We start from the raw sequence: 234284 nt of genomic DNA on the forward strand, positions 1-234284 counted from the left end.
GCCCAGAAGCTGAGGATCCGGCAGCCCATTTGGTGGTTGCTCTAACCAGTGCACTGCAGATGTGATTCTTATTCATATCAATGTTGAATTTGTGTGTGAAACTTACTGGCCCTGCTTCTTGCAGCTTTGCCTTTGAATGGAGTCAGGCTGTGTGGGTGAAAGGAAGATGCATTTTTTCATACATATATATATACACACATTTGTGTATTTGCTTTTCAAGATTCATGTTTGGCAGAAGCTCTGCAGGAAAGGACGCTCTGATCTTTACTGCCCACCTCCCTGGCTGGCTGATACATTAGCAGGTGGATAAAAGCTCTCAGGGTGAAGGACTCTGGGCTCAGGAGGCATGAATTCGGGTCCTGAGTTAGCTCTTGGGCTTAGACCTGCCTCTCATGCTGCACTGCATAATGTACGTGGAACAGTAGCCTGAAAAACAAAATTTTAAAGCAACGTTTCTTCAACTGTTAGTTCCCAATTGCTGTTCAGGTAGCTCTATGAAGATTTTACCAGGAAAAAAGGCTGACTGAGCCTACTGGCTACAGAAAAGAACTGCAAGTCAACATTTCTAGGATTTATTCCTGGCTTTTTCATGGAGACGGTCCCTCCCAGCATTTTAACTGCCAGTGACTCAGTTCCTGCTCTGTAATGTTCATCATTGTAACGTTTCATTCTTGCCTCTTAGAGACTTGTGGGACGTTCAATTCAGTAAAAACATGTGAAATGTGAGGAGACTTGATAAAGGATGTAACAAATGTGCTAAATGTTACAAAACCCAAGTTGTAATGTCCCAAACTGTGCTGAAGTTAACAGTCGGTCCTTTGTGCTGGTATAGTTTGCCTACAAAGTCAGATCAGAAGTGAAGGTAATTCATTGTTCTGTACAACCCTTTGATGCACTTCAGCGTGAGGACTGCAGTGTAAAACCATATCCTTCTACAAGAGAAACTGAAACAGATTTGATTGAGAAAAATGTACATCTGGTGTAGTCATGCCTTTTGCAAAGAGCTCAGGCTTCTGTATCCCAGAGCCGGAGAAAAACCTTACTGCGAGATAGGAAATGCTTAAAGAACTGCAATTTTCTTTTTCTTTAGGTTTTCAAATGCTTTAGCAGGGCTGTCTGGATTTCTCATCAGATCTTAAGAATACCTTGGGTAGTTCTCAATAGCACTTGCAAAGACAATGCAGAATGGCTTGTATGTGTTTGGTGGGTGTTGGTGCTTTGATCCTCGATTTTTATATGGTTTTATGTGTGTTTTTATATGAATAGGTTAAGGGTTAAAGTTTGGCAGCTGTGGCTGCTACCTGATTGACCTTTTCTATCTGTATTTTATGTATAAGTGCTTGATAACTGAATTTATAAAATGGCATGTCTCCGTTTTGATAACAGTCTGGAATGCAACAGATGAAATATTTTGCTGCCTCTAAGTTTCTCAGCTTGCGGGGTGTGTTGTATCGCTTCCCTCTGTAACGCTGTAACCCATTGTTTCACTTTCCAGGATCACAGTTTCTATTATTGCCCTGAATACAGGTTAGATGCACTTTAAAAAAAAAAAAAAAAAAAAAAAAAAAAGACGACGAAAGAAAGAAAAGAAAAGAAAAACTTGTGTTTACCTCTTGTATTCTCCAATCCAAGTTTTTTGAGAACGGCATTTTTTTTACCCATACTCTGTGTAACACGCCTGTACGGGTGATAATTTTCTTTTCTCCTTTGTACTCTTCTAGGGTGATTTTTTTCCCCCTTCTCCCTCTAAATTTAGTAGGAGAAGGGGCACTTGAAATACCTGTATTTTTTGCCACTAAGAGATAATACAATTTAAATGATCTTGTTAAACAATGAAAGTTAAGTAAAAATACAGGACAATAAAACTTGTTTTCAAAACATGAACAGAAAACAAACAGAACTTTACACAGCAAGAATGTAGCTGTTGTCTGGTTTGGGCCAGGTGTCATACTGAGTTATGGAAAACCTGGATTTCCACCCAACATATGGCTTGTGTTGTTATATCAAAGCATAGTTCCTTTACATGGAAGAAAACCTGCTGGTTTAGTTGTTTTTAATATTTTTAAAATAATTTAATATCTCTGTCGTACCTTCAGTCTGATGGCTTCAAAGTGCTCTACAGATATGGACCTAAACTCCTTGGGGCAGGAAGAGTCCTGATATATTTATTTATAAAGTGTCTGATGCAGGATTAGATCTTGGGTTTGCTGTATGGATTCCGTCATAATACATGTAAGAAGCCAGTATATTTTCTTGGTGAGCATGAAAGGGAAGCCCTTGAAGAGATTTCTTCCTTTGCGAAGGGTCTCTGGGGTGACGTGCTTATTTTGTCTGGTTCGGAAAAGGGAAGGGATGATGGAAGAAGGAGCGTAACCTGCTGTGAAGTAACTGAAGTTTCATACCATCCTGCATGAGGGAAGAAAGAGGTGTCTAAAAAATCAGAGAGTCTTAGTTTTATTTCCAAATTTAATTTTGGTTCACACAAACTAATTCTCACCTTTCACATATATAAGAAGTCCCCTGGATCCTGCAGGGTTTTGTTTATTTATTTATTTATTTAAAATGCCATTCACATTTATATTAATTATAATTAATTATAAAATATTTATATATTTAAATTTACTTCAGCAATTTGCAGTTTCTGGAGTCGTGAGCACTAGCGAGCCTCTGGCTGGGGACAAAGATGGTAGGAGTCTAGGGAGAATTCTGCTGGAATGTTTGGGGGAAAGGTGTTTCAAACCCAAGTTATTTCTAATGAACCACATTGACTCAATAAATGAGCCATTTTCTGATTAAAAAACCTGAAACATTTTGGACCAGTTCTATGTATTATCCACGTCTTAAACATAGGTAAATACAGGAAACTCTTCCTAAAATCAGTTTCTGAAAAGTTTCTGAAAATTATGCGAGGCACTGCCAAATTCCTGATTCACAATCCTCAGTAATCGATTCTATTACCTTCCTGTTGGGTCCCCTATTGACCCAAGCAGCTTGCCAGTAGTTTGGGTTCTTACAGACTTTTCTCATTAGGAAGAAAATATCATTAGAGTCAGATGTTTTTTTTAAACTCAGTTCACTTGTTTATAAAAAATGTATTCAAAGCAACAACTTTGTGTAGAAGATTCAAACTGGCAGGAGGTTTTTCCCTTCAGTTTCCGACTCTAGCAGGCCAGTTGGTATGGACGTGCTGCCGGGGCAGTCAGTGGCGGTGGGGACCAGCTATGGCATAAGTTGTTTTTCACCTGGGCTACGTGGGAAGGAGGGGAGGATTAAAGGGCCTTTCCTCCTTTCCAGCTGTAGAAGATTTCCATCAACTGTACAGCGGTTTAGATTTCTGTTCAACCTGGCTTGAATCCACTGGTTTAAGGGGCAGAGTGGCAGGCCATGCCATTGCAGGAATGCAAGGGAAATCAAGCTGAAAAAGAAAGAGCATGCGGATCTAATCCTTGGCTGAGCCCTCAAAGTAAGGTTGGTTCTTCCCAACATCTCATCAGGTTCTGGCTTCTGTGGTTAGGAGTTTTATGACTTGCTACTAATTTATAAACCTCTGGACTTAGAGTTTCTTCTTCAGCACGTACATAATGCCTTTCTAGCTTCAGGTCTAATGATGAAGAGTTGTCATGTACTCTCAATTCCTTGTTCAATAAATTTCAGGTATTTAGGTAGATTATGTGTGGCGAACACACTGGTTGCTGCAGCTCAGCAAAGGCCCAGACAGGTCAGTAATTGCTTATCTTGGGGGCCTTCTTGAGCCACTGTTGTGTAGGTGCTCTCTTGGTTTTCATGGCATCGTTCTTTGCAGTGAAAACACGATGAACTGGAAAAATTCCTCTATGGTCTTCGCCAAATATTGTTTAAGATACCACTCTGCGCTGTATTGTTGCTGGCCTGAATACCTAGATCAAAGGAGGCTGTAAAACAATTCCTCAAATAATTGAGCGGGATAAGGTAAAACAGTGACCTAGATAAGATGCATTTTGACAAGCACAATAAGCATAACAAAGTCCCGAAGAGGGAATCCATAGTCCCCCTGGTGTCTGTCTCCCACAGAGACTCATTAAGTTTTGCTGTGGATTCTCTTTTTTAGAATACCTGTTTAATATTTGCATTTGATCTGGGTGTTGTACTCTATTCTTGTATAAGCATAGGAGATCAACACAGATTATGGAGGACAGGTTAGTACAGGTGAAAGATTTATTGCCATACGACTGTTACAGAAGATGACTAGCGCTGTATTCTGATCTTGAAACTAGTCATAACTTGAACGTGATACATGTCGTGACTTTTTTTTTGAGTCTTTTGATTAAACATGTAGGAACAAGCAAGTTGTACGCCCCGTGTATTACACGCAGGGCACTTTGTTTTAATGTATTATTATGTCAATCAACATTTGTATAATCAGTTGGAATATTTGTTTCCATGCTCCTGGTAGAGGAACTGCTTTCCTTGTCCCTCAACTGCAGACTGAACCAGAGGAATCTGTTGTTTGTCCACTGAGTAGGCTGAGAGCTGCCAACAAGGTTACAGTGAAGGAAATCCATGGTAATTTAAAAAAAGGAGGTGGGGAGAGAAGGAAGTGGAGCCATCCTGTCATTCAGATGTGAGTGGTGTGAGTGTTGTGATGACACAGCCTCAGGAAAAGGACAGGCCTTCACACTGTAAAGGCTGTCACATTGGAGGTGTAACACTGCTCTCTCCCCTCTTCCTTCTCCCCTCACTAAACCATTAGTAGCCAGACTGTTGTAAAGGGTTAGTTAGTTAGTATTATCTAGATGTGATTAGTGATGAGAGGCGATTTAAAAGGTCATCTTTCCTTAAAAGGAAGAATGGAGCAAAGCTGAAAAAAAGGGAAAATGCAAGGCTGGAGTGTTATCCAGTATCAGTGTAGTAAAAAACAAACATATATCCTTGCCTGAACCCAATTATCGGCCTTGCCTGACTTCCCTGGAGATTTAACTGTTGGATATCTTCCAGAACTCAGCTGTGATCTCAGATGCTTTGCATTTTGAGATTTAAATGTAAGAAAGTTAGCAAGTAATATATGGATTTTGAAATTAAAGCCCAAGGAGCAGTCTGATTTAGAATAGCAGGACTTCACGGCTATAATCCTTGGATTAAATGTTGGCTTTCTCTATACTTGTAACCAGGCATTGTGTTTCTCAGGAACAAAATAATGTCCATCAAAATAAGTTTGAAGCCTGGGGAGATGTGGTGATAGCTGCAGAGTCAGTATTGCTTTTCTACAGAGTGGAAAGGGATTTAAAGTAAATCACTTGGTGTTCGGATTAAACTGGGCAATATCCTTATGTGTCTGAATGACAGCTGTTAGGATTACAGGCACGAAATTATCAATCCCATCTGGCAAGCTCCTCCCTCCCCAATATGAGGGTGACATAACCACAAGTCTTAGAAAGTAATAATGTTTCCTTTATCTTCATTTCTTAGATGTTAAAGGTGTTATTGGGGGAGCCATACTGAGGTGCTGGAACATAAAAAATTATTTGTACGTAAATGAAAGGCAAGGCTTTTCAGGGAGTAAACAGGAGGGAGGTTTTTCAAGAAAAATGAGATAAAATCATGATGTATGGCAAGATTGCTGCCCGGATCACTTGTTTTAGGGCACGTCTGACCAAGGCAATGCATACTTGAGCCTCAGCATATTCACTGGGTGATGACATAGAAGGTGTACCTGTGGCTTTGCATTGCATTTGCTGTTTGTTAGTGTTGGAGGTGGTGCCCAGGTTCAGGCTTGTAGCAAGTGCTGCGGAAGCCCATAGCCTGGGTCAGTGCTGCACAGCCTTTGCAACAGATCCGCCGCCTTTGTTAAACTTGTTGTTCTGATGGCCACTCGATAGGAAGCTTTTCCACAGCTTCGGTGGTAGTTGGATCAGATTGTTAATGAACTCTGTGCTGTTGTGAGAGACTGAATGTATTCGTTTTAAAAAATGAGCTGAAAATAACATCTTACAAGTCATCCTGCATTTCTTTGTCAATGATTCTTTGTTGGTTTCAGCCTCTGTTTCTTTTTGTAAGGATTTGTTCCTAGGCCGCCAGGCCTGAATGGAGAATAGGAAGTCACTCCAGCTGTTTTCCTCGTGTTGGCACTCTGTGCTGAACAGGAATTGCTGAGCAAAGAACATCATTTCCCCAGAGAGGTTTGCTGGGGTAGCACAAAGGCAGTCTGGACTTCTTTTTAATTAAAAGTTCCTGCCAAATACTATCATGAAGGGCTGGGGGAGGAAGGGAGGGAGGGAGAGAAATACATGGAGTCTGGAGTCCACTTGGAAGAGCAAGAAACCTGCCTGGGAAAGCAAAAGAGCACAGTTTTTCTCTGCCGAACTCCTGTTTTTTAGCATATAACCACTTATCCAGAAAATAGGACTGGATTTTTTTTTTCCTTCCCTCTTCTGTGAATCTTAGTTCTGATTCTTACTTCTCCAACAAAGTTGGAGGGATTGTGCAACTTTGCACTTGGTTTTGGACTAGCTAGCGGAACAAAAAATAAGCAGAATTCCTTCTCTTAAGTGGGCGCCAAATTATCAACTGACACATCACACCATGTTATGGTGATAAATGCACGTCTGGTAGTGGTTTGCAGTAAGCCTAAATTCCTTTTTTTTTTTTTAAGATAATAAGGCTATGGCTTCTTTGCCTTTTTTTTTTTTTTTTTTTTTTTTTTTTTGCTTTGCAAAAGAAATGTTGAGAAAACAAGCTCTAAAGAATAATTGACACGTATCTGGGGGAAGAGGCAGATAGAGATTCATTTAACTTTTTGGTGCAGGTTTAATCCAGGATAAATCCATAATGTCTGAAACATACTGCCACCCGATGCTGCCTGGTGCTGGCGGGGAAACACATCAGGTGGTTTATTCCAGTCCTCAGTGCGCTGGTGACCACTTTATAAACTCCTTTATTGCATTTGACACTTTCTGGTATTCTTGCTGGCAGGATGACTAAATAATTGCCTTGCAGCTTGAATAATCCTCTCTAGCAAGGCAATGTCAGGTAAGAAATTATTTGTGGATGAAAGACTGTATGTTTTAGCTCATTCTTTGAGGATGCTGCAAAATCCCTGTAATGTGAAAGGCAGCTGTGGCTATACCCAGATTGACGAATTGCCTATGTAGTGCATATTTAGTTCCGTTGTGGACAACTATGGAGTAACTTCTAGGAGAAGTTCCTCCATGGATCCTATCAGTGTTCAGCTTATAACCCAAAGTGAAAGAATTTAATAACTGCAGAATTATTAATTATCTGCTCTAGGTTTTGATTTCCAATCCGGTTCATCTCCCTGAGCACAGTAACATATTGCACAATTAATTTTCTGTTTATGATATTCCCTTGAAAAGAGTATCTTCCATCCTGTTTATTGGTGTGTTTCCAACTGATCTCTGGAGAACAAAACAGTTGGCTTCTGCGTGAACTTTTGTATTACAGTGTTCAACCTTGGCCAAGTTTGAAGTTCTTACTTAGTTTTTACTGAGGAGAAAGTATGTTTGACTTCAGCTAGATCTTTGCCTATGTAAAAACTTCAAAATACCTCTTTAGTAATGTCACCCTGATACGATGGATAGGGTTTGAGTTTGCTAAGTAATGCTCCATTGCCAGTAAGCTGGATGCTTGTTCAGAACAGCACAAAACTGGTCTACAGCCTGGCTTGCTCCTTGGTAGGTTTTCTTAACTTTTCTCTAATGCAGCTGAGGTTTTATGTTCATCTATCAATTATGAAGAAGGCATATATAAGCTAAAGGACATTTCTTCTCGGAGCTTGTGGAGACCTCAGAAGTGGATTAGATGTGAGGCTTCATATACCTAAAACATTCATGTACTATGTTCAACTGTCACTCTGCCGGGTACTTTGAAAATAACTAAGCCAAGTATTTTGTTAATATACCCATCACAAAAGACATTAAATGATTTGTTTGTTTGTTTGTTTGTTTGTTATTGTGCTTGGAGGCAAACAACAGGATTTCTTCAAGTGGAACATGGACTCATTTGTTCTTGTTACATCTTGCTAGTGTCATGTCACTGTTCCATTCCTCCTTTTATATAGACAAATTTTTTCGACCATGATATTCTAGACCTGGATTCTCTCTAAAATTTTCCACTCTGCTGGTATCTGAATACAAGAGGATTTCCCCTTCGCAGAGTTGTGTTTATGTTTTTATTTTGCTTTTTGGACTTTGTCTAATTCTTCGGTAAAAATCATCTGGAAGAGAACTGGGGGAACTGTCAAAACACGGGCCGTTTCCTGTCATTGTCTACAGTCTCAAGCATTGTGGACTTCCATCTCCTTCCTGTCCTTTGTTTCTGGGTTGATAATGTTGTCTTTAAATAAGTTCAAATAAAAATAGATGTCTTAGACCTGGAAATAGAAACTAGTATCCTTAAATGAATGTCTTTGCTGTCCGAGCACAATGCGCCAATAATAATAAAACGACGTAATCCCAGAGGGCAGTGAAGAGTTTACAGCATGTGGTTCTAATCCTGTCACCTTTCCCTTGCAAGTTAATCCACTGAAGTCGCTAGCAGCACTTCTTCAAGGAAGTGAGATATGGACTACAGCAGCAGCCAAGCAGCAAGAGGGATTTAGATTAGCTGAGGATGCTGGGGCATACAGCTCCCTGAAGTTCACAGAATTTTTTAAAAGGAATCGATGTAAATTTGTTCAAGTGGGTTGTACTCTATTAACCTACATCAGAGTGGCATCAGTTGGCATGACTGTTGGATAGTGGGCTCTATGGATCCGTTGTATAATCTGTTTATTGCATTGTAACCGTGCCTAAAGGTCACAGCTAGGGTTTATATCCTTTTGTCCTGGAACTTTTGCAAGTGGGTAGAAGTCTGTCTCAAAGAATGTTATGAAAATGAAAAGGCAGAACATGGGTAGAGCAAACAATGGGAAGGTTGTAAGGGAAAGTACGAAGGTAAATACCAGCGAGAGCAAGTATTTATAGATCACTATAAATTTGTACACATCAATTGAAGGCTGCAAATCGTTTAAACTTTTGTTAATGAAGGAAATATTGCTTGTGTCCCAAGGATCTTTATGTCACTGTTGTGAACTGCAGATGCATTTTTGGCATCTCAAAGCTGGGTTTGTCAGTATAAAGTGTATATAAAAAAGAAAGCCTAACAGTGAACTTTGCCATTGGGAACTTCTGGCAGGCATTGGTCTGTGAGAAGATGCATCAGCAGAGGTGAGAAACTTCTAAGAGATGAAATTAAGGAGAGTCAGAAGAGAGATCAAGTTCCAAGGGATCTTAAAAGTGAATATTAAATACCTGAGTGAGAAAGAAAATCTTAATGCTGCATTTTGACTGATCTGGAGGGTAAGAATACAGGCTTTGGAAAGCTCAGTTTGCAATAGGTGCAAGACAAGAGTCATAATAGCATAGATGGAAAAGGTTGGACATGACTTATGGTGGTAAAATCATTTTTTGCCTCCCCTAGCAAAATAGGTCACTTCCAGAAACATGTTTAGTACCCATTTTCTTAATCTAGAGGTGTCCTGTTTGAGGGAGCCTTAGCCCTGCACTTACATATGCAGTGTACTCAAGAGGGAGAAGCAGAGTGCTCTCTAGGTTACTGGTTTAGGCCACTGTGATAGCGGTGCTTACTCTAGTGTCAGAAAAAACAGAAATTTCAGTGAGCTAGGAAGGGGGCTTGGGTGTATGTAACCATGCCACTGATGGTGAGTGGCTGGCACCACATTTAACGAACCTTACCGAGCATCTTCTTTATCTGTGTAATGATCTAATTAAATTGTTGTGTTTCACAAGAGAGAGAGAAACTTAATGGACTTTAAAAGTAAAAGTATTACTACCTGCATTTCAAAACGACCTTTCTGTTGTTTTCAAACAGGCACTGAATTTGTCCTTCAGAAAGGTATTTCATTGGAAATTTAGTAGAAGACGAAAGAACAAAGAACCTGAAGAGGACGTGGAAAGTCCAGACAGCCTGCAGGAGGCAAGTCACTGGTGTACAGACTGTTGTATCTGACTATGCGGTATTTTAGGTATGGAGGAAGTAAAACCAAACAAACAGAAAAACAACTCAAAAAAGCCAAACCCCAGCCTCCCCAAACCTGGATTTTATTGCACTCTGCTGGAAAGATATCCTTTGCAATTTAGAGATTTCTATATTCAAGGCTGTGGTAGTTAGTAAAGCCCTGAAATTTTGATTGTTCCAGTTTTATGTATGATGGAAAAACATTATGTGGTTGCAAAGGAACTCGTATATATTTCTAAAGTTAATTGTTACATATTTGTTTACAATTCTCTTGTTCTTTGCTCCTCCCTGCAAATCTAAACAGTGCTCAAAAGAAAGCTGTGGAGTAGGAGTCTGATTTAATGGTGTCATCTTGGCTCTGTAGCAGGGCTATAAGAGGGTAATAAAATCCTTGTAGGATTTGGTAACATCAGATAGAATGAATGTAGCATTTAAGAAAACAAGAGACCCATAGATACGCTGAATTCCTCCTTCACTTCAATTATTTCCCTTTTAACCCAATGAAGAGAAGAAAAAAAGACAACTCTGGCTTACTGGGAAAAAGGTAGGGTCAGTAGCCCAAGCCAACTGGAAAATGAGATTCTTTCTCATGTCTTTGCTCTGAGCTGAATTGAAGCCGATGTTCTGGTTTCTGTTATGCTAGTGGGAATCCTTTGTTGGCTTGGATTAATAGTATTGTGATTTGAGCCCAGAGTGCCCGTCTTACAGGAAAGCTTGTAAGAATCTGTTTTAGATCTGGCTGAGAAATCTGTCCACAGTGTTCAACAATCTGCAGTATCCAGAAGAGCTCACTTATATGAGAGGCATTCAGCAGGCTTCTTAAAATGGGAATTTCTGAGTATTTTTAAATATGTCCCACAATAAAGGCAGACATAGTGTTTAGGTTTAATATGGGTCATTTAGAACAAAAAAGCAAGATAAACTATGGTAGTAATATAAGGATTTATAATTAATTTACCACTGTTATTTTAATGGCCTCTTAGAGGTTAAGAGTGTTGTGTTTGTGCACAACATTCAGAAATGCCAAACTTTGTCTGGGGTTCACGACTCGCAAGGTTGCTTTTATGCAGATTTTCCTCATGTTTTAAGCTTAAGCTATGGAGTTACTTTCAGACATTTTAGTTGTGATCTCTAATGTATATAATGCCATTGAAAACATGTGATTACTAGGATTTGTTGTAGGAACAGCATTCAAATTGAAACTTTTCATTTACTCTTTCTGGAAACTAAGTATGCATGAAGTGAATGAGTCAAACTTAAGACATGCCATCTGATTATAACTCAATGGGTGGGAGGGACAAAGTCCTTGGGCTTTGAACTAGTTAGATATAAATACAGAGCTAGCTGGCAAAGGTCTGGTCAGAGGAACAGGAGGCCCCAGATAGGGTGGGAAGTACTCGCAGTATCCTAAATAATGACACTCCAATATAATTATTAAGCCCAGAGTCCTCTGGGGAGTGCTTGGATTAAAGGATAGCAGAGTGATACAGACTTCTAGGGGAGGAAATATTTCTGTTTTAAGAGGAAAAATGAAAAAGACTCTAGAGTGAAAATTAAGGAGATGAAAATCCTCATAGTCAACAGAGTTTTATACTGTTTAGGCATACTGTAACCGGGCCATAAAAGGCATATGTGCAATATGTCTATAACCAAAGCAAAACGAGACAGAACAGGAGGGAAAAAGAAAATTGTGTTTGTAAATGGGAAGTCTTGAGAGGTCATTTTTATCAAATAGTTAAATTTCTTGTTCTGGAAACTGAAGCTTGCAAGAAAAGAACATGGCTCTGGCAAGTAATTTGGGAGTGAGGGGGAGGATTGAGAACCAACTAACCAATAATATAAATCCCAAATTTGTAAATGTATTCAAAGTAAGAAGCTTCTTACGGAGAGTCAGCCTGTTTATGGAGAAGAGAGAGCAATTAGGGAAAATTAGAATTTTACTAAATCAACCCAATACATGTTTGTGCCATGACCAATGTAATTATTAAACCTTAGTTAGTGCAAAGGAAAAGATCTGAAACACGGAGGAGTCAACTTTTGAATGACACTTGTATATGAGAACCATTTGATTCACAAATCAAGAAAGGGGTTTTCTTTTCCTTAATTCAACTGGTACAAACAAAATGACCCATTTATATCAAAGTGTCTGCAAGCTCTTTTTTCTCATGTTTATTGGACTTATTTTTTGATGCTGCCTAAGAGGTGTGGCAGAAAACTTGGTGGTTACAATACTGAGGATACTAAATAGAAGTGTGTGTGTATGTGTGCGTAAAAGATGGGAAAATCAGTCCTTTCCTTGAAAAAGGAAGAAATCAGTGAGCTCCATCTCCCTGTCTTCTCCGTTATATGCCCGCCTGCCTATTCCTCTATGAAGCAATAGTAATATAAAGGAATATGGTCCCGTTGCTTACAAACGGAGAGATCACAACAGCATAAGCAACTTTCACTTCATTAACACCCCGCTATCCCCCAGGATAACCTTGTTTCAAACACTGTGCAGTGTCTGAATGCTTCAGCCACTGCCTCTTCAGGCCTAAACCCTTGACCTGTTATAGCTGTTTTGTACCATATTCTTTACAAAGAAATCACTGAGTGACGTTACCATGTGACATGGTATTTACCTTTTTTTTTTTTTTGAGATAGGATTGAATTATCATGGAAGGGCAGTAAACTCATGCAACTCATAGGCAGTTCAGGTGTAATTCCAAGCCTAGACTACCAGCTGAGCAAGACATGGGCTGTGCTGGTGCGAGGGCCGCCACAGGATCCAAAGCTCCCTCTGGCTGAAGTCACCAGCTCGTCCTGGACCCCTGGTGTATGGCAAGGCCAGCTCTGTTTGACCGTGGCCGGAGAGGATTGATGGAGAGCCTTTGTCCTCTTCCACCTCAAATGCTTCCGAAGCTCTCCCTTTCACCGTATTTCATGTATCTTGTCACACAAAGATTTTGGTATGAAGCTTACAGGGCTAGGCATTTTGCTCTGCTCTTCTATGGCACTGTTATTTTTGTCACTGTTCTAATAGGTGTATAATGCTTGCTGGATATATTAGCCTTCTCTCTTCAGTCCTCCATAACTTTTTGCTGGAGAAGGGAGTAAGAATTTTTGTTGGTTCTGTGTAAGCAGTGGGGTTGATTCTGGTCTCATGACAATGTAAATTGGGAGAAATGGAATTGACGTCAGGAGAATTACCCACAGTCAAATTTGTAGTTGAGCAATGCCTTTTTATATGATTAAAGTATTTATTCTTTGCAGAAAGTTTTAAAATTGTTCAAATGAGGCCCTTGGACTCTGCTCAAAGGTGAATTTTTTGGAAAGTTTGAGCAAAAACATTTCATCCATGTGTGAGTATGAGGAGAGCGGAAAACTATTTTTCCCTTCCACAAAGACTTTTTTGCTGCCTTCTTTTGAAGAGCTCTACAGCGTGAGTGGCTGAGGCCTGTGTGCTAAAATTTGGCATTGAAATAGCCATAACTGTGAAGTATCTTAGTTTTGGCTTTGATTTGACTGAGTTATGAGCCTTAGAAACCCATGTACTCAGCATGCACGTCAGGGTTTTGTCTCTTCCTTCAGAGCTTGTGAAGGGTGCAGTCAAGAGGATTTGCTGTGAACACCTGAGTAGCTACTTCCACAGCACGAAACTACAGAAAGATACTGCTTTGAAGCAGCAGGGACATGTGGGGCTGGAAAAGGAACGGAAGGCCTCGCAAAGTGCCTATGGCCTAAGAAAAGTTTCTGTGTGTTTTGCGATATGTGCAAGGGACACTCAAGTTCCTAGGACCTGCTGCCCTTGCTCCTGCAGGTTGATTCCAAGGAATCAAGAGAGGTTTCTGCAGACTGAGTCAGGGGCAGGTATGAGACCAGACTCTGAGGCACACTGGCACTGCACACTCTTGAATCAAAAGGCTCAGGGGACAGGGAGTAAAATTCGCTGTTGTTTCTCTATATGACGTTGCAGGTGGTGCTCTTTACCAGTGATGTGACTGTGGTTTTGCAAGCAGCATTGCTTTGAAGTCTTAACAAATGGAAGTCTCAGGACTTGCTGTTCCTAAAGGGGATATGCCACCTCGACCTGAGATTATACAAAAGCATGCCATAGCCTATTGGAGAGCATAGTTTGTGAAACAGTGCATGCCTATCTAATTGCAATCACATGCGGAATGAGAGGTCAAGGAAAGGCTGGATGTGCTTCCTTAACTACATAAATTTTTGACTTAGCATTGTTAATTATGCAGCCTTATGAATCATTAATTTAGTTTTATGTACGGGAGCTCTGCTGCGTTTCCTCTGGCATTTTGCAATGAAGCTGTTTAATATTTCCAATTACTTGAAGGCTTCTACTTAGTTCTAGTGTCAAGGAGGACAGATTATGACGCACTTGTGTATCTGGTTCTTTACTGAGCTGCTACGGCATTGGCACATCTTTCAGCGCCATTCAGAGTGAGTGGGGAACACTGTTTTTCCCTTTTTGCATAGGAGTAAGGATTGCAAAGGTTGCAAACAGTGGAAGAACAGGTGTAGAGTGTGTAGCGTAACGTTTCTTTTGCTTTGATTAGGTAGTGGTTTGAAATTAAGATTTAATTTTGGCCCCAACAATTTTTCTTACTGGCTGACATGTAGTGACAGTGCATCTCATGCATTTAAAGAACATAAATGCCTAAGTTAATTTATTTTCAAATGAGGAGGAGGGAGGACCTGACTCAGCTCTGTTCCCCTCTACATCAGCACGCAGCATGTGCAAAATATTACCCCTGTGCTGATGGAAACGAGTGCATGAGGTGAGTGCCTGGGAGGTGCTTTGTGCTGGAAAGGTTCTTCAGTGCAGGGGAGATTGTAGCACGCTGACTGTTAAGCAGATCTAAAGCACTCCCTGACAAACTAACTGCATCATCGAGTGGAAAGCAGGACCTCGGGTGTGCACAATGTAAGGGAATACTACCAGGTGGTTTTCCTATGGTAACTGTGGTAAAGAACTCTCTGTAGCCAAGCTACAGGTCAGAGTCCACAGTCACTAAAACACAATATAAAACTGATTTGTGTTTGCATTCCTATAGTCTCTGTATTCTGTAGCTTTTGTGTGTGATTTTTATTTTTTGTAAATAGTTTCAACCTCAAGACCTGTAGTCTGCAACAGCTGTTAGTTATCAAATTGAGGCATGTGCCATAAACAGAAAGCAAGAACTAAATGTGGTTATAAAGAAACCAGACAAATAATAATTAATGAGATAGTCTTAATAGAAACAGTATTTGTTTCCTTTTGTAGGCATGCACTTCTAATGCATCATCCATTGCAGAGGTGTCTCTCTGGACAGGCTTTATTCTACATGATAGATTCTTGTATTTTCTACAGGATGAACAGACAGTCTTGCAGAATCCTCTCTTACAATTAACAGTTGCATACGTATAGAATCATAGAACTGCCCAGGTTGGAAGGGACCTTTCAGATCATGCAGTCCAACCATCAAACCAACACTGACAAAAACTATCACTAAAACATGTCTCTAAGCACTATGTCTGCCCGTCTTTTAAATACCTCCAGGGATGGCGATTTCACCACTTCCCTGGGCAGCCTGTTCCAATGTTTGATAACCCTTTTGGTGAAGTAATTTTTCCTAATATCCATTCTAAACCTCCCCCATCGCAACTTGAGGCCGTTTCCTCTTATCACTGGTTACTTGGGAGAAGAGACCGACCCCCACCTCCCTAGAACCTCCTTTCAGGGAGTTATAGAGAGTGATAAGGTTTCTCCACAGCCTTCTTTTCTCCAGTCTGTCCAGCCCATCGATCTAGCCTGTCCAGACCCCTCTGTAGACCCTTTCCACCCTCCAGCAGATCAACGTTCCCACCCAACTTGGTGCTGTCTGCAAACTGATTGAGGGTGCACTCAGTCCCCTCATCCAGGTTGTTGATAAAGATATTAAACAGAACAAGCCACAACATTGAGCCCTGGGGAATACCACTTGTGACCGGCCGCCAACTGGATTTAACTTTGGGTCTGGCCATCCAGACAATTTTTTACCCAGCGAAGTGTACGCCCATCCAAGCCATGAACAGCTAGATTCTCCAGGAGAACACTGTGCTGTAGTGCCCTTGAGGTGATAGCCATTGGTCCTTGGAAAAAAAGAAAAGAGAAGGAAAAAAATGTAATATTGGAAAAATATTTAATGCAAAGGCATGGTTACTAGGAAATGTCTAGCACATCCAATGTGCAAACAATTCTGGGCTCTGGCACAATCAAGCACCAGGGAGTGGAATCAGCTTGAGCTGGCACTGCCATTAAAGGAACATCTTGAAACCATGGCCTAACTTACTTTTTCTTGTAAAGCAAGGGGTGTTTTCCCTTTTTTGGAAAAAAAATAAGGAGGCAGTTGTGTGTTTTTCTTTCCCATCTCCCACTGAGCATCCTTTCCCAGGAAAGCTAATTTGCATGGAGATCCCTGATACCTGGCTTCTTTCCTTTTAGGCTGCATGGTGCCTTTCTCTCATGGAGAAGCTGTCTGGGGACGACTCTTACATCACCTGGTTACTTTATCCTTTTCCCTTGCTCTCCCAAATATTTTCCTTATTTGGGTATCATCTCTGACTTCTGTTTCCTCTTCTCCTTCTGTTAGGCCCCTAGAAGAGGCAGTAAGACTAGCTGTTCTTTATTTCCAGCTGGTTTATAGGTTTTTTGCTTTGTCTCCTCATGAAAGTGTCTGTATGCCAGCTGTAGCAACAGCTGAAAACAAGGAAAAATCATCACTCTCTGACTAACTTATTTCTCTGCGGATAGTCGTCAAGTTCTTGTTGGGCTGTAAGTGGTCAATGATCTGCCGTTTGAGAACTTTCCAGACCCCAAAGTATTTTCTTATATAACATTTCACTGTGAAAAGTGTAAGGTTGCATTCGCAAGTGGATTTGTATTTCTTTCTTGTTGCGAGGGGGAGGGAATACATGCTCAGATGTATTAGAGGAGCAATTCTGAATCAGTAGAAAGGGCAGACGCAGGGCTTGATTATGGCAGGAATGTAGTTATTGCGTGTGAACATGATTTGGAAAGAACCAAATATTTAACACAAAGTTGACCATGAGTGTGGTCATCAGTATAGATTGGTTTCATGATTAAAGTCTGGTGAAAGAGCAAAACAACAGTTCTACTAAACTGAGTTGCAGGCTGTTTTTGTTCTTTTTCATGCTTCCTTCGCTCCTTGAAATCTCTACAGAACATCTTTTAGATTAATCAGAGCTTGCTTTGTCTTCATGCTTTCCTGTGCATTCTGATCCCGTCTCTTGGTCTCAAATAGGCAGCTGAACACTACATAATAGTCTTAGAATGCAACTAAGTGGAAGTTAAGTGTAACATATGCTTTTCTGCCTTTCAAGTATTAAATAATCAGTGTTGGATATAAGGCAGATTTTTAGAAGCGTAGACTGAGCATAATCCTTTCTCTCTAAAAGATCAAATAAATACATATATGACAGACGTGTATGTTTTGGTAAAAGGTAATGACAGGAGTTGGAGTTAAAATGGGTCCTTCTGTTAAACTTGTAGTCACTACGGTCTGTTTCATTTGCTTTGAAATATTCTGCCAACCCAAGAGAAATTTCTTGTATTCCATGTAACAACATTGGTGTAGCTATGAGATCTGATGAGATAAATATGGACAAGGTCTGTCGAAAGAGGGTGTATATTTAAATTGACCTCTTTGTTTAGCTGGAAAACAAGCAAATACCGTGGCATAAGCAAGGCACGCTATGTTGGAAAACACTATCCCATTCCCTGTCAGCTGCTTTAATGAAGATACCACCCCAACCTACAAATATGCTTTTCCCAAGTAGGACAGTTATTAATACAACCCAGACTTCCAAGGAACCAGATAACTGCAAATATTAGAATTGGCAGAGGATCTGGATAAACAGCTTTCCACTGAAAATCTGTTGCAAATGTGACTGCTGGGCTCTTGCAATGCAACGTTTGATGTAATTCTTGTGGGGATAAGACTCAGCCCCACAGAGGTTTGAACCTGAGATTCACTTTGATTTCAGGGTCTAGGATCTAGTTCATCAAAGAATCTTAAGAATTTAGTTCCTTTGATATGAATGTTTTAAGCTCAGGCTAAAGTAAAGCTACTGCTTACGTGCTTTTCTGAACTGGCCTACTAGGTAGGGGCTAAAGAAAGATTAAATTAATTTGTGTGTCGTTCTGGCCGTCTTGCAGTTTTCCCCTTGCAGCTAAACTAGTTAATGGAAACAATTTCTAGAAGCTTAATCATGTAAACTAATTTAAGGGATAGGTAACTGAAATAACTAGATTAAGATTCAGTCAAATAAATACTGAAGGTTTCTACAAAAGACAGACTATTTTGATATTGGGATGGGGTTTTTTTTGCCTCATCCTTAAAGAGCAATAACTCTTAGCATAGACAACGAATTTTTCCTTCAGGCTAATTCTGAAACTTCCCTCCTGTCTGAGGACACGATATATCATCCAAATATCCCATTGTAAATGTATCATCTTCAAAACTCACTCAGAAATCTGTTGAGCTTGGAAATAGCTGCCTGTTAAATATATCTACCTTCACAAGTGCGTTTAGCACCTGTGACAGCAGAGGGTGGATGACGCTGGAAAAACCCAGATAACAACAATTTGCCATCTCAGGTGCATGTTGGCGGAGCTGAGATCTAGGGGTAAAGATTAGCATTTGTATGTGATTTAGACTGTATGAAACTTCAGCTTCTAATCTGGAAGAGTGTAGGTAGCACTTTGTTCTTGTACAAGACGTGTCTGTTGCCATATGGAACTCATCACCCTGGCCAAAATTTGTGTCTCCCCTTGTTGCCCTGCATGCCATTGTGCGTGTCGCAGGTTCTCGTTCAGGAGCCCAGGGGGGACCCCACGCCAGTGGTGCTTTATACGCTGTCTTGTTTGTGCAGTCCTTGCAGTCGGTTAGGACGAAAGGCAACGTGTAAATTGAAAATACTGTTACAAAAGGAGGATGCAGTTTGATGTAATTACAGAATTATATGCCTGATTACTGTCCCTCCTGTAACTTTTCATTGTGATTTTGATTTTTTTATATATATATATATATATGTTTTTTAAAGGAAGGTGTGTCTGTGTTTGATGTTACAAAGTCTGGGCACTGTATCTAACTAAAAATAATCTGGAAAACAGTCTGACCCTAAGCAGGACTAATGGCAAACCTAATCAATAAAAAGGGTAGCTTTTTGCTACTTGCTAGCTGGATGCGTTCATCTGGCACTGCTTCCTGAGGGAGCTTCTCTCTGCCGCTTGTCAGTGACCAAGAGGATTCAGAAACATCACCCATGAGAGGGCTTGTGCCCTACCTTAAAGAAAAAGTACTGCATTTGTCTCTCCATAAGAAGGTGTTTCCTAAGGACCCAGTCTGAAAAGCGTGATTCCACAGAAGCTCAATTGAGTCAAACGTGTGTGCTCCTCCCACTGTATTAACTCACTGCCATTTTCTTACTGTTAAAGAAATAGCTAGAAATAACTGCTGGGTGTTGGTGACTGCCATCCAAAGTAATGGTAGTACCTCTTATTGTAGCATCGTACCACGGTAAAGCTTTTCTTTCAATGCAGAATAATTATTTGGCTTTGGTGTTATGTTCCTTGTAGCTGGATATCCATTTTCATGTGCTAACATATGTTTGTCCTGCTCAATAGCAATTTGTTCTGAAATGGCTTGCACGCCTGCTGGGCTAGCTGCATGAATTCAATGCAGACTCCGTTTTTTGCACCTAAAAATTATGATGTGGAAAACTGGCTTGCAAAATCTAAAGCATTCAAAATGCTCTGTGCACTTTTACAGGAGAAGCCAGGGGACTTTGGAAAAGCTAGACTTTGATTTGTATACTACAATACGTTTTAGTCAGATTATTAACGTCTGTGTCTGCCTCAGCATATTCTGGATCATTTAAATGTTACACAAATAAACTAAATGCACAGCCTGGCAAATAATCATATCAGTTCACCCGTGACGCCACAGCTCAATCTTGGTTTCATAGCTTAAAATAATGTTCCTTGCTTTCATATGCTTCCTCATGCTAACAGCTGCAAGTGATAATAGTCCCTCCGAACCAGCACTGCTCCTCAGCTAATTGGTAGTAACACTTGTGTATAAATATGTTAATAGACTACTGTTAGTGCTGAGGTTCAGGAGATCTGAACTCTCTGGTTCAATTTTTACTTCTTTTTGTTGACTTGTACAGTAGTTTGTGCACTCAACTCCTCTCTGCTTTCATTTATAAGTCCAAAAAAAAAAACCCCGGGTAACTAAAGGCAGCTCCAGAGGCAAATTAAATTAGTGTTTTTAAGGTGGTTTGAGATTCTTGCGTTAGCATGCTGTTGTCTGCAGCTCGTGCAGTGAAGATGGCCATGGTTCATACAGGCTCGTCTGTGAGCAAGGGACTCCCAGAGAAGAAAAGTAAGGATGTCGTGCGTTCAGTCTGTATTAAGAGGTAGGTGGGCAGTATGACTGTGGGGGCCTGCGGCTGCCCCCAGCCAGCACGGGATGGTCCCCCTGCCTGGCTGCCGCGGGCAGGAGGAGGAAGGGCCTCTCTCAGCTCCTGTCCGGGCCACCGGAATCGCCCGGTGGGCGAGTGCTGGGCGGCTCCTCACGCCTCCGCAGAGCGGGATTGCCGCGACCTGCGGTACCGCCCTAGCAGCGGCGTTGGGCTTTACGATAACGTTTAAACTTGTAGAAATAAGGTTGTTGAGTTTTTTTTTTAATTAAGCCTGGCTTAAAATTCCTGCCTTGCGTGTATTTGGTTTTTTTTTTTTTCACTGCCGAGGAGTTCAAAACCCACCAGGAGCGGGCAGGGCCCGCCGCCCCGTCCCGCCGCACCTGCCCGGGGGCACGGCCGCCCCCTGCCCTGCCCTGCCCGGCCGCGCCGGGGCCATGGCTGCCGGGGGCCAGGAGGCGTTTCCTTCGTGCCCCGGCCCCCTGGCAGCCGAGCGGGACGCTCCGTACTCCGTCCCTCTCCTCTTAGAGGGACGTCGGGGCGGTGGTGGGCGAACGCCCCGCTTCGGGCGGGTCCCCCGGGGAGCTGCAGCCCCGCTGCCCGTCCCGGCGCGGCTGCGGGCAGGGGCGACAGAATCCGCCGCAACTTCTGGGCTGGGGCTGCCCAGGGTAAACAGGAAGCCCTTCGGCGGGGCTGGGGCCGGGCCGAGGCGGGGCCTGTGGCGGCCGCCCGCCCTCCCGCCTCCCGCGCCGCGGAGCCGAGGGGCCGCACGGCTCGGCCCGGCCCGGCCCGCGGCGGCGGCGGCGTGCCCCGTCGAGGCGCCCGGGAAGGCATCGAGAATGAAATTGCTGTGGAAAGCTAAAATGGTAACCGGGTGTCCCGTCCCCCCCTTCCCCTGCCCGCGGGGTGCCGGAGCCGCGGGGCGGCCGGGCGCCGCTTCCCGGAGCCTCCCGGCTCCTCCGAGGGATGCTCGTCTCCACCAGTAACCGTGGGTGTGAGTGAGTGAGTGAATGTGTCTGACACCGGGAGAAGGGAGGGAGCGCTCCGGAGAGGGAAGTTAGACGAGTCCCTTTGGAGAAATTCAGATGCATGTTTTCTGTCCGTGTTGCAGCGGCTTGCGCTCTTTTGTACTGTTAATAATCTAGGAAATGAGGAGTCATTGCAGCACATGTTCGGTTAAACTTTGGAAGACGTTCCACTCTTTTTTTTTTTTTCTTTTTTTTTACCTGCTTTCTGTCATTTGTGAGTTTTAAAGCCTCGACTCTGTAAAGTTTTTTGTAGCTTGAAATAATAGGTTTTGGAAAGGCAAACCACAAGTGCTTTAGATCCCTCCTGTCAAAAGAAATAAAAGGTTGCTGTATTTTAAGTGCTTGTTAGCTCCAAAGTTTAAAGGCTGTCTGCCTAAGCAATTCAACAGTTTTTAAAAGTGCAATTCCTTCCATAAATGAAAGGCCAAAGAGATTAATTGCTTTAGAAAAGGGGGGAGGGAGAAGGAAGAGAAGACTGCTAATCAAAACCAAACTATTTCCTTAGAAAAGACTTTATACAACTATTTAAAATATGTGCTAGTCTAGGAAAAATAGTTAAATGGAAAGTCAGGGTATCTTGATACCACAGGAAAGGACAACTTGCCAAGAATATCTCCAGTGTTCCCTAAATCTGAAAGTATCCTGTATTGCTTCGATTGTTGTATTTACTTTGCGTAGCCCATCTTCTGCCCTCGGCTCTGCATGAAGCAGTAGAGCACCTGGTATAGATTGTGGTTACCAGAAGAGGGAAAACGTTCCTCTATCTCTTACTCTTTTTTTGTTGTTGTTTTTTTTGTTTCCCCTTTTCCTGGCAGAGCACAATTCAGGACGGGGGTGAAGAGGTAGAAGAGGGAGCTGTTTACCATGTCACCCTGAAAAGAGTGCAGATTCAGCAGGCTGCCAACAAAGGAGCAAGATGGCTAGGGGTAAGTAAAGCTGACGCGGGGGCATTTTGGAAGGCTGCTTATGGACTTTGGAGCCTGCTCCAGGGAGCTGAATTCCACACCAATTGTTATGATATTAACTTTTAGCACTGACTGCTCTCACTATTTAAAAAAAAAAAACAAACAACAAAACAAAACACTGAAGTTATCTGTGGGTCATCTGAAATAACTCCTTGTGTTGACTCTTCCTCTTTTCTTGACATGTAGAAAAGATTTGACCAGTTGTGGCCATGGATCAGATGATACTTAGTGCATAAATAAGGATCTTATCTTATGGCTTGAGAAGTTGAACGTTTAGCAGTTATTTCAGACTGGGCTATAGCTCATTTCTGCTGTTAGAAACCTATCTCAGGTCTCCCAAACAAATAGTCATGGTGTTTTGACTAATGAAGGTCTCTCAAAAGTTAGCAGAAACTTCCTTAAAACTTCAGTGAATGTAGGTTTGGGTCTCATTTTTGTATTGCTTTCTCAGCCAGATGAGAAATTAATTGTCTGCATTTCTGCAAGAATTACAGCTCTGCGCTATTTTTCAAAGGTCTATTTCAAAGCATGAGGGCTTCAGTGGTAAGTAAAATGAGCTTAAATGCACACACACTCAATTTGGCATGCTGCTGAGTGCCTTCACCTTTGTCAGGCCAAGTCCCCAGCTGATATTAAATGTCCTCACTTCACTGGAATCAGTGCAGCTGTGTCAGTTTGAGCCAGATCTTCAGGAGGTGGCTATAACTTTCGTATTATTTTGTTATGTTTATATATTTTCTTTGGGATCAAAGGCAATAATATAGGAACTTGGTTTGATGTAGTATCCAGGTTGGTATTTTAAAGGCTTTTACAACTGCACTGAGATTTATATCAAATAATTTTCTTGTTAAGTTCCATGACATAAAGCAATACAGCAGTGCTGAAACCACAGTCAAGAAAGATAAGCAAATTCTGTCCTGCACACAGATAATGCTTAGAATCTCCCTTCCCGTGTTTCCAAGAAGTACACAGAGTTCTAATCAGAACAGATAATTTAAAATCTGCTTCCTTTGAGTGGCAGATTTCCCATCTCTGCCTCCTGTTTTTACCACGAAAAATAGTAGAAAGTACTCTTGAGCTCCTTTAAATTTCCCAGCTGGTGGTTTTGTGTAAGAGGCGGAGATCACTTTGAACACGTCTGTGTCCCATAAATGTACTTTAGAAAGGTAGGGTGTTATCCTGTTTCTGCTAAGTTGTTCCTTGTATGTAGAAAGAGTTTGCCAGGTGTTGGTCATATTCTCAAAGGAAGACCCCAAATGTGTTCCTGAGGTCATCACCACAGCTGATGGTGCTGAGCTTAATAGGAGAACAAGGGACTTCAAGGTCACGGAAGTGACTTCTGGCTTTCTGTGGCTAGTGTTAGTGTTTTTCAGGTCAGAATCGAGCCCTGTTTGTGGGGAAGAAGGCAATGTGTCAGAAGTCTGCACCTGTTCTGGGTATAAATTGGTGACTTCAGCTTCCAGGCTGGCATCTTTCATGAGTAAAAAATCTTATGTGTATTATTTAAAAATATTTTTGAACATATGAGCTGTTTGTTTCCCCTAAACTCTTCAGAACATAAAGTATTTTAAGCTCTTTTTGTGGTCTTGTTTTATTAATGGCTTTACTGTGGTCCTAAAGTCAATAAACAGCCTCTAACCCAGAACATTATTTATGAGTAGCTATTCCTGCTGCCAGCAGTTTTGTCTTGAAAAGCATAATTGTCTCTCTTATAATTGTCATCAGGTGACTTATTTTTGGTTTTTAATCTGCAGTTTGTAGGGGTTTATGATTTTTTTTCTATGCTTTGAAATTCATAGCACTAAATTAATAAGCTGTTGGATTTATCAGTGTTAGTCTTAATTTTTTTGGTGGTGGTCTAAGTCCTGCTTAGGTTGAAGACTCAAGGTCAACTCAAGAGCCTGGGAGTAACCTATTTGTACATCAGCAAGCATTGAGCCTTCCTTGTAACAAATGTAGTAACGCTGTTACTGATTATATGCCTGCCTGGCTTTGCTTTTTAAAAAGTTACTTTTTCAGTGTCAGTTTGTGTCCTGTAAAGGTCTTAGCAGTTTGTCCTTCTCTGAGGCACTGAGCTTGGCGGGGTTTATCCATCCAGGGCAGGTTCCGTGTAACTTAAAAAGCCCAAGTCTTTCAAACCCTTGACGTTGCATGTGGCTATTAAATATTGTGTGGTGTCAGAGCAGGGGTTTGATCCAGCAGCGAGTTCTTAGTGATGCTGCATTTGTAAAGTCATTTGGAGGCTTTTCAGCTAAGAAATATTAGACGGTAAATTATTTGATGTGATGCAGATCTAACTGAAAATTTCATAGAACCTGTGTGGAAAGGAATATAAAAGGTCTTATTTATTCTAAGTGTGTTGGGTTTTATTACCAATTCCTTTAATTACTCAGAAGCTTGAAATTTTGCTTAAATGCGTTCTTGTACAGGTGCCGGTAAGTGAATGTATCTAGATCTTTTATGTTTTGAGAAGTCTAATAAACCTTTCTTAAAACTCTATCCGAAGAACCCATACAGGGTTCTTGAATGGTCGGCTCTGTTATGAGAGAATGGTCTGTTTAAAAGCTAATCATAAGATTACAGCTTAAGCACTATAAACACTTGCCTATTTGAATACAGAAATGTCTGTCTTGTGTTTCAAAATTCTACAATTAATAACAGAAAAAGACAAACAGGCTGTGACTTATGCAGTCATCTGCAGTTCCATAACTTTCAAAAGTGTGAAGCTTTTGTATAAACACCAAATTTCTTGGCTTTAAATTTAATTAGACATCAAAGGATGACAATAATAGTTACTGGTTTTGTCACTAAATACTTACTCACTAAATGTTTAGTGAGGCTTAAGACTTTTGGCACTACAGTATTACGAAATATCAAAAGCCCTAGTAGCAGCCCTGTGTCGTGATGGGTGCTGTGCTGAAGCACTATCCTGACTAAAAAGAACTTACAGACTAAATATCAAATGAGGCTTGTCTGTACACATGTGTTGTCTCAGCTGATGATTGGAATCCAAGGCAGTGGTATCAATTTGCAACAGTCTGTTTTTTCTCAAGTTATTTGTAGACATCAGGGTAATGGGGAGTCTTAACAAAACTTCACAACTCAAACGTAAGTTACGGAGATGTTGAGAGAGAATACCTCCCAAACACGACAGGCTTAACAAGAGAAAGCATGAAGGCATTTTTTTTTGAAAATGAGCCGGGTTTTGGTGTCTCCAGGATAGACCCTGAGAGGTCTCCAGAATCTTGAGAGAGATGATGTGGAGAATGGGAACAAGCCATGAAGGCCATGGAAACTGAGGTACATGGCCTAACTTCTTTGTGAGAGAGAAGGATGTAGAAGGTAGGGGTTTGTATAGATGGATGGCATGCTCAAAATAAGGAATGAGGAGAATGCTTTCTGCAGCAGGCTTTTGAGTGGACATTCAGCATCACTTTGTATTGCATTACGTCAGGCTAGAGAGAAAGGCATATTGGTAACTGGAATAGAAAGTTTGAGAGTGCAGCAAGGAATTTTAATGATGTGGCTAGAAGGAGAAGGTTGTATTTTAAAGTTGTGACACAGAAAGAACCTGAAAAATGAGATTTAGCTTACCTCTGAGGATGTAAAGGTAGCCTGTAGGGAGGCTGGCACCCTGTGTGTCAAACAGGATGGTGCTATTGTCCATAAAGAAAAGGCAACAAAGCAGAAAAGACAGGTGAAAAGTTTAGAGCTCTGTAGGGTTTTTTTTGATCTTGAACTGACAGCCAGGTACCCGTGAAATGAAACAGAGACAAGCTGACTCTTACTGTAGCCAGAAGCAGATAAGAACAGTAAAGGAGTGGCTGTAAAAGTAGATCAGCTACTAAGCACATGAATTTCTGTTACTAGGAGCACTATGCTGATGGAGTATAAGTGGCATTGGAAAAGGTGAACTCTAGACAGTGATTTATTGTAAATGGTAAAGTGAAAAGTAAACAGTTAGTTGAAAAAGAAAGGAAAGAGTTGAAAGAGACTGAGAGATTTTGACTAGGAGGGTGATGGGCCTATGGAAGGCAAAAGGTACAAGAGAAAGTGCTACGAGGTTGGACTGGATGCACTGGACAAGTGAAAGGATCAGAGGAGGACCACAGGGAAGAAACTTCTGTGCTTGTCAAATGGTAGAAATGAGAATTGTTCAAGGGGTTGCTTGCAAAGAGGAACAAGGGCTGGAGAATTTGAGGAGCTGGGACTGCAGATGTGGAATGAGATTAAATTGACATACTGAAATTGCTTGACTATGGAGTGGGCAAAATTGAAGGAAGAGGGTAAGGAAAAAAGGCTCTAGGATGATATATTTGTCTTCATCCCTTCCAATTTTGTGTGTATTAGTTAACCACAGGATACGTGAGCCACCAGCATGATGCAAAACAGAAAAGGCAAATGTGATACTTGGTTGTTTTAGATTATTGCCAGCAGAGATGGGAAGCGTGATCCTTGTAGAGTGTCCTGGCTCACAGTCTACAGTTCTGGCCATTTTTGAGAAAGTTGATTTAAACTGGAAGGGAGACAGGAGAGGACTTTTTGGATCATCAAGAAAATGAAGACTATAGCTTAGTTAGGTTAACAAAATGAAGATTTAGGGTGTATATGATTAATACCTATAAAAAAAAAAAGGGGGAGCAAGCACAAGGGAGGAAAAAGAACCATTCACACTAGCTATAGACTTGTGTTTAAATTGTTAGAAATTAGAAGAAAGTTTCAAATCATCAGAGCAATGAGACAGTGGAGTAGTACTCCAGCAAGCGTGAAGGAAGCAAAGAATCCAACAGCACCAACGCTGGAGCTGGATCAGCTAGTGAAGAGGATTATAAGGCAAATTGAATGCAGGCAGTGGTGCTGGTCTCTCCCGCTGCTGGAGACACCAGTATGCAAAGAGGCGGTAGCTGTCGAATTTTAGATCTGAAGCTGTTGTTCTAGAGGCAGAGAGAGAAAGCCGGGTGGGAGTGAGGAGAGCAGCGGGGAGGGTGGGAGAGGGATGAAGAGAGTGCCTTGTTTGTGCAGATGTCTGAATACGCACTGGCAAGCGGAATATGGAGAAGTGAATGCAGAAAAGTGGCAGAGAGGTGTTAGAAAATGTTAGTGTAGAATTGGAGGAAGGGGAACAGGTGTATAAGAAGAATAGTGCAGATGCAGTGCCACAGAAAACGAGCAGTGAAAGGTAGGGGTGTGGCATGGGCAGATGGACAAGAGGATTACAGAAATGAAAAGCAAACAAGAGGTTTTAAAATGCTATGAAGTGACTTTTGTAGACCTCCATGTTAACCAGTTAGAGTGCTTTATCACCTTTCCAAGGGTTAGGGGAGGGTGGCCAGCCCTGGAGGAATCTGAGGGAAGCAGTGAGGAATGAATCTTTGAGAGAGGAGGGGCTCCCTAACGCTTGCAAGTGTCTTTCCTATCAGAGCCCTTTATCCATGAAGGAGCGAGGAAGAGACCTGCACTCTGCCTCTGGAGTTTTTATTGGGGCAGGTCACAGGAAATGCAGCCAGGAACGGAGTTCCCCTGAGCCTCTGTGCACCAGAGGGGGCCTTTAGAGATTATATCTCCACATTTTAAGTGACTGCTAAGCTTTCAGAGCCAGTCCTCAAGCATCAAGTTTCTTGCTCTACTGATGGGTGACACAAGACTGCTCTTCCTTTGAGTCTTAAATATCCAGATAACAGAAAAATATGATGCTCCCTCATGGCCAGTGCTGCCTGGTTTAGTTAGCCATTAGTTATGTGTCTAGAGCAGATTTTAGATTCATGTTTCTGCTGTCTTTTTTTTTTTTTTTTTGGCCACAGCTGAGCTTCAGGCAGAGATTGATGCAAAACCTTACTTGTCTTAAGAGGTCTTTAATGCGCTAATATTTTGTGTATAGCAGAACATGTTCTTCCAAAACTATAAACGAACGGCTGTAGAAGGGTGCTTTAAATACCTTCAAAATTCTGAAAGGGGGAAAGCCAAAAAGTACCAAATCTGTCATTAGATACTTCTGTCTTTTCTTAATGCTGATGCTATTTGATAACTACCTCTTCTGAGAGTTTTGTGGTGTTTTAGAAATGAATTTTGAATGATTGTCTCGCACTGCATACGACCACCAGTCTGGATTCTAAACGCCACTACAGTCACATACATTGGAAGGAAGCTTGTGTTGGAGAGTTCAGTCAGAAAAACATCATAAAAATGTCCAACTAATCTGTATCCTGGTTAAGACCAAGGACATAACTTTCTGTTTGACTTGAATAATATGTCAGAAAAGAAGTTTTACTTTGGATTTTTTTCTTTCCAACACTGACCTCATAAATATGGGTTGAGATTTAAGTGGTGCCTGGTACCATCAACATTTTTGGAACATGAAAAACCTCAAATTTTCTCTGAGCCTGCTCCTTCCCTCCCATATGTCCTTCTAAGCCAGCTCTGTGATTTCTTTTTCATTTTACTCTTAGGTCCCAGATGTTCTGGTCAAGTGTAGTTTCCTGTGCAACCGTCAGGAAAGGACTTGGCTGATCTTTGTCCTCACTGCAGCTTGCTGTTTTGTCTCTTGATTTATAGCATATGTAGGTCCCTTTTGGCTAAATCAGAGCCTTTGGAGTCAGGTTCCTGCAGCCTGTCCCGACCACCCAGACCAAGGCCAGGGTGTTGTTTTGACTGCATGTTTGGCAGAAGCAGAAAAGCAGTTCCCAAGGAGCTGACAGGCTCCCTATGTAACTGGGTTGCTCTATTGTCTACTCTGAATGCTGTCTCCTCTGAGGAACTGTCTTGGAGATGGAGAAGGAAGAAAGATGGGCTGTGCTCACATTGATTTTGCATGGTGGAAGATGCCTACCAATGCTGGAGACCCACAAAGAAGATATATAGAAGATTTCAGAGGGAACCAAATGATTTTACCTGTAGACAGGCGCATAATTATCACAAAGAAAGCCGTGGCATCTCATTCAGCTTGCCTTTTCGTTTTGAGTAGGCCCTTTCCTCCTGTCCTTTCCTTCAGTTGTGGGCATAATAGTACCACAGCATCATAGCCCTTATTAATGACTTCTTATGGAATATTTTTCTCCTTGCTTCCTGGTTCAGGCACAGATCTCTGCTCCAGGGATATCCCAAGTTGCACTCTTCGATGCAGTCATCAGCTGGGTAATAGAGGCTGTGTGTGGAACAGACACTCAAAACTGAAACCTGAGCTTATTATGAGTTTTAAAATGGAAGCCTGAAAGGTTACAGTCTTTTACTTTCCCAGTTCCAAATACAAAATGCATAATTAGAGGGGTATCTGGCTTTGTAATGCAGTATCATGCTCTCAGTTGAGTTTAAAACCTCCCATTCCAAGCTGTCCAAGTGTGTCAGGGTGGCAGTGCTTTAATCTTGAGGTGTTATTAACACTAAATTAAGGCTGTAGGATACTCCTGCAAGGTCACATGGAACTAGGGAGAGAGACAGGCAGCCTCCCTTCCTACAGGGCAGTGCAGAGGCATCTCTTGCTAATGATCATTCCATTAAGTGGAACAGCAAGAGGTAGGGGAGGCCTCCTGAGCAGAGGTTGCTGGTGACTGACCTGTTCTGCTTTTGCACTGTCTGTGTGTGCCTGCGTTTTGCATCCTACAGCCAGCCTGACTTTGTGCGAAAGCTTGTGTTTGGCATACTTTCAGTTTACCTGTGACATGTAGGAACATAACAACATTCTGTATCACAATTGATCTCCACTGGGAATTCCTCCGATAGCCAGGGTGCCTGTCTTTTTAAACTATCCTTCTGGGATGGCAGAAGTTCTCCCTGAGTTGTAGCATCTTAACATTCAGTGATGTTGGCAGCAAGACTGTTATCTTGCTTGCTTTCTCAAGAAAAAATAAGTGAAAGGAATAACAAAAAGAAAATCAGCTTGCTCTGCAAAGAAACTGGCATTTTCTTTCTGACTGCTAGAAGATGTAGGTCACTTGTTGGGTTAAAGAAGTGTTGGCAAGGAATGTGGCTATGTGTCATCGGAAAGCCTGGGAGAAGCAGCATACGAATTGGACTGAGATGCTGTAAAGAGAATAGCCCTGGAGAAACCATTAGTTTTACAGTTTTGGTTTTGATGTTTTCATTTTAGAAACAGGCTGAAGCATTGCGAGCATGTTAGTCACACTTGGATTTAAATTTAGCCTTGGTAAAGCTAATTAAAAATATGTTTAGTGACAGTGTGTAAATGCATGCTTTGAACTTGCATCTTTTACTAGTGCTGTAGGAATCTGTTTTCTAAATATATAGCTTCCTATAGCCAGGACTGTAAGGGGGTACAGCTGTGTGAAGAAAGGAGCACAAAGTGATCGGATCATGGCCTGGCCCTTCAAAGAAAATGGGGTTTCCTTGTGTGAAAGGGGTAAATGAATGGTAACTCAGTGTGAATCCTCCTCTTCCTTGTCTTTTGTAGCCAGTGTGTAGTATCATGTAAACCAGAGGCAAAATGTGTGTGATGTCTTAGCATTGTTTATTACACCAAGATTATATCAGAGATTGTAAAACATTATTGTTATGCATAAGATCTTTCTTTTTTTTTTTTAGATACCAGAAAAATTGAGTGTCCCTCTTGCATTTGGAATTTTATATTCATAACAGATTGCTCAGACAGCAGCAAAGCTGCCTTTATCCACTGGATGTGGACCGGGCTGATAGACCATTCTTTTGAACACTGGGATGATACTCTGGTATATTTTATTTGCATCCTTTTCTCTGTCTCATCATAGTACACACAGGTACATCTAGACCTCCTTCCGAAGGGGCTGAGCAGCTGGCCAGTCGTCATCTCCAGGGAGCTGTCATGGTTTGCCCCCACACTCTCCCAGAACTTTTTTTGCCCTTGATTCACCCCAAAAATGTCCTCTTTCCGTGTTCTCACTTTGTGAGAAGTGACTTGTAGTTCTGCATGGGTGGTACACCAGCATGTAGGTTTACATTTAGGGCCTCACTGTTAAGTCTGTGTTATGTTTTTACACCTTCTGGAATAAAAATTTTATTGAGATGTGTGAGAATGTGGGATTTTTTGTTTGGTTGGGTTTTTTTTTGTTTTGGGGTTTGGTGTTTTTTGTTGTGGGGTTTTTTTGTTTAATAAAGTTCTAAAGCTATAGTGAGGAATTCTGTGTTTTGGACATAGAAATCCTTTTACTGTTAATGGAAATCACTCTACCTTGGACCAAAACCAACTCATGCTAGTGCCTGAACACAGCTGCACTGTAGTTCAGTTCAGCACCATGCCACCGATAATTTAGGGACCAGAAGGAAAGTAAAAACATACCCAAGTGAAATGATAATGATCTTGCATTCTTATGGCATCTTTCATCCAAATAAATTTCAAAGCATGGCCACGAATTTTCACCAGACAGACTATGTGAAATATGTTGTAATGTGACATAGTACAGAAGTATGATTCGGGTGGGGCTTAAAACTCGGCAGCAGCAGTGCTGTTGCCTGGGAGCTCGTAGAGCTCCCCTTTATTTGGGGAGAAAAAAGTGTTTCTGGGACAATATGATTTTAAAATGCTATTTTTTTGAGGTTGCCAAAGAAGTTGAAGCATTAAAAAAAGTTATTGGGAAGACGGATTAGCTGTCGAATTTGCATGGTAATATTTATTTAGCGGCTTCGTAGTGTTATCCCATGGATATCTTCTCTCCATGTGGCATATATGCCGCAAGGAGCAGCTGCGTAACAATGCATAGCTGCACATTGAAACAATTTAGGACCAGAAGTGAGTTAATTAAAACCACTTGGAGAGAAGACCTGTACTTCTGAGAGTCCAGAGATCTGTAGAAACATTTGCCCACTGTGCAACAGCAGTTGCGAAAGCAGGCTCAAATATTAAGATGGAGCAGGGAATGAAGAGAATGAAGTGAAGCTTAGAAAATACTGCTAAGGAGATTAGAGTAGCACCTCACTCATTCCTGATGCTCCTTCCCTCATCTCAAAGATAAGGAGACTAGAAAAGGGATCTATAGATGGGAAAGGATTGTCGGCATTTGGAGACACTGAATATGTGAGGACTGTTAAAAGTGCGTCTTGGTGCAACTAGGGTTGATGAGCAGGTTTAACAATAAGCATGTTTGTTAAATCTTCACAGGATTGAAGCTCCATGATGGCGATGAATAGGAGGATATAGCGAAGGCATTTAAAACAGTGAGAGGAGAAGGGACACTCCAGGGAGTGTTTGGCGGTTTTGAAAGCAAGGGGGGGTGAAAAGAAATGTGTAATTTTACATTGCATGTAATTAACCTGAAAGGCTTGCTGCTGAAGCAATTACTACTGGAAGAAGTAATTGAGTCCAACTGAGTCTAGAAGGATTCAGAATGGATTAAACATTTATATAAATAAATAGTAACAAATACAAGAATACTATATGGGATTTAGAACACAAGACATAATGTTTTGTGATTTAGGTATAGAACAAACACCTCTTGCAGCTGAGAAGAGTATCTCCCTTTAGACTAGATATTCTGTATGTTATGGGTGTTATTTCTTCACCTTCCTCTATAGCATCTGGGCATTGTCAGAGGGAAAAACCTCTAGTTTAGTTTAAAATGACAATTATTATGTGTTGCTGTTTATAAAGTTCTGGTTTCAATTTGTTTGCAGCAAATATTTAACGAGGCAGAATAAAATTGAACACAGGCACTCGCAGAAAGAACCATGAGCACTTTAATGTCCAGGAGATGTCAGGGCCATATTGCAACATAGGACGGGAGTCTGTTGTGGGCCTGTTTTCCAGCACTCCTGCATCCTCCTCCTGGTCAGTGAGAGCTCTGGGTGCTCAGATCCTGCTTTTTCGTGTGGGTAAAACAAAAGTTTGTGTCCTTGCTGTTTTAGACTCTGCAAGTGTAGGAATTGTGTGGGCTGCCCTTTGCTTCACCCCATTCAACTGCATAATAACTGCTTTAAAAATAAGGCAGCTAGAACAGAGTACGGTACTCTACATGTGGTCTCATCAGACCTTTTATGCGGTGGAAGAATAATGTCCTTTGACTTGCTTCGGTACCCTTTATTTATACTTTGCAGAATTGTTTGCTTTTTGTTGCTGCTTCCAAACGTTGTGCTGAAAGATTTAATGTTCTGCCTACTCTAACCCTTCAGATCTTTTCTCTGATCTGTGTGCCACACTGTGACCTTTGAGGGTAGGACTTTCAACAGACTTTTTTGCTGGCCGCTTACATTTCTCTACATTTAGTTGCATAAGCCATCTGTTGCCCATCAGAGTGTAGCTACCCTTTAACAGCTTTGGCAAGCAAAATGAAATTTTGGCAGCCTCTACCTTGGGTGTGAAGCTTTCTGCTATTTTGCATGGTAGCAGTCATCAACCTTTTGCTCTGGCAGGTTACTGGGTTGCAGTCTGATGGAGTTTTTAATTGTTCCTCTTTGCCACCACTTTGTGTCCAAATACCAATTTATGTCCAAATTTTTGTAGTCATTCTGTGTAGCTCAGCCCTGCATCAGTGCAGAAGCTGTTGCATACTGCGAACACCGCTGAAATTTGTGGTGGGGGTCCCTTAGCTGCTGCTGCTCCACTTGTCTCCCATGGCTTAAAAATAACGTGAGGTCTTCACTGAGAACAAACCGTTTCCTGCCTGTAATATCAAGCACGTGAATTATTATGTATGTAAGCCCTGTTATACCAATTTGAGGACAATCGTGATACTGGATTTAGAAAGGTACTGCAAGTCAGGAGTCCTGTGCTCAGTATTCATTTGCCAGTGACTCACCCTGTAGCTTGAACTGACCAACTTATCTTCTCGGGGTTTAGTTTTCTCACCTGTAATAAACTCACTATTCATTTTGAGATTTAGTGCTCCGAGGAGTATAGAGGCAAACTCTTGTGCTTTAACGAGGCTGTACAGATTCAAACTTACGACAGAAAACTCTTCAGCTGTGCTGGACACACAAGAAAAGTTCCATAGCAGGGCAAGATCCTCCTGATATGCCTTGGGATTCTGTTGTACAATCTTTACTGTTGAAATGTTAGAGAGCAATGTATTCTGCTGCTTATAGATGCAGAGGCTTGGCTCTTCTCATTCCTTCTGTGAAGAGAAAGGGTGTTGGGTGAGACACCAGAGTTCACGTCCTTCCTAAAACCTTCCGGCAGGGCCCCAGGAGCGCACCCCGCAGCACGGGGAGTGAGTGGGGCAGCTGCAGGGGGAGTGGGTTGCAGAGGCTTCCAGCGCTATGTGGGTCTCCAGCTCACGGCCTGTGGGCTACAGCTGGCAATGCTGCCACTGGGCCACAATGGCACTAATAAGGTGTAAGCACTTAAAATGCTTTTGTGGAGTGATCCTGTTATTATATTCTATTCTTTCATCTATCTCCTTTTATGTTCTTCCCACCTTTTTGTTCTGAAAGCAGTTTAAAGGATTATTTTATTTCCCTGCCACCCCCTCAGCTGCTTTGTACAGTTGTCTTTCTCCTTATGAAGGCTCAACCTTTCTCCCGGTCAATAGCTGTTTCTTCCTTTCTAGGGAGTCCATGAGCTCTTTGTGCAAGTAAAACAACATGTTTTTATTATAAAGTGGCATTTTCTATTGAAAGATCTCTGAATGATTGAACCATGTGGAATGACTGAATGCTTTGAGATGTGTTCAAGTTATCGTAGCTATTTGGCTTCAAACTGGAGACGTATGATATAACTCATGTAGTAGCTTAGACTTCCTGATCTCAGCTGCTCCTTCTGACTCTTAAAAATCAATGATCTAAACTTCTGAGTATCTATATAACCTAAAGCAGAAATAGACCATCACATGTTAAAGAGCTATCTAGGGTTTTATTTCCTCCTATACATAGTTTGTGCCGCACATAAACTTGCATAAAAGCTTGCATGCATTGAATCATGTTGAGTTTCTGTTTTGACTCAAATCAAGTGCAGAATGTCCTTCAGTTGTTTACAGTGTTCACCTGGATAAAACTTAGTTGATGAGGTTGGTAGTGTTTCAAAACTTTGTCGGTGTTGGGATGCAAAAGACAAGTCCATACACCCTTCAGGATTAACTGTTGTTTTCAGTGCAAAAGGGATTAGTTAACTTAAGGCTCCTGAGGTGCATTTGGAAGCCAGTTTAAATATTACATGCAAATACAACAAGAAAATCATTATGAAGATATGCCTACGCATCCTTTTGTCTGTTTGCTTGGTTTGTAGTAATCTCTGGCTCTACCTGCGGTGTGTTTTGTATTTTTAGAGTAAAAACCCTTTAGGGCAGGGATGGTGTCTTACGTTTTGACATGGCAGCCATTGTGCTGCTGTTGGAAATGTTTCATAAGCAACAATAATGTATTTCCCTTGGAAGTCGGATCTTAGGCTTTTGCATTCCTCCTATTGAGTGCTTCAGATCGGGTCTGGCTGTGCTCTCGGCCCGCTGGCTCCCTGCAGCACGCAAAATGTGAATGAACTCTTGCACACTTACTTAAACCATGAGGCTCGCATTCTTCTTTGTGCAAAAACAGTCGTCTTGTTCGGAAAAACATCAGGTGGCCGTAGAGTTAGAACAGGACAGAGAAGAACAGAGGTATGCTATTAACTCCTGATGGGTAATAAAACAATAACCCTCCCCACTCAAAAAAATTTAAAAAAAAAAAAGCCAAAATCAAAAACTTACAGGCAGTAAACATGGATGATTTCTGTTTTATCTTGCAGACTGATATTTTTTTTGCTCCTCTTTTCCCCTTTACTTGCAAGCTATACTTATTTTTGCATTCTGACTCAATACTTCCACATAATTATGTGTGTGTTTTGATTTGTGTCCATTCCCTAAGGATTGAAGTCCAACTGCGCCATAGCATTCTTAAACTGAAATACAAATGTCTGCAGCGGGTCCAGCGCCAGCTCACGCAGCCCGTGCTGCTCTCTGCTGGGTCTGAAGAGATGGGCTAATGGCTGGGTGCTGCAGTTCCAAGAAGGCAGTAATTTGTGTAGGCATGCAATGTGTTTAGTTGCCATACGTTTGTGCAGTTTGTCATACAGCATGGAGAATTTGTCACAAAGGAGATAGCTATAGAACTGGCACCAGGATGTTGCCATCGCAGGTACGGTACATAGAGACACGCACGTATTCATCCATAGACACTGCCTTTCTCCGTATCTATGTGTGCAAGAGAAGAATCCCGGGAGATTCCATAATCTGATCCCCTGTCATGTCTAGATAACATAGTAAAAATGCAGTTTGGCCTGAACTAACGATTGAACTAATATTCTTGGACTCTTTCAGTGCATAAAGGTTGAAGCTGGTAACTCTCCGCGTTAGGAAACGTTAGCTTACCATCACTGCTTGTTCTGCTCAGGCCCCAGCCTGGAGAGGTCCCTTAGGTTCAAAACAAAGGGTAGTAAAAAGCACAGCCATTGAAATGAAGTTTATAATGCACTTTAGGTATGTATTCATGCTGTGGTCATAAAAATGGTTTACTTACAGCTAACCTATTCCTTTTATAAAAGATTAAAAGAGCTTGGCAATAGAGATTGCTCACAGTAATTATTATGAAACATGTAACAACATTTCCTTGATATTTTTTCTTCCACAAAAATACCTTATGTTTCAATTTCAGTTTATTTTAAAATCCAAATCAATCTTCTGCTAAATATTTTCTCCTCTGTCAGAATGCACTTAATTTCCCCACACCTACAGTTTTCTTTTCCAGCTGTTCATACTACTAAAATCTATCCCTCTTGCCTTGTTGTTTATTCTGAGTGGAGTAGCACTTTACACTGATTTCCTGAGTCAGTATAATTTTAATTTCTGTCTACTGTTTGAGCAGGCTTTACAGTGTGAAAGGAAAGCCAACAATACAGTCAGGATGAATAAAACCATTTTGGTTATGTAATATGCATTCATGCTACTATTATGCAACAGAATTATTACTTGTGGCATCCTTAAATCCGTTTTGAGTTCAGCAGTGTTGCCTGCTGTCTCATACAGGATGTTCTTTGTTTCTACTGAGTGAGCAGAAAGTGATGATGAGCTCCACTATTAAATTAAATTATGTTCCTGGAAGGGGAAAAAATAATGTGACTTTTCACAGGAGAAGTAGCAGAGCATTTGATTACCAACAACGTAGGTACTGGTGGAAAAAAATGCTCTGCATTTCTGAATGGTCAAAATATAATTTTTTCATGTTGACCTATAATTTTCATAGAATGGTGTGACTCTTGCGATATTAAATCTGTCTGACTGTGTCAATGGTGATATCAATCATCCCTTCTCTTTGCTATACTTGGCATTTAGTAAAAAAAGACAGCGTATTTTTTTTTTAGCATTTTTCATAAAAGAAGCATGGCAAATGGCTTTGTAACCATTCTCAAACAAAATTTGTATAATAGCTTTCCTCTAATATTTCTTAGGGTAAATGTAGACTTGTTGTCATCTTTAACATCCAGGCATCTCATAAATATGAGGATAATCGAGAATTTTAAACTTTTGTGCGGTGGCGATGTCATTGGGCTGATATCATGGCAGTATTAAGTGGCATCAAAAGTCAGTTGTACTGGCAATAACCCTGCAACGTCTAGCCTCGTGTCAAAATAATCAAGGGTCATATAACAATAAAATAGGGAATTAGGGAGGTGGGAGGGGACGCAATATTACAACTGCAGTTATGCCGTAACTGCAGCGTAAGCATTGGGGTGGAAAGAGCAGGAGAAGAGATGATTTATGGGCTTGGACAATGACTTTAGCAGGAAGGTGACTTTTTTGTATCTGGGAGGATATTGATATGGATGACATGAGGAGAAACGTCCAATGTTGTAGGCCTTTGAAATATAGATTAGTTTAAAATCGGAGAAAGTACTCTGTGTAGAGGCCACAGTGCTGTCCCACATTGTTGAATCAGGTTACTTGACTTCTACTGGTTATACAGCCTGCCTTGTATAAAGATCTTTAACTGGGAAGTTGACATGGTCTTAGCCATTTGTGCCACCTTTTCAGGGTTTAGTTAACTCTTTTGTAGGAGATTTACACACTAATAAGTGGACTCCATTATGTGTATTCAACCTGGCTGCTTACAATGTGTATCGGCGTGTCGTGTTGTTTAACAAAAAAATATCACAATGATTTTTGACAGTATCTTTTTTCAAAGTATTTGTTCATACCTGGGTTTGCACTACTCCTTGCTTGCTGTGCCCTTAGTCTCTGGCTCGTGACAGTATTCTGCAATCGCTTGGTAACAGTGCAAAAGCTAAAGCCATGGGGAGGTCTCTTCTGTTGAACGCTCTGGTGTCTCAACCCTCTATTAAGATCTAGACTGACTGGTATTGCATGGCGCTGGCAGGTGACTCCTCCAAAGACAGTAAAACGGGTGAGGAGGAACTGGGGAAAAGTTTTAATTGTTAAAAAAAGACAGTTTCTTTTCAAGTTACCAGTAGATCTTACAAAGAACTGAGCTGGGATCTGGTCTTTTGAGCTGAATGCGTGGATTTGTCATGTTTTCGGTTGCTATTTTTAGCTTATGCTGTCTACTTGTGGCAACAAAACTGGGCTGGTTTGGTGGTCTGCTATATGGACTCAGTGTAGAAATGATACTGCTTAGTTTTATAGAGTACTTGTCATCTATGGACTCAGAAGTACTTTATAGAGGAGGTCAGTGTTAATCTGCCCTTCCATAGCTGGAAGAACTGTGGCACACAGAGGTCTTCCATATGGCTCTGCCCAGGGCTAAGAGCACCATGGCTTGAATTTCCAGAGTGCTAAGATCCTCTTGAGCCACCTTTGAAGACCTCCCAGGAGGGACTTTTCTTCTTGCAAGGCTGTCACCTGAAGAGCCAAGCTCCCTACCATCTGCAGTTAAGAGGCATTTTGCTTTGTGCAGCTAAAATTTTTGAAATTAGTTAAAATCTGTGAGCAGAGAAAATAGTCGCACCCCTTGCAAAGGGCGGCCAGTAGTTTTAGCTAAATTAGTAGTGGCCAAATGACTATTTGGCTGTGTAAGCTGATCTATCTAATGTTTTATAGATATGGTTGATATTAACTGCTGGGGTGGTGAATAGTAGAAATGTCCTGCTTGATTGTGCTGCGTATTCGGATAACCACAATTGAGGCTTGCGTTCTGTATGGAAATACAAGATTTCTGTGCTATGGGCTTGAACTGCGACGTACTCTTCAGGCGGAAGGCACGGTACACCTGTCATTGTAATCTGTAGTCAGGATTACTGGAAGCTGTTTCAAAGTCAAAATATTTGAGCTGTCTGCCACCTTTTGTGCTGGTTTTCCCCACTCAATACCCATGCTTTTCTACTTTACGGCTCCTAGTAAGTAATCGGCCTGGGAGGCTTTGGCATCAATGCATTTCCAGGACAGACTGGAAGCAGTGAGCGTGTGGGGAGGGAGGAAGAGAAGTTAAGGCAAGGGTTGTTAGCAGAAACAGTAATTACTATTTACTGTTTGTGGGGTGCAGGGGAACTGCCCCAGCTGCCTTTTTCGCTCTCTTAGGGACCCCCTATAATCCATTCCTGTAAAAGCTTTTGTTAGTTTTGACGGTTAATCACTGCCTGTTTTATGCAAGTCCAAAGACTCTATGTAGAGCTCTTCCCTCATGGAGACACTATGTGACACTTCCTTCATCTGTACAAGTCGAAATATTTTACAAAATGGGCTGATTTTTACTGCCAAAATGGGCAATAAAACCTATTTCCTTGCCTTCCTTCTGGTGCTTTACTCACTTAGCTGTCTATTAATTTGAGTATTTACTGCTCAGTTTGGTGATTGAGCATTTTAGTGTTCCTAAGCACCAAAGAGAGGAGGATGCTCAGTATTACAGAAGAAATTCTCCTCTAATATAGGAGAGCTTTGGAAATATATTTAATATGGGACACATTCGTTTGCTGGGTCAGAATAGTATTTCCAGTAAGTGTAATTTGATGACAGCTATTCCTCAAACAATGTAAGATGCACATGACTGAGAGTCTTACCTGACTTACTGGTTTCTTTTTCTTGCTTTTCTATTTTAAATTAGGAACTTGCTAAGCTTCAATGTCCAATCAAAACCACCACAAAGAATGTTTATACACAATGATGTATTATGAAAATAGTATGTCCCTGGCATGCTTAGGAGAGAACAAGATTGTGGTGAACTGCAGAACTGTGAAACGCATCAAACAAAAATGAAAATGGTTTAAGTAATATGATGTTTCGGGTTCAGTTAACTCAATGAAGACTGTACGGCAGATAAAAGAAGAAAGTAGGATTTGTCTTGCTTTTGTTAAAAGTCCTTCTAGCAAGAGAGATGAGAGTCAGGGTGAGAAGGAAATATTTGTAGGTAGGAAGCAATGAGAAGGTAAGTGCATAGATCGTACTAGAATGGAGAGAGATGAAGGTTTGGGGCTAAGCCGTTAGGGCAATTTTTGCTCCCTAAAAAGCTTGTATGCTGCACAGTGAACCTCTCAGAGGACTTGACTCTCACTGAATAATATGGTCCATTCCTTTGCTGCACAGATGCTTTTAAGAAGTGGGCCAAATTCAGAGGAGGAATTTATATGTTCCCATGGCTGAGTAACTTCCACCATTTCTACGAGTTGGACAATGCTATTTTAATGTAGACTTCTTTGAAGATTCAATTTCTTAATGCACTTGCTTAAACTCCTTTAGATGCATGCAGTGAGAGGTGATGTGTAAATTAGGCTGCTTTGTTTTTGCTTTGATTCATTTAGAGCTAGTCCCTCATAGTTCACTGATACCCAAATGAGCCTAAATCAGCATAACTTCAGAAGGTGTGAGAAGCACAGCTCAGCACCTTGCTATGCATGATGTTTCTTATTTTCCCCAGAGTGGTTTTAAGTAGCTGCAAGGTGCCTGAGTGAAAGGGTTCTAACTGAGCAACAGCATTCGTGTAAGAGGATTTTGTTTCTTCTTCTTCTTCTTTTTTTGCCTCTTAATCCGAACCACAGCTTTTGTTCCTGTTTGCCAGCTCTTCAGCCAGATACCAGCCGGGCTGTGAGCTCTAAGGATACGAGCAAATGAGAATGCCTTTTGTATAGTGATCATGGAATTAACTGGTCCTGGAAACTCTGGGTTGCTGCCAAGAAAGTTTGTTTATGTGGTAAGAAAGGAAAGGAAAAGGGTGGAGCTTTGGAAATCCAGGAATACCCCTAGCTGTCGGATCATAGGAAAGAGCTAGTAAAGTTATTTTGGCCTCTGAGTTTGGTACCGTCAACACCTGATTTTCAGCAGCATCCAAAATGAGGAAACAGGAGTTAGCGAAGTGGAGGGAGCTCTGCGGAGAGATCCATATTGATTTTATTTCCACGTGCACTGTACGATGAAAGCAGCCGCTCTCGCAAAGGCAGGCATCTGCGCTGTCTGCAGAAGATCTGCCCACCCAAATCCTGCATTTCAGGCCATGCTTTCCTAGAGTGGAAATTCCGCTTCGAATTCAGAGTCTTATCTCATGCAAGCTGTTTTCCAGACTGACAGTTGTGCGGGGTGGAGGGCAAGGACAGAGAGGAGAGTGGGATGGAAGGCTCTTAAATGCTGCCGGCATGGCAGAACTGAGGGCACAGCCCTAATGAGACTCAAAATACTTGTGACTTTGATAAGCTTAGTCCGGTCACTGCTCTGTCTGATGCACTGTTAGGTGGTATTGTTAGTGCAAAAGTACCACTTTTCACAGGGTTTGGTGGTGTGGTTTGGTTTTGGTTTTTTTGTTTGTTTTTTTTTTTTTCAATGGTCATGCGGTACGGACAGGGGGAGTCAGCACAATGCCTGCGAGTTTGAGTCAGTTCAGCATGATTGTCAGCTGCTGTGCATTTTATCTCCCAATATACCTACAGGACAATCTTGTTTTCTCCCTTTTAAAGGGAGCAGGCTCAAGTAGAAAGTTCATTAAGATCTTTGTTGGAAGGAAACACTGTGTCAAATAAGTTGTTAATATTTTTGCAGTTCTTTACAAAAATACTTGACTAAAGTGAGTAGAGGCTTACATAGCATCTTGAGGACACGTTGTTAAGTTCTGTGTGGTTTTTGCCATGGAATCCGGTTGTTCTTCAAACAACTTTTGTTTCATCTGTCTTGCTGCTTGCCTTAAGTGATGTGTGATTGCATGTTAAACGAAGGACACCTTCGACTTTTCTCCTCTCAGTCTGCTGTTATGGATGCTTGTATTTTTGGGGCCTTTGAATCTTAATCATTCCACGATTTATTATTTTTTTTTTTCCCCTTCCCTTATCCATCTCTGCCAAGGATGAGTGTAGATACTAAAGGCTTATGCTGGAGAGCCTATGTGTAAGGAAGGAGTATCAAAAAAAAAAAAGGGGCAAACAGCACCATATTCCTACTTTCAGAAGATTAAAGCTGATTCACATTTATACAAACAGTGAAATGAAACAGTCATTCTTGATTAGAGTACCTTATTTTTAGTGAACTTAAAAGCTACTGCACTTCAGGCAGTTTTATTCCAGCATAGGGTGTCTGTCCAGTAAGTGAATAAAAATAGCTAGAGTGGAAAACTCCCCATCTGGAAAAGCGGTAAGTTTCAAGGAAAGTCAAAAGCATTTAAAAATATGTCAAAATTAGTAAAAATGGAGTTTAAGAGACACTAGTTAGTTAGGTGCTCTTGAAAATAATTTTGGAGAATTTCTGAATAAAAGAAGTCTTTAGTAAAGTGATAACGTTTTAACGACTAAGCCCAAAGAATATTCGATATCTCATTTACTCACAGTTCATCCCAGTTGTTTTCTTTCGGTATTTTTTTTTCCAGTCTGCCTAGTGAAAAACAGCTACAGTGATTTCATTCCACGATTCTCACTTTCAGAATCTCAACAGATTATATTCGCATTGGGAAAAAAAAAGTGCAGACCAGTGGGTTTTTTTGGGTAAAAGTGATTGTTTCCAGTGATGTTTCTGAAATAATGACTACACTTCAGAATTTGAACTATTTTTTTACCTTGAGCCTCTATTCCCTCTTGCTAAGATGTATCATTAATTTAGGAGAAGGTGGATTTTATAACTGTAATCCCATTGAAGGTTAACAGGTAGCATTTGTACCTCTGGCCCATGAGGCTGTGGGATCCACATCTGTATTTTGGCGGTCAAACTTTGGGGCATATGCAGCTTTTACTTTATTTTCCTGTCATCGGTAGACAAAATAGCAAGAGATCAGCGTATCCTGGCCAGTTCTTGCAGAGAAGGACCAAGGGGAAGTGGGGATTGAGGTATCGAAGGTTGCATGTGATGTCTTCGCCAGATTGATACAGGAGTCTTGGCTCTCACACACCTGGTAAGCAGCTGTGCTGGTCACAAGCTGCTTGTAACTTAGGACCTCTTTCTCGAGCCCTGTGTTGGTGGCTGTTGCAGAGAGAAGACGTCTGTGGGATATTATGCTGATACTCATATCTTTTCCTCATCCTGCAATTGTGTGTGTGGCTATCTTGCACTTTCACAACGCCTGGGTGAGTCAGTGAGATTGTGTGTGGATTCGGGAGCCAGCTGGTATGGGGCAAGGTCAGGACCTCCATTGTAACCAGCTTGGAATCGAATTATAGCTCCTTCAGTCTGGGGCATCTGCAGCTGGTTTTGGAGTCGGTTTGTGTTTGAAGGAACGTTTTGGCTCGAATGTGTGTTAGCGTGCATGGAGCTCTCCTGTTTCAGCAGGAACTGCATACGTGGGTACTGTTTTGGGCTGTATAGCTGTAAGATGATCGCCTTAAAAGAGAGTGGGCCCCTCTGAAGGTACAGCATTGCAGAGGATTAGTAAAGATGTTAGAATTAAAGCAGATGAGTACCCACACAACCTCACAAAATAAGGACTTGAATAGAGCTCAGTTCAGTCGTTCTACATTTGCTGTCTGTCTTTTAGGAAGCTATATGCTCATCAGTTACACTTGAAGATTATCAAGGCTATAATCTGTTGCCTGAAAAAATCAAAGTGAGACTGTTTAAAAAACATTAAAAAAAAGTTAGACTATAAAATGGCATGTCTGTCTGTTTACTTTTAGTCTTGTAGAGGACCTCATTGAAGCCGTGAGCGTCTAACATTTTGTTCGACATGTTGTTGAAGGAGAAAAGCTGGAGAGCCTTTTCTATTGTTTTGATGCAGCGCAGAAGTTCTGCTGGCTTTAACTGGTACCACATAAGAGTCATCACCGTGTGCCACTGTCAAAACTTGCAAGGAGCTTTAGGAACATCTTTTAATAGTGGTAGATAGAGTATTCCTCTGAGCAGACAGCACAAAAGCAAACACGAAAACTCTCTTGCCTTTGGGTAGCCTGCTTGTGTCGGTGAAGAGCCGGGCTCTCACTTGCCTGCAGAGCCAGGCGCTCCCGTCAGTGTGCTTGCCCAGCCCGCAGTGCCGCTGCCTGAACCTCCGCTCTTCAGCTCCTCTGCCAGCTCCTTTTCCTTTTCAACTTACAGGCAGAATTGCTAGAATAATACAAATACAAACAAGCCCTAAAAGTCTCTTAAAATGATTTCCAGCAGTTTAATGTTTTGCTGACAAACTCCATTTTACATCTTCAGAATTTGGGGTTGTTTTTTGTTTTGCTCTTTTTTTGTGTTTGTTTGGGTTGGGTTTTTTTTAACATTCTCCCAACATGATGTCCTGGGGAAGTTGCAGTGTTGCAATTAATGGAAAATTTTGTGCATGTATCAATCTTGGAAGCAGATTCTGTCCTTGTTTGGTCCACAGTCACGTCAGTGAATGAGAGGTTTTTACACACATGGAGTAGAATTTGGCTGTAAATCAACACATCGTGAGTGCAACAATCTGCTGGATAGAAAGTTAATAAATACACTAGTGCAGAATTTCTTCCCTGTTTGAAAGCAGTTGTATTGCGTAACTAGTTATTTTCAAAGTATGTTTTAATTGTAAGATGAATAGTCATCAAGAAAATTTAATATTTCTTTTTTCCAAGCAAGTTTTGTGTAGGGAAAATTTGAATGGAGGAGATATATGCTGTTGCCATCGCTACGCCCTTTCAGTGTTTCTGTAAAGGTGGTGTCATATATAATTCTATATATACTCTGTCTATACCTTTAAGTCAGGTATATGGCAGATTATACACCCTTAAAACAGCCATAAGATCCATGGAACAAAATTTTGCAAGTTACTCAGGAGTAGTTTCCTTCATTGCCTGTGGGGTTGCATTGGGATAACAGTGGGGTTTGTACTGTCCATCACACATATTTAACAAATAAGTATTTAAACTGGTCACAAAAATAATTTTCTGAACTGTCCTCTAAATAGTGGCAGAATTTAAGGGAATGTTTCTGTTATTACAGACTTAAAGCAGGCTGTAAGCATTAAAACCAAATGCTGCTTAAAAACACGCACAACCCCAACACCAAACCCTACTTTTGTTCACAAATATCGTGCCAAATGGAAACTGTAAGAGAAAATGACACTGGCATGTTTGCACGATGACTTTGATGCCCTCCTTGCAAAAGTATCACGAAATGTTTTGCGTTCAAATGTGTTGGTGACCTTAGGTTCTGTGTGACGACTCCAAGTCGGTATTTTCATCAAGGGAGTTGTAAGTGCTGATGCTAAAGTTGTGGTCAGTTTTCATGTTTATTCAGAAGTTAAGTGGGACACTGAATTACCACTCTTGTTCCCTCTGGTAATATGCTTTGTGGGATAATGGATTTTCTTTCAGATAATAATATACGATGGGATTGTAAGATAACTTGATAGCAGTCAGTTTATAAAATATTTTGTGGAGCATGTCGGAGAAATATCTTCAAGTTAAACTTACTAAAAACCTCTGTTATTTGATACAGCGTTTGGTGTTTGGAGAGCCAAAATTGACAACACCATTTGGTAAATTAAGGTGGACTATTCCTGTGAAAAGGTGGAATTTAATCTGTGTGTCAGTGTGAAAGCTGTGTCAGGGATCTGGCTTCTGTCTGATTTTTGTGCTTTGGTTTTGTTTCAACTTTGTAGGCTGAGGGGGACCAGTTACCTCCAGAACATACAGTCAGCCAGTATGAAACATGCAAGATCAGGACTATTAAAGCTGGAACTTTGGAGAAACTTGTGGAGAACCTTCTGACAGCTTTTGGGGATAACGATTTTACCTACATCAGTATCTTCCTCTCAACATACAGGGCCTTTTCTTCTACTAAGGAAGTACTGGAACTTCTCCTTGACAGGTAAGAACCAGTATATAATGGAAAATGAGCCAACGTTTACATGGTAGGGAGATGTTGTCAGGAATTTCTTCCATTACTTTTAGCGTACATGGACTTAATAACCTGATAGGCAGATGTCAAGAATACTGCAAAATTCAGAATCTCAGCATAAACATAAAACGTGTAAATGTATGCTGCCCACATCCCAACTCTCACTAATATAAACTCTCAATAATATGAATTTAATATAGCTTTTCCCCCCAAAAAAACCCAGAATGCATGGGCTGCAAAGTCATGACTAGAATACTAGTATATATTTTACTGGATACTGGTATTTTCAGACCTAACTCTCCTCCTTGGGGCTGCTGATTTGAAACAGGGATTGTACAAACGTGAGAAAGAATTCACTATCCCCTTCTAGTACTTCACATGAACATGCAGCTGTACGTCTTTGCAGACAGCAGAAGAACCCCTAAATGTTATGAATAGCTTTTATGGTAAGACTGTAAAACCACATCTGCTATATCTTTATAAATGCTTAGAACATGCAACATTAGTTTTCTCACCCTAAATTCTGAGACATGACTGGGTCAGAGGTGATCTTATTTTGGGAGTATCGTATTTATTGCATTTTTCAAAATCAAGTGATAGAATCATAGAACGGTTAGAGTTGGAAGGGACCGTTAAAGCCCATCCAGTGCCACCCCCTGCCCTGGGCAGGGACACCTCCCACCAGCCCAGGTTGCTCAAAGCCTCATCCAGCCTGGCCTTGGACACCTCTGGGGATGTACAGAGTTGTTCTGGCATATAGAAATTAGAACAGAGGAGCAGCATAAGAACTCTTAGGTTTTAATTTTGGTTCTCCCACTAAGTAGATATGGAACAAGGTGTGATGCATTACCTGTGCTTCTCTTTTGTATCTGAAAAGGAGTATAATACCGCTTGCTTTGTCAGAATGTTTTGTGGCTCAGTGACTAGTGATGTTGAAATGCCTGGCTGCCAGGCCTGCCGGCGTTGTAATAGCTGTGGTTGCTCAAGTGCAGCAACTTCACAGCCGGGTAAGAAGTCAGACGAGGGAAGGGCAGCCATCCTGGGGCGCAGACTGTGCAGTTAGATTTACTGCTGTGAGCTTTGCGTCTCAGTCCATGCCAATTCTGACGTGGAATGTGAGGAGCAATAAAAACTGACAGTGCATATATACAAGAATATAAAAATGTTGAGGAATTCCTTCTTTTGAACGGGTAATTATATACCCTCAGTTTTCTAGTCTATGTTTTGGACATACGTGTCTTTGAAGAATAAAATATGAAAGGACAGCAAGTTTGTGTGAATTCTAGTAACTTTAAAGAGGAGCTGGCTTGACAAGTAACAGTGTGTGATGAGAATCTCTTCCTTCCTAAGCATGTGAATTGCCAGAGCGCCACAAACGTATAGGAGAAAGCAATAGTTGTAGGCATATACGTTGTCACTTTCAGCCAATAATGCTTCATGTAAGATTTATTTTACTTACTTTTTATAAAGATACATTTTTAACAGAAAAAATTGGGATACATAAAATAGCCTTTGCAAGGATGCTTTGCCCAAAGTAGTTATTTCAAATATCATTGCGCTAACGGTGCAAGTTTTGTTGCTCTGTGTTAGTGGGTTGCCAGACTGCTCTTTTGGGGTTCTTATGTATTAATTGATTTGTATCTGGGGAAATTTTCTTTCTGTAATTAATGAGAACTTGTGAGTAGCTCAAATAATGTGAATGAGTCAAAGGTGGCTGTATGCCTGATGATACACAGCTCCCTTTTTGACTAAAGGCTCTTAAGACAACTTATTTTGTTGTAAATTACATACATATACATCTGTTAAGATGCCCAGAAAGCATCTTTATGTGTGTTCCCCACCCAGTTCAACACAGTTTTGATTTTTAGCTGTTTCCATTCTTATTTCTCTGTTACCGAGGTACTTTGGTAATGCAAATAAATGTCCCACCTGAGACTGTGACCTCATTTTACAAATCACTGTACAAACATGCCTAGAATTGTTTGCAACAGTCTCCACCCTGAAGACCCTCTACTGTCAAGAGAGGTAACAAAGGAAAACAGTGAGAGGAACAGACTGTGGTGCAGACAGTTAGGAGGAGTATACAGAGGCAAAGAGACAGTGAGGGTTTAACTTAGGGTGATGGTTTGGGACTTCAACCTGGATTTTCATGCAGCAAAATTTTTACGTGTCCATATCTAATTGGTTTTTGCTGTCCTCAGGAGGCAGAAGACTTATGCAAAGAGCAATTTGTATATTGTACTTATTTACTTTATATATTTATAAAAGATCCCGTGTATCTGACAAGCAAGTTTAAAACCTACTGTGAAATCTGATAAGATGGGTGATCACCAAAGCGATGTTTTTGAAGAAAAGCGCTTGGCACTGGGAGGCTGCCTTGTGTCCTGGGTGGTGGGCTGGCTTTGGGTGGTGCAAAGCCCCTGGGCAGGACTAGGAAAGGGGATTGTAGCTGTTGGGCTGTTTTGTCCTCCCGCGTGCTTCTGCACAGAGGACTTTGTATAAACTTTGTGTGGGTGATTATTTCACGTGCAAGTGTCTGGATCTTTTCCTCTCGGTCACCTTACCAAGCTGGATTCAATGGGTGCTGCAGTGGGCCCTGCCCGAGAAGCCGAAGCCGAGCTGTGGGTGCTGCTGGAGGTCTAGATGAGCTGAGGCATGGAAAGGCATGTCCAGCTGCGGGGTCCCTGCTCATGGTTCTCCCCCTTTGCCACTTCATAGGGGACATAGCTCTCCAGAATTGCAAATTCACCCCTTCAGTGACTAGGGAAATAATTAAATCTCTCTGCAACTGAGGATTGAAGCATTTTAAACTTGGGGCTGGAGCCAAAGGGGTAATCAATTGAAACAGCAGTCTGCCTTACAGCCAGTCATCCTTGGTCTGGTTTTGATTGTTTTGTGGTGTTTCATCACTAGCCATTAAAATGTTCAAACTCCGTTAGGCTGCACTCTTACAAGGATGATGAAAAAGTCTTTTGGGAATCTTCCTTTTGCACTGGAGTTTGTAGAGTCCTCTAGATAAAGGGTTCTGATTTCTTCCTATATTTTCCCCTAGTGAAAAGAATCATAGCAACCTAGAAATAGAAACGTACAAAACTAGTGAAACATAGAAGTTATAAAATCAGATACTCGAGGATAGGGAATTTGAGAGGGGGAAGAACTCAATATCTTTATGAAGATCATCATCGTGGGCTTTAGTTTCTACTTCTATATTGTTTTCTTTAATGTAGGTGTTAATGATAAGATTTTTAAAAGCAGCCTGAAAGAAGTAATTACTCTTTTTCTGAGAATCATTGGTCAGGAGACACCTAAACTCTTTGGCTCCTGTGGAAATGCCAGCTCCATGCAGTAAGGTTTCTATCAATTGTATAGCTGGTGCCACTTAGCTCAGTTAACTCTGCAATTAAGTTCTAAATATTTTCATATCTGGGAATTACAGTTGTAATATTACAATTGGATTGCAACACAAAAGAAGTGGCAAGTCTGACTTAGGAGTCTTTCTTACATTTTCTCAGGAGCGTATCAGAGGAGAGAAAACCAGCCTTGACTGGAAAAGGAATTGAGCTTGAAATGTGTGCACAGCCAGTTTGTAATGGGTTTCATTTGAGCATTCAAGCAGGAATGAAGAGGAAAATAGGTGTCCTCTTCTAAAGACGATGTGCTTCTTGTTCACTGCGTCGTTGGATGCTGATTGAGGGGAAGGATCCTGGGCCAGATTTGTGCACTGCTGTGGCCCTGTGGTCTCGAAGAGAATGAATTCCTGTCTTGTTGGTTTTCGGTACTGTGCTGGCTTGGTAGAAGCTCTGCTTTAAGGAGGGGCATCCTCTTGTGGTTGGCTTTGAAGGTAGGAAAGGGGAATAAAGGAAGTTCAGATATTGCAGTTTTGCTTCAAACAAATAGCCTAAATTATATTTATAGCAAGCGCTCAGGTAAGTTTGGGTCAGGTTGTTGAGAGCAGTAGCAAGTCAGGAGCATGCATGACACTGAGAAAGTTGGCCGTGCCCTCCTCCCACACCGCTTTATAAGGTGAGCATGTCAGAAGAGGGCAAGAACGCACAGGGAAAACTCTCCATAGAACAGAACTTGCTTTTGTGAGCCTAGTTCTGATCTCACTGACTTGTGTACCTCTCAGAGCAAGTTATAACATCTCCTTCAGAGGAAGGGCACGTAGGCTGCCTGACCTTGTTAACATTATCCCCAGCCTTTATAATAAATGATAGAACCCACAGGAAATCCTAGGAGGTCACCGCTTCCTTCCCCTCTCACAAATCTGAGGAGTGTAGTGTTCAAGAATCCATGGATGTTTCTCTTGGCTTTTCGAGTATCACGGATAATCTAGAATTTTATGGCTTGGGACAAAATATAGATGAAATTTAAGCTATAAAAGTTAGAATGATTTACATGCAGCTGTGGCATATGGACTTGTGAAGAAAAGCAGATGTTATAAGGAAAAATAAAAGAGAAATGGATAGTAATTGAATTTAACCAGCTTAGTTTTCATCTCTACATTGGTGTAGAATAAGTAGCAAAGCGTCTGCATTTTTGCACCTTTCTTGTTAGTGATACTTGTTCATAACAGTACTGAGACTAAAGTGGGTGTCAGTGCATAATCTGGGTTTTATAAGTACTTGTGTTGTTTTCCAGTGAAGTAAAGAAGTAATGAAAAGGGCACTCTCTTAAAAAAGCAAGTAAGATTTTGGCGTCAGTTGTGAATATTATTTTCACATGAAGAGCTTGAGCCCCGTTCCTTATTCTTGGTGATAAAGCAGGATTGTGGAGTAAGGGAACAATCGTGAATGGTGATGCTGAGCTCTTCTTCTTTGGTCCAAAGGAGAACAGTGATGCGGCCAAATAAAAAAAAAAGTCCCTTCCATCTTTTGACAGGTGAGCAGCTCCTTGACACAGAGTAGGAGGGAACAGCATCTGCATCTCCCCGTTATAGGACACGTTTTGTGTAGGAAAGCACATATTGACAAGCTTCCTCCAAAATTTATGTCTATGGAAGCCAGGTTGCCCTCAAGTCTAGTGCATTCATTTTGTGTTGGAGTTGCTGTGGGTACACCGTCGCTGAGAGTGCTGCAGAGTTATCTGGCGTATGCGTTCGAAACGCACACATTCAGATTAGACGAAGAGAGTGCTGGGAGTACTGGAAAAGTGTCCCTGGAAATCTGGATGTATCATACCCTAAGTGTGTGAGATATCTTTTGGTCATTTGATGAGGTCTGCAGAATATCCTATCCAAGCAGTGCAAGCATTAACTGGATTTGATTTGGGACATGAAACATTTATTCTGTTCAAAAAAGGTGAGATGCTCCTCCCTGAGTGACAGAGGCAAGTAAAAAAGCAGATGCCGTACTTAAGAGAAGCGGAAGTGTTAGGGCAGAAAAAAATGAACTTTTAAAAGGTTTGAATAATTTGTGCTTTTGTTAAATCAGTTTGTGTTGGGTGAGGTTTTATGAAGTCTTCGGGGTGAAGCTTTTTCCTCTGGCTTGGGCCTTTCTTTATTAAAATCAGCTGTGATCTGCCCCGTGAGTGTGTGAGGTTCTGCAGCCACCAGTAGCTGCTGGGCGGCCTCTCCGGGCTGCACACTCTAATCTTCATTTCCCGCAAGGCTGTGGGGGAGTTGGTAGCTTTCTCTCTGCTGGTGCAGTAGGATGGACTAGAGGGACAGGCGCGTTGCTTACGCTGCCTTCACTCCTTTCCATGTGAGTCGGGAGAGTGGGAGGGAAGCCCTCCCAAAGCCAAGCACATGTGGCCTGGGTTCTGGCACAGCAGGAACTGCCCAGTTGCTCGCTGCTAGTCCTTGCGGGATTTTTGCCTCCCACAGCCCGCGCTGGTATTGTCATTGCAGGAAGGCACAAACCAACAGGGCCAGGAGGAACACTTCTAAAGGCAGTTTCTGCCCTACGATAGGGAGAAGTCACACTAAGTATCGAACAAGGCATATGGAATAGTATAAATTGTTAATGTGCAATTCAGAACATTCTAAGACCGATGTGGTTCCCTGTGTTTCAGTCAGAAGACACTTATTGGACTTTTAGTGCAATGCTACTTACTGTAATGGACTTTAAATCGGGCCCTTTGATAACTTCTGTCTTAAGTAAAAAATCAGAGATGTGCTATTTGATCTCTAACTCTTAACACTGAGATCCTGAATAATTATTCCTTTTTATTATTATTTTTTTTTTTCCTCCAGGACTTCAAATTAAGCTTTTGCTTTTTATTAAATTTGAGATTGGATCCCTATTCATTCTTTTGGCTGGATTCAGCCTATAAAGGTTTTCTTTCACATAGAGTAGAAGTCAAACTAAACAAAATCTTGGGCATAAACTTGTATGTTGAAAAGTGAGGGGGATGACTTGTATTTCCAAAGCTATTTAAGAGTAATTGGACATCCGCATCCCTTTAGTATTCATGGAAGTTTGGCATCTAAATGCAGCAGACAGCTTTGAAAACCTGCCAAGGCTTTAACACTATACATTCTGATATTTTCTCTTTGTTTGGTAGAAGTGGGTAGGGAGAATTAAAAGAAAAAAATCTTGTTGGCATTTTGATGTGAAAACCCTCGATGGAAGTTCTTGGGGAGAGGAAAAGGAAACCATCTCCTCCTGCCCCTGGATGTGGGGATACAGCATGATCCTTCAGTGTCCCCGCTGCCGCTGGGTGTGCTGTGGAATTAAACGCTCACAAGAGTGGTGGAAGCCAAAGATGTTCATCTGTCCAGATGAGAGCAGAACCAAGTTCCTCTCTTACGTATTTTATTTTGTCCTGGTGATCGTGTTCCTTGCAACAGCGCTTAAAAGCGGGGCCACGCTGTGCTTGGCACAGTCGCGTAAGAAGTGGCAGCCGGACCCTGTCTCAGGGGGTTTGCAGAGGAGGGAACGGATGCTTTTTGATGGGAGAGCCAGCGCTGGATAATGACAGCAAATAGCAAGCTAGTTTTACATTTTCAGTTCATTTCTTCTGCTGGAGGATCAATAGAGGGTAAATGAAGAGGGAAATAAAGGCAGAGAGGGGATATTGAGAGAACGAGTACTTTGTAGCAGACCACACTTTTAGGACAGTAGCTTTATATAGCGTTTGGCTCGCTGTTGTTACTGTAGCATCTATTCTTTCCTCTGTGGTTTTCCTGTATACCAGATGTTTTGTCTGCTCAACTGAAGAAGCATCTTCATGGCTGTGATTCTATGGGTGTATAGTTCAAAACACCTTGCAATTCTTACTGAGTATCTGTGCTTTCAGTCACTTGTTTTGATGCTTATAAGCCTTATTTAGGGCTTTGCTTGGGGCTTTTGCAGAGAACTACCTTTCCTTATTATTTCCAAATCATTCAAAGAGTATTTTTCTCCCTCCTCTTCCCTTTCCTTCTTAACAGAGATGCAGGAGTGCATTTTCTACTCTATTTTTCAGTGTTTAAATATTCAGTATTTAAATATTCAGTACTACCCATTACATTCTGGTCTCATTTGCTTAGTCAGTCCCTTTGAGGGGAGTCTATAACTTTCCAAACGCCAAGCAAGGCTGAAAAGTTCTGTGGGCTACAGGATCCTTTTGTTTCTCCTGTCTCTTTTTGTATGCAAAGCATTCATACAAGGCTGGGGAGTGAATGGCTCTTTGTCCAGGAGCTGGTGAGAACAGAGCAGTGCAAGTCTGCAGAAAGGCTGTTCTTTACATCAGATGTATCATTAACTCCTCCTAACCCATATTTAATGACCTGTTGTTCATGCAGAGCCCTTGCATTGAGAGACAGACAGAGGTTTACATCTGGCAATATAACGAAGCATTACGTACTTCCCCAGTTTTGTGCTCTTTATTACTGTGTTATGGATTTATATTATAAAAATAATTACTTTTATAATATAAAAATTATAAAAAATATTATAAAAATAATCTCTCTAGTGGGATTTAAATGCCTAATGCTCTGCAAATACATATTTTATATTTCATACAATACTAGGACAATGACACTGTGAGTCTTCTCAATAAATTTTGCTTTAAGAATTAATAGAAACTTAATTGTTATTCAAAAACTGAAGCTTTCTCTGCGTATTTCTCCCAGCAGGGGGAAAATGTCTTTTGTCTATTGGCTGAGATAAATTTTAGTCATCTTGCCTAGCAGATGGCAGTGGAGAGCGAAATTCTCTCCCTTTAGCAACAGGACAGGAGCAGCCATCATAGCATGTGATGAACGTTTTATCAGCAGCATGTCTTGATTCCGTCCTGGGTAATCTCCGCCAAGAAGGCGTCAGCATAGCTCTCTAAATAGCCCCCCTTGTGCTCTTTTTGTATCTTCTTGGTAAGATGTTACCCAGCGTTCTAATATTTGTAAATGCAGGACAATCTACGGGTCTGCAAGAGCAAATGTTGAAACCAATGGAGTTAAATCTAATAGAAAGAGGTTAAACTTTACACTTCAGCCTAGCAAAGTGTTGGAAGTATTGTTCTTAAGGCTCCTCTGATGTATTCCATCCTTGCAGTAAAGCAATTGGAAGTATCTCAAATAGTTAATTGCATTCACTTCGAATTGCAAACACTAGTAATGAGCATTTAGGGTATGACTGAGAGCCGAAAGAGGCCAGGTAGGATTAAGTGGTGAATTTTGGGTATAGCCAAGAGTCCGGAAGAAAATATCAATTCAATTTTACAGCTTCAGTAGTACTGATCCCAATTTAAAAAAACAAAACAAAAACAAAACCAAAAAAACCCCAACAAACCAGGCAGGGTGTGAAATTGCCTGGAGAATATAGGAGAAAGCACAGAGGCTGTCGATGCACCAAGAAATTTCAGAACAAGATTGACAGCCATTCTTTTACGGAGCAGTGGTTCATTTGTGAATGCTCCTGCTGTGATTCACTGTGACCACCGAGGGACTGAGGTGTTATTCAGCATGTTTAGAAGTGGATTCTTATCCCATTGTCAGTTTAGCAAAGCGTATTTCCTTAGATGTGTGGACTAGCTCTGTGAAATTTCAATGGCAAAATGAGTTATCCTGTATGTACATCTTAAGGACCCTTTCTGTTTTAAGAAGTCCTTATAACTTCCTATCATACTTCTGCTGTGTTATAGGACCAGCAGGGCTGTTTCAGGATAACCGAGAAGAGCTTGGGCCCTTTAAAACATAAGCTTGCAAGTTTTTACCAATGTGTTATGCCTTTTTTTTCTGAACAGATAAATCGCTGAGATTTCTGAAGTCTTCACTGCTGATGTGGGAACTTGGGCTGAATGAGAGTCAGTGTGTTGGTCAGACTAAGCTACTGGGGTCAAGCAGCCGTGATTTTGTTCCCAGCTTTGTCACGGATATGCGCTAACAACTGGAGCAAACCATTCTTTGTTATGTCTACCTGCGATGTAGTCAGAGGTGCAAGATCTGGTTTTAAATGAGCTGTTTCAGATAAGGCAAGTGGTCTTAGGGCAGCAGTCTCAAGGCTGAGTAAGCCCAAGCTGACCTCCTTACGACTGGGACTACACTGCTGCTATCAGAGGGATTGCTTTTCTCCTCTGCTAGTTTGGGTTTCCTTTGCAGTGCACTGAAATGTATGCAAAGCCTTGCTCCCTGCCTCAATTTCCCCATCCACAGTGGAATTGTCCAATGTCATGTCCTTGTCATAAGATTGTTGAAACTTACATTCTTTTTTTAAAGTGGTGTGGAATTCTGAGATTGTGAGCCATGGTAGGGCAGAATATATTGATATTCTGATACGAGGGTGGTGGATCATGGTGCTAAAACATATTATTTACAATCTAGCAGATCTGCTGGTGAGGGTGAGGTGAGCTTGAATTCAGTTACACTACGTGACTTTCTATATGGATTTGGGATTCTTGCATAGGCAGCCTTAGACTGATGCTTTAGAGGAGCATAAAACTACCACCTCTTTTTTTTTATCCTTTGAAATCTTTTGGATGAATTTGCTTCTGTTCTGACATGAACCTTCTAGACACAAACCGACAGCCCACTATATATTCTCTCTATATGATGTTAGTAGGATGTTGTAGCACAAACACTTAAAGATGCACTTGTTCTCCTCACTATTCAGATTAATTGCAGGTGCCTGACACAATTAGAACAGAATGTGTAATGTGCCTTATTCTGGACTGTGAGTAATTGTCCGCCTTTATTAAAGCTGCCCGTAAGGAACCAGGACATTCTTTATGGAGCTGTGTATCTGAAACAATAGGCACCCATTGAAAATGAAGGCCGTAATCCTGCCTTCAAGGCACATGTGCTGCCTGTGTAGGTAAGGGATTTCGCTCTGCGCTCTTGGAGTTGTGCCCATGGTTTCCTTTTTCCCAGTGGCATTTTCACAGCGCCATGGGCCCTTCCCACTCGTGACAACTGTGTGAGGAGTTTTGGCACAAGTGGGCACTTGCACCTAGAAAACCTTTGTGTGAAATCACCTTTGGGGTTAGAAGGAATGACAAATACTAGAGAAACAGAAGCGGTATTGGAGACAGTGGTTGTGTTACAGCCTCATTGCATGCTGGAACGTCGCTCTGGGAAAGGATGGTGTGAAAATGGGCAGAAAGGGAGCTGTGAGCAAAGAAAATGTTTTGGTTAATTCCTCCTGTGTGCAGGCTGCTTTGTACAAATTAACGAATTAGGTTGGAAGATACTGGCTGTCTCTTTAGAATGATATTTTTTTTTCCCTTCTAAACTAACTAATCTTCAAGCTCCTGAATTTTGCCCAACTGTTTGATTCCATACTTGTAGTTTGAACTAGAAACACTCTTCAGTTGTTTATGATAATTATATAAGCCTTATGCTATTTGGGATTTTGCTTTTATTCAGTAGAGGTTCCCCTAAACACCCATGTCACTTTTCAGGTATGGAAGCCTGGAGACCTCAAGCTGTGAAGAGGACGGAAGCCAGGATTCCTCCGAATCCAAAACAGTACTCAAGAGGTAAGTGCGGTTTTGCACTGCACGGGGAGCCCCCGTCAGGGCCGGGTACTGGGGAGGATGTGGGCAGCAGAGCTGCTGTTTCCTTTGAAAACGCACAACGCTGTGTGCTCGCTTAAACAGCCTTGCGTAAAGGCCAAACATCAACTGTCTCCTAATGTATCCAATAACATAACACAGATCTTTCTGTCAGGGAAATCGTTGCAGAATTAAACATGAGATGAGCACATTTAGGCCAACTTTTTGTTGGTTAAACAAACAAGGAGTGTTTGTTTCCCCTGCCTTATCTCTAGTGGTAAATGGTTATTGCTTATGACTGATTTTATTGTGCGTTACAACAGTGTCTGCAGACCAAAGCTGAGGTTGTTTCAGGTGATGTGTGTATGTACGTATCTTCTCCATTAGTGCCGCTATCATTCACGGTGTTGCTTTTAGAGTGAAATTTAAATTCTGAAGTCATCCTCATTTGCAAGAGAAATAGCAAAGCTGTTTTGAAATGCAGTTTAAATGGTGTGGGGGGGGAAAGTGGTTTGGTTATCATCCTAGCATCACATGAAACTGCATTTTATCTTTAGACATTGGGTGTAAAATGTGCCTCAGGTCACCAGCATTTGTACTTTGACAGCTGTATGATCTGTGGTCTGCATGCTTTGTGGCAGTAAGAAGTAGTTGCGTCATTATATTTGATTAGTCTGTGGTGATGCTTGACCCTTGTCAGCATTACTGAAGTTTGTTTTTCTATTAATTTATCTCAGCTTCCGCTAGTTAAGAAAACGTTAACTTTTTTTTTAATCAGTGCGCTGATTTCTCAAGGTGTAGTTGAAAAAGCAGCCTTTAGTTTCCTTTTGTTTTGAGATAGAAGAAAAATGTTGAATTTTTCTATCATGAGATACACAGTCCAACCAAGACTGGGAGAGACACTGCAGCATTTTCATTCCCGAGATTCAGGCAGGTTGTTGATTCAAATCCCATTCTATCCTACAGTATTGGGCCTGCCCTTCTCCCTGCTTACCTCCATGCTTTTCTAATGGCCAGCGTGTTGGAATAGGGAGGTCTTGAGTCTGGCTTAAAACGGTTCAAATATCCCTGGTCCAGAAATGTGCCATTAACACACTGAACACCTTCCTGTCCTCCGTTGTCTGAATGGAGTGGTTCGACAGCGGGGTTGCTTTGCCTTCTCTCATCCATGCAGAAAGTCTTTTGTTCAACCAGCAGAGACAAATTGGTAAAAGCTCCTTGGCTGTGAGCGTTTCAATAGCCGTCTCTGAAAACACAAAGAATTATGCTTGCTTGACTGCAGAAGAAATGTAGAGCTTAATTAATGTCTGTAAATGATACAGGATTCTCAAAGGCTTTAGTTAGAAACAGAATGTTATTGCTTGTTAATTTTATTTTTTTTAGCATTTAGCAAGGACAGAGAGCTGCAAGCTCTGATGACTTGGGCTGTTCCTCTTGCCCCATGAGACTCGATATTCTCCGGTTCTTTCCTGGCTGATGTAACAGAGAGCTATTGACGCTTTTCTCCCACTTTACCATGAGAATTCATCAAAGAGCGACTGGTAGTTAAAATTTGATCACAAGCACCAAGAAGGCAGTATTAGGTAGGGGGTCGGAGCAATAATAGGCAGCCAGCAGGTTCCCACACTTCCATCCAAATTGAGCTTCAGGGTTTCTTCCAACTTTGGGTAAGCCATTTGACCTCCCCCGATCTCAGTCAGTCCAGCCATAAAATAAGAGCTAAAGCAGCACCCTTCCTGCAAAATAGATTAAGTATTTATATTGGGGATGGGAAAGGTAATTTCATCAGTATAAATCCTGTTGGGATTAATCTCCCAACTGCCTTTTCATGGACCCAAAGCAGTTTGATTATGAGATGGAGAGAAAAGGGGGGAAAGTAATCTTGAGGTTAGTGTCACTCAGGCTTTGGGCAAAATACATCCTTTTTTTGTTATACTTGAAGGTGAGCATGCAAGTTAAATAACGTTTAGTAGGACCGTATTTGTTTTAATTATTTTTTTAAAATGGAATTGTTCTCCTACTGACGTACACAGTTTATCACATACTCCCTGCCTGGTTGCTTCCTGCTGCATCTGTGCTGTCTTCCCTCTTGGCACGTAATCGTCATGTAGTGCCTTTGCACAGCCAGGGGCTGACAGGTGGATGGACTCTGTGGTCCTATTTCTGTGGTAGCACAACTTCTGATGAGTTTATCTGACAAAATTTTTGTTAATATAGTCTGCACAGCTGATTTTTATCCTTTGGCCCTTGTAAAATACCGTTTATGTCTGAATTTGATACCTGTTACTCAACTGCAATATTTATTGACAATGAAGTTGTCAACAAAGTAGTTTGTCAGGTATATGTGTTTTAACAGATCCTGTATAAATGTGAATTCACTTTCCTGCCTTAAAAATTTCAACGGCTCCCCGTTGTTCTGGCTACTTGTCTCTTACATATAATTAATGGTATCTGGAAAAGAGGTTGGCTTTTGTAGTCCTGTTGTGAAACACGTAGTTCTAGTAGTTCAGGTTTTCTCTTGTCTGGGATAATTCCAATATAATTGCATTTGCCCTCTTTTCTCATAGAACAGAAACATGATATAATTGTGTTCTCAGTTTTATATGACTTGGAGAAATAAGAGGAAGAAGGAGTAGAGCCATGTTATTTCTTGCCATTAACTCTGTGTTTCTCAGAGGAAAAACATCTCGTGGGGAAGGCTGTGGTCTGTTGCTAGAAATATTCTGCATTTGTCAGGCTCCTGTTGTCACAGTTGGGATGCTTTAGAAATCCATTAGAAATGGGGATGCAATTTAAAGCATTTCCACTGGTTTGACACACACACAAAAAAGCTACAGAAGTTAAAAACAACTGCGGGAGAAGAATTTATGGCTCTTTAGGTGTCTGGTGGAGCTTTAAAGAGGAGGGTTTTTTTTGCAAAATCTTAGGTACATATGGGAGGAACATTATGTCAAATGTGGTGTACTGTAAGCCGACAGGCTACTAATGTCTATGTTGAAATTCTCTGTGCTTGTTGTACTTGTAGTATAGAGTTGTGACATGATTTGAGAAGGAAAATGCCTGATGTATGTAAATATATATCTTTTTAAATTATTAATCTAGCATTACACTGGGTGTTCATGTAGCTCAGAACCTGCAAGCCCTATGCTAGGGCTTGGGCGCCCTTATGTCGCAGGCTCGTTTGAGAGACTGATGGGAGCTACAAACCTACCCTTGTGTCCCCAAACCCTGGGGCCGAGCCAGCACACGTTTCTCGCGCTTGTTGCATTGACACGTAGTTGTTACTGACCCGAGATCACCTCAGCCATGTTCAGAAACATGCCTTCTAAGGATCCCTTCTGCCAAGGGTATTTTCTCCTGCTCACTTAAACGTCATTCCTATCATTTTTGGACGGATGGGGATGGAGTAGTAAAAAAAAAAAAAATAAAAAATTTAACAGGGATCTGACTTAATTACATCTAATACAAAATATCATTTGGGCTTTTTATTATTATTTTTCTTTTCTTTAAAACTCATTCAGTACTACACAGTGTAAACAAAGGTACTGTAATTTTGTAACTTTAAAAATACACAAACAGTTTGGAGCTCTGAACACTGTCAAAAGCTTTGTGCGCTTAAAAAAACAAGGTGCCATGGATGCCCCTAAGCTTTAGCTTTGGGTTTTCTTTTTGGTTTTTTGGTATCAGGACCCACCTTAGCTTTTCATGTTCAGTAGTTTGCTTCCCACAGTTCTCGTTACTTTCAGTCAGTCAAAAAGTTCCTGATTGCAAATAACAGAAGAATAAAGTCCAGAAAAGGTCAGATATTTCAGTCAAATGTCTGAGTTAGATGGACTTCAGCCTCTGTTTCCAGTAATATGGTGCCATACCTCTCTTAATTGTCTGATAAGAGAGTTGTAAGGAGTAACTTACTTGACCCTCTATCTCCTCCTATAAGCAGTTCTTTTTGCTCTTCCTTGCATCATATAAACAAGATTGTCTGGTGCTGTTCCACAGCTCTGTGTGGTTTTGTGTCAAGGTGTGACAGAGTTGCCTCCTCATCTTAGTTAGGTCATCACTGTCTTCGGAGTTCTCTGTGTTCGCTACGTGTTTTTTAGCTTAGGACTTCTGCTGACTTTCAAAAAGAAAAGAGTAGATATAACACACCAAGATGTGACAGTTCAGAATCACAGAATGGTTTGTGTTGGAAGGGACCTCAAAGATCATCTAGTTCCAACCCCCCTGCCATGGGCAGGGACACCTCCCACCAGACCAGGCTGCTCAAAGCCCCATCCAGCCTGGCCTTGAACACCTCTAGGAATGGGGCAGCCACAACTTCCCTGGGTGACCAGTTCCAGTGCCTCACCACCCTCACAGGAAAGAATTTCTTCCTAATATCCAGTCTAAATCTCCCCTCTTTCAGTTTGAAACCATTACCCCTCATCCCATCACTGCGCTCCCTGATCCAGACTCCCTCCCCAGCTTTCCTGTAGCCCCCTTTAGGTACTGGAAGGCTGCTATAAGGTCTCCCCAGAGCCTTCTCTTCTCCAGGCTGAAGAACCCCAACTCTCTCAGCCTGTCCTCACAGCAGAGGTGCTCCAGCCCTCTGAGCATCTTCAAGGCCCTCCTCTGGACCTGTTCCAACAGGTCCATGTCCTTGTGCTGAGGACTCCAGAGCTGGATGCAGCACTCCAGGTGGTGTCTCACCAGAGCAGAGTAGGGGGGGCAGAATCCCCTCCCTTGCCCTGCTGGCCATGCTTCTTTTGATGCAGCCCAGGATGCAGTTGACTTTCTGGGCTGCAAACGTACATTGCCAACTCATCTTGAGCTTCTCATCCACCAGCACCCCCAAGTCCTTCTCCTCAGGGCTTCTCTCCATCCATTCTCCACCCAACCTCGTTTTGTGCCTGGGATTGCTATGACTCAGGTGCAGGACCTTGCACTCAGCCTAGTTGAACTTCATGAGGTTTGCACAGGCCCCACCTCTCCAGCCTGTCCATGTCCCTCTGAATGGCATCCCTTCCCTCCAGCATGTCGACTGCGCCACACAGCTTGGTGTTGTTGGCAAACTTGCTGAGGGAGCACTAAATCATAGAATCATAGGGTTGGAAGGGACCTCTGGAGATCATCTAGTCCAACCCCCCTGCCACAGCAGGGTCACCTAGAGCAGGTTACACAGGAATGCGTCCAGGCGGGTTTGGAATGTCTCCAGAGATGGAGACTCCACCACCTCTCTGGGCAGCCTGAGCCAGTGCTCTGCCACCCTCAAAGTAAAGAAGTTCTTCCTCGTGTTTAGGTGGAACTTCCTATGCTTAAGTTTGTGCCCATCACCTCTTGTCCTGTCCCTGGGCACCACTGAAAAGAGCCTGACCCCATCCTCCTGACACCCACCCTTTCAGTATTTATAAGTGTTGATAAGATCCCCCCTCAGCTGTCTTTTCCAGACCGAAGAGACCCAAATCCCTCAGTCTTTCCTCATAGGAGAGGTGTTCCAGTCCCCTAATCATCTTGGTAGCTCTCTGCTGCACCATCTCCAGTAGTTTCCTGTCCTTCTTGAACCGGGGAGCCCAGAACTGGACACAGTACTTCAGGTGCGGCCTCACCAAGGCAGAGTAGAGGGGGAGGATGACCTCCCTCCACCTGCTGCCCACACTCGTGTCCACTCCAAATCCCACTGTCCATGTCACTGACAAAGATGTTAAACACTGGTCCCAGTACCAACCCCTGAGGAACACCACTTGTCAGTGGTTCCCACATGGACATTGAGCCATTGACCACAACCCTTTGAGTTTGACCATCCAGCCAGTTCCTTATCCACCAAGTGGTCCATCTATCAAATCCATGTCTCTCCAATTTAGAGACCAGGATGTCATGTGGGACAGTGTCAAATGCTTTGCATAAGTCCCAGTAGATGATGTCAGTTGCTCTCCCCTTATCTACCAGTGCTGTGACAACATCATAGAAGGCCACCAAATTTGTCAGGTATGATTTGCCTTTGGTGAAGCCATGTTGGCTCTCACCAATTACCTCCTTATTTTCCACGTGCCTTAGCAGAGATCCCAGGAGGATCTGCTCCATGATCTTGCCAGGTACAGAGGTGAGACTGACTGGCCTGTAGTTCCCTGGGTCATCCTTTTTGAAAATGGGGGTTATGTTTCCCCTTTTCCAGTCAGCGGGAACTTCACCAGACTGCCCTGACTTTTCAAATATAATGGAAAGTGGCTTGGTGACTTCATCTGCCAGCTCCCTCAGGACCCGTAGATGGATTTCATCAGGTCCCATGGACTTATGCAACTACATAAAACCATATAAAACCATACATACATTAAACGCAAATAAAAATTATTACCATGATGAGTAGCATTAAGAATTAGAGAGAGGTCCCGATGATAGTACACATTACATGAACTGTAGACAATTTGCACCATAATTCACTTATGTTTTTAAGTGAGGTTGTGTAGTTTAGATGTGTGGTTCGGTACATGTCACCTGACAGAAAGCAAATGAGGAAAGAAAACAGAGCAAAAAGAAATAAAATACTTTCTCTGGCTCATGTCTGATGTGAAGACTCTACATACCTTACCAGCCAGCACTCATGGGAAACTTAAATGGGGTGGTCATGGCCAAGGGATCTCAAGCACCTTTACACGTCCTGGGAAAGGGATCAGCAAGCCAAGCCACTAATGCTGTTTGGGCACTTCAGTCCTCCTGAATTGCTTGTGTGCATTGCCTACGAGATAGTTAGAAACAATGCTTTTGGTGATAGGACCTGATCGCTGTAATCTCTATTTGGAGCAGGAGAGTTCCTCAGTTAACTTTTAACCTGCTGTTAAAAGGTTGAGATTTCTCTGCAGAATGATCAGTGAAATAACTTGTGCCCTATTTCCCTCCCCGTACTGAAAGATGGGGTTAATTTTGGTCTCTGGGCAATCACTCCTGGCAGACTACTATACCCAAACCACAAGCTCCATGAAGTTAAAGAGGTGATGGATTAAAGGAGCAGAACACTTCTTTCCCACAAGATAGGCATTAAAGACCTGGCTGGAGCTGGTTGAGGACAGAGAAAGGGACCGTAAAGCCTTTGAAGTATAAAATGCCTTAGCTGCTTATATTTTCTGGAAGTTGATGGCTTCACTGGATGCTGAGATGCCTCTGAGTAATGTGAGGGTCCAAAACAGTGCTGGGGCCATGGCACTGAGGTGACTTGCTGGGCTTGTGAGACCTGCAGAGCTCATGCAGCACATCACACGTCGTGGATAAAAGGTGTTGAGCTTGTTGCCATGAGTTTTAAAGATTTCTGTCAGTGAAGTTCACAGAATTTATTCATTCCTGTTAAGCACACACAGAAGAATGTCCAGCCTGGCAGTCCAGGCTTGCCTGCAGCGTTTGTGTTCAGGGCAGACTAGTTTAATGTTAACTGAGTCTAGTTACTTGAAGACCTCACTCAAAAACAAAAAAGCATGAACCTGAGATTACCTGCAGGAGAGTTTTTTCAAGAGGCAGACAATGTTGCCGTATTGGTCCATGGTCTTGGACCATGATTTTTTTGTTTGTTTGCTTTCCGGATGTCTAATATTTGTACGTTTTCTTTAAAGATACCCTTTAGACATGTTGGTAAATATAATGGGGAGAGGAAAAAGCGTGCCATTTCCAGCTGCATGTAGAAATAACTCTGGCGTTTGTAGCTAGTAAGAGACTCTAGAGCCGGGGCAAAGGTGATGAAAAGGAAACACTGTGCCATAAACAGTGAGCCGCGTTCCCATCCATTCATTTACATCTCTCCTTCTGATGAAACCAAAGAAAGTTTAAGAGCTTTTATAAATCGCAGTCTAGGTTACATGTCTCAAGGATAGTAAAGAGAGAGCAGTAGAACCGGAAAAGTGGTCTCCCGGTTGCAGTATGATGTTTCAATGGGGATTTTAACTGTCTTTATTTTTATTTTTTTTTCCTGGCTCCACTGCGCACTTGCATCCCCGGTGCTGTAAAAGGGAGGATTCTTGCTGGAGTTGAACCAGCTGAATAAGAAGCAGAAACAGTTTATATAGTACAAAAAGTAAAATAGCTTTAAGCCATCAACCTATCCTCTTCTGCAGTCCCACGCGCTGCCATGGCTTAGTCCTGAGACTTTTAAATCCTAAATGAGCTCGAGTAACAGCAAAAGTCTTTTCAAGCCTCCTTTTGGAGCACAAGGCTGGGGTTTCTGTCTGCTACTGGCTTTGGTGTGCTGATGTGGAGTAAATTGTGGTGCTCTCCCTCCGATGAATGACAGGCCACAGAAATGAGTCAAAATCCTTGGGGCTTTTTTTGTTGTCTTGCTCCTAGCTGCATCCGCATTAGTATCAAAATGTGGAATTTATTTGTTATTAAAACTTGGAATGTGGTGCGATTGAAAACCACAGACAAAGCAACTCGAAGCTAAACTGAAATTTCCTTGTTTCATTCCACAGCAATTGGGTAAAACAGTTGAAATAAAGAAAATTAAGGAACTATTCAGTTACCACATGACGTGTCTTGCATGTTTACCCATCCTCTTCTGTATTAAAATACTCTATGTATTTGTAATATAATACTCTGCAGCATTTGGAGTTTCTTAGAGTGATGAACAAACATTGTCCCATGACTTCTTGTGCATTTAGACCTTCCTGACAGAAAACTTGTCTTTTGGTTCCTGCTGAAGTTAACAGTGCGGCTGGAAAACAGCGTGCACAGTTACAGGACTGCAGAACTAAAACTGGGCCTGAAACATTGTGCTCCAGCAGAACAGACACCAAAGGAATGTGAGACAAATGGAAGAAAATTGGCTGGAAGTTTCTGATGCCTGGGAAATCCATGGTGGGAAGCAGTTAAGATGCATTTGGGAGAGCAACAATCAGCATTCATTCCAGTAAAGCCAATTAAGCTAAAATAACAGCAGAAACCAATGTGGTTACATGAGAAGCGGAGTCAAACACAGGGCAGTATAAGCAATGGAAGAGGGGGAGAGTTATGAAAACAACCAGAACCAAGCAAAAAAGAATAATTAGAAGAGCAAAGAAAAATAATGATTGGCATCTCAATTAAAACAAAGAACAACTAGGAGAGCTATTTCCTTAGTGACTGTACATGCAGCCCAGCAAAAGCCCCCCCCCCCCCCATGCTATTCAACCAGTTCTTTCCAAATCAAAAGAAAAGCAGATCATTTACCGGAAGCCATCAGCACGTTATTTATAAACGGACTGGGTGTGAGAAACTACCCTTACATCAACCTTTGCTTGCAGTTTATATACTTTTTACCCCTGATTCAAAGCTGAGATTTCACTGCCTGTGTTGTTATCTAACAAGCAAAACTGAGAAAACACAGCTGCCTTCATTCAGTCTGGGTGAGCAAGCCTGAAAGCTATCCCGTGGACAGCAGAGGAGAGGGAATAGCCCTCTCTAAAGATTATTCCACTGATGGTCTTAAGTATGCGTTTGGCAAATTACAGGTAGTTTTGTGCATGTTCCTGTCTAATTTCATAAGAGATCAGTCATTTAATCTCTTTTTGCAACTGAGATTCTTCTTAATTGTTGAGACTCCCTTCTACTCGTTCTTTAGAAATAATTGTGGTGGGGAAGAAAATGCTGCTTTTGCCTTTTAGGCAAGAAATGATCTCCTTAATTCCTATGCGGAGCTGTTCAGGACCAGTGCTATAGCTGTCTTCCCAGTTGAGAAAAGACTACGCAGAATTTCCGTGTAACCTATTGAATCACTTGTGGCTGTGATACGAAGGCCTCATTTTCCACCTCCTCCGTGCCCTGCTAGCTCATCTTAGCAGAGATATTAGACTCGGAGCTGCCGCAGCCGCATCATGCTTTGTGGTAGCTCCGGGGAAAATGTGAGTGGATGAGGATTCTGAGTTCCCGGTTTGTAAACGACAGAATCGGATACGCTGCTTCTGCCTAGCTGTAGATAGATTTTGGAGACCGAAACCTTTGGGGATGGGATTCAAGCAAAGCTGGTACGGAGTCAGAAGACTTTGTGATAGGCGTGAAAGTTGAAAGCATTGCTGAGCAGAGCCCAAAGTTTGTGGTTGGCAGGACAGGAGTTAAACAGTAAAAAGCTTTTTCTTATAGGCAGGAAAGGAAAAATTTATAGCTCGTAATCAACCCATGAAAAATGCAGTCTGTGATGTTTCTTTCCTGTCTGAGGTCTTGGACGGCTCCCATTCCATCTGTCTGTGGGTCTATCGGGTACAGGGAGTTTCTCCTCAAGGGCAGCAAATATAAAGCTACTGCAAGATATGGGCAATTCTCCAGCCTGTTTTCAGAGAGCTTCCCTCCCTAACACTCCAACTAAACAGTCGGGCGATAGGAGGTCAGTAGGGCACAGTGCACCTTTTTTCTCCTTCTTCTTTCCCCTCTTGACTGAAATGAAATTTTTTCTGGCAAAACCCAGTGTCTGTAATGGCTGTGAACTCTTCACCCTGCTCTGGGAGACTGGGTCTGTCTTAAAATCTGTTTATTCTTCAGCTTATGAAAGTGGCCATCAACCGAGTCTCTGAAAACTGAGCCTTAGTATAAGGAGTGCGTGAACAATATTAGTACAAGAAATTATCCTGCGGGGAGGTGCCTTCTTCCAGATCATTGCTGAACTGGTAAATACTCATAAGAAAAGAATACCCAGCCTAGATTTTGGTGGTGGAGCCGGTAGGGGTGGTGGCGAGTTTGTGGTGTGGGTGTGGAAAGCGGGGCACACAGCACAAGAAAATACACTATTAAGGCACAGAGCGAGGTACAGTGTTCCCCTGCCTGTCAGAAAAGAAAGGAAAGCATAGTAGGCACAGGACAGTGGTGTTTGTGACTGCAATTGCTGCTGTGCTGCAGCTACGGCAGGGCTACAGGAGATGAGGGAACACGTGAGAAGAGAGGAGGGTGGAGTGAGGGCTCAGGAGCATCGCCGTGGGCAAGTGTCCATTGTGGCCTTTCTCAGCTGTGGGACGTGGAGCTGGGCTGACACTGTTGGCTTCACCGCGGTGGTGGGGGAGCACTGGCTGTCGTGTGACACCTCTCCTGACTGAGAAAATTGGCCCTGAAACTCCAGATAGAAAGCTTGGCCACCACTGGCCTAAACTGTGAAGGCCTTACTCGTGCGTACGGTGGAAGCTTGTCTGAGCAGACTTGTGGAAATTCAGTCCAAACTAGTTTTCAAATGTGAAGAGAGTCTTCCCAGCTGCACAATCTGTGCTTCATGGTTGCAATGAAACCTGAAATCCAGGATGTGTTTGTATGTTCATTTTTGGTTGTAAATACTTTTTGTAGATCTAAAATGGTAATTCCAGAGTTTCTCCTGTCAGCAAGCCCAACCAAACAGCATTACTGACAGCTTTCCAAATACTCTCACTAATTGAAAGTTGGAAGTTGCCACAATAGCAGAGAAAGAAACAGAAGAAACAACAGACTAAAGTGGATGGGACTTGTTAAATGACATCTGCATGGGATTAAAAGTTAACTGAGTTTTGAGGAAAAAACCAATATGATTAAAATGGGACAAGGAGAGTGGGAGAAGGTATCTTTACTCTTTCTTAACTATTGGTTTATTTTGAGTGCTGCTGAGTGAAGCAGGTACTGCTGTGCTTTCCCTACTTGCAGAACAAATGTGCCAGTACGACTCCGTGTCTCTGATACGAGAACCTTCTGCGCTGGCTTTTGGGGTCCTCGTTGTCTACGTGTGAAATCTGTGTTTGTATTTGAACTCTTCTCATGATTTCATAAATTGAGAGAGGCCCTCCTGGCAGGCTTGTCCCTTCCCATTTTGCTGCTATTAACACAATAGACCCGGAGCCACTTCATCCATGTGTTTGAGGATTTGAACTTTAAAAGCCAAGTGCCTGATTGTCATGAGAGCACAGATGCTCTTTGAGCTGACACACTGGTGTCTCTAACTGGAGACTGGTGGTTAGAGGCTTTTACTGGGAGTGTGGCCCCCCTTCTCTTTGTGGACTATCACTGGGAGTATGGGATAGTGTGATTGCATGAGGGGTTGTGAGACAGGGTTATTGGAATAGGTGTGGGGGAAGGTTTCTGTAGCTGTGAGAAATACGGCCATTGGAGGGCCAAGCTCTCACGGCTAACTGCACAGCACAGCCCTAGTTAGCACCTGCAGGATGGAATAGGGCCTGCCGCAAACCAGGGCTGCTGGCGCTTGGTCATCTCAGCTGTTTTTCTGATGGCAGTGGAGCCCGTGAGATCTGCTTCCCTGCAAAACTGTGGTTCTTCTCTCCCAAACGTCTGCCCCTGTTTTCCCTGACAGCAATACCTGTAACTCGCCTCTCGTGCCTGCCACAGCGTTTACGACTACTGCCTGGAAGAGATTTGAAATACAGGGATGGTTTCAGTGTTGCAGAGGAAATGTTCAAGCCTTCCTTTTCTCAGGAAGTTTAGGTGTTTATTGCGCCTCTTATTCTGGAACAAGGGGCTTTTTCCCTCTCATGTCATGTCCTACTCTGAACACCACAGTAGGTGATGACAAGGCATGGCCATGGCCAGTGTGTCGTGTTATGTGACCACACACAAAAGTCCTTTTCCCTAATTTCTCTGTCAGCTCAGGTAAACAAAATTCTCTTTAAAAAGTGTTATGGTATGTCTTCCCAGCCTGTAATACGTGCTGTGGCCAATGCTAACTGGTGCACCAAAATATACATGCTGATGTACCAGCATATTGCTATGGAGAACCAAAGATCTCGGGAGTCTTTCCTGTAGCAGAAAAAATAAGTTGATGATTATTTTTTTACCCAGGCTTTAATTTTCTTAAAACTTGAAGAAATTTGGCTACTTTCCCAGACTTCTTCAGTTTTTTCCACACTTAGTTGAAATTCGTGAACAATATTGTGATTTCTGGAAAATCAGAATTAGTTGTAATAATTGCATATTGTAAGCCTTATTTTCTTATGAAATCAAATTGAAATGATGAAAAATCCCTGCTAAGACAGGTTTTAAAGAAATTCCTATATGCATACATTTGTGCAGTATCTAAGTACCAATCTAATAGGTGGGTGTGGATTAAAACCTGCATAAACCCGGAAAAGTAGATAAACAGATCACTTCCCTCCATTTCAGGCAGGGTGGAAACCACGTTGATTCATCAGCTCTGGTTTCCCCTCGCCCCCCTCAGCCTGTAGAGGGATTGTCCATGGGCACTTCTCTGCAGTGGGTGCCTTTTTAGCTGCATGTGTCTAAGAAGGTCTGGGATAACCTTCCTGAGCAAGATCCAGTGCTCCTATAACTCCTTAAGCACCTTTTCCTGCACCGCCAGCATAACCGAGATACCTTTTTGCATGGTATAATTTCACAGCCCCTCCTTGTCTTCAGGCTAAGGGTAAAATCAAGATTCAGCTGATATATTTTTGTTACGCGTTTCTTCCTAAGATTAGCAAGACCAATCTGTGTTCTGGGTTCAGCTATCTTGGCGCTTCAAGCTTGATAGCGGGCACTGGCAGCAGAGTGCTGCCCGTGCTGCACGTGTCATGATTAGGGTTTTATCTTCACAGAGGAGGCATCTCACTAACTCTGTGTGCTCATGCGGGTTAGGTTTGGGCTTAGACTGCTTTTTCGCAGAATCCAAGGTTTCATGAACGGACAGTCTTTCTCCAAAGACAGCAGATAACAAGTAATAGAGTGTAGAGGAATAGGCAGCTTCAGGTTGGTCCCCAGCCTCGGCAGCAGCAACTGATGGGAGGAAGTGCACCAAAGGAAGTGTTTGATTGAGTACTTCCACTGAGAAGCTGCTACCCTGAAGGAGCCACCAATACCATGTTTCCTCCCTGCTATTTTCCCACAACATCCCAGGGAGCGGTAATGGAGCAAACGTTGCAGCCTCCCGGGGCCACAGCTTTTCCCACTGACACAAGAGGGAATAACGACATTATGTTCTGCTTTTAATTGTGTGCGTAATGTCTGGTACTTATTCAAACATGGTCATGGTAGAGCTAAGCAAAGATACTTCCACTGATTAAACAAAGCATAACTCCAAGGTAATTTGCAAGCCTGGCTTTGCTAGCTTGACAAACAGTGCAATGCAGGGAAATAGGATCATAATGAATGCTAGTCATAAAACCACATAATTTTTTATCTGAGGTGCTGGCTTTATATACTTGGGAGAGGACTATTTCTATTACTATTGAGTACAAGGGATTAGTGAGACTTGGTGGAATGAGTGCCGTGACTGGGGCGCTGGGCTGGAGGGCTACGGTCTGCTCAGGAGGGGTGGGCAGGGCAGGGGAGTCGGAGGTGTCGCACTGTAAGCAAGGGAACGGTTTGATTGCACAGCCCTTACAGTCAGTGAGGATGAGTTTGAGAGCCTCTGGGTAGGGATTAGCGGGATGGAAAACAAAGGAGAAGTTGTAGTGGGTGTCTACTACCGAGCACCTGGCCTGAATGGAAAGAATTGTGCTATAGGCAATTAGGAGAAATGTCGGGATTGGTGGCCCTTGTGCTTATGGGAGATTTCAACTTCCCAAACATCAACTGGAAATATCATACTGCTGTGACAAACAGGTCTTGGAAAGTCTTGAAGTTTGTAGGAGATAACTTCTTGTCACAGGTACTCAGTGAGCCAACCAGGAAAGACGCCCTCCTAGACTTGCTGTTTGTGACTGGAGAAGCACCAGTGAGGGATGTGATGGTCGGTGGCTGTCTTGGACACAGTGATCATGAAATGGTTGAATTTCAAACTTTCAGTGTAAGGAGAAAAAAGGACAGCAGAGTTGCTACCCTGGACTTCAGGAGAGCAAAATTCCAGCTATTTGGGAAGCTACTTAGCAGAGTACCCTGGGAATCTGCTTTTGAGGGCTTAGGAGTCCGAGGGCTGGTCAGTCTTTAAGAACCGCCTTTTAGAAGCACAGGAGCAGGCAATTCCACTGTGGTGCCAGTCAAGCAAGCGGAGCAGAAGACCAGCTTGGCTGAACAGGGAACTCCTTGTGGAGCTCAGAAGGAAAAGAAACTGTAGGATCTCTGGAAGTAAGGTCAGGTGTTGCCAAAAGATTACAAAACTGTGGCTCATTTGTGCAGGGAGAAGACACAAAAGGCCACGGCTCAATTGGAGTTGAAAGTGGCCAGCGTTTCAGATAATACGAAGGGCTTTTTGAAGTATGTTAATAGCAAGAGGAGGTCTAAAGAAAACATTGGACCAGTACGGTTGAAGATGGTCATCTGACTCATAAGGGTGAAGAAAAAGCAGAGGCATTCAATGCAGTTTTTGCCTCAGTCTTTAATAATACTCGTAGACCTTGGGCTGCCTGGTCCCCTGAGTCAGACAACCACGAGTGCGGGAAAGTGACATGCCATTTGTGGGCACTGAAGTTTTAAGGCACCAGCTGTATCAGCTGAATGTTCACAAGTCCATGGGCCCTGATGGGGTTCCCCCCAGACTACTGAAAGTGCTCGCAGAGGTTATGGCAGGGCCCCTCTGGTCACCTACCAAAGGTCTCAGGAGTCTGGCCATAGCTGGATCCGCTGGTAGGAAGTGCAAATCAGGAGCTACTTCAGTGAAGTCCCTGGCAAAATCTGAGTGACATCTTGCTAAGACTCCATGCATAAAAAGAATAAATTAAATACCTTGCTCAAAAAGGCTTTACACTGCCTTCGCATGGAGTATGAATGTCTCGGTGGTTTTATTGTTATAGTAGACACAGATACACATGATTTCGTCAATACATGCTATATACAACCGGTGTGTTCTCTGTGTATTTGCCCTTAGTGCAACAGCATCAATCTTACGAGCCTGGCTCGATCAGTGCTGTGAGGATTTCAGAGAGCCGCCCAACCACCCATCTTTGCTGAAGTTGCTGGATTACCTGAAGGCGAATATGCCTGGCTCTGAGCCGGAGAGGAGGGCACAGAGCCTCCTGGAGCAGTTCCAGAGCCAAGAAGTGGAAAATGACAGTAAGTTGCCTTTCCCTTCTCTCTTTCTGTTCTCCCAGGCTGTATGGTACCACAGGGATTTATGCGCAGTACATTTCATCAACTCTCATGCTAATCAGCAGTATTGTGAGGCTCACCAGTGACTTTATTCTTGTTTCTTTTTTAAAAAAAAAATATCTCTGTATGAGGCTGCAGGTTCCGTGTGGGATGAAATAGTGGTACAGCGTAGGTGCCTATGCCTGTTCATTCCAGGGTGGATTGGGAACTCCAGCACTTCTCTAATATTTAGCCAAAGCTTTGAGATTGCTGCAGCCATGAAGTGGTTAATTGTCAGCACGCTTCCCATGTCATTGAATAAACCACACAGCTGCTCTTTAGCTGATCTTCTCATTTCATCCCCATCCCCCTACAAAAAGCCCAAACCAACAAAAAGCAAAATACAGAGCTGTGAAAAAATACAGCTTGAGTCACAAGCATGGTTGTCACGAAGCGTTTCTTCCTAGTTACCGTCGTGTCAAAGGAAGTGTGTGTGGCTGTTTTTTCCTATTTGAGTGGCCGGCTGCTGGTATCCAAGGACAGAGGAAAAACTTACGTTATTGGGGGTCACAATCTACTGAAACAATAGTGAACTGTAGTAACACAAATATGCTGTGTGCAGCGTCAAGCCTGACACATACCCTTATCCTGGTCAGAAAGCTTCCTGTGGCAGAAGCTGAAAAGTCATAGGAGCTCACGTAGTGTGTGAATGAGAACTAGAATCAGCTTCCAGCTTCGGTAGAGGGGTGAGAAGGAATAATTCATGGAATAAAGGATAAAGGAAATGACGGGGAAAAAAACCCAACATTTAATCCCATAAAAATCATGTCTGCCGGATGTTCCAGAAATACCATGTCAATGCATAATACTGTGAAATGCCAAATTAACTCTGTCATTAACACACACATAAAAAGGAGTACGCACAGAGCCCAGGCGTTTTCCTTACTGAATGCAGGTAAGTGAACAGGGTTGCTAACATGTGCCTAGTGATGTCCTTTCCTGGGTTTGGTTCCCACAGGGCAAACAAAGAAAGCACACGAGAGCTATATTTGGGTTCAGCTGCGGTTCAAAGGGAGCAGAAGTTCCCAGCAGCCCTGTTTCTGTATTTCTTTCCTCAAGCAGTAGTTGTAAAGCTTCTTTTCTGAGTTACAGATGGGTCAGTTTGAAGGACAACATTTTCCAAATTGTGGCAGAATAGAGGCTGTTAATGAGAATAAAATAAGAAGGGGAGCATGCAATCAACCTGTGGGGTCTGCAGAGAAGAGTTTTAGAGTTGTCACTTAATGAGAGCTCCATCTTTGTTCATTTAATTTCAAAACTCTTAATGTGTTGTCTGCAGTCAAGACTTGCTGATCGCTATTGTTCTAAAGCATTCATATCGTGTTATGAATTTACAAATTTTGATCTTAATCGTACAGTTTGATTTGTGTAATCAAACCTCCATTCAGTGCTGGCATCAGCCATGCCGGTAGATTAGATTGCAGTACCAGAGACGTAGATAAAAGATTGCAGTACCAGCTACACAGATAAATCCATAGAGGACAGACAGCCCGGGCTCAGCGCTTGCAGCTCGAGTGACACAAAGCAAGGCAAGTCCGAGAGTGCAAACTCAGAAGGGGCTCGTGTTGGCTCTCGGTGAAATCAAGAGGGCAGCTGGGCTTTGAGAGGGCTAAATGCCTCAGGGCGGTTTGAAGATGATGAGACACTTGTGTACAAGAGATTCCACCTTCTTGGGGAGTAGGGAGAAGTCTGGTTACACACTTATGAAGGTTAGAGAGAAAGGAGAAAGAGGCATGAAGAAAGAGAAGGAAAATCTTGCATTGCACTCCAGGACCTGATGTTAAGGGCGCTGTGAGGTTTTGAGCAGGGTTGTAACTCAGTGATGAGCATTTTCAGTTGAGTTTCCAGAGCTGAAAGGAAAACGAGGGGTTACGCAGCCAAAAAGAGACAAAAGTGTGACTCTTGTAACAGTTCAGTAGAAGTCAATTTAATTATGCGTATTGTTACAGAACAGGCACAGAAAAATAAGGCCTGAACAGAGATCTCCATTTATCGCGTTTAGCTCTGTCAATAAATTGTGCAATTGGAATGTACAGATGGAAATCTGGATACAGCCTGTAGTTATAATTTGTTACATCAAAACTAGCAGTTTGCATTGATGATTAGGTTTTGCTAATTAAGAAAGAAAGGAAAAACGAAGTATTTTGAAAAACAATGATGAAATATCACTTTATCTGCTTTTGTTGCTTTAATGTCTGTTCTGCTTTGATTGGATATGAAATATTGCACAACATACTCTGGAATGCACTGCTTGGTTTTGTTAATGAAATCTCCCTAGTAGTAAACTCAGGACTTTCCTTGCTAGTCTTCAACAAGTCTGTGTTTTTTTTTTCTCTTTCTACTTTTGGAATGACTGTTGCCTTACAGTAAAAGGGATTAGGAAGAGGATTTATTTTCAGGGATTTTCTGTTTGACTTCCTCCTCTACCATGGGAAACAAGGGCAGATTTCTTTGTGTTTTAATGTGACTTTGTTCCCAACCTGTGGGAGCTCAAGGTGACATGGGAACACCTGTGAAATCCCTTCCTTCTGCACTGGATGGGGTCCCTCGATGAGGACGGCTCTCCTCTTTCACCCCTTCCATTCAGAAGCAGCGTTCAGCTGAATGCTGTAGGTCCTCAATGTATTCCATTTCTGGGAAAAATCCCCGGAAAGGGAAGGTGAGGGATGCTGGAACAAACTCTCTTCAATATAGCCCGTGAAGGCACAAATGGTGCCAAGAAAACCTGATACCTCTTTTTATTTCCACACACGGGAAATAAAATCTGGATATAAGAACATTCCTAATGCAATATTTTGGGGGTATAATTCATCCCTTTGCATTTTGTTTTTTGTGGTTTGGTTTGGGTTTTTTCCCCTATTGTAAAATGCATAAATATTGAAAAGTAGATCAACAGAATTCTGCAATGTTACTAAGGAATTTTTATTGGGGGGGTGGTGGTATTTTTCTTTCAGAAGAATGGTTAGCGAATGGGTTAACCCACTTCTCGGCTGAGAGACCCTGAACAGTTCAGTTCTCTCTAACTCTATTTCTTTCTCTTCCACCTTTTCTTTGCCAATTTAATCTTCTGCTCATCGTCTTTCTCACTAAAACATGCAGCACAGTGTGGCCATTGTATCAGGCAGGACCCTTTGGGCATTCTGCTAAAATACATACAGTGATGTTTTAAAATAAACAAACATCTGCTTTGATTCACTGTTTGTGGTATAGATTTATTAAGTCGTGTTTTCCATCCTGGACAGATGAGTTCCATAGCACTTCCCCCTGTAACCTGTCTGATGAAGAGGAACCGGAGATCGGTCCAGAAGAATTCTCTTCTTTCCAAGAAGACCTTGTGGCAGAACAGTTGACTTACATGGATGCGGTACGGAGAGTACACGTACTACTTGAAATGCTAGCGGAAATAGTGCTGGCCTTCTAAATTATTTTTTTTTAAAGTTATGTCAATGTAAATATAGTGTTCCAGAACAGTCTGTTGTTGGGGCACAGCTCTGCTTAGTTATCCAAACTTGTTTCATTCAAAGAGCTTTTTCCTTCAGTCATTCTGAAGGTTTTTTTTTTTTTAAAAATGTATGCAGTTAATGTATACTGTGTAGCCTGTTTTGCAAAGTTTAGTGTTTGACACCTGAGAAACAGCACATTTTGACTACATTGCTGCCTGGCCTAAAGATGTATAAGTACATTTAACTGTAGTGGTCTCATTTAGTTTGTCTGTATCAATCTCCTTCAAAATAACAGTATATAAAAAATTTTCCCCTTGGTTATGCAACTGTTATAAAGGTGTCTCTGATTTTCCCAGCTAAGAGTTGTTTTAGGGCATCAAGCCTATAAAGAGCATGCCAAAGCACATATTTTAAATTAAGAGAAAACAAATATTTACCTTTTAATACCATATTAGATCTAGATCCAATTTGTACCAAAAACATGCATTTCTTCTTGTGGACAATAGCGATCCAGGAGAATCCTGCTGACTTACACACCCCTCTCTCACTCCAGAAACTTTTCAAGAAGGTTGTGCCCTACCACTGTTTGGGATGCATCTGGTCACGAAGGGACAAGAAAGAAAACGAGCACCTGGTACCTACCATCAGAGCCACCATCTCTCAGTTCAATGCCGTTACCAAATGTGTTGTCAGCACTATCCTGACGAGCAAAGAACTCAAAACGCAGCAAAGAGCCAAGATCATTGAGAAGTGGATTCATATTGCACATGTAAAGCATTTATTCTAGACTGTTTAAAGTTTCTTGTGTGGGGACTGTGGAGTTGAGGGAGTTGGGAGGGGAGAAAGGGCCTGTGTGCGTTGGCCCCAGGCCAGGGAACATACTAGCTCTAATTCTTTCTATTTTTGATTGACTTTCTCCGTAATAGCAGATGAAGTATTGCCCTTCCTCTCCTGAGTTCCTTCCCCAGCATGGAAAAAGGGTTGATGCTTGTCTCTTCACAGGGTTGGGAGTGGTAGTTAATGGGTGAGGCAGGTACCATGTCTTGCAGATAGGGAGTGCCATATACTTGATGATGTAACATTTATGGTAAGATAGGTATAAACTCAAACTGTTCGCTTTCCTAGGAAGAAAATACTGCTCGTATCAGTGAATGAAGTGATGGTTGATATCATGCAAAGGTTAGACTTGTTTTTAGAGGCAAGTTTAACAAGAGTGGAGTTGGTCGGGCAGTGGTGCAGGCACGGTCAAAATAAGCTTTGTGCTTACCTTTGGCCCTTCGTGTTCAGCCCATGAGCATCACGCTCCCTCTCCTGCATCTATGAACACCGGTGAGAGCTGGCATAGGGTATGGGGGAAGACAGCACAACTGTTTGTGTTTTCATACATTTTTATATATTTGTATGTATATATGAACGGAAAGTAAATACAAGGTTTTAAGTAAGTGCAGGCAAAGCTAACTTACAGGAAGTAGCAGCCTCTTCCACATGGAAAAAATGAAACTGTTGTTTCTACTCTTTTGTTTTGAAAAATTCTTGAGGTCGAAAAGTTGTTTGCCTACTGAGATATTCAGAGTTTATATTAGGTACACAGAGCAGCGGGTTTGGAGGGGTGAGAGGTGCAAGCACTGACAAGAAAAAATAAGTAGAGCTACAATATGGTAGCGGTCCCCCCTCGTCTTCTTACCTTTCTGCTTTATCCTTGTCTCACATGTTTCTTTAACACATTTTTACCCTTTGCTTCAATTCCTTTGTTGTGTAGCAGATTAGGTGTTTCTTAATCTTTGTGTGAAAGGGTTTTGTGTGCCTTTTTTACATAACTCTAGTTTGCTAATTTCTTAGATTTTTATCTTTACTATTATACTGCAGCCTTTTTAACTCCCTTTCAGAGCACTGGGCAGCTGGCACTAAACTAGATCTCTCTTTTGAAGAGAACTTTAAAGCACTTTTGTATAGATGTGTGTTGACTTTTGTTTTAAGAATCACATGGGTTCTTTCTGCGCTATACAAAGTAAGCAGTCATAAAAAGCTCAAGCCAAACAGAGGCTTCCCAACCTTGCCAATGCACCTCTGTGCTTCCAGAGGCACTGGTGTTACTCCCGGCACCTCAGCTCCAGCGACTGCATGGTTCAGGAAACTGGTATGGGGAAGTCATCTTTCACCTCTCTGTTGGCACTTACGTCCGCCCATTTTTGTTATCATCTGATGGCTGCTTTATAGCCCGTGTGAACGGATTAGGAAGTTTGATGCCTGGTTTCTGTGTGCAGATCTTGAAGTTGCAGAGGGTACCAGCTAAAGGGGCTGGTACCTTTAGCCTTTTACCCTCCAGACCGGTCCACAGTTTGGGTGAGCAAGTATGAAGCATCTTCCAGCTCGTCGTCGGTCAGCGGGAAGGCCCGGAGAGCCAGTGCAGGCACCACGCTCATCGTACTTGCTCTGAGGATGGAGAACTTTGTTCTCCACCTCTGTTGATTCAGTGCTTCTCCCTTACTTAATTCATACACATAATTAAATACTTCAGTCTTAGCTAAGCACATGAAAAATGCATGTGCATGCTCTACAAAATAATTGCACATGTAGAACAGCTAGTTGCTTATATACTTAGCTGCCCACTTCTGAAGAAAGTTGCTTGCTTTGTGCATGCAAATGAGTGTTTTGACTAGTTAGATGCCTGAATTAGAAAACAATCCGCTCATTAAAGTGCAGTTATTCACTGACAGCTAAGTCTGTAACTTAGCAGCATGGAATTCCATGTTTGTTATCTCTTTGTGACTTTTGGATCCAGTGTCTTGGTTTACAAGACAAACTGAATACTTTTTCTAACTGCCAGCCCTCTCTGCTCCACCTATATCTAAGTTTCCTGAGCAGGAGCAGCCAATTTCACTCACGCAATATTTTCTTTAAAAATAAGAAGTAAAAATGAAATTATTAATATCCTATTATGCTCAATATTTTTAATCAAAGCTGCTTCTGCACAGGATTCTTTCTGGTTTTGCCCTGTGATGGACACAGCATAAACCAAAGTTACTCAAGCAGTCTTAAAAATTCTTCCTATATACAAATGGAAGCCTGCTAAAGTTTAGTCTGCAGTCAGTTAAATCATTGAGAACACAAAATTCAATATTGAATTTCTAATGTGCTTTAAATTATGCAACGTGCAATTAAGCCAAGATGGTTCCAAATTGGATCTTCCAGTTCAAACTCCTGTTGCATTTGAAAAAAAAAAAAAAGTAATGCTAAGAATTTGTGCCTCTAAATCTATGTTCTCCCCAGCCTGAATTTCAAGTTGAACATAAAGAACAAAGGATCTCCTTCTCAAACGTGCCAGTCTCTGAAGGAGAGCTGTTATGTGGCTTCTTTGGCCCCGAACCATGCAAAAATAACTTTCAGGTCTTGTGTGTCCTACCACATGATCTTGAACTTGGGCTTTATCTAGCCTAATCCTTCCAAGTTCACAAAGTTGGGGTTTTTTTTAGATAAATAAATGGGAGTAAATGTACTTGCCTTAGTTGTTCAGCCAATTTTAATGCAACTCGTGAACAGAGTTGCTGATGCATTAATGTCTGACTTTTGTTTATGCTGAGGTTACTTCACATTTGTTCAGTCCTACAAAGGAAATAGATTATGTGTGTTTTCACTGTAAGGATCCTCTACGTAATCAGCATTATTAATGTAATAATCAGCCCCATAAAAATTTGCAGAAGCAGAATTGCAGTTTGAATACGTTCTCATCTACCTGCGCCAGGCGATTGGCATGTGTCTGGTCTGCTTAATTGGCATGTGCAGACACCTGCTTGTGAGAGCTCATGTGTGCAAGAGCTTCTCGGGTCTGTGGTGCCCGTGCTCTGGTTCATCAGCCACCAACAGGTTTACGGGAGTTCCTTGAGGAGCCGCAGGCCAGACTTTCCCCGGCCACTCCTTGATTTCATCTGCTTTACCAGGAATCTTTGCTATTTTTTTTTTGAGAATTAAGTTTTTCAGTGTCCTTTTCCATCAAAGCTTTTGCCACAGAGCAGCTGCATAAGAAGTGTCTGTGGACGAGTCTCTGTTAGGATTTGATCCTAACTCTGGAAAAGCTGGGGAGGTTTTTCTCTTCAACAGTGTGTGCATACTTGAATAACAGGTTATTCCTTTGCATGTCTTTATTTTTAATTGACACTTAGATGATTGAGGGTTTACATTTTAAATACCATATACAAAGAGGCAAAGCCTGGTTTTTACCCTAAAGGGTGAAAGGGATTAGTAACTATAAAGAGCTTTTAAAGAAGTGTAACATTTGTGCTTTTTAGCCTGGCTTCATGGGCCCAGTTCCACTTTTATTTTTACTAGAACTGGAAGCTGTAACACTGCAACATCACCGCAAATACATGAAAGTGAGGAAAACAAGATACAAGTGCCAAAGCCCATAAAGTGCTTGGTGGCTGGAGAGGGGAGTGATATTTTGGATGCTCGATATTTGTACAGCTGCCTGCCTAGCAGTGAGAAATGTGCAGCGAGCAGGACACCGGTCAAACAGAAGAGCACTAACCTATTAGTAATGCTGACATTTAATGCTCCTGTATTTCTAACCGCTCCTTTCACAGGAATGTAGGATCCTGAAGAATTTTTCCTCCTTGAGGGCCATCATTTCAGCACTGCAGTCCAACTCCATCTATCGGCTGAAGAAGACCTGGGCATGCGTTCCAAAGTAAGCCTCCCCCTCCACTCCTCTGGCTAGCCCCTAACAAAGGCAAAAAGCTCACTGCTCTTCCTTTTCATCTTGTTCTCTGTCTTCCCATTCTGCTCCTTCATGGACGTCTGTTCTCGTAGAAGAACCTCTCACTCCTGTGAGGCTCAGATTTCTTTTTTGGGTCTGAGTGCTGTGAGGTCCTGTTTCATATCGAGGGGACAACCTGCCCTCAGGGATACTGGGTCTCTTCTGTCCTTTATAGCATACTGGATCTTCCACAACCTATTTTGAAAAGCTACGGGACTAGCTACCCACCCAGCTCACGCACACCGCTCTCAGAAGGTCGACAAAAGGGCACCATGATACTTGCCTGTCGTCTTCTCTCCCATGAAGCTGGAGGAGGTCCAGGTTGCTACAGACCCTCTTTAATCCTCTCGTGGTCCTGATATTTCCTTGAAATATATCCCCCAAACTACAAATTCCAAATCTGTATCAAAGGCAACAAACATTTTTTACAGAGGAATACCTTTTTGTGCAACCGGCATATTTACTGCATGCCGAAGAGACCGCAGAAATCTCAGTGTAGGAAAGATGGTGTTCTGCTCATTCACTTTGGGAAGAATAGAATTTCTTTCCTTTGCATTTGATAAACAAAGAAAAATGTCACTCTGCCACGCAGTATAGCTCTGCGCTTCCCCTAGAGAGAGGTGGGTCTTTCCTTCCGCTGCCCCAGGTTCCTCTTCCTCATCAAAATATTGCCATCTTGTGTTTGTAGTGTTGGGTAATAGACAGGGACTCGTACACTTATGTCCTTCTAGCTTTCCAGAGCGCATGGAACAGGGCAAAAATGAAGTACCTAAGATACCTCTCAGAGCTATTGTTCTCTCCCTTTGTACCCATTTATCCACTTTCTTACAAAAATCTCATACCCTGCAGTGCGACTGAAAACCCTGCTCAGGGTCTGTATACCCAATGGCATTTCTTTGTGATGCTGTCAAATACAGACTGACTTTACTGGGAACACCAGAAGATCCCAGGAAGGTTCCTAGTAGATGTGCAGCATCCCATTGGATGCATTATGGCGGTGTTATCTTTTATATGCCCAACTATTAACAATTCATGAGAAAAAAATAGTAATCTGATATGATTTAGAGCGCTTACTAATAACCTAAATTATTTAATCTTTTCCTGTACAGGGACATAATGCTGATGTTCGACGAGCTGTCTGATATCTTCTCAGACCATGACAATTATTTGACAAGTAGGGAGCTACTAATGAAGGTGAGAATTAGCTGGAGTTGCAAGGCTTGTGATCTCAATCAAAGCTGAGGTTATTCCTTTTTCTAACCAGCTGCCAGAGCTTGTCTCTCCCTGAACTCGCGGTATGCGGGGCGTCAGGGAAGATAGCTCTGGAAAACCTGTGCTTTTGTGCTGGCGTGTGAGGTGATTTCCTTGTTCCTGAAAGAACCTACACTAGCGTTAGCCCGTTGAGCTCAGATATCACACACAGCAGGCTGCAGCAGCGCAGATTTTGTGTGGATTTGTTCACAAGGCAGCAGTTCAGGACCCCTTGGAGCCCCTGGAGTTGAATGTCACGCTGCTGTAGTTCAGTGACTGGTGACGCTCCCTTGGGCACGGTGATGTCTAGCTCCGGAATACCTGTATCGTACCTCTGACAGCACTGGGGCCACAACCGAGGGAAGAGGTGCCGCATGGTGTAATTTTACTGAGATGAGCACTTTGGCTTTATGCTGCTCTGTATAGAGATGAACCGCTAGCTTGGGTTCCCTCTGAGCACATCCAGAAAGGCTCAGGTCTGCACCGATGAGCGCAGAGACACTCCCAACAAGACTTTCAACTGGGCTGCACCACTGTAGTACTTTTGACTTCACTGGAACAATGCCACTCAGCTTCAGCTGAGGAATTAAACCAAGATGTTTATCCAACTATCCCCTACCTTTCTTGGAACGAGAAGACAGGGCTGGGAATTTTGAAGGAACAGGCTTCCTGCTCTGTGTGTGGCCAGATGGACAACAAAGCAGGCTCTGTCTGATCCGGTCCGACTTGTGTGCTCTGCTGGGTGAACCCCAACAAGCTCCAGAGCTTGAAAGGAGTGAGAAGAATAGCAGGGAAAGGCTATATTCTGTAGAAACTAAGGAATGTTTGTGGCAGTTTTTTTCTGTTTACATAAAATTTTCTATAAACTGGCTAACCAGTTTACTTTTTGGCAGTTCTATCCAGTCAATCTGGCATTTGTACCTTACCCTTGGTATCTGAAACACTGGGTTTTGCTCCGGAATGATGGGTGAAAACATGCAAACCAGTCAGTCTCTGTTTTGTTTATCATCCATTTATCAACATCTGTAGCTAAATTTTAAAGCAAGTGAGACAATAATAAGCGTAGAGGGGAAAGTGTGTGCTCAGAACAGCTTATTTAACTAAATATTAATAAGACAAAACAACAGTTCAATCTGAGGCCAGACCTCCTGGCTCCCAACAAATCACACTCTCCAGCTGCCGTAAATAGATTTGCAAAACATTTTGAAAGCAGTGAAAAGAGAAAAATTTCACAGAATACCTAGAACCTCTCTCCTACTTCTTGTCTTGGACCGTTTCATAACAATTTGAGGATTAACGTCCACTGAATCCTTAAAGTCTGTGTTTTCTTTCACTATAAATAGTCTCTCTGGGGAAGCCGTGTTTGACCTTGCCCATCCATCCTGCAAACTGAAGTGCGGAGCAGACAAAATGCCGTACGGAACAGGTTGGCGGGCACAGAGAGGGACCGCAGTGTTCTCTCCTCCCCAAACAGCGGCTGTGAGCTGCAGTTTCAGCCTCTGTGCCTGCCCACTGGCCGCTGCTAGACAATCTCCAGTTTACCTTTCAGTATCTCAAAGACATTGAGACAACGCTCCTTTTGCATTTGCTCCTGTTTTTCGGCCAAGGAAGGAAATACAGTTTGAGTGATCTGTTCGTTAACTCTGACTGAGAGAAGTAAATATTGCAACGAGAGGACCTGTACAAGCGCAGGCTGTTGTCTTGTGCCTCTTAAAAAACACTTTGATAATGATTCACTCCCAATCTATTCAACCACTGGAAAAAACAGCAGTAATTCCAAGCACCCCACATGGATCCAGGGAAATAGAGGCTACAGATCTGTTGTGAAATAGCTCACCCATTCATAGGAAAGTTTGAATTGTGGAGATGAAAACCTATTGCTTCCATTTCCTGCGTGGTTTTGGGTTAGTCCATAAGCCACAGAGGGGAGTTGCTGGATTTCTGTGTTGCAGCACAAGAGAAACAACAAAGCATGACATAAGATGGAGATGTTTGCTTGTAGCGGTCCTGATTAGGAAATTGAACAGAAATCATGAGGTCAGGAGCCTCAGGATATAATTCAGAGAAGCATCTGGACACCTGAAGTATTTCTAAGCTTCTCTGATTTAAACTCTCAGGAGACTTCCAACAGCACTTAGCTTTGGCTGCAGTAGAGCTATCGTGCAGAAAAATTCCCAATCTGTGTACAAGTCCCAGAAAATTAGCATGTGTACGTATACATGCGTGGACCTGCACAACAAATATTTTTGCCTGTTTAAATGTATTTGCAATTATTTTACACAAACGTAGTTGCCAGCTTCCCACTTAGCTCCTCCATTATTTGTCTTCTCATTCCCTAACAGGAAGGAACATCCAAATTTGCAAATCTGGACAGCAGTGTGAAAGAAAATCAGAAAAGGACCCAGAGACGGCTGCAGCTTCAAAAAGATATGGTATGTCTCGGGTCCTTTTCCTACCCTTTTTTGAACCGGTAACCCTGTTTGGTCAGTTATATAAGAAGCAAAAATCGAGAAAGGTATTTAACAAAGCGAGCGTGCAGTAGGTAATGCGCCTGAATGTGCCCTCTGTCGAGCAAAACAATCCCATCGATGCTATTGATTGACACAAAGCAAGTCAACCGAAAGGTTTAGACTGAACATGCAGTCAGAATGCTCGTCCCTGTAAATATACGCCCAAAGCTGTGTTCCCTTATGCTATGGATCAGAGCAAGCAGGCAGTACCCTCTGTGTGTATACAATGTGCATATATATACATATATATAGACAAGCCCACGCAGACATATGTCTGTATGCATAAACAATTCCAAAGGGGGATCAGTGCTGCCCCCAGCTCGCGCTGTGCGGCTGTGCTGTGCTGTGCTGCCGAGCTGCAAGCCCTGTGGTTGTTGCAGCCATCCAGCCGCCCTGCGCACCGCACTGCTGGAGCAAAGGGATACGCAAAGCATCGGCGCAGCCAGTGCCTTCAGTGACGTAATGCTGGGAATGCTCAAAGATTTCCGGATTCGGTGGATGTACGCAGGAACCATGTTACGTCACCTGGCACCAGTCTTCCCTTGTCCCCTGCTCGGGATAACTGGAACGCAGGCTGGGTGCTGCTCCCGTCCCCACTTGGATTTGCCTCACATCCCAGTGAGCTGTTTGGGATGGATGCTGAGCCAAGGGCTTGGCCTTAGTTTCAAGTCTTCCAGAAAGTTACTAAACCTGTCATATAAAAGGGTAACAAATGATTGATGAACATAAACATGTGTTCATGATTTTCAACTGTCCTGTTTCCATCCTATGAGAAAGAATTCCGTTACCTACTTTTGCTACCCTTTAGAGAGAAATACGGGGAAAGCCACACAACCTTCAGGTAGTAAAATACATAATGTAAATACTGGAATTTTCGTGATAAAGAAAACTAGCTCTGGCCAGCGCAGAAATCACATTTGCTTTTAAACAAGCTCATGAAGCTTCTGACATACCAGCTTGAAAATTGCACAGACTTCTACAGAGATTGCTTTGTAAAATATGTCCGGTTTCCAGTCTGCTGGTGAAAATGGCTTTTGTCTCACAGTTGGCAAAGATTTAAAAGGACAGGGGGAGAGGAATCTGGGATAGTGAGGCAAAAATGCTGAATATGATTTCTTGTTTGTCTGTTTGACTGGAAAAAATACGGATCCTTTTGGATGGTAGAAACAAGCATTTCCTTCACCAGTGTAGAAGCAGCCGGAACTCTACGACTGCTAGCAACCTCCAAAGTTTAATATTTGGTTAAGCAGACTATTTATTTCATTTCCTTATACAGGAGTATTTTAGCATTCTAATTATTACCATTTCTCAGTCAATTAACCCAACATTGCTCTGATCATTTGCAGGGAGTAATGCAAGGCACGGTGCCTTACCTTGGTACCTTCCTCACTGATCTCATCATGCTTGACACAGCCCTGCAGGACTACGTTGAGGTAATTTGGAGCAATTTTTTGAATCCTAAATATCCTCCCTGCCTTCCCAGTACTGACTGTGTCTGTTCACCTATCTTCTACTGGGCTCTTGTGCAGCTCTTAAGAACAGAGGAATCTGTTCTCAAAAAAAAGGAACCAACATGCAGTTTTATTAGCAACAAAAATCTTGTGTGAGCTTGAGTGCAGTTGTCTCAAGGAACAAGCTTAGCATTGTATTTTGCCTTGTCTTCTTAGGCTAGAAAATGTGAAGAAAGCAGGCTTTCCATTATTGTGTTTTATTTTTCTAAAAACAACATTTTAGGTGTAAAGATTTCTGAGAATAATTGGTAAAATACACAGAATCATGAATTCAGCTCTTCAGACTGATCACTGAAGTTGCTTCAGTATCGACTCAGACGCGACTGAGCCCTAAAGTGATTAAAGACATGGTTTTTTTAATTTCTCTTTAGCTGAACAAGCAGGGGCAACCCATCTAGAAAAGGAAGGGAAAAAGGATTGCAAGAGAGTCTGGTCGTTTAACAGAGACTGAGGATGGGGCCAATTTTCAAAAATGTTTGTTTCAAAGGTTTTCAAAGACCTTTGAAAATTGGCCTGTTACTGGGGACACTTGAGGAGCCACGCTGCAGGCGCTTAGCCTTCGTTGTGCTAGTGTTGGTATTTATGATAAGAATGGGCAAATACACTTCCAGACCTGGGAATGGGTTTTCTTTGGTTGTTGTGTTTTGCAAGACTGCACCAAAGCAGGCCTGTGTAAAGTTGCTATATATCCATGTTCTTGTTGGCAGTTTCCCTTCTGTCCATGCCTTGTGTTGCGTTGGTGTTTCTGAAACTTGCTGCGAATGCTGATGAACTCAGCACAGGCAAAAGACGCATTTGTTTCTTGCATTCTGCAGAGCTCGTCTCCACACGGCTTTATGAGCAGCTTGTCATGGGCTGTTCTTCTTGGGCAGATTGCCATTTAGGCCATGGGGACAGAGATCCTTCGGAGACTCAGTATATGAGTGCTGTGGTTTATACCAGATCTGGAAACAGGTATTTTTAGAAGGTCGTTGCTCAGGGCAGTTCTGTGCTTTACATTAGCCTTGCTGCTTCATCCTGTTTGTGATTAAATTCAACTGAGCATGTGCTCTTCTACTCTGATCTCTTCTTCCTTCCTTCCAACAGGGTGGCCTGATAAATTTTGAGAAGAGGCGAAAGGTAAGTTGAATGTTCTGTGATTTTTAGTTCGCTTATGCCCTCTTCTAGAGCATTCTCTTGGCGAGGCCTGCTGTCTTTGTTCAAGCATATACAATACCCACTAATTTTAATGCAAGTTTGTGAGGAAAGAATAGATCCCCAAAATGCTGTGAGCTGCTGCCAAACTGTAAGGAGTGGTGCAGGAAAAGAACCTATTTTTTAGATGTGTGCAACAGGGGAAGAGGAGCTGCAGGCCACTTCCATGGAATTTCCATCTCGGGCATGCACATTCCCTCCACTGGGTGTTCATGGGAATACGTTACATGTGTACATCCTATGTGCTGGGAGTCAATCAGACCTGGTGGCGTGAGATCCTTGCTTTCCAGAAGGTACAGTTTGTAAACATCCTCCTGCTGCTGCAGTAAACCCTTTGTAGGTAAAAGGCTGCAGAGAGGGAAGTAGGTACACGGCACTCAGAAATAAATGCTAGCAGTCCTTCCTTTCAGGCTGATCCTTGATGGTCAGAGATAAGTAATGCTATGTAGGAGTAAAGGTGCTGGTGTTACATGTGTCCAAATGAAGTCGTGCCAAATCTCCACTCTGGGGTCTGAAAGCAGACTTGGATTTGGCTGTGATGGAGCCACTTCCTTCCCTTCACTGCTCCCAGCTCTACGAACCGCTTCTTGGACTTGCCTTGTACATACAACTGCACAGCTCCAGATACTCAGAATGAGGTACATGAGCTTCTCCATGGTCATCAGTCCAGCTTCACACGGACCAGCGGCAAAGCTGCCCTCTGAGCCGTGCCGAGTACTCAGCTCCATTCCCGCATCCTGGCTCTATCACACCCTGCTCTGACACAAGGTGGGGTTAGGAATTATTTTGGCAAAGCGAGTATGCAAGTGGCATTGCAGAAGAGCAGCGTGTTCTAGTCACAGGTACTAAGGGCAGCATTTTACATTCCTCTGGTGCAAGCGTGAGCACACAAAGCGCAAAGCCAGGGAGGATCAGACCCTGCTTTCACCCCAGGCATCCCTAATTATTATTGCTGCCTGAGAACCACCTAAGTACAGACCGTGGTTCTTCTCTGGGAGCCAGTCTGGCCAGCGAGGGGGTGAGCAGGGAGGGCAACCTTGTGACCCTTCCCTACTCCTGTTCCTAGAGGAGCAACCGGCAGTGCTGCCGTTCGGTGGGTTTGCACTACTGTTACGCTTCGGGAAGGGCTTGGGAGAAGCTCTCTGGTGAAGTGTGATTCCTCATGTTTGTCTTCTAATTTGTGTGTGTCTGATAAAATGTTCACATTTCAATGCACATTACAGATGCTGAGGGGAAAAAAACAAACCTGCAAGAACCAGTTTTTCAAACAATGAAATAGTCAGTTACTCAACTGAAACTGAACTTCAGGTCAAACTAAGTTTGTCCTGGGTCTGTTGTTGCATGTGTTTAGTATATGAATGAGTCTGTCTGGCTTTATCATGTTTTCTAATTAAAACTCCTATTTGATTTTTTTTTCCCTCAGGAATTTGAAGTAATTGCCCAAATTAAGCTCTTGCAATCTTCATGTAACAGCTACTGCATGACCCCAGACCAAAAATTCATCCAGTGGTTCAGGAGACAGCAGCATTTAACTGAGGAGGAGAGGTAGGTTCTCCATCCAGCTGGGGAAGCTGGCTTTTCTTACCCCACTCCCACCTGCGGGTAGGTTATGTCAGCCTTTAGCCGTCCTCTTACAGGAACCCATACACGGCTGCTCCAGGAGAGTGGGAACACAGCTGCCTTCTGCTAAACAGCTGTAGAAAACCTGTTGAGCACTTAGCAGGGTTGAGTTTTGAGATTGGAAATCAGGCTTCTGGCTTTGAAATACGATAGTCTGTTGTGTCTGGGGTGTCTGTATGGCCAGACACACGCTCAGAAGACGATCCTAAGGGAGGTCAGGATGCAGTCACTGAGCGTTCAGCTGGTGGATGCGGGCTGCAGGTAGCCAAGGCAACGCCGAGCTCGCTGAGAGCTCACCAGATGAATGTCTCCTGGCGCTGGGGTGGGTTTGGCAGCCCTGCTGAGTTCTGCGCTACTGCACGCGCTGCTAGACCAACCCACGGCAATGGCAGCATTTTAATGTCTGCACTGGGTATCTGAACACCACTCTGCTGCACTGAGTGTAAACACAGACACTGAGCTGCAGTAAAAAAAAAAGTCAGCTTATCCAAGATTCACGTGTTAAGTAGTTTCTTGATTTTTTTATTTTTTTTAAATAAAATTATGAATGTCATCCCAAAAAGCACCAGTTTTTAAAACTATTATAAAGAAGCAAAATATCCCCTTCACTATGGTAAAATATGGACAGAGCTACGTTCCTTTGTGTGTGATTGCAAACTTCTGTGCAGTGGGAATAACTGCAGGTTTCTCAAATTTCTTGAATGTTGCTACTTTGATATATGTAGTTAATTATGTTATATGTAGTTATATGTAAAAATTAACCCAGTGTCCTCTGTTGTGCAGTTACAGCCTTTCGCGTGAGGTGGAAGCAGCTGCTGACACTAGCGCCACATCGCCCAAATCTCGGAAAAGCATGGTGAAGAGGATCAGCCTGTGAGTACAACGGGGCAATGGGCACTGGTGTATTAACATGAACCCGACTAAATCAAAGAAGCAGTACTCATTTCACCAGCTGAAAACCCTGGCTGGGGATCCAGAGCGCTGCGTTACTTTAAGGAGACAGCATCAGCTAGAAATGCATACTTCTGTCTGAGGCTGTCCCTTTCTATTGTTAAAAATAGTCATGGGAATTATTAATGATGAAAGAGATTAGAAACAAACAGGCCTTCCCAAGGTGTCAGAGAAAGGACCAATTTTAGCAGTGGATTATAAATTCAATATTTATTGTGTAATAACTTCCCTGAATGCAGTAGCAAAACGGAGCAAATGAGGATAAAGTCTGGCCTATTATTAGTCTAATTTGCTATAGGCATGCAAAAATTCCTTGCAGGATTTTAATATGAAAATTAAGGTTAGCAAAAAGGCATTTGATAATGGGAACAATCTGCCAAACTGCCTTCAAGTTAGAGAAGGAAAAAAAAGTCATGGGGACACAGTCCTATTTAGTCTGATAGCAGAAAGCTTCAAATGGGAGGCAGGTGGAGAAGAGGGCCATGCAGCTAAGCACACTCGGGAAACAAGATACTAGCACAAATTCACGGGAAGCTGCAGGGAATGAAAGCGGAGAGCAAGGACCAAGGTTAAAATATCATAAAGGTGAGAAATTTGAACCTGGTGCACGAGGAGGTATGAAGGGACTCCCACATACCAGTGGCATGATCAAGATGAGGGGGGAAATGATGAATTTAACAGCAGTATCAGACCTTAACTCCTTTCCTGCTTGGTTCTTGCACTTAGTCTCCTCGGAATGGCCAGCAGCCATTCACCTCCTGTCAGCACTCCTGCAGGTTGGGGTCTGAAAGAATAGATGTCGTTAGTCGAGAGTTTTGAGTTCTGATACGCAAAAAGATCCGGGCAGCTGTTTGGAAAGTGTTTTGGTTAGTCCATCCGAGTTGGTGGTGACAGGCTATGAAAGCGTGCGCTTTGAAGAAGTCCGTGCCTGAACGCTCAGTGGCCTCTCATTTGTGTCTCCCTTGGCATGTGCGTAAGGGTTGTCACTGAGGAGCACAGACTTTATTCTCTTGTTCTTGACTGCGCTTCGGTGCTGTAGTACTGTAATTTACCCAGTGGAGTTTGTTTGCGCTATGCAGTCTTTGTCTAAAGAATTGTTTTGACTGCACTCTGAATGTATTTTGCAAATTAATACTGTAGAAAAGACTGGCCTAATTCATCCTGGAAACACTGAGTGACACCTCTCCAAATTGTTTAACTTGTTAACTGCGTGCTGACATAGCATCTAATTCACCTTGCTTCTCTACCTTACATATTATAAAAGTTTGTTTTCTTTGACACTCCTTTAAATTTACTTGGCCTGCATTTAGAAATGAGTCTTGGAGAGGGAGAGCCTGTAATTTACACTTTCTTGTCATCTCCTCGTTGTGTACGTGTCTGGTTAGACACTTGGAGAGAAACTGGTATCTGTGGCACTCTTACTGGGTGGAAGAATTTGCAGTGGGGAGGAATTTGCCTTTTGAAGACCTTTGCCCGGTGTATGGCCCTGCATTACCCTCCCTGCACCATTTCCCTTCCTCACGGCGCCCAAGTAGCTCCTGAGCTGCCTTGTCTCAGAGGCAGCGGGCTGTGGCAGCAGCGTGCCCGTGGGGCCAGCTGCCGTGCTGCTAACTTGCCCCTCGTCCCTTGGGTTGCAAAGGCATCAGGCTTATGATAATCACATCCTGGCAAGTGAGTCTGAACATTTAACAGCCTGAAGAGGCGCCTCATTTGTGACGCCGGGGCATTAGCTCTGATTTTTGCCCCGCAGGCGGGGGGTGCGCTACTAGGTGATGGGGGGATTGTCTTAGTGTGTGATGAAGGCTCTTGACAAACAACATGAGGAAATGCAAACAACAGGCTGCTCCAGATAGGAAAAAAAAAGATACATAAGGGTTTTGAAGCAAGTGACAGCTCTGCTCAGCCCAGCTCTGTTCTGTTTCCACTGACTGGCTGTTAACGCTTTCTTTTCTCTACCAGACTGTTCCTAGGCCCCGAGGTGATCACCCAGAGCACACCCATCAAAGAGCAACCCAAATCTACTCCGGGTGGGAGCTCTGGTGAAAGCACGGACTCGGCCAGTGTTTCGTCCTGCGAGTTTAACCACTCTGAATCTGAAGACGTCTGCATCACGCCCATAGGCACTCCTGAGGAGTCTCAGAAAAAGGTACGCCCTGGGCCTTTTTGCCAGCCTGTGACAGTGGCCGTGCTGCAGGCAGGCCCTCGGCGCCGGCCCGTGCCTCTTGGGCTTGCTTTTAGTGGAATGGAGAGACACTAGAAATAAATGCGTAAAAGTGCAAGCAATCCAGTCAGAATTTTTGCACAATCCCTTCTGACTGAAGCTCTCCTTCCCTGAAACCAGATTTTCTTGTGGTGCCTGGTTGTGGTTTTGGTTTAGATGAGGCCCTGGAGAGGCACGAAGTTAATTTTCCTTCCCGTCCCTTGTCATGCTTTTTGAGAAAGATGGGGCAGGCTGGTGGCATTTCTACCTTTGAGCCTGTGGGAAGTGGGGTGAGGAGCCTGAGCATCACACTTGCTCATGGCATATGGCAGCATGGCACTAACAGTGACGTGGACACAAGGATTTATAAGTCCCCCACCAAACACAAATGAAGCAGGGGATGGGATCAGCTGAAGAGGAGCAGGTGAGGGTTCGGGTTAGGATGTGCCAATACCATCCAGAGAGACGAGCTACACAGGCAGGAAACCAGAAGGGATCCGACGGCGGAATCCACAGGGACATTTTCCCTACAGACTCTTCCCTTTTGAACTCAACTGTGTAACTGTATTGGTGAAGCCATTTTTAGGGATGTTTTGCTGAAGAGTGTCATGTTGAGGTTTAGATAATGGATATTTTAAATTAAACTGTACTAAATGTTCTTAAACCAAAAGCAAGATGCCCCAGACACCAGCATCCATAAATCGTTTAAACTGTTAACCCGGAGCCGTTGTTACGGTGGGTGTGATAAGCAAGTTGGAAAGGGAAGATCCTCTCAGCAGTTTGTGAGCGCAGCCGATGAAAGGCAACACCCCGAGCAGCCGGGGAAGGACGGGGGCAGCTTCCATTGAGGAAAGAATACTGAAGGAGAAGCTGCAGAGGGGGAGGTGTATGTGTATTTTCACTCGTGTAAAGGCTCCATCCCAGTGCCGGAGCAGCGGTGCCCTGGTGCTCTCTGCTCTGGCCCGGCCCAGGCCCCGGCTGGTTGCCCACAACTGGGAAAATCCAGTTGTATCTGCTGCCACCTCCTGGCCTGCTCTTACTGAGAGGCAAAAGCCAGCAGTGCAGTGTCAAGCACACCAAATCAGAAATAAGTTTTCATTAAAATGGTGAAATTAATCAAGTGAAGCTCACTTTTTCCAGAGGCAAGGAATGCCACTGCCAGCCTGCTGGGCAGAGCGCCGTTCATGGAGGTCTTGTACCTGCCTTCTGCTTTCTCGAGTTCTTCCTCCAGAATGACGCACACAGACGTACAAAATGTCCAGTTGCTGACAGTGGTTTTCTTTTTTTTCTGTTGTGTAGCTCTCTGAATCCTCCCTCTCCTCCAGTTCTTTCACCATTTCCACGGACCCTTCCTCGGTAGTGCGATCTTTAGTCTCAGCCCCTTCTGTGCTGTACTCCAGTGACTCGTGTTCTGTCTCCGTGACATCGATTACCTCAAAAGCACTGCCTCCTGTTTACAACCAGCAGAACACAGACGCCTGCATCATCCGCGTCAGCGTAGAAGACAACAACGGCAACATGTACAAGAGCATCCTGGTGAGTGGTGCGGAACAGCGAAAAGCGGTTATCGTTGGTGATGTTTTCATCCAGGGCGAGTTAAACAAATGGTGCTTTTAGTTTTGAAAAGGCCTATTCACTGAGCTGACTAATCAAACCTGGCTTGAAAGGGAAAATGACAGCTGTTACAATTCAAAGTACGTGGCACATGGTCGAATGAGAGGTTTGAAAATAGCAGCTTTGGGGAAGTTTCTGGTCTTGAAATCAAAACTTGTAATTTAGCAAAAAGTTCAAAGTGAAGCATCCTGATCCAAGTGCAGGCCTTCCTGCTCCTGCCCTTCTGTTTGCACTACCTGCTTTTTCTCTAGCTCCGAGTTCGTGTGTGAGTTTTGACACAGGATGCCACGTGCCAAACTGCGTGGAGAAGCTTTCCCCAGGAGCTGGTTTCTGGAAACAGGGAGCTGTACGTGAGGAAGCTGATGCAGCTTCTCCGTGTGGCGAAGGCTGCCAGACCAGCAGCAACCAGCGTGGAGGTGCTTCCCTCGATGCTGGTTCCAGGGAGGGATTCTGGCAGGGCCGGGCCAACGGCAGAACCTGAGGGAGACTAGCTGCCGAGCAAACACTTCAGGTCCCTCCGGGCCTGGGGGAACAAGCACACGAGGGGTTAGTTCTTAGCACGTTTAGCTACCTGATTTTAATGGTCTGACCCCAAATTGTGAAGAGCCGTTCCCCGAGGGCCTCACAAATTCGGGTACTGGCGAGACAAATCTTCCTTTTGACTGCGTGAGGCTCTGGAGTGAGCCCCGTGTCTGCTCCGGATGCACAGCGCTTCCACAGCAGACAGTAAACCCAGTTACAAGGCCAAAAATCTTTGCAGGATGTCAAGGAAAGTATTTAGCAGAGGAGACTGCAGATTAATTGATGTCTGCAAACAACAGATGGGGCAGCTATTTATGTGGATGTTTATGGCTGGGGAGAATAACGTCTCATCTCTCTAAGTGTTTGCTCAGGAGAGCAGACACCGTGATTTACTGCTGTCTCTTCTAGTACACTATCCGTTGTCTTGAACTAAAAAACCACCACTGCCAAACGTGACAAACACCATGGTTTAGCACCTACTACTTTGTTACTGTTCCATTACATTTTTTCAGTTCTCTGAAATCTTTCCCAAGACCAAGTGGTCTGCAAAAGGCAGACCTTGGCTGATTATTAAATCATTATACAGAGTGAACAAGCAGAATCTCTCATTGCAACTCTATCTTTCCAGCTAACTAGCCAAGACAAAACTCCTGCTGTCATCCAGAGAGCTATGGTGAAGCACAACCTGGAATCTGACGCAGTTGAGGATTATGAGCTCGTACAGGTCATCTCTGAGGACAAAGGTAGGGAAGCAGAACGCTGCCGCTGCTGCTTGGAAAGTTCTGCTGGGTTTTGAAGGAGAGAGTAAAACGTGAAGCGCCATTAGAACTGCCAAGGGCACGTTGCCGCAGCTGCAGCCGGGGACCACCCCAGGCAGCGCAGGCGGCAGGGGCCACCCCTTGGCAGAAGGAGAGGTGCCCGGCGCTGCCAGGCTGCCTGCGCGCGGGCTGCTCACCCTGCCCTTGCTCTCTCCCGACTCTCCTGCTGATACCTGCGGTACTGCAAATTAACACTTGCTCTGGTCCCTCTTTTGCAGAGCTGGTGATCCCAAACAACGCCAACGTGTTCTACGGCATGAACAGCCACGTCAACTTCGACTTCATCCTGCGGAAAAAAGCTTCGGACAGCGGGCAGGTGAAGATGAGGAGCCGTTGCAGCCTGACACTCCCCAGAACTGCCAAACGGGGGTGCCGGAGCATCAGGCCCAGCAAAATCACACTGTAAGGGAGACAAGGAGGCAGGGAGGAGACCTTCACTACAACCCAGTATTACAGACCACAGCAGATGAATGTGTCAGTATTCAACGTTGAAAATACGCGAGGCTGAAATGCAAAGTGACCTACAGCCAGAGATGTGTGTCTCCTCCCTTGCAGCTGGATATGGACTGACAGACACGGATTTACGGGACAGTACAGACTGGAATTTTGTTTTTGGTTTTTTTTTTTGTTGTTTTGCACATTTGTCTAGGAAGGCAAGAGCCCCAGTTAGAGGGGAAAAACGGGACTGCAACATTTGTCTTAAGAACACCACACAAGCCAACTCTTTTTGTGAGAAAACATTTTCCTTTGTGCCAGTATTACACAGAAGAATAAAGTCTAAATTTATTTTTATAAAACTGGAGAAGAAAAGTCTCAATAACATTTTGCCTGACCCAAGGAGGGTCCCAGCCAGCCTCCGGTGGACTGACGGGAGCACTGGTTTGCAGGAGGTGTGGGTGAGCTGAGCGCCGCTGGCAGTTGCTGCCTCCCGAAAAGCAGGGTGGGTACAGCCCCAACACACTCAGTGCTGGAGGCAGCAGGAACTGCAGGCGCATGCATTGCTTTCACACAGCTGGCAAACTTATTTTTTGCACTTGTTCCACAGCAGAAAATTACCTATTTTTGGACTTTTTTTTTCCAAAGAACTTTAAAAGAATGGACTGCACTTGCTTTTGGATGAATGTCATGGGTTTTTTCATGAACAAGGCAAACACACACTACTTTTCTGGACTTAGGTCATGTCTTCATGCCACTACGGGGTGGTTTTCCTTTTACTTTGCTGACCCAGTGAATAGAAATTGATGCCTTTTGCATGTACTCTGAAATGACTGCTGACTCTGAAATGACCTCTTTGTAATGTGCAATCACTCTTCAAGAGCAAAACTTTTAACTCACGTTTTCACTCATAAGGGGCAACTACATGACCTTTTATTTTTAAAAGTGGGTATTGAGAGGAGAGAGCCGGGTTTTATGCATTACCCCAAACCACCAGAGATTTTATAGACTTGTAGCATTACTATGCATAATCTACGAGCACCTCCCTTGTTCTTTATATGCATCTATTAAATGAATTTCTTGACATGGTACATCAGCTGGACTAAAGAATTCAGCTGGAATGAATGAAGAATTTAATCATTTGTTCTCTGTGAAACTTCAAATACCACACTTCTTGAGTCTCTTCCCAGAACACAGGCTTCCTTGAAAGGACAGATAGAGGTTTTATTTCAAAAAGCCATAAATGAGACATCGGATTGTAAGCAGCCCTTACTAAAAAGGCTGTCTTTGAGATTAGTATTAGTTGATTAGTATTAGTTAAGCTCAAACATTGAATTTTCTGCATGCCTGGGCCTTTCTTCCCACCAGTTCTGCAGCACTAATTTTCAAAACTGGGCTCAGATGACATTAACGATGGGTGATAAACTGATGGTGCAACCAGCACTGGGTTGCGCCATGTTTCACACTACAGGAAGACCCATCACCTCTGTTTACAAGTAGCACATGCAGGTCCTAGCCCGGTTACTTTAAGAACTCCAGTTTTAGGTTTGTTGAGAGGGTGAAGATAGTGAGTTTACAACTGAGCCTTAACCTTTGCCCAGAGTTAGGGCAAGATTGCAATAGTTCAGTCTTCTTTGCATTTCAGTGTCATTCATCATCAAACATGCATTGACGGCTCTACAGCATCCATTGGCAAAGTACAGCATTGCTCACTCAGAAGTTGTATGTCTGCGTTAAGCTGAAAGGTGAATGTTCTTGATTTTAAAATTACACCCTCCAAAAGGTTATATATGAAAAAGATTTTTTTAATTGCTTATCTGTTATCTTTATACAGTAAGTAAATAAACTGTTTTCCACTAATATTTGCCTGGAGTTAATCTATTTTCTTGTCTTGGACTTTATTACTGCGTGGCAGCTGGGGGTTTGGTTTTTTTTTTTAACACCTCACACCACTTCCCTCACTGTCACTCTTCAACTTCATGACCTTTACTAACTGTCCTCAGCTCCCTCCAGCCCCCACAGCTCAGCCAGCCACAGACCTTGAACCACCACGGTTTAGGGGTGTTCCCGTTGGCTGTAACCCTTCAGCTGCGACAGCCCTTCAGTGTTGTTTGATTCTTCCCATCACACCCAGCACCGGTGTTGTACTGTTTGTAACACTGTCAGCATTACTGCCATGCTTTTTTGTTTTAATTCCTTAAAGTTTTCATGAGGAGGGCCTCTGTGTGGCTGGAAGGGCTGGCCAAGTAAACCAGCCTCTCACCACCATTGCCCCGAGTGGCAGCAGCTAATCACGAGCCATACGTAGTCCAGCTGCAGGAGTGCAAGGAGTTAAATGTAAACCTCAGCAAAGCAAAAGTTAATACAAAAAAAAAATTAGTATTGGTTTGAGTGTTTCCATCTTTTCCCCATTGTCTTCATCATGTCATGCTTCCCCCAGCCTCAACCATGAGCTTTTTGGGTTCCCCTCCCTATGATACAAACGTTTGAGTTTATATCATGGCAGCTCCTTCTGCCTTTCAGCACAGTCCCTCCTGCCCTGGGGCCCCTCCCACAGAGGATCTGCCCTTCCACAAGTCACATCAACTTTAGGGAGGCTCCTAAAACTGCCAAAAGTCACGCTGTGAGTCCCTGGCCTGGCCTGTGTCACCAATGAGAGGCTCGTTACACCAGCAAAGGCAAAAGACAGAGTACCCTGACTTTAAACTGCCACCTCCTTTCTTTTTTTCCTACTTAAAATACCTAGAGAGCTAAAACACAATAACAAAACCTTATTTGATTGCCCTTGGGCTAAATACAATCCATTTGTGAACCAGGAATGTCAACTGCCCTGTTCAGAACAGCCCTTTTCCTTTCTTAAAGCAAAGCGAAGAGCTGTTAGGTTACGAGCAGTCTTATTGCAGATAATCATTTTTAGGGCCTGTCACCGTAACCCTTCTTGTGAACAAGCTGCTTTTTTTCAGCTGCCTGGCTACTTACCCTTTGTAAAACCTGTTCCTAGCATCCATGGCTCTGTCCCCCACCCTCACTGGGTGCTGCTGGGTCCTTTTTCCGGGGCTCCCGGTGCTTCGCTCATATGCTCCACAGCAGAGCAAAAACCCCGTACCAAATGGAGGAAAAAGAAGGAAGAAGGAAAAAATGGAGGGGGGGGAAGCGCCCTCTGTGGTTTATGAAGCAGCCTGGCAAATTCTTACTTAGCACTTTTTAACTAACAGAAACTCATTTTTCACGCTCTATGCCCAAATGCATGGCCACGAGAGGCTCAGAGCGGCCAGTCCCGGCCTGCAGCAAACAGCTGCCTCGGCCACAGCCAGCAGCTGCCTGGGCCAAGCTGCTGCTCCCACTTGCGCCCAGTTTTGAAGCCTATTAAATGAGTCAAAGAAAAATAAATAAATACATGGAAAGTGGAAAAATATCAGAAAAACACATTAGTGCTTCAACTGGCTCCTACTTTTCCAAAACACAGTTAATTCTGAGTAGGGCAAAGCCTGGGCAACACCTACCAAAGAACCCAAAACACAGACAGGGAAAACCAGTACTTGCCAGAGCAGGTAGAGCCACTGGCCATCCACCCATCTTGCAGATGTAAATAAATAGAAAATTGTGTACATATACACACCCACACACCTGTGCATATAGTAAAAGAACAATCAGCCAGATTGAGGCCATGTCTGCTCTGAAATGGACATATTCATTTAATTCATTACATTTTTATTCTTAATTTGTTTCCCCTCCTCCCCTGAAATTGCCACCAAACCCCTTGTACCACTCGCTTCCAGAGGCAACTAAAAGAAAAGCCACACACTCAAAACCCCACCCCTAAAAAACCCCTATGATGGTTTCAAGAGTTTTTTTAATAAACTGCTACTGCTCTACTTAAAGAGCACGTGCCCCCAGCACGACATGAGGAGCACCAGGGTTGGTTCCAGCCAAGACGTTCGTGCAGAAAGTGTTTCAATAGGATCAGGAAAGGTCAGAAGAGGATGAGTTGGAAACCCCAGAGCTCTTGCTGGCACAGGTAAATCACACCCATGGCTGGGGGAAAGAGAGGCCTCTCATGGACAAAGCGATGGGTCTCGCACAGAACACACGAGGGTGGAAGAGCTACGCAGCAGTGGTGTATATGAACACAGCGGGGTGTATATGAACCCTGGTGATGTAATATGAATACAGCGGTGATGTATATGAACACAGCACAACCCTAACAAACCTTTACGTGGAGAGGCAGCCACAATATTAGATCCAAGAAACGATACCAAGCCAAAGGGACTCACCCATCCAGCACTGTTCCGCCAGACTCAGATGCTCACGCACATCACAGCAGCTACAGTGACACCTGACAATATGCTGGATGCTCACCAGCTCACAGATGTCCTGCTTCTGAAGGCCACGTCGAGTTTCTTACCGGCATCTCTGGGACGGCCATGCTCAAACAGTGCTTCAAACAGCCCCGACGTGCCGCCTGTACAGCCAGACCTGAGGAGGAAGCAAGAGGGGTTCTCAGAGAGGAATGACCCAGGCTGTGTGTTGTGGCCCATGACAGACCTGCTCTCCATACTCACCATGTCGCATGGACACCTGCTCCGGCTTGGACAGCAGAAGGAACACAGCTGCAGGTGGCAGCTGCAGGACAGGCACATCTATATGGCCGGTGAGCCCATGGCAGGGTGACAACCCCTTGAGCTGGCCTGAAAACCCCTTGAGCTGGCCCTTCCCAGCCAGGGCAGCTCCCACCCAATGAAGAATACGCACAGCTGCTCATCTTGCACCAGGTTCTATGTATTATCAGACCGGCTGACAGGTAATAACATGTTTTCTTTAGCAGAAAGCACAACATTGTTCAGTAATTCTTAAAAACAAACAAAAATTTAAAAAAAAAACAAACCCAAACCCAACCCAGCCACACTATTCCCAGCTGCAGAGCTCTGCCAGCAGGGGAGTCTCCAGATGGCGATTCCGGGAGGGCATCCTCCCGCTGCCGTGGCAGTCCACCAGCTGAGCTCCATGCCAGCTAAGCCCAAGCAGTGTAGTCCCTGATCACCTGGCCTCTGAGAAACATTAAAAAAAAATTAAAAATAAACACCATACTCTGCTGACATGTTAGCCAACAGCAAGTACATCAGAACTCATCCCAAAAAAAAAAATATCCCAAAACCCAAGTTTGCTCCTCACATGAAAAAACATCAAGACAAGTTGCCTTTCCGTCCTGCAACGTGCAATTCTATCAAGGCTGTCGAGAACAGTACAGTTGACAACTCTACCATTTCTGTAGGTTGTTTTGTTTTTATAAAGATAGTACAAGCAGTTCATAATCAAACTTCTAAAATGTAAAGTTCCTAGAAGTCCTACACTTGGTTTTATGGCCTAATTAAACAGGCCTGCAAACAGGTTGCCAGGCTTTGCTTCCCTGAAGGAATAACTTGAGGCAGGGGGTGAAGCAAGAGACGAGACAGATGACCTCCGCCTGTGCTGCCTTCAGGCAGAGGAGAGACACATCAAACCAGCAGCCCCCACTTTCTCTGCTAGCTTCCGAGATTTTAGACATGCCGAGACATTAGTTCTGGCTTGAGAGGCCTGTCTGGACGGGATCTAGCAAGTTTTGAAATTTGCGGAGGGAAAACCAGCAATAGTTTTCTACAGAAGTGTGATGCGGGAGAAGACAGCACAGAGGAGCGCTGCTCCAGTGCACTCAACGTTCTTGGAAACCACCTTGATTCTGACAGGGATCCCTTTGAAAAACAAAACCAAATAACTCAAGCGCTCGCCTGCAGCTTCTCTCAGTGAAGACGGTTATAAAAGCCTACCAAGAGTAACAGTTACACAGCAGCCCAGTTACAGCTATCCAGAAAGGTATTAACACTTGTACACCTCTATATATTAATCTTTATAAATACAGTATTCTACACAAGGAACTGTAGAAAGACGTCATTCAAGGTTGGTTTTTTACAAAAGCTCGGGAGGGCTTTTGTTCAGATCTCTGCCTTTTCTCTGCCAGTCTGGAACACTTGTTCTTTTTCCTCCTCCATCTCCCACCCAGTTCTAAGCGGCTCGTTTAGTTGTCAGGTCCAACCACCGTGCTTTGCCATTGAAGCAGTGGGAAGGAGACCACATGAAGAGCTGCTCTACAACTTTCAAGGGTAAAAAGCCAAAGTGTGAGGCAGGTTCAGCTGTCAACAGAGTCCCAGGGGAGCGGGCAGTCATAGCTCGTCCCTGGAGGACGGCGCGTTGAGAGATGACTGGGAAGGCAGGGCATCCTTGTTCTGGGCGTCGCTGTGGATCTTGCCCTGCTGTCGGGATTTCCAGGAGTGCGTTCTGTCCCAGTCCGTTGACACGGTCTCGTTGTCCCAGATTGTGGAGGTCTCTGTGTCGCTGAGGTAGCCTGGCTGCCCTGTGTAGTGGGTGGGGTAAACAAGCAGGGGTTCTGCTGAAAAGGCTTTCAAGTCTCTGGACTCGTAGTACTCCATGTACTTCGCTCTAAAGAGGAGAGAAAACACATCAGTAACAAACTGAACATTCATCAGTGCCACTGCTTGTAACTGTGAGATACGAGCCAATCCACTGAGCAAAGAGGTCCCACGGAGCAGAGGTAGTTGCTGGGGTGGAGTCTGACTCTCCAGAGGCAGAACCACGTGCCTTACAACCACACACAACCTGTACAACCAAAGCCTCCATTACCAGAGACGGCCAAGGGTCTCAGAACCAGCCCTGCACCAGGTGGGGACAATAACCCCTCTGCAGCACATCCGTCACCTCCTTTGACCAGTGCCAGGAGCTCTGCTACAGACAACCAAAAAGCACGAGGAGTAGCCCTGTCCCCCACCAATTGGGCTATAGAAGTGAGGAGACACACCAACGTCACGTGGCTTAAGATCGTTCAGCAAGACCCAGCTCATGTCAACCCAAGCAGCGAAGGCATCCTACTTACACAGGGTGCTTGTTGTACATGACTGGCAGAAATTCGTCTACAGGCAGCATCTTGCTGAAAGGCTCAGCTCCGATGAGTTTCCGAGCCCCTTGCAAAGAGATTGCATACCCCAGGGTCCAGTAGGAGTAATCGGCTTCCACCAGGTTCATGACATTGGGAACTGCTTTCTCAGGCTCCTGCACCTGCATCCTTTTCCGGCCAATGTAGCTTAAAGGATGAAAAGACCATAAAAGTCAGAACCAAAGTGAATCTGCAGCAATTAGGGCCACAAGACTGTTCATGTCAACCAGGGAAGGGCAAAGGGTCAATCCAAGAAATAATCCCTGACCAGGCTCACAGTTTCTTTCCTGCACCACTCCCCAACATCCATGTCTTAACCCAGTGGGTGGTACGGATGTGAAAGACTTCATAAGGGAGCTAAAATGACATGATCCAAGCCTCAGGACTGAGCTGTGCCAGTTCTTCAGTCACAGCAGCATCTCCAGACACCGTTGAGATCAACCAACACTGCCCACAAAGGGCAGTAATGGTACCCAGTGGGCATTCCAGCATCAGCCTGCACCAGAGGTCAGATCTGTCCTGATGGGAAGAGCCACCAAGAAGTCTCTGCCACCTTCCCCTGCACGCCAGCATTAATGGGCACCTCTATCATGACACAGCAGGGGCTGCTGACCTCCTCTGTGTGCCCAGGAGTTCCCAGATGGCTGAGGGCCAGTTACTTACATAAGCTCCCAGTCTAGCTGGGCTTGTTCAACATCATCCATCAGCTTCATGAGCTTCCTTTTAAACTGGTGTTCAAAGCGCACATCATCCTCAATAACAAGCGTCTTCTCCAGTTCTCTGTTCAGCACCTGAAACAAGAGGGTTCAGAAGTGATCACAGCGGCACACATGGGCCACACTCTGCACCCTGAAATTGCTGGGGTCATCCTGACCTGGCACTGCCTTCTAGGCCATGCTGGTAGGGGGGCTGGAGAACCACTCCCAGATTCACAGCTCAGCTGGGAGAGACTGCAAGAGCCAGTGAGACGATCTAGCTTAAGAACATTCAGCAAGACCCAGCTCATGTCAATCCAAGCAACGACAGCGTCCTATTTACACGGGGTGCTTGTACGTGACTGGCAGAAATCGCCGAGCATCTGCAACCTAGAAAAACCCTCCATCTGATGCTGCAAGAACCCACGAGTTACCATCTAGCACGACCACAGCAACCACCTCCTCAGAGGAACGTGCAGCAGCCTTTGATGCCAAAGCTGCTGTTCAGAAAAACCTCTTTGTTGGAAGAAAGTGTTCCTGAAGTCTGGGAGGGACGATCTAGCGTATCCAAAGTCTGGCACTGACGATTTAAAGAACACGCATGCAAAGGCATCCTGCATGTACGTTCCCATGTCACCATCTGACTGTTGGTGCCATTGCCCGGTCTTCTTTTAGTACCAAGTCTTTCTCCCTGCCTGCACCACACCTTACTTGAAATAATCCCTCCTGTTGACGTTGGGCTGTGTAACTCCAGCATCTCTGACCAGCACAGCCCAGATCCTCTCAAGAGTCACTCTCCCGGTGACCAGGGACAGGTGGAAGCTACAGCTTTTACCACCCAAACAAGATCTCTTAGCTCAGGTAGCAGAGGTCCCTACTGTTAAGAATATTTACGATACGCCAACTGAAAAAAAAAGCCAATCAGCAGAGTCACTTGAACTTGCTTCAGTCCAGATGCAGAACAAGGAGAAAAAACATGAGGTTTTTTTAACACCATTTGTTCTTCTAAACCTTCTTGCCTTTCTCTTAAGCAAACTTGCTCCAAGCGGGCTATTGGATGCTTTGCAGAAACAGTCATGAAAATATTCTGATAAAAATCCCCCAGAGCTGCTGGCAAAGGGAAAACAGAGACAAAAAAGCTGAACACAGCATTCAAGAAAACCCCTGTGCACGATCCCTTCCAAACCAAGGCAAACAGTTCCATCCTGCACTTCCAGAAACCTGCGCTGTATTTGCTGCTCTGCCCTACGACTGGCTGTGTGCCTTCCCATTGTGCCTGCCCGCGGCACCTTCCTGCAGGAACCTGGTGGCACCCACCAGCTCCTTACCTCCTTCCAGATGTAGTAATGACTAAGGAAGCAGCCGATCTCTCCCCTGGTTAGTGGCCTGGAGGAATATGGGTCCCGGTAACCCGGGAGCATATCGATGCTGAGAGCTTTGAGCTGACTCGTGTTCAGTGCTCTGAGAAAGAGATAAAAATCTATCACCATTTAAAAAAAAAAAAAAAAGTAAATTCAAGTCAGACACAGACACGACATGGGAAATGCTGCTGATGTTCAGAGAAAAGCTGTATCTCGAGAAATTCTGCACTTGTTTTCGCTCAAAAACCCCAGAGAAAAACTAACTACTTGATTTACATTTCAAAATCAAGCTGACAAACTCTATCAGTCACTTCTTGTGGGACCACCAACTTGTCAGGTGCTTGGCTTAGATTATTTTTCTAAGAGGTCTTGATGGGTACCCAGGTCTCAAAGACCACTAGATGGCCTCTCCCTCAGGCCTTTTTGCAACTCCCAGACTAAACTTTCTGCCGTGATTTCTCATTACAGAAACATCTTAACACGCCTTAGAGTAAGCTTGGGGAGGGCTGCGTCAGGGTTAACACAAGCACAACAGCTTTTGTAGCACTAGGATGGACAGCCTTCCCAGGAGGTAACTGCTTTCAAACACTTTCACTGCCGACCTTTTAGCTGCGTGCAAGTGTTACAGTTCACAGAATCAGTATGACTTTAACCTAATTTTCATCTTAGTCTGAACCACACTGTCCTGGTTCTCTCCTGGAGACTGATAAATTGCAAAAGAAGAAAAACAGAGCAAAGCTGCCCCAAACAGACTGCTGGGTAAGTAGAAATGATACTGACGTCTCCCCCCAGCACCCCCTTCCCCACCAGAAGGGAGGTCAGGGCGTCCAAGGAGATGGTGTTACGTGCAACCCCCTCTGTGCAAACCTCAGCAACCCCAGCCGACACTCACTTTCCATCCACAGCCTCCACGATCTTGACTGCAATCTCCTGCTCATAGAGAGTCCGCAACATCCGATCCCGCCTGTCTTTCCGACGCTTCAGGTTGATCATGAAAATCTGGGCAGAAGAGAAAGACATCAGCCTCCCGGCGTGGGAGTGAGGAATAAAAGGGAGTCCTGATCCACCCTTCTCCAGCAGCCCCATTGGGAAAGCAAATCTTATGAAAATACAGGGTGTGTTTTCACTCCAGGTGGCTTAGAATTTGTCAAAAAGTTGGAGTCGGTTTTGAGTTGAAAGCTGAGGCTTGTTCTCGAACAACTGCTTGTTATGGATGTTCACAGAGGAAACTTGATCTTTGAGGTTGAATGAAGGTGACAGGAGACCAGTTACAGCTAAGTCTATAATTTCCAAAGATACAGGATGTTTTGATTTATACTAAACACAGAGCAACACAGCCATCTCCAGCCTCAGTCCTGGGGGAACACTGACCCACCTGCTTCTGCGCAATGCTGCCACTGCCTATATTTAGGACGATCAGTCGGGCCACCACCCAAGTAGAAGGACACAGCAAAGAGACGGTTTTTGTAATTACTTCAGGCACTGAAAATCCACCGCTTCCCCTGCCAGAGCAGAGGAAGGCCAGAACCAAGACCGGTAGCAGAGATGTCTGGGCAGGGCTCCGTCCAAGCCTTGAGGAGACAGGCTCTGGTGGAGGGTGCAGGACTGAAGCCCTCACTTTGCAGGTAAACTGCAGAGGCTTAGGGAGATTTTTCAGTCCCAGGTAGACAAGTACAAGTGCAGCCTTGTAGCCTGTGGAGCAAAACCTCATCCCAGTAAGAAGCGGATCAAATTCCAAGTCAGTACAAATGCAAAAATAATAAATTGGATAAATAAAGCACAGCCACAAAGAACAACATGGAAAAAACCTTCACCAGCTGTGTCCCAAACACAGAGGCTCAAACACACATAGCCAAATCGGGTTCAGGCTTTAGAAGTCACATAAACAGATGTAGCAGAATACACCGATAAAACAAAGGCTCCCCTGATCACCACGACTCCCTTGGTCACGGTGCCACTGCCACCCTGGCAGCCGCATACGCAGGGGCTGCTGGCTGTGAATAACACAGATACGGGTTAGTTAAAGCACAGCGGATCCATCTCCAGCCTCCTCCCCTCCATGCCAGCTCTCTCCTCCACGTAAGGCAGAGTCAGGAGAGGAATTTCTGCAGGGTCCTGGGGCCACTACCAGTGTCAGCAACCCCCTTTAGGTCACTTTAACTTAAGGCCACAGTAGAAAAACGCGGTGGCCAAGCAGGGCAGGGGTAGAGCTGGCACGGTAAGGAGCCAGCATGAATAGTTTTCATCACTCCTGGACGCACCCAGCTTGGGCTAGAACCCAGCTGCGAGTCTGGCTCTCCCAGCTGCTCCAGTGTCCCTCTCAGGTGGGAGAAACTGTTCCCTTCTGTCACCGGAAAGCGAGAGAGGTTTTCCAAAGATGAGCTTTTGCCACAGAATGGAAGGGCTGCCAAGCTGCTCTGCAGAGTCAGATGTAGAGGAAACAGCACAAAAACTGGGGACTTAACCCATTTCTCAGCCTCACTGCTGCCATGCCCTCCCGGCTGGATTAAAACATCCATTCCATCAAGACAGAAAGCCCAACCTGCACTTCTCATCGGGGGTCTCGCAGCAGGTACTAAGTGCCTGCAGACCTGACTGGCCTCGTTTCTTCACAGCAAATGCTAGAGGGAAAGGCTGCTCCCCGAGGCCTTTCCCTTCTGCTTCCCTGAGCTCGGCAGAAGTTCTCCCCAGATAACAATGGCTATTTTCTCCTTGCAAAAAGTTTAAGTCCAAAAGATGAGTGGTTGGGAAAGACCTAACTATGTGAAAAGATAACTCCAAGGGAAACCTCTGGAAGCTATGCTACAGGGAGAACCCAGGTCCTCTAAGTGATAAATAGGAAGACAAGACAAGACAATGGCAGCAAAATAGGTTCCTTACTTCATCAAATCCCATCTTGTCAGGGTTCTTCGGAGGAAGAGACACGTACTGAGAGGGTTCAATGGGAGGGCGATCGACTGAAAGAGAGGAGAGATCCCAAGCATCACCCTCATGTACAAGCTACATTGATATAACGTATCCGCATGCATTTCCATCACTGGGCCTAGCAATGCCCAGGGAGCAGGGAGATGAAGGCAGTGCAGGAGTGGGTGCAGCAGAAAGTGTCCATGTTGCCAAGCAAAAGCCAGCAGCCACGTGCCAGATGGACCTCATGACAAAAACGAGGTTCTGCAGCATCCTTTCTGCATTAAAGATGCATTTTTGCATTTAATATGGGGAAGTTAAGGGACTTTGTGAATGGGGTTGACCTGACTGCAAAGTGATTATATCCCTAGGTAGAAAAGCAGTGGAAAACAGAAAACTGTAGATCAAACCAGTGTGAGAGCAGTCAGATCAGGATGCAGACTCCCAGGGGGAAGAGAGATGGGCTGCTGGAAGCAGAGCTCTACAAACATTAACTTGGGGGTGTCCACCATGACACAGGGCACAGCAACTTACTCATAGCCTCGATCAGTGTGTGCACAAAGTTCTCGGTTTCTTCTTGCAGCGTCTGGTGCGATTTCAGGGGCATGGGAAGGAAACCATAGTGTTCACGGTTGCAGACAAACATCTGTATTCCTGGGGACCACAGACAAACAGAAATTAGAGTCAGGTCATTTATCAGCAGATTTTGCTGCTGTGTTGCTATGGAGCCACAATCAAACTTATGCCAGGACCTCAGTCCCATGAAGTCCTACTTCATAAGCAAAAAATTCAAACACATCACAGTGCCATTTTCTGTTTTATTTGGCTGGCAGCAAGTGGCCTCTCCTATGAAACCAATTCCTACTTGCTCCCTAGCAGCACGTATTTTTAACTGCAATCAGTTTTCTCCTAGGAGAGACCGAGAACCTCCCTCAGCCCAGAGAAAGGGTCTTTTTTGGCCCTCGCCTTCACGCTATGGAAACAATCTTACGGCAGAGGGCAGAACTGGCCTTTAGCAAAAGCAGTGCCTGACACAGACGGCAGGAGGACTGCAGATAATCCTAGAGAGAGACACCAGCAAGCAGAAAAGATGCTTTCAAAAAGAGGTGAGAACGTAACATCCTTCTCCCCAAAAGTTTCTGCAGCTGCTTGTTCAAGGACCTGACTCTGAAGGTGTGACACGAAGAGAGGATGCAAATCTGCTCGGAGCAGATGCCTTTGGAAGGGAGAGACCCACCCACTGCCGAGCTTCTTAGAATCATAGAACCGTCCAGGTTGGAAGGGACCTTTCGGATCATTGAGTCCAACCATCAACCTAAATCTGACAAAAACCATCACCAAACCATGTCCCTCAGCACTACGTCTGCCCGTCTTTTAAATACCTCCAGGGATGGTGCCTCAACCACTTCCCTGGGCCGGGAATGTCCTGGGAATTCACTGGGAATGTCCCAGCAACATGGGATCAGCAAAACACTGCTCCCTCCGGACTGACCAAGAGTTTGCTCACAATCGGCTACAAGTGCAGCAGCACCGGGCCTGTGTCACATCAGGCACCACACTCAAAAGCTACATCCAGAGAAGGCAAGGGAAAATATTTCTGTTGTTTTTCATTGAGTTCTGGTAAGATCCTTTATTAATTAACCACAATCTGAAAGCTGCTAGAACCCACACAACTCTGCCAAGCAGATTTAAAGAAAATGCAAACCTACAAGATTTTCCGCCCCCCCCGCCCCTTTTTTAAAATTTTTTTTTAAATGAAACGAGCACAACTACCTCCCTCCCTCTAGGAAATAAAACAAAAAGCAGACACTACCTGGTGTGTTGATGCTTTCATGTATTAGTCCTCCTAATCCCTGGTATTTTTAGCAGAGCAGAATTGTCTGCATTAATGACTCCAGTGTTTCTACCATTTTAAGTTCTGCAAATAAATTGCTAGCTACGCTACTTGCCAAAACACATTCAGCTGTCAGCTGCAATTTACTTAAATGGCAGAGTAAAAAATACTACCTGCTGACATTAATGGATTTGGCACTGATCTAATCAACTAATCTTATCTGGCTCACTGATCTCTGTTCTTATCTTCCGCCGGCTTAAACACAGTTAATCTGCACGGATTCACGCCAGTATTTCTGTTCCAGTATTTCTGTTCCGTCTGGGATAAAAGCTAGTTTAAAATGGTAAAGCTACCTTAAAATGGGGAGGGGAACTCTTGCTCTCCAGCTCTGCTTTTATAATAAAACAAACAATTGCTACAAAGGACAGAAAAGCCATAGACACTTGTATTATTATTAGCCTTTGTAAGGCAGTGACCAGGATTCCCAGCCGTGCCCTGAACTCACAGCCACGTAGTTAGGCAACCTAAGTTTCCCTCACATCCCTGCGCCCAGACTGTCCTGCTGCCTGGCTCTAGGTCTTCAGAGCCTGAAAGGAAGGAATCCCAGGAGATCTGGCTGGCGAAACGCTATCTTGCAAGTGCAAGGGGCTCTACCGAGTCCACCTTTTTCACCAAAACACCCGCAGGAGCTTTGTTCTGGGTCAGTACCCCCGCTACGGGAGACGTCCTCCCAGCAGAAGTGGGTCAGTCTCTTTGGAGCATCACAAAACAGTTGCTTCGAGCAGCACATTTAACTGTTGAAAACTGATGGTTTGATCCGAGGCGTTAAGTGCAGTACTTGGCCTGGACAAAAGCCAACATAATTTATGACTTCAGGGAAGTCAGTGAAATTACTCCGAAGAGAAGTATACCTCGAAGTCCATACATTTTTCCCATTTCCGAACTTGGATGTCATCCTTTTATCCTGGGTGACAAAACTCAGCCCAGGACACAAGCCAACCATCTGAGCGGATCAGTGGGCCAGACTGCTGAAGCGAAGCCTTTCATGTCATGGGTCAGTCCTGGAAAAAGGACTGAGTGTGTTCTAGGATGGAAGGAAAAACTGATGGCTTTGAATCCCTGAAATATTTCTTAAGCAGCTGGAGCTAATGCAATGCAGTTAGCAGACTAATTGGATGCTGCATTTCTGGGAGAGCTGTCAGAGGGAACGAGTGGTGTGGCTAGATTTGCCTGCTTTGCCATCCAGACTTAAACCTCCTTTCTCCTTTGGAGCCAATATACTGATGTCCTGTCTCTGAAAGTCAGGGCCCCAAAGGTGCCCTGCAAGTTCACATCTCGCCGCCTTTATCTTCCTCTGCTGCCCAAGGGCTCTAAATCCAGCTCTTGCTGCCTCTCCTCCACAATTCCTTTTTCTCAATTGATGCCGCGCATCCCCTTGTAGCTGAGTTTTAAAAAGCCCGGCTTAGTATGCCAAGACAACACCGCCTTTTGCAGTGCTGCCAAGAGCTTCAGACCAGAAAGATCACTAAAAGGAAAGCTGCAAACAGCTGGCGGCTGCCATGCTGGTCTGGAAACAGGGGGAAGGCAGCGTTCTCAGCCTGTCTCTTCTCCAGAAGAGACTGTCGACAGCGAGCTATGCTTCTTCACTTTCTCTCTGCTTGTCTGTCCTCCAAGAACAGCCCTTCCTGCTCACCTTAACTTTGTCTCTTCTGCAAACAGAGCACGGATAACTCCAGTGGACCCACAAACAACTTTTCCCTACTGATTTACCTCAGTAATCCAGCAAAACAGCCATGAAGCTCTGAACAGAAGTGCATTTCGTTGGTGCCGCTGAGGTTTCATCGTCCCTTTTTCCTTTATAAGGCCCCAAACTTTCCCCTTTTCAACACAGCAGGGCAAAGAACAATACTGATGGCCATTAAAAACGTATTTTTCCCAGGAGCTCATTTCAGCTCTGACACTGCTAAATACAGGTCTGCTAGACAGGACTTCACTGGAGACAGAATCCATTCCAGACCACATCCACTCTCCAATAAACATCCTCACCCCAAGTACAAGCAGCAGTAGCAGCAGTATCATGCACTTAAGAAACAGTGATTTCTCCGAGACGCACGGAACTCTCTGCAAACACTGAGAGCCACTCCAGAGAAAGGAAGAGGACACTGAGGTTGTGACCTTCCCTGGAAGGACTCCTGAATTTCAGGCCTCACTGCAATCCTCCCACTGTCTGGTAGAAACTGATCCCAGTATCAGCTGGAGTGGTACACAGTTTGTCTCTGAAACACTGTCCCTGTTCCAAGAACAGCTCCCGTGTCCTTTGAAGCTAGCTGTGGTTCAAAACTGCATTGTCAGTCACTTGCTGCTGGTTATCCCTGACCGAATCCGAAAGAGGAAAGGGAACAGGGTCTTAGCTCACCACTGAAGCAACAGACGTCTTTTGGCCTGTGAACTCAAAGTAGAAATCTGCATGTCTCTGCTAGTGACTCCTCCTCAGCAAAGGCTCCGGACGTACCTGCTTGGCGACTGGAGAAGGCAAAGACCATGATATCATCAAAGCTCCAGGTGTAGTCCTGGTGGGGTGGGTAGAACATCAGCTTGGTGGAGGCCTCTTTCCTCAAGTCAATGAGGAACGTGGAATGAATCATTGGAACAGCAAAACAGCCTGTCCTCTTCCACTCCCGAATCAGGGGGTAATCCAGCGTCCTTTTGTAATAGCCCTGCAAACACAAGGAGAGGTCTGCTTGTTACCAGAGATTTCTGTTTCATAGCTGCTCCCTAGCAGAAGCTCTCACCCTTAGCCTTCCCCAGCAGAGATGGATCAGTGCCCATTTCTCAGATTTCGAAGTGTCCCCTCTTTGGAAAGGGATCAGTCAAATATTTAGATACAATCTCCATCCCAAAAGCTAAAGCTTGACTTTCTCCTTTTTAGCAGCTAGTGGAAATCCAAGCCTTTCCGCTGCAAAACTCCCTTGCAATAGAGCTTCAAACCTTGGACTTTTTTTCCCCTGGCTCTCCAGAAACCTCTTGTTAGCACATAGACTCTCAGGTCTGACCCTGGAAGCTGCCGAGCATCCGTGGCACAACAGGCACAAAGGACATCCAGTGTCTCACAGAACGGGACCTGCAAATTATTTCTGACCATGACTTTAAAAAAAATCGTTTGCTCCACTGCAGTGAAGGCAATGCGGTGTCTCAGCCTCCCTCAGGCTGTGTAAAGATCTCTGCTGCTCCATCCCAGGGCAAGCAGGGTCAATACCCACTCCCGAGCTCTCCCTGCAGAGTCTGTCAGGGGGAGGCACTTCAGTCAGCCCATTCTCTATAGCTACAAGCTTTGCTATCCTTCCAGCGCCGTGGGTGCAACACCCACGTTGTACAGCTCACAGCTGGTTTTGCAGGTGCAATGTGTCCAAAGCTATCAGATTTTGAAATATATACACTGAATTCCCCAGAAAGAAAGTCCTCATGCACCAATTAGACATCTGAACACAGCTGATGGTTGAATCCGAAGCAGATTCTGGTCTTTACAGAAACGATGAGTCACTAAAATAAGTTAAAAGTTACTCTTACGTTATATTTTCCACAACTATCCTAGCAACAGCTGAGCAAATCACTGCAGAACCATTTAATTCTGGTTTTGTCTGTTTATGCATCTGTCAATCATCCCCTCTGGCCTTGAGATACCTTCTGACCATACTGTGAGCACGAGATATCCGAGACAGACGTTTTCATGAAAAAGAGTGAGCAGGCAGAGACCTTACTAGCATTCCCACAGAAGGAAGGGTTAAGACATTCAACCTTTAACAGACATCCGAGAATGCCCACAGGTGAAAGATGCTGGAAACTAATCTTTCCTCCTCCAGTCACTCACTGTGGGGTTTGGGGGCTTTTCCCTGCTCGTAAATCATGCGTACTCCAGAAAGACTCCAACCTGTCGGCACTGTTGCCATGCTCTCCTAAGGTTAGCTTCGTGACAGCTAAATGCCGAGCTGTCTGGAGCCGGGTTTGACTCCCTCTGCACAGTGCCAGAGGCTGCGTCAGGGCGTGCTCCAGCTGCTGCTGCCTGCCCGAGTCCCCAGGGAGAGCAAGGCTGGGAGCACCAAGCTGCGGAACCGCGCGCGCAGAAACCAGCAGCAGCAGCTAAGAGAGAAGAAAAGAAAAATAAAGCGGGGACTTTCTTGTTCATTTGAGCAGATTTTTTTCACCAATTTCTGCAAGATGCATTTGCTGCTAGTTTTTTCCCCTCTCCGTTTCTCAGCTAACGTTGGTAATGATGGAAATTTACTACTGGAGAGGTAACACTAGGGGCCACGGCCGAGGCTGGTGCAGACAGGCAGACATCCACGTCAGGCTGCGGAGTGATGCTGATTTACATCAGTGGAAAACCTGGCTGTGTCCGGACTTAACCTTAAAAACTTAAGGGACAGTGCCTTCCCTATGAATTTTGTATCTCCATTTTAAAACAAAAACTGAACCAAGTAAACACGCCTACCCCTCCCCCTTTTCTTATCTATATATTTACTTCCCAAGAATCTGCAAAGGTTGGGACTTTTTCCTGCTATTTTTGCTCAATTAGTTAGTTTGAACTGTGGAACTCCTTGCCATAAGATGGTGTGGGCGCCAAGGGAGAAAGATGCAGATAGTGATTTCTGTAAAAGAAAAAATTACTCAAAGCTTTAAAGACAAAGACCTTCCTCAAGAAATCCTAGAGACGGAGATCACCAAAGGATAGAAAAATATTTTAGGGAAGTATAATTCACTTACTAGTTTGCCATGTTCCCTAGGCATCTGCTACAAACCACTCCTACCAGACAGACCTTTGGTCCGACCCAGCACAGTTGTTATGTTTTCACTCTGCCTGTGGTCCCTACTTGAGTCCTTGGTAACACTGGGAAGGAAGAATGACACCAGAAGAAGGGGGGGCATGGAGTTTGCCCTTTGTTACAGTCCAGCAATAATGACAATAATTAGGATCTTGTCAGCTCTGGAATAAAGCAAGAGGGTAGGGATTGGGAGGACCATGAAGCCTCTCTAGAGTGCTCATACTCATTTGCCCCAGCGAAACTCAAAGATATACATGCAGCTTGGGCTTAAACATTTACCTATGCAGCAGGGAAAGCTTGTCTTTATGAAGAAGGAAAGGCAAGACCCAGGGATGGAAGGAAAATGGAAATCCTGAAGCTTTCCAGGGCAAAGGTGGGCAAAAAGTGAAAATTTTCAAGTGAACAAAACCCCTCTTTCTATTCTAGGAGACGTGCAGCTTAGGATCCTGCCTTCCCAAAGGACAACACAACACACGCCAGCAGCAGACTGGAGAACAGGTCTAAAAGCTGATCTCATTATTGAGGCTTCCCTGGGAGAAAAAAGCATTAACTACATTCCCCATTTCATCTTGAATGTCGTGGAAAGCCCATCTAGAGCTTAGTCAATGGAAAAGAGTGCAAAAAGCACTTGGTTTTTGGGGGATTTTCTCCCCCCTCCGCCCCCCCCCCCCCACTTATTAAACTGTCTGTATCTCAACCCAGGAGGGTTGCTTTTGGGTTTGGGGTTTTTTTCTACTTTTGCCCTTCCAATTTGCTCCCCCATCTCACTGGGTGGGAGCAAGTAAGTGACTGGGTAGGGGCTTACCTACCAGCCAGGGCCACACACCACAGTCATGTGGAGCAACTTGTGAAGTGGTAGCTCCACCTCATTCTGGCTCTAAAAATAATGCAATCTCTACTAGACAACATCTTTGTATCTGATACTTTCTGCCGTATATGTACTTTGAGAAAGTAACGTGAAACTCTAATTCCTAGGCTCAGTGCTCCTGTCCTTTACACACATACTTCAGCACACACACTCCCTACAGGGCAAATCACTACATAAACTTTGTTCGTATGTGAGAAAAACAACCTATACACAATGGAGAGCTGTAGAAAGAAAAGCAAATTCCTCTCAGGTTAGCGTCACCATACAGGAAAGCTAGTCTAAAATTATGTACCAAGAGTTTTAAGGCCACTACACAAACACAAGGAACCACCTCAAATAAATTCTGGTGCGTATATCCGTATCTTTTATGTAGTCATTTTTATGTAGTATCTTTTATGCAGTCAGTCAGTATCACTTCCCAGGACGTTTGGCTAAGCAAGCTCAGCTTCCTCCAGATTCAACTTTTCCAAGTGAGGAAGCAGGGAAGCAGGTTTCAGTTATGTGCCTGCATACCCAATGCTGAACATCTATTGCCATGCTCATACCTACAGCTTGGTTAGAAAACAAAGCCTGAAAATCATTTACAGGCTGCAATGTCCTCTTGACCCTCATTCCCAGATTCCCTATAAACGTGCGGACCTTTCCTGAAGATACCCACCCAAGATTTGGGATGCCGCCACGGAGAGAGAGGCAAGCTGAGATGACTGCATGCCACCACTACCCTCACTACATGCTAACATCACCCCTGCGTGCCTCATGGCTACAGCAGCTTCTGTTCAGAAGAAGGACCCTACAAAAGCAGAGGGGAAAGCTCAGAGAACAGAAACAACACCCACCACTTCACAGACACACGGCAGGAGGCCTCTCAACAGACAGCTCGCGCAAGCACCCAGCACCACTCCCAGTCACTTGCCTGGGGGGTGATGCCGCACCAGAAGTTAGAGTAGAGGGAGCGAGACTCCAGCATCGGTGCCACCAGCGTCTTGTTTTCCGCTATCATCAGGTTCAGGGTTTGTGGGTTGGTCAGTAAATTATCTGCATCGATAAACTAGAGAGGGGAGAGGGAAAGAGAAAGAAATTTGTTATCAGATGAAACAATCGCTTCTCCTGACACTTTCTCAGGAACAAGGCAGCCAGAGGCATGAGGTATTGGCAAAAACCACAGAGCCGGTGGTTTTGATACCACAGAACACATGGCTGCTATGGGGGAATGCTGGGGGGGCCACCCCTGCACCGCAGCTACAGGATAGGAAAAGAAGCGGAGCTTCCCTCTGACTCCACAGAACGTTACTCCAACACGGGGGCAAGGGAGCTGCGAGGGAAAATAACATTGCTGAAAATTCAGGGCAGGTTTATTCTTTGAAGAAGATCAAGGAGAACTCTTAAAAACTGTCCTCACACCCTCGCCTCGTTCAGAGGCTGGGAATGCCACCATTAACTACTGCTAGTGACCAAAGGCATGCACCTTTCCACAACTGTTCTGCAGAACTATTTCTCTTACATTTCATGAATAACAGGTGGGGTTTCAACCTGGGGGACCCTTCCAGGTACCTATCCACCACCAGGACCATAGTCAATCCTGACCCCTGTGGAGAAAGCCTTGGGCTTCCCAGGGACTTATTTCCCTCGCTGCAGAGTCACTTGCTCATCAGACCAAGAAACCCAGCACCTCACTGCAGAGAGCTTTGTCTTTAGATGGAGAAGAAACACTTTGGCAGCCCCAAGTATCAGAGTGACTGTCTGAAAAGCTTTTGCCTGAGGACAGTTAATAAATCAAACCTTGTATTTACCAGGATGTAGTCCGACCACTTCTCCCGTGCAGCGCGCAGGGCAGCCTGTCGGAGTTTCATCACATGAGTGAATCGGGAGCTTGGCCAATGTTTTGGCCCAATTTCTTCTGGGTAAGACCTAGCAAAGAAAAAAAAGTGACTGCAATCCATGTCTGGGCCCTATTACACTGGTCAAAGGAAAAAAAAAAAAAAAAAGTCAGAGTTCCCTTGCCGCCTTCTTTCCCAAAGAAAAACAGTGTTAGAGTCACCTCAGGCAACCCAGGAGAGGTTTTGAGGGAGAACGATGCCAAGTTTCGTGCTGGCATGTGTACACAGGGCACTGGAGAACAAGCAGCGCTGCAGCATTTCCTGCCGGCCAAGCAGCCACAAGCACAACAGCTCTACCAAACCCAGGAGCTCCTTCTGCAGCAGCAGGCCCTCGCCTGACGCAAGCAGAGGTTACCCCACCAAAACGAACCGAAGCTGATTTACCTCTGGTAGAAAGTCATCTGTCCGCAACTGGGCTTTACGTTTAAGACTGTAAACGCAGCTTCCTTAAGCCCAGTAGAATCAACAAAACTGAGGATGTGAAGATGAAGGCAGTTTGGATTCCCTCAGGGTCTAGCCATCATTAGTAACTGTTAACACATCCGACAGCAGCTCTTAAATCTACAGACACCCAACACTCAACCCCAGGAGCCCAATCATGTGAGCAAAGTTATGCACACGTCTCTGTTTTCAGGATCGGGTCCAAAAGCAAGCGCTTTGTAACAAAGATGGAAGGAAACGTAGGGACAGATCCCTTTGTGGAATAAAAATTCAGGACTTCGAAACAGTGCCAGCAAAAGCCAGTGAAGGAGCTAAGAATTTCAAAAACTTTTTACAAAAGTTAAAGAAGACAAGTTTGACAGGATTAAGAAAACTCAATTCCAATGAAAGGATTAAAAAAAAAAAAAAAAAAAATCAATAAAATGAGCATTCCCTGTGGGTTTGTACCACGAATGCCCCACCACTGCACTGGGGACCTTGAAAGTAAAAGCCAGCCAGCCTAAAGAAAGGGGAAACTGATATATCTTTCCCTGATGGATGAAATAAAAAACACAACAAAACAAGGAACAACTAATCTTAAAAAAAAAATAAATATAAAATAAAGCAATAAAACACCAATGTTTCCTAACATCATATTTCAAAACAATGATCCTGCAAGTCATGCAAAGGCATAATATACTGAATTAAATCTAGTTCTCTGGATCAGAACTTACTGAATACTTGATGTCTCGGGCAGAACTTTCATAGACACGACAGGAATGGGCTATGATTTCTCTGCTTCCTTGCAAATAAAGAATGAGTTTTTATTCCCTGTAGCTTTTGATGTGATTTGTTTACCATGGAAAGAGCAGCTGCAGATGCTAAATAACTGAACGGGAAAACGCTCTCTTCTCCAAAGTTCTGCATGAGTTGCTTCACTGAAGTCAGAGACCTTTTTATGGGCTCCATGAGAACGCAATTTTAATGGGACAGACCCCACCAAAAAAAAAAATAAATCCACATTTTAATGCTTGGACATTTAGTACATGTCCTGGTTTGAAAACAGATCCCCTAGAAAATTTGACATATGCACCAAAGAGCTTTGGTCAGCCCCTCACAGCAGTACTCACTGGGGGTCTTCCATCGGCCTCCACTCCACATCGTGGTAAAGGTTCTGCACGTTCTTCAGCCACTCCCTAAGGATCGCTGTGGTGTTATCAACATTGTGGTCAGTGGCCGCCCTGGGAAAACAAGAGCACAAAGGAAGCCTGTTAACACACAAGATTTAGGTCCTTTGCCCTTCTCCAGCTGGTAAATTTAAATTAGTCAAATGGAAGCAGAACCTATTTCTTACAGAATCATAGAACTGCCTGGGTCGGAAGGGACCTTTCAGGTCATCGAGTCCAACCATCAACATAACTCTGACAAAAACCACCACTAACCCATGTCCCTCAGCACCACGTCTGCCCGGCTTTTAAATACCTCCAGGGATGGTGATTCCACCACTGCCCTGGGCAGCCTGTTCCAATCTTTGCTAACTCTTTTGGTGAAGAATATTTTCCTAATATCCATCCTAAACCTCCTCTGGCGCAACTTGAGGCTGTTTCCTCTTGTCCCATTGCCTGTTCCTTGGGAGAAAAACCCGACCCCCCCTGGCTACCCCCTCCTTTCAGGGAGTTGTAGAGAGCGAGAAGGTCTCCCCTCAGCCTCCTTTTCTCCAGGCTGAACACCCCCAGATCCCTCAGCCGCTCCTCACAAGACTTGTGCTCCAGACCCTGCTGCAGGGGCTCCAGGTCAGGAGCGCAACTGGGGGCAGCTCTGCAGATGTTCAAGTCCTTCCTAAGGCAAGCAGCAGAGCCCCACTTCCCCACAAAGACAGAGCATCCCCGTAGCGCAGGCAGGCTCGCACACTCTCCTCTGGCCCCACAGGAATCACAGCAGCTTTTCCATCAAGCAGATCCAGGACTGAACTCTCTGTTCAGTTCATCCACTGGAAAAGACAAGACAGGCCATCTCGAGATGAATGGCCCAAGGTAAGCTGACTGCAAAGGTCCTATCTCTAGAAGCACCAGGATTTTGCTCTGCTGGCTGTATCGTCCTGCAAGCCCACCGTTTAAGCTGGACATCCCGGCTGGGAGCCCATGCACACTGCTGCCTCACCCTATGGCCCAGGGATGGCTCGTGCCAGGACCGGGGGCTCTGCTGAGACACCAAGAGGAACCCCCGCGAACAGTCTGCTAGCAGAGGGAAGTAACTTGCTGCTCTACAGCCCCGATAATTACAGCCAAGGCCTAGAAAGCCACTTGTCTGCAATTTGTAACCTGCAATTAGCAGAGCCCCCACAACTGCCCTGTGTATGGCCACGCTGAGCAGGGAGGTGGCAGGGGAAGGCAGGGATGCTCGACACACACCAGGATGAGCATCAGACCTTCTTCCCCCCACCCTGCTATAGCCGACGAGCGGCAAGGCTGAGGCTGCGAGAGGCAGCTTACTTTCACACTGCTTCCTGACACAGGGCTTACAAGTTTGTGAAAACACACGGAGAAGCTTTGTGCAGAATGCCCCGTTCTGTGAAAACACCACAATAGCCCTCAGTCTCAAACAATGGGATGGGAGAAACCCGCCTGCTTCCTCTATGGCCTCACTCATCCTCCCTGAAAGCAGCATCTGAAGCATGTTTTTTTCCTCGGGGTTGGGCAGTATAGCTGCACAAACTGGAACAGGAGGCACGGATCCATGTCTCTGACAGCAATCACGTGGAAACACTCCCAAAGGAGCCGCAAGCACATCTCTGCCTGGGATCCTCAAGCCTTCGGGTCAGGGGGTGAGCGAGCCAAGTCACATCCCCGCTGCTCCTCTCCAGCACACATTTCCCTGGGACCAGGGCGTTCCAACACCTGGCCGCTCACGTGGTCACGGCAGTTCCCACAGCAAATTCCCTCAAATCAAAGGGCCGCTTCGTTTTTCCCGGTCAGAAGGCAGGGAAGCACAGCCCCAAGGTAGGATGGCTTCCACACCTACAGCTCCACGAGCTCCACTGAGAGTTTACAACCCCTTTATATTCCACTGGGAGTATAAATATTCCCCTAAAGTCCCATGGAGAGACAGTAAACATGGTGTGAAACACTGTTGAGAGATGTTAGATGTTTAGCTTAAATAAGTAAATTTTAATTAGAATAAGTTACTGGGGTTTATAGTACAGTATGATTTATGCTGTTTGCCTAGCTTCACTTAGCATGAGTGGTTAGATTTGCTGAAGCCTTTGGGCCACAATATAGTTAATTTTCTTAGTAATTTTCCTAGCAGCTGGCTTAGCCTTTTAGTATGAGGAAAACATCGATAACACACTGATGTTTTGGTATTTTTTTTCCCTAGGTCTGGGACTTTTCAGTTCCCAGTGTTCTGCCAGCGAGTGCAGGTGCACAAGCAGTGGAAATCAGAAGATAAAAAGACAGCAACCATGAGCAGAGAGTGCAAAGCAACAAGATAAGAGCAGTTAACGACAGGCCTGTCTGGACACAGCAGAAGAATCCAAGAATGTGTTAGATGACCCCAGACCAAAACCACCCTTGGACTGAGCGATGCGTGAAGAGCACATGAGGGGCAGGTGTACAGATTGCAAGGGTACAATTGCCCAGGGATTTCTTTGTTCAAAGTCCCTCTCTGGAGGCACCCAGCTAGCTGACCCTGGTGCTCTGCCTTTCAATTAAATTATTTAATTCTTATAAAATCCGACACCTGAGACTCTGCTGCAGGAAACCTAGGGTTGAGGCTGAAGGAGGAGGGAGCGCGCCTGAGGGTGAGATTGCGTGTGTGAGGAATCAAAAAGGACACCCCTGGGCTCACTGGAGTCTCCCTCTGGGAAGGGACCCCCGTCTGAGCAGTTACAGACTCTGGTGGTGGGGGTGCTTGGGCAACGGCTTCTGCTTAACAACATGTCCCTAAAGGGAGGGTGCTGCAAGGCCATGCTAAGCCCCAACCAACTGCTACGAACTGCCTATTTTGTCCTCCAACTCCAGAGACCCAAAGGCACTTCCCACAGCATCCTCCACCCTACTTGAAGCCAGAGATGCCTGTAGTTAGGGGAGGGCACAGAGGAGGGAGAAAGGGGGCACATGCCAAAGCCCAGAGAGCTACTCCAAGCTATTTCAGGAAAATACCTCCACCCCAAGTCATCTTATGGTCCTCCAGATGAGAACCAGGGCATGAACCCTTTCCAGTTTATGCAATGCAACTGGAAGATATCATTCCCAGGGGGTTTAGCCTGCTTTAAATCAAAAAGGAATCAAGAATTCACATTTTAAGTTTATTCATAATCAGAGGAACACAATCACTAAAGGTCAGGATGCTTATTTGTTGAAGTCCTGTTTATTAAAACAGTACGTAATGAAAGCTCAGCAAGTGAATAGAGGCTGGTTTCTTTGCTATTAACTGTCTCCTATGACAGAGCAAGGCTGGGGTTAGTCATAGCTTCAGGGCTTGCTTTTGACCAAGACCCTGGGTCAGACTGCACTGTCGGTCTAGTTTGCAAGAGTGTTTGACTGGACTAAAACAGTCGTAATGCTGACTTAGTAGAACAGACTAAGTCAAGCTTGTTCCATGTATTTTATGGATTGCAGCTCATCCACTCAAGCCCCTGTTTCAGCACACTTGCTTGGGCCTCCCACAGCCACTGCGCATTTCAGTAGTCTTGTCCTGCTTTCCTCCCCTACTCCAGCTGCACAGTCTGTGAACAACAGCTCCAAAATTCCTAACATACCAGAGAACTGTGAAAATGGCTTTCTGTTCTTCGTCATCACTGTAGTTGCAGTGTCCCCAAGAAACTGCTGCTATACAGCGGGACCACACTGCTACTAGCCATCACACAAACCAAGAGAAGATAAGTGGTGGCCATCCTGAAGAACGGAGTCCATCTTACACCATACTCTTTGCCAGGACCAGGCTAGTCTTAAGGATCCTGCAAACGCTTAAAGTAAGCACACAACTCCCCCAGAGTCAGGTCTGTGTGCCTGTTTCCCTCAGCAAGCCTCATCCCAATCCTTCTAACCTCCCACAAGATCAGTGGGGGCATGTGGAGGGGTTGGCTATGGTCTGAGGAAGGAAAGGGGAAGCTTCAGCTGTGGGCATGTCAAGCTAGTCATGGTGTTATGCTGGCTGTTCCCTTGGTTCAGCTGGGAGATTTTTCTTTATTCAACTTTGCACCCCCACAAGCTCACAAATGTATTAGTGGGGAAACTGCAGGGATGTGCAACAAAAACCAAAGTTCACAAATTAAATACAATTTCCTTGACAAAAAACTAAAAAAGTAGAGTCATTCAACCTCAGAGAAAGTTATTAACGTGACAGAAGGCTGTTTCCTCAATTGCTCAGAGCTGCTTCATGAAGCCCAAAACTTTGACTAGCAGAAGCAGCCTTACAGTTGAAAGACAGTGGTTGACAGTTTCTGCAGCTCTGCCCTCAAAAGCTGCCCTTCTTTGCTTCCCCAGGCAAGACAAGGGGGCTGAGGGATGCTCTTCCTGTCACGTCTTTGTCTCCAGTTCCTTTAAGATCAGGCAGCGCAAGTTTTACTGCATGGACACACCATCATCCTGAGAAAAGGGCAGAGCACACTAAAGACTTCTACTACCTGATCTTGCCCTGCACTAAGGGCTGCCTAGGGAAAGAGTTTCCTAACAGTCAAGCGGAGCCCCTCACATCTGGGGTTCTGCACCCTGCTCCTGGTAGGACAGCATGCCCTTGACAAAATTCACCCTGGAAGACCTCAGCAGCTAACATCCCTCCAGACAGAAGTGAGACACATGAATGGGAGCCTGGAGGAATTTCTAGATCCACCCACAAGGAAACTGCTAGAAGAAAATGGCATTTTACTGCCCAGGCTGTAACGGCATTATGTAGAAGGTAAATTCACATCCCAGCAGACCTTTACGAAGACATTGATGAGACAAAGCTCTGGCACAAAGAAAGGACTCCTGTCTCCAGGACTACCCACCCAGCAGCATTTCTAAGCCCAGAAGTTCTCAAAGGCAATAAAGTTTGTCACGCCCTGGATGAAACATGCCCTATGACTAGTAATTTGGCAAACCTTTGTTTTTCCAGCTTTGAGCCTCAAAAAAAAAAAACCCACAAAACAAGCGCAACCAAAAAAACCAAACAAGCCCAAACAATCCAAGCCATTCCCAAAAGCAATCACCACTATTAGTTTCAGAACAATTCATATTTAAGATCAAACAAAAATCAGCACTTGCTGCTATTGTAGCATTTGAACCAGTCCACCTATCCCCCCAGAAAACAAAAAAACCCAGCAGCTATGGTGTTTGCAATACCACTCTCTGGAAAAACAGGCACAAGACTTTTCCTTTTTTATTCTCTCCCTATTTTTTTAAATGACAACCCCTGCACAAGAAAAACAGGCAAATAAAAGTGTGAGCAGGACTTCCCACTGGCAGCAAGAGCTCCTCAAGCCATAAGAGGCACATCAGTATATTCCCCATTATAAGCACTTCTGTATCAGACGGAAGTTTTTGGAGTTTGTAGGACTCCAAGAAGCCGCATGCGCAGTTAAAACTTCAGTGCTCTAACTCAGATGGGATGGGCCAGTTGGATCCTGTTCATTCTTAATCCATTTTCAAGATGCCGAAGATCTCACCACCATCACTGGTGGTCTATTGCCCATGGTGCACACCTGCACATCTCCTCAGTTCTGGAGAACTGGCTGTCCTTTCCATGGGCAATGACAGTCAGGAAGGGCTGAGGCACACGGACAGAGCAGCCAACACTTGTGCCGTGTCTATTCCAGTGGGACAAGGCCATGGGATGAGACTGTCCATGTGATAAATGAGGGTAAGGGGGCATCACATGGAAGACACTGTACAGGCAGTGTCCTGTGCTGGCTTCTCTTGGAAGAGGCCTACAGAAGGAGAGGTAAAGCAATACCTCCAATACCTGCAGAAAAGCAATTTCAGTCTGCCTAAACTTCTCCTACAACAGTGCTAGTGGAGAGGGGCAGCACAGGCCAACGTGTCCTCTCCGCATGTCCTGCAAGTAAGTTTGATGGTGAGAGCACACCAGGTAAGAGCTGTTGTCAACTCTCCTCACTTGCCTGTCCTGGAAAAGTGGTTTTACTACAACCTCTGATCCTTACTGGTCCATGGTACGCACTTGACAGGGTGAGGAGAGTGGATCACCTCAACCCAGCTCCACTTAGCTCACCGAGAACACAGCTTAGCAGCCCACATAGCCCTTAGACCAAAGCAGTGCCTATATTTTTTTTGTGTGTATTTTTTGGAAGCAGGTTGGTGAACACAGTACTATTATTTGAGTTTGAGTCTATCAGCATTATTCTTGGCCTGGAGTTGGGTTCAAATCATGTTTTTTGAGTGAATCAGTTTGAAACACTTGTGCAGTGAAGAGTAAGCAGGACCTACAAGAAGATGCGCTAAGTGCAAGGCCACAGAAGAGGAGAGGTGAGCTGTCTGGCACCTCATTCTCCAATGTCTCATCATCTTCACAGTTCTCTGCTGGACTTGCTCACACTTTTAACATCTTTCTTCACCAAGAGGGCTCAAAACCAGATGTGGTATTCCAGATGCGATCAAACAAGTGCCTATCAAGAGGGGAATAACACCTGCCCTTGATCTCCTGGGTTAATTCTGTTCATGCTGCCGAGGACACAGTTGACCTTTGCTACCAGGGCACACCACTGGCTCACGTTCAGGTTGCTGAGATCCCCAGGTCCATAGGACCCCCGAGGCCTTTTCAGCAGAGCTGTTCCCCAGCCTGCATCACCACAAAGGGTTCTTCCATGCCAGGTGCAGGATCTGATGAAGTTCAAGAGATTCCCTGCAGGCAGGTCTCAACTCAAAGCCAACACGCTCTGCCTGCAACTAGCAACTGGGGGAGAAGACTTAAACAGCAGGTTTTACAACCTAAAGCCTGTGCGACACAACCAGGAAAGACTGGTGGAGTGACAAGGAAAAAAATAATTTAAATTCCTGCCACTCTTTTCAGAAAAGAAAGTTTAATTTATTAAACTGGAATAGACCTCCAGATGGACACTCCTATTCCAGTAACATGGCAGCTTTTTCCACTCAGATTTAAACACGTTTCCAATAAATAGAAGTTAAATTTTAGAAAAGTTCGAGTGAGAATGTTCATATAGGGGCTTATGTCGGCATAACTATAACCACTTCAATATTTACTTTGGCTTTAACCAGTAGTCTTACCATGGACACAAGCCCTCATTGTCCATACTCAGCAAAGTACCCCCTCCCAAAAAAACTCAACTACCATGAATAGTGGAAAAGTAAGCGCAACATTAAGCGCCTACTGTTTTAATTAAGTAACACGTGAGTAGCAGCACACAAGGAAAACTGTTCCTTTTACAGACTGCTCATATTTTTAGCCTGATAACGTCTCCTCAAATGATGTTTGCAAGAGGGAGTTAATTTAGGCTTTGATGGTTATCCTCCTCTTCTCTCCTCCAAAAAAAGAAAAAAATAAATGAAAATCACCCTTTTTCACTTCACATCCCAGCCTGCTCTCCTAAGCTATTTACAGTTTATTTACCTCAGGCACTGGGTCAGAGGAGATAATTTTCACCTTCACCATCTGTATAGGAAAAGTACTGCAGGACAAAACCAACACTGTGTGCCTCTGGCTCGTCAGAGTACGGGGCACGTTGTAACACTAGTTGTGGGAAACACTATGGCCAGGGCCCTGCAGTAATTTTCCTACTGAATTTAACATTTACCAACTCTTCCCTTTGGCAAACAGGGAGGGAGGGCTTCAAACAGGGGTAAGTACTTCATGTTCAAGAAGTGCATACTGCAAAGCAGAGTCAGAACCGGAGGCCATTAGACTTCCAAAAACGAAAGCCATAAGGAGGATCCTTTCCCTTTCTATCAGTGTTTTGAAGAATGTAGGGCTTGAGGGGGGTGTTGCGTTCTCCTTTTATTGCTAAGAGAGCCAAACTCAGACACCCAGGTTCAACTGGGCCCTTCCAAGCACATACCACGGATGACAATGGTTCAGGATGCTGCTGATGGCTGGGGTTGCACTGAGAATGGCTCACACGAAGGGGACATCCACGGCTTTCCAGGGCTCCTGCTGCTTCTACATGCTGCAGGACTGAGTTTGAGCGTGTAACCAACCCCCAGGAAAACACAGAGATATCCATTTTAGCTGCCTCCCTTGGCTCCTCTCTGCCTGCAGCCAGGGATTCGATTCACCCATGAGGCTTGCTATGGGATGTAGTCCAATATCGAGTTCCCCTGAAACAAGAGCCGCAGGTTGGCCACATGCCCTAAACCCGCAGGGTCTCATTCAAATCAAAGCCCCGAAGTCAATAGAAAGCCTGTTAGCAGATCACTCCTAACAACTGTAGCACAGAAACTGGTGACAAAAGCACAAATAACTCACCTTGGCCATCTTCCACAGAACAGAGCCACAATAAAGCGTCCAGAGAGAGGTTACGTCTCAAAACAGTGATGGAGGAAGAATATTTCTGTATGCTGTGTTTTACAACTGTGCTAGCAGAGAGGCCCAAGTACCCAAGTTGGACCCTGAGCCCCTCCTGGCCCTTACACATTTGAGGTAGTGAGATAGAATGAGAAGGAATTCACCTGTGGAGCCCGATCTTTCCTGTTTTATTAGGGATAATACATGGGGAATATAGCAGTTTGGGTCTGGCTCTCTTACTGTTTGTTAAAGTTTGGCAAGGCCACTTAGCCTGCCACCTTCCAGCTTATTAAGAAATGCTGAATTCTACAGTTATTCCTAAGGAAGTTACCTCCCACAAGCATAAACCCTTACAGGAATCTGGATAGTCTGGACTCTCCGGAGAAACCTTGGGGACAGAGAAGCGCTGTCACCAAATGGCTTGGTCTTTGAGCAAGCAGAGCCCCCACTCTTGCTCTGAGGGCTACAGCCAAAGCTGGCCCCACCAGACGCTTCAAGGGGAAAGCTCAGCCCTCAGAGCAGGACTCAGCATGCTCATGACAACCTTCTTCCCCAAGCTAGCAGCACCAGGGAACACCAGGGATTTCAAACCCCAGAGCACCAGAAAAGCCGTGCTACTCCATCCAGCAATAGCCATTACCAACAAGCTGCTACAATGGTCCAATGCTTTTTACCACAGCACTAACGACATGACGAACAGCACGGCATGTGAATTTTAACAGCTTAAGCTGAACTAAAGAGACAGCAGAACTAGGGAAGACAGCAAGGTACTTATAGCTCTGTAAAGGCTCATTAGGCACCTCCGAACTGTTTGGATCCTGCAGCAAAAGCCTTCCACTTTCAGTCACTTTGGGCCACTCAAAGAGCTCCCTGGTCCGAGTGGTGACCTGAGCTCAGTGTCACGCAGGCGACCCTGACTGATGGCTGTGCTTATTCCGGGTGTGAATTCAGCCCTGCCAAAAATAACTGAAAAACTAAAACCCAGCAATGGAGTCCTAATATGAGTCTAACACAAATTTGGATTTAGATTTCCCAAAACAAGTGGTAAATGAAGTAACAGACGACTCATTTCTCCCTGCCTTTTTGTTTGAATACTGCCAGACTTAGAAAACCAATTCAAAAATACAAAAACCTCCAAACTGGCAGTTTCCACCGTGAACCAGTGATGAATTACCTTGACTAGGAAATAGTACAGCTGTGACAGACTGGCAGAGAAGGTACGGATCCTAAAGGGGAGGAAAAAAATTCAAAACAAGACAGAGGCAAAATGCTTCTGAAGCCCAGGGAGAGGGAGTCTGCCAAGGCAGTGGAGAGCTACCAGAAAGCAGCTGTGGTGTTCCGACAGCCTCATAACTATGGCTCTACCACCTTCGCCCTGAGGGCCACAAACCCTACTGACCTCAAAGCAGCAGGCTTTTGCTGCCTCTTGCATGGCTTGATGCACAAGTGAAGAGCTGTCTGGCACCCAATTGTCCACTATACCCCAATTTCTCAAAGTCTAGTGTTTCATTTCAGCTGTGAAAACATCCTTTTTTATCACAGAGGAGCAAGTGGAGCTGTTACTATCAACTACTTCATGTTCTCCTGCTCAGGACCTTCTCGCTCCCCCACCAGGCAAGTATGGCTTTTGTTCACGCAGCACCAAGGAGGCTCTGTTAATAAACAATTTCCTTTTAATTAGAAACACTCTGTTGCTTTTGCTTTGTGCTGCTAGCTCTACCTTGCACCTATTAATCCCAGACTTGATACCTCAAGTCTCACAGATATCAATGGGATCCCAGGATAACGCATTATGAGATGCCACCGAGCTAGCTCACAACAATGCAGTTCAGAGACTGTTAACAGATTTAAACCTTCCTTGCCCCCACTTATTTTAGCACAATTATGCTCACACACTTCATTAATAAGGCCCGAACATTCAGGCCCAAGTTCAAAGAACTATTTAAGCATTTAAACAAGTTGCTAAAATCTTAATGTATGTGTAAGACTTTTGGGTTTCACAGGGACCTGGCATTCATTCTAAGGTTTTCCTTAATTAAGGACAGACTTTAATTAAGGACAGACTTTTGGAAGTGCCTTCTTTTGTTTTTTTCAATTATTTTAATGTGGTCCCCAAGACGTGAGCTCCCAGAGAGGGGGTCTGAGCCCAGATGAGTGGCAGGGAGCTGTGTGGGAGCGTAGAGCCAGCGACAAGAGCAGCGATAGTCTCCAGGCTGGGCAGCCATACAAGAACAGGACCTCACACTACAGGAATGCAACAAATCTCTCCCTTCTCTAACTTTCTCCCCATGCCCTTCAGCAGCTTGTGGATAATGGATTTTGCTGGCAGCAGCAGCGATTTTAAAACCTTCAATGATCTTCCAAGCCCAAGTGAGAGAATGATTCACAGATGTATATAAGAGCATACATACTTTCGTATGCACCAGGATCTCTCTTTACACACTACCTCAACAAATATCTCACTTTCTTGTCTCTCACACCCAAGATCAGGTTGTCTCTGATAGTACAGAGCCATGACAGGTATGTGCTTCAGCCCAGCGGGCACAGACACAACAGGGGAATCAACTGCTCCCGAAAAGAGACATCAGACTAGGGCTGCTTGTGGCTGCCTCATGCTAATAGTCAAAAATCCATGTTTAACAGCTTCTCTGGCATCCGTGTAAGGGGAATTCTCTTGCAGTGCAAAGAAGGTTCCTGCCACTTCAATCCCAAGTCCTTCTTTGTCTTGCTTTAGGTCTCCCCACGGTCTCCCTGCTGCAGACATAGCCTCAAGAGAGACAAAAAAAAATAAAAATCTCCATCTGGCCTTGTGAATATTTCCAAGCAGACTTGGCTTCATTGGAAAAATTCCCATAAGGAAAGCCCAGGAAATCTCATACGCACAGGATCAGGGCTGTGACTAGCCTCTGAAATCAATTTGCTCAAATGAGGAATTAATTGCAGCACTCCTGTAATTTCTGGAGGGATAGCTTGTTCCCACCAATGCTAATTGGGACACCAGCTAATGCAGCTGGTCAAGATGAATGGAAGTGTGTAAGCCACTGGGAAGGAACGCTGGTATTTAGAAATATTTTTTAGCTCTGGTAACAAGAAACAGATAGGTTTTAAAGGGCAGAATCTTCTCAAATTTAGGTCTTCAGTACCACTGATTTTTCAATGGGCACACTGAGTATGGGTCCACACCGCATTACTAAGGGTCCCCTCAAAACAGAAACATCTGAGAAGCTCTCAGCCTCTGTACCAAGCTTGCAGAAGAACAAGTGCAAGGCTCCCACAGGCTGCCTTGCCTCCGGTGAGAAGACTCAGAACATGGACCACTAGATGCCCAGTTATCAAAGGGAAAGGCAGACCCAAGTCATTCCACTCAGTGGCTTACTTTTGTAATTTAGGTTTGTTGGGTTTTTTCTTTTTCCTTTTCCCCCCAAAATTACAGCTGTGCCCTACGAGTATCAGTAAGCACACAGTGCCTGCACCTCAGCCCCACATCACCCGGTGAGAGCTCTCATCCAGAGGTGTGTCTTATACTCTTTACAGTTGCACATATACAATATTGAAATTTTCAGAATGTAAAAGTAGATTTTACAGCGTGCCAGGAAAGAAAACCTAGTACCTCTCTACATTTTCTTTTACCTTCCCCTGAACCTCACGTCCTTTCCAAGCTTACAATAAAGGTCCAAAGCTTGTCGTTATTACTGCAAACTAAGAACTCTCTTTTGCCAAGGACAAAGCCATTGTCCATACTGTCGTACTGGTGTGGATGGACAGAATTCCTTTCCTTTGAAGCAGGCAAAGAATAATGGAATACTTATCTCAGGGTTATGCCAACATGAAGAGAACAGAATTAGATGAACATAACCAAGTTATGTGGCTGAGACAAGTACACTCCATTCTTCCAAAGTGTTTAAGAATATACCTTACCAGACAAGATGTTTTTAGGAACTCTTGACTTAAAATATGAAATACAACTTATTTTCCACTATGAATGGATTTTCATTCTAATCATATCCTACAAGACTTAATCAACGTCATTTTAACACACATAGAAAAACTTTCTATTGTAATCCAAATACTGTACAATTAAACGCCTACAAATAACAGTGATTTTTCATCACTTGTTCAGTGGAGGCTGACAGAAACAATGTAAGAATAGGAAATGGAACATTTTTAATCATGTCACTAATTAAGAGGAGTTCGAGGAGCAATAAGAAACACACCAAGCTAATTCTGGAGCAGTGGAAAATTCTTTTCTTTTTCACCAGTTGAGAATCTACTCTGATCTGGAAACTGGAAGGATGTTTTGTGTGATGCTAGAGTGAGTTTTACACAATAATTGACCCTTTCATGTGAAAACTTTGCTGATACGCAACAATAAAGACATTCTTCGCAGGTTTTCAGCCAGCTTTTCTTTGAGGCCATAGGAAACATAAAAATTCAAACCAGAATAAGACAGAGGAAGAACTCAATGAGTGCTAGTAACAGTGTTCTCTGAGATGAAACCCAAATTTAGCATCTGGAGAAGAGATTTGCTTCAGAATAGGGAAGAACCACAAGCGAAATATAAGAACAGGCCAGAAGCTATTCTTCCTACAAGCAAAGTGACAAAGGATACTTGGCTACCCAGAAAGATTTTGCCTCTGGAAAGAGAAAATAGATATGTTTACAAGGGCAGGAGATGCTCAAAGTCAAGTTGGTACGTTAAGAAAGTTAAGCTCAAAGTTAAGTAAGGTATTTTTAGAAGGGCAGGAGATGCTCAAAGTTAAGTAGTCACTGAAAAGCAACACTATTTCTTATTTTTGCATCAGTTGGAGATTCTCTGGAACTTCAATCTCTGTACACAGCTTGATGCAAACATCGCTGAAATACACAAGGGATGTCTTTCACCTCCAGTGAGCTTCTGATTACAGCTCACCAGGTTTCTGATATTTGGGGAAATCCGTTCACTCTATTCAGTAGTTTACAATTTTAATTTATCTTTCCAAAAATGTAAGCTTTCTTTTCAAGCAGCTATGCAGGTGGAGCATAAGTAACAGAAACACATCACCATCACGCATCAGTAAGTCCCTGGTATGCATTAATTTTAAAATCCAACTTTTTTCTATTGAAAGCACAGGTATAAAGTCAACGTAACCCAACTGCGGGGACTCCCGTTAGCCCATGGAACAGGACCAGCAGGTTGCACAAACGAGCTGTGCTGCGCTAAGTGCTCTCAGCATCCAGCAGACTTTGCGCGAGCAAGGCGCAGGCTTCCAAACCGATAGTAAGAGGGCAAGGAACACGGAATGAACGGGCCATCAGGCAAACACGATGATGAGAGTCCCCGGTGCCCCTGAACAGGAAGGACACACCTCCCCTGATGCTTGCTCAGCCTCTAGCCTGGGTTAAACAAACTAGGGCTGCTCTACAGCAAAGTCACTACTTTTTGTTATCATCTTTCAACAAAACCCCTGTGGAGGAAGACCAGGCAAATAGGACTGACACCTCACCGTGTTTATTTGAAGCCAGTTCTGCACTTAGGGCAGATTTCCATCCAGACCCTGTGCCTCTCCAGGGGACCAGGAATTCCTTTGCTGTTGCTGCAGGCTGAATGGAACTGTCAACAGGACAACAGCACCAAGCCCTCCAGACCTAGTCTCCAACAAGTTGCTACCTGCCTACATACTCAGGTGTGCAGAGACATCACAAAGAAAACCTCAACAGTAAAACATTTCACGCGCATGGGGCGATTTCTGAAAAATGTGGCACAAATGCTAGGAGATATCTTCCAGATCAGCAAGTCCTGAAGACTCTGAGGATTCAGGTACACACTCACTGAGCAGTAACTTGCAAAATTCTATCTCTGTAGGCTTTTGGACAACAGTCATATTACAGCGCTCTGTACTGAACTTGCATGACTTAATTGACGACCCTGTACTTTTCTGCAACCTGAGTGCCCACCTCCTGAGAAGGCTCTCTTGATCAACACCCAAAGTTAGAAAAAGCTGAGGCACACATGTGCCCCGCGGGTATTCATCCATTCCAACAGAAGCAACAACATGGCTTTGCCCACAAAGGCTTGGAAAAGGGGAGTCACAGGCAGGAAGAAAGTCTGGGTTCAGTCACCATCCCAAGTTCAGAATTGCTTGAGTACAGCAGCACGGCCAAAGAGATACTCTTTATGAGGGAGTAGAGTTATAGGATGAGGGGGAACAGTTTTAAACTGAAAGAGGGGAGATTTAGATGAGATATTAGGAAGAAATTCTTTGCTGTGAGGGTGGTGAGCCCCTGGCCCAAGTTGCCCAGAGAAGCTGTGGCTGCCCCATCCCTGGAGGTGTTCAAGGCCACGTTGGACGGGGCTTGGAGCATCCTGGGCTGGTAGGAGGTGTCCCTGCCCAGGGCAGGGGGGTGGCACTGGGTGGGCTTTAAGGTCCCTTCCAACACAAACCATTCTATGATTCTATTATCCCAGTGGCAATACCAGCAACCATGAGAAGTATCCCATCAGTTTCCAGAGGGCTAGGATTCTTCTTTGCACTCCTGGAGCATGCAGGCCAATGGGCCCAGCGCAAAGCATTATATTTCCGTTGCACCATCCTACAGAAGTGTCTAATCATGAAAGACACCGAGACAAAACGGAGGACACTCAGCATTTGGCTGAAGAACTCCTGGCCCTCCGCATAACCTGCCCTCCAACAGACGGGGGCCAGCCCTCAGCTCCTCCGTCTGCTGGCAACGTACACGCTGGTATTCGCTTACACCTTCCCTGCTCCAGCTCTCTGCGGCTCACTTGCAGCGTAGCTGTTGAGAGAAATTAGCTTGGCCAAGCCTACACTACAAATAAATCCCCTGGCCAATTTGCACTCAGAAATATGACTCTGCACTTCTCCTTCATGAAAGAACTCACTGTCTGGGCATGGAGAGGGCTGCGGTAGGAGCATGTACCAGATGAATAGATCATTACAGACACACGGAGAAATCCCAGCACTGCTGTCCAAGCACAGAGCATTGTTGTCAAACGCAAAGCTCTCTCTGCCATGCTCTCACACAGGGAATTTTGCCAAGTTTAAAGGTTTAGACCCCGAGATAGCGCTCCAGGCTTGCCTTGCACAGGCAAAAGCACTTACAACAATTTAATAAGTTTTTCCTCATTGCTTATGCATGTGAATATCTTTCCACTCTGATAGCCTGCAATGCTACCACGAGGGGTGGATGGTACAGAATACAAATCTAAGCCCAGCCAGGAAGAGTCCTTCCCAAATACCAGAGCAGATCAACCTCAGGTACATGGGTGAGTGAGTTGTACCAGGCAGCAGAGTTACAGAAACAAAGTTAGCAAGACTTTTTCAACAGAATTCAACTTCAGGATGGCTTGAGAACAGTGGTTTTCAAACTGTGATCAGCAGACATCTGTGGGTTATTTCTAGTTTGTTTGTGAAAAGTAACTTTAAAAAAAAATGCCTAGCATACATAAGTCCAAGTTTGCTATGCAGGCACCTGCATTCCCACAGGAAAGAAGTATTGAGTTTATGCTCAGCCGACAGAACACCTTTCCCCTTTCACTTGTCCTAGAAGGCTCCATACCAATGCCCTCATCAGAATCAATTCCTCCATCTCAAACTTTACCATATGATCCCCAGCACAATCTTGGCAGGCAGCACCATGAGCCCTCTGTGCACCTAGAAACTCGTATAACTTTTGACAATAACTATAACTTGAGTTTATTCTTACAGTGCAAGATAACAGGATCAAGGCTGGCACAGGCACATAATAAACACTCCTGCTTCCCTGGGAGGGCTGCGAATTACTGGGTGCCTACAGGCAAACCGGGCAAGCGTGAGGGCAATAAAACCCCAGGTGCTTACAACATTTAGTACAGACACAGAGGAGTAGAAAGAGAAGTAAATTTCTTGGCTGCTTCTTCTCCAGCCCCTGTAACGGCAAGTGAGCATCCTCTGGGATGGAAAGTGTTAGCAGAGAATCTGCTTTTAAAATAAGGCCAGGAGGCACAGCAAGTCAAAGCCAACCAGGGACCTGTAACAAATTCCTCACAAGGAGGGCTGCCATGCTTTTGTCTTGTACTTCACAGAGGATCCAGGCACTGGCCTAGGAAGCCCGTCTTTCTATGTGGAGTCCTGACTATGTAAAGCCTATGTAAGGCTACGTAAAGACTATGTAAATCTTTCCATATAAAGTCCGACTATGCAGAGTCCTCACCACAGACCATCAAAGGCAAACCTGCACGCAAGTTTGCCTTCCTCCTGCTGCCAGACCACCTGTCCTAAGGGGCAACCAACTCCAATGTTTCTGGAAGCACGACCTTTAAGAAGGACTGGTCTTGAGTCTGCAGGCGAGGGAAACGTTATCCTCGCTTTTACAGTCAGAAGACATGCCAATTAAAGGCTTTGTCCGGAGCACAGCATGAGGTGAGGCAAGGATAAAGGGCCATGATCATGTCTTCATCAACAGGCTGTGCCTGGCAGGTGGCCAGCCTGCCTCCTCACAACGCGTCCCAGCACTGCTGGGCACCCCCAGGCTGGCCTGTACACCAAGCGCACAAACCAGAACACACGGGTGGAAACCAGGAGAAAAATGTGGCCTCATAGCTCCAGATGGATACTGGAGACAGCACAGCTAGGTCAGGAGCTTCGGATGCAATCTCATGGGCAAGTCACATCACAGCCGACACAGGATTTGCACTATATACCCCCTATAGAAGCACGTGACATCGCCAGGTACTGAGGTGCCTTCTTAGCCACTCAGGTGGGAAATGTCACAGCTCTTCAAGTCACAGGTCTAACACTTCTCTCCACGAAGGAAAAAGTCTCTCTGCTTTTTACAACAGGTCTGAATCTGACTTGTAATATCAAAAACAAGCAGAGAAACTTAAAAACACAGTAGCAAAGATTAGATGTGTACTAGACGCTCCTCAGAAGACTGAGGCAAGAAATCCACCCAACACCATCTCCAGGTTCTTCCAAAGATATCCAAGGTGCTTGCAACAGCTGCTGCTGATGGGAGCCACACAAAGGAGGCTGAACACCTCTGTGATCCTGTGAACACAGCACTACAAATGATCATGAAATATACATCCCAAGATGTTGCTGCCTGCCATACGGTAAGGAAATGAAAGGACGTGATGGGTGTAGGCCAGGACAATCTGTCTTCAAGGCAAGTCACATGCACTGGCTTTACAGTTTGCATTAACATTATGAAGAACCATACAGAAAAGGTAATGCAGAAAAATTAAAAATAAATCAAATGTTCGACATGGCTCTAACTGGTTAGTTACTGTCTCCGAACGACAAAAAGGTAAATGGCTACAGAGCTTTCATCTCTGCAGCAGAGGTCTACCACGTCAGCAGGGTAAACACAGGACAGGAAGGTTTGGGAGTGGGGTCATCTCTGACGTCACCAAGTGGCATAGCCAAAGGCTAAAGCATCCTATATAGTCACAAGGTCAGGAATAAGAGATTTTTGCCTTTTCAGGGATTATCAGGGCTTCAGAGACAGCCCTCGAAAAGGAACACAGACAGAAACACGTAAGCCATTTACCTTCCTGTATTCTGGGATCGAGGAATCAGCAATGAAAAAAGCAGAACCAAAGTGTTACGCCAGAGATACAATCAGCCCTTCCCTCCTAGAATAAACAACCCCCCCAAAGAGTTTAATACCCCAACCAATGCATAATTTCTGTAAACCTACAAGATTGTTAATTACATGCAACATCTAATGACATCAGACTGTACACCTCTCGTTCTATTTCCAATTTGCAGCAAACACAGTGGGTTTCGCTGTCATAGAATCATTTAGGTTGGAAAAGACTCTTGAGATCATCATCCTCTCACTGGCACAGGTTTCATTTGGTATAGAGCAGTCAATGCCAAATTTTGCATTCAGCAACATTAAGCTAAACCCTACAGTCATCAGTAAGTTATTTTAGAGCTACTTTATTGAAGCCAGCATGGAACTTGAGACTGCATAATTTTGGCCTAACCTTTCCCAAGTAGCCGGTTATACTGGAAAATGGAGCTTCTCTGAATTGCATGGAATGGTACAGTGCTTCAAAATAAATGGATTATGTCATATTTGCTGGCAAATGGCTGAAAATGTTTTATATGCAATTAAGTAAGAGATCAGAAAAACAACCACTGCAGCCAAGCAGGAAAGAAAAAAACCCAAAACAGAAAAAACATAAATTTACACATAAATTAGAGAGTTTTCCTGGATGTCATTTGTAATTTTGTCCGCCACATTTAAGCTTAAGAAAGGTGACAACACCGCATATGCTGAGAGGGTTCTGAATAGGAAGGGGGGCACGGACATGGGACACAACCCACACTTTGCAAGCATGAAATAGTCAACTTATAAATTACAATTTTTTTTAATTTCTCACAGAGAGGACTTGCCCCAAAGCCCCTGAAATCCATGGCAAAGGCCTCAACCACCCTGAGCACGGCACTGAGGCAGCATTATAGCTTCATTTTACAGACAGGGAAACAAAACCACAGAGATTAAGGGATTTTCTCAAGTCACAAAAAATGAGTGGGTGTCAGGGCTGGGAATGATGAAACAAACCTACACTCCTTCCAAAATATACACTGAAATAAACTACTGATATCCAGCTTTGGTAGAGCAGTTTACTTAACGCATTCACAAAGTATTTGTCAGACTAGTGGTAAATTTGTGGCCATGACGATCTTGAGAACAACTTTTCCTCCACGTTGCTTTTAAGAAACTCTCACAAGCTCAAAGGCAAAGTCTCTCTTCCTGTCCAAGTATTTTTGCCTTCACTACTGAAAAAAAACCCATGGGTTTTTGGACACATGGTTCTAGATTTATTTTTTTAAAGCAGTGAAGTACTCGTACTAAGAGAAAAAAAGAAAATAAAAAACCACAACACACGACCTAAATATCTTACGGATTAGAAATATTTTGCACACACGTGTAAGAAACAAGTGGATGAACTCTACCCAGGAGCTGAGGCCCACTCCAGCCTCCACAGTGCTAAACATGACTTAATACTGTTGTCGAGCCTAAAATCAGGCCCATATCTGTTGAGTTCCTTGCCCAACAGCCAGCTTCCTTTGCTGGCCTGGTGATCTCCCAGCTCCCACCCCACAGGCAGAGGGGCATGGATAACAGAGGGCTGTGATTCTGAGTCGGTTTATTAACTGCCTTTTATTTTTTGTACTTTGAAGGGCATGCTTCTAAGCAAGCAGTCAAACCAGGCAGCTAAACTTCTGTTTTTCCTACTTAACTCAGCACCCAGGTGGAGAAAAAACATTTTTTTTTTTTTGCTGTCTCACACAGACAACAGCACAGAATAACACTGTCCTCTGAACTAACACTACACCAGCAACAACCTCATCACTTCAGAGCTATGCATAAGCAAGACATTTCTACTTTTAAATTCCAAATACTTCAGGCTAGCCAGAATTTCAGAGTTTCAATCTCTTTCATTTGTGATCTCGTGTTTCACTCACAGATACAGGAATCCAAATGGCTTCTCTCACAGAGGGAGTCACAGGCACACATGTGCAGGACACATGGCTACTGTTGGGTGAGGGTGAACACACATGACATACTACGGATGCCAGAGTCAGAACACATTTTCTCTTGGAAAAGACCAATTCTGGACTCAAACTGATGGAAGAGTGGTGCTATGCTGATGGCTGACTTAACTGTAAAGAGAAGAGAAAGAAGAACAGTGATTTCTCCACATTTCTCTAATCTTCTAACAGCTCTGCAGCCTTCTCTAAGTAATGCTGCATATTTCTTATTCCCTGCTGAGGGAAAGGGATCATGGAAACAAAGGGACATCTACACAAAGCATGGGGTTGCTTCTGTTACAGTGTGCAGCATTGCAGCTCTTGCTTCTGCTGGTCTGTCCTCTCTGTGTGGATTTCAGGAGCGTCACCTGGAGGGGGGCAAGTTTCAGGGATTGCCAGGCACTGAAGGCGGCATCAGCTCCTGTGGTAACTGCATGTGGAGAAGAATGCAAATGCACGGTTTATTTCAACTACTTAAGGTTTAATCCTGACCACAAATGCAGTTTGAGGGTAGCTAATTTCTTCCTCTTCATTGCCTGGATGTAAATAAAGAGAGAGAGGAAATGGGCACTTGCTTAATCTGAGTAGCCACTTCCCAGTAAATTGACTGTGCAGCTGGAAGCCCCATGAAATACACGTATGCCTTTATTTTGCAGAGTGTGGTTGCTAACTTTGCCATTTCCAAAGGGAAAGATTCACAGCTCAGATACGTCCATTGCCTGTGGATGACACGCAGAAGACAAGTGCTTCCAAACCTCAGTGGAGAGGTTCCCGCACACATCTGCGGCACTGCACTTGACCGTCCCAGCAGGGATGGAACAGCCTTTGCAAGCATCCCAACACTTGTCCAGCAGCATTCCCATGCCTGGACGTTTGAGGTCCCCAGGGCCTTGAGGCAATTTCAAAGGGTGGAAAACTGGATTTTTGGAATAGCAGATAAACCCATCACAAGGATGAAAGAGCAAAGAAGAAAGTGACAGTCCAGCTTCAGTGAGCCCACAGTCACTCAGCCGAGCCTGCAAGAGACTGATCCCAAGCTCTCCCTTTGTCAGCAGTACACAGTCCTAACCACCAGCCCAGCACTGCAATGGGGCATGGCAGATGACATGTGCCTGCTTCATATAAAATAACATAGGCTGTCTTTGAAGATTTTGACTTTTACATATATAAAGAGACAAACAGAAAGTGAAACCTAATTCCTTATTTCAACTTCTTTGATGAAGCTACCAAGTTTCTTAGAAGTTACGTTCAAAGGTGTCCAACAGGTCATTTAACCTGATGTACTACATACCACAGACGAAGCATCACTTAACGTCCCATAAGTAATTCACAGATTTTTAGCATCACCTGCTTGCCACACACTTTTGGTTTTATTTTAGTTTTCATCCACAACTGACTCAGGCCCTTTTTCTGAAGCCTTTCAAATAACCCAGCAAGAGTTTCACTTGAAATCCACACAACAGCAGCAACTGCCATGCAACATCAGCTGCAACCAACCAGCCAACATGTCATACAAGTGACTGGCCACTAGAGGGATTTCTTAAATAAATGAAATATTGGTAATCGGTTAATTTCCTTATGGAAAAACAGGGAGACTAGTTCTGTCTTATTTGAGAAATCATTCTTCTCTCTCAAACATCTGCCAGTTTCTCAGCCACTGCCTCAGAGAGCCGACAGGGCAGATAACAGGGGTTCTGAGCTGGCCCCGCTGCCAAGGATGTTCTCGGTTAGCAGCCCTTTTTCCTCAGGCTCAGCCCTACCCGCCAGAGACAGGCGCAGACGCCTTACAAGGCCATTTCAGCAGAAACTATTTCTGCCCTGTAACAGTTGGGCAGGACTTTTCTTTTAATGTGTTTCATTGACCTATTCAGATCGTGAAACCTGATACAAGATCTAACAAGCTGAAATCTCCGTTTCTTGGGCTCCTTAGCTGGTTTCTTCCAAGTATTTCTTAACGTCTGCGCCAGAGTTAGCACAGCTTTATAGCTCTTTATAGCTCCATCTGCGCTGTCAGTTCAAAAGACCTGGAAAAAAATATGCCTTTGTTGGTTGAGTAGGTCTGGATACATCCTCCAGAGCAGCAAAGGCTGGTGTTTCAGTCCAGCTATGTGCCCAAACTGTTACAACCACGTTTTTCTTTATCTGTGGGCTGTTCCAAAAGCATATGCGTAGTAACCAACTTGGCCACACATTTCTGCAGCAGCAACAGGAGCTGGTCAGATTTGTCAGGCAGGCGATTGCTGCTGTTCGATGTAATACGCAATTGCTTTGCCTTAGGGACCTCACTCCACTAGAGAGGGAAAAAATAATTGAGAGACTTGAACTGTGTTTCTCCTCAGCAAGTCTCCCGTGGTACACTGAATTTATGCTTGTTATCATCTGTGATTTAGATCCACCGACTCTGCAGTGGTTGGACAGTCTGCATTCAAATAAGGATGCAGCCTGTAAGCAGAGTGCAGCAGATGATACAGCAAACCTGAAGGCGTCTGAAGCTCCCCGCAGGATCAACACACACCACTGCGCTGGCTTTGCAATTTGTTAAGCGTAGAAAATAAATCACTGCTTTCCTTAGCCCCAGTCTCGCTCTGGACACATATCCCTCCTTCCTTAAATTTGCATCACGTATATAAAGCCAGGCTGGTCCAAAAAGACAGATGTGATGTTCCGCTGGGAACACCACTGATAGCAGTTTGATTCTTGTTCTGTAAAACAGAGCTTCCTTCAAGGCTCAGGTATTAGGCAAAAAAATCCTGGCAACAGCCTTAGTTTGCATGAAGTCAGAGCAGAGTTCTGCCAGCAGACAGCTATGAGCTCACTGGTCTGAAATAACAACTCATTGACAAGACTTTGTGGAAGCAACAACTAACTTGTTTGTGTGAGAAATAAAGGGGATGGGGAACTGCGTGTGCGCTAGGAGCGATAAAACATGTATCACAAGCCCACTCCATGAGGTAACAATGATAATTTGCATTTAAATCCTGCTTTAAGTGAAAAAAAATAAAAAATCATAAATTAAGAGAAGGTATTTAGCAGCAGTGACATTTTCGTATTCCAGTCACACACACTGAACTTATTTCAGATTTGTGTTTTGAAAAATGAGCGTAACCAAAGTCTCTGACAGCCAGATCTGCAGGAAAAAAATATTTGAAGAGGCAAAAGACCCAAAAGGAATTATTATTCTCTGTTAACCTATTTAGAAGCATCTGGGTAGGCTCCTCCAGAACCCAGGAGCCAGCCATCTCAGAGACAACTCAATGGAAACTCCATCCAGAACCTTCTACTGCAGAAGCATGTATCGTTTGGAGCAAACAGCAGCAGCATCCAGAAACTGATTTATGAGAGTGCGTCAAATCTAACAGCCTAAGACTGGGAAAAACGCGCATAGTGCTGCTCTGTTGTTCCTTGCTTGGTTACCAGAACTGGTTTGCTGGTGCCTCTTCCCAACAGTTACTAGGACTGTTTCACTTAAGGCCCAAGGAAACGTCAAGCCTTTTACTTTGTGAGGAGAATGTCAGGCCTAAACCTGTACCAACCCCTGGCCTCATTTTGCCAGCTCTACGGAACACTTTGGGGGCTGGAACCTTTGCACTCTACATCCTTGTCCCTAAACCAGGTACAAACAGGGTACCTATGCACCACCAGCACAGAAGAGCATGCAGCACTTGGCTCCAACCAGGTCTCTTCCCAAACTTCTGGGACCCAAATAACTTGCCAATATCTCAGTCTGCAGCAGCTTGAAGCTCCCAAAACTTAACCCTGACACAGCCCATGCAGTAAAAGAGAACTGAATGAATTCACCTCTTCCAACATCCCACCTTCACCTGAAGGCACTGAAGACAACAGAACCAAGCCAAACCATAGAAGCTATAGAAATCCAGACATTAACTCTAGTAAAATTATTACCAGAAATCCCACACATACACTAACAGAGAATAAAATGCAATGCACCCAAGTCAACACCAATCTTCCCCCGCTGCCCCCCAACTCTGCCAGCCACGCAGAATCACAGAATGGTAGAGAACCAATGTATTCGTCTTGCGTTACAAGCAACAGCCTCTCTCACCTATCCTGAAGCCACCCAAAACTGCCTCCTTGAGCTTTTTTTCCTCCCAAATACATACGGTAATCTCAACTCTGATCCCTTCTGATCACTGTGGTTGAGCTAGACTAGCGTAACAAGCATGTCCCTTCAAGTCACCTTTCCCCAGACCATAACCTAAACGAGGGGACAAACCCAACACTAAAACAGACCATACAGCACTGACTCTTTCCTAATCCTGCAGGCCCTACAGAGTCTGAAAACAAAGTGGGTTACTTAAAACCCCAAACTTTATCCTTTATTTTATCCAAGGTAACTGTAACCTTGATTTTAGCCAAGGTCACAGAATCACATAGGTTGCAAGGAGGGAACGGATGTGTGTGTGTGAGGGGAGAATATAAATAAATAAAAACAGCTCTCCTCTCACAGGATGGACTGAGGAAAACATCACTTTGGCCCGAGTGCAGTATGTCTGTTACATTCCGGACTCAGGGACACCTTGGCAGTGTCACTGGTGACCACGTGGATGAGCAGCATAGCCAGAAAGCTGGACAAAGGCATCAAATCAGGTTGGCAGATGGGTGTCCCCATCCTCCACAGGAGATGGCTTCTGATAACCATCACCCTCTTGTTCCTTCACACAGACTCTTGGTTGAGCTTCATCAGTCTCTGATGGGACATGTTCCTCCTCATATGTCTTCCAAGTCCTACACCCATTCTGCAATTGCAGAACCACAGACAAGGAGCCTTTATTGCGTTTCCAGAATGCCAAGTTTTCAGCCTCTCCCTTCTTGTGAGCCTTCATCCCCTGCTCCTCCAAGGGAGTCCTTAGCTATTCCCCCCTTCCTTGAAATATGGGACTCAGGATCTTCATCCTGGAAGGTCTCTGTGAAGACCCTGTTTTCCTCCCATTCATTCTCCCCTATGGCACGCAGCTGGCTCACCTCCACCCACCACTCATCTACCCAGCACCTGAAGAGCAGCACACCTTCCCCCGTGCAAGGCCAACACCAATGTGATACTATATAAATCAAATAGCAATACTAAACAAAATCTTGGTGAATCCAGTAACAAATCAGGCACTTCAATCCCCCTTTCCCAATCCTTACCAGTAATTCCAGACAATTCTAGACGAGAATTAAGGAGAAATAAAATGCAGGCCATCAGTTCCTGAAGACACCAGAACTCTTTTTAACCCCTCAGTTTGCGGAAGTGAGAAATAGCATGGCTTCTCTTGTTTTCCAAAATAAAAACACAAGCCTTTGCCGTAGTCATACAGTTCCCACCCTGACTTTTCATCTTTCAAGATGCTTTATTTGTTAGGATTATTGCTATTCTAGCACAGTGACTTGTACATGCAGCTGCTATACTTCTCACTTGCTTTAAATCTTTTTTGTCACTGCCTTTATGGGTTATGGTGTCAATTACAAATTCTGGTTAGACTATGAGAACGGACACTATTCATTTAAGAAGAATTTTCACGAGCAAAAATACCTCCCTTAATAAACCTTGAGGGGAGTTAATAACATTAATATGCACCCCAGCATTGAAATTCCACGGAGCAGCAAATCTGCAGCTAAATCTCAGGATTCTGGGGTTTCCCACCTAAGACAGCACTGAAAATAGGCACGCTGGGACATTACAAACCCAGTACACCAGCCTGCCACGTTCCTCTTCCCCTCCTAGACATAAAATATAGGAACAGAAAAAGCTTCCCATAGCTTTTTCTGGTTGTTTAAAGCTCATGCTTCCTAATTAACCTCTTTATAGTACTTGCCACAAGATGGCTTTTGACTGTCTAATGACACAGCATGTACATTAGTCTCACATGGGGAACTTGCCCAAGTTCACTTGGCTGAAGTCTGGTGGGGAGTAATTCATGGACTCAAACCGATAAACACGGGGAAAAAAAATATCAAAGCATTTGCATTTGGCAGTTTAACTTCCATGTCACAATTAGTAGTTCAAAGTATGAATGCTGGAAAACAGCCTTTTCCTCTAATTTTCCTAAGTACCTTGTAAGGGCAAGAATGACTGCAAATACTGAGGGAAGAACTCAACCTACAGCCCTAAGTTCCTATTCTGCCCCCAAAGGTACAATGGGGTTTTAAGGGCAGCTGTTGAGCAAGGAGCAAAAGCAAGATTCTGACCTGCTAACTAAAGAGATAAACACCTGCTATCAGTTTCAGGATATAAACTAACGCTGCACAGTTAATGCAACCAAGTTTTTGCCATGGGGCAAGATTCAAACCAGATGGCAGCCACGCATAACCTTTCCTCTGCAGAGAGATAAGCAAACAATCCTTTTAGAATCAAGGGAAGCCTGTACCCTGTCTGAAAAAAAATAAATAAAGCAGCATAAATAAAAAAAAAAAATAAATCATATTTTCCCCTTCTTACAGGAAAAAGATCTTTAAAAACAAAATAAAAAAAATAATCAATCCCTATTGGAACTGAAGCCTTCCAATGCAAACGTAAAATAGCTTTATGAGCCCTCCTGTGGCACTGTAGTTTACAGGGACTCCCACTATCTTCTGCTTCAGTATGAATTCAGATCCTCACAAACCCAAGGGCTCAGCCTCAAATTTAATGCATTTTTTGGTCCAGATCAAGATCTGCTTATGTTTAGAAGAGGTTTACAGACAGAATGAAAGGGAAACAGTTAGAAACCTGTTCACTTCCATGTATCACAACCTCATGGGCATGAGGGAAAACACCAAGGCTGGCATTTTCACCAGTGCCAGTGTTTTAAGAGTCCCTGGAAAAGAAGCAAGGACAGACTTTGGCAAACGTGTATTCCCATCCCAAAACAACATGATAATTTTTCATGCTGTTTTACCTAATGGTATAGTTATATATTAGTAAATGGGGAAGACACATTGACTACGTAAATAATTGGTTAGAATGAAAGCAGAAAAAATACCCACCTTTACTCCTGAATAAGGAGGTCTCATTTCCCAGCACGTCTTATGGCTATCACAAATAAGTGATCACCTCTCCCAAACAAATGTAAGAAATACTACATGAACATAATTCTGGTTCTCTGCAGTGAAACTCCTTATTCAGTCTCTGGTACAGAATTAAGCCATCTATTTAGCAGTGCCACATCTGTCAAGAAGAGGATCAACATGTTACATTACAAAACATTACCACAACCAAAGTGGTTCTCAGAAAACTTTGGTGACTAAATTCCATTTGAAAGCATATACCAGTTCCACAGTCAGCTGGACAAAAGTTTAAAATCACCACATATTTATTAGGACGCCTGTTAACTTCCCAGGAAGAAAACTGGAGTCATTCTACAGTAACAAAAGTTGTCTGGTCCAAGGACACAGATATAGATAGATATACACACACACACATATAACTGAAACCAATCATTCCAATGTTCAAAAACTGGATTCAGGCACTGAATTAAGCAGATTGTGCAGTTCCATTAAAAAGAAAAGTCCTTTTTTCTTTACTGATGAGCCTATCATCATGTGCCTGTCTGAAGGAGCTGGGTATTTTGGCAGAAGATGAGGAAAAATCCACCTTGGAACACTAACAATTTTTTTTCCTATCTTTCTTTAGCCTGAAATTTTGATGCATGTGGGCCCCATTTAGCTGTAATCCACCCTTGGCGATGAGCATCATCAATGTACACTATGCTTCACTAAAACAAAGGAAATGAGATGCACATAAATATATTGAAATAATATTAGGTCTGAGACATCATCCCACAGGAAGGAAATTCCAGGTTCAGACAGACAGCACCCTGCATCATCTGGGTCCTCTCTCTACCCTGTAGCCCATAAGGTCTTCCAGGGAGTCCCCCGGGACCAAAGGACAGCCGTGAGCGCTGGCGATGGGCAGCTCCCAATGTTCTGCACGCCATGTGTATCACTGGCCTATCTTTAGAGAAGCCTGACCCAGAATGTAAAGACTCTCATTCCAGGGGACTCAGATAAATTATTGCAGGTGTTGTGATACTTTAAATAAAAGATGAAAAATGCCCTTCAATCTATGGTTCAGCGTATGCCCTGCAGACAACAGGGCCAGCTGTCCTGTTGTCCTCCTTCTGGTCCTTGTTTTCCTCTCCTAAGGCAGGCCCGTGCCATACCTCCCAGTAACCAACCATGCTCCAGCCACGCTCAGACACCTGGGGTCTCTTCTGCAGGGATCAGGGAGCTTTCTGAAAAGAAGGCATGCTTAATTTAGCAAAAAGAACACGCAAAATAGAAAGGGGAGGTGGGGAGTGCAATTGCAACAGCAGTCTTCATCCCAAAAGCCTGCAACCGTGCTAGACTCACTCTCTGCTGCCACGAATTTCCAAGACATTCCTTGCCAGTGATACCTCACTGGAATAGGTTGCCCAGAGATTGTGGAGTCTCCATCCCTGGAGATATTAAAGACTTGAACTGAAATGGTACTGAGCAGCCTGCTCCAGCTGAGCCTGCTTTGAGCAGGGGCTGGGACTAGACAACCTTCAGAGGTACCTTCCAACCTTACCTGACCAAGGATATCCATGCATTAGCCTTGGGACACTCTGGCTGGAGGAGTGCGGCAGAAGGGAAAAGGTTTTTGTCCTTGTAATAAGAGAATGACAGCAGGAACTGGACAGGCTTCACCTAGATCAGACCTAGTTCCAGACTCACCAGAAGTTAAGAAGCTGAAGTAGCTAGTTTGCCAGGAATGTACAAGTGAAATTGCTCTTTTTTTTTTTTAAGGGACAAATTAACTCCAGCAATTTACAGCCAACATTGGTTGCAGCTGGTCCTTTGACACACTCCCACAGCTGCCTCACACTTCCCCCACACTCAAACAGGCTTCAGAAAACAACCTTGACAGTCTGCAGCCTTGACTGGATGAGGAGTCCCAACCCCAGGCGACAGACGAGGCTGGGATGAAGTGGGATCCTGCCCTTGAGGACTTTTTCAACCCCTACTTTGTACATATTAAAAAAAATATAGTTATCTTCAAAACTAGTTCTCCCTGACCTTTGAAAGCATCCAAAGGCTTATAGTAGACAACAGCCTCTGATATCAAACTCCATGCAGCTGTTTCCTTGTGACATGTTATTTTATTGGCATCTAGCCTCTAAACACAACACCTGCACTACAAGGCACCAGGTAATCAATTACACAAGAGACAGAAACAGATAACAGGCTACACCTGTCTCAAAACATGGGTGTGAAGAGAGAGCAGCAAAATAAATGGCTGCATTTTCAGAGATACATAGCAAGCAGGATTCAGGAAAAAAGAAAAAAAATCAAACATATACAATGTATTGTATTCCCTAGTCTTACAGAATTCCTACACATTTCAAGATGTTATTTTTACAGTATAATCCCCTCACCTCTGGATCTTTACAAAAGATCCCAGTATCTATTCATGCCTAGTAGGCCCTAATATGAAGCATGGGGCAAGATGCCCTTTAACAACATCAACGCAGCATCAGAATCTGGCAATTCACGAGCGCAGTAGGAAAAATAAAGAAACTACTGCTACCCGGCAAACGTTTGACATCACACAGCTGATGCTTAATGTTTCTCTGCACAATTGCAAAGTTCTTAGCTGAAGAGCAGTTTAAGTCTTGCCATGCAGACCTCAAGTGAGGCACAGCAGTAATTTTCGGCTTCCATTCAAATGTTTCTACTGAACAATTTCATGATGTCATTTGCTTAAGTTTGCCAAGACTTAGATGAGGGAGACAGACCCAAAGGACAAAAAAACCCCCAAAGTTATTGTGGATATTGGGATGGGATCGTTTCTTTCGCCTTCTCTGATTTTCCACTTCTTATGTAAATTCACCCCACTTCAGTGTAAAAGTGATTTCAGTAAAAAAGAATCAAGAGATGTCAGTTATGAATATTATCTCTGGTCTTAATAAATTCAAGAATCTTGTGTAAATTACTTAACCTTTCTTCCCCGATTTCCCTGGCTAGAAAACAGAAGTATTTTACTGCCATTCTTCCTTTTGATGTAGTCATCTGAATGCAAGTTCTTTGGAAGAAAGGCTCTTTTGCAACCTCTTGCACAACAGGATCATCACCTTAACCGTAACTCCAAGGCTGTGCAAGTCCCGTCTCACTCTCAGCCCCACTTAGTCTATGGCTATGTTATTACAACTATATAATAGACAAATTTAAAATATCTACAAAATATGAATGGGAAATTAAATCCCACGAGTTTAAACGACAAGCCAATTGAAAAGGCAATTCCATTTCTAAAACTTAAATTTGAATATCGTCATGTGGAAGTCGCAGACCAGGTGAGCAAATTTTAAATAGATGCAGAACACCAGTGGACAGAAGCAACAGAGAGAGCGGCAGCGGGCTGGAACCTCAGCATTCCTGAGTGATTAATTTTGACGATGAAGATTAAAGCAACCTTGTTGCACAAATGGAAATGACAGAAAACATAGCACATTTGAAAGCCAACACTTCCAGTGAGTAATAACACCCATTAAAGCTTCAAATGATCCCTGCATCTTACTGGAAATTGTCCTCTATGTAGAAATTTTCACATTTAAAAGTAAACTGTTGAAGAATTAAGAAAATGCTCAGAGTATCATCAGCTAGTTGAAGACTAACAATATATAATTATGAAAGTTATAATTATTATACTGATCTCACCAGCTTCTATTTTCAGCTACAACTAGTTCTTTTAAGTTTAAGCCATTCACTCACTGGAGCCAGTGTTACAGTATATCCACTGATCTCTCATCTGGGATTTATTCCAGCTCTCCACCAATCTCACCTATGGTTCACGTTATCATTTCTGAAATATAAGCATACTCTAATCTGCAAAGCAGGCACACAAAAGAACCTAATTATTGCTTCCAAGCAGCAACTCATGGATGCAGGCACTTAATCCCTAGGTTAGTAAAAGATGAGAGAGCAGGTGGCCCGCAACTATGAACTAGCAGGTATTTAAAGATGAATTTACAGGCAACTTTCTTTGCTATACCATCACTTAATCCGAGGCTAAGGAAAGTGTAAGCCATTGTGATAAACTGCTGAATTCACACGCTTTTATTTTGCCCACTACAGCCAAGATGAACCTGTCTGACAAACTAATGCGCCTTACCTATAATTGAATGGATCTCAAATAAACAGAGTCAGCATTGCTGATGTTCAAAACAAGAAAAACAACCCCAAACCACCCAAAGGGGGTTGGGGCAGGTTGACTATGTAACTTCTTGGTCATTTTCATCCAAGATAAAGAAAAACATTTTTCCCCTCCCTCTGCAGTTCTCTCACACCGATGCAAACAATGCGGGAAGTTTTCCTGACATGCCCGAGTTTCTAAACATGGCTAGGCTTGGTCCAGCACAGCCCCGAGAGCAGCTCAGCCCTCCCCAGTAAACACAGCAAGCACAGCCACACAAGGAGAGCATTAGAAGAACACTCCCTAGCTAAAAAATAGATTGACTTGGGTCCAATAACCTTGTTTTCTTACAGCACTCCGCTGTTGCTGGGCTCCAGCCTGTTTCCCACAACATCACATATTTTTGAGCCAAACGCTGCCTAGGCGTTCTACAGGCACCTGAGGGCAGAGCTGTGACCCCTTCCTCCTCCGCAAGAGGAGACAGTTGTCATCTCCAGCATTACTCTTCCACAGCTACAGAAGCACCAGGTTGCAGAGCGGGGTGGGGGGCAGCTGGGTTCTGCTGCTGAGGTGGGGACTCTATGCTGTTCCCCCCTCGGTGGCCAGCACGAAAGGCTATCAGACAGGCTGCCTGCTGCCAAGTCTACCCCAGCAAGCTAAGCAGGGCCAGCACACAGACTTGAGCGCCATTTCACAGAAATTCCCACCATTAAGTCATCAGTACACCCTGGGATGACCTGGCCTGTCCCACCAGTACTCTGAGAGACAAGGGTGGCTGGGGTTAATACAGGCCAGGGACCATCCCCCAGAGGCTGTTTGGATGCAGCTTCCTCAATCTTGGAGGGGGAAGAAAGAGAGGAAGGAAGCGTTTAACTGAAAGGACGTGGGTCACAACGTGCTAGTTGGCCTCAGACCAAATGGCCTGCTTGAGTCATTAGTAGCCAGCAAGTCCTTCCAAGGTCGCTCATAACCACAGCAACCAAGTCAGAATTAAGACCAAAGGGAACAAAAGTGTCCAGTGTACATCTTTTGCTCAGTATCAGGCTAACAAAGGTTGAGATGAATTGATACAGGCTACGAAAAGATAATTTAGCATCTGCTTACCACTCATTTATTGCCTCTTAACCCATCCTTACTGTCACTCATAAAACTTCCACCCTAGAAATCTGTCTGAGGAATTCACTGTTGAATTTAAGCCCTCGAGCAACGCAGAGAGCATATGGAACTTTAAGAGATGATATATGTTTTTAATTTTCATTTGCAAGATCTACGTTTGGACATTTTAAGTGCTGACTTACTCAAAATTGTGAAGTAGTTTGAAGGAGAATGTAAGTGTCAATGAAGGAATGCAACTCCTTGATAACCACCACTCTGCTGCCCTTCGCACCAAGCTGTCCCAGTAACCCAGCGGCACAGGGACACAGGTAAATCCTGGAACTGATCTGTTGAAAGGACTCTGTCACACCCACAAAGTCTGAAATCAGCAACGCTCCCAGAAATGGATTGCATTGTTTCATTTGATCTCAAGAGACTTGGTATATACCATCGGTGAGCTTCCTCTTGGTGCGTACTTTGTGGCCTGAACAACCCCAGCTCTGAAAAAGCTCAAGTCTTACCGGGGACCTAAAGCGAACAGGACTAAACCTCTCCAAAGAATTGCTGCCACCCTACAGTACTGCTCTCTGTCAACCCAGAGCGTCTATGGAACTTCTTTTTCAGTTGCCACAACATTTTAGTCATTCTCATTTTACAAAGCTTGACATTTTCAACAGCAGATTTTCCAGTTTAACCATACCTTGTGTCTTTGCACAATCCTCTTAAAAATGGAATTATATTCTTATAAGAATCTTAGCATATTTTAAATTATCTTACACTCTTATTTCATGACCAATCCCCACAAATACTTTCACACAATACTGCAGAGACCTTAAGTAAAGTAAGGATAATGCAAGCAATATACTAAAGAAGTTGTAGAGCAACTAATGCTCTGCAGGACTTCACAAAAACCCCAAACCTATTCTGCACTTCTACAGCGAGAGGCATTTCGGGATCCACCCTGCTTTGGTGATCAGGTCTGCACTTGCAACTCCCACTATGTTTTACAAACACCAAGCTTATCGCAGTCCATATGTAGGGTCTGGTAATATATCTACTCTTATACACATCTGCTAAGATGAAATCCAAAGCAGCAAAATTCACACTGATATAAATAAAAGCAGAGTCATGGACTTAGACACAGCTGAGTCTGGCATTGACCCACTGCCATACGCTAGCCTGTAATTCCACAGCCACATCTGTGTGGCACGCCACATTCCGGCTGATATCATGATCTGCTTTGTGCATCATAAACTCAAAAGGGAAATAAATAATAAAAAAAGAAGCAAAGCCACACACTGATTATACCAGCCACTGATTATCTGCAAAGACCTATAGAGCACTTGAAGACAAATAACAATGACATTCCTGAAGCACACACAGAAACATCTAATGCTGTCTGCTTAATGACACTTTAGTATCAGCGATGTGACTGGGGAAGGTGTTCTCCCCACATCCCTTTATACAAAGTAAAATTTTACTTCATTGACTTTTTAAGTTAATAGGAGTCTCCCCACTGACTTAGTAAACTTTGGATCAGGCCCTATACCTCCACTTCTTACGCGATCACCACACTTAAAGTATGTTTTGTATCCTTCCAAACAATTCCTGTTCCTCCCAACTTTTATGTCACGTTGAGAAAGAGTATTTTTTTTTCCCCACCCTTATAAATAAAGGCAGATTGACCAGTACCCAAATTGGACTAATTCCTCCATCCGGACACACATTTGATTGCCGCAGCTGCCCCCATGCTGTGATTTCTGAATACATCTTTGAATCCATCTTTCAGCCTTGCAACAATGCTCCTTTTCAATGCCCCCCAGCACCCACCCCGCCCGCCCGCTCCGGCGGACCCCGGCCCCCTCCCCGCAAAGCCCGGTATTTACCGGCCAGGGCGGGCGCCGCCACCCTCCTACCCACCAGTTCCCCGCGCCTGTGGGTCGGGACAAACGCTAAGGCGGTGAATGTTCCCAGCCTCCGGGCCAGCTTCGCCCCAAAAAGCCACCTCTCGGCCACCCGCCGGTGCCGCGGGACCCCCTTTTCCCCCCAACACGGGGGTCGTGGGGGCGCCCTCGGGGGGACCCCGCGTCCCTCGCCCCGCGGCCGGCTGGGCGAGCCCTTTCCCGGCGTGACAACCGCCGGCTCCCCGGCCGCAGCGGGGGGGAGCCGCGCCCCCGCTTTGCCGCCGCTCCCCGCCCGGCTCGGCGGGGCAGAGGTGCCCGAGCCCCGGCTACCTGCGCCCCCCGACAGAGAGCGGGAAGGGGCGGCGGGAGGCGCCGAGACAGCCCCTTCCCAGGCAGGGCCACGCTGTCAGCTCCCCCCCAAAACCCCCCTCTCCCCGCCGGGAGCCCCCCCCCCAGGCACGACCAGGCTGAAAGCCAAGGGCTGGGGCAGACGGGGGTCTGCCGGCACCCTGGGGGCTGGAGAGGCCCCCGCCGGCCAGGCCACAACGCCCTCCCCGGGGGTCGTGGTGCCCCTCCTCCCCTTACCAGAGGGCGATCCTGCTCTTGGGGTACTGCAGCCTCTCGAGGCAGCCGAGGAAATGGGGCAGCGTGTGCGCCGCGTTGCGGGCGATGATGGCCAGGAGCACGGTGGGCTTCTGCAGAGCCGACTCGGGCAGGGGCTGGGGCTCGGGGCTCGGCGGGGGCGGCGGCGGCGGCTCGGGGGGCAGGCTGGCCCCGCAGCCGCCCAGCAGTAGTGGGAGGAGGAGGAGGAGGTGATGCGGGGCGCGGGGCCCGGCGCTCGCAGCCATGATGGGCTGCGCGGGGAGCCGCGCCGGCTGTGCGGGGCGGCCGCTGCAGCGCGCCCGGCGCCGCGAGGAGGAGGTAGAGGAGGAGGAGGAGCAGCGCCGGCCCGGCGCCCCCAAACCCGGCCTTTGTGGGCGGCACGGCCCTCCCCCGGTTGGCTGCCGGGCGAGGAGGCGACCCCGCACGGCCCGCCGCCGGCTCCCGGAGCGCCGGGGGTGGCGAGCGCGGCGGCGGGGGGGCTGGCCCAGGTGGGGAACTCCCATCACCTGGGTGGCTGCAGTTAGCACAGCCTGCACGCACCTGCGTGGGCCTGAGTGGCAAAACGCGCATTTATCAACCGAGTCTGAGGTTTGAAAGAGCCGTTTGGCAGCTCCTGTTAACAGCCTACCCCCCGAGAGCTGATGCTAAGGCAGAGAGCTCTCATTTTGCTGCCTATGTGAAGATGTAACCCTACGTAAGGGTTATCAAGCTTTGGAACAGGCTGCCCAGGGAAGGGGTTGAGGCACCATCCCTGGAGGTGTTTAAAAGACGGGTAGACGTGGTGCTGAGGGACATGGTTTGGTGGCGGTTTTTGTCAGAGTTAGGCTTATTGTGGGACTCAACGATCTGAAAGGTCCCTTCCAACCTAGGTGATTCTATGATTCTAAGATCTTGCTCTCATCCTTCCCGCCCATTAGAGAAGGAAGGTTACTTTGCAATTCTATGCCAAAAAGTATTTTGCAAGCGTCACCGGGGTGCCAGCACGAAGCAGCCTCGCACACCATACCCATCCTGTGCAGCAGAGTGCAGCTGCTCCATTGGAACATGGCTGGAAAATGAAGATATTCCCTATGTTTCATTGACTCACCCTACACAGAAACATTCCCGTGAATGGACCAATGACAATTTAGCAAAAAAAACCCAAACATGTTAACAGCAATTAAAGTTATTGGGTCATGATCTTAAAAGGGGCATAGTAATCACAGCTCTTAGAAGTTAATAGGATTTGGGCATGTTAAACCTTTTCAAGATGAAATCTCTAATTAACTCTAAGGGCCCCATCACAGCGTATCTGGTTTTTACTGTGGGCAGGTAGTTCCTGCAACGTGAACAGATGCACTTTAGCAGGCAGCGTTGTTGCCTGTGTGCTTGCAAACTCAAATAGGAAGAAACATTTAGCAACCGAATAATTATTTTTAAATTATCCATAATCTCATTGTGGATTGTTTGCAGCCAAGGTAGCACATATATATATAGAGAGAAAGTTCATGTCTGCAGTGTTCTTCATTTATAGAATGTAATTTATCACCCACACCAAATTATACTGTCTCAGTTTCCTGATCAGATGACTCCCCAAAAAACTAATGCAAAAAGGAACATCCTAGGAAAACAGTAAATTTCAATAAAGAATCTCCAAAGGTCAAATCATCTGCACTAAAATTTGAGAAGCTTCTGCAATTTGTAAGCATCTTCCTGAACAATTAATGAAAATATATTCCTCCTGTTTGCCCTTCGTGACACCTTTATAATTGTCCTTCTAGAATGATACGTTAATGAGGCTTTTCTTTCATGGTTAGCTTGCCACATGTTGCTTTTATGCTTGGATTCATTAACCAAATAGAAGGAACAGCTTTGTAGTCTGTATGAAGTGATTAGGGTTTTGCAGGAGCCAGACGAGTCCACATGCTGCTGTCATCCACAGGAGCACTCGCCTTTGGAGGATGGGGACTAATGCTACTGAAGTTGACATGGAGGGCTGGCAGCTGGCTTTTTCCATCCACTGGATAATCAAGCTGGGTCACAATCCCCCTTTTAGGCGGCTCTGTGGCAGGAGAAACATGCCCCTCCTGTAACTCCTCTTTGCCATGCCTCCTCTGTGGATGTGGTGCCCCAACACAGTGCTCTGTACCCTTGCTCACGTGAGGGAATGCAGGAGCGGGGCAGCCTTTCTCCATAACCCACAGCCAGCATGGCTGAGTTAGCACAGGGTCAGGGCCAAGCAGGGATTATTTCCCCCAAAAAACAAAGGAAGACCTAGGAGGCAGAGACTGCAAAGCCATGGCTTTCTCCTACATGCAACGCAAAGCGTGAAGGTGCGACCCTGTTCTGTGTTATTGCCGTCAGCACGTTTGCAGAAGGTTGGGTGTGCTTTTTAGCCTCTGCAGCTCTTGATGTCTTCAGTGAAATCTCAAGCCTGTTAACTCTTTTCACGCTACTCCCTTCTTTTTGTTTCGTGAACGGCATCGCAACCATAACAATTTCCTGGGGGCAAATGCAACGCCTCCGGCAGCATCCCACAAATGGTAATTTTCTCTTCAAAATGACTTTCCTCTCACTCACACAACTCACTTTTCTGGCTTCCTCGTAGTGGTACACGAAAGAAAAAATCTGCCCTTACCCTGGAGAGAGGACAGTAGATGCCTGAAACATGAGATGTTTCTTCATGCATAAGAGAAAGGAGTCAGCTCAGCTTTATTTCTTACTCCCAGCCAACAGCACGGTTGAAAGCTTGTAAAGTTCCGGTCAACAGTTACCCGTACAGTTCATATCATTCTTACCTCTATAAATGCACGTATCTTTTTGTGCATATATAAAGAAATGTGTATACATTTTTTACTTCTTTGTAAGTGGCCAAAATTATATCCTGTATTTTTTTTAAGCCAAGACCCAACCCGACTGTGACAGGACAATTAACCACCCTGTGGTGAAATATTCTAGCTCTGGGGAAGAAACAGCTTTTTGTAGAGTTAAGTCCCACAGAAATAAATTTAGGCCATTTGTTTCAGCCTCCATATCCACACCAAACAAGAAGAGTCCATCTGTGAGATCGGCTCTGGCAGTGGCACACTCCCTCACGTTGGCACGTAGCAAACTGTCTCAGAGGCAGCTCCCTTCTAATTTAGACTTTGTTTCCCACCCAGGAGAGAATAGAGGATCTATCCTTCTGATAAAGTGTATCATAGATATGGAAAGCATTCTTTCATATGCTTCTTCACGTCTGAGGTCTTAAATCCATCCCATTCTTTTCCCAGCAGCCAAGTGAACCCCTGTTGCCAGCTCTCCCATGAAAGCCCCAGAGATTATTTTCTTTTTTTTTATTTTGTGCCCAGGGAATTAAAATGCTGCCTAAAACTTCACTTTTTAAACAGGCCAACCTCCTCAAAATTGCTTAAGATCAGTCCCAATATGACTTCCTTTGGCTACAAACCACACACCAATTCATATACTTAACACATATAGATTAATTTCCACGGATGCTTTGTTTATAGGTTTAATGATTATTATGTAACAAGAAGGGTTAAAGACAACACTGTTCATTTTTCACTAGGCCCTGCATCAATCTCATCATCTCAAGATCATACTTGGTGTTCCCTCTAATCAGTGTAGCCACTTGGCAGTTTCCAGCATCAGCCAGATTTTTGGTGTAGCCTGATCAAGAACAAGCACAGTGTACGAGCGAGGGCTTCGCAGTCCCTCATCTGATGTTACAATATGCTCTATATACCTGTTAGAAACAGCACACAGCTTTTCTTCTGCATGGACGCCAGCTTGAAGCTGTTCAAAATGCCGTAAGAGACAGGCCTGGCTTCATTTAAGTCAGTGTTTGAAATTCATCAAAAGAGGTGCCAAGACAGATGGAGCTGGTAAGCCAGACCTGGGACACTTTGCATTAGGCAAACCATATTCACACGGGAGGTCAGAGATATTTCAAAGTAAAGCAGTCCAAGATGCTTTTAATAACAATACCTTGAATCTAAATCTCTTAACCAGTCTATAAAAGCTTTGGACACCATACCATAATCACATATTTTTTGCTTTTGTTTCTGTTTTACTGTTCTTCTCCCGTCATACCGTCATACTTTTTCTCTCTCTTTCCAAGGGGACTTTCACTCAGATTTGGTTTTGTTACTTCGTCTGCAGTTGATTCTCCCCACAATTATCTTCCCTTCTTTCCCCTCCAAGATTAAAACCGTCCATCTTTTACACAGATGCCCTGCAATGATATGGACACTGCTGCTCTCCCCTGGTGCCTACCTCTCGCCCATTTTCCCCAGCTCCCCAGGTTTCCCTCCCACCTCAGGCCTCCACAGGTCTACCTTTCTCAGGACAGCCTCAATGGATGCTCTGCTGACCCTGTGGTAGGGATGGCATCGCCTCTGCACCCAGGGAACTAGTGCTCGAGGGAACTGTGGACAGTCCTTTGCCATCTGTATGGCACCTGTGAGAGATAAAGAGAAAAAATTAGCATGGAGGTGGTCTACAGAAACCTGTAACATGAAGTATTTCTGAAGTGCTCCCCATAGAAAATATTCTAAACCCAAACAGGCTGAAATTTTGTGCCTGGGTTATAAACCCTGCCTCATTCCCCTAAAACTTCTCTTCTCTGAGCTCCACATCTCTTTCGTGGCCTCCTCTTTCCTGCCAGGTGTCCACACTGGACCGGGCAGCTTCTGGCCCTGCTTTTTGGACTACCTCCTCCTGCTGCTGCTGCTACTGCAGGTAGTTATTTGAAATACCCAAGCCTCCTTGCAAAATCACAGAATGGTTAGAGTTGGAAGGGACCTTAAAGAACATCTCGTTCCATCCCCCCTGCCATGGACACCTCCCACCAGACCAGGCTGCTCAAGGTGCCATCCAACCTGGCCTTGGACACCATCAGGGATGGGGCAGCCACAGCTTCTCTAGGCAACCTGGGCCAGTGTCTCACCACCCTCACAGTGAACAATTTCTTCCTAATATCTAATCTAAATCTACCTTCTTTCAGTTTTAAACTGTTACCCCTCGTCCCATCAGTGCACTCCCTGACCAAGAGTCCTTCCCCAGCTTTCCTGCAGGACCCCTTACGTACTGGAAGGGGCTCTAAGGTCTCCCCGGAGCCTTCTCTTCTCCAGGCTGAACCCCCCCCAGCTCTCTCAGCTTGTTCTCACAGCAGAGGGGCTCCAGCCCTCCCAGCATCTCTGTGGCCTCCTCTGGCCCCGCTCCAACAGCTCTGTGTCCTTCTGATGTTGGTGGCCCCAGAGCTGGATGCAATACTCCAGGTGGGGTCCCACCAGAGCAGAGCAGAGGGGCAGAATACCCCCCTCACCCTGCTGGCCATGCTTCTTTTGGTGCAGCCCAGGATGTGGTTGGCTTTCTGTACTGTGAATGCACACTGCTGGCTCATGTTGAGCTTCTCGTCCACCAACGCCCCCAAGTCCTTCTCCTCAGGGCTGCTCTCCATCCATTCTCCACCCAGCCTGGATTTGTGCCTGGGGTTGCCATGGCCCAGGTGCAGGACCTCGCACTTGGCCTGGTTGAACTTCATGAGGCTGACACAGGCCCCACCTCTCCAGCCTGTCCAGGTCCCCCTGGATGGCATCCCTTCCCTCCAGCGTGTTCACCGCACAACGCTGCAATTAGAAAAAGGGACCGCAAAAGGGCCCACTGTGTTAAGGTGTACATATATAAATACATACACACATCGTCCTGGCCGTAAACAGGGTGAGGACAGAGCCTCGTCTCCGGCGGGGGGGGGGGGCGGAACGGGACGGGGGCGGAACGGAGCGGCGCCGCCGCCGTGTCCGGGGAGCGCTGGGTGCGCGGCGCCGCCCGGAGCGAAGTCGCGTTACACCGGGGAGCGCATGGAGCCGGCGGCCGGCCCGGCGGAGGGGGGCTGCGGCCCGGCGGGGGGCCAGAGGGGCTGGGCGGGGGGTGCCGGCGGCAACTGGATGGCGACTCACCCCACGGTAGGCCCGGGCGCGGGGCGGCGGCCCGGGCGCTGAGGGGCGGCGGGGGGGCGCCGTTGGGGCCCAGCCGGCTGAGGCGGGGGGAGGTCCCTCTTTCCTGCCCGTGCCCGTTGTCCAGGCCCCTGACAGGATTCCCCCTTCCCCAGGGCTTTGAGGAGCATCTCAAGGGGGGAGGGCTCCTGTCGGTGATCATGGGCACCCCGAGGCCGCGGGGCCGGTGAAGGGGGTCGTTGTGTCGTGTGTGTCCCGTCCCCCCCCGCGAAGAGTTGCTGGAGGAGGAGATGTTAACAAAACGTGTTTGGCGATATCGGGCCTGTTGAGGGGGCTCGCCCCCCGGCCCGTGAGGAGCGCCAGATGGGGTTGTTGGGGGGGTTGCCGCTTTTCCGAGGGGACGAGGTTTTAGATGCTTGAAACGTTTTTTGGTTTTTGTTTTTTTTTTAAATCGCAGCTGGAAAGCGCAAGCGTCCTAAGCTTTGACTCCATCTTAATTTTTAGTGCACTGAAAACATGGAGGTATTTAATTTGGCTGTCACCTTATGTTGATGTACTGCAGCAAAAATAGGTAAAATTCATAAGCTTTCTCCACAAAGCCAGATCTGTTCCAGAAATAGTTGCGATTCCCCATGTATTTGTTTATCTGGCGTGCTTTCTTAAGCGCTGAAATAGGGGGAATGTGGAGAAAAGAGCTCTTAAGATACTGTCAGAAAACAAGTACTGCTTTTTAGTTGCCTGTTGGTCCCCAAAACTGATTTCAGTGGCTTAGATGGCCGTACACGTTCTGGGTTTGGTCTGTGCATTCTTAATATAACTTCTGCTCTCCTTCACCAGCGTTACTTTTTGGGTTTCAGTTCACAGAAATGATGTCTCTCGATATATCCGACAGCGCTCAGATCTATGCTGCGTTTGTGGTATACCTGGACCTCCTGGAAGGTAATTTGATGAAGCGACTGGATAGACATCTCAACAAATGTGTTTGTCTTAGGTGCTATTGAAATTTTTGCACTATCAGGACCTTTCCTACAAAGTCCTTGGCGTTGTTTTTGAAACGTAATGCAGTGGTGGTTATTTAAGAAACAGACGGTATTTTGGTGCTGAAGATTTCTATCCTGTGCCTACCTGGAGCCCATTTTGGGCTTCAAAAGCCCATTTTGAAGATGAGGACCCATTTTGTCCAGCAGTTACGGGTGCAGGCGTTCCAGGGCAAAGGCACTCAGCATGGGGAAAAAAGAGAGGAGTAGGGGAAGGAAAAATAGAAAGGTGAAGTTACAAGTTCAGGGGTTGTGCTGGTAAGAGTGTCCTCATTTGTAGATTAATGTCAAAGTTACTAAATCACAGTGTTTCACTAAGGTTACCGTTTAGCAAATGGCTGATGTGTGCTGGCCTGATTAGGATGCTGTTCTCTGGAAAGGGCAAGGATTCCTATAGGAAAGAAGATAATTTGGAAGTCTGGTGGCAATAATTATGACCAATGCAGTGTAGTCTTCTGCTGTCTTGTAAGAGATTTATGTGATATGTAAACTTCTGCCTGTGATTCTTCCAAGTTGGCTGTATTGAAAAGCAACTATAGGTAGGCAGGCAGCCAGGCTAATAAAAATATTTCAGTTTCTCTTGGAGGCTGGTGGTTCTAAAGGTCAGGGAAGGGAGGGATTTTACAGGCCAGAAAGCACTGTGTCTGTTATTGTTACACCTCTGAAGAAAATGCCCTAATAGGCTTTAAGAGAAGGCTCCTGTAGTTTTGCAGCAAAAACTTTTAGCTTTATCCCTTCAAATGGAAGGGAAGAACTGTGTACTATCATTAATTGTGCTTTTAGTTGACATGCTTCACAGTTTAGGGTACCGATAAAGTCCAAATTTGGATACAGTTTTGTGCTCTAGATGACAAAAGCTGCGTGGTTTTTATCTTCTTTTTGCCTTTTTGAAACAAAGCTTTGTCAGACAGATCCCTTTTCACCATCAATCAGTGTAACTCTGGAGTCAGCAGACTAGTACTGCTCCCGTGGGTTTCTTTAGCAGGATTGTTTCTCAGAAGGGGAATTTCACAGTTGAATGGGGTTGTTGTCTCTCATGGGAAATGTCCTGTGAGGAGAGGGAGGGAAAGCAGAACCTTAGATGTTAACTTAAATATCAAATTTTATATTTGAATTATTAAAATTCATGTGTTTGTGTGCTGGTCCTTCTCATCGATGATGAACCTTTCTAGGGAGAAACTGGCATGAAGTGAAGCATGTCGGAGTAGCAGAACTGCAGCTTGTATGCTTACACGCACGTGAAAAGGAACAGGACAGTCTCCAAGTGATGGTGCCGGTACCTGTGCACATATCGTTAAGCCACGAGAGGTGAGGATGTGGTCAGTGTTTGGCTCGTGTTACCAATAAGACAAAATGAAGAACAGATATATTTAACAGGCCGCTGATGACTTGGTCAGGAGGGGAAGGGGGAGGATACAAAGCAGCATCAGAGGAAAGCAGTATCTCAGCCTGTAAGCAGAGTTATTTTGGGTGCTGCAAACATACATGCAAAGTTGAGATTTCGTTAATTTTCTAAGCTGCATCAATCTCTGCTTCTCCCTCTCTGCAAGTGGTGCGCCTTTGATGTCAGCTTCCCACAGCAACAGACTCCTGCTGATAAAGACTTCATATTGTTCAGAAGTTGCATTTGTTCTAGGAGATAACAATGGATATCAAAGTATGTCTTTGAGAGACAAGGTCAGAATACAAGACCTTCACAGTTTATGTTTTGAACATTCTTGTGCTGCTTTTTTGTAGTGTGGGAAATCTAGCAATACTTCTTGTGTCACTGGGCTTTAAAGTACCCAAAAGGAAAGAAATCCCCTCAGACCTGTTTAAGAATAAACTTTTTTTTTTTATTATTATTGTCAAATTTATGGATAAGCCTGGTGTGTTTGGCTTGGTTTGCTTTTTGTTTTGAAAGTATAATTTGGCTACTTTCAGCCGGAAATTCCTCTTACTTATCTGGAGTCTAATGTGTAACTGTCCCTTGAGCTGTGATTTTTTTACTTACTCTCCTTACATGTGCAAGACCAATTAATTTTCAAGTGGAGGACAGCATGGCTGTGACTTTGTGATATTACAGATATTTGCAGCCTAGAGAAATTCCCCTTCAGTAATTTTACAGCGTATTTTAACTGGCCCTTAGAGCAGCCTCAGACCCACAGTCTGATTTACTCGCTGATAATGGTTGCCTTCTCTTGCTGGTATTTGCCATTCTTTCCTGTGACGTCTCTGAAGACCTGAACTATTTCAGCTGCATCATATGGTAGTACATATTTCAATTTCTTCTGTTCCTACTCTTGCTAGGAGCATATGCACAGGGCTGACTTTACAGATCTTGCTAGTGTTTGCTGTTTCCATTTGCTCTCTGGGCAGCAGCCTGACACAGTAGTAGGTAGTTAATGAGTCGCACTTAGCAGACATGTATGTGTGTGCACTCTAGGATTGATGTTTTAGACATGCTATGGTTATTGCTTCTTTTTGAGGTTTCAGAAGTGACCGATCGGTCTCTTGCAAACAGACTTCCATCTTAATTCTGCTGTGTGTTTTCCTAAGAGCATGTTTGTGAGGGGGGAGAAAATGTACTTAATAGATATTGATGGATTTGAATACTATCTACATGCTGAAAAAATCTTCCATTTGCAAATACTGGTCAGTCTCTCTCATGGGCTTGGCCTTACAGAGAAATGCGGTGTGATCTCCACAACAGAGGAAAGCTGCTGAGAGGCCTTGCAGGATGAAATGCTTGAGTGTCATTCAGCCTCTCAGCAAGAAGCAGGTCGCTGTATGTGTGTGAAAGGGACACGCTGCTACTCACAGTTCAAAATAGATTTTAGGTGGGAGAAGAAGGCAGCAAATTAGGATATGTGATCTTTGAGAAATTACACCTACGTGCTGAGTTGTGCTTGTTTTAATGTAGTGCATTTTCACTTAGGTTGGAAACTTTGATTCCTGGTATTGGATCATTGCCAGCAAGTGTGTTCTAATTGGCTTTTAATGACAGTGAGATATTGCACTGCTTGTATGTCCTATCTTTTACTGTTTCATTGGAGCTTTTCACTTGGAGCTTCTGAACTTGTTTGTACTGTGGTGATACTGTTTGCTCTGCTTCTGGCACCAGTGCGGATGGAATCCATTACTGGAAGGATGTGTGTTAGAGAAGCAAAGAGTGAATGCATCACATTGATTAAAAATACAGTTTGTGACTAGGTTTTGCTACAGAGTAACTACACAGAGTGTATTGTCACGAAAATGAGCTGAATACTGGGCTGTAATGCCAGGTGAGTCCGTTAAAGCCTGTATGTGTTCAATACCCATAGGTGTCATCAGGCAGGAAGATTGTATATGCTTGTGTTTGTGTTATTGAATGTGCGTGTGCATGCTTGGCATTTCATTAGCGAGTCACCACTGATCAGAGGGGCCTGGTCTGGCCTTCGTAGAGGAAGGACAGCTTCAGCTCCTCAGCTCCTTTGCTGGAATCGTAGGCAAAAACCAGGGGATATAGACAATATCTGTAGCTCAGAGTTACGTAGCGCAGAGGGAGGCCATTAAAAGGTATCCTGCAGAAGGAGTTGGAAACAGCGTTATACTGCTACTGCCTCTTTGTTCTGACAGCGATGAATATTTTGTTGTTGTGATTATTGATAGCAGGAGGCGTGTTGGGTATCTGATGTCTTAAATAATAATTTCTCATTTGACTTCCCAAGCTATATGTAGACAGGGAAGCTTTTGTACTACGCTGCTTTGCCTTGTGTTCAAAGCAATGCTTTGGCTTTTTGTGTTAACCTGCTAAAGGTAGAGGAAGAGGTATGAGTACAAGTGAATGCAAGGACTGGAAGCAATTTATCCTCTTCTAAATCAGTAGTTTGTGAAATAGATCTTCCTCTAATCTGAAGTGGTTTTGCTTGTAAGAAGCCCTGTTATTTTAAATGCGTTGGAAGTGTGACGCGCTCCTTATCTTGTATCCTCTTCACAGTTTTGTCAGTAGCTCTTCTGATATAAGCATTATTTGAGTTTATTCATACAGTAAATCACACATTGAAAATGTAATTAATGGCTTCTAAATGCAAACTCAGTAGTATAAAAGTGATTGATGTGACTGATACAGCTGGGTTGGTTGTGCAGTACTATGATTGAATGTCCTACGGTTGGTGTATCTTATACAACTTCGCTGAATTCTGATTCCTCCCTTTTGAATGATTTGTCTTGTTTTCTTTTTCAACTTCCATGGAAAAAAGGGTTTTATGTTCCTTGGGGTTTCAATTCCTTTTCCTGATCAGTGAGGCACATGATGTTTTCTTTGGTGTTATTTTTTTTTCCATTACAAAAACCTGAGTTTCTTCTGGCATCCCATGTTCCTTTAGTTTGGAAACAAATCCCAAGGAGTAGTGGCATCCATTTACACCGTCTCCCACCACCATGTGCTTCTTCCCATATATTTTGAGGCACTAAGTTAATATTGCTGCCTGCCCTGTATCTAGATGAGGAGCAGCGTTCCTGATGGTGAGCCATGCTGTGCTGTGGTTGTAGTGCTGGCTAAATTCAAGGTATTGTGCTTTTGGGGGGGTTTCCTCTGCCTTGGTTCTCTTGTCATGGTGCCTGTCTGAACGGGTCTGGTACAATGGTGCACTCCACTGCACAGAGTAATGATCTCTGCGGCGGTACAGAGACCAACTTGTGTTGACTCTTCAGCCCTGCCTTGCATGGAGGGGAGGGAGCTGTTTGGGCTGGCCAAGCCTGCAATGAATTATTCATCCGAGTATAAAGGGCAGATTGAAAGCCTTTGGCTTTTGTGGTATGGAAGGCAGTAGTTCCATTTCAGCTCAATGGAGCACTATGCAACCTCCATAAAACTGCTCTGAGCTTCCAGAGTTTCTGCAGCTTCTTGGAGGTACTTGCATGGGCTATATGGCTGAAATACTCTTTTGTTTGTCATAAAAATTTCTGCCCATGTTATATTTCCGTTATGATTCCATTCTCTTTTAGTTTTTGGACAGTCAGTTAAAACCTCAAGTTACAGTTGCCTGAAATTCACCAGTTGTATGTCTATTTCCTTCTCTGGAGTGAAAAGGGCGATGTTTGTTTTATTAGAAGGAGATCACTAGGAAACACAGTACAGATTTCTGATGTGTGTACCTAGTACAAAAGTGTTTTGTAACAAAAAATTAAGATGGGGTAAAGGTGAAAAATTTCCCTCTTCTTTTGTATGGGGTTGACCGTCCCCAGGCTTCCTAGCCAGGCTGAGGCGATGAACGAGGCTGAGCCTGTGGGTGGACATGTACCCAGGTGATTGAGTATTGTGCTGTACAGTGTCCTTCAGGAGACAACAGAGTGGAATGGTGCATTCTTCCAACACAGGCTTTACTTGAGATGGTATTGAAAACATGCTGAGCTTTCATTCAGATACTGCAGGACAGTATGAACTGTTTCTCAGCTGCACCTTTTCTCATGTTAAGTCTCTAGGTTCTGCTTCAAACTTGATGTCTTGCCAGTGGAGTGGGCATACCTGAATGCCCGTTGAAAAGGAGGAACCAGGTGGAGCCAGTCCATGCCAAATGCTCGACACCAGGGCTTCTGTGGGGCTCATGCTGTTGCAGCATGGCTGGGGAGCCAAAACCAGAGTCATTGTGGACCCCTTGGCATCACTGGGAACAATGTTTGCGGAATGTGTCCTAAAACAGTTGTGACTTGCGAGGAAAAGGCTGGTCAGGATGCTGGAGAATGGAGGTTATAAAGGCTGTTGGTGGAGCATGGCAAAGTACTGGATGTATTGAATTTCGCTGTTCCAGAGGCTTCTAATATTTGACACTTGCAGAAAAGTTACGTCCACTTTTACTTAAGCAAAAGCGATCTTTTATAACTGACATGACTTGTATGGTGTAGCAGATGTACTGGTTATTAAGGAGCTTATCTGTAACCATTTACTTATTAAATGAAGTCAGCTAGCTCTATTGGGGGGAGGTGTTACGTATGGGCTTCTTGTTTAAGACTTCATTTTAGTCATTGAATGCAGTCGTTGTGTGAGATGGGCAGCCTAGAGGGCTGTGTCTCTTAAAATAAAGGCTTCTAGCCTTGTTTAGGAGGTCAAACATTCATTCCTTTGAATTTCAGAAGGCCAAGAACACTTCTTGCCTTTTTCTTTTATTTTCATAGACAGTGTTAGATACATCAAAAGGATGAAAAGAGCTATACCTTTCCTGCAATATTTCATCTTTGTGTTCGTGGCAGTTAGCAAGTGCAGTGAAATCAGCACAAACCCAGATGTTCTGTGACTCCTTCTTTGAAATGTCCGTGCTGCAGAGAAGCTTTATGAACATGCTGGATGCAGAGGCTAACAGTGATGCCTTCAGGGGAGGGGAGGAAACGCAGGCGCCTGATACAGACTTCCTGAATTCCAGAGCTTATTCTTTTAAAAGATACCCTCTCACTAATCTGCAGATGTGCTGCATTGCATTATGGCAAGTTGTGGTATGCATGAGTGAGAGCTCTTGTTTTGGAGCTGCCTGTGTTGAGAAAAGGGGGAAGAGGAGCATCCTGCCTTTGGAGTTTTAATTCTTTACAGCGATAGAGGCAGATTGCCCATGTGCAGTGGAAGGCACTGGGCTCTGTGGACAGCAGTGTTAGCAGATCATCATGGGGCGATGGCATGCCTTTGTGCTCTTTACATAAAGACAGAAACTCAGTCTGCTGAAAAGTAAGTCAGGATGCAAAGAAGCTTCATCAGTCTGTTGTCAGGATCTGGCCTCTTTTGGGATCATGGTGCATCTTCTAAGTCTAAGTGCTAAATGGGGGAAACAGAGGTTCAGATGGCTCTGCTTGACAGTATAAGAAGAAATCATGAGTGATGGGATATCTAGATCTAGGGCCTCGCTGTTACATCCGTCCCCCTAATAGACTAGGAACAGAAACGGTGACAGTTACTAAAGAAAATATGAAGGAGCTTCTGCCCTGGCTGAGGTGAATACAAGCCACTGCCTGAGTCTGCTTCCAGATATGGGACTGTCCACACTCAACGTGCGTTTGGTTTCTTTGGGTCCCAAAATGTCTCTGCCGGGTAGCTGTGCCTGTGTTTGGCTTTTTATTATTATTTCTATTTCACATTCCCAGGAGAAAGAGAGAGATTAATAGTGGATATTATATGCTTCATAAAAAGCCATGGATGGTTCTTTCCTCACTGGGTCTCTGCCAGTAAGTAGCCTGGCCGCATCATTGATAACTTGTTCAGAGCTTCTCCAGACGTGAGCTGCCAAGGTGTGACAAGTGGATTCCTGCTCTGTGCATGTGTAGCATGTCTGGAAGGACATCTGGAATCCTTCCCCAGGCCCTTGTCACCCTCCAGAGCTATGGCAAGACGTTGTGGGGCTGGAGGTACCCCTAAAGAGGGGCTGGAAGTGAGAAGAGCGGAAGGTGCCCAGCGTCAGCACAGAGGTACATCCAGTTCATTTGTCCTTGCTCGCTGCAGTCCCGGTCCCTGCTTGTGCACCTGCGAGTCGCATGGTACTTACTGGTGCAGCTGCAGCAGGCAGTGACCCCTCTCACTAGGTAGTGCTTTTACTGGAAGGCCTTGCCGTGTTTGAGGCATTGCTCATAGAGGGATGCATTTCTTTCTTGTTGCAGAGCACCTCCGTCCATGAATTGTCTACAAACGTGCAGACAAAGCAGTGCCAAGGTGGCAGGGAGCGGAGAAGTTAATGTCACGTTGCTTGAAATAGGAGTCTTTTGCAGGTGTCTCTCTTCTGCCAGTGGCCAATATAGATCTCTTTGCTTATTTGTTCTCTTGTTACGAATTGTGCTGATGGTAGGAGGACCAGAATATGGCTTTTCACAGCCTTAGTATCTCTGTTGCATGAAATGACTCGCTAACTATATTGTACTGCCTTGCCTTGCGTGATATATGGGCCGTTAGTGAAAGCAAAAGAAAAGGCAGTACTGAGTTTAGCCACGTTGAATTATGAACGGTTCAGAACACAGATGGATACTTAAGAGGGTCACGGGCTTAATAGCATAGGCTTTTCCAGGCTGCTGCATATTCTCTGCCGCTTTCCATTTGGCTTTTATTAAGGGATCAAAGAGGTTTGGAAGGAAGATGATGATTAAAGTTTGAAAGCTGATGCATTTAGAAAGAGCCTTATTTTCAACTACAGTGCCCAGCTTCAGAAATGCCCATTTTCTGGTGAAGGAGATCTCGGGGGGCACATGAAGTGAGGGGTGATTTTTTTCCCACTGACCTCTCCCCGGAGCGTAACCTGTCCTGGCAATCCCAGATGAGCCCTCTTGCACCCGACCTTTAGGTGAAGGAGAAAGCTCCCTGTGGCCGTGCTTGCTATGGGGAGTGTTACTGTTCTGCCCTGGGGTACTTGCTCCCCAGTCGGAACAGTAATACAAGGACTCCAGGAATCGGTGCCGTCCTCAGCTCTGAGCTGAAAAGTAACTGGCATGTTATTCTTAAAATAAGCTGAGCAGGAAAAATTGCATAACTTTGTCTTGAATTTTTAAGGAAGACATTATTTATGCAGACTGTCTTGAAGAAGAACATTAGTCTTGTGGCTTCTAGTCTAGACGGGGAGGTAGAGAAACCTGGCTTCAGCTCCTGCGTCTTCCGTGGTCTGGCAGAGAACTGTAGCACAGAGACTGGAAGGCTTATCTCTACAAATGGAGCAAGTCTTAATTATTTTGTTCTCTAATTAAACACCATGTGTTATTCAATTAGATAGGTTTTTTTTTTTTTTTTTAATCTATGAAAACAAGGCCATTAGAGATTGCCATGCTATGATTGTGGTAGTTGAAGGATGGTTGAGACACGTGCACAGTAGTACACCCAAGCACAGCTTAGAAGCATGTGTCAAGCTGTTTCCAGCAGAGATGTATGTAACTGAGTATGTTTTTATAAGATTCTTTGTTATTTGATTTTGTTGCTTGATTATATGACTTTGGATTTTTATTAGAACAGATATTATACTTTCTTTAGTGAAGAAAAATTTGCAGAATAAAACCAGGCAGAATAAAAACAGCAGAGGTGCGCTTCTACTGTTGTGCCATCGTTGGGCGGTTGTGGACTCCTTTCTAATGGATTGTTTCCTCTTCTAGGATAAGAGAAATCTTGAAGAAAGCATCTCTCCCACAAGAGGATCCTGACACCCCACTGTCAGTTACCTTGGCCATAGTTGAGTCAGATTCCACTGTAGTCTACTATAAAATGACTGATGGCTTTGTAATGCCAGATCCGCCCGACGGTACCGAGGATGTGGACAATAAACAGTGGAGAAAGAAAAGAAAGAACCTTTTCAAATGATGAAGACAAACAGACTTTTCTTGAACTACTGTCCTCAAACCTAAACAAATCCAGGAACTTATGTATGTAAATAAGAAAGCCTGCCTTCTGCATATCAAGCATCTATTCAGGGAGAATGGAGGCTTGTGCAGCTGCACTGTAATGAAATGCCATTTAAAGGATGAAATGGGTCATGCTTTTGAGACAGAGTGCTCCTGACTAATAAACATACTTGTGAGATGTTTCCAAAGCTAGTCTCTCCTTTATGGCTCTTCAGGTACATCACGGAATAAACACATCCTTACCCGTATTGTAAATATTGATTGGAGGTAAACCTTAGGGGTTTCTGGCAGAAGTACTGATAGGAAGTTAAGGGTTTTGTTGTTTACACAGTGTCTTTGTCTTGACACTGTGAGAAGTGCTCACGCTACTTCCCAGGTTACATTTCTGAACATTTACCTTCTTTCCCCTGAAATACCTTATTTTATATTTTTCTCTGCAGAGGGAAAACTGACTCTAGCAATATCAGAGGCTACTAGAACAAAGCGTAGACTAGCAAAGAGGGGTCTGGATCTGCCTGAAGAACCTCCGAGCGGAGGCCAGCCCTCCACATGGGGATGGGTTATGCCTGGATCAGGGTAGTGTTACCCACATAGCCGAACGCAGGTCACGATCCAGAAACACCACCAGGCTCTTGTTTCACATACAGTGTTGGGACGACGGTCTAAGAACCGAAGGTACCTTGTGTTTGCATCCCAGTGCGATGAAGTCTAAACGGTGACCTCCCCGCTCCTTGTGTTCCCTGTCTGAAATAGCTTCAACGTGATGCTAGTGTTTAAAGCTCTCTGAAGAGGAGCATGACAATGGGGCGTATTTTTATCTGTCACCAAAGTGTGTCACCTTCTATGCTATGAGCAGACACTAGCTGTTATCTGCTTCATTCAGCAAGCAGGTTTCTAAAGCCATTGTGATTTCTAGGATATTTTTTTTTTTACATAGCTTCTGCTAGTCAAACTGGCTGCCCAAGAGGTACTTCAGCTAGGAGTAAGGTAAGAGGGAACAAAACCTGACTTTAGTTTCTTTTATGGGAATTTTCCATGTCTTTCACATAGAAATCTTTAGGTTAAACTTTGAGTTTCTTGGAAATCCAATAGTGTCCCAGCATCAAGAAGCTGATGAACAGGCTGCGGTGCATGCAGTACATTGCTCAGCCCATCCTTGTCTCACGGATCCAGGGAGCTACTCAGAGCATGTAAGCAACTCTCTGATAGTGTCCCTTGCGCTACTGCTATTTTTTTCATCTTTTGATTGGTAGTTTTTCTCACGACAATACCGTTTCTTAGAACTAGCTCCTCACACGCAAGCTGCGGTTCACCAAGGTGGGAGCTTTGTCAGCCAGTACCAGCTCAGAAAGGTTTTACTTCTGGCAGTTTTTGTTTTCAGCTATTAATTAACCTGCTCCTGCGTAGGCTGAGGTTGGATGGGTGACAGCTGATGGATGTGTACCCTGGGCTGTTAGAGTAATTGGACAAGCTGATTATGTACTGATAGGGGCAGAGACAAAATGGTTGGGTTTTCCCCCGTACAGCAAGGGGAGACCGTGGGTTTGCAGGCGTTGGTCATGGAGAAAGGCAAAGGAAAACTCTCTCAGGCTTGCTCCCTTCATGGAGGAAAAATGCAATTTTATTTTGGTCCGATGCCATACTGCCTTAAAAGGGTACCTGTGTGCTGGCTCCTAACATGCTGTATTTGACCTTAATGTCGATATTTCATGTGCTCTACCACTTATTCCATAAAGTAAATCTTACACGTTGCTAGGCTGCATACCACCAGGTAAATTGTCCTTGTTATAAGCTGTTAAATACCTTCACCCCCAGCATATGTGCTGGAAAAGAGCTGGGTTTGTGTGAAGAAGGCCATAACAAATGCTATGCATTGCAGAATTTATATTTAAACGACACACACTTAACCCCAAAAGCAAATTCTTTTGCATTTGCTTCCGTTTCTGGGAAATACTGCCGTTCTGCAGTTTGCTGCGTGACTAGTGCTTGGCTTTAACCTTCATTTTATTATTTCTCCGCACAGAAAGAGGAGCATAACTTGCGCCTCCCTGTCTGTCTACTGAAAGCTGCTTACCCAGGCTTCAGAAGCTGAGTCGGAGAAACCATGTCCAGAGGCTTTGGTTTCTGCCGTGTGTCCCCCTGAGAAATGATTATACCATCCTTTTTCCAGCCTCCCTTCATTGGGCTGCTTCTTTATTTCTGGGGGGGGGGGGGGGGGGGGGAAGAAGAATAAATAATTATTCCTGCACTGTTTGTCCCGTATGTATTGCAGTGTAAACAAGGGGATGTTCAGTAAGTTGAGAGCCAGCTGTGCTATTCCTTTACATTCCACTGAAGTATTTCTGTGTCAAGTCAACAGCGCCCAGACCGGAGCCTCTGGTGTTCCGGGCGGTGAATAAAGATGGGAAGAGACTTCCCTTAGAAGCATATCAGTTCCGAGCATTAGCATTGCTAAACCCGTAGTGTCTTGGTGCTGTGCCCAAAGTAGTCACACATCCCTCTGCTGTAAGTGCTCGTCAGACATCTGTGGGAGCGCCAGCCGTGACATCTGGCCTTCACACCTTTGCAAATCCATCTCTTATTTCAGGCCAGAAGATTTTGCAGGCTACATCTTGCCATCTTTTAAATTATTTTTGAGTTTTATTTGCCGTGCACAGCTTGATTTGTCTTACTGATCACCCTCGACCAACAGAAGGTATGTTTTAAAATCTTAAAAGAGTATCATTTTCTGGTAGATTATTGTTTCAAGTCTTTTCTCTCTCCGGAGAGATATTTGCCTCGAAGCTTCCCCACTGCGTAAAGAATGATAGAAAAGCAAAGTGATGTTTTTAGTGTGGATTTGGCAGCGAGACTGGGTGCCCAGTTACGTAACCGAGCGTCCGCTCTGGTTTGTGCAAACGCAGTTTCCCTGGGGCACTGCTGGCACCTGCGCCCGGACCGTCGTCTGTTCAGCCTGGCCGCTTGCAATGTGCACAGAACATTTGATGCTAAAAACACGGCTCAAGAAGCAGGAAGCTCTGTCAGACGCACAAGGAAGAGCTGTGGTTGCAAGAAGTGGCCAAGGAACGGAGGCTGCCGCAGGCAGCTGCCCAAACGCGAGCGATTACTACTGCAACTCTCCCCTTCCCCGCGCTGAACTAGCAGAAGGACGTGCGGACCCGGCCACCACCGCCCAGCCAGCGGTCACCAGGTCAAGGTGTGTTGCTTCCGCACCGCCCCCAACACAGGATCCCGTCCCCAGCCCTCAGCATCTCTACAAGACAGTTCTGGTTTTCAGAAATCACTCGGAGAAAGACTCGGTCTCCTCTGGTGACCCATTCTCAAGCCGGGCAAGGTTTTCCACAGGATCTCTTGCTTAGACACAACATTGAAATATCAATAATATTACTAAAGCCAAACGATCTTAATCTATCTCTTTTCTGGGTCAGCAAGCCAGTGAAGCTTTGTTGTTTCATTTTAAACAATTTTTTTTCTAATAAACACTCTGTACGAATTTATCAATCATCCCACTAGTATTGCAGGTCCGTAGGAATTAGATGTTCAATAGGTTGTCCCAGTAGTTTTCAGGAATCTAAACTCCATCAATTGGCCCGTAAGTCCTGCTTTACATAAATAGGCTTACTGTTAATCGCCTCTCGTCCTCCAGGGAAGTCTCAGCCCTCGATTGAAACCCAGTAGTTTAAAACTTCCTTAAGTCATTAGCCAAAGCAAACAAACCAAGATAAATTCAGGCCCTACTAACTGAACGTTCTCAAACCAAATAGCCTTTCACCTCTATGTCCCTTATTCCTGTTCTACTTTCATTTTAATCGTGCCATCAACTTTGCAAGGCTAAAGCAATAGCTTTGAACTCTTCAGCCCCTTCAATCCCTTCCGTTAAGAGATGTATGCTTTTCTTCATCTCCCTCCCGTTTTGCTTTTTCAGTGGTTTTCTTCTGCCTTTTATATGTCTGCATCACCCCGATTTTGCTGGACCGGCAGGGATTTGGCGCATCCCTGGTGCGGATCCTGCCTTGGCAGCCCCAGCCACAGCAGATACCCAGCCAACAGAGCAACACCGGCCAGGACTGCAATGGATCTCAGCCCCTATCAACCACCAGCAAAGAGCCGTGCTGGCAAGTAACCTCTGTGCAGGGATGAAGATAATTATGAGCGACGAGGGTTTCCTAACGCTTCAGAAATAGCTGCAGCTGCACCCAGAGTGTCCCAGGGGTCGATCTCTTTTCCTTTTTCTTTTCCCTCCTTCCACATGCTCCCACTCCGGTAGCACTGTGAGCCCGTGGAACCCCGGACTCCGCCGCTACCTTCATCAGAGCCGGCTGACAGCCCACTCGCTTGGGTGAATTAATGAGCGCTCCAACGCCTGATTACCTACATGCTCTGTCTTGTGTTCTCTGCACCTAACTGACATAATTTATTGCCCTGATGGTTTATCATCTCATTAATCATTCTTTGCATCCCCACCTAGCTTCTCCCCAAGTTTCTTCAAGCTCAGCTTGCCAAATGAATGGCTCTTCTCGTCTTTTTCGTGGCTTTTTTCCCCTTTCTCACTGCTGTAGTCATCTTGCTGGCAATTTTTTTTTTGCTATTGTTTGCTGCTCTCCTGACCCATGTTTCATACATAGCACCCCATGCTTTAATTACCCTCAAATTTATCTCTTCATGCCATCTGCCCCATTTGGGAGCTCCCCTTTCTTACCAACCTTCCCGCCACCCCCTGTCTTCTGCTGAGGTGCCTAGATGGTCTCCAAAGAGCCATCTGTGCCTTTTCCTGTCTTCGTCCAGGTACCAACCGCGTGTCCCAATTCCACCAGACCAATCCCCTTTACCACCAAAAGACGTGGGTAGGATCTGAAGCAGCGTCTCAGGAGTGCCGTGCCCACGTCCGACCTGGGGAGGAGGTGGCTGTCACCCGCCCTTTCCATCACCCAAAACACCCAAATTAGCACCCGTGGCCACGTTCGCTGAGCCCATCTGCGGGGCAGAGCCGGCTGGCAGCGGCGCTCGCAGCAGAGGGCGCTGACAGCCCGCCCTGGGAGCGGGAGCGCTCGCCGCTGGGGACGCCGGAGTTCGCGAAGCTGCCCTCGCCCGCCGCTGCCCGCTGCTCAAAAAGACAAGCAGGGAAAAAAACCCCTGTAAGCAGCAGCCCCTGCGATGGTAGTCCTCCTTTCCCGAATGCTGAAATGATACGGCAAAAATGCCCGCCTGGGTTGAGGCTCAAGAAACGGCGGTTCAGGCTTAAAACCAGAGTTTGGCTCGCGGATGCTGGCAGTTCACTTCTAGATCTCCTACAACAACTGGCCAAAGGGCTGCGGGGGCCGGAACCCTCCTGCCTGGGATACACACACACACACACAAACAGTGTCCTTGGTGGGGGACCGTATCCCTTCCCCAGTGCGATGCCGTCTCACCAGAAGAAATTCCGTTCCCTGAGCCACAGTAACGCCTTTTTCTCATCAATTTACAGCTCTGCAAGTGACTTTCCTGTAGTAATTTTGTATTCCCACAGATAGACGCATTGAAAATCAGGGTCAATAAATGCACCCATGCCACCTATCTCCACAGGCAGGGGGTACCAAAGCCGCCTGCGGACCCCAGCCCCCCCGTGCCCCCCGTCCTCCCCTGCTGAGGCGCTCCCAGCCCAGCCTCGGAAGGACGCAGCTCAGGAGACACTTGCTCTGGTTGTCCCCTCCTTCGTGACAGGCGAGCATCTCTTCTGCAACCTGCTCTGATATCACCGTTTTACAATATCACTGGTAAGTTGGTGGGCAAGTTTTTTTGTCGCTACAGACTTTTAAATAATGGAGTGAAAGACAATATGATTTTGGCATTCCCCAAAGGCTCAACTAAGCCTCCCTGCTTGTTAATAGCATTACATGACTTAATTAGGCTGACTGGTAGAGGGTTCAGGACAGCGATTGTTGCCCGCTTCTCCATCTATTAGAAAACACAAGAACAAGGCACGGGGTTGTTTAAATCCCTGCCTGCTGTCTGGGTGCTCCGCGGCTGGTTTTCCCGCCCCGGTGCCTCAGCAGGGCAGGCAGGGTGTGAAGCGAGGGTGGCCCTGCCAAGCCTTATGGCAGAACACCACAAAAGAGCCTTTTAGCTGGCCAGCGCGCTTCACTTCTGCTCCCCGCATATTTTAGATACCATGGTAGCCTCTAACCAAACAGCCAGCACAGCGGGCTTTCTCAAAACCTGCCCCAGCCCTCACTCTTTCCCATTTAATTCTCCCTTATAAGATATAAAATTATATCCCCTGTGTTTGGAGGTTGACCCCAGTGTGATGGTGACCCCAGCTGCCCACAAAACCTTGTAACCTTAACTTCTACATTCATACATGCATTTTTTTGAAAGCTTAGAATAAATATCTAGAAGGGAAAATCCAGCTTGAACCCAGCCATAAAAGATCATATTTAATATAAAAGAATATAAGATGACATAAATAATATAGAATCATCCAAAAGAAGTGTCCGAGAGAGACTGGAAATACTCGCTGCGCTTAAAAATGTGGTACATTCTGCAGAAAATAGTAGAGCGAAAGAGAAAGTGGTGGTTCTCCCATGAAAATTTAATTTACTGAAAAACCAAAATGGAATGTAGAAGGAAAGATTTAAATCACTTGAACATTACAACATATTGCTTATTTTCCTGAGGAGCAGGTTGCTACTAGTTAGGCATTTATAATCATCACTGCCCTAAGAAGGATGGGCTCAGCTGGTGCTCTGGCCGAGCTATTGCTAAAGCAAAATTACCAAAAGAGAGTGACCGTAGTCACTGGTAAAATGGGTTTGGAGATGAGGTAGTATGATAGATGAGAAACTGTTTAGGAAAGACATCATGAGTTGCACGTATCAAGGGAAGTATCAGGGTGGAAGGAGGTCACTCAGGGATTTGTTCAAGGGTTGATCTTTGGGCTATTATTGTTCACTGTTGTAATTGATGGTGTCAGACTAAACATAAGCAGAAAGTTAATTAAGTGTCAAGGCAGCAAAAAGTATCATGTGAGGAGGTGCCAATGACACTGAGAGCCGGGGGAAAACCTCTGCCCAGCCTGCCGTGTTGCACATGGAGGTACAAGTTTTGCGCTGTAAGTTTTAACTGGCCGGTTAGGAGTGATGGAAACCCGGCTCTGAACATACCAGCCACTCTTAGTGACATGCCGCTTGCATGGCCAGGAAAAGACAAATCTCTAGGACCTCTCAGGCAAAATATTTCCTGCAGAGGTGTGTAATCCAGCAGGCACCAGCACTGAAGAAGGCACCTGCCCTGTCCCTAGGACACCCGGTGCGATGTTTGGCATCCAGGTCCCATTAGCCCAGCTGGGTAACCATTACCTCCCAGAAGAGAGCTGAACGTGCTCAAAGTCTTCTTCACCATCTAATCAAAACCAATTCTTGTAGAAATCGAAGCAGGGGCGTTGGGTAACACCGTAGCAAGGAATGTCACGTCGGCCAAGGCTCAGCTTGTCCCTCCTGCTGCTGGAGGAGGAGATGGATGCTTGGAGGACAACACACAGACCTTCTTCACCATGGCAGGAGCAAAAGAAAACAGTTCCTGTGTGCAGGTTGCTTCATACAGCACATTATGTTGGGGTTATGGGTTTGTTTTCCACAGGAAGGGAAACGACTGGAGTGTACGAATGACCCGGCAGGCGATTAGTCCTCCTGGCTTGTACGTCTCGGTTGGGGCTCTATGCGACCGGCAAGGGAGGTTTGCTGGAGGAGCTGAGAAAGAGGGCCAGGAGAGCATCCGCTTTCAGGAGTTTGGTTTCAAAACCACCAGGAGAAATAGAGGCTAGGATCAGAGCTAGCTGGAAACACATTAAAAGTGTATTTTTTTAAAAAAACAGCTATTAAAATGTGTTGTCAAAGTAATGCATTCTGTTAAAAGAGTTTAAGCTGAGCAAAGCAAATTTACACAGCGGCACAAAAAACCTCTGGGTGGTAATTTCCCCAAGTCAGACTAATTCCCATCTAGCTTGTTCCCCAGCATCGCCTTTAATTGCTAGAGCCTCACAGAAAGGCTTGCGCAAGGAAAGGAAGATAATAATTAGCATTGCATTTTTCTCGCCTTTGTTGTGAGTCTGCAGGGACTGGCCTTTCCAACATTTACTATTTGGTTAAATCATTTTGTTCTAGTGGGGAGACGGAAGGGAGAACTGAGATGGAGGAAGGGTGTTGCATGTGCAGGCGTTGCAGCTTCTCCTGCTGCCTTCAGGAGGATGAATTTTCTTGGCACGTGTTGAAGAAAGATTTCTCTCCCGTTCCACAAAATCACAGTCTTTTAGGAATATGAGAGCAAAATCCTGGTGCTAATGTAGGGCATCTTGGGCAGCCTAGGAAAAGCACTGGGGAGAAGACCTGAAACTTGGAACAAATCCACCAGAAAAGCAGAGCAGAGCCGTGCATGGAGTCCTTTGCTGCTGCTGCCCCTCTTCACCTGCAGCTCCCACCCAGTTCTCTCTCCAGGGACGCTGATTAAAGAACAAAAACTGGGGGAAAAAATTCACTAACTCCACGGGTTTTTGTCTCGGCTGGTAGAAAGGCAGCACTGAGGACAGCTAGGGGCTGCTGCTCGCTCAGGAGAGGGCCGCTGGGGGTGGCAGGGATGTCTGCAGCTCTTCTGTGGGAGCCATCCCATGAGCAGTAAAAATCAAACTTTCTCTCAGTTCTTTCAATGTGAGGGCTTTAAATTCTGTCTGTCACCTGCCAGACTGGCCAGGTAACGGATCTGTAGCATAACACAACTGGTCAGGCTGGGGGACACTTCGGGAGGTCCAGCCTCCTGCACAGAGGAGGTCAGCTCTGGGGTCAGACCAGGTTGCTCAGGGCTTGAACACGTTGGGTCTGGAAAACCTGCAAGAATGGTGATGGCACAACCTCGCTGGGCAGCCTGTGGCACAGCTGGGCTGTCCTCGGTCAGCCACCGCCACCCAGCCCACAGCCAGGGTCCTCTGGCTGCCCCAAGGAGCCCGAGCATCCGAGCAGCCTTGAAGCGCCGCTTTTCATCCTTGGAGACCTCCCGGAGGCGACAGACGTTCCATCATCATCCAGTTCTCATCAGCATGGTGCAGTGGTTGGGACATGAACTGTGAGTGTTGCAAACTGTGAGGGAAAAATCAGCTTAGTGTTTGCAGGTGGCCGCCCTCCCCTCAAATCAGCAGCATCAGTAGGAATAAAATTAAAACAGGAGCAGTATAAGCAGAAGGTCAGCTCGCGAGCCAGAAATTGTGCAAGGCAAAACAAGGCTAACAGGAGGAACTGGTTATTAGGCTGCCTCTGCAGAAAAAACCTTCTAGAAAATTTGGGGGATGACATGCCGCAAAGGTATTTATTGTTATATATTATTACTGCTCTGTCCCAATGGAGGGGATGTAACTGAAAGCACGGCAAAAAATTTAAAGGGGCATGTGAAAAAATTGGGAAGACAAATCAGAATACTAAAAGATATCCCTAAAACCCAAAAGGGTCTTGATTTCTCACCCCTTTTTAACAACTCAGTAAGAAAAAGGAAGACCCACTGCAAACCCAAAGGGCATCTGATCTAGAAGGAAGTTTTGAGGAAAACTCTTTCTCGGCTGCATTTGGAGGCAGCTGGGATCAGGGTCAGGGCTCAAAACCACCCCAGCTCGCCCCAAGTGCAGAGGTGGGATCAACTATATTTCTGGAGACCCAAAATGAGATTCAAAAATGGGGTTTTGCTTTAGAAAATACACAAACAAACAAACCAAAAAGAAGGAGCCTAAAAAGAATGAGAAATATATGCGTTCATGCAGCATTCTTCCGGCAGCACGTGAGATCAGTGGTTCTCTCTCTTATTTTTTAATAGCCGAGCATCCTTGGAAAACTTGGTCTCCATCCAGCGTGGAGGTAAGCAAATAACTGAGATTGCAGCAAAGAGGAAATTGCAGATTATTTTGGGAAGGGGAAGAACAACAGAGATTTAGAAAATGAACTTCAGCACCAACACTAATAATAAACCATGACGATTCGTTGCAGACCCGCTGGGGAAGGGGGCTGGCGGCACGGACAAAAACTGAGCTAAAAGCGAGATTGTTTGGTAAATGGAAAGACTGAGGCATCCTGATTAGGGCCCAAGTGTGGGAAGTTATCTAAAAATAAACAAACAAATAAACCCCCAAAGCTCTGAAGATTTCAGCACCATCTGGAGCCTGTGGGAAAAGAGGAACAGCTTGCTGCTGTAGGAGGTATTAAAGAACAGGGTTTATATATACACGGATACATGTATAAAGACGTGTATCAAAGCAACGCGCATCACCAGCAGAGGTGAGTCCAAGGCTCAGAAGTCGAATCCAATCAGAGACGTCCTGAAGTTATGGATTATTTGGACGGAGGCCGGGGTTTGGGATGTTTTGTTTTACTTCTGCCCCAGCTTATTGCAAAGAGCCACTCCCTGCTCGCCTCGCGTGGTGCCCCTGCCCTGTGCCCTCCCCTCCGCGTTATACTGGGCAAATCTGGTGAAAGGAAAGGGGAAAGCAAGTGGCATTTACCCCACTGGGACCTTATAAGGCGATTTAGCATCAAGGGGGGAATCTTTTGGACCAGAAGCAGTAACAGACCCAAACAGAATCAGGCACGAATCGCGGAGCCCCCACCATCTGAGAAGAGTACAGGAAATCTAACAGAAAACCAGCAGAGCAGCTGGAAAGGCGTTGAAAAACCCAAAAAGATTTGAATATATTGGCAGAAAAACAATCCTATGGAAAAAAAAAATAGATGTTTTTGCCAGTTTGCTGTGCTGAGGTGCCAAGTGCTGAGAGAGGCAATGCCCAGCCAGAGCCCAGCTCCCCATCCCACAACACCAAGCGTCAGGGAGCTGTGTCAAGGCCAGGAGACCTTGACCTGCAGCTAACTTTAATTGCTTAATGCACATGATTTGTCTCCGAGATGAAAAAAAAATAAAACAAGGTAGTGATGGGCTTTACTGGTGTGATTAACTTATTTAATGGGGAATGTAATGACTCCCGAGTCTTCAGGAGAAGAACCGCTCTGCGTCCCAAAGCGGTGGGAGCACATGTGAGTTGTGAACAGGTCCCTTCTCCTCGTTAGATCCCAGTTCTGCCCCCTGAAATGAGCTTTACTTCAAGGTGTGGAGAGGTTTAGGTTTAGCTATTGCTTCCACAGCAGGTTGAACCAGTCAATTGCAGTTGAATTGCTAGGCATGAGCAATTAAATTAGATTAAATTAAAAAGTTAAGCTCTCATTATCTGAAACTGAGCATTGGAAATTAATAGACACTTATGGCCTTAATCTCTGTTCCTCAGATCTCTAGCTGCAAAAGGGAGCAGCATCACCCCTGTCTAATTTCCTCATCTAATTAAATAGGATTACAATGCTTATGGCTCGCTAATGTTTGTGCATCATTTTGACGTTTTGGTGAAACACCCCAAAGGCAGGACTTCTGTACTCAGTGCCGTGTCCAGACGCCCTTTGATTAATAACGTATAAAGTAACATGCTGATGAGAGGGATAAGAAGGACTATTGAGTGACTCCCCATTTACTGAATGGAAAAAAATAGTATGGAAACCTACAATAAAGGACTGTTTTAACGCTTATCCACAAGAAGATCAAGCCCAAGACGACAAGAAGATCAAGTCTAGGATGCAGAGGCAGCCTGACTTCTGTGATCTCCTAGTGCCGGACTTTGCAGCCCTAAAACTTCATAAAACAGCCCCAAATTCCCTCTTGTGCTGCGATACCAACACTGAGGCGGACCTTGCTGGAGGAGACGTCGCTGCTCTTGCAGCTGGTGGCCAGCAGATGTGGTGAGCCGCAGCCCCAGCTCCACCACCGCTGTCTCTGGGGGGTCACAGCACACCCACTCTCCTCTGCTGCCGTGCCTTTGGGGAGTTAGCCCCCAAAATCAGCATTGGCAAACATACAACTGTAATTAAGTTTGGTTTGTTATTTTTGGGGGGGTGGGAATGCCAAGAATCTCCAAGGTTGGCAAAATTGTCAGCCCCCCCGATAGCAAAGCAGCCCAGCCGCGCGTTGTCCCATTTTCCTGGTCAGCAGAGCTGGCCGTGGCAGCATCCCGGCCCCGGAAAATTCTGGCATGGTCCCAGCCACCGGCAGCAACCAGCAGTCACAGTGTGAAGCCACAGAAACCCTTCCTGCAGGCTGCAGCGTTGCTGCCCCACATCAGGGCTGGCAGAAAAATAAAATAGCTTAACTCAGCGAAAGGTTCCAATTTTACTACAGATGTCGGTCTTGGGGAGAAAAACCCTAGCGCTTCCAATCACATCGTATAAGCATCAGGAAAGAAAACATGATTTTACTGGAAAGCTGGGACATCTCGTAGTTCATTTTTTCACACTGAGCCAGGGTTTCATTTCCAAGCAGCTCCCCTGCTCCTGCATCCCATGCTCCCAGCTGGTGTCCTCCCGGCAAAGCCTCCGCCACTTCTCCCCCTGTCCCACACGGCCGCGGCAGGGAGGGGCACCCCCGTCCCCTTTTGCTGCCTTTGCTTTTGGCGCCAGCGCCGCGGCTCCACTGTCAGCGAGGCTTTATATTTAGCCGCTGCCGTGTGGTGGCATTTCCAGCTTTCTATTTTTGTAAATGCCGTTTCCCGGGAAAGAGGCCAGGCCGCCTCCCATCCGCGGGAGGCAGGAGCTGTGTTTTCATGGTGCGTGTGGATGGTCGCACCCGCGGCGGTGCCAGCGCTGGTCCGGCCAGTGCCCGCGGCTCTGCCAGTGGGGTGTACAGCCCATCCCCCGACTCCAGCGCATCCCATGGCTATTGCCCCTTCCCCTATAGCACCTGGAAAGGGTTTCCTCCTCCTTGCCTAGATTTCCCCCTTGCAATTGCTCGTAGAAAGGTTTTCCTCCTCCTGGGCATCCTCCCCGATGCCGTCCCTGCTCCGGCTGCCCAGGCCAGGGCACTGCAGGGCTCGGGGCTGGGTGGCACTCCATCGCAGCAGTCGCTTTCTGCCCACGTGGGGTTGCAGGGAGGTAGCACATAAACAGAGATAGTATGTAAAAAGCAAAATAAGGCAATGGGGAAACAGCTGCAAATAAATCCAGCATGAGAATATCCGTACAAAAATCATTCACACGGCTGTTTGAGATTTTTCTTGTCAGACCAAGACTTTTAGCCTGCACAGGGTTATTTCTTAGACGCCCTAAAGCCCATCTGCTGGCAGCAGTGTCCAGTGGAAAGACAATGGCTGGTTACCACGGCCCTGGGACCATCAGCATGGGATCAAGAGGGATCAGGACAATTTTCCCCAGGGAAGCGCGGGGGCACCCCCGTCCCCCCAGGCACCTTCCCACCTCGTGGCGGAGGCAGTTTTGCAGGTTTCTCCCCAGGCAGCAGCTCCAGCAACAGACTTCTACTGTTTCCTTTAGCATGAAGAGCCCTTCTACGGCCGCACGATGTGCCGGCCTAAGACAGCCGTGAAATGCAGAGCATCGCAAAAAGCTCGGCTGGTTTTTCAGGCTGTAAAAGCTATCTCAGTCTCCCATTTCTTTCCATGTCTTCCGTGCAAAGCCTCCCAAAAGCTCTGCTGTGAGAGGTATCGGGGAATGCCCTGGAAGACCCAGACCCTTTGGGACTCCTGCAAGCAGCTTCAGCAAACAAAGCCAAGAGGGGAAAACGAGAAAAGTGACAATTAAAAAACAAACACACCTCTGGTCCTGTCCTGGTCCTGGTCCTGTCTGGGTTTCTCTATAGTGCAGCATCTCCTTGCCCTGAGAAAAGCCTCCTATCTCTTTGAACTTGTGGTCAACAGATTCTGGCCGGATAAGCAGAGTATCCTGGAAAGCCGCTCATTAGTACTTTGCGCTCAAGGTGATCCTGTTTTTCCCTTTCTCGGTGTTCAACAGGCAGCAGCTACCCCAAAGAGCATCCCAGGGCTGAACCTGGTCTTCCAGGCTGGGACAGCTTTCTCCCACTGTCAGAAGTATTCCTAAGTATGCCTAAATATTATCTATGCCAGCACAAGAGATGGAATTGAAGACAGAGGTGGAGATTTTTAGAGCGATGCCCAGTGACTCTGGTTGGCCAAGCAGGAGCCACAGTTGCACAAAAAAGGGCCATCCAAATGCTTTGGGCTAGAGATGTTTTTCCTGAATTAGGAGGATGTGTGCCAGCGAGCGCTGCCCCCAGGCTGTGATTGAACGGGACATCACAGCGTATCAGCCTGGGAACAGAATTCGGAGGGGGGGAGGAATTTATTGCCACAAAGAAAGAAAATTCCATGCAGGGCAAATTTTGCTTCCTGCCTCCATTTTTTTTTTTTGAAGCCAAACTGCTGGCCTACAGCAGGGCAAGTCAGCCTGTGCAGCCCAGTGACTCACCTGCAGCGGCGCTGCCAGGCTCGGGCACCAGAACTGGAGGAACCTGAAGCTAAAAATACAGCTCAGCGATTACCCCGAGCCCTCTTGGGCCCATGGGGCCGGCACACACCAACAAGCCACCACCTGACGCGCCATTAGCATCCAGCCGAGCCAAAGGGAAGCAGCAGCCGAGCTGAATTGAGGCGCAACAGTCTATTTCTAAAAGCTAATTCGCTCTTTGTAAACTCGCAGCGTAAATTCATCCACGTAGAAAGCAGGCTGGTGCCTCTGAAGATGACATATTTAACCCAGCACTGTCTTGAAGGTGTATTTGATTCTTACACAAGTTTCACACGGGAACGTGCTCATGAGGACCGGCAGTTTGCCCAGGACGCCATCCTCTTCCTGTCGCAACTCAGCCATAAGTGGATGGATGGTTTGCAATAATTTCATTGATGGCTTGCAATAATTTCAGAAGCTGCACGTTCCCTCTTGCCATCTGGCTAACCTGTGGTAGAACACGGAGGCGGGGAGGAGCAAGCAAATTCCACCCTGGATTTTTCTTTCTTTTTTTTTTTTTTTTTGCAATAAACCCTGAATTCTGCACCCAAACTGCTGTGTTACAATACCCATTTCAATTACACTATGAGATCGCTGCTCCGTGGCGTACATACTCTTTCAGTATTCCTAAATTCCATCACCCATTTGCTTCAGTGGCTTTATCCTTCCTAAATGCCTTTGGGTTTATAAACATTTCTGTCGTCTCCTATTCCTTGCAGGGCCCAGGGTACATAAATAGGCTGACCATAGGGCGAACACCCCGTGGGTCCAGTGTTTTCCAGTATCCCCACAACCAGCTGGCACATGGAAGACAACCGACTCCCCCATCCATTGCAGCTCCACTCGGGATGTCTGGGCCCTCCCACCCAGGGTCTCAAGCAAACCATGCAGAGCCTGCAAGATACCACCTGGTACCTTAGTGGTTAAGGATGCAAAGCAGCTAAAATATTAATTTAGAAACTTAAAATAGACCATAGGCGCTCCTGGGTGCAGAAAGGTGGAACACGTGCCGATCTGCAACGTGCGTTTCCAGCCCAGAGCTTCGCAACAAGTTCTCATTCGCTTTCCCGCTCCTGCACCTCTTCTCCAGGGAATTAGCAGGTCGTGCCAGCTGGAGAAGCCCCATGATACCCTCATTTCTCCCCAGTGCTGGGTTTTTGTGCAAAGGGGTCTGTCATCACCACTGAGAGGTGACACAGCGTGCTGATGGCAGCAGACAGTTCCAAAACAGGGATATAGCAGATACAAGAGTAATTGCCTTAGTCTGTGCTTGGAATAGAAAACTGAGCCCATACGGACCAAATAAACTATTGTGAAACTTCCTGGGCCCACCACAAAGTCTACTCGTCCGTCTCTCCATCACTCACGAGCATCTGAGCAGAGAGAAGTCGTGCCCTCGTGAGCCCAGTGACCAAAACATGGAAAAGCCAGACACCACCTCAGTATTTAACACTGGAGAGTCCGTTGTACCTTCCCCGGCACAGATAGATTTCTTTCACCCCCTTTACTTCTTCTCCTCAGACAACGCTTCTGATGTTATTCCAGGACTGATACCAGGCTCCTTTGATGCACTGAAATTCCCCCAAGAACAATACTCAACTTTCGCACACAACCCTTATCTGCATGTATATATTCCTCCTCTCTGCCTCCAAGGAATAGTTTCCTATGATCTCCCAATGTTTATTTAGGTCATTTTTGTCTCGATCCAGTTTTCTCTTTGGAGAAGAAAGACTGCATATGTTTCTTCAGATGTCACCCTCCCTCCCATACAGTCACAGTAAATACGCAGCTATGAAGCCTTTCCTCTGTGTAAACACTGAAATACAGAGAAAGTATCCTAGTTATTTTCGAGACTTACCCTTGGGGTAACTGCTCCCCTTGAAGTCTGCATTAGCTTTAGCGTTCACTTCAATTAGCAGCATTAACCCAACACCCAGGCAATTTCCAAGGCCTCCACCCAAGTTTCTACTACTAGGTTTTCCTTCTCCCAAAGTCTCCAAAGACGTATTCTGCGCATTTCATGCGAGTGCAGCAATTCACTGTATCCACAGGAACTTAAAAGACACTTGTAATAGATCTGATTTCAGCTAAATTCAGCCCTCTGGACACGAAACTGTTCAAGAGCAGGAGCTGCCTGTGTCTGGAGGCAGCCCCGTCCTGCTTCTCCCCGGGAAAGGTCCCCTTGCCTTGGTTACCAGCTGCCCTGCTACAGCCAGTCACTACAAGATCACAAAGGAGGAAAACAAGGCTGTATTTTTGTCTAATTATCAGACAGTGAAAGCTGTTCTGAGGCTGCCAAGTCCCTATTAGAGAACCCGCTGAATTTCTGATGGTTTCCGCAATTTGCCACGGCCCAGGTATCACTCATACACACAGAACCAGTTTGTTCTTCAGCAAAACAGCCTCCAGCAACATCCAGCTTGGGGGGAGGAGGAGGAGGAGGAGGAGAGGAAGAGGAGAGAAAGAGGAGGGGTTTCTCGCTGCCTTTCCAGCTTCCAAAGCCAGAGAGACTGGAGCAAAATGGGGCTTGAGCCAACTTTTCCCACGTGGGATGAAGAGGACAGATAAGCATCCTTATGACTCGGCTCGCAGGCTTTGGGAGATGCTAAATTTCTGCCCAGGGTTGCTGGTCTTTTGTAGGCGCTGATCTGCTGACACGGCAACTGGATCCACTTGGGTGGATCCTCGGATAAGCACAAATTTCCATGGCAGGAGTCTGCGTGGGCAAAAAAACCCAACTCCTTCGTGCCAAGGGAGCCAGGTGCCAAATTTTGCTCGCTGTAATCTCTGGGTGAAACCACTTATCTGAAAAGGCAGGAAGAAGCTGTCTCCAGTTCTTTGCATAATTAAAGGCCTGGTGCTCTGGGCACGTACCTTCGGAGTAGAAATCTCATTCTGCCATTTCTCAGCTCCCAGGGAAGCATGACTTACCTGGGGTGACTTGGAAACAGATAGGACCGAGATCTCTACATCCCTCGCTCGCCATCTGAGAGGTCCAGGGCCAGCTCCAAGCCAGCCCCATTTTGGTATTCGGGTACATGCCAGTGGGAGCAGAGCTGATAGCTCAGCCATGGGTATGAGCCTGGGAGATGAGTATTTACAACTCAGCATGTGATTTAAAAGCTTTACGTTTCAGGAATAAATAGCCCTGTATTCATGTATATATATATATCTCTCTATATATATCTATCTGTGTGTGGGTGTGCATGAAACCACACAGATATAGATGAGAGAGGGGGTTATTTATATCAAAAGCAGACTTTTAATAAGCAAAAAAAAAAAAGTGTACCCGAGTATTTGGGGATATTTTGTTACGACCGCTCAGTGCCTTGCCCACTGGAAGTGATTTCTGTCTCACAGAATTTACTGTAAAGGTTATTTTTTTCACCTAGGGAAAAGCATTTATTTAGCCAAGCCCCCAGGAAAGAGCGAAGGTTGGACTGTCCTCCTTAAATCAAGGAATTTGGTTTTAAAGGGTTTTTTTATTCCTCAAGTGGACATGAGTGGCTAAATTTAATAACCTCCTTCTTAATCTCCATTTGAAACTTGGCGCAGCAAGGTGAGAAAAGGTCCCCCCGCGCTCTCCATCAGTGAGTAAGGCAAACTCTTTAAGGAAAAAGCCCCCCCCCGCTACGTTACAGCTCTGCTCTCTGCTTCAGCAGCTTCATCCCACGGGCTCATGGCTTGTTTCTCACCGTGCAGTTTTACTGTTCATGCTCCCTGGTTTTTGCATGGCTGCTCCCCCTGCAAGGCATATTCCTGCACTTCTTGCCCATTTTCCTTAATTTTTTTGCCCAGAAGCATTTCCAAGAGTAGCTGCCTACAATGCCTGTGTATGGACAGGCTGTCTTTCCACAAGGCTGGGATGGGAAAGGCAGCGGGTAGAACCAAATATAACCACCCAAATTTTGGAGGAGAGACTTCTAAAGAGTGACTGAAACCCACTGAGCTGAAGATCGGCATCTTCCTGGCTCACCTGCCTGGTCCTGCTACCACACGCATTAAAACTTGCATTATTTTCATGTCCTCCTCAAAATGCTAAGCTAGTCATAAATTTGCTGGATGACTTTATCAAAATCAGCAGATCTGGATGTCTTTTAGCTCTGTTTCGTTAGAGCAGAGTGAGGGCCTGACGAAGCCGAGCCAGCCCTGCCGACATGAGATGGGGCTAACGCTTCAGCCCACTCGCATCGCTCTGAGATCCGGGAGGAGCTCCCTGTGGGATGGGTTTTTATGGCTCTGAAATGACAGATTTTCCTAACCTGCTCCCCGGCTCATGGCGGCGAGCGCTTACGATTCCATGTGTGACGCTGATGAACAGCCCTCGTACTCTCACTCAAGCAGACAAGCTATTTTTGCATGAGTAACCCTGAAACTCCTGATGGGATTGAAAGTCTGGCAATAAGGCGGCTGTGCTCTGCATGCAAACGGAGTTATAATTTTACTGCTCGGTAGTTTATATTCAGGCACGGCTGCTTAAAGATGTAGCCATAGGATCAATGATGTTAAGACAGCAGCAAATTAACCCACAACTCATTTATAATGTCAATTCTGTCGAGAAAAATGACTATTACTGTCAGTGCTGGAACATGCCCGGTTGTTCAAGTGGGTTGAAATGCGTCTTCCGCCATGTTCGATCCCAGCTGAGGTGATGTGGATAGCAGCATCGAGCAGCATTATCACAGGCAAGTGTTAGATACCGTCTGGATGACTTTGTCTTTACAACACGGTATTGGTGTATCTGGTGCTGTTGGGGGGGAGGAGGTGAGACTTTGGCCCAGCAAAACAGGCTAGGTCGGCCAGGCAGGCTTGCACAGCTGCGCAAGATGGGAATTCCTTGATATTCATAGTGAATATACAATTACCGATACTCCTCAATATTGTTCTCCTTAAGCCTGTCTGCCTCTGTGGTGCCTTGCAAGGTTTCACCCCAAAATTCCTAAAAATGGCAGGGCTGGGAGGCACCACTGACACATACAGCGGGTCTGTTCTGATCCGACACAGGGCTGCCACTGAACATGACTATTTTCCAAGACTAAATTTTCACATGTCATAATCAATGGTCTGAGCATGGATATCTAAAACCAGGTTTTTTTAGAGTTCATCTGAGACAAATATAAGAAAAATCTAATAGTATAACAAGCCGGCTCTTATTGACTTCGGAGGGAGCATAGATGCAATCCGACAGTATTTCAAGCCCATAGAGCACCTTCCCTCCGACTCCAACAGCCTCTACGTCCTTTGCTGATTAATGCACTGTAGTGCATTATGAGTTATTCATGTCTTCATGGTTGGGAACACATGAGCCCTAGAGCATTTCCAAGCTGCTTATCTCCAGCTGTACAGCCTGTGGGCTGCAAGGTCGTAAGCAGAAACCCAGTGGAGATGGCAATCCCGGGATAAGAGCTCAAACTGGCACGTACCTGTCTCAGCTCTGGGATGCCATTACTGGATGTTGGTCCTTCCACAGAAGGAAGCGGCAGAAAGCCTGTGGCCTCCAACAGGCCCCTGCAGCCACCAGGACGGGAATGGCTCCAAAAGGGGATACTTAGCAGATGAAAGATGTTTGTTTTCAATGTTGTCTAGCTTGGATATGCTAATCCATTTTGTCATCCTTCAGACTTGGAAGTGACTACGTAATAAGGCCTGACAAGGAAACTGTCAGAAAAACGGGCAAGCAGACCGCTGCTGTCAAACTGTTGACTTCCGAGTCCCCTTAGGTCTCTATTAATTCATTTTTATGCACTTTTGCAATCAGTCTTTTGATCCAAAGAGCGTATGACATGAGCTGACACGATGTGAGCAGGTTTCAGTTCAGTCTAGCCCAGCCATCCTCTGCCAGCTCAGAAATCACACACTGAATGTGTGCACACCTTCTTGCAGAAGTCTGATTCCAGTGGTGACTATGGGCAGTAGACACAAACTGTTGTGCATGGGAGCACAGGCTCCCTGGAGGCAGTAGGACAATGGAGAGGAGCCCTAGCAGGTTTTCAGGTCAGAAATCCTCCTTTTGCTGGTACCGAATTACAGAAAAGTCCACAAACTTAAATGCAACCAATGACACAGTTTTGTCTACCCACAGCCCAGTTAATTCTACCCACGACCAGGCTGAAGTTGGCCTCATGAGCCTGTCCCCAAGGTTATTTCACCGCCGCTTGACCTTTCAGTCTAGAAAGGTGCTTACTTTGTCTCAAGCTCCTGTATTCCTTTGCTTCAGAGGGTTTTCATCGCAACCTACTTCTTGATTATTTACTGTGCCTGGGGACCAAGAGAAGAGACACATCCCTAAAGTTTCCACAAAAGGCAGAGCAACACCCCTAAATCTCCCTTTTCTCTGCAGGGGACAGAACGATGTGGCACCCATTCCCACCCCAGTGACAGGTTGGACCAAATCTAGTCAAATTCTGTATCTTAAGACATTAATGGGTGAAGCTAAGAGCTGATGTAGAGTGAATCAAGTTGGTTTAAAAAATACCTCTTACAGTAAGGACACAAATTTAAGATTTTTGTTATTCCACTCCCTTGTTATGTCATGGCAGTAGAGTATACAACAACCACTTGTCCTGTCTTTTTTCTCTAGTGGGTATTTCAGTGGGAACTCTGACACCCCAGAGCAAGCTACAGTGAAAAAATTAAATGTCATCTGACATCTGGCAGTGAAGATATTTATTTTACGTTGGAGATTGATGCACACCTACGTGTTAGATAAAGCAGTCACCATTGATTCACCTTCCCTTCAGGATGCCATTGCCAGTATAGCAAAGCTGAAGCCTGAAGCAGGCCAAAACTACGTTTCAGAAGAGGGAAGGCAGCTCTGCCGCGCCAGCGTTAGCATGGGTTTGAAGGAGCTTCTCTCCACAGGTTGAAAACACAAGAGAGAAGTAGGTCAAGTCTGATGAGCCCTGTAAAAGCTTTGTATCATCACTGGGGGCTTCTACATACGCTACAGCAGCTGTGGAGAAACACCTCCCTAAGAAAGGTGCATTTTTACTTTGATTTTGTTTTGTTTTAAATGGCATTTGAGTATTCAGTTTGCCTGCTGTCAAGTCTGAGACAAGTGTTCCTGTGGGCCCAGTAACCCCACCTGCAAAGAAAGAAATGTCCCAGACAGCTTCTGAATAGGATGTGAGACATTCCCAATTCGCGAACAAACAAGGAAAAGTAAAACAAGCTTACAAAACCCCACTACTTATATTGAAGTGTAAAATTTCTGTGATTTAAAACCTCTTTCTATGGCCTGGAATGGCCTAATGGGCGCATCATGTTATTAGCTCTGATGACGGGGGATGCACAGGACACCTTACAGGCTCTTTTATGCAGACATTGGCAACGCAAGGATTTGGGGCCAGCCAGGCTTAGGAAGAAAGCCTGTGTTCTTCATCACAGCACTTTACCACTACAGAAGACAGATGTGGAGAGCCTTGAAAATTTGGAAAGTCAGACTTTGCCCCACTGAAGATACGCAAAAGATGAAAACCAGCACTGGGAAAATCAAAGGTGCTGATATGTGCATTATTCATCATACGGACTGACACATCCCAGTGCACGCGGCATACAGATGCAAGCGATCACCTTCATTTCATTGTTCGCACAAGCTCCTTTCAGCTCAAAAAAGCTCATCAAAGCCCATGAGATCACAGCTGGAACCTAAACACTAAAAAGCTTTCAGCAACGATAACGCTTAAAGAATCAACTTCCAAAGAGCAAGTATGGAGAATGGAAATGAGACAAGGTTTCCTGCTCACCGCTGCTTTGATGGACAGCATTAGCCTGTGACATGTCTCCTCTCTGCATCTTCCAAAGCGGAGCTTGTGGAAAAATCAGGGTTTGAGACCATTTATTTGAATTCCTGGCAGCTGCTCGGTTCAGCCACGCTCGAACTTCTCGCTTATTCTCTGCAAGTCATCTGTAAACAGCCAAGGAAAGGGCTTTTTGTTCTCACAAAACGTTTGGGCACTGCCTCTGTGTACTAAATATCCAGAATTGTGCACCTACAAAAATGTATCTAGTCTTCCATTTGCAAAACCTCCCAAACATCATTCATAAATAGCAACCGGGGGGACTGCGTGCCTTGAAAAATGTCACTGAAAACGTTTTTTGGTGGTTACTATCTGCATAATTACAGAATGGCACATTAAAAAAACTAAAAGAAGATCTGTGAAATAAGGGGTGTTTTTTTGTTCTTTGTACAACCGCCAGATACTACTTGCAAAAAAAGTGTCGTTTAAGGTTCGTTGTCAGTGTAATTCAGAGTTCACCTGCTTGCGGGGGCAATTCAACAAATTCCTCTGCTAGCGCTCAGGTCCAACAGGTCCCCCCCTCGCTGTGCCTTTGTCCATTAATTGCCAGCGTTACTGCTGTACCGGATTTAGCAGCCTGCCATGTGACAACACACCATTCCCTGTCTTCATTCAGAAATCCATGCCTATTTTTTGCATCCCGTCACTTGGGACGTCCTCCCCTGCATCGTGCCCATCGTGGCACACGTCACTGAGGCACTTGCCCGCTGAAACCCAACCAAGATTGCCAGCGGCGTTCCCAGCCCGCGATTTCCACCTATCAGCTGTGCAGAGCATTTTGAATGCTGCAAACAGGGTATAAAAACCCAGGGTAGCTGCAGAACAAAAAAAATTCAGCTTATCTACATTTGTGCCTCATTATTCTCCGCCTGCGAGTGTAGGTTCCCTTCTCCCCAGCCTTTGGGGAGTGCAGCTCCACAGCCTGATCTCTTCTCATGCAAATGAGAGCGCTCTGTGCATGAATAAGCAAAGAAGATTGTGTTTTCCTCCTGCTTTAGAGAATTCAGCCCATCTGGAAGCAGAACTGACGTTACTTAGGTGATGGCACAAGGGCAGGAGGAAGGAATAGCAATAGAGATAGAGACGTGCGTGAAAGCTGAAGGAATACATCCAAACTATTTTACAGGCACTTAAAATACTAATTAGCAAGTCAAGATGCAACGAGGACAGCCGTTAAAATTAAACAAATAATTTGGCTGCTAGTGCTGCTGGGCTTGCTGTAGTACAAGCAGCGCCTTTGTATGGCACCAGACAAGAAATCTACATTCACGTCCATCCTCGCACTCCCTTTCCCAGTTCTCGTCTTTTTCTGCAACGCGATCCTGTTGGTTAATGGTTAGAACAAGGGGAAAGACGTCTCTCTCCAAAAAAGCACAGCTATGCTTAAATAAGATGTTGCCTTTCCTTTCCCCCATCCAGGGCCCAGCGGGCACATAAACGGCGAGAAACTCAGGCTTTGAAATCGTGGTCGAGGAACTTTGAGCTGCCCAACCTGTGCTGGGTCGATGCCTTTATGATGACACATACCTCTTGGAATTTCAGCAGAAAAGCAAAATAAAAGTTTCCACTAATACCATTTTGGTTTTGTTGCCTCTCTTTCCTTTTGAAGGAGAAAAAGAAATTAAGACCGTGAAAGGTAGAAAGCAATGATGGTTTTCCCCACCCTTTGGACGCAACAAAGGAAGAGAGATTTGCCCGTTCACAGCATGATGAACCCTATCATCAGACCATCACAGCCTGAACACCAACTTCAACACCAGTTCACAAAAAACCCCTGTCGGATTGGCCACCTGACCCACCGCAGCCTGTGGTCTTACAAAAGGCCACCTTTTATGCCTAGGTTGTCCGAGGCCAACAACTTGTCCAACAAAATCCTAAATGGTAAAGATTTGGCACCTCCTGCTTCAGGAATTTGCTTATCCCCCGATTAATTGGGGGTTAGTGGGAACTTCTGTACGTGTTGCCCACAGATGCTGCCACTGGACACCTTTATTTTGGAGATAGCTTGTCCTAATTATTGCAGCAGAAAGGATGTTAGAGCAGGAGGAGTGCTGGTCTAATTGAGTGGGGGAAATCTTCAGTGTCTGGTGAGATATTTTTTTTAATATATAAATCTTCGACACGGGCTGTCAGGGCCAACACAGCTTCTCTGATAAGGTCAGGGTGGGGAAAAAGCGGGGATGGTCAGAGGGTTAGTTGGACGATTTACTGCACCTAAAATCGCCAGTGACCAATGTACAATGGGTGAAGCCATACCATGAAGCAAACAAACAAAGCCTTTAGCTCGTGTCTGGCACTGATCAGCCATGCCAGGGAAAAAAGATGCTTTCCATGACAACAGGAGACATTGCAAAACGACAGATGCACTACACAAGTGGAAAAATCCTTCTTCCTAAGCCAGAGTCCTCCTCAGAGTGCTCCACTTTCCTCACCCACGGTCCTCTACTTTAATATGTGGGTCTCAGGACAACCAGGACTTACAGTTTCCTCTAATCCATGTGAGCAACAGTTCCCTTCCAGTATTTTCCGCCTTTTTCTGTAAGAAGGAGGAGGGAACCTGCAGGAGGGCTTGTGCTGCTGCCCAACTTGGCTCTGCCCCAGCAGCTTGCGTGCACTGAGGTGGTGCACCGTGACGTGCAGCCTCTGGAAACAGGGAGGATGCAGCTGAGAGACAAATCCTACCCAACCTTGCTGCTGCCGTCTCTTACATCTCCTCAGAGGTGGCAATCGTTGCCCTTCTGCATTTGCTGCTTTCTCCAGTGCTGTCTGCTCTTATAAAGGACAACAGTCTGCCTTATTTCTGAGCAGAGAACCTCTTTTAGTGTCTTCTTGTTCCAATTTCAAGGATACCTATGGTCCACATCCTCAGTTGCTTTTCTTTACAGGAGACGAGCTCCTTGGTAATTAAATCCAGACATTCGGCAGCTCACACACTTGATGGTAGGGTGAATCCCTCCTGACTCCTTTGGTGTTGTATGAGCAGTTCAGCTCTCTCTCCCTGGTTTCCCTGTAAATGCATCACCTAACATGGAGGTCTGCCTCATTAGGTGTGATAAACTTTCCTGAGGGACAGCTGAATAATGAACAGGCAGTTTCCAAACGCTGGTCCCTTCCTCCTCCTCACCGCCTCTACCCCTGCGCCATCCCCAGTACTGGCACAGCCGGAACGAATCCGGAGTCTCTCCAACTGAGTGAATTGATTGGGATTTAAGGACTGCACTTTGACAACTGAACTTGCAATAGCCACCCGGTTCCAGGAGATGTTGCTGTGCTTTCAGCTAAAGGCCTGGAGGAGATGCTCACGGAGCATGGGAATTGCAAAGAGTTAGGGAAAAAGTAAGTGGCTTGGAGGGAGCAGCGTTAGAGAGTGTGTGAGTATGGGCAAAAGCAGCGTTTGGGGCGGTTCTGCACTTTACAGGCTGCGGAATGGAGATGCAGGAGGCCTTTAGAAAAAAGCAGACGAGTGGTAGTGTCAAGGATTGGGCCCCCCCTTTCTGGACATCTCTCGTGCCTCAGACCGTAGCGCAGAGAGGCAGGTCACTGCTTTAAACAAAAATCCAGTTCTTCTCAATTGCCTCTGACCTAGAGTAGGAAAAACCTCCCAAGCTTTCTAGCCCACTGCATGGGCAGCTAAACACAACCCTGTAGAGAACTAGACAACAGGAGATATATACACTTCTTCTAAGCTTCTAAACGAGAGCCCAGATTGTAATTCCTCCAAGGCTGTGAGCAAAGTCCCCAGGAGCACTGGAGAAGGGAGAGGGCTCAAGCACAGCGTGACTGGAAGAATCACTGACGTGCCCAGATGTCCTGGTTTAACTGGGTCTGTCCCAGCGCGCCAGCAAGATTAGTCAGCGCGCTGCCTTGGGGTTTGCTCAGGGCAGAGGGCTCACGCTGCCTTCTGTCGCCCCCACCCAGGCTCCAGCCCTGGGAATGCGCTTGTTCCCAGATCCTGGCAGAAGCCGAGGACAGCCGTCTCTTCGCAGGGTCATTACCCGTGCTTGGGGTCAGTGTGCATGACCTAGCTTGGGGGGCCTGCCTCCTACGTTTGTTTGCAAAGACCGGCCACCCTACAAGTAGAAATCAGGACAACCAGAGAAAACAGGAGCACATAAGGTTGCTTTGTTCCCACGTCTACTCTGCGTGCACAGAAGAAACTTCAACGTTGCACTGTCAATACTCAACAAGACTTGCAGACCAGAGTGTTGGCAGCCCACCTTGGCAGCCAGGAGCATTGCAGTGACCTGTTTGCCATTGACTTGCTCTGCTGTACCCTCTCCATCCACCATAGCATCGCTGACCCTCCTCTTCCTTCCGAGAGGGTGCAGGGCAGTATCTGCAGTCCTATCACCAGTGAGGAGCCGCACCAGAGCTTGGCCCTGCTGCAGGTGCTGTCTTCAACCCAGAGACATGATATCTGTTGGTAGAGCCATTCCCCTGAGCCACAGCTTCATCCAGCATGAGCCATGGAAGCTAAAATCCCTTTGAGACCAATGAAGTTTGGGGTAATTAAACTCTTCTGGGTGAATTGCGCTCCCTGCCCCAAGGAGATTGCCATCTCATCAGGGGACAAGCACAGATGTTACAGCAAAGGTTAAGAAAAGATGATGATGATGATAACAGGCACAGACACATGGGTTGCTCAGAGGGATGAGTTAGCGCTCATTTGCCCGCAGTGTAAGGGATGGGTAGGCTGAAATAGCTGTTTGAGAGGCCAACTGCACTCCAATGCCGGATCCCTTTTAAACACAACTTAATTTGCACTGCTCAGAGGTAGTAAGATTCATGCAGGGTTTTCCCAGGTAAAAAGGGATCCAGGCTGTCCTGTTCGTATTCATCCAACCACTTGTGTGCAAAGTCATACACACGTCCGGGGTCATCCATATAGAGACAACACCTGAAGCACACACTGAATGTTATTATTGTTAGAAAGGATCTGAGTGTATGACGACTAGTGCAGAAAAGCCAATAGTGTCTAGACACAAGTCTGACAACAGCAGTTCTTTAGTCATGCTCAAAACCCTGCCACAGAGGGGAAGCGTTGTGCCAGGGGCACAAGACCCTGCTTTGTGCCCAGTATAATTGCCTACTGCAGGTGGGAGAGTGCTTAAAATGTCTGGGCACCTTCATGGTTTGCAGCGAGCTTTGATCCCCAAACAGAAAGCATTCCTCAAAACACAGCCTGGCTGCTGCCGCCTCTCTAGCCAGGCCTTAACCTTCTGGTTTTACTAACAATATGTCAAAAATAGACTGGAAAGATGTCTAGGATATGTCAAAAATAATGGAGAGCGGGGAGAAAATGCACTGTTTTTAAAGCACTCCAGTTTTTGACTGAAGCCGGCTGTGGGCACCAGGAGTTGGCTGTCTGCTGAGCTACTCGAGGGGTTCAAAACCTTCATTTGCTGCTTCTTCTGACCGTCCCAAACAGCTGCACCTCGGGGCATGGACTGGTGCGGAAGCAGCAGCTGGCACCAAGAGCACAGCACGTGAAGAATTAATGGGAATATATACTTTGTGGTGACCTCTGCATTGACATGCTCGGAAACAGCAGCTGGAAAAGCGTGATACAGACGCACTGGTGGGCAAACACTGGGTCAGACACAAGTGACAAAACTGAGCTGCTGGGCTGCAGGTGGGCATCTGGATTGGGGAGTGCATTTACAGCACATATACTTAAAAGTATTTGTATTCACTGAAGTGCCTTATTGCTTAAAACAGCCTCAAGGACACTGCAGAACCGGAGCTGCACTATTGGTCTGTACTAGACCAAATAGCTCTAATGAAATAGGGCCACGGCAGGGGCTGTTTGATCTCCAGTGATGGTGAGGTCTCAGCTTGCACCAAATCTCATGCTTCCAAACAGCACCTAGTCACTGGGAGAGCGCGAGCCCTGGGCTCACCCCAGGAGGCAGCAGGAACAAAGATTCCCTGTTTTTGATGAGAAAGGCATGAAATGGAGCAGGGAAGGAAAGCGTAGTCCCCCAGGTGCAGCCAGCACAAGACCACTGTGTTCAGGACTGTAGCCAGAGAAACTGCAGATCCCCCCAAAAGGCTGGAGAAAGGGTTTCTGCGGGCGCACTGCTGAGTAGGTCAGGCTTGGCCAACACACAGCTTCGCACCAGCTCCAGCCAATACAGGAGAAAATTCCCTACTTCCCAGCACTTGTCTCCACTTTCAAAAGGAGCCATTGTGGCTACGTAAGACAGTACTCATTTTTACACTTTTGTGCAAACTGTCCCAAGCTCCGCCACTGCAGGAAAAGGCAACCGCACGCTCCCGCATGAGCCCAGCGGCTTGTTGCTGAGCTGGAGATGGGCAGAGCCAAGATGAGTGTCAAAGCTGTGGTCCCCCCATGTGTGATTTGCTCTCCCGAGAGTTGCAACGGGCATCTGCCGACCCATCCTCTCATACCGCAGAAGGGCGCTGCCGTCGATCTGCTGGCTTGCACTGAGTTGCAAGGGGGATGGATTCGGGCAGAGGGATGTTCAGACCCTCCACCGTGTCCTGTGATACCAAAATGCGTGTAACTGGAACAGGCGGGCTTGAAAGCACCTTCCTAATCTTGCTGACACCTCATCTTTGCATGTGTGCGGGCGCCTATGGGCATCTTTCTCCTTCACTCATGAACAAATGAAGCAATCCATGCAAAAGCATTCACCGCTCTGTGCATACAGGGATTTACAAACAGGGATGTTCTTCCACTACAAACGTGCAGCGAAGGTCTGAAGCAGATTTGAGGCCAGGGACTACGTGTATTTCTGATAGTCAGTGAAACCTGGGCAGCTCACACCAGAGTCTGGCCCATGACGCTTCACTTACATGACAAGCCGGAAGTGGAGCACCAACTATTAAGATTAGATCCCAGCGTCAAAGAGTTCCAAGTTAGAAGCACAGACAAAAGGGAAACCAGCTCTACCTCACAGCAAACTCCTATTTTGCTTCTTGAGACTCTCTAATTGCTGCTATTTTTTAATTGCATATTTATATCACAGACTATTTCCCTTTAAGGAGACAGGAGTGAGATGAGATTGTAATATTTCTACATCTTTTCATGGAGGTGTCAAAGGAACTGCCTGCTCATTTTTACTTTTTAAAAAATGTGTTCGGGCAGCAACAAAAAAAAAAAAAAAAAAGGACTCGATCAATACGAGAGAACTGAAGGGTCCACGTGGGTGGGAGATCTCGGCGTGGGCATGGGAGGGAGCCCACCCCGCGAGGAAGGAACGGGGCTCAAGGTCCCAACCCACCAGAGCCCACACTCGCTTGGTTTCAATCCCTGATAAATTTATTTTCAAACCCTGATTTGGTCCAAGTCCTGGGGACTCTCCCCAGTCACTGGCCTCATATTTGTTTTTATTAATGTTACATACAATGCATCTGCAAAGCGCTACATTAAACCCAGTGTGCTGTAAACCCTTCTACATCTACAGAATACAAGAAAAAAAAACAGCTTTAAGGTAACAGTGCCCCCAGTAAGAGCCGCTGCTTGGGATGGAAAGAGACTCTTGGTTCACTCCAGTAATCAGTCCACAAGGATATGAATGAAACAGTATTCCTTTATTTTCACCATTTATAACCAAAAAAGCCATTTCAATAGTGAAAAAAACCCAAACCCTGAGCATAAGCACTTTCTGTCGCTCATTGTCTTTCACTGGCAGTTTCAGTAGGCTGCCGTTACAGAAAGCTTCACCATCTCCTGCGGGCTGGAAGTGGAGAAGGCTTCGTTCAGATGAAGAACGAAGGCAGATGCTAAGGTTTAAATTCTCCCCACTGCCAAGGCAAAGAACCCAAACGGGGACATCAGACATTGACACATCAGCCTTCAGACACCTTAAATTAAGCAGTCAGAAGATAAACCATGTAGGGCAAGTTTAAGCGAGTTAAAGACTGAAGCACTGATAGACCGAAAGCTTGATTTACCTAAATCCGTCAGACCATTTCACATTTATCCATTTCATGACTGATAAACATGGATAAAAGTATTTTTATCAACTAAGGTATCACTGCTGCAGAAAAAAAAATAATAAAATCCTTTATTGCCCAGAAGGATCCTGTTAGAGCCTGTGACCAGCTGTAATGTCGACTTTAGGAGTCTATGCTTAGAGAGCCGCTGGGAAACTCAACCCAGGCTCCACCTAGAAGGAGAGTTCAAGAGGGAACTGTGGCCTTTGACAGAGCTGCTAAACCAGCTTCGGAGCAGCTTGGGTTTGAATACCCCTGGTACTGCCAGGTCTGGGTTTTTGTTGAGAAGACAAGTTTTCCTGTACTTGGAAGTTCAAGGATGAAGGTGCGGCAAGAGAGGTGGTACTGCTTCTTTTAGACTTGCAGGAGCCGAACTCTCTTAGTCCATGTCTTCATCTTCCAGATCTTCACCTAATCCTCAAGGTGGATTTGGGATGGAGGGGGAAGAAAGTAAGGCAGGTGGAAGCATCCTGCCTCTTGTAACCATTAGTAAACAAGGGAGGAATGAAAAAGAATGAGGAAAACCCCCTACCCTAATAATTTAGCTTCCAAATTTAAATTTGTTTCAACAAAATCCAGAAAACTCAAATTTTCACCATTTTTTCAACCAGTTGTAAACTTTGTTCAATCTTTTTAAGTTGACTTATTAGACTGGAGACCCCCAATACATTTGGGGGACAGGGTGAGAAAAAAAGGAAGAAGCATATTTAAAGGGTTGCTTTAGGTATAAAAACACTTTCTGGGGGTGGCCTTTTTTGGCAATTGGCTAAGGCAGGTGGACAAAATATCCAACATGGCCACCAGGTATCTGTAGCGACGTAGAGCAAATGGAGAAATGTGTCTGGGCTTTTTTTGTTTTAGCTTGGCTTGGTTTTTTAATGCCTTATAGGATCAGCACTTCATGAAATAAGCCTCAGAGGCACGATTTGGATATCACGAAGCCATGCAAAAAATTATGTAGAGCCTAAAAATCAAGGAATAGTGCTAATGCAAGCCTCAAATGACTTGGCTGTGGTCTCACTCCTCAGCCCTTCCAAACCTTTTGCTTCAAAGCAGCAATTCAGCTTCAGAGATGATCCAAATTCTCCCCATGCTTTTCTCAATGGGCCATGAGCGCTTACAAACCATCTGAAGGCTGCTTTGCCTTCATCCCTCCTGTGGATACCGAAGCAGAAGCTCCTCTGTTTTCAATTGTGAAAAAGGGTAAGAAATCTGTAGAGGGGGCCGTGTACTCCTGGTTGTTTCTCCTGCTCGGGTTCTAGGTGGTTCAGTCAAAAAGTGCTGTGAACCTTGTGCGCACTGAATTTATTTTAGGAATGAATGAGGCTGCTAGTACACAAATGGTCCATCAGTGCACCTTCCATCACCACGGCCCTCCTTGCAACCACAGATCTGGCTAACAAATCAACGTCTATCCCCATCCCTTCAGCTGAAAAGTAATTAGACATCCATGCAAAATAATTGCCTGTAGCAGGCAGTCTGCACTGTGTGGTCTTGACATTGACACCTACTTAACACCAGCTTGTTCGAATAACAATTATTCGGGTCAAAAAGGACCTTTGGGAGGTCTCTAGTAAACCTCCTTCCCAAAGCAGGAGCAGGACAGGTTCCAGGAGGGCTTCCTGAGGCACCTCACCTGTAACCAGCCTCCAGGTAAAGTCCAAGCCATTAACCACTATGCTTTGATCCAATGATCCAGCCAGTTTTGCCACACATCTAGTAGCCCACCCATCCGGACCACCACATCCCAACTTGGACACAAGAAAGCTGGGGGAAGATTGCCTGGAATGCCTGGCAAAAGTCAAGGTAAGCGACATCCACAGATTCAGCCATCTCTGCTCAGAAGACAATCAGGTTGGTCACACATAATTAACCCTTTGCAAGTCCAGGCTGGCTACTCCCATTCACCACCTTATCCTTCTGGTGCCCAGATATGTGCTCCAAAAGGACTTGCATTTTCATCCATGATTCATCCAAGGAATAAATCGAGCCTAAGCCCTGTTCTCCCTGAGCAGTGGGCAGCCTGGGACCAAGGGGCAAAGCCCTTTTCAGTTGTAAATCAGACTGTCAAGAGACAGCTACAGAAGCTACCAGCCGCAGAAGCCACTTGGAAGCTACCAAGAGTAATCTGAACTTCAGAATAACAGAAGCTGAACAAAAAAAAAAAAAAAAAAAAAAAAAAAAATGCCCCGAGATACAACAAATCCTACAAACAAACACCAAAACCCAAAGAAACCTCACCCCCACAAAAGCCTGTCTGTATAAATAATTCACAAATGGTCAAAAAAACAAAACAGGAGGCCACCCACTTCCCCAGACTGCCAAAAATGGAGGGGAAAGACAACAACAACAAAGCCATCAGCCATCCAAACAAACTGCCCAGACCCAGAAACAATAACCCCCTCCCCCCCAACCTGCTGAAAAGACCAACAGCAATAATGTTCCCTGCTGAAAAACTGCGCAGAAAAAAAAAAAACCAACAACAACAAAAAAACAGACAGAAGCCAAACAATAGTTTGTTGGTTTCTTGGAAATATTTATGAACAATATTCAGAGGAAATGTTCTCAAGGGGAAGTCACGTAACCAAGCACAGAAATGGGGCAGAGATGGGAAAACGGATGGATCTGCCTCTCCAGAGGGGACTTCTGATGCCTAACAAGTCCAAAGTCATCAGTTCATTCCCACCACGCCCATACATCAAGCCTCTGACAAAGAACAACCTCGTACCTCAGCTACCGACACTTCTGATGAGATACTTTAGCTGGCAAGAGTTTGATTTATTAACTCAAGAGCTGAATGACTCCAGTAAAGATAAAGTCATCCAGTTTTCAGAGGATTTTCCAACCCATTCACTGTTTTAGTTGAATATTGGAAATGTTCTTTAACTAATGCCTGTAGGCCTGTGTTTGCTGTTAATGGTCCTTTCATTTATTTGCTTACAAGAGAGAATTTTGCACCAGAGGGGATCGTTTTTGCACACAAAGTGACAGACCACAAAGCAGATATAGATAAGTTATAATAAAATAATGCAAGAATTATAACTTCCAGTACATGAAAGGGTAGAGGTCTTTGTAAATTAGGGTCTGTTTGAAGAAAATGTAATCAAGCACTAGGGTCATACTAAGATTTTAGTATTGTGTTGCTCTAATGTTTTGTTTGACCACAGACAGGAAATAATTGTTTGACTCTAAAGAGGGTGTCACAAGGAGAGCACCTCTTCACGCGTACATCAAATACACCTCCTATGTCCTTAATCAATATTGACATTAAAAACCTCACTGGGAGTCTCTGAATAAGCCAAGTCCTTACACCAAACGTCCACAGGGGAAAACAAGTCCACCAGGAATAAAAGCCTCAAATCGCTCTTTGAAGTCTATATTGACACCCATCCAGCTTTCCATGTATTAGTAATTAGTGGTGGTGTTCACCATCTGCCCAAGACAATTTTTGGAGGCCTAATCGGCATCTTTAACCCATGCAACCATCTCTTCAGCCTGCATTTCGGAGGGTGAGTTAGTACACGGCTCATGCTTCGCAGCCCCCCCAGAACAGCACAGTGTCCCGGGCTGTGCAGCTGGGACATCCAGTGTGGCTTTCACACCAAACGAGGGCAGGATGGCGTTCCATTACACAAACACGTGTCCGAGCTCTTTCTGAAATAAGCTGTGCCCAGCAGGCAGAAATAAAGCTGAGATTGTGCTCAGGCATCTCTAATTTCTGTGCCAGCAAAGCAAAGCTCCAGTAACGAACACTCAGCATCTGATAGCATCTTCCTAGCACTGTCCAGAGCAAACACGGGAATTTCTGCTACAAGATCTGAAAACCCTTGCTATTTTCTCTTAAAATGTAGCTTTAGACAGCCCACATCAGGACTGGCAGCCCTTGTCCCCAGGATGCTTCAGCATCCCCCTGCAAGCCGAGGCGAGGACACCATCACACCTTAAACACAGCATTTCCCCAATTTGAAAGAACCGCTTAAGGGATATACAAACTTGCGTCATGTGAATCTGGGGACTTGTTTACAACCAGCAAACCCACCAGCCCAGGCAGACCTGTTGCGGACATTTATAACCCGTGTGACCAGGCTGTGTAATCCCTGTCCAAGAGCAGGGACACAACAAGTCCTGCTCAGCGGAACAGGCTGTCCTCTGCCCTTCTCAGCCTGTTATCCAGGTCCTTAATGGGAGTATGATATCATTGCTTTCCCCTACTCCGGATTTATCTTGAGCAGAAGAATAGCATGATTGCATTGGTCACAAATGCACGGAGACAAACATGCTGTTTGTCACTAGAAATATTTGATTCAGGATTTTGTGCCTCATGAATGTCACACAGTCTCCAAGGAAACTGAAAGAAATTCCAGGCAAGTCTCCATGACCCCCCATATGCAGCCAGCCAGCATTTATTAATCTTAGGAGTCATTTAAAAGTTCTGCAAGAATAAAAAACCAATTTTATGTACATTTTAAATATACTGTACATTTGATATCCTGCATTAAGTTTCCAGGAGACATTCCCACTATGCTAATAATCTATTATCACTAAGTAATTCCCATTTTTCATTCACAATTTACAGTACTATTGAGTCTCTTACGGCACATTTTTTCAAGTTCACCAAGTGTTTAAGCCAAGGAGGAACGGAAGGTCAAAAGAAACTAAGCAACTTGATGAAGGTCCCTTAAAAAAAAAAAAAAAAAAAAAAAGTAATAAACCCCAGCCAGGTGTCTCCACATCAGCTCAGCGCTCTTATAAACACAGACCCATTTTACAGCCCTTCAGGCTGCTGTCATACTACAGAGGCTCAAAAGCTCTGGATACCCAAGAGTATCACCTCCTCTGCACCAAATGAGAGCTGGGAGAGCTTTCACCCCAGACGCTGTGCCCTACCTGAGTCTCCTGAGTCCTCATGAAGCTCATACAATTTTATTTTAAACTTTTTAGCACTTCAGGATGGGCTAACAGAGCATCCATTCTTTTTTCCTCCTCTCCTTGTCCTTTCTCCATCTCTTCTCATGCTTGCTCTGAGCCGGAAGGGAACATCTCCTGTCTGAAGGAGCATCTCCAGCCACGCTGAACGCCCGCTGTCAGCGACAACAGGAGGTCAGTGCACAAAGTCATCGTGGCTGCTTGAGTCAGCGCTTGGTTTTCCAGATGAAAGCTTCCCGCAGGCACTAATCCTGCGCCTCTTGGCCCAGCTGCTCACAACCCCACAGCCGAGCAGTGCTGCTGTGGTCACGCACTGCCTTTACTTAATCCTTCCCGAAAAGCTGCACAAACATTTCAGAACAGCCAACCCACCTCCATGATGGGCTGTACAAGCCCTGAGCAGCAACATCCAGGCCAGCTCTGGAAGAGGCGGCACTCCTGATCCTCACGCCATCACCCTCCTCCTAAAGCTATTTTAGCACTGAGGAACGCTCAAGCAGAATGCTGGGGGGCTTTACTTCTGGGAGAAGATAAATGCAGCTCCTGATCTTTAACAACACGACTGCCGCATTGGATGGCTAAGCCTGATGAGCCTTTGGTGCAGAGATTTAGCTCTAACTCCGTTTTTCAGAGTCAGCCATCCCCATCCCAGTAGATTCTCCTGGCAGGGACACACTCCAGGAAGGGACATTCAATTTGGAGGGATAAACAGTAAAGGCTGCCAGCAGGAGAGATTAACTGCTAAGGTGAAAAGGTTGTCAGCAGAGCTGTGCTGAATGTTTTCGGTGAAACCTGAGACTCGGGGACTGACCTCCAAACCCAGGTGAGCGCAGGGGGAGCACAGCTCATGGTGCTTTACAGATGTACCACTTCCTCGCAAACAGGGACGCGAGTCCCAGAGATCAGCTTTGAAACGAAACACTTAATAGCAAGTGAGATTCACTTTAGAACACGCGAAGTGCTGGCTGGTTAAATGCTGCCGTGGCAGCTGATGAACTTGATCCAAAACCTAGACAAGTGCAACCCACCTTCTCCAGAAGGCACTTTGCAACCCCGAATTTTCCACAATTAAGGACCCTTAGGGGCAGCGTTTCACAGAAACAGATGAATGTTGAAAAACTTCTTTTGCTTATGTTGTCTTCCAGGGTGAAGGGAAGGACACAAGCCAGGTAGCTGTTGTTTTCCAGTTAGAAACTTTACTACATTAGAAGTTTGGAGTTCCCAGGCACTCGCACTCAATGTGCTTGCCACCGTGCTTCTGGCAGAGCAAAGACATCAGTCCAAAGTGTCAGGTTTAGGGACCAGAGGAGTGAAGGGTAAATGGAAACACACACAGCATTATTCACACAGCTAAAACGTACCCGGAAGTTTCCCATGACTTGCATGCTTGCCTTCCTTTATATATATTTTTTTATTTTTTTTTTTTAAATAAAGCTTGGCAGCAGCTCAGACCTAGGATTAAAATAACTGCTTTGTGCCATCCCAAGGCAAGAGTGGAGGCACCTCTCTGCTTTGCCAGCCCCCCTGCCCTGCTGCTGGCACAGGCTGCCCCAGGTCTGGCCCCTCCTGAGCATCCCTTGTCACAGCTGTTTTTCAGAGTCATCCACGCAGCTATTCCCTCTGACCTGCTTTGGAAAGCTCCGTTTGGCAGGATTTTTAAAACCAGGCACCAGTTCCTAACCTCACTGGTGATAACCTGCACTATGCACAAGTCCATACAGAGAAGGTCCATCCTAGGTGGTAGCATTAGACTGTAAGAGTCTTTTATTCCATTTTACCCGAAATGTTACGAAACTTGCAGTTAAGGATCAGCTTCTCTAGGGCTGCTATTGCAAGGGAATCTGGGTTTTCATTTAGAAATAGATTTATTTCCCCAACTATGAGGGCCTGAGTGTTTGAGAACAAGAACTCAATGTTCACAAGCCAGTAAGCAAATAAAGACCCTGAGGTTTCTTTGTATTTAAAGAAAAAAAAAAAAGAAGGAAAAAAAAGAAGTTATGACTGAGGCCTGACTCATGATTTTCAAATTCCTGGAGGTAGCAGACTCAGTAATTCTGTAGTCTCTTGTGGATTGGGACTTTCATGAGTTTCTTTGCGCATAGCTAACAGAAGTTTCACACAAGCCTTTCAACCCCATAGCCGTGCTACATGGAAATCTGTTTCATTGAATACAGTCCAGGAAAAGCTGCTCTGTGACTCCTACAGGAGATACTCATGAATAATGCATCTCCCTGTCTTCAGCAAATTCAAATCTCTAATGAAAAGCCAAGGCACACTCCCAGTCTGAGCTCCGCTGAGCAGCAGGCCAGACCCCAGCGGTGCAAACCCATGGTCAGGAGCAGAGTGTGCACCTTCAGCCTGGCTTGGCCTGAACCACCCAGAGAGCCAAAAAGCTTTGCTTTAAATGTGCTACTTCACTTTTTAAAAGGGTGATTTATATATATTGGCTTACACTATTGGATACGATCTTTCGGCACAATCATAGCCTAGTATTTTTGTACGTACCGCTGCTGCACCCAAGGTTGTGCAGCGCTTCGGCAACAGGAGCCTAGAGGAGTTTCAGACCTACGTGTACCCCGGGATGGGGGTGGTTGAGCCTCCAGGACTTCTGACACCCAAAGCCATGCACAATGGTCACAGGACAAAGAGACGAGCCTCGCAGTGTGGTCCCAGGAGCAGGGACTTGTGCGTGCCGCACAGTGCTGGCAGCCACACCATGTAGCAGGCTGCGTTTGGGGCTCTGTCTCTCAGGAGAGGAAGCGAGAAGCAGGGTCGATAGGCTTGGCCTGCAGTTGGTATCACCGGCCCTTGCCTCCCCTTTGTTATTACGATTCATGCTGTAGGCCATCCCTGTTTCCCACAGCCCGGCCCTCTCCAGAGCACGGCGTGCTGCGCATGCAAGTTGATAAAGCTGCTTTATGATCTATGGCGGCTGGTTTTAATTAAAGCTGCCTCCTCTGCACCACTTCTAGCCTTGTGCAGACAGGAACACAAATGATTTCATCTCCTCTGATCCACCAGATGCCAAACTCACAATTACGATCTGCCATTAATAAGGAAGCTTCTCCCACCGCCCCCGCTGGCTCAAGCAGGATTGGAAGCAGAGAACTAAGGAGAAGGTACACAGCAGCAGCAAACCAACCCTCCACTGCACTACACCGACTAAGCAGAAAACTGATTAAGCACATTACCTTCAAACTTCCCCATCTCGAGAGCTCCTGGAGGGCTGCAGCAGAGGATAATGAGAAGTCAACCCGAGCAAGCCACTCGCTTGCAGTCACCTTCGAGGCAGCAGACAGCTTTTAGTCCTTTGAACTAATGAGACAGGTCCCCACCAGGAAAGCACAGTGTTTCTTACTCGTGGGAGTCCATCTTTCTTTCCTACTGACACTTTCTGCGTGGGAGTGTGTAGGTCAGGGGTCCAATTACACCTAGAGTAACACCTGGAGTGGCACCGCCCTCCTCCACAGGTGGCACTGAGGACATTAAATGAGCCTTGACTGCTCTCACCTGGGTATGCAGCTGTCTGCCCAGCAGTCCCCACGCCACGCCACGCCACGCCACGCCACGCCACGCCATGCCATGCCACGCTATGGGTTGTGCCTGTCCCTGCTCTCCTGACTTGTCCTTCCTGCCTGTCCTTCCTGCATTGACCTCGGCCTGGACCTTCTGCTTTGCATGATCATTGGGCTGCTAGGAATCTGTTGCTGTGGTCACCCGGCCCTGTCACCTTGCTTGGGTACAGGTGAGTATCCTCAGCTCCTGGCTCATGCCAGGGGAACCTCATCTCCTGCCGTTTCAGCTAGTTGTGTCTTCTACAAAGCCATCGTGGTGGCAACCCCCAAGCTGGCTGGTGGATCTGGGAGTCCCGGTGTCTGTGCTGCTAAGGCAAAAATTGCGGTTTTCCTCCCTGACCTGACACTGGGATCACCTGTTGAGGTCAGAAAAAATGCAGGCAGTTTTTGCACAAAGCCAGACTCAAATTAAAGCTTTCCATGGGCACAGAACTCCTACCCCATATTCTTCTCATCTTTATGCTGTTTTTACAGTAGGCAAGGCTCAAGCAAGCCAGTTTATCTTCAAAGCACCCTGATGAGGCAAAAAGAAAAACCCCAAAACTCTTGACCCTGTATTCCAGCTGGGGAAGCCAAGCAGTTGGACCTTGCTTTTAGGGCCATGTTTGGCAGAGATAGTATTTAAACTTTGGAGTAGCAGGCCACTGATGGATGATATTCTTGCTTGCAGAGCGAAAGGTTGTCTTATTCCTCATATAACTAGGACAGCAGAAGGCTGCCAGCCTTCCTCAGCCGTCAGGTCATTCCTCCCAGCCCCTCTATGCTCGAGGCTCTTAAAATTTAGATTGGAGGCACCACAGCTGCAATCAACCCAAGACTCCCCGTCGGGGGTCATGGTGGGAGATGTCAGTCTGCAGAAGTTACAGCAAACTCAATGGTGCTCTGCACCTAGACATCTTAGTCAGGCAAACATGTGAATAAGGAACATTAAGCCTTTAAGTACCGGAGTTGATAAGAAAGCTTTATAGTCGCTTCAGGGTAGCAGGCAGTTTCATATCTTTAATGTGTGGGATGCACAGTGTCTTATTTCTTGTATGTCTCCAATGTTGTCATAGAAGCAAGTAACATTTTTCTGGTACGCATCCACTTTGGTACATCCCAAGCTGGTACATTTTGTGCTTAGTTTCTGTCTCCAAAGGACACGAACAGTGATTTCAAACCTATCTGAACTTTTAGGACGTCGTAGTGTGCTGTGTATCTTAAAAGGACTTGTGGTATCCATCTAGAGTCAACAGATTCAAACTGAGGGGCATGGATGGTTGTAGCAGACAATGGTGCTGCTCAATGGGTTTTTACTGTTAGTGCAAAAGTTAAAAAATTAATTTATTTGAAAATACCAAGTATTCTTTGAAATGATTTGTACATTCAGCCTTTAATGTAGATGGAGGGAAAAGACTTTTCAAGAGTACGATTGACCTGGAATTTGATTCAAATGAAAAAACTGAAGAAGCTCAACTCCATGCTTGGAATTGTTTTTGGTCTTTTTCATCAAAGGTTCAAAAACCACGTAAAATTGGGTGCAGCCCCAAAATCTTTTCCCTTCATGGAAATCAAAGTGATAATCTGACTCCATTTAATCCCTGGACTGTAAGCAGTTTGCTCATACTTATGGCACTCAGTGATCCCACAAAAACAGAATCCAAAGCCAGGCAGTTGCAACCAAGTACCCGAGCTCGAGTTGTGCTTTAGCCAGCATTCATCTAGGGCCCATCTCGTCAGGGTAAGCAGAGCACAACTACCTACAGAGAGGATTTCAGTTGGCACTTGGCTCAGTCCTTAACTTCACAGGGAGAATGACCTCCAAGGTGATGATGGCTTTGAACTTCTCAAAGAGCCCTTCTGGAAGAGCTGCGTCATATCGACTGTCTTACACCCTGTTTCACCACGAGTGTCCATCTCTTCATGTTTTCTTTGTTTAGTAATGATGGTTCATTGTGGATAGCTTTCAAAGATAAACCTACCAAGAAGCTGGATCTGCAAGACACAAGACTGCTCATCTGGGAAGGCATACCCCATTACACCTAGCTGGCAGACAGAGTCCCAGTGCTTCAGCTTCGGAACCAAACCCTCCAGCCTTTGCTCAAAGCTTGATGTTGTGATAACTCAGATGAGCATTTCTGCTAGTGGTCTAGCATCAACTGCGTACCACGCTCTCTGTGTATCGCAGCTGAGGGAACGTTTTCCGTAACATATGTAACTTCAATCTCTGTTTATAACAAGGCGTGTCACTTACGAGTACAGAGCTGCCTCCCGTGTCAAAGGAAAAACAACCACCCAGGAGATAAAGTACTACTCAAAACTATCTCAGAGCCAAATGTTTTTCTTCTTAGAGAAATGAAAGCCCAGAATAAATAGGACTGCTACCCTGAACATGGGGATCCATGCAAGATTCATACAAACTGAGCTTCCTGGGTCCCTTTCCTCTTTCTCACCCAAGTGCCCTGTGTGAAAGCACCAAAGCCAAGTAAGCACTACCCAGCTGGTCCAACTTCCTTCACCAGGAACATCCCTTCATCCTGCACGGCCACATCTCAGAACGTGGTGGATGGAGACACTGTCCCTCTCTGGAGGTAGCAGGACACTGTATGCAAGCAGGCGTTTGCTTTGAGCTTTGCACGACCAGATATGTGTGGCCTAGCACCAGTGCTCTATACGGTACCCTCAAAAAGGCTCTTGTTGCCCTCCCGCATTGCTGCCCACGCTTGGCAGTGCCTCTGCAGGGATTCATCAAGCCGCGCGGTCCCTCCACAGGCTCAGGCTGGGAAGAGGCAGCAGCCCCAGTTGCTTTCATCAATCTCTGGCAGGAGTCCCTGCGTGGCTCTGGTTCCTGCCGTCCCCCCTCGCACGTCTCTGCACCTCCCCGAGGAGGCTGTGCCGACAGCTCCCTGCGCTGCCCAGAGCGCCCGCCCCCCAAAATCGCCTTTTTCTTTCTGAAGAGGGAAATGGGAGGCACCAGCCCTTGGAGGGGAGCCAGGGACCTCCTGTCTCCAGCCACAGCCTGGGATTGCCTCCATCTGCAGCAGCTTTGGGCTGAATCCAAACTCAGGTAAAGCTGCTCTGGCTTTTTCCAGGGGAAACAGGAGCAGGTTTGGGCTCGCTGGTACCATTATTTCAGATGATCCGGCAAACACGCTTTTGTGCTTCCCTGGGATGTAAAAGATGGCCATCAGTGGAGTCACAGATGAGATGTGAAGCTCCAGGACACCGCTCTGCTCTCCTGCAGCAGTGGCTTCGAGGTGCAGCCTGAGGAGCCTCCGGCGTGAGCTGCAGGAGTGGCCCGGGGGGGCAGCACGCAGCTCCTCGGCAGCAAAGCTGCCTCTTCACTTAGACACGCCAGCAGCAGCTGCACACCAAAAGCAAAAGCCATGCGCTTCAGCGCAACCAAAGGACAGATGCAGTTTCCATTTTAGAAAACTAAATTTTAGCTCTCCACGTAAATCCTCCTCAGGTCCAACCTTCAGGTTCATCTTCAGTGAGGATACTTCACCTGTCTCCGTCTGACCTAAAAATAGATGGAAAGGGGTAAAAAAGGAGTCAGGCTTTTCTCAGCACCAGGACAAGAGGCAACAGGCACAAACTGAAATGTACAAAATTCCGCCTAAACATAAGAAGAACTTGCTTGCTGTGAACATGGGTGAACAAGGGAGAGGTGGTGGAGTCTCCAACCTTGGAGAAATTCAAGTGCTGTCTGGACGTAGTGCTGGGCAGCCTGGTCCAGCTGGTCCTGCTTCGAGCAGGAGGCTTGGATTAGACACCTCCAGAGCCACCATGAGATATCTCCAATCTTAACTATTCTGTGATCTGGTGATCTTTAGTAGTTTCATTTCACCCAAAAACATCATTGTAACTTTCTTGAAAGGAGCTGCCAACATGTTTCTGTAGCACGAGGACATGCCTTCACAGGTCAAGGTTTGGGAAAAAGCTTGTCTCTCCAAGGAGGCACCGTGACACTGCTCCTTCGCCTGACCCTTAAGCAAAGGCTTTCCTAAACAGCAGTCTAGTTTATAGCTTAGTTTTCTTTTTTTTTTTTTTTAATGAAATGTCCCAGTCATCTTTTATTGTCATTCTTCTGTGTGTGTCAGGAGGCAGAAATCGGAGAGGACTAAAGCCAAACATGGGGGAACTGGGAAGCAGTTCCAGAGTCACTGAGTTACCTCGGGGTTCTGTCACATCCATTTATCATTCATTGCAATAACCTCCTGCAGACTAACGAACACGTCTTCCAGCGATCCCGCAGTCACCACAGCAAAAATAAAAAGCTTTGGACAGTGCTAGGAAGGCTCTCAATTTCAAGCCAATTTTCTATCACAGCCTGATTTTGGTCAGTGCTGCTCATTCGGGTCCTCCTCAGAGCTGTGGTTACAGGAAACCTCTTTTTTTCCTTCTAGACGACCATCTCTTCCTGCCTGCGGCTCATGTCCTGCGTGGTGGAAGTGGAGGCCTGATTCTCCCCTGGTGGGAGTTACATCAGAGACATATCAGAGTTATATCAGGTGAAATCCATAGCCAAGCCCCAGTGAGTTCAACTGGGCCAGAATTACCTAGATGTCTGTGTATATTTGGGAAACCTTATTCAAAACTATACTCAATCACGTTTCAACATTGAACACTCTATTTACTGCTGGTAAAAATTTAATTATTTGTTTATTTTTAGAAAACCATTGTTTAGCAAAAAAAAAGGCTTGTGACATTGTTTTGCGAAGCCAGCTGACCTTGTGCTAATTAACTGCGTTCGAAGGCACACAACACAGCCTCGTGCTAAGCAGAACAATGAGCAGCCTATAAATAAGAAAAAAAGAGCTACTGCTAAATTTCACGTTTTCAGCTTTAAACTTAAAGCTTTCCACGGGAGTAGGAGGTCACTCCACTGGCTATATTTATCTCTTTAAAATTAACAGAAAGGAAAAAATAGGCCCTTTTGCCCTCGAATTGGAACATAAGGTCAGGATGACAAGCGGCGCTGGCAGGGCTGGGGGAGCCTGGCCGCATCCGAGGCTCCAGCCACCACCATCAAACGCTGAGCCCTGAGCTCTGATACGCTGCATCCAGCAGGCTGGAAAACGATCCTCCTCTCCTGGCCTGAGTCATCGCCCAGCTACAGACGAAGTCTCCATGAGATTTAAAAAAAACTAATTAAAAAAAAAAAAAAAAAAAAAGGCATGCTCAGTCTTTCCTGTCAGTTCCTGGCATGTGAACACCAGAAACATCAGGAGAAAAACACTTGCCATTTGTTTCCAGAAGCCCTGGGGAATGGAGATGTGAAATCTGGGAGTCACTCAGAGGCTCTCCTAGAAAATGTCACTTGTCGCACGTCCAGATATTCCACCGATCCAAGGAGCTGCTGCTGGCAAAGGGTCGAGCAATCGCTTCAGCCTTTCACCTGCGGCGGGGCCCGTCCTGACCCCTCCTTGCAGGCGCGATGGCTGTGATTAGCCATGATGGAGCCGCCTTTGTGCCGAAAGGAAACCAGGCCCTTGTGCTGTTGTGGTGCCCCTGGCTCTCCTTTGCTCCCCCCCGACCCTGCATGGCTCTAGCCAGGCAGAGGCTGGCCCACCGCTGTCGGGAAACCCGAACAAAGCCTACTGAAACGAAGGGATGCTGAGCCGAGGGTGCATCAGCTGGAGGACAAGTATGGCTCAGGTGCCACCCCAAGCCAACGCTCCATAAAAGGCGACTTTTCGTCTCTCTGATCGGACATGCTGCTTGGACAATTACTGTCTCCAAAGCTAGAACAACTGACGATGAAATTAGGAAGCGGATCCTGGTTTGGTAAACCTGGTTTTGGTGTGATCATCCTTCTCCACTTATAAACCTTGGCTGAAGACGACTTCAGTTGTAAACCCGAAGCAGCAGATCGTGACTGTCACTGGGAACGGCCAAGGAAAGAGATAGCAGTGATACAGACTGAGGGGTCTTTGACACCAGTAACAAACACAAGTGAAAGCAAAAATGGAAAGTAGTAACTTTGACGGTCTCGTTCCTGAGAGGAGCCAGGGAGCAGCAGGGACACTGGCTTCTATCCCTGGCTGGCAAGCGGCACAGTGGGGTTTTCAGAAGCACCCCTAGTTAGTCTGTCCCCCTGGAGCCCATGGACATCCTGCTCCTGCCGGTGTCCATGCTTGCGCGGGCTGGAAAACCTGGCAGTAAGTGAGCGGTCAGGTCTTCTCGCCTGGCTAAGCCCAGCAGCATCGCTGAAGGGGCAAGTGAGAAGACTGAGGGTGCCCCATCCACCTTCTCCAGCTGAGACCAGCAAGTGCCTCTGCTGACCAACACCTCCTGCACCCAGCCGTTGGCCATCATCCCTAGGGATAGCCGGGCTTCATTTCCGGTTTTCATCCAGCAAAAGGCTTCGTGTTATCTAAGGAACAAGAAACATCAACTATACTCTTTGATCATCTCCAGTCTAACTCTCATGGCACAATTTTAATCACTAAAGTTACAGTCACGGAGTCACATCTGTCCAAAGGACTACAAAATTTGAGGAGACATTTGAGGAGACTTCTTCCCCCCCTCCCCCTCTTCTTTTTTTTTCGTCATGAAGAAGCACTTGCTGTGCTGGGCAGATGTAGGACATAACCACAGTGCCTCAGGCACCCAGAGCAAGTGGAAAGAACCAAGAGGTATGTACCCGCACCGTGCCAAGCTTCATCAGCCCGTAAACAGCGGTGACGGCTCTGAATCTCCCAGAGGAAGAGGGGAAATAAGCGCTCCTTCCCCCGAGTACCACGGGGCTGAAACGCAGCAGCAGGAGGTCCCGCTGTGGGGCCAGGTTCCCCCGTGGGGCTGCAGACGAGGCTGTGGAGTTCAAGGCTGCTCACTGGCATTTGGAAGGAATTTGTTCTGCCAGTGGAAACTTTTGTGGCTGAAGCAGTCAGAGAGGGAAAAGCCAGTTAAACTTCTGCCTTTCTCCATGGAGGGTAAACTTAGAAACATGACTTAGATGCATAATTTAGAAAACCAAGATAAAAATCAAGCCAGCTGCTTCCCCCAGAGCTTTTTTATGATTACTGCTTACTGGGACAGCCACATGGACTAAGTGCCATGTTTTGAGCGCAGACTTTTCTGGCTAAGCCATGAAACCCACCAAGCGTAATTTTTGACCATGTAATTTGTCCTCCCTGAACAGACTCAAAAACTAGTGAAGCAGGAAAAGATAGGATGTGAATTGCAAAGCATTTTTGCACACGCAGACTTCGGCGACTAGCAATACCCGCGTTATGGTACGATGAGACCTTTGGCAACTAATTTGTCAAGGTTTTTTTTGAAGAAGAGGGTATCAGTAGATGATAAAGTTGAAAGTCTCAACACACCAGAGGAACCGTGCTTGTGTATGGACAGTTAAAATTAATTCCCCTCAGGAACGTGTGGTTAATATGTGGTTTGACACGACACTGGCTCCAGCTGCAAAAGTGGGTGATGGTCCCAAATCCTGCTATCACCAGGTAGTCAAGGACTTCCTCGGTGCCCCAGGTTCTTGTTCCCAGGTGGTGCCAGGACAACTCTTCGTGGGGCCAGGCTGTCAGCTCAATTATGGACATTACCTGGTTTAAAAATGAATGGCTTTGCCCTCACATGTGGCATTTTGTGTGGTGTGTGGAATGGATGTGCTCTGCATCAGCCTGGGGGTAAAAAGGTCTGTGTGAGGATGGAAGCTGTCCCATGGGACCCCTTCCTCTTTGCCGTAGAGTGAGACAGAGCCCGCAGGAAGGCCAGTAGTGACCCTCTGGTCCAGGTGATGGGAAGTCCACGGCTGCCACCACTGCCACTGTTACTTGGGTTTCATACAACACGTTTCTCAGAGGCAGCTGCTGGCTGATGGTTCCCTGGATTTCTGCTGACTGGCTTGAGATCCTGCCCGTCTGATTCACAGAAATGCTCGTCGTTCACAGCTGCAGCTTGGGTCACTGACAGCTCTGTCACTGCCACTGCCGGGGTGTAGGGTCTCTCTGGAGAGCCGGAGCCTAGGCAGGTGGACATTCAAACCCAACAGAGGGCTGGGCCTTTGCCTTCAGGATCTTTAGTTCCTGTTCCCAGGACGGTCACGGCGCCAGTCCCCAGGCTGGCGGGGGTGGTGAGGCTCATGCTGGCGCGGCACGAGGCAGCAGACTGAGCCACGGCACTCGCCAGAATGTAGAGGGATGAACGGCTCTGTCTCACATCAGCCTCGCAATCCTGTGCCCAAAAATGAGAAACGGGATCGGTCACTAACAAGAAGGAAGAAGCAGACTATTGTGTTGACTTGGCATTATGTGCTCCTCTGAAGATTACAGCAAGGGTTCTGTTCAAAAGCTGGAGGAACTTGCAAGGGAGCTGAAGCCGAGATGAAGTTGTGATATGCCTTGTCTAACTTTTGAGCGGGTGACTTTTTCAGAGCTACTAATGAAAACAAGTCAAACGGCCTATGGCTCACTTTTGGTGACGGCTCTCCATTCAGGGACCAGTTAGCACCAGATCAATGTTACGAGCAGCCAGCGCGTGTCATTTTCAGACACTTCATCCCCACGGAGGTCTCCTGCCACCACTGCCAACACCTTGTTTGCAGTGAGATCCGTGGCCTGGCAGTTCACTCTTGGGCTCCATGGAAGAGTCATGGCAGGAGGTAGCGCAGAGAGGTCTGCTTTTGTCAGGCAGGATCTGGCAGCTTGTCAAACTAGCAGCCTCCATGTGCAGGCGAGGAGCAGTCTTTTAGCCTGGTTTCTTGTGGAAATGAGGCTGTTATGATCAGACTGTGATTGGCTTTAATCCAAGCTAGCTAGCAAGGTGCAGTAAAAACGTTAAAAGAATTAAAAGTCCTCTAAATTTCATAAAAACAGAGAAGTACATAGAAGAAAGTGATGTTATTGATGCTGCTGCAGAGGGAAAGGCAGGGAGAACTTGCTGCCTGTGCTGCCAGCCATGGATGTACTCACCAACTGATCCACGGCAACGGAGCTCCAGGGAACAGCTTGTGCTGCCTCCTGCCTGGTGACACTGACAGAGGAGACGAGACACACGATTGCTGTGGGGGCCACAGGTGACATTGGAGAGGAACTGCTGGCAGGAAAAGTCCAGGAGATGAGGAGAGGAAAGCTGAAGCTCTTTGGCAGAGAGCTGAGCATCTGGAGGCCCCGTGACCACGCACCCCAAGAGCTTTGCTGGACCATGGGCTACGGCAGCGCAAGAGGGGCAGCAATGTAAGGCACTGCAGGAAACCAGGCTTCATGAAACAGCTTGGGTTTTGGTGGGGGTTTTTGGCAGCAATTCATAATATTTGTTCTTTTAATTTTAAGCTGGTTTTTTTTTTTTTCTTTTTCCTCCCATTTTGGGAGAGGATTAGAAAATTGGCTGGCTGCCAACCAGTGATTCTGATATAATTTTGGGCTCTCTGGTTATTAACCATGCTCAGAGATTTCTTGTCCGCTTCACACAAAGCGTTGGACCATCCTGAAGCCAGGGAAGGAGCCTGCTGACACCAAGGGACAAACTGCATCCCCGCACTGCCCCAGTTCCCACACTGCCGCCTGAAACCGTGCTGTGCAAAGCTATCAAGAAACAGCGACAGAAGTCCAGGTAGAAAATCCATTTCAGGCATGATAACAGATTTTTTTTCCCCCTATGCAACATATTCCAAAGCAGAAAAAACTACTTCCTAGTACAGTCTAGCATACTACTATAGTTCCTACATACTACACTGGTATAGTTCCTAGTATGCTACTTGCCAATACAGTCTATACTTCAGAAAACATTTGGTTTCTGGGGAGGGACACGCTAGAACTCAGCTTTGCTACAAACATTTCTGCATGGCGAATGTTGCTCACCTGCTCATTCAGGGGCGCAGTTGAAACCTTTGGACAGTGATGGCAAATACGACTTTACTGAAGCTTCAGAGCCAGCACCGCTCCTCCCATGCTTCTGTCACAACCTCAGTTGCAACCGATGGTCCGGGTGTGTTGGGTTCAGTACTGATCTGTTCCTTTGATGACTTCGCTGTGCCCACGGTGTGGGGAAGAGCCATATCTGGCCCTGGCTGTCAGTGCAGTTCCTTCAGTGGCCACCTTCTCCTTCAGCCAATGTGACTCGCCTGAATTTGGGGTTGTTTTCTGCTTGAAGAGAACAGAGACTCTCATGGCTTTCCCTTCTTGTCCCAGCACACTCAGCAGCACCAGTTGGCAGCCAGGAGTCATCAAGCTGGATTTCCTTCTACCCTGAACCTTCTCAAGAGCGCCGAATCTATTGGGCTGGAGCAGGTAAGACTGACGTGGCAGATACAGTCTTTATAACAGAGAGGGTCCCTGAGAAGCAGTAAATTGACTAAATTTAAAGCTAGCAGCTAGAAAACAGCACCAAAGCTTTCCACTTTTAGCTGAGTATGTTTAGTGCCGTAAGTGGCAGAGAGAACAGGGAGTGGAAGAGCCCATGCTTGCTAATAAGGGCAGGACAGCACTTAAGTAACAGGCTCTCATGCGGAAAAATAGTGTTTTTAGCTTCGCTCCTGCAGTAATTTTTGTGTCGTGGACTAGTATTTTTGCAGAGAAAAGGGACAGAAAGGCGGGCGAGTTGTTCATGGGTCTTCCTGCTTCAGCATAAATACATCTCACATTCGACTGCACTTGGCAAACCAAGTTGTATTTAGCCTGTAGCTAGAAATGTTTACAATTTGTTCCTGAAAACAGCCCTGAGGATGTCATTTCACTGGAAGGTGTCCAGCTGGTGTCAGCTGAAGTATGGGAGGTGGGCAATTACCTTGCAAGGGTTCTGTGGATTCAGGTACACCTTGTATTAAAATACCCGCCACTGGCTGCAGCCTGGCCCATGTGAAAGGCTGAGCTGCTTTGAGCTTTATTTTTACAACTCCTTGGGGTCAAATCATCTCCACAAAGGAGGATTTAATGAGCAGGACTGACCCATCCTGCGCCACGCGCTATTTCGTGATGAAATTTTAACCAGCACCTCCTCCATGACAAACTACTGGTCAGGCCTATTTTGTATAATTGGTATTTCATTGCACCCCCCGGGGATTTCAAAGGCATTTCACATAGAAAGGTTTGCACTGGCACATGCGTACCCTGACTACGCATGACCCACGATCTAACGGCATCCCCTAAAGCCACTGGTGCAACCAGGTCACCAGCCACCTTCTTCCCCTCAGGCACCTGTGCCAGGTGAGGAGAGCAGACACGTTTCTCTGAGCAGAGCAGGTCAAACCCAGCGAGCTCACCAGGGACATTGTTACCTGTAGCTGGGTTTGTGGCAGCTCCTCAGGACCCCAACCAGAAAACTCACTCTGAAGCCTGGGTGGACTGGGAAGCATGCAGGTAGAGGTAGTCTGTCTTCATTAGCACGCTATACCATGATTTTGAGGGCTCCTGAGCTCTAATTATGGCCAAGCATTTTGCAGGCATCATAGAAGAGGAATGGGAAAAAACAGGTTGAAATTCCATCAAATCTGTGACCTTCTCCAGCCAACTACGGCTATGTCCTGGTTCCGGCGGGGATAGGGTTAATTTTCCCTGGTACCCCATGCCATGTGAGCCATGCCCACCCTGAGCTGCCTGGGGAGGGGGCGGGAAGTCACCGCTTGGAGCGGGCGGGGGCGTCCCGGGTCCGGTGGGTGAGCGGCGGGGAGCGGCGGTTCCGTAATCATGTTTGTGTATGCCTCTGTCCGTGTTGTTGTTTGCCTGTTCCCTTTGCTGTTCTGTTAAACTGCCTTTGTCTCAACCCAAGAGTCTTGCCTTTTCTTACGATTCTTCCTGTATCGGGAAGGCCCGAGCGAGCGGGACGTGGCTCTTTGTTGCCGTCTGAGGCCAAACCACGACAGGCTAGAAGCCTCTTTGACTCAGAGCTCTGAGCTTTTTGAGGTACCCCTCCTTCTTCTATCTGGAGAATGAAATGTTCTTAATAAAAATGGGGGCTGGGGTGGGATGCAAACCTGCACCTAAGCACCTTCCAGCCTTTCAGGACTCTCGTCTTTGAACCTCAGATGTAAAGCTCAGGCCCATCTTGAGTTAAAAGGATAATGACCAGCACACACCTTAAAACAACCTGGCCCAGGCCCTGTCTTTCTTCTGCCTCAAACAGAGCGCTGCGTTTTCTGCAACTTTAATTGCTGTCATCAGACTGTGATGGCAGCTTTCCATTTCAAATAGTTAATTTTACTTTATGAGATCGATCCCTTTAGTAATTTGTTCTTTGCAGTTACTGCAGATAGCAATGATCAGAATGTTTAAAATATTAGACTGCAGCTTTTCCGTAATGGCCAAAAAAAATTAAGTCTGGAATATCAGAAGGCAATGACAAGGTGGCTGGTTGTTGGAACCTTTTCCCGACAGGCAGAGTTCATATTCCTTGCCAGGATTTGGTTTGTATTAGGCAAAGAAATTGCTGTTTTATTTTAAAATTTTAAGGACAAATGGTCCCGAAAGCTTCTTCTAACTCCACCAGTCCTAAGAAAAGACATTGTTTGTACCCACAGCCCTTGCCTTGCATTGCCTCGCCGAGTAGGCAATTCTGAAAAGTTACGCAGACCGTGACCGCTTTTCCTGCTTGTGGCAGCAGATTGCGGTCCAAAAGCAACGCTTACCCAGGGTGATACACCTCCGTGTTTTCATTTTCTGTGATACTATCGTTATGTTGCAAACTCACCTAGTCTCACCTATTTGTTTACAGCTTAATACAGCGTAGGTTTGTATCGTCTGAGTAATTACTGGTATGTAGGATGTGAAGAACAGGAGTTCTGGGCAGACATTTTAATTTCTATCAGTCAGCTCTCATAGCCTGGAAAGATAATTAAACGCTCTGCATTTTCCATTTAAAATGGTATACAAGCGCCAGACGTTAAAACCAGAGAGATTTCCAAAAGGGAACATGCGGGTAGCTTCAAACTTTCCTTTGGCACCCAGCCACCAGCAAGGTTCAGCAGAAGTTCACCATTTCCCATTGTGTAAGGCTATTTGTTTAACATTTCTTTTGTCTGAAGTGGCCTTGTCAAATGAGATCTCTACATAATTTTCATCTGGCCCTTCACTCACATCTGAGCTGTCACTGCCATAGAAGCAGTTTGACTTCAGGCTTAACAGGAATGTAAGCATAAGTCGATAAAGTTTTAAAAAATTCGCATAACTTTTCAGCTTAATCATAAAGGCACCCTTCAAAAAGAGACTGGACAGCCTCAGAATCTTACAGCGTAAAAACCCAAAGACACTTCCAAGGACCAAGGTTCAATAACTTGGCTCACTTCACCTTTGTAGACAGGCTAGCCCAGGTTTTGCAGCCAAATTCCACTCTCTATTACTATATTTTGACTAGATAAAAAAAAAAAGAAAAGCTTCGCATTGTTTTGAGCGAAGAACATATCCTTCTTCACATCCTGTCCTGCATGGCAATGCTGAGTGGGGTTAAATGCTCCTCACTCTCCCTTCCTCCAGCGTGAAGCCATCCACATGCGGTAGGTACACGCCACCCACCATGCCCTACAGGGCCCCTCTGGCATGGCATGTCCATGTGTTTGCTCCGTGTGATATAATGACATCCCCCTAAACAAATTAGTGTCATCTCCTGGCAGGTCTGCTTTTCAGAATTCAACTGGGGGCTGAAATCAGAGTCGCTGTTACCGCTCCAGTTGCTGCTCCTTGGGCTGTGGCTGTACCTGCAACTGGTGTTTCCAGCTAGGGCATATGCGTATTTACTTACCTACCTGCTGTTGAACCAGAATAGCGCTAGTTTCCCTTATTTTAAGACTATATTAAAAATAATACAGAAAGGGATCTTGCTGAGACCTTTTAAATTGTTATATTAGCACATAATGTCACCCAACATTGTGCAGATCCACCTCTACTAGTGTTTGATACAGAAATGAAAACACACATTACTGTTGGCATAGAATCATGGAAGGGGCCTCTGGAGGTCCTCTACTCCAACCTCCTCATCAAGGCAGGGCCAGTTACTGCAGGTTGCCTGGGACAACGTCTAGTCAAGTTTTGGATATGCCCCAAGACAGAGGTTTTACAACCTCTCAGGGCAACCCATGCCAGTATCTCTCTCACTGCAGAAACTTCCTCACTGCAGAAACTTCTTTTCTTTTATAGAGTTGGGATTTTTATCTGAAAGACATGTACAATCCAAAGGAAAATAACCCAGCCCTAGCTGGATCTAGAATCTACAGTCGTTTCTGGCACGGTTTGCTCAGCCCTCAAAATTTCTCCTTCCTCCTTAGCTTTTTTCCACTGCAAACAAAACTACGTATCTCTCTAATCTACTCAATTGTATATATACCTTACTTGTGTCCTGGAAACTGCCAAAGCTATGTCTCATTTTAATTTCTTGATGGCCTTGCTCAAAGGCCTGCTGTCACTGTATGGAAGGCCAGTATATTTAAAAAAAAAACAGTTACAGGAAATGATATAGTTAGAGAAGACTTCCAGGCAGCTTCTCCAGGTTCCATACGGAAGAGTGAAATGTCTGCCACAAGAGCAGTTGCCATCAGCAGGGCTGTCTTTTCAAGGGTCAGTGTGTGTAGCAAGAAAGCCAGGTAAGTTGATGCACAGGATGTAAACAGAACATCCCCAGCAGGACCTCTGCCCACCCCAGAAAGCACTGTCCTCCCGGGGGGCATCCTCCCCCTGGCTCCAGCGAGTCACTGCCATTTCCCTTTTGCCAATGTCCTGCGACAGGGAGGAGGAAATGAGTTCAGTTAATGCCCCTGCAAGCTAGGAGCAACAGAGAACACTCCTCACGTCGCAGCATATTTCATCATCCACATATCTGTAACCTGGGGACAGTTTTTAAAGGGACCGGGGGTCTTGCTGGCGCAACACGCCAGCACTGCACTGCAGGACCACGTGCCAGCGGGAGCTATGGCTCAGACCAATGCTCCCGGCTCGCGGCTCTCTTTCTCTCCCAAATCTTTGATTTTTTTTCTCAATTGTGGTCACTAGAGTGGTCCTCACTGCTGACAAGTGATGCTGCAGCAACATCCTTCTGATGCTTCATCTGATCTGCTGTACCCTTCCTTCCTTGCCGGAGACTCAGCAATGCTAACAGGGCACACATCAAATGTCAGCTGAGAGAGGGGCTGTCCCCAGAAGGAGAGCCATCTGAATTGATAAAAGCTGAGTAACTTGATGTGATCACAGGAGTTAATACTAAACATGTCTCTGAGAGGCTTTTGGCAAGCTCCTGATTGTCACAGGCGTTCAATGAACCGCTCCTTCCCACAATATTCCTCTTCGTCGATACCCTTAGGGAACAGAAAATAATTCAAGCTACTTATATCTTTGCCTTACACAGGGGACGCTTGAGCTCTTCCCTCTTCTCATACTTGAGTGATACATATCTATCTATACAGTATAAATCAGAAAATTGCTATCTTTGGCACCTAAAATTTGAAAGATTCCTCCTCTAACAAAATCAAACACTTCTGAAATGTTGGTCCATGATGTTAAAGAGCTGCTGCTCGTTATCTCATAAGAGCCCACATTTCTGCAGTGGGAGGCACTCAGAAGTGGGTAAATCAACAGTAATTTCAAATTCGGGAGTTAAATCAGAAATACCTATTATTTCTGTGAGATTTTAAAAAGAAGTTTTTAAAATTAATCATGCCACTGTGGGAGAGCTTTGACTGATCTCTTTGCTGCCCAAAGCCCCAACAGGCACCTTCTGAAGCCATATGGAGGGAGGGCAATGAGGAGGATTCAGATTTCAGAAAACCTGAAAGCATTATTGAAAATGTAGGAGTTTCTTCTCCATCTTTTTTCCAGGGGGGGAAATAAAGTCGTGTAAGATTCAAAATCGTATCTTTAGCGTAGCACATTTTTCATTTAACAAGGAAAACCAGGCAATAATTTCCAGCCCACTGGAAGGAAGCGCAGCTATTTGCAGAGAGAACTCCTGCAGGCTCGCTCTGCGTTAGCATGCACAGCAAGATGTAGCTATTTTAATGCTCTTTAGCTACAGCATTCTTACATGTCATCAAAAACATCCGGCTTTCTACGAAACAAATCTGCACTCTAATGAGGTACTTGTCCAGAATACACATTCCTTTACACATTATCAGATAGGAAGTTTGAAAATGAAACAATGAAATACACAAATACCAGACCAAAGATGAAGGTCCTGCCTCCCTGGCACAAGGGTCTGCTTATGTCCAAAGTGGCAAATCGTTCCTTCTCTTTGCACTGTGTTTTTATTATTCTTTGCTTTTTTTTTTCAGGGCTGAGCATAAAATCTGGTCTCTTCCCTGGTTCTCTGTGACTCTGCCTGTTACAAAGAGTTGGTAAGGAATATGATTAAGCTGGCTCATCCTTAAGTACCATTAAGCTTCTTCAAATACATTCTTCCTAATATACCAGTTCTTTTCTGTGTATCGAGAGAAGATTTATAAATATCCTCTCATTTGCCCCAAGGGAGTTTCCTCCTTTACACCTTTATAGTTAGACTATGTGTATTTTGAATTTATCTAGCGTCCTTCACCTTTGACCTTCACCACGCTTCCTTCCCAGACCTGATTTTCTTGCTGATAAGCGGGTCTGTTTTCACTTGACTTCCTATGAGGTCATAACTCCGCTGTGCTTTTGCTCTCAGAAAGCAAAAATCCCACCTGGGATTTCAAGGTGCCTCTCCCCAAAGAAGGCTGCAACTCTTTCTTCCCCATCTGTGCATTAAACTCACCCAGAGTTGCATCCTGGCTGTATCAGAGGCAGTTCCAGTGCTATCTTCTTTGGTGCCTAAAGAGTTGTTTCGCTCTTCTAAAATACCACATCCCATTTCACTGCTCCACTACATTCAATAAAAGGTCAAACTACCAGTTCCATTTTCTCTTCTACCCCCAGATGATCCTTCTACCCATAAGCTGAGCTTCAGAACATAAAATTACCAGGAAAAGGGCGTTTTCCCTCACCTACTTTCTCTTTTTCCCAGTAGGGAATTGCTGCAGCATTGGGTTAAAAGGCAGTAGCTGGCAGGTTAGTTTGGAGCCCACCTCACCGCACTTGTGTGGTACCGTATGGGCTCCTCCAGCCCCTCCTGAGAGAAACTCTCGGTCCTGTGTTGATGTACAGTGGGACACTCAGTGTGGGCTGAGGAGTGAATCCGCAGGACTTTTTATTTTGAAAACTAATAAATTCCCAGTTACTAAGCTAGTTCTCAGCTCCCTTACCCCATTCCTGCACACGCGTTGCCTTCTGAAACCTCCTCCTCTGTTTTCGCTGACTTCTCCATCTTCTCATGCCTCGCTCCTGTGGGACTGTACCCATCTGAGAAGCAGTGCTCCTGTCCCCTGTCCTTTCATGGGAGGCTGGTGTCATAAGCCTTTTTCTTGATGCAAGGCACCCATCTCCTTCAGGGAGGTTATTCATGCTGCCTGGTTTCATGCATCCAGCTTTGGTGCCTTAGGAGATGCTAAATAAAAATAAGTCTTCGACAGAGAGCATAGCTTGGCCGGACCAAACCACATGTGCATCAGGCTCCACTGACTGTAAGCAGAGCCAAGGCAAACCAGCTTTCTAATGCAGACATTCAAATTAGGCAATAAGATTACTGCCTGCACCATCACTCTAATGAATGTCCATCACCTGCCCAGCGCTCATCCCAAGTTTGCCGTTTGGCTTTGACACAAAGGTCATGGCAAAGAGGTGGGAATTACAGCTCGCCTGCATGTAGGAAAGCGCAGGATTTTGTCATGCTCAGGTCAAAATTTTATATTAACTGCTTGTAAACTAAGGGCAGGGTGCTGCTAACAACGCCTCAGGATGAAAGTGGCATTGCGGCCCTAAGGAATAAAACTAAACTGTATCAAAACCTTTAATTTTGGTGATAGACTTGTAATTAACCCAACAGGTAGTTTAGTGCGGGACAGCAAATACATTTTGGGACATTTATAACATCATTCAAGGCTGAATTGCTGAAGCAATAAAGCTAATTCAATATGTAATTTTATGAAGAGATTCTTTCTTCAGGTCTCACAATGCATGTGCCTGCCAGTGCATCTCTCCTTTGCAAATAACATTTTTTATCTTTCCATCAATTTCTCCCACCATCAGGTTTCAAAGAGGGATATTCAGTTATCTAAATGCTGAGGCTGGTTTGGGCACTTGCCAGTTTCGAAGGCATCATGTTGGCTATACACCAGACTGCTTTGAAGGAAGCCTTTCATCTAAAATATTACATCCTTCAGAGCTACGTTTTACCTATATTTTATTGGGTCTTTATTTCTAGGAGTTTCTTTCACCTCCCACTGGCATCCAAAGGAAATTTCGTGGCGGGGCTGAGGCAAATTAAAACTGACTCCAACAGGAGAGGGTTATTTTTGTTAATGAAATCAGTAAATGCCGCTGTCAGGAAGCTATGAATACCAGGAAGGACAGTAGAAATACTGTTTATTCAGACAGCACATTTCAATCCAGACTCTAGGCAGCGGTCAGGAGAGATGCCAGGGCACACGGGGTACAATAACAGAGCACTCAGGAAAGGTCCGGGCTGGCCCAGAAGAGGTGCAGCATCATGAAGACAAGGGAGGCGAGAGTTCCTCCTTTTTACTCCTAGCTGAAGATAAAGTAACAGCCGCACACTGCAGCACCAAGATAAATACAACTACGAGTTCTAGAAACACAGGCAGCCACCTTACGGATACAAAAATAACCCAGTTTAGATCTATTGCGAGGTTGACAAGGAAGTTCTTCAAGTCAATCAACCAACCTTCCCTGCAAACCTCGACCTAAAAATGAGCCATGGATGCTTTCCAAGCTCAGATGGCTGAGTTCCCTCGTCCTGGTGATTTATACTTGCCTTCTGCTTTGCCCTCTGTGATTCAGAGAAGCTACTGTGAAACTATCTCTGCTCACAGTCTGTAGCCCACATAGAAATAGGAGCCGACTGAAATGTCCCCAGGGAAAATATACTGGCTCACACTTCACTGGGCTTTACTCATTCCTGGGGAGTCAGTGTACCTTTGGGTACTTCTCTGCAACGACGTATTGGCTCCGTCAGCAGCTAAAAGGAAGTCACGGGTAACTTCCTCCAATGTTGGAAGATACCAGCCTGGAGTTTTACTCACACGGTGCAATATTTCTTTATTAAGAGCACTGTGAAATCCTGATCCCAGTGAGATAACGGTTGCTGACAGGGAATTTTTGTCCTTTGACTAAGACACACTTTATTCTTGGGTTTAGACACAGTTTTTTCACGACCTGATTGAGACCATGAGATGATGCAGAGGTAGAAAGGTGTTTTGGTGGTAGAATACAAAGTTTGGAGTTAAGAGTTGATATCATCTTGGGAATTATTTACTTGGGAATTACTTGACAAGTGAAGAATTACCTTAGATGAATTATCAGCTTGTTTCAGTGCAGATTAACTTTACTAAATTCATATGAATAGTCTAATTTCTTCTGTTGTTCTCAGCACCTAAATCTCTGCCATCATACCACTATGCAAAAAAAACGAGTGATAAAAACTTAGGAGCATGCTGGAGGACTATTTTGCCATCACTTTTAAACATAAAAAATACTAAAATATGTAAAGTGACACAACCTTAAGCACAATAACATACAACAGGCAGAAAGCAGCAATGGTTACTAGCTAGAAACTGAGAATTTTCGGTAGCAAAATAATGACTTCTTTCTTGTGACCCCGTCTTGCAACCTCTGCTGTGAACAGAATTATTGATCCAAGAGAGGATGTTTTGCTCAGAGGCTTGAATTCAGACTCCCTGTAAGCAGGCAGCTCTGCTCCGAGCACACTGCCCAGCGGTGCGCTCAGGCCAAGTAGAGATGACCTTGTAACTCACAGTCTCCTTATTTTCTGACAGGGAAGTCCTAGCCTGACCCAGGTACTGGTTTTCCTTTTGGCTGCATAGGTACAGGTACTTTCTTGTGAGTAATTTCAGAAAATATAGTTCCTCTCTCTCTCTTGCATTCATCCAGATTTCAGACCAGCTTTCACTTGCCTTCCAACCTTCTTATCATCTGCAACTCAGTCACTTCCCATGCTTCCTGTAGACTGGATGAATTCCTTCTTTGGCAGATGGGATTTCCCCTCCCACTCTTCCTCCACAGACTCCTTGAGCGAGTCATCTTGCTTCCCTGCCTCAGCTTTTCTCTCTCTAACATGGGAATCAGTACACTTCCCTTCCTTGGAGCTCTTTTAAGAACAAACCCACTTATATCTGCAGAATACTGTGATGACTGCCACAGAAAACTATGTAAGCAACACAACCCATAATGTGCTTTCGCAAGGGTATCAATGAACGAATAAATGTAATACGTTTCTCTTCTCAGCTTCCACAACTAACTTCTCAGCTAACTAACAGCTAGTTGAGGTTAGCTTCTCTGCTAACCACAGCTTAGGAACAGAAAGTCATAGTCACACCAAGCAGATGCTGATGAAGAAGTATCCACGAGCTCCACAGACAGGGCTGGTGTGGCAGGTAAGGGGCAAAAATCGAGGTCTCCTACATGGAGATGAGGATTTATGGGGCTCAGCGTTAGAAGAGAGAAGGGAAGATGTGTAATGGACCAAGCACAGGTAAGCTGGTTTCTGGGACAGAGGCAATGGTGAAGAAGAGTAAAGCTTGGAGGCACTTTTAGCACTTCATTCAAGAACCAACCTGAAATTTTATCAGACAGCCGTACTAACTGTGCTTCCTCCACAGCCCTGCTCACACTACAGTGACAGAAAACACAGTCTCACAAGAAAAACCACAGCACTATAGAGAGCGCTGAGGTTAATGAAAACGTCATCCACCTCTCCACTTGGCACTTGGACTGTGCCAATATTGACCAAATCCTTGATGTTATTAAATAGACTTCCTTTCGTTTGAAATGCAAACAAGTAAATATTAGTGCTACCTCTAATGAGACTTGGAGAATGCACATACTAAAAAACCCCTGTTCATTACCCTTATGCATTGCTCAGAGCGTACAAAGCGTTTGGAGATGATGTGCCATATCTCAGCTAGAGTAGACCTAATTATACAAAAGGTAAAAGCAGAAACAGCTTGCTGGGCAGTAGCTTATGAATTGAAAACTATATCGAAATGCTCTGTATTCATGTTTCATCTGTATTTTCTCAGCTGAGAATTAAGGTCTGAAAAGCTCTCCACGTAGTCACAGGCATGTGAGAACACCGCAGTGCTCCCGGGACAGATGTGCCTGAGAAACCTCACGGTACCTCTCTGCGATGAATCATATGGGACCCAAAGACACCTGAACTCTCTTGGCTTCCAAGGATGCTTTAAATTATTTTCACAGTCACGCAAAACCAAAGAGGATCAAACCCTACACAGACTTTATACACATTCTTTGCAGCGAGTATGGACTCCTTCTTTGGAGGGTAAATAAAATATTTACAGTCTATAAATCTTGGAAAATTGCTTTCTCTTTCAGCAGCAGATCTACTTTCCTGGCCTGCTCCAGGGCAGATTGGGTAACAGTCTCCGACTCCTCTCCTAGCCTGCAAGGTTTATGTATTTATAGAACATCTTGGACAAGATTTTGTGATTTACATACGATTTTCTGCCGGAGAGGATACTGAACGCTTCTCCTACCATACAAATAATATTCTGCATGTAATATTATGAGAGTCTTTTGTCATGCTGCTTTGTAGTGCACAGACTTTTTTTTGTTGGCTTCGCTTACATCTGGTACCTTTTATGAGCTCTGAACCACTCACATTTCTGAATCATTTGCATTACTCTTAATACCATTGTGGCTGAGATGAGAGCTGGGCTTTCACATGGTGCTTTACTAGCAGGACATGCATGTTGAGACAAATCATAACGCTAGGGATTTGTGTCTTCAAAGTGCTGTTCAAATACAGCAAAATAAAACTTTTGCTCACCATTTGGGTGAGGAACCAAGTATTTATTCCTGTTTCACCAAGGATTGAGAAACCAAAGCTAACGCTGTGCCCAAACAAGCCCGGCGCACAGCCCAGGTGGGACCCCAAAGCTGATCCTCACCTCACAGGGCCAACCATGCCAAGCAGGGACAAGGCTTCTTGGATTTTGCAAATGGTTAGTCGCATTCGAAGAAGCCCTAATCCTGTTTTGAACCATAGATACACAACCTTCAGTGCACGGCAGGGGAGGGGATGTTCCCAGGCTGTCTCAGAAGTTATTGGTCTAAATTTCTCCCCATCCAACACCACAGAGCTGGGCGAGGGTGAACCTTCTCCAGTACTTCTTTAGTTGTACAAATATATAACAATATATTATATATACAAATATATATTTAGTTATACAAATATATAACAAGCTTATGTATGGTGTTCAGTCTCTCTTCTGGTCACAGTATAGAAAATATAGATAACACTTAGATAACACTTAATCCAGTTAAATGGAATAAGATTAATGGAGGTAGCTATTTTCTGAAAGGAATTACAGGAGCACAGGTGGCTGTGGAGATGAGTTGAGTAGTCTCGTTCCCCAGTTATTGGACATTTAGGAGCCTGATTTTATCCTCATTGAAATAGAAAAACACTCATCCTCTGCTTCTTGATAATTGGGATCTGCTCAGTCTCTTAGTTACTCTGTTTTTTTGTTCACTTAACTGCTCCACCTGCAGCTACAGTCACAAATGTTGGTGTCTGCTAAAGAGTACAAATAGGTCAGCCTTTTTCCTCCATCTTCATCGCATTAAACAAGCTAATAAAATATCTGCTCCTGCTCATCCAGACACCTCAAAGCCTGCCACAGAGTAGATCAGCATGAAGAAGACATTTGAAGACAGGGCGACATCCATTCAGACCACACAACACCATGGCCAAGCAACCATTGAGGTCTGCTGCTGACAGACACCTTCACACATGCCTTTTTCAGCCAATCCTTGAACTCCGGATTTAATCAGATTTTTCAGACCACTCAAACATATTTGGGGAAAGGAGTTATGGAGATGTGTGGGGACAGTGAGAAAGGTTTTGAACAGCGCTGATGGCACAACGTTCTTTCCTTTTCAAAGGCTTTGCTGGATGGACATCAGGTACCGAGAACTGCCTTCCCCTTTTTGGTTAACAGTAGAAGTCACAAATATCGCAGGATGGAGGTTCAGGTTTGCTCCACACCTTAGAACTGCCGACAGTAGCTCATGGTGGAGAGCACAGCCCCACGGTAACCGAGGAAGGAAATAAGACTTCGTATTTCTTTATCGTAGCTGTGCAAAGTTGGGAAATCTCCCTTTACCGTTGCACAGACAATGAAAAGCAAGGTTTTTTAAACTCCAGATGAAGCGCTCCACCTCTGAACATTAATGGAGGATTGTTTAACTATCTTTAAAGCATTTTCTTTCAATCTGGCTCAACCCAGCTTTTCTTTAGCATCACAACTGGTCCTCTGAGTCACAGCGAACTTCAGAGACTGGCAGTTCTTTCCCCCTCCCTTCTCCGAGGAGCACATACACACACAGACACAAAACAAACAACAAGCCCCATAACAGATGTTTGCACCATCTCAGGCATAGCACATCGTAAAAAAATACACTGCTACATTGCTCGGAGGTAGGTTAATATTTAGTTTGACTTATAGTTTCTGCAGACTCCCAGGGCAGTACTCACTTTAAGGGAGATGCCTCCATATTTTTTGAAGCCTGGAGCACCCCATCCCACCAGCAGCAGGCTGCAGATGTTGTTGGAGCTGATGCAGAAAGGTGGCAGCTTTCCTTTCTTCTCCTGTATCGCTGTCTGTGAGACTTTCATCTCTTACCCTCTGCCCAGAAAAGGCTGCATTATCTCTATATTTAGCTTGATCACCTGGGTGGGTATTAATACCACATGCTTCACGCAGTCATGTGCCCGACTCCTGCATCTGCTGTGGCTCAGCAGTTTAAGGAAGCTGTTAGTGACCCTCAGCTGGTTTTGCAAAACTACAATAAGATGGACTGTCACAAGCTTTGACTGTGGAAGAAATGCCTATCTCTTTTTTTCCCTGAGGTCAGATTCCCTTCCATTCCCCGTGGCCACTGGTGACAGACATTCTTCTGGCTATACATTGTCCTTTTGCCATGAAAAGCACAAGTTCGCCCACATGCAGACTGGCATCTCTCCTCCTCACAGAGGTCTAAATTTGGACTTTTTTTGTGATGGGGGAGGGCAGATGAGCACCCTACTCAATACATTTGGCATCCCGAATGAGAATGAGGGACACCAGTAGGTTTTCTGCGTAGTCCTTCAGTGACAGATTATACCAAAATAGAGTCAGGGAAGACTGGGAAAGATGTTCAACCTTCCCCACATCAGCCTGTGGACCTAACTTGACTTTCTCCTGACCTGTCCTTGTTGTTCAGCAACAGAAGAAGCTGGTGAGAAGACTGGGCACCCCCCTCCTGTGCGTCACAGAGATTTCTGGACTTCGAAAAAAAAGAATATAATTGAATTTTTTGAAAACAAATAACACAGATCTATTTTTTGGTACTGCCCTTCACTGGTTTGAGAGTGGCCAGAATGCTTTCACACCATTTTTAATCAAAGATAAGCCCCGCCATGGCCTCTCACTGGGATGTAAAAATTTTTGAGCTGGACATTGAATCTGAACTTCTAGATCCAAAATAATCCCCATTGTTTGGCCATTAGCTCAAAATGATGGAACGCCCATTTCTTCATTCTGCTTAAACAGGCGTAAATAACACCCAAACTATGTGTCATATTTTAACACAGTTCAATGGAAACTAATTCTGATTTGGCCTCAAACCAAACTAAACTTACCTAGAATGAACTCCTGAGCTATTTTCAATTCTTAATCACCATGAGTGTCTATTACCATTTTCTTGTAGATTTTTTCAAAGTGTAGGCTCAGACACCTGCCTTTTGATTCCTCCTGTTGCTATCCCAATTCCTCCCTCTACCTCTAAGCTACAGAGATGATTAAGACAAGACTGCTAGCGATATCCTCCCTGCCTTTTTTGGAAGGAACACTATTCTTTCTACTAAATTTTCTTCTTCTTCCTCCAAGAGAGAAACTTTTGAGCAGCCTAGGGAGTAAGCCAGTTTGTTTTGATAATGAACGGAAAACACTTTTTTGAGTAATTACCGCTGAAGTGGCTGCATATGCACATATCTCCAGGTTGAACAATGACAGTTCTGTAGGAGGACAGACTAACAGACACTACCACTGTAGGCAAGCAAGAAAGGTGAAACTTTTTACATGCTTATTGAGGGAAAGCTCCCAAAAATGATGATGGAATGATTGCCTTCCTAAAGACCATTGAATTAACTCTTGAGGATGGATTCACCTCACAGGGTTTAGACATCAGAAGTTAGGTGCCTGTGCTTGTTATCCCAGCAAATACAAGCCTCTGGGAGGTCATTCATTTAGTCTCAAGATAAACCAGCCTTTGGAGCTTTTTATTTCTCTCCACTGACTTTAAAAGGAGCCATGGATGACTAGCTGTAGCATTGACATCTAACTCGGAGATGCCTAGGATAAGGCAGACAAATCCTACCCTACAGGTCCGTATCATAACCTATATATAAAAATTACAATAAAAATGCATTTGTGATTAATCACATATCCATACAAGTTGTGAAATTCAGTGTAATAGTTCCCTTATCAACTATAATACACACTTTCTCTCAGTTTAATGTTTTCTGTAAAGGTGCATAGCAGCAATTGCTCCAAAAGAGCTCAGTGTTTTGGACCAAGTTACAATTTCTAAGGGAATCATAACTTTGCCTTGATTTGAATGCAA

At 45.1% G+C, this 234284-nt stretch overlaps 3 protein-coding genes across 5 annotated transcripts; 2 read left to right on the top strand and 1 right to left on the bottom strand.

Annotated features, from left to right (window-relative positions):
* Positions 1-21000: 21000 nt before the first annotated feature.
* RGL1 (ral guanine nucleotide dissociation stimulator like 1) lies at positions 21001-98683 on the top strand. Its single transcript, XM_063345310.1, has 18 exons — positions 21001-21338; positions 22316-22426; positions 46325-46533; positions 57382-57459; positions 73166-73350; positions 76668-76789; positions 77422-77637; positions 81449-81552; positions 82731-82815; positions 85215-85304; positions 86729-86815; positions 87980-88012; positions 89511-89632; positions 90491-90580; positions 92618-92804; positions 94158-94394; positions 95623-95737; positions 96031-98683. Exons 1-18 carry the CDS (start codon positions 21312-21314, stop codon positions 96216-96218), a joined length of 2286 nt encoding a protein of 761 aa, XP_063201380.1. The 5' UTR covers positions 21001-21311; the 3' UTR covers positions 96219-98683.
* COLGALT2 (collagen beta(1-O)galactosyltransferase 2) lies at positions 90616-154180 on the bottom strand. Of its 3 annotated transcripts, XM_063345312.1 has the most exons (14): positions 153708-154180; positions 119142-119252; positions 117505-117622; positions 116628-116762; positions 112539-112743; positions 108727-108846; positions 108169-108245; positions 106181-106287; positions 105256-105388; positions 103896-104023; positions 103173-103379; positions 100810-102721; positions 100653-100723; positions 90617-91442 (listed from the first exon to the last, which is right to left on the bottom strand). In XM_063345312.1, exons 1-12 carry the CDS (start codon positions 153968-153970, stop codon positions 102445-102447), a joined length of 1881 nt encoding a protein of 626 aa, XP_063201382.1. In that variant the 5' UTR covers positions 153971-154180; the 3' UTR covers positions 90617-91442; positions 100653-100723; positions 100810-102444. The 3 variants fall into 3 exon arrangements, with proteins under 3 accessions (XP_063201381.1, XP_063201383.1, XP_063201382.1); XM_063345311.1 differs by having other exon boundaries at positions 90616-91442; positions 100653-102721; XM_063345313.1 differs by lacking the exon at positions 153708-154180 and adding an exon at positions 145959-145983 and having other exon boundaries at positions 90616-91442; positions 100653-102721.
* Positions 154181-159560: 5380 nt separating this feature from the next.
* Positions 159561-170195, top strand: TSEN15 (tRNA splicing endonuclease subunit 15). The gene is made up of 4 exons (XM_063344725.1): positions 159561-159670; positions 160519-160600; positions 161871-162006; positions 169768-170195. Exons 1-4 carry the CDS (start codon positions 159566-159568, stop codon positions 169970-169972), a joined length of 528 nt encoding a protein of 175 aa, XP_063200795.1. The 5' UTR covers positions 159561-159565; the 3' UTR covers positions 169973-170195.
* The last annotated feature ends 64089 nt before the right edge of the window (positions 170196-234284 follow it).

The sequence above is a fragment of the Chroicocephalus ridibundus genome, chromosome 8 (genome assembly GCF_963924245.1).
Source record: "Chroicocephalus ridibundus chromosome 8, bChrRid1.1, whole genome shotgun sequence".
Lineage (NCBI taxonomy): Eukaryota > Metazoa > Chordata > Aves > Charadriiformes > Laridae > Chroicocephalus > Chroicocephalus ridibundus.

Bases quoted from the DNA above. Each gene is read 5' to 3' on its own strand.
- TSEN15 (XM_063344725.1), top strand. From the start codon at position 159,566: ATGGAGCCGGCGGCCGGCCCGGCGGAGGGGGGCTGCGGCCCGGCGGGG. The intron at 160,601-161,870 runs GTAATTTGATGA...GAACCTTTCTAG, and splicing joins ATACCTGGACCTCCTGGAAG to GGAGAAACTGGCATGAAGTG. The intron at 162,007-169,767 runs GTGAGGATGTGG...TTCCTCTTCTAG, and splicing joins ATATCGTTAAGCCACGAGAG to GATAAGAGAAATCTTGAAGA.
- RGL1 (XM_063345310.1), top strand. From the start codon at position 21,312: ATGAAATTGCTGTGGAAAGCTAAAATG. The intron at 86,816-87,979 runs GTAATTTGGAGC...TCCTTCCAACAG, and splicing joins CCCTGCAGGACTACGTTGAG to GGTGGCCTGATAAATTTTGA. The intron at 88,013-89,510 runs GTAAGTTGAATG...TTTTTCCCTCAG, and splicing joins ATTTTGAGAAGAGGCGAAAG to GAATTTGAAGTAATTGCCCA.
- COLGALT2 (XM_063345311.1), bottom strand. From the start codon at position 153,970: ATGGCTGCGAGCGCCGGGCCCCGCGCCCCGCATCACCTCCTCCTCCTC. The intron at 119,253-153,707 runs GTAAGGGGAGGA...TTGTTTTCCCAG, and splicing joins AAGAGCAGGATCGCCCTCTG to GGCGGCCACTGACCACAATG. The intron at 104,024-105,255 runs GTAAGGAGCTGG...CTCTTGTTTCAG, and splicing joins ATTACTACATCTGGAAGGAG to GTGCTGAACAGAGAACTGGA.